The sequence below is a fragment of the Haliotis cracherodii genome, unplaced genomic scaffold (genome assembly GCF_022045235.1).
Source record: "Haliotis cracherodii isolate W230 unplaced genomic scaffold, xgHalCrac1.p SCAF_13, whole genome shotgun sequence".
Classification (NCBI taxonomy): Eukaryota; Metazoa; Mollusca; class Gastropoda; order Lepetellida; family Haliotidae; genus Haliotis; species Haliotis cracherodii.
In genome coordinates, this window is record NW_027266268.1 from 23,530,529 (window position 1) to 23,818,886 (window position 288,358).

At 42.0% G+C, this 288,358-nt stretch overlaps 8 protein-coding genes across 11 annotated transcripts; 5 read left to right on the forward strand and 3 right to left on the reverse strand.

Moving 5' to 3' along the window:
• Nucleotides 1-8,723: 8,723 nt before the first annotated feature.
• Nucleotides 8,724-37,829, reverse strand: LOC139459784 (gamma-aminobutyric acid type B receptor subunit 1-like). The gene is made up of 19 exons (XM_071241451.1): nucleotides 37,396-37,829; nucleotides 36,007-36,141; nucleotides 35,187-35,357; nucleotides 34,199-34,300; nucleotides 33,201-33,266; nucleotides 32,242-32,433; nucleotides 31,031-31,170; nucleotides 26,957-27,062; nucleotides 25,832-25,895; nucleotides 24,811-24,888; nucleotides 24,379-24,529; nucleotides 23,334-23,466; nucleotides 22,459-22,566; nucleotides 20,499-20,703; nucleotides 19,559-19,686; nucleotides 17,959-18,087; nucleotides 16,689-16,829; nucleotides 15,647-15,983; nucleotides 8,724-12,713 (listed from the first exon to the last, which is right to left on the reverse strand). Exons 1-18 carry the CDS (start codon nucleotides 37,618-37,620, stop codon nucleotides 15,681-15,683), a joined length of 2,577 nt encoding a protein of 858 aa, XP_071097552.1. The 5' UTR covers nucleotides 37,621-37,829; the 3' UTR covers nucleotides 8,724-12,713; nucleotides 15,647-15,680.
• Nucleotides 37,830-38,205: 376 nt separating this feature from the next.
• Nucleotides 38,206-47,425, forward strand: LOC139459090 (box C/D snoRNA protein 1-like). Its single transcript, XM_071240532.1, has 8 exons — nucleotides 38,206-38,442; nucleotides 39,965-40,143; nucleotides 40,514-40,599; nucleotides 43,057-43,160; nucleotides 44,004-44,072; nucleotides 45,209-45,370; nucleotides 46,170-46,294; nucleotides 46,682-47,425. The coding sequence occupies exons 1-8, from the start codon at nucleotides 38,249-38,251 to the stop codon at nucleotides 46,864-46,866; spliced, it is 1,104 nt and encodes a 367-aa protein (XP_071096633.1). The 5' UTR covers nucleotides 38,206-38,248; the 3' UTR covers nucleotides 46,867-47,425.
• Nucleotides 47,426-53,397: 5,972 nt separating this feature from the next.
• Nucleotides 53,398-180,624, reverse strand: LOC139459785 (centrosome-associated protein 350-like). Its single transcript, XM_071241452.1, has 40 exons — nucleotides 180,499-180,624; nucleotides 176,694-176,807; nucleotides 156,813-156,856; nucleotides 144,428-144,574; nucleotides 111,698-111,782; nucleotides 103,750-104,298; nucleotides 91,051-91,110; nucleotides 89,047-89,229; nucleotides 84,687-84,815; nucleotides 84,018-84,098; nucleotides 82,596-82,715; nucleotides 81,584-81,748; nucleotides 80,744-80,815; nucleotides 79,460-79,746; nucleotides 78,714-78,838; nucleotides 76,519-76,787; nucleotides 75,138-75,233; nucleotides 74,817-74,986; nucleotides 74,123-74,224; nucleotides 72,971-73,121; nucleotides 72,168-72,540; nucleotides 70,451-70,519; nucleotides 69,474-69,627; nucleotides 69,170-69,367; nucleotides 68,349-68,734; nucleotides 67,220-67,353; nucleotides 66,719-66,859; nucleotides 65,887-66,179; nucleotides 64,851-64,958; nucleotides 64,657-64,731; nucleotides 64,227-64,272; nucleotides 63,850-63,958; nucleotides 62,787-63,028; nucleotides 62,282-62,564; nucleotides 61,180-61,373; nucleotides 60,555-60,715; nucleotides 59,359-59,614; nucleotides 56,726-58,626; nucleotides 56,146-56,284; nucleotides 53,398-55,645 (listed from the first exon to the last, which is right to left on the reverse strand). Exons 2-40 carry the CDS (start codon nucleotides 176,764-176,766, stop codon nucleotides 54,990-54,992), a joined length of 8,826 nt encoding a protein of 2,941 aa, XP_071097553.1. The 5' UTR covers nucleotides 176,767-176,807; nucleotides 180,499-180,624; the 3' UTR covers nucleotides 53,398-54,989.
• Nucleotides 180,625-184,060: 3,436 nt separating this feature from the next.
• LOC139459091 (uncharacterized) lies at nucleotides 184,061-212,614 on the forward strand. 4 transcript variants are annotated; one of them, XM_071240533.1, is made up of 10 exons: nucleotides 184,061-184,229; nucleotides 191,408-191,584; nucleotides 192,631-193,710; nucleotides 195,233-195,380; nucleotides 197,614-197,761; nucleotides 204,341-204,450; nucleotides 204,950-205,069; nucleotides 205,274-205,411; nucleotides 209,436-209,547; nucleotides 210,990-212,614. In XM_071240533.1, exons 2-10 carry the CDS (start codon nucleotides 191,456-191,458, stop codon nucleotides 211,540-211,542), a joined length of 2,538 nt encoding a protein of 845 aa, XP_071096634.1. In that variant the 5' UTR covers nucleotides 184,061-184,229; nucleotides 191,408-191,455; the 3' UTR covers nucleotides 211,543-212,614. The 4 variants fall into 4 exon arrangements, with proteins under 4 accessions (XP_071096634.1, XP_071096637.1, XP_071096635.1 ...); XM_071240534.1 differs by lacking the exon at nucleotides 184,061-184,229 and adding an exon at nucleotides 184,730-184,767; XM_071240535.1 differs by lacking the exon at nucleotides 184,061-184,229 and adding an exon at nucleotides 184,864-184,948.
• A 7,589-nt stretch (nucleotides 212,615-220,203) lies between these two features.
• LOC139459092 (uncharacterized) lies at nucleotides 220,204-241,625 on the forward strand. Its single transcript, XM_071240537.1, has 10 exons — nucleotides 220,204-220,450; nucleotides 225,229-225,422; nucleotides 228,436-229,518; nucleotides 230,330-230,486; nucleotides 231,521-231,665; nucleotides 233,125-233,234; nucleotides 235,729-235,848; nucleotides 236,487-236,624; nucleotides 238,988-239,099; nucleotides 240,272-241,625. The coding sequence occupies exons 2-10, from the start codon at nucleotides 225,240-225,242 to the stop codon at nucleotides 240,786-240,788; spliced, it is 2,565 nt and encodes an 854-aa protein (XP_071096638.1). The 5' UTR covers nucleotides 220,204-220,450; nucleotides 225,229-225,239; the 3' UTR covers nucleotides 240,789-241,625.
• On the reverse strand, nucleotides 221,177-222,363 carry LOC139458538 (mucin-1-like). The gene is made up of 2 exons (XM_071239969.1): nucleotides 221,844-222,363; nucleotides 221,177-221,685 (listed from the first exon to the last, which is right to left on the reverse strand). Exons 1-2 carry the CDS (start codon nucleotides 222,361-222,363, stop codon nucleotides 221,177-221,179), a joined length of 1,029 nt encoding a protein of 342 aa, XP_071096070.1.
• A 2,634-nt stretch (nucleotides 241,626-244,259) lies between the features above and the next one.
• On the forward strand, nucleotides 244,260-253,809 carry LOC139459093 (ganglioside GM2 activator-like). Its single transcript, XM_071240538.1, has 5 exons — nucleotides 244,260-244,347; nucleotides 245,332-245,334; nucleotides 246,533-246,731; nucleotides 248,440-248,620; nucleotides 253,523-253,809. Exons 1-5 carry the CDS (start codon nucleotides 244,260-244,262, stop codon nucleotides 253,616-253,618), a joined length of 567 nt encoding a protein of 188 aa, XP_071096639.1. The 3' UTR covers nucleotides 253,619-253,809.
• A 16,138-nt stretch (nucleotides 253,810-269,947) lies between these two features.
• Nucleotides 269,948-285,819, forward strand: LOC139459095 (sodium- and chloride-dependent glycine transporter 2-like). Its single transcript, XM_071240539.1, has 15 exons — nucleotides 269,948-269,980; nucleotides 271,860-272,065; nucleotides 272,464-272,595; nucleotides 273,230-273,418; nucleotides 273,675-273,801; nucleotides 274,457-274,589; nucleotides 275,552-275,686; nucleotides 276,599-276,702; nucleotides 278,263-278,387; nucleotides 279,479-279,591; nucleotides 281,325-281,453; nucleotides 282,244-282,343; nucleotides 283,422-283,522; nucleotides 284,214-284,381; nucleotides 285,561-285,819. Exons 2-15 carry the CDS (start codon nucleotides 271,861-271,863, stop codon nucleotides 285,696-285,698), a joined length of 1,899 nt encoding a protein of 632 aa, XP_071096640.1. The 5' UTR covers nucleotides 269,948-269,980; nucleotide 271,860; the 3' UTR covers nucleotides 285,699-285,819.
• The last annotated feature ends 2,539 nt before the right edge of the window (nucleotides 285,820-288,358 follow it).

Consider the following 288,358-nt stretch of genomic DNA (forward strand, 5'->3'; position numbering starts at 1 on the left):
CGTTTAAATGATAACTAAAGTTTCCGTTCTATTTTTTCCCCAGTTATCCCCGATAAACCATGCGATAGAGGTCAATCATGCGCTTATAGTGTAAATATTTCAGACAACAGCATGTAGTAAGCTTCTTTCTTCGACTTTTACAAAAGTACTAGGAACTGTATTTAAAAAGCGGCATAGTTGGGCATTCGATAACTGCATATTCCACACTCTCACAAGCTTTCAAGACTTCAAAGGACCCGTACTATGACGGCGGTCTGTAAATAATCAAGTCTGGACCAGACAATTCAGTGATTGATATCATATGAGCATCGATGCACGCAACTGGGATACGATGACATGCATCAACAATGTCAGCAAACCTGACCACCCGATCCCGTTAGTCGCCTCTTACGACAAGCATAGGTACCTGAAGACCTATTCTAACCCGGGTCTTCGAGGGTGCTTCTCACATGTACCAGACCAGATTAAGCAACTAAATACTTTCTTTATCCCACTAATGATTTCACGACCTATAACATTCAGCCCACTCTGAATAGCCTCAGGTCGGATATTGGCTCTATATTTGAACATGTTTCGCCCAGGGATTGGTCATTTAATATTCTGGGGTAGCCAGCTGGTATTCGTTTAAAAACACAATCTTTCGGAAAATTACGAAAAGGAAGACTTTTGCCAGAGCATTTACGAAAAAGAATACTTGTTCTCTGGATGTCCCGGAATCATGACGATTCCTGTTGATAAGTCAAGAAATAATAAACACCATATTTTTTACAAAGATTTTATTTCAATGTTTAGAACATTACATCGCACAATACAGAGTACGGTAATGACATATAGCATCAGGCCTGTATGCAGAAATTTCCAGACCTTGACCTTCATTAAGACAACAATTATCAAGTCTCGAGATTGTACACAAGTAAACACACAACAAAAGAACTAGCAATACGTGATACAGCTATATTTCACATCAGAGATGACCTTGACCTTTGATTAACAACCAATACACATATGCGGTGGGATGTGCACAGCTGCACACAAATAGAAGTTTCATGTCTGTAGAACGCCGTGATATACCGTATTCGACGTAATAAGCGCCCCGCCCAAGGCGATATTTGCTAATATATTGGCTAGTGAACAATCCCTATTAGCACCCCTTCCGATTGATCAATGTACACAAGACTTATTTATTCGTGAATAATACGCACTCGTGTGTTATATGCACCCTCAATTATGGGCAATTAAATTCTGGAAAAATATATCTGTCTATAAACATTTCAGACTGTCAGCATAAACCACGAAATTTATCTTTTCACCAAAATAATATTCTAATAAGAGCCCCCTATTTCTAATTGTGAGAGCGCCCTGGGCGCTTATTACGTCGAATACGGTAACTGGAATAAAACAGTGCCCCATCCGTGAGAAGGTATATATATATACCAAGATAAATAATACATGCAATAGTTTTCAACGAAGTGTAACCACAAACTTTTGAGTCAGCTTTTCTATTTCTTGACTTTAGACCTTCTCACTGTATGTAAATCTTCCCGGTGCAAGGGCGTTAACTGACGTTATAAGTCCAGTTTCCACCCTTGCCGAATTAGGCTGGAATTGACAATGTAAATACATCAAATACATCAAATAATGTAAATATATCATATATACTACTTCATAAATTTTACTAATATAAAAATAGAGGTGCCGTTTTCGCCCGACACAAAGTAGCCGTTTTCGCCCGAGAAATCGGTGACGTTTTGCTGATGTGCCGTTTTATCCTGCAACATGGAATAAGGCCATTGTAGGATATCCTCTTATGTCAATATCCTTTGAGCCACTTTCACGGGAAAATGATACTACTGTTAAAGATTTCTGAAGAAACGTGTAAATATAAAGTTTAGTGTAGAAGTAACCCTGCCTCAGAAACCGACACTGGAAAAACTATACATGTACATGCTAAATGCTAACCTTGACCTTAGACTAATCTTGACTTCTTGAGCTCATGGACTCCACGACTATTGTAACCCTGTGATGCATTGAACTCTGGGCGTCGGCGCTGTAAACAAAGGCGTCAACCACTAGGCTACATCGCCATACCCTTATGTACTGTTTGTTTGTTTGCTTATTTGTTTGTTGTTTAACGCCGCACCCAGCAATATTCCCGCTATATGACGGCGGTCTGTAAATAATCAAGTCTGGACCAGACAATCCAGTGACTGACACCATGAGCATCCTGTTAGTCGCCTCTTACGACAAGTATAGTCGCATTTTACGGCAAGCATGGGTTGCTGAAAACCTTTTCTAACCCGAATCTTCACGGGTATGATTTATATATAGTACAAGCGAAAATCTATATGTACATACATAAAAATAGGCGTATTTCCGCTGCTGACGAATTTATAGGTGAACCATCTAACATACTGACCACTTAAGGTATATTGGCGAAAACGGACATATTCTATTTTAAAACAAAAGGATCATACACATCGTGATCACTGAATGCCTCACAGCAGAGAAGCTACTTCCGCCACTTGCTGCTGGCGGAGCAGTGCGCCCAGTACAACTGGAACATACACCTGTGGAGTTATCATGCCTCTTGGTCAGATCGGTGAATCGGGGTGTTTTACCTTCAGCACTCAGGGGGATGTTAGTGGTGTTGTGGCACCTTCCTTTAAACAACGTCTTCCCAGGTTCACAGCGAACAGCCCGGCATTTGTCATTGAATGGGTCAAACATCTCGAAAGGAAAACATGAACTATTATACGAAATCTGTGCATCGGTCACCTTCTTGCCATACAGAGTCATGTTGCCTTGTCTGGTGTAAAAGTCATAGGAAAATATTATAATGTTTGGAAAGTGTGGTTTACTTTTTGCGTTACATGGCGGTTTGCTTGGATTCCTACACACAATGCTTTCATTCCTATTACATGCTGCACAGTGGGGGTTCCTGAAAACTTTGCCATTCCTGTTGTAGACGAGTTGAAACCCAGTGGCGTTCACACATGCATCAGCATAGGGACTATCAGAGTCCGGGCAGGTGGTAATAAGGTTGGGTTGGCATGCTCGAAACCTGTCATTTCTTGACGGAAGAAAGTTCAAATACCGGTGGTTGATTGCAGCCAGATCGGACAGTTTGACTGAATCATTCACAGCAAAGTTGTTGTTAACTAAACAAACACCATGAACTTGCCAGATAATGGCGTCCTCATCATGGCACTGGGCACAGTAGATGTTCCGGTAGGTTAGACCCGTTTTCAACCCAGTCGCAGGAATTCCGTAGAACTGGTCCTGTGATGTGTCCATCTTGCATAACATTATTATGTCCAGCTTGAAATACTCGCGTGGACACTCTGTGACAGCATGAAAGTACATATCAGTAGATACGACACAGTCGTGGACGCAGCTGATGTAGTTGTGCATTGAAACATCCAGGTCTTTCTGCATCGTTAAATTGGCGTCGAGGCAGCAGTCTCCATAGAAGCCGCACAAATCATCACAAAAACATCCCATCCTGTAGAAATATTTGTTTCCTTTTAGCCTTTCTGCGTGATAATAACGGCATGACCACGAGGTGCAAGTAAAGGTGTCATACAGTGAGGATGTAGCATTCATGAGCCTGCTTTGTGCAGCTGTGGATATTACCAGACAGACCAGGCCAGCACCCAGCAAGACCCATCTGGGATACATGTTGGCAGGAGACTGAGGCGACTCAGGAACACGAACAGAGTCAGCAACTCAGGAACACGAACAGTGTCAGAAACTCAGGAACACCAACAGTGTCAGCAACTCAGGAACACGAACAGTGTCAGAAACTCAGGAACACCAACAGTGTCAGCAACTCAGGAACACCAACATGCAGTGTCAGCAACTCAGGAACACCAATATGCAGTGTCAGCCACTCAGGAACACCAACATGCAGTGTCAGCAACTCAGGAACACCAACATGCAGTGTCAGCTACTCAGGAACACCAACAGTGTCAGCAACTCAGGGACACCAACAGTGTCAGGAACACGAAGAGTGTCAGCAGATGTCCAATTCACAATGAAGAGTCCTGTGTCAACGGAGGAAATGTAAATCTTTCTATGATTAACTATAGAAAATCGTGCAGAAACAAATCTGTGAGCGGAATAATACACGAACAAACATCATATCGTCCACACCGTTATACATACACTGTATCAGCACACTAATTAACACCGGTGATTTGAGAGTATCAAAGCCCCGGGCAGGTGTAAACAAGTCCAAATATGACGTAATAAGGGGACTTTACTGTCTTGATTTGCTATTCATTAACGACAGAGCTGGATAATGAGGCTCTTACAGGTTGGCGGAGTAGCAAAGGAAATCCAGAGCTTGCCTATACCAGGAAGAATATTTTTTGCACTGCTTGTCGTTCAAGTTAAAGTACCGTTTGTGGTACTTCAGATGAAACGAGATCACTTTGGTGCAAAGTTATTGATTATTTTGTAAAAGTAGTTATTTGTTTGTTGTTTAATGCCGCACCCAACAATATTCCAGCTATATGATGGCGGTCTCTAAATAATCGAGTCTTGACCAGACAATCCAGTAATTGACATCATGAGCATCGATCCACGCAATTGGGATACTATGACATGCATCAACCAAGTCAGCTAGCCTGACCACCCGATCCCGTTAGTCGCCTCTTATGACCAGCAGGCGGAGGGGGTGAGGGCGGAAAGTCCGACATACGGACATTACTCTCGGAACGACAATAGGAAAAGCATTTTGTTCAAGAAATAACCGTTTCTCCCAACTGGCTTTATTGACATTCATGTGCCGACGTTACTGTGTGGTGATCGTGATTTGCAGAGAACTACTTACCTGTGATTCGCCCAGATTCCCATAATGATGTCATAAATTCTATTTCTCGCGATTAATGTATTCTGTGTCCAACGATTTATTAGAAAGTCAACAACATCGAGGCTATCACGTCAGTGACCTAATTTCTTTCCATACCTTTCAACAACACGTATCGGATATCAAAAGCATGAAGTCTCGGGCATTTATTTGTCGGTAATTATGCATTGGGCAACTTTTATGAATTTACTGGAAAATCGTTATTTTAAATTTCATATGTACTCTCCAAATAAAGTTGGGGAACATAAACTATAGATGTTTTTTTTATGATCGGTATTCAGAAGTAAGATCAGCTTTGAAAAATGACTGCCTGGAAAGGTTTCGGAACCAAACCTGCTGGGTTCGCTGTGTAGATGTTGACGCACAATATGTCGATCCTGTCGCGTCGTTGTTACCCACTGTGCGGGCGGTCATTGGTGCTGTTGGTGGCCTTGGTTAGCCTTAGCGCTACGACTGTCGTAAGTCTATGTTTAGGTATTGGAGTTTCGATCACCTCAGCGCTAAGATCGCTTTGTACAACGTCACCCTGGTATCGTTACCGTAACTAGTAGAAGGTTCTCACGTTGACATTAAAATCATTGGCGGCCAATCGTGCAGTCGGGCCAGCAGTCTTCCTCAAGCCTGGTTTCTCCGATTCTTCATAGGTCTTGGCGTGGCGCTGATATCAATACAAGAATGTTGGATCGTACTGGAGTTTCTTTCATCAAAAAAGGCTCAAGGAAACACACGTGCAATTCGATTTTCATGGAAAGTATGCAGGACTCTGTACTATGGTCGTTTGTTAAGCTGCGTTTTGGCGACCCATTTTATCCATATTAGTGTCGCTTTTTGCCCGTTAAGATTTGGATACAGACTTATGTCAAAAACGAGAAATAACACCCCCCAATCACCGCACAGTGATGTTTGTTTGGTGTTAAACGCTGCACTCAGCAATATTCCAGCTATGTGACGGCGGTCTGTTAATAATCGAATCTGGACCAGACAATCCAGTGATTGACATCATGAGCATCGATCCACGGAATCGGGATATGATGACATGCATCTACCAAGTCAGCGAGCGGACCACCCGATCCCGTTAGTCGCCTCTTACGACAAGCATAGTCGCCTTTCACAGCATGGGTTGCTGAAGACCTATTCTATCCTTGATCTTCATGGATCGCTCCAATTAAGTCGCTTCTTGCACGCCACTGTGATTGGGTCCTATTCAAACTCGGGGCTGGGATCAGATCATTATCACAGCTAGACACACAGAGTTTGGTTCTGTAATTTTTGTCTAAAGTACTTTTTATTGTTTTCGGATTTGTATCATTTTGTTGTATGGCTGCACTCCCGTCCTCTTGTCAATGCCCATTGTTATACATCCTTCAGGAGACAACTGCGATTGTCATAAGAGCTCTGTCATCATTGTATGTGGCTTAACTGCAGGTCTTTACCTTAATCCACCCCCATTGATCAGTGTAATGTTTTAGCCTGTGTGTGATTATTGTAAGTAGATAAACTGCGTGTAGCTTCATGTACAGCCGGTGGCTCGCAGTCCGGCTCATTGTGGGTTGTGGAGTCAAGAACATTATCAGACCTCGGCACCCTATACTTGTCGTGGGGGGCACGGGTGGCCCAGTCGTCTAAGGCGCCGCGATTCGCTGTGCAGAGTTGCGTCCCTTGGGCACGCCAGAAACCTATGATCGTGGGTTCGAATCCCAGTTCGCCCCGATTATGTTTCTAGGTTTGTCAGCACCATACCCGTGCTCGTGGGTTTCACCGAAGTGGTAAACGTCTTCGACCTGCATCACTTCGGGCTTTCCTCCCACATTAAGCTGACACGCCGCGATATAACTGGAATACTGTTAAAAGCGGCGGTAAACCCAACTCACTCACTCACTCACTATACTTGTCGTGCGTGCGTGCGACAAGAACACAACATAATCTTATAACACAAAGAGTACGTTCTTCCGCCAAAAGGGCATTGATCTTTGTGATGCGATACTTAATGAAATCAGTACTGAATAGTTCCAATTGGTTGGTTGGTTGGTTGTTTTACGCCGTACTCAGCAGTATTCCAGATGTATGAGGGCGGTCTGTAAATAATCGAGTCTGGACCAGACAATCCAGTGATTAATATCGCGGACCATCGATCCAAGCAATTGGGATCGATGACATGCATCAACCAAGTCAGCGAGGCTGACCGTCTGATCCCGTTAGTCACCTCTTACGCCAAGCATAGTCGCCTTTTACGGCAAGCATGGGTTGCTGACAACCTATTCTACACCGGAGCTTGTATAGTTCCAGGCAGCTTACAATCATCATCAGCGGGGTTTATTGCTCATGATTAATGTCAAATCTAACACAATCACCGCAGCATAATTTACGTTATTCTCTTTCTTTACCTGTGAAGGTCTTCAGCAACCCATGCTTGCCGTAAAAGACGTCTATGCTTGTCCTAAGAGGCGAATAACGGGACCGGGTGGTCAGGCTCGCTGACTTGGTTGATGCATGTCATCATATCCCAAATGCGTGGATAGATGCCCATGATGTCAATCACTGGATTGTCTGGTCCAGACTCGATTATTTACAGACCGCCGTCACATAGCTAGAATTTTGCTGAGTGAGGCGTTAAACAACAAACAAACAAAATCTGGTCATCAACAAGGGGGTTCTTTCAAGTGCACAGGGTGAATGTACTGTACACTTGGGTTTGATGTTCCATTGTAGGGCTGGGACAGGTAACTCGGTACTCGGGTCGGGTGGCGGGTACCCACATGACTACCCGAACCCGTGGTTAGTCACGTGACATACTGTAATGACATTAACAATAAAACTCAATGGTTACACTACAAGTATAGCTAACGTTCACATTTCTTTCTCACTGTGCAAGCATTCGTTCTGACTTTTATATATTCCAGTAAGGATAAAGCTCTATCAACTGCAGTGTATGCATGATCAGATCGTTTTATACATGTATCTAAACATTTTTTGCCAGGGCTGGTCCCAGCCCTATTCCATTGACAGCTCCCCTTTGGAGGTGCTGGATTAGAATTTGTCCCCAACAACCAATGACTGTGGAAGAAGGCAATGTCATGGATCAGTCAGGCTGGGTGACTTGGTTGCTCATGACATCAATAAATGATTTGTCTGGTGCAGACTCTGTTTAGACTGCGGTCATACAGCTGGTCATGCAGCTGGTCATGCAGCTGGAATATCGCTGAGTTAAACAAACAGAGAGTATGATGTGAGTGGGTGAGTGAGTGGGTTTATTGCTGCATTTAACATTATTCCAGTTATATTGCAGAGTGTCAACTTTAGGAAAGCCCGAAGTGATGCAGGCCTCAGACGTTTACCACTTCGGTGAAACCCACTGGAATAAACATAAAACAACAATAATAATAATAGGCTATTTATATTTCCACATCTCTCAGGGGCATGCTCAAAGCGCTATTATTACCCTGGTCACTGGATCAGTGTGCACCCAAGAATAATTCTCAGCTCCCTGGGGAGTATACAACCCAAGCTGCCTGTTAGTGTGAGGCGCTAGGTTAACAAAAACATTGCCATCTCACCCTACCGGGTACCCATTCACTGCTGGGTGAACAGAGGCACATTTTGAACAAAGTCACTTGCCCAAGGTGATACAAGTGTTACATGTGCTTCAGTGTGGGGCAGGACCAAAGCTCTAGAAGCTCTCAGGAGTCGAGCTGCCAAAACGCAACCGATGTTGCTTAACTTCACCTGATTTATGACCTGTGCACAGGACCACAAGCACCACTAACAACAGAAAGAAAGAGAATGCCTTAACCATTGACTAAAGCATCTTGTTCAGCATATTGCCCTTGAGGTCATCCAACACTAGACACAGGTAGAATCTTATATACTTTATTGACTAAATCAAGCAGCAATTCAACATCATAAATAAAACATCTTAGTGCCTGGTCAGGGGCCCGTTCCACAAAGCAATCTCAGCACTAAGGTCCAACACTTGAACATGGACAGTTGTAGCACTAAGGTGATCGTAACTCTCTTAATTTAACATAAACTTACGGCAGTTGTAGCACTAAGGTGATCGTAGATCACATACTTTCACATAGACTTACGACAGTCGTAGCACTGAGGTGATCGTAACTCTCGTACTTTTACATAGACTTATGACAGCAGGAGCAATAAGGTGATCGTAACTCTCCTACTTTAACAGAGACTTACGACAGTTGTAGCACTAAAGTGATCGTAACTCCCATACTTAAACATAGACTTATGATAGTTGTAGCATTAAGGTGATCGGAACTCCCCTACTTTAACATAGACTTACGACAGTTGTAGCTCTAAGATGATCATAACTCCCCTACTTTAACAAAGACTTAAAACAGTTGTAGCACTAAAGTGATCGTAACTCCCATACTTAAACATGGACTTACCAGTGGTAGCGATAACGTCGCTTTGTGGAACGAGCCTCAGTTCCATTTCCAACTAATAACTGAAATCTGGCAATCAAAAGGTTCATGTCCATGGCTAGAATCACTAATTTCTATACATCAGTGTCCCCACAGATCTTCATAGTGTATAACTGTACGTCACCTTTAGCAGTATTCCATCTAAAGCACGGCCGGGGACACCAGAAATGGGCTACACATTGCAATCGAACCCTGGTCTTCACCGTGACGAGCAAACTCTTTAACCACTAGGCTATCTCACCGACTCCATAAATGAAAATAAGAAGCAAGATTTGACATGGCACAAAATTAGTTGGATCAGTTTGTATATAACAAGGATAAATAACAATAAATTGTATTCAAAAATAATAAATGTAAATAGAACAATGAAACTACACACAAGTAGTTGGAGTCACTTGACTGTAAAATGGTAAACCAACAACAGTTGAGTTGTGAAAAAAACGAGTATTCTTAATATTGATTCCAATCTCATAAAAATCACATCTCAGTACCAAACTTAGAACTCGTGTAATGATTCCAAATTGTTATATATATTTCATTAAACTCACATCTTAGTGCTCGCTACCAAGCAAATCTTAGTGCAGCCATAGCAATCACTAAGATCTGACTTAATGAGTGAGTGAGTGAGTGAGTGAGTATGGTTTTATGCCACTTTTAGCAATATTCCAGCAATATCATGGCGGGGGACACCAGTAATGGGCTTCAGACATTGTACCCATGTCGGGAATCGAACCCGGGTCTTCGTCTGATTTAATGAGACTGTATTGATTCTACAGTGCAATGATACATCCACACTTTCATATTTCCAGACTTTAGTTATGAAACAGTTTTGAATTTATCTACCCCTTTTCTCTGTCCTTTTTTCAGTTATTACAAGGAAAAGATAATTTATGGATAAATACTTTTCTATTTACTGTAAAGGCGACGTTTCAGTATAGATCCTTTCTGTTGTTAAGCTTGACAACGGTATAAGAATCTATACCAAAACGTCGCCATTACGGTAATCAAAGAAGTTGTTATCCATAAATCATCCCCACTTTGTCATCCGTCAACTTCTAAGTAATGCAATCAAACAATTCAATTCCGTTATTGTTTTAATATGACAACTTGAAAATACCGATAATGATCTGTCGTACACTCACGGTGCCTGTGAACCAACTTCACCGACGAACATTGCATTCAGTCTAAAAATATACACATGTCTGTATGTGTTTGGAATTTGTGAAGGAAAAAGTAGTTCTACCTTGCCATATGAGTGAGTGAGTATTATTATATGACACCACAATCCAGCAATATCACAACAGGGGGTCACACATTGTACCCATGTCTGGAATCAAACTCAGGCTTAGCTAACGCTTTACCCACCAGTCTAAACCTTGGGCCCACAATGTAATGTAAGTAAGTAGAGATAACATACTCCAACATCTAATGCCTATCAAAGAAGTAATGTAACTAGCTAAATTTGGAAAGAGTAGTACAACTTCCATATCTAACAAATGTTATATTTGGGATAACACTTTCTAAGTAAAGAACAGATTCTGATACATAGTCTAGATCACATACTTTGTGTACTCTTCCGACAAGTGGCAATTGGCACGGCTCACATGGCCGAAAGCTATGAAAACACAATGCTATTTAGAAAGTGGTCAAATGTAACAAATGTTATATTTGGGAAAACACTTTCCCAGTAAAGTACAGATTTTCATACTTTTTTGGGTTGAGTCTCGTCCGGGATTTGAACCCATACTGACAGAGTGAGGCACCTAATCACCAGCACACAAAGTCAGCGATCTAACCCACTCAGCCACCGAGGCTTCCACAAAAATGAAAGTCAGAAAAACTGGTAATCTACCGGTAGATCAAATACTTCTGACAAGTGGAAATTGGCACGGCTCACATGGCCGAAAGCTATGAACACACAATGCCATTTAGAAAGTGGTCAAATGTAACAAATGTTATATTTGGGACAACACATTCTCAGTAAAGTACAGATTCAGGTGGGTGAGTGGGTTTGATCACTGACTTTGTGTGCTGGCGATTAGGTGTTGTTCAACTAATGGGAAGACCAGCTTGAAAATAGATAAAAACATTGATTTCAAAAAGAATCTCAAATTACAGATTTTACCACACAAATACAGTCAGTAACCAGTTATGATAAAAGTGGCTATATTTGGTCGGTATTTTTGTGGATTAATATCACCATCTTTAATGCTTGTAAAAAAAACCCAAACAAAATGAATCTATAGATTAAAATATAGAAGACAGAAAGTTACCAGAAGTGAATTCGTTGTGACTTCTCAATAACCATGAAAATGTCCCCAGAAATAGTTACACAAAGGCCATGTATAGTGGCCTTGACATTGACCATGGTGACTTTCGTCAGGTTACAAGACTTCCTCGTGCTTCCTATATCTACAGGGAATATCTACAGACATGTAAGACTTGGCAGAAAGTTGACTCCGAACACAGTGGAGCTGGGACGAGGTCAGCTCAAAAGATGACAAGATGACCTTGACCCAAGGGTAAAACTGTTGCTAACAACAGGTGTCCATCTTTTTCAACAGTTACTTCCATAAAAGGAACATTGTTTCTAAGGCTACTATGAAACACTGACCAAACCTGTCTCCAATACCAGAAAGGACCATTTGTTTTGACAAATTTGTCTTCCAGATTTCAGACAAATAAACTACCATCCTTGCTTACAAAATCAAGTTACCGTATTCGACGTAATAAGCGCCCACGGCGATATTTGCTGATATATTGGCTTGTGAACAATCCCAAATAGCACCCTTCCGATTGAACCATGTACACAAGACTTATTTATTCGTGTATAACACGCACTCGTGTGTTATATGCACCCTTAATTATGGGCAATTAAATTCTTGAAAAATATATCTGTTGTGTATAATACGCACAGACTTTTCTTTTGTGTCATTTCTGGCTGTCAGCATAAACCACGAAATTTACGATCTTTCAACCCTTTCACCAAATTATATTCTAATAAGAGCCCCCTATTTCTAATTTTGAAAGCGCCCTTGGCGCTTATTACGTCGAATACAGTAATCTGAATGTAAAACGTGAAGGGCTGGGTTGAGAAACTCTGACTATGGCAATATCAACTGTAGCACAAACACAACATGAATGGTTGCACTGACACAATAAGACGAATTCTCTCTAACACAAATAATATATATAAATGATCTGTAAATATGATCATAACATAACATCTTCATTATTTCCAACAGATTCAAAGAGGTAAAATGTCAAGCTCCCCACAGCGACAGCCCATTTGGGAAGCTCTCTATACTATCGCTGCCACCAGTCAAAACTCCCCACTTTGATATGTGGTCATGTAAGGAGGGATTTGAGTGATTTCCTCTGTTCGTCTGCAATCTCGAACCAATCTGATCAAACAGACAAAAATTCAAATTAATCTGGGAAATATGGTCAGTCGTAAACCTTTTAAAAAATAACTGTATTGGCATTCCCAAAGACATAAAAACTACATTTGGTGGCCAATTTTAAGATTCTTGTAATGGCCACGCCCACACTGGTGGCAGCGATGTTACCGAGAGTGTATCAAAGGTGTTACACGCTGGGAAGGAGGTTGGTCAAACGTACAATAAGTGACATTAAAAGTGTTCTCACATCACCTCCCTCAGATCTAACTTACTGGAATCCAATACCTGCTCACTCTAGCTTCCCACGTGGTTGCAACATCCATGGGATGCAGATCCCATTAATTAGAGTACCGTATTCGACGTAATAAGCGCCCAGGATGCTCTCAAAATTACAAAATAGGAGGCTCTTATTAGAAAATTATTTTGGTGGAAAAAAAAACAGAGTTGAAAGATAAATTTCATGGTTTATGGTGACAGCCTGAAATGTTTATGTACGACAGATATATTTTTCCATAATTTAATTGCCCATAATAAAGGGTGCATATAACTCACGAATGTGCATATACGCGAATAAATAAGTATTGTGTACATTGATCAATCGGAAGGGGTGCTGATTAGGATTGTTTACTAGCCAATATATCAGCAAATATCGCCGTTGGCTCTATTAGAGCGGGGCGCTTATTACGTCGAATACGGTATTTCCAATCCATGTGAGCAGAAACTACATGAGATGCCTCACTACTGGTATCCAGGATACCTTGAGGTAAATATCTTCATTTTATTATGAAATTATCATGGACCCATTCGCCAGCATGAGTTGTTTTGGAGGTGACATCCCCATCTCTTTTGTCACCATTTCTTTCTGACTATGCACCCATTCCTTCTGACTTTTATGTTAGAATAAAGATAAAACTTCAGTCAACTTCCGTGTATGCATTACCAGATCGTTTAATACATGTATCTAAATACATTCTGTCAAGGGCTACGGTCAAACTATTCCCAATCAGACACTATGTACCCAACTCTTGAGACCTACACTGCGTACCTGGGTAGGGTTGGATAATAGGGGGGGGCGGGTACCTGGGTAGTAAATTTGGACTCGTCCCAGCCTAAACTCTAGTGAAACCCATGGACATGGTTATAGTGCTGGCAAACTTAGAAACATAATCAGGGTGAATCTTAGATTCAAACCCATGAACTTTGGATCCTGCCATGCTAAAGGAAGGAAACTCTGCACAGCAAATTATAATGCCTCTGATGATATGGATACCAGTGTCACTTTCAATTTGTGCTGACAGGAATATTTCCAGCTCAAAATGATGCTGTGGTAGTGAATGTATCCAGGATATTTATCAATATAGAATAAAGATACAATACAGTAGGATGCAGTACTGTTTGAAGGGCACCGTTCCACAAAGCGATCTTAGCGCTACGACTATCGTAAGCCAGTGTAAAAGTATGGGAGTTACGATCACCTTAGCGACAAGATGGCTTTGTGGAACAGGCCCTGGACACTGTTCCACAAAGCGATCTTAGCGCTACGACTATCGTAAGCCAGTGTAAAAGTGTGGGAGTTACGATCACCTTAGCGCTAAGATGGCTTTGTGGAACAGGCCCTGGTTGAGTGTGGCAGATAAACAATTACTCCAGAATGGTGGGAAGGTGTATGGAGGACACATGGCGGAAGACGGAACAAAACATACTGAAGACAACAGTCTTCATAGCAGCATAGAATCAGACTCTGACGACTTAGCGTCACACCACTGCCAAAAGCTAATTAGTCTATCACGTGACCGGACTTTTCTCTTGTTTGTAAACAAACATACTCAGACTGAAATCAGAGTGGTCTATGCTAATGGAAGTCTGTATGATTTACAGATTATTTTGCAAAACCCAAAAAGATTCTTACAAATCGCGACCTCGAGAAATATCAAATATCTTTACACATCACAGTGACAGAATGTTCAGACATCCAAAGGGTCCAGTGTCTGAACATGGAACCGTACAACCATTGTAAACAAAGGATAAACATGCATATGGATATTGTGTTTCATGTTGATATCTTATCAATGAACATTTTGTGACACATGTTTATGAAATGTGTAGATTTGAAAAAAGTGAGTGAGTGAGTGAGTATGGTTTTACGCCGCTTTTAGCAATATTCCAGCAATATCACGGCGGGGGACATCAGAAATGGGCTTCACACATTGTACCCATGTCGGGAATCGAACCCAGGTCTTCTGCATCTTCTGGATGAGAACGTATGGAATTTGTTGAATGGACTGAGTAATCTGCTACGAATCGTCATGTCTGACTGGCCAGTGGCAGTGGTACCAAGGGGATCACAAGGAGACAGTATAGAAATACACCTGTCATTAAATATAAGTCATAAAATGAAGCTGTCATGACTTAAAGATGCCTGTAAGGCTTAAAACAGGCAATGATTCTGAAGATATCGTGAGGGCGGGCTGTGTGTTTTGTTTTTTTTGCTTGTTCAAACTAGTATGTAACCACATAAACAGTTGTGAACCATAAACATGGAAAAGGCCTCCCTACGTAACCAAGCATACAAACTCCTATTGTTGCCATGACCATGACAAGAGATGTACAGTAAAGCAGTGTGCATGTAAAGGGAAGTAATTGGGTGCTATTTTGGATCGCATTGTTTTTAAGTATTAGGATTTGAAAAATATATAATTAAATGAATTAAAATTGTAACGTGCAGCAGACTATATTATGATTCGGGGGATTCCTGAGAACCAAGACTATTATTTTTTTTCGCGAAAAACCAACAACAACAGGGGTCATGTCACATAGGGAATTCCACTTTGATGTGTTGAAGTCACGTGACACTACAGCTGATGACATCATAACAACCCCCGACTCATCTACTTACGTACCCTAAGGGATTCGAAAAAATTGAGAAAAACAAAGACCTCAGCTTTAGTTTGAAGTATCCTTGTCTCCCCTTCAACAAAATGGTTCTGAATCTGATGCCGATGTTTTTGAGCTTTTGGCAAATGAGCCGCTAGCAAGTCCTGAATCCGAGTTTGCATCTACGGTGATGATCCCATCCTCTGCAAACGCCTTCCCGAGTAGATGTGATGACTCGCCCACCTCACGATCTGCTCCAATCTCATTGGCTTCAACCTCAACCTCCCCCGTATCCACGGTGATACGACCAGTCACCTGACTTTGACCTTGTGTGAGCTGTGCTCGCTGTTGTGTTTTCTCCTGCAGCCTAATGTTCAGCTCACGGACTCGGTCCTCCATCTGTAAAAATCACATTGTGTGTCTCAGAGTTAACAAAACACTTAAATTATTTTATTAACTCACAAACTTAATAATCGTTACTTTTTTTAAATAACCAAATAATTCTAACATCTACAACAAATCAATTTGATTTACTTTCAATTCTTTCGGAATTCATATCCATGTGTACTTTGGACCAGTGAAGATCCAGGGTAGAATAGGTCTTTAGCAACACATGATTGCCATAAAAGGCAATTATGCTTGTCATAAGAGGCGACTAATGGGATCGGGTGGTCAGGTTTGCTGACTTGGTTGATGCATGTCATCGTATCCCAATTGAGTGGATCGATGCTCATGATGTCAATAACTTGATTGTTTGGTCCAGACTCAATTATTTACAGACCGCCGTCATATAGCTGGAATATTGCTAAGTGTGGCGTTAAACAACAAACAAACAAAACAAACAAACTTTGATGCGATTAATCAAGGTACTATTATGGAAATATTTTGTGGAATAGAGAGAATGGTGTTTAATCAATGTCATATCATCTGCATGAATGAAAGCGAAAGATTTTCTGCCTTTTTAGTAAGTTCGAGAAACAACATTGTTATGAACAACACAAATGACACTAAAAACTGGGAATCTCTGAGAAAGGAACTGAGGAATATGCTGGACTAGCAGACCTTGATGTCTTACATAGTTATAGTTTGTGATTTAAGGGTTACCTCTGCAATCTGTTTCTTGAGTTGTTCGTTCTCCACCAAGAGCCTCTGATGTCTCTCTTCCTCCTCGCGACTCACCAGTGAGTCAGTCAGTGATCTCACTTCCTGTCCGTTACGTTGTGGGTTGCGGACAATCTCAATCATCTGCAGTCATGTTACAGAATCAAACAAGATCTCAATAACACAAGCAATGGTATGACTATTTGCATCTTCCCAAGGCAAGAGAGTTAACTGTCTTTAAAAGTCCAGTTTCTACCTTTGCCGAACTAGGCTGGAATTTTGCTATTATGAGGGATGTCCGTTCTATTTCCTCCCTATTGACCAATCAGATTCCCTCTTCATGTCAATTGCATTTACTTCAAGCAATATGGCAGCGCCCCGTCAAGACGATCTGACCGATAATCAAGATCTACATTGTGAAAAAACGTGTCTTACCTCACAGAGTGCATCAAATCAAGTCAGAACCTTGATTAAAAACATGAAGAAGTTTGGAAAATATCCTCTGACACTGAATTGAGAGAACATATTTTTTGCAAATCCTGCAATTGACCGAAATCTGCACAGCAGTTTACGAACCAGATGTCACTTTCATTATGCAATTTTTGATTTGAATGTGCATAGACTCCTTAGTCCAGCCAAAACTCCATAATTCCAGCCTAGTATATAGTCAGTTAACTCTCTTGCCTCGCGAAGATGGACTATTTGGTGTGACAATGGTATGATATTTGGAAGCGTTAAAGCTCATGGATTTTCATAATCTGAAAAAATAAAAAACATTGATGTCTTTCAAAGACTATCCATGGATAGACCCCATTTGTCATACCCAACTAGTGATGATTTTGGACAAGTGTTTTTTGTACAGTAACTTGATTTTGGATGACAACAAGCAGTCCCTCTTCATTTTCACTAGTCACGGACTAACAGACAAGTGGCTGAGTCTATCCCTAATGTCCCAACTTAGACACAGAGTGGGCAAGTAGTATTCCAGTTATATCATGGTGTGTCAGGTTAATGTGGGAGGAAAGCCGTTATGCAGACATTGAGACATGGTTGCTGTTACTTCATTGATTTCTGGAATTCAGCACACATTGCCTCCCAAATTACTCATGTGAAAATTGTTTTTGTCTTATATTTATAGTAATAAGTTTGCTTTGGTGATACATGCATATCATCCCTTGGAAATATTGTCGAATGAGCCCTTTGTTTCCGAGTATGTTTTGTAGTGTTATGTCAATGGGAGTTTTGACTTGTCTGGAATGATATTACAGCTCACCTTGGGTGCAAAGATGAGGCCCATGGAGAGGAAGCTGCACAAGACGATGGCCAGCGCAACAAATGCAAATGTGGCATTTTCCTGGTTGCCAATGATGAGGCTGATTGGTGCCGTGATGACGCATAGAACCTGTCACACAAAGACATACATAGTGGGTGGGCAGCAGGATTAGGAATGATAAGGTGATGATTGTGTGTGTGCTATGTGTGTATAGGGGGTGGGTGGGCATAGAAGGATTAGGTAGTACTTTACAGTAGTCAGGGGTGTGAGGGTAACAACTGTGTGTGTGCTATTTGTGTATAGGGGGTGGGTGGGGGAGGAGAGAAGGATTAGGTACTGCTTTACACTAGTCAGGGGTGTAAGTATGACGATTGTGTGTGCTAAATGTGTGTGTACTGTGTGTGTGGGGGGGGGGGGGGATGAGGAGAGAAGGATTAGGTAGTCCTCTACACTAGTCAGGAGTGTGAGTGTGACGATGTGTGTGTACTTTGTGTGTGTGTGGGTGGGGGAGGAGAGAAGGATTAGGTAGTGCTCTACACTAGTCAGGGGTGTGAGGGTGACGATTGTGTGTGTACTGTGTGTGGGGTGGGGGGGGGGGGGGTGGGGGGGTGGGAGAAGGATTTGGTAGTGCTCTACACTAGTCAGGGGTGTGAGGGTGACGATTGTGTGTGTACTGTGTGTGTGTGTGGGGGGGTGGGGGAGGAGAGAAGTATTAGGTAGTGCTCTACACTAGTCAGGGGTGTGTGGGTGACGATTGTGTGTGTACTGTGTGTGGGGGGGTGGGGTGGGGGGTGGGAGAAGGATTAGGTAGTGATCTACATTTAGGGTGAGTTAGTGCGTTGGAGGGCAGTTGGTTTAGTGAAACTGTGAATGAGTGATAGGGCTGGGATGGGTAGCTTGGGTTGTGTGGCTACTAAGTAGGTCCTGGGTACCCACAGGACTACCTGGACCTGTGGTTACTTACATGATATATTGTCACTATTGTTCACATTTATTCATGACCATGAACGCATTCCTTCTGACTTATTTATGTTTGAATAAAGATAAAACTTCAGTCATCTTCGGTGTATATGCATAACCAGATGGTTGGAACGCGTATCTAAATACATTTTCCCAATCAGACATTTTGTACCTATCTCTTGAGACCTACAGCGGGAACCTTAGTAGGGTCAGGTAAAAGGGGTGTGGGTACCTGGGTAGGGTCAGGTAATAGGGGTGTGGGTACCTGGGTAGGGTCAGGTAATAGGGGTGTGGGTACCTGGGTAGGGTCAGGTAATAGGGGTGTGGGTACCTGGGTAGGGTCAGGTAATAGGGGTGTTGGTACCTGGGTAGGGTCAGGTGATAGGGGTGTGGGTACCTGGGTAGGGTCAGGTAATAGGGGTTTGGGTACCTGGGTAGGAAATTTTGACTCGTCCCAGCCCGGGTGAGTGAGTTGGTGTATTGGCAGGTGATGAGTGAGAAGGAATGAATTCTGATGCTACTAAAAAAATGGTTATGTACCATAATAGATGAATTTCGGAATTGTTTGAGCAATGAAACTCTTGAATTAAAATATCTGAGACAAACAGAAGTCCTCCAGTTATCCAGGTATCACACTTACAACAACATTATAGATTGCCATGCCGACAAAGCGGGAGTCGTTGACCTGCTTGAGTTTGACACTACGTGTCTCATACGCCAGAAAGATCCCAAATATGAGTAGGATCCCCTTGTAGCCGAACAGCACCCCTGGAACAGAGAGAGGGTACACTGGACAGCTGGACAATACTATTCTATTAGTTATGGTGTCTTTAGTTGCCGTTAACTGTGTCATATTAGGTTAGCCAAAATATACTGGGCGAGGCATCAGCCAAAACGACGTATTATACCATACACGGCAACTAAAGACACCATAATGAATTTCTGATGTTGAAAAGTTTACACTATCTGGTATCCATATCGCACATGTCATGACAAAATGTAAACATGACACAAACAACTGTCAAAGGGTCAAAGGGAGACTACTCTTTAAACCTTAGAGGCCAAACCTTGTTGATACTTTTAACTGTAATGTTTGTCAATAAAGTCACAAACTTTCTATAAAAAAATATTAATGTTCTTGCACATTAAAATTAATGATATTAAAACACAAAACAGTGTCGCATAACAAATTTCTGTTACAGAATTTTCATGTGAAATATGTGAGGTGTTGGAAAATCCAAAATGGCTGCTACTGACAGTGTATGGTCTCATATTAGGTCAGTAACAACCATCTTGGATTTTTACTGATGGTATACAGGCTCATGTGGGGTTAGTAGTTCTGCTCTCTGATTGGTCAATCTCACTTTGAGGCATAATATACACAGGTATTGTGCTATGGACACATGTCCTCAGATTTCCTTTCATAAGAAACTTTCCAAAACATACTTTTTAGGTAAATAATCTTTTAAAAGTATAAAATTTAAAGCATAAAACATAAACATGATGAAAGAATGAAATGCTGTAAAATCGTTGCTTCCATTCAAATTTCTTTCAACTTCACAGTTGCCATGGTAACATACCCAGCCACACAGTGAGGTTGTCGGAGTTGCAGTGCTCCAGCATTGGGCGGAGTTGGATGTCCTCTTCCGTGTCCGTCGGCGCCTCCAGACTGAATCGGTCCAGCTTCCTCTGCAGGGGGTCGAGGATCTGCCACGCCACCAATACACTGATGTCCAGCAGCAGCAGGATGGTCACCACGATGTACAGCTCCCAGCTCTTTACTGACTGTAATCAGATATACACGATATACAGCTCCCAGCTCTTTACTGACTGTAATCAGATATACACGATATACAGCTCCCAGCTCTTTACTGACTGTTTTCAGATATACACGATGTACAGCTCCACGCTCTTTACTGACTGTAAACAGATATACACGATGTACAGCTCCCAGCTCTTTACTGACTGTAATCAGATATACACAATGCACAGCTCCAGCTCTTTACTGACTGTAATCAGATATACACGATGTACAGCTCCCAGCTCTTTACTGACTGTTTTCAGATATACACGATGTACAGCTCCCAGCTCTTTACTGACTGTAATCAGATATACACCATGTACAGCTCCCAGCTCTTTACTGACTGTAATCAGATATACAAGATATACAGCTCCCAGCTCTTTACTGACTGTTATCAAATATACAAGATATACAGCTCACAGCTCTTTACTGACTGTAATCAGATATACAAGATATACAGCTCCACGCTCTTTACTGACTGTAAACAGATATACACAATGTACAGCTCCCAGCTCTTTACTGACTGTAAACAGATATACACGATGTACAGCTCCCAGCTCTTTACTGACTGTAATCAGATATACACGATGTACAGCTCCAAGCTCTTTACTGACTGTAATCAGATATACACGATATACAGCTCCCAGCTCTTTACTGACTGTAATCAGATATACACGAGGTACAGCTCCCAGCTCTTTACTGACTGTAATCAGATATACACGATATACAGCTCCCAGCTCTTTACTGACTGTAATCAGATATACACGATGTACAGCTCCCAGCTCTTTACTGACTGTAATAAGATATACACGATATACAGCTCCCAGCTCTTTACTGACTGTAATCAGATATACACGATGTACAGCTCCCAGCTCTTTACTGACTGTAAACAGATATACACGATGTACAGCTTCCAGCTCTTTTAGTTCACACTCTGTCAGGCATTACAGATGGTCCAGACGTCTTTGCTGTGTAGAGTTGCATCCCTTAGGCGTGCAAGAAACCTATCATTGCGGGTTCAAATCCCAGATCCGCCCTGATTATGTTTCTAGGTTTGTCAGCACCATACCTGTACTTGTGGGTTTCACCAAAGTTGTCAACGTCTAAAACCAGCATCACCTTGGGCTTTGAATTGAATGAAGTACTGTTCAAAGCATCGTCAAACCTATCATCTTTCCGAGGAAAGGTCGTTAACTGACTACAGTTCCTACTCTTGCTGAACTAGGCTGGAATTTCCAGGTTCGATCGTAGCGTCACTAGTGGCTATCACAAGTTATGTCCCTTCTTGTCCCTCCTATTGACCAATTAGATTCTCACATAACTTGCATTTGCTTCAAACAAAATGACAGCATCCAGTCAAAACAATCTGACCGATAATCATGATCTACTTTGTTATAAAACTGCAAATTGCATCAAATCATGTGAGCACCTAGATTAAAAAAACATGAAAAGATTTTCAAAATATCTGTCGACGCCAAACTGGCCGTACACACGCTTTGTAAATACTGCAGTCGACCAACATCTGCACATTGAAATCCATGTAGTGTGTTACGTGGTTTTGATTGGACTATGCATAGACTTGTTAGTCCAGCCAAAATGTAACTCCGAAATACCAGCCTAGTTTGACAAGGGTAGGAACTGGACTTTTATAGTCAGTTAACTCACTTGCCTCAGTAAGAAGTCAACCCCTTCACTCACTTATCAACTCCAAACACAAACGAGGGGTAGGAATGTCTCACTTTTCGATCCTTCTTGCGTGACGTTGTGAGCTGATGCACTGTCCAGATCTTTGAGAACATACTCCCGTATCCCAGCGTGAACCCCACCGACAGCAGCCATGCCTCCACCTGCACAACAACAACATCAACGTCACTCTACACTCTTACATATATTTCCTGATGGTAAGTGGCAAAATATCTATTCCTCAGAAACAAAGGACCATATTTCCTGTATAAGAAGCCCAGGAATCTATTAATTTCAAGCTGTTAGAGACATGGCTTCTATTCTGTTGAATGCTGGCACATTGGTAATTCACTAACTAACCAAATTCTACAGTCATGGAAAGGCTACATTTGCAGGTACACCATAAAGTGAAGGGAGTATTTATTGCATGCTGTAAGGTAATGTGATAGGGATCTTTAATTTAATAAAAATGATGGACCCGGGATCTAATTAAGGCATGGCTTTTATTTTTTTTGACAGAGCGTAGTACCCAGCATTACTTACAGGCTGATTTGTATTGGAGATCCAATGTCTAAGAGGAAATACAGTACTCAGCTTTTCTTAATTCTGTTTGTTAAATTCATACATAAATCAGACAAACTATTTTTGTCAAGACTAACTGACAAACACTAGGCCCTAGGAAGCCTAGATTAACCCACTGGCCTCCTTCCACAAAGAAGTCGTGAGCATTATGATGATTGTAAATATATGTTAAAGAATGGAGGGTACAATTGTCCCAGTTTTGCGACGATTGTAAATATATGTTAAAGAATGGGGGTTACGATTGTCGTAGCGCTATGACAATTGTGAATACATGTGAAAGAATGGGAGTTACGATTGTCGTGATGATCACTTTGTGCAATGGAACCCTGATCCAGTTACAGAATCTCACCTGGCAAATGACAGGATAGCTCTGTGCTGATACAAACTTCCCATCAAGTCCAAGGAGGAAGATACAGAAGAGACACAGCATGCAGCCAATCACGGTGAGACTGTTGATGCTGGGCTGGGACAATGCCACACACCTGTAATCCATATAACACTCTGTGTATAATGTTAACCTTTTTTTCTAGTGGTATGCACTCTGAATGACTACTGAGTTATCTCCCTTTCTTGAAGAAGATTCTGCAAGATATTTCTGCAGGTTTTCGTTTGCATCAAGGAAACATTCTGAGTGGACAGTTTCTTCATTAGCAATACTATTTATAGTCTCCACTCAGTAAATAGTGTATAATATTACAACAGGACAGCTTGTGTCAACATCAAAGTGAAATAAGAAATGCTTTTATTTTGTTATTATTACAAAGTGTTTGTGCTGTGACCATGTAATAAGATGGTACTTGTTGTTACCCTGCCTGGTATTTGGCGTTAAGGGGATAAAACAAGGTTGACTCAGAATCAGTATACTGTGTCTGGGTGGGTAAACAGAAGCATAGTGTCTCAGTGTGCTAAAATTTCAAATCGGGCATTTGTCCGGATTAGTAGAAGCAAACACACACAAGCACACGCATGTGCACGCACACGCACGGACAGGTGCAATAATCTTGAACAGGATGATGAAACCCATTCACCTCAGTCAGTAGCCTAATTAACTGATTGCTTTATCAAAAGTTCGGGCATGGGCTATTGTACACTGGTGACCTGATTTCTGTTGTGTAAAACTTGCGGATCAAAAGTAACCACTCCAACTCACTGATCATGTACCTCTTTTTTCTAAAATGGGGTGGGCTTTTGACCTGAGACAACTGTCTTTCCTCAAGCAGGAAAGACAGGTGGTGGGTGAGTGCTAGAAGATTGGCCTCTGCCCAAGTCAGTACTGGGATAGATAATAGTGACAGATAACAGGGCTGGAGCGAGTAGAGAGGACAAAGTATAGACGTAGTAAATGTTGGCGTAACTGTAGATTTTGAACTTAAAGGTTACAACCAGCCCCTCACCGTCTGTGCCTGTTGGTGTAGTTGAAGGCGAGACACACGCTCCCAACGATGATGCCAACAGCAGCAAGGGCGCACATCGCAAAGTATAACATCTTCGACACGACACGCAGATGGTCGATGACCTTTGTCCGGTCAGGTGGCGACTTTCCTCCTAAAATACCACACAGCACATGATATAGTGTAGTCAGTGCAGCATACGATATACCAGCAGTGTTGTCAGAGTGTTACAAACTGTTAGATGCATCAATATCTCAAGTAGCTTTGAACATCTTGTAGAGACAAATTAACAAACTTGAAAATCTTGATATGACTTTTCAGCTCTCTGGAAAAAGTGGAGAAGTTTACATGCAGGATTTAGAAATAATTTTACTGATGGTGCATGAGAACTTTATAATGAGAACAATTTCCTGACTGTCAGCCACCAGTCCGTACCTATCCATTTCTCCCTGTCGAACCACGTCAAATTGTCAGCCATAGAATCATAGTAGCCCAACTTGTAGTACGTCCCATCTGAAACATTTCACACTCATTTTAAGCATTTCATATCTCTAGGGCTGAAATATGCACATTTGAAAAAAATAAATTTGTCATTGAATGAAAACAATGTTTTTCTTTGTTTGTTTGTTGTTTAACGCCTCACTTGGCAATATTCCAACTATATGACAACGGTCTGTAAGTTTTGATTGTTTGTTTTATTGTTTAACACCGCACTTGGCAATATTCAAGCTATATGACAATGGTCTGTAAGTATTGTTTGTTTGTTTCTTGTTATACACCGCACTCAGCAATATTCCAGCTATATGACAGCGGTCTGAAAATAATCGAGTCTGGACCAGACAATCCATTGATTGACACCATAAGCATCGATCCACGCAATTGGGATATGATGACATGCATCAACCAAGTCAGAAAAGCCTGACCACCCAATTCTGTTAGTCGCCTCTTACGACAAGCATAGTCACTATTTATTGCAAGCATGGGTTGCTGGAGACCTATTCTACCCTGGATGTTCACGGAACAGAATGTACCGGTAATAATGTTCATCACCTATACAACAGTCATATGTTGTCATCGAGTAAGTGTTTGTTTGATTGTTGTTTAATGTTGCAATCAGCAATATTCCAGCTTTATGACGGCGGTTTGTAAATAATGAAGTCAGTGATTGACATCATGAGCATCGATCTACTCAATTGGAATACGATGACATGTATCAACAGCTATTTTTCAGGGCCTTATCATTTGCAGAAGCCCTCGGTCTTTTCAACTGGCCTCCTTCGCTGGGCAGTTAATGGATGACCTCGGGCTTCTGTAAATGATAATGCCCTGAAAAATAGCGTTACTGTTTTTATAGCTTAAATGGATAGAATTTGAATATCAAATAAAAATAAACAACAATATTGGTTACCCTTATAGAAATATAATCAAACTATACTTGTCGTGATGTGTCACTCACTGATCATCTGCTCTATCTGTGTCCAGGCTATTCTGTCACCTTGGGAAGAGAAGGCCACGTTTCCCTGAAACAGTACACACAAACAGCTGTGTGATAAGGGCGTAATGTGTGATGAGTCTGTGATATGTCTGTGATATAAGTGTCATGCGTGATTAGTGTGTAACATGTGATGCTTTTGAGATATGTGTCATGTGTGATTAGTGTGTAACATGTGATGCTTTTGAGATATGTGTCATGTGTGATTAGTGTGTAATATGTGATATGTTGGTGTAATGTGCGATGTGTGTCATGTGTGATTAGCGTGTAACGTGTGATATGTGTCATGTGTGACTTGTGTGTAACATATTATGTGTGTGTGTGTGATTTGTGTGTCATGTGTGACTTGTTTGTAACTGTGATATGTTTGTGATATGTGTGTTACATGTGTGATTTGCATGTTATGTGCGATATGTTTGTGATATGTGTGATATATATATGTCATGTGTGATTTGTGTGTAACGTGTGATTTACATGTAATATGTGTGATATGTTTGTGATATGTGTGATATATGTGTGCCATGTGTGATTTGTGTGTAACATATTATGTGTGTGTTTGTATGTGATATGTGTGTCATGTGTGATTTGTGTGTAACGTGTGATATGTTTGTGATATGTGTGATATATATATGTCATGTGTGATTTGTGTGTAACGTGTGATTTGTGTCATATGTGAGGTTGGTGATTTCTTAGGAGTGAGTGAGTTTGGATTAACGCCACTTTGAAAAGTATTCCAGTTATATCACGGCGCATCAGCTTAATGTGGGAGGAAAGCCTGAAGTGATGGCGGCCTCAGTCGTTAAACACTTTGGTGAAACCCTCAAGCACGGGTATGGTGCTGACAAACCTAGCAACATAATTGGGGCGAACTGGGATTCAACAGCACACAACAATATAGCTTCTAACTGCACATCGTACACTAGACAGCATTTATTCTCCAAAACTGTATCCAAGAATTAGTTGTGTGTATCATACACAGGCAAATATATTTAATTATTCATATTATTTTCAGATTCCGATCAAGTTAAATTTGGTGTTTTGTTGAGTGTTTTGACGAATGTAGCAGGGAGATACATGCTGCTTACTGACCGACACTCCCAGGAACTTGGTGGTGTTCATGGCGGAGTAGATCTCGTTGGTGATCTTCTTGTTGTAGTAGTCAAAGTCCTCCAGCTTCATGCCCTTCTCTGCCAACCTGGCAAATACAGCATGGGTGAAGTGAGTGAGTGAGTGAGTATGGTTTTACGCCACTTTTAGCAATATTCCAGCAATATCATGGCGGAGGACACCAGAAATGGGGGGAATACAGCAGGGTAAAGTAAACTGTTGGCAGTAAACATGGTGAAGTAAACAGCTGGCAGTGAACGAGGGTGAAGTAAACAGCTAGCAGTGAACATGGGTGAAGTAAACAGCTGGCAGTAAACATGGGTGAAGTAAACAGTTGGCAGTGAACATGGGTGAAGTAAAAAGCTGGCAGTAAACATGGGTGAAGTAAACAGTTGGCAATAAACAAGGGTGAAGTAAAAAGCTAGCAGTGAACATGGGTGAAGTAAACAGCTGGCAGTAAACAAGGGTGAAGTAAACAGCTGGCAGTATACATGGGTGAAGTAAACAGTTGGCAATAAACAAGGGTGAAGTAAACAGCTGGCAGTAAACAAGGGTGAAGTAAACAGCTGGCAGTATACATGGGTGAAGTAAACAGCTAGCAGTGAACATGGGTGAAGTAAACAGTTGGCAATAAACATGGGTGAAGTAAACAGCTGGCAGTATACATGGGTGAAGTAAACAGCTGACAGTGAACATGGGTGAAGTAAACAGTTGGCAATAAACAAGGGTGAAGTAAACAGCTGGCAGTAAACAAGGGTGAAGTAAACATCTGGCAGTGAACATGGGTGAAGTAAACAGTTGGCAATAAACAAGGGTGAAGTAAACAGCTGGCAGTATACATGGGTGAAGTAAACAGCTAGCAGTGAACATGGGTGAAGTAAACAGCTGGCAGTAAACATGGGTGAAGTAAACAGTTGGCAATAAACAAGGGTGAAGTAAACAGCTGGCAGTATACATGGGTGAAGTAAACAACTGGCAGTACACAAGGGTGAAGTAAACAGCTGGCAGTATACATGGGTGAAGTAAACAGCTGGCAGTACACAAGGGTGAAGTAAACAGCTGGCAGTAAACATGGGTGAAGTAAACAACTGGCAGTAAACATGGGTGAAGTAAACAGCTGGCAGTATACATGGGTGAAGTAAACAGCTGGCAGTAAACAAGGGTGAAGTAAACAGCTGGCAGTATACATGGGTGAAGTAAAAAGCTGGCAGTACACAAGGGTGAAGTAAACAGCTGGCAGTATACATGGGTGAAGTAAACAGCTGGCAGTAAACAAGGGTGAAGTAAACAGCTGGCAGTATACATGGGTGAAGTAAACAGCTGGCAGTAAACAAGGGTGAAGTAAACAGCTGGCAGTATACATGGGTGAAGTAAAAAGCTGGCAGTACACAAGGGTGAAGTAAACAGCTGGCAGTATACATGGGTGAAGTAAACAGCTGGCAGTAAACAAGGGTGAAGTAAACAGCTGGCAGTAAACAAGGGTGAAGTAAACAGCTGGCAGTAAACAAGGGTGAAGTAAAAAGCTGGCAGTAAACAAGGGTGAAGTAAAAAGCTGGCAGTAAACAAGGGTGAAGTAAAAAGCTGGCAGTACACAAGGGTGAAGTAAACAGCTGGCAGTATACATGGGTGAAGTAAACAGCTGGCAGTAAACAAGGGTGAAGTAAAAAGCTGGCAGTAAACAAGGGTGAAGTAAAAAGCTGGCAGTACACAAGGGTGAAGTAAACAGCTGGCAGTATACATGGGTGAAGTAAACAGCTGGCAGTAAACAAGGGTGAAGTAAACACCTGGCAGTATACATGGGTGAAGTAAACAGCTGGCAGTAAACAAGGGTGAAGTAAACAGCTGGCAGTATACATGGGTGAAGTAAAAAGCTGGCAGTACACAAGGGTGAAGTAAACAGCTGGCAGTATACATGGGTGAAGTAAACAGCTGGCAGTAAACAAGGGTGAAGTAAACAGCTGGCAGTATACATGGGTGAAGTAAACAAGTGGCAGTAAACAAGGGTGAAGTAAACAGCTGGCAGTAAACATGGGTGAAGTAAACACCTGGCAGTATACATGGGTGAAGTAACAGTTGGCAGTAAACAAGGGTGAAGTAAACAACTGGCAGTGAACATGGTTGAAGTAAACAGCTGGCAGTAAACATGGGTGAAGTAAACAGCTGGCAGTGAATGAGGGTGAAGTAAACAGTTGGCAGTAAACAAGAGTGAAGTAAACAGCTGGCAGTAAACAAGGGTGAAGTAAACAGTTGGCAGTAAACAAGGGTGAAGTAAACAACTGGCAGTATACATGGGTGAAGTAACAGTTGGCAGTAAACAAGGGTGAAGTAAACAACTGGCAGTAAACAAGGGTGAAGTAAACAGCTAGCAGCGAACATGGGTGAAGTAAACAGCTGGCAGTAAACAAGGGTGAAGTAAACAGCTGGCAGTGAACATGGGTGAAGTAAACAGCTGGCAGTGAACGAGGGTGAAGTAAACAGCTGGCAGTGAACGTGGATGAAGTAAACAGCTAGCAGTGAACATGGGTGAAGTAAACAGCTGGCAGTGAACATGGGTGAAGTAAACAGCTGGCAGTGAATGAGGGTGAAGTAAACAGCTGGCAGTGAATGAGGGTGAAGTAAACAGCTGGCAGTGAACGAGGTGAAGTAAACAGGTAGCCATGAACATGGGTGAAGTAAACAGCTGGCAGTGAACGAGGTGAAGTAAACAGCTAGCCGTGAACATGGGTGAAGTAAACAGCTGGCAGTGAACGAGGGTGAAATAAACAGCTGGCAGTGAACGAGGGTGAAGTAAACAGCTGGCAGTGAACGAGGGTGAAGTAAACAGCTGGCAGTGAACATGGGTGAAGTAAACAGCTGGCAGTGAACGAGGGTGAAATAAACAGCTGGCAGTGAACGAGGGTGAAGTAAACAGCTGGCGGTGAACAAGTGTGAAGTAAACAGCTGGCAGTAAACATGGGTGAAGTAAACAGCTGGCAGTAAACATGGGTGAAGTAAACAGCTGGCAGTGAACGAGGGTGAAGTAAACAGCTGGCAGTGAACATGGGTGAAGTAAACAGCTGGCAGTGAACGAGGGTGAAATAAACAGCTGGCAGTGAACGAGGGTGAAGTAAACAGCTGGCGGTGAACAAGTGTGAAGTAAACAGCTGGCAGTAAACATGGGTGAAGTAAACAACTGGCAGTAAACATGGGTGAAGTAAACAGCTGGGAGTAAACAAGTGTGAAGTAAACAGCTGACAGTGAACATGGGTGAAGTAAACAGCTGGCAGTATACATGGGTGAAGTAAACAACTGGCAGTAAACATGGGTGAAGTAAACAACTGGCAGTAAACATGGGTGAAGTAAACAGCTGGCAGTAAACATGGGTGAAGTAAACAGCTGGCAGTAAACATGGGTGAAGTAAACAACTGGCAGTAAACATGGGTGAAGTAAATAGCTTGCAGTAAACAAGGGTGAAGTAAACAGCTGGCAGTAAACATGGGTGAAGTAAACAGCTGGCAGTAAACATGGGTGAAGTAAACAACTGGCAGTAAACATGGGTGAAGTAAATAGCTGGCAGTAAACATGGGTGAAGTAAACAGCTGGCAGTAAACATGGGTGAAGTAAACAGCTGGCAGTATACATGGGTGAAGTAAACAGCTGGCAGTATACATGGGTGAAGTAAACAACTGGCAGTAAACAAGGGTGAATTTAATAGCTGGCAGTAAACAAGTGTGAAGTAAACAGCTGGCAGTAAACATGGGTGAAGTAAACAGCTAGCAGTAAACAAGTGTGATGTAAACTGTTTGCAGCAGGCTTGGGTGATTAAGCCAGAAATCGTCCATCCATAACATCAATCCATCCATCCTTCTAAATAAGTGGTTAATATTATGAGAGGCTTCCCTGGCTACAGGCTCAGGTCCCAATGACACAGTCAAACAAGTCTCTCATTCTGACCATCCAATCCATTAAATCCAACAAGGCTGTCTGACAAGAACTCATCCTGTATCCTGCCTTCCAGAAACACAGAACAGATGTTGGCAACGAAAGGAAACACGGACACTGTTTATCGCTACGTACCTCGATGCTGTTTTGTTCAGGGCAAAGGCCATGGCCCAGACAGCATCATACGCCAGAGGGGCTTCTGGGTAACCCGTGACCTGGCTTGTATCCGTTACATTCAGACGTTTATTTAGTCTCTCTGTGAAATTCTTCGCCGTCTGGAAAATATGCATGTGCACTGTTTTTCACTGGGCCAGACATACAGGGGAGAAAATCAGTTTGGATTCTACACAACTCCAGCAGTTGTTGATAGTATGGAAGTAAGGCCAATAATTTGGAATCAGTCTTACTGTCAGTGTTTGGAATAGTATGTCAAATCTAGCGCTTATTGAAGAACTGTCTTTCGCTTTTTGTGTGTTCGTTGGAGTATAAACCTTGATAGAGTGGGGTCCAGACTGTATGAATGTCGGAATTTGCGTGTAAATATCACATTCAAAACTAATACACAAACGGTATGAAACACTGCAAATTCGAGATGGGAGTAGGGGTTTCAATATATAACCATTTCCTGACAACAGTGATTGACATCAGGAGCACCAATCCACACAATTGGGATACAATTACATGAAATCCACCTTGTACACAAGTCTGACCATCCGATCCATTTACACAATTTAGTCACCTATTTCAACAAACATAGGTTGCAGGAGGCACATATTCTTACCAAGAATCCTGACAGTCTTCTAGTTGGTTCCCCTAAATGCCGCACTCAGCAATATTCCAGCTATATGATGACGGTCAGTAAATAATCAAGTCTGGACCAGACAATCCGGTGATTGACATCATGAGCATCGATCCACCCAATTGGGATACGCTGACATGCATCAGTCAGCGAGCCAGACCACCCTATCCCGTTAGTTGCCTCTTATAACAAGCATAGTCGCCTTTTACGGCAAGCAGCGATTGCTGAAGACCTATTCTACCCCGGATCTTCACGGGTCTTGTTAACAACTACAGTAAACTACGGTTATAACAAACTCAAAGGGATCACTAATTTTAGTATGTAATAACCCGTAGTTCTTTAAAAGTATATATACAGCATATATACAAAGGCCGGGGACAAAGAAATAAGTTTCTTATGTCGGTCAGTCCACACACACACACACACACGCACCACGCACGCACACAAAAACACATAAGCGTGTTTATTATAAACGTAGTTTACTGTAGTTACAGTTGTGAGAAAAAGGAAAATGTGAACTGAGAGGTGAGAGGTGTTCTGGCCTTACCAGTCCGACTTCAGTGATGGTGGGCTCCTGGTGGAGAATGACGGCCTCAGTTGTGAAATGTCCCTCCAGTGCCTCCTCCATCTGCTCGGCTGTACAGTTGATGCTGGGGTCCACCTGCTTGTACCAGTTGTCAGGGTACCAGCCGATGATGAACCACACATACTTCTTGCCGTACAGACCCTCCTTGTACACCTGGCGTAAAGAGAGATGGGGTGAGGAAGTCAGCTTTTACGACACTTTAAAAAGATTTCAGTTACCCTTAAGGGCAGTCGGGGACTCTAGTGGTTAAAGCCTTTACTCGTCATGCCGAAGACCTGGGTTCGATTCCCAAAATGGGTACAATATGTGAAGCCCATTTCTGGTGTCCCCTGCTGTGATATTGCTGGAATACTGATAAAAGCGGCGTAAAACCATACTCACTCACTCAGTTTCATCATTCACTGTTATAGGATGGGCAGAGTCAGAAAGTGAGTGAGATTAATGCAGCTATTAACAGTATTCCAGTCATGTCAATAGGTGTCCGCTTAATGTGGAAGGAAAGCCCAAGTGGTACAGGTCTCAGACGTTTACCACTTTGGTCAAACCTTTATTTTCTTATTTATTGTTTACTCCCTCACTCAGCAATATTCAAGCTATATGACGGTGATCTGTAAATAATCAATTCTGGACGAGACAATCCAGTGATTGACATCATGAGCATCGACCAAACCAATGAGCCTGACCACCTGAACCCGTTAGTAGCCTTGTGCGACAGAAAATGGGTTGCTGAAAAGCAATTCTAACCTGGATCTTCACGGGGGGAAGTGAAACCTTTAAGTTAGAAGAAGGATCATTATTTGGTATAACTGAGAGTGAGTGAGTATAGTTTTACACCTTTTTTAGCAATATTCCAGCAATATCACTGCGGGGAACACCACAAATGGGCTTCACACAAACACATCAAATAGTTTCCTCCTCACCTGACAAAACACCCTCCTGGCCATATCTTCATAAAAGACGCCAACGATGATCCGAGCATCTCCACGCTGGAAAACAGAGCAGGTGTTTCTCATAGCAAATGATGAAACTGGATGCATCACAGAATACCTGGCTGACCGCACAAACACATGTAACCATGGCAACAGGTAAACGTTTGTAAACCTCTAATATCACCTCTGACTCCAGATAATTGTTAACATAACAGGACTGATTCATGAACATACAGAAATCACAGATGGAGAGTGTGAGAATGTGAATAATTTACTTCTCGACTGAACAAGGATGTACAGATGGGGACTGTTAGAATGTAAAGAATTTACTTCTATATTGACAAAAGATTTACCATTACTCGCTAAACATGTTAACGAAACTAGTTATCTGATTAGCCAGTCACTGTCTTGTAAAAATCCATACAAGTTGGCCAGCCAGAACAAATATTTGACATAATGTCACTTGGTGCTTAAGTCTTAATTCTGTTTGTGCTTCGAGTTATGAAGGTCTGATGGCTATGTCAAGATTGATCTAATTGACAACCACAAATATGTCACCGAAAAAAGTATTTGTGACTTGTGACCTCATAATGCTACATATGGTCCATGTGTCACATGACACCCTCCTTCCATTGTGTCCTGTACAAGTCATTCCTGAGACACAACTTATGGCTAACAACTGCTTTATTTTCACTGCAATGGAGGCGTTTCTGTCTAGATCTGTCAAGCTTGACAACTGCATGAGGATCTATACTGAAACGTGGCCATTACAGTAAAAAATAAAAAGTGGTTATCCATTAATTGTGTCTACTTTGCCATCTGTCAACTTCTAAGAAACGCCTATCAAACAATTCAAGTCATCCCTTTGACACTAAAATACATCTGTATAACATCACATTGTGTGACTTCTTTCATGTGTAATCTCACAACCTGGCTACCATGGTGTGCATCGTTCATGGAAAGTAAGACTGTGACCCGTCTGTACCAACCTTCAGAGTCCTAACAGCGTTAGTAGGGTCTGTGAGGAAACTCTGTCGGACATCGATGCTGATGCCTGCAGCTTTCACTCTTGCCTCCAAATCTTTGACCGTCTGAAAGGAAAGGATGAATACAATACCTGTCACAGATATGCTTTGACATACGACCCCAGGAACCAAAGCTGGTCATATGAGATAAATGAATGGCTCCCATGGTCAGGTCTTATGACTTGGTTGACTGCATGTCCTCTTGTCTATGCATGTGACGTTTCCCATCATATCACCAACTGATTTTTCTGTTCCAGACTTATTTATAGGCTGCCTTGTTATAGCTGGAATTTAAATTAAACAGCAAACAAACAAACACAATGATAACAGAGATTGTAGTATTATCAGTCAGAGTGACCTAGTTCATCCAACTTTTCGAGGAATCAAAATCCATAACCAAGTGATGGAATCTAATTTCAGCATTTCATTTTCAGACTTGTTTTACATAATTTGACTCCATATCCGTTTTACAATGAAACTGCATCACAATGCTGCTTTGCAGACCATTGTGATGTCATTGGTTACCATGATGTCATAATCAAATGACATCACTAATTTCTCTGCCACTGAAGCTGTTGTTGTATGATTTACACTCAAGGCTCTGGTTGCTACTGTTTACTGCAAACCTCGGATATTTATAACTTTTATCAACTCATCTTGATATATTGGATCTTGGAAGATTCTCTTTTTTATCTTGAGTTGTTTCTGAACTGTGTCAACAAGACTTGACAGTACTGACACATTTATTTAAAAACAAAATATCAAAAACCTGACAACACTCATTCTACCACTGAGAAAAATATGAAAAAGGAAATACTGTATATCGCTGTGTATAAAGCGAGTTTTTCGTTTTTCAATGATACAATGATACATGGGGTATTCTTACAATTATATTTCCTATGCAAAATAATACATGAATCCCACAAAACAAACAAAGCAGAGATGAACCTACAGATGAGAAGACCTCTTCAGTTTGTTGAATTGTTGCTATGCGGGTCCAGCCAAACTTCTGAAATACTTTCACCCTCGTTGGGTTATGGAGAGTAGCTGATGGATGGGTGCGGAAGAAAGTCGGGAACCTCTCACGATTGGAAAGTGCTGGGGAACTGGAACCATAGCCAAGCTGAGGAAAAATCAAAACCAATTTTAGAAAGTTGTTTTGTATAAATATTTGACATCATATTTGAAAATAGGCAAGTCTTCGTTTGGCCCATCTTGATATCTTTAAGCATGTTAAGAGGTGTAGGTATAAATGTTATAGACTTGCTCAGAAATATATTTTCTCTTGACCCATGTTATCCATACTTCTGTTCCTTATTGTGTCTTAAGTCAAAAACCTGCAAGTGTCGGAAAGAAAATGGTCTATTCCTTGATATAAACATGTCCAATAACTTCCCTAGCAATATTAACAAGTTTTCGGTAACTTCTTTAAGTGGCATTTAGAAGTTGGTGTGATGAAGTTAGACAAGTTCTATGGATGAACAACTTCTTTATTACAATAGTGCTACGTTTCGGTGTAGATCCTAACACCTTTTAAGCAAGTGATGGATAGTGCTAAACAACATAGGAATATATACTTATTAACATCAATGTTTTTACAGTAAATTGATTGATGGACACAGAGAGCCGGTTAAGATATCCACTGGCTTCCAATTATCCAGTGGGCAAAATAAAATAAAAAAGGGCCCATATCATACCTTGCCCTTTCATTGACATGAGACGTTCTGTAACCAAATTATATTTAGGTATTAAAACATAGCTGTATATCTCACCACAACCAGGTTCCACATCTTTGCTGCCTGCGCCACGAAGGTGGAGACGATGCTGCAACCAGTGAGGACAAGGATCTTCGTCGGAGGCTCATACAGGAGCTGGTACAGGACCTTAGTGCCCAGGCCACCCATACACTGTAACCATGGCAACAGACATGCATAAACTCTTTAAACTAAAAACATAGTCTGATACAGAGTGAGTGAGTATGGTTTTACACCACTTTTAGCAATATTCCAACAATATCATAGGGAGGGACGTAAAAAATGGAATGCACACATTGTAACCTTATAGGAAATTGAACTGGACCTTCAGCATGAAAAGTACATGCTTAACCACCATAGGCTACCCTACAGCCCTCATACAGAGATAGTCACACCAAAATCATGATTAGGTAAAGTAAATAGGCTGAACCTCACTGTCAAGATTATTGCACTTATATAGTGAAGTGCATGTACATGTGTGGATTATGATATTAGTCCAGACTAACGCTAGTTTTAGAATGCTAGTCCACTGAGATGCCATGCTATGTTTAACATAGATACCCCACTCAGACACAGTATACATGGTATATGGACTCAGAGCCGACCAGACCTTGTTTCATCCCCTAAACGCAGAACGCAAGGCAGGGTTAACACAAGAGTCATCTTTTACATCTTTTGATATGACGCGGCCATGCAAAGATCAACCTTCTGCTCTCCCTGTAGACATTCTATCCACTAGACCACAGTGGATAGTCCCTAATCATTGAATGAGAGGATCAGTCAAGGCATTTAATAGGCACCCCAGAGTAGCACCAGGACCTGTGAACATCCGGGGTAGAATAGGTCTTCAGCAACCCATGCTTGCCGTAAAAGGTGACTATGCTTGTCATAAAAGGCGACTAACGGGATCGGTTGGTCAGGCCCGGTGACTTGGTTGATGCATGTCATCAATCCCTATCGCATGGATTGATGCTCATGATATTAATCTCTGGATTGTCTGGTCCAGACTTGATTATTTGCAGACCGCCGTCATATAGCTGGAATATTGCTGAGTGTGGCGTTAAACAACAAACCAACCAACCAGAGTAGCAACAGCACAGGAAAGTGTCTAATTTGGACATAACACTTAAAATCAGTATTGAGCATGTTGGGCTCAGTTTGCAGAAAAAGGAAATCACGAGGAATAAAACATGACTGACAGAATAGAGTTATCATCATAAACTAAGGTGTAATCAATGGTTTGATGTACTGCCACTGAAACATGGCATGTGAATATCAAAGAAACTCAGTTGTAATTTGTGAAGTTATCATCATAAACTGAGGTGTAATCAATAAATGTTTTGCTGTACTGTACTGCCACAGAAAGATGACATGTGAATATCAAAGATACTCAGTTGTAATGTTTACCTTGCTGTCATTATATTTCATGTCCAATTTGTATTCAGGTAGAATGTCCTGTCTTGCATTCACATCTTCCTGGGCCATCTCAACAGCTGGAAGACAAGCCTTTCCTCCGGCCCAGCTTCCGGACATCGGGAAAATGGCCCCAATGGTAAGAGTCTTATTTTTCATGCTCTCACATATTTGCAGAGATAGTAAAATAGCAACCACCAAAATACTTCTTAATTCCATTTTGCAGATAAATTACAGAATGTAAGAAGATATGCCTGGAACCTGACTATCAGAAGTACATAGCGACCGTCGCTCTTGCCGATTTCGACCGTGATTTACTCAGTCATTGATTAAATCCTTGTCTGGTTGGCAGGTGCCCATCGACTCGTCACCACTGCAATGTTTATTAAAAGTGTCCATGACCCATAATACCTTCCATTTCGATATACTCGCGGTATGGATCGATACGCACTGGTCTTTGGTGCCATTGGCTAGCTTTTCTGCATCCATTATGTTAAACTAGAGCTAAATATCGATTTTCGCTGAGAAATGTTTCTGTCAAATTCTGCAGCGCGTGTGATCTACGTCATTGATTTTGTGGTCTATGTTACAAAACTAAGAATGTGATCGATATAAATTTACAAAATGTAATAAATTATGCCAACTTTTCTCAAAGAAAAGTATGTTGTTTCGCAATTTAAGCTAAGTGATTGCTTAGTATGTTTTGAGATATAAACATTTTCTGTATTTCGAAAGATGGTAACTACATTTATGACTGTATTTCGTTTTAGGAATGTTTCTGACTTTTGTTATGGTACACACGTGCTTTTGAGAAAAACCAAAACAAACCAGAAGCAGACAATTAAGCATGGACCTCGACGCCCAAGACACTGATAAGACAACGTCTGTTGGCGTTAAGGATGTAAACATGGACCATGTCGACGAAATTGCAGATGAACCAGCAACTGTAGATGAAAACACGACTTTGAACCATGTAGACCAAGACACAAATAAGCCAACATCTGAAATTGTTGAGCCTCCACATTTGGAGATCAGATCAACGTAAGTTATAACTTATATATATACTCTGCTGAAATATTCAGATGCGTTAATTTCGGAAAGTAATTAAGATTCGGAGATCTTATTTCTGATTCGAACCACAATTTTACTATAGTTACCAATTATTAATGTACAACATATGTTTTGTTGATGTGGCTATTAACATGATTAAGCCATTGGAGTAAAATGTTAATATATTTTGGAGTTTGAAATAGATTCTCATTTTTGTCGTGCCCATTGACATGATGGATCTTAAACACTACCAATTCAAACCCCTTCACTTTCCTCATGTTCTATTATAGGCTTGGTATATCTCCTGGTTTAGGGGATATGGTCAATCTCATTGAAATCAGACCTCAGTTCTCGCTACCGCTAAACAAAGATCTGAGGACATCCCATTAGGGGTCACGTCAGAACGACCTTTCATCCGACCGATCAGAGCATCGCTTACCAGATTGTGAAAGTGACAGTGGGAATGTGATGTCTAATCATGCAACCTCGAATACTTTTACATGGGGTATTCCGAACGATAGTTACGGGTTTAATGACTGAATCCATACAATCTAGACCATCTATTAGCCATCACAGAATGTTCTTTTCTTCAGGTTTTAAATTTGTAATCGAGAATTTGTCAAAATATGTTTCGAAGCGTAATCGCCAATTTGAAATTAGTGCCGTAAAACACAAGAAAGCTGCCTTCTGATTGGTCATACCATTGGTCGGTCAAAGTTCGCACAAGGTTGGTCTGGCGTGACCCGTAATGGGATTTCCTCAGATCTTTGTTTAGCGGTAGCGAGAACTAAGATCTGATTTTAATGAGATTGGGGATATGGTAGGATGTTCAACACTTGCTTCATCAATATATAATATTCAACCTGCATTAATAAACAAACTATTGCTGCATATGTATTGACAGTGGATATTTTTAGATATTAACATGCTGGTGTGATGTCATGTGACATATTGTTTTTAATGTATTTTTCGTTCAAAACACTTCTTCTTCAGTTCCAAATCATAATCATATTAAACTCAATTATATACAGTTTAATACATATATCGTATTCGACGCAATAAGCGTCCACAGCAACATTTGCTAATATATTGGCTAGTGAACAATCCCAATAAGCACCCCTTCCAATTGATCAAAGTACAAAAGACTTATTTATTTGCGTGTAATATGCACTCGTGTGTTATGTGCACCCTTAATTATGGGAAATTAAATTCTGGAAAAATATATCTCTCGTATATAAACATTTCAGGCTGTCAGCATAAACTACGAAATTTATCTTTCAACTTTTCTTTTTTTTTCACCAAAATAATATGCTAATAAGAGCCCCCTATTTCTAATTTTGAGAGCACCCTGGGCGCTTATTACGTATTGTGCTTTCGGTTACCACCAATCATGGTTTTCTTTGAACCAATTTTGTGCTGTTTTGATGCATGCAGTATTGTTAAACATATTTAAGTTAAAAATCAATTTTCACATGAGTTAGGCAGTTATATTGTTTCACCACTGACTATACAGAGTCCAGTGTCAGGTGTGTGGAGATAACCCAGCCAAATACCGCTGTCCTGGATGTGATCAACGCACATGCTCGCTGCCATGTGTCAACAAACACAAGGTGGTCACAGGCTGTGATGGAAGACGTAACAAAACAGCCCACGTTGCAATGAAGGGATTCACAGACACTCATCTACTTAGCGGTAAGCTAGAAAGTAGAAGAAAATCACTTCATATTTATTTGTCATCTTGAATAATTTGTGAAAGGTCTTGTTATGTGAAAGGTCTTATTATGATGTGGCCGTTTGGTAGCCTAGTGGTTAAAGCGTTCGCTCGCCATGCCGAAGACCCGGGTTCGATTCCTGACATGGGTACAATGTGTGAAGCCCATTTCTGGTGTCCCCCGCCGTGATATTGCTGGAATATTGCTAAAAGTGGCGTAAAACCATACTCACTCACTCACTCTTATTATGATGGTGAATGTATAATCAGTGTCTTGATGACGTGAATGATGTTGTTTGTGCAACGATATCTGTAACACATATCCTCTGAACAATTATTTTTCAAATTCAGATTATCGCTTTCTGGAGGATGGCAGTCGAAGAAACCACAGTTGTCAGCGGGACTTCCTGAAGATCAAACATGACAAACCAAAAGCGGTAAATGCTTGTCTAAACTATGATTAGCTGGAAACAACATTATAATTTCATTAGCTCACCGGGTCCGAAGGCACCCTGGGCGAAGGACCAAGGTGAGCTTATGCCATACTGTGTCGTACATACGTCAAAAATCTTTTCAAACGACTTCTTCTTCTGAACCACACAATGGAAAAATTAAAAATTGTACAAATGGTAGTGCTGACCCCCCAGGGGACTGAGGGGTGGGGCAGGGCCAAATAGGGGTAATTTGGCGTTATTGCTTTAAACGACTTCTTCTCTGGAACTAAGAGATAGATATCAATCATATATGGGTGGAAGCATTCTCCGGGGATGAGAAGTCGAAATTGTACAAGTGAAAGGGCTGACCCCCCAGGGGCTAAGGGGCAGAGCCAAAAAGGTTATAACTTGGACACAGTTAAGATCCCCACCGTATAACCATATTTACAATTGCTGAGTATAATGAGAGGAATGCACATATACTACCAGGATGGTACCAGGATTGCCTGGGGGTCCTGCTCCATGCCTGGAGACTTAACTTTGAAACAGTTGAGATCCCCACCCCATAACCATATATACAATTGCCGGGCATAAAGAGACAGACACAATCATATATTAGAATTGAGCCTGGGGTCTTGCCACACCCTTAGTGATTAAGTTCTTGGGTGAAAACTTGGAAACAGTTGAGATCCCCACCCTATTACCATATACATGTATACATGTAATTGCTTAGTATAACAAGACAAATACATATATGCTACCAGGACTGGCCCTTCTGTTCATCTGTCTGGCACTCCCAAAGGAGTTAGAACCTTGACCATAACATGTAAACCTATATTATCCCAACCCTAAACAGATACATTGTATACATTTGTTTGTTATGAAGAGAATAATACATTTATGCCAATAGGATTCGTCCTAGGGTCCAGCCTTGCCTCAGGAAACTTAGATCCTGGATCATAACATGGAAACGGTTCAGATCTTTATTCTACATTTGTATCTTGACAAGTACACAGTCATGCTGTCAGATTTGCCATCAACCCCTTTTAAATTAAATCAAGAATCAAAATTACAATGATTACGAAATATTTGCAGTATTATATAATTGTACAAAGTAAATGTATATTTTGTCATGATTGCGTAAATATCCAGGTGAGCGATACAGGCCCTATCACTATCAGTGCCTATGGGCCCATTTTACATTTAAATGGACAATTCTAGTTTTTTGTATGGATACTGAAATATTTCTTGTTTAGGCATTTGTTTTATTTGCTTTTATATTTTCATGAGTAGAGGGCAGGGGTGAACCGGTCGTCTAAGACAAAGGAATTTGCTGTGCAGAGTTGTCTCCCTTATGCATTCCAGAATCTATATGGGTTTAAATCCCAGATGTGCCCTGATATTGATTGTTGATTTGTCAATGGTGGGTTTCACCAATGTGGTTAACGTGCAAAACCTTCATGCCTTTGGGATGTGCTCCCCATTCAACTATCATGCAGTGATGCAAAAATAGTGTTCAATGCAGTGTTTCACCCAATTAACTCACTCACTCACCATTATGGAGTAATACAAATCTAAAGAGGAATTGAAGACGGGACATCCTGCACGTCAGCTGAGAATGAGTGATGGGTGGCTTGGAAAGATAGCCGGGGCATTAGTCAATAATGTTTCATAAATTTCCATCTACCCCGCCATAGCGATGGTACACATGAAAAAATATGCCTTTTTCAAGCTCTGCACTTTGAAATGACAACATATAATGAATATTAACACTGACCTTAGATTTACGTGACGCACAGAGCCTAAACAATAATGAATTGTCATTTGGAACTCGCCTACAAATATGGCAACAAGCAAACACTTTGCAACAGTTTGTTTTGATGTACCCTCAAACACCTTGTCACCCAAGCTGATAGTCGTATCCTGTCAGTCAAGGGGTACACATCACCCAGAAGGTATTACCTGAGGAATTTATAAGCATACAACTTATCTTGGTATTGTAAACAGTGTCCTCCCCATTGGACTACTTCCCATTTGGCCTACGCTTTTAGGGGATTTAATTACGGTAAGTAATCGCTTGGTTGATCACTGACTAATTACCCGTCTCCCCCTGAGTGATGAAAATGAACCAGTCCAGCAACAGATAAATACAAGCTAACAGAATCTTTTTAATGTAATTTAATAAGGATTCCTACTGCATCTGCTGATGTTAAGGAAGATATTTCTCCTTGCTGGTGTCTGTCTCGGAGTCTGGGCAGCTGACCATCGAGGTACACATATTTATCTTCCGTGGTGGAGGCTTGGCACCATGGGCCAGCTGGACTAGATGTCTGGTGTGGCTAGTTTCAAGTGATTTCAAGACATCCAGTTCATCTTGGCATTCAAGTGGCTGTGCCAACCTTCCAGATGATTATTAGTTCTTGTAAACATTAACATGTCATTTTGACGTTGCAATTTCAGCTAATGAAATTAATCCGCCATGCTGAATCCCTGGGTATTGAACTGAGAACTATGCCATATCCGATGTCCAAACGCAAGAATAATCGCACAATCTTCCTCTACAGGTAAACTCTCAACATTTCCAGTCATTTGTTGTTGGGTAATATAGAAGAAAATACACATGATCGTCAACCTTTTTATCTACAATTTTCTAGATGATGAAAGAAATCATTATGAGAAAGATCAGTTACCTGAAACAACTATATTGTTTTCGATGTCAGTATGTGTTGTTTTGTTAATTTGTCGAATGAGATAAATGGTTTGGTTGTGTTTATTAGTTCTAGAATAAATGTAGAAAGTGTGATTCTGGTCCAGGGTTTTTCACACTTACTTGAATATTAACAGGCAGTATTGACATCTGTAATATTGCTGACACGACAATCCTTACATGAGCACTTTCTGCCATGACATTGTAGAATACCTGATTGGTTAATCAGAGCTTTCAAATCAGATCAACTAATTTCACTCTATCATGTCTATAGTGACCTAGCTGCCGATATAGTCAGTTTCAATTTTAAGTACTAGTGATATGAATGATAAATCTACAGTAGCATGGCTCTACATTGAAAACATTGAAACACAGTAGATTAGAGGTGCGAAGATTTGGGTAAAGAATAGGTCTTCAGCAACTTATGCCTGATGTAAGAGGTGACTATGTTTGTTGTAAGAGGCAAATTATGGGATTGGGCGTTCATGCTCACAGACTTGTTTGATGCATGTCATGATATCCCAGTTGCATAGATCAGTGCTCATGATGTTGATCACTGGATTTTCTGGTCCAGACTTTTTTATACACAGACCGTGGTCATACAGCTTGAATATTGCTGAGTGCGCCGTTAAACAAAAAACAAACAGCAGATTATCTTTTGTTCATTCACTCAATCGTTTCTTCCTCTTGCCTTCCCTAGAACAAAGGAGATTCTGTGGCAGATTGAATGGAAGTTCCCCCATGCTGATGCAAGCTTCATGGACAAGAAGTAGGTCGACTGGATATTATGACACTACCATATGTATTTATTTGTCTACTGGCGCAAAAGAAAGTTGCATTTGTTATTTAGAAATAGTGAAGTTTCCTGGCTTGATACCCCACATGGGTACAATGTGTGAAGCCCATTTCTTGTGTTGCCCACCATGATATTGCTGGAATATTGCTTAAACAACTCAATCATACACTGAAACATGTCTTATTTATTTGGTAATATTTATACTGTACAATGTCTGTATTTGAAAATATGTAAAACATATTTTTACAAAAACACACCAAAAAGTAGGGAAACAGATGCAACCATATTTTGCTTTCAAGAAGAGAATAGGTCACGGGAACTTCAGCTAGTCGTAGAACTTACCTGCTAGAATTGGCCTTCAGCATTCCTTGCTTGTTGCTGACAATGCTCATGATGTCAGTCACTGGATTGCTTGGTACAGAAAGGAATCCTTTGAGATTGAAAGAGGCGACTATGCTTGTCGTAAGTGGCGACTAACGGGATCAGCTGATCGCGTTGGTCGCCACTTACGATGCATGTCATATCCCAATTGTGCAGATTGATGTTCATGATGTCATTCACTGGATTGTCTGGTCCAGACTCAATTATTTAAAGACCGTTGTCATATTGCTGGAATATTGCCAAGTGCGGTGTATAACAAGAAACAAACAATCAAAATTTACATACTGCTGTCATATAGCTGGAATATTGCTGAGTGTCGCATTAAACACACACAAAATGACAACAAATACAGGATGGAGTAATTACAATTTGTGCTGTGGCTTCTTCCGGCTCACACTGCGCTGACAGATTCGACTATTGCTCAAGCACATGATGCCAACCACTGGTTTGCCTCGTCCTGACTTTGGATGCTGTGATGTAGCTGTAACCATGGCAACATATCAGACTGTGGCACTAAACCATATTTTCTTTATATTTTTGTCAGAGAAACCATCCTGAAAAGCTGTTTGTGTGAAAAAGTTGTACCTAACAGTATTTTAAGGTTGCACGAGTCTATCTGCATGTTTATTACAGATATCTATTTATCAATGATATTATACTTGTATTAAGATATCAAATGCGAACCGTTTTTGTTTGACATGTATTCTAAGAAGAGTATGGTTTTGCAGGCAGAATCAGAGCCTTACTCTGGAAACCCTCCTGAATAAATATCTCCACCAGAATGAGGCTGACCCTCTCGTACTGCATCAACTACGGCAGTACGTGGAGGTGGGCGTGGCTGGGTGTTGCCTGTTGATGAAGGCTGAAGGCAGACCGGCTAACGATGTCAGGTGTGTTGGTACATGATGTCTACATTAGAAAGTACTCCCTTTAATCCACTAGGGGCATGGGTGATTGGTCCAGTGATGCATGATATTAGAGATGGGGCACATAACACTGAGGTCAGTGGGGCCTGGGTACCCACATGACTACCCACACCTGTGGTCTGTCACATATTATATTGTGTAACAATAAATCTCCAGGGTAACACTATAAGTTGCTAATATTAATTTCTTTCTGTCTGTGCACATGAAGGGGCATTGGTGGCCCAGTCGTCGAAGGTGCCGCGATTCACTGTGCAGAGTTGTGTCTCTTGGGTGCGCCAGAAACCTAATCACATTCGAATCACGGTTCGCCCTGATTATGTTTCTGGGTTTGTCAGCACCATACCCGTGCTCGAGGGTTTCACTGAAGTGGTAAACATCTGAGACCTGCATCACTGGGCTTTCCTCCCAAATTAAGACGACACACCGTGATATAACTGGAATACTGTTAAAAGCGGCGTTAAACCCAACTCACTCATGTATGTATTCGTTCTGACTTTCCTATGTTTGAGTGGAGACATGTCAACTTCTGTATAAACATGACCAGATCTGTTCATTCATGTATCTGAATACTTTTCGCCAGAGCGTCTATAAAACAATTTCCAACTGGACAGTTGGTACCCAACTCTTGAGACCTGCAGCGTAGACCAGAGTAGGGTCAGGACTAGGTCGGGGACCTGGGTCGTAAATGTGAACAGATCCCAGCTCTGTATGATAGGAGATAACTGAAAGATTAATGTCCCTTACTCTGACTTCTCTTACGTAGGTATCATGAGCTGGACCTCAGCAAGTCTGTCTTGGAGAACCTCCGCGGGAAGTGTGTAGTGGAATACCCCACGATCAATGTCGTCCTACGTACTTGCAGCCAGAACTACAACCTCCTGTCTAAGGGTGAGTATAACGACTAGGGCTGGGTGTTGGAGGTGTATCGCAGAGGCTCACCGACAAACATGGCTGTTTCATGGGGAGTTTGAGGGTCATAAACATAAACATTAATTATAAACATATACATAAGCGAAAAATACTAATATTTGTCTAATTTTGATCTCACATGTCTAAACAAACTATTTTTGGGGAAAAGAGAAAGTTGTGAAAATGGAAAGGTTATATATTTGCATAAACCAATTTGAAAGAATTCTACATTCTGAACTTCAAAAGCGAAAAATAGCTTTTACTCCTACTATGTTATGACCATTATCTGTCTGTGTGTCTGACCTGTCTGTATCTAATATGTCTAACCTATCTGTGTGTCTGACCTGTCTGTCTCTGTGTCTACAGAGGAGGAAGACAAGCTGTGGCAAGACAGAAGACGAGGAAACTTCTCCAGACAAAGAGATTTTACACCACATCAGCAGAAGCCCCAACACAAGGGAGGCAACTCAACATTGGGGCAAAGAGATTTGAATGTCACCAATAATGTAGCCATGGTTTCAGATGAGGGTTCAAATGTAAATGCCTTGTAGGGCTAAGACTCATAATAACAATTAAGTACCTAACTGAAAGTCTGGTCCAGGCAGCCACCATATAGCTGGAATATTGCTTGGTGGGCGAGTAAGGCTCGGTCAGTCCGAGGTATCGGGGACAGCTTGGTAGTTACAAGTATACTCCTAGAAGATTGGAGTTGGAAGATTAATTGGTAAGTCATTCTTTGATTTATGGGGTGGTCAGGTAACCTAGTGGAAAAAGCGTTCACTAGTCACGCCAAAGACCCTGGTTCGATTCCCCACAAGGGTACGATAAGCGAAGCCCATTTCTGATGTCCCCTGTCGTGATATTGCTGGAAAAATTGCTAAAAGCATCATAAAACCACACTCACTCACCCTTTGATTTATATTGAAAAGATTGCTCCATATTTTATGAACACAAAGGACGAAATGAAAGATTGTTTGTTGAAACACATTATATTTCTGTGAAGTTTGAACCTGACTGCAGCATGGGTTGGTAATGGACTATCGAGAGATTCATGTTGACATCATTGTTGCATATGCTGAATGACTTGCTGTAGGTTTTTACAGTTGAATAAACATGAAGGATATGTAAAATATGTAGTTTGTGATTTGTGTCAAATTGCGCGATAAACAGCGGCAACTGGAAGTGATTGTCAACACCACTGGATTCAAGGTCAAAGAACCACCCAAAAGTGAAATCTCAAAAGAGTCAACCAAAAGTGGAAACGGATGGTCAGGCTCTTTGACTTGGCTGAGTGGTGTCATCGTATTCCAAATCCGTTTAACATTGGCTTGCCTGGCCCTGATTTGACTATTTTCAGGCCACCGTCATATGGCTTGAAAATTGCTGAGGATATAAAAGAACATGCTCAGTTGTGGCATCGTGTGATGTGAAGAGTGGAAGGTTTCTGGTACTTCAGTATGTTCCCAATTTCACCTAAATCACATCTGTTTGCTGTAAGTGAAGAGTTGTCATGTCAGAGTTTCTTGGAGGCAGCGAAAATAAGTAATAGATAGTTAACCAACAAACAAACAAACAACACCAGTGTGACTTGATTGTTTCGTACAAACCAGCCAGATCACTTCCACATCAGACCCGTGAAGGTCCGGGTAGAATAGGTCTTCAGCAAACCAAGCTTGCCGTAAAAGGTGACTATGCTTGTTGTGAGAGGCGATTAACGGGATTGGGTGGTCAGGCTCGCTTACTTGGTAGAAGCATGTCATCGATCCCAGTTGCATGGATCGATGCATATGATATTAATCATTGGATTGTCTGGTCCAGACACGATTATTTACAGACCGCTGTCATATAGCTGGAATATTGCTGAGTGCGGCGTTAAACAACAAACAAACCCAACCAACCAACTCCTACATCAGGAAAAGTATCTCCTGGCTGTCCTGGTTATCCCATCAACACACAATGGAGAAAAGTCCATCTCATTCGCAGCAGCAGTTTCATGGCCCCAGCTACCATTTGAACTTGATCCTGTCCTGTCAATTCTATGTCAAAGCACACTTCTCAAGACTCATATCTTCGGCCAAGTCCATCTCTTAGAAACTTTTCAGTGCGCGTGTCAAGCATGTCATAGTGCATGAGGAATAATTAGCCTGATAAATATAATTATTGTCATCATTACTAAACATCATTTATTTCTTCCCTAGGATTTGGTTTGGTTTGTTGTTTAAGGCCGCACTCAGCAATATTCCAGTTATGAACATCGATCCACGCAATTGGGATTGATGACATGCATCAATCAAGTCAGCAGGCCTGACCACCCGATCCCGTTAGTTGCCTTTTACGACAGGCATAGTCGCCTTTTATGGCAAGCATGGGTTGCTGAAGACCTATTCTTCAAGGGTCTCTTCCCTAGGAAGGTTTCATACTAGATAATACCTTCCGTCTTATGCCTTACGCGGTAACTATAAACATCCCTCCTCCCCCAGCCAACTATCCTGTTCGTAAGTGGTGACTTAATAGACCGGGTGGTCAGGCTCAGTGACTTGGTTGGTTGCGTGACACCGTAGGTCGAGGGAGTGGCTCGCGACTCATAGCAATCACTGGATTGTCTGGGCCGATTGTCGGGGCTCGATAATTTACAGGCCGCTGCTATACAGCTGGGTTTTTGCTTGGTGGGACGTTAAATATGTAAAAAGTGGGAGAACGCCCACTGTGAAGGTATAACTTCCGTTTTTCACCCTACACTGAACTTTCGAAGAGCTGGCTAACGCTGATGTTATAGTACACAAGCGATGCGTCATAGTTATGTTGTTTAACACCACACTCAGCAATATTCCAGCTATATGAGAGCAGTCTGTAAATAATCAAGCGTGGACCCAACAATCCAGTGGTTGACATCATGAGTATCGACCCACGCAATTGGGATCAACCAAGTCTGCGAGTTTGACCACCCGATCCCGCTATTCGCCTCTTCGGACAAGCATGGTTTGCTGAGGACCTATTCCAACCCGGATCTTCATGGGTCCCAAACAGTATGAAAGCTGTCAGATAGATACTGAACAAAGTCATCAATTGCTGTAGACTGCCACTGTCAGTCAGGGATTGAATGGATGGTTGAATGCTCATTTCTTTGTTGTGTCCACTGCAATGGGTCAATGGGTCGACTGTACCGAGGACATTTGTGAATGGGCTTGCAGTCAAACTCCCGGACATTTCCAAAAGTATGCTATAACCCTTCTGCATGTATTCATGATGGGGAATTCTCAGAGGTTTCCCCAGGAATGTGTAAGTAGTCTGACAGTGTTTACTTCATTCCAAGAATACAGTCTTGTGAAAAACTTAGGAATGTCAAAATAAGTCCTTCACACACTCTTACTTCCATGTGACGGGCCTCTTGTCCAACATAAAAGCTGTATAGGGTGTAAACTTCACATTTAATTATACACAAAACACCACAAAAATGATCAGATGGATGGATTTATTTAATGTACATGAAACATTATTTGCACATGAGCTAATTTCAATTTGTACATCAAAATATAAAAAATATACATACATTTGCTAATAATACTCATATATTTATATATATATTTATATATGTATGCAAATTTCAAGATCCAAAATTTTGGAAAGAAAAATACCCATAGTAATTTCAGTGTGTTGAAAGAAGTGAATTATCAATATCCATAGCACAGTCTCTCCCTCAGCACTGAAACAATCACAAATACTCCGGCAGCAAGCCCTGAGGTTATCTCCCCTTGTTCCTCAACAAAAGGCACTTTGGTACCTCAATATTGCCTGTCATGCAATTGTCTTCTTCAGATCTTCGACATTTAGCAATTCAAAACTCAAACATGCACTGAGTCCTGAGACCTATTAAATATGTCAAGTTATCCTTAGTTCAAGACATTGTCAATAATTTGCCATGGCGCTGATGCCATTACTGCCCGACAGTTACATCATCTTCTATGACATATCAAGACATTTGATATCAAAAGGCACAAGGACGAGATTCTATTCACCATCCCAAACTATTCTTCCCACTTTTTCAGTCTGCAAACAGTAATAAGCAGTGTCTGGTGTGTACAAAGTACAGGTACCAGCTTCAGTGGCAGAGATTAGTGATGTCATTCGATTGTGATGTCATGGTAACCAATGACATCACAATGGTCTGCAAAGCATTGTGCTGCAATTCCTGAGCAGATATCCCTTGATCTGCCCAAAGCAACATCTCCTGTGGAAGCCAGTTTGGGATGACGTAACAAGATAATGGAGCAAGCATGAATGAGGGTTCCCTGTATGTAATATGGACATCAGACCTGTGATTAGTTATAGAAGAATGTGCCCCAACTTTCTTGCAACATATGAACTACAAAACAAACCTAAATTAGAATTTTGACATCAGCCAAGTATAACGATGTACACTGTATATGTTTCTCTTGACACAATCCAAAGACCCATTCTGATTAAATTCTCAACATGTTTATACAATAATTTTCAGGATGGGAAAATATATTCAACCCTGGCCATCATGGCCACATCATGTCATTGCTACAAAGTTCATCTCCACACAAGAACCAGCTGTACATCAGCAACAAGGGGCCATGTACTTGTGTTTCCTTTATGGAGTGTGTCTAATGCGGGAAAAGAACCCTAGTCATATTCCGCTTTCTAATCCTTCTTTTATCATTAACCAGAAAATATCAAGACAATCCTACACAGCCCTGGTTTATACACATTGCATTGATCACAGCTTTGATTTACACCACTAGGAATATATATTATCAGTTTAGCAGTTTCCAAACATTGGAAATGAACAAGACTTGTACAGATGTGGAATCAGGGATTTGGAAAATGGGGGGATGCACACCTCCTCATGCCCTGCATCCTGCATCCTCTCCCCACTGAATGACTCATGGCTTTCTCAGATTGGTAGAGTCCATGAATTGAACAGGAGGTCAAGCATAATGGCATGATTTGCACATGCAGACACAATGAACTCCCCTCCTTAAAATGGACTGCTCTGCTTGTTCATTGAGGTCACGAGTTCGCTGCTGTTTGTCTACAGGTGCTCTACAGTTTTTCTACAAGTACTTGTGATGACACACGCTACTCAACAGTTGATAGGGATAATCCTGGTATTCCACTTGAGGAGTGAACGTGGCTGATCGGTTGGACATGTTGTTACACAAGTAGCACATTGCCATGGAAACGACACATTTGCAGCTTCTCTTTAGCGTAAAATATACACTCCTTATCTCTTTCTCAGTATCCCTATCAAGCACTGACTAGCATATGATTTAAGTTTGCCCACGAGGACATTATCCTTATTAGTCCAGAGAGGGAGTTCGGAATCAGTTCTCTGACGCCCTGAAATGGCTTCCTCAGGTCATTGCCCTGACAACAGTCTGAGGTCGGGGGTGTAATATCACTCAGGTCGAAACACGAGGGGTCACATGGCACCAACACAACAACTCAAAACAAAACAAAGAAACAAAGTAGCTTTCTACATGAGAGGACACGGATAGGTACGCTGACCATGTGAACAGGACCGCAATAAATAGCTGAAATAAATAACGACTGATGGCAATGATACAATGACTGAAGGCATACTTCTGTACAATGACGCTATACTTTGGCTCGTGGAGATATGTGTGCGTGAGTGAGCGGATATTGTTTTATGCTCCTTGTAGCAATATTCCAGCAATATCACAGGGGTATTTCGGCTGGAGGTGGCAACGCATTAACACTTGGCTACCCCGTGTGTGAACTGAATGTACTTCTACTATTACGGCTGCAACCATACACTCAGCCTGGATACAAAATGTATACAAACAGTGTGATACCATATATGAAACTCAAAACATTTGGGAGCCATGTTCTACCATCAGTGGGAATACTTGATGCCCTTCCAAGACATATTTAGCATACTTGACTCCGTTAAACTAACAAATACTGTCAGGAATTAATATAATTTTTGTCATACCATAAGCGGTAACATATCGCATACATACATGTATCATATTGTATCGACACAACCTGATGACAAGGTATTCATGGCAATGCATCTCTATTTACTAACACTTTGGTGAACTGTTACAGCCCTGTATAGCCGTGTTTCGTCTTTAACATTTGTTTAAAGCTTCATCTCTGGCACAATCACTCCTACAGGTACATTGTATCTACATTGTGTGTGGAGGTATAAGGCACAGTGTTCATGATGCTGGAATCAATGGATGTAGACAAGATGAGCAACACAGAGACAGAATAACCTGTCAAAACACAGGGTCAAGGTCGGGAAAGGTCGGTGACAATACCGAGATTTGCTCTATCATCTACTGCTACCCCAAACCTCTACTGGACTCTGACCACATCCCATTTACTTCGGCACTCCATTCATCACCCCTTTGTCCTACTCCCACTCTCCATCCACCATCCCATTACACCCCGACACACAAGGCTCATGCTGGTGAAAGAAGGAGAACAGTACTTACCCTTTGTCCACCCACACACCCCAGTACCACCATACCCTAGAGCCTACCATCCCCAACCCCCATCCCGCTTACCCTACACTAAACACTTCAGGGCTGACAATCCTGACCCTCCCTGCACCCTCACACCCCAGTGTCCCACTAACCTGTCCGTCCCTCTTCCCTCACACCCAAATACCCACCAGCCTAGCCCTCCCTCTAACACCAACCCCTAGTACCAACAACCAGTCCCTCCCTGCACCCTCACACCCCAGTACTCACTAACCTGTCCCTCCCTCCGCCCTCACACCCAAATACCCACCAGCCTAACCCTCCCTCTACCACCATCCCCTAGTACCAACAACCAGGCCATCCCTGCACCCTCACACTGCAGTACTCACTAACCAGTCCCTCCCTCCGCCCTCACACCCAAATACCCACCAGCCTAGCCCTCCCTCTACCACCATCCCCTAGTACCAACAACCAGGCCATCCCTGCACCCTCACACCCCAGTACTCACTAACCTGTCCCTCCCTCCGCCCTCACACCCAAATACCCACCAGCCTAGCCCTCCCTCTACCACCATCCCCTAGTACCAACAACCAGTCCCTCCCTGCACCATCACACCGCAGTACTCACTAACCTGTCCCTCCCTCCCCTCTCACACCCCAGTACTCACTAACCTGTCCCCCCCTTCGCTCTCACACCCAAATACCCACCAGCCTAGCCCTCCCTCGACCCTGTGTCCTGAGGACGGAATGTGATGTGAGACAGATCTACAACAGCAAGTCAGATTGAGCACTGCCATGTCCGCTAACTCAACTCCTCATGGAATGGTGCATGTCACAAATATACAGCTGCTTGAATAATCCATGACAACATGACAGACACTGCCTGATACATATTACTGCTACCTAGGAATACATGACATTCTACATCAGACTGGTGACACATGCCCTGTAGTAATTACAACATAATACAAAAACAATAATTTCGATGACTGTGAAGTCTATAGATGGACTTGCATGATGTAAACTGGCCGTTACACACATAGCTCAACAGCCATTGTGGAAGCTCCATGTTATCAACCCTACAGTCTGAAGCAGGACCAGAGCTTGACCCACACTACACGTCTCACACGAGTCTCGTAGATCCAGTGTCAGATCATCACCATTATAATTACATATAACGCCCAATATCCCTGTCAGTTTCTGGGACATTGTACACATGCTTTTTATCATATGAGTCCTGACCATATCCTGAGGTTTTTTAAACATCTTCGCTTCTGAAATTTATCCTACAACAGCTGGTGTTCATCAGCTGCAACTGGTGATGGAGGTAACTATTCATACCCATCCTTTGTCATCCTTCATCTTGTGCAGCCGAAGGGTACAGAGTCCCCACAGGATGCACACACAGACAGTCATCGGCTACTCGCCTTCATCACATTTACCTACACGAATACAAGCCGTATACCATGCAGATATATCATATATCGCACACTAGCCTCCTTCGTCTGTGAGTCTGGTAGACAATAAATACAAGCTATGTACAGGTAACCTACACAAGCAGCTAACCAGGGCTACACAAATGCATCACAGAGGAAGAGAATAAGGGCAGGAACAAACCCTTACTTGTCATACAGGTCCACATCCTGTTACATGTCCAGGGACTTTACTGTGTGCTGCGGGTTACCAGCCCAAACTCAGCATATCAAGTCACACATACTGTCACATATCCAATCAGGGAATACTAACTCCCAAAACACATCTGCCATGTTAAAAGTATCCTTCGGACAAGTAGAAATATGCATCTTTGTTTTGATAGTTTCCAACGTCACCACTATTCACGCGATTTGAGTCGTTTCCCTGGCAACACTGTCCTGATTCTGGGTTCATTAGTCGCAAAAGTCCAGAGACAACTCCAACCATTCCATTACAGACAAATCCGATATGATGGGATCAAACAGACCACTGCTCCAATTCCTTCTCATCTTGACCATCACTACATAATTATCACAGATTGAGGTTGTTTGAGGATCAAGATCTAGCAAGTGGATCCACATCACGTAGGGCCTGTCTCAGTTATACAGCTTTTGGATCCGTTGACAATGATATTCTAACTTTTACGCACCTGTCTAGCTCTGCTGTGACACTGTCCAACTCTCTGATATTTGACATTCTAACCTTAACCAACACTTGCACACATGTCTAGCTCTGCTGTGACCTGTAGTGTCGCTTCTGGAAGATCTTGTTCAGTGTGTGTACAGTGTCGGTCAGCAGAGCCTCCATGATGACATCCGTCAGATGATTCTTCACCGACATCTCGTCTGCGTCATAGTTCACCCAGTTGGGCTCCTCGGCTCGGAGCTCCTGCACGAGTACATTGTCCACATGGTCACGCTTTTTACGAATATTCCACTTATTAACTGCCCTATCTGAGTTCCGTGTCCCATTAATACCCATGATTTCACTAACTGCACTTTGAACGATCGGTCGCAGATGGTCAACCGTCGTGGGTGGTGACAACCCTTTGTAATATTTCGTTTGCTTCTTTCTCGGTTTCTGCCACGCAAGAGGGTCTGCTTCATGCTCATCTTTATATATCTCCCGGATTATCTCCCCTGTCAAGTCAAACAAAAGTTGCTTAAACACGCGTCTGCTATGACTGGCCATATCGCGTCCATTCTCGGCTGACTTGAAGTATTCTTCCGGAGGCTCCACATTATCCATGGGTTCACCACATCGGCGACAGTTCCAGTACACGTCGATGGCGCTGGCGACGATGGACTCCACTTCGTCCTGCTGGTGGGGGACAGCGAACACTACCTCCTCTGGCACAGGGGGAGCTGCAGCTGCCTCGCCTCCTACAACATACAAAAACCATTCAATACAGGAGTCAGTCAACAAAACTTGATGTCACAATCACGCATCGCTTCATCTGCATTGATGCAGCAGACACACCAGGTGCAGTAGCTGTAAATCTCATAAAACCATAAAAATAATCTTGGCTTTATCATGTCTGAAGTGGTGAGGACCAAACTTTTGATATTCTGTGAACTTCGGTGTTTTTGTGAAAAACATAAATTTTACCATAAGATTCTGGGAAAAAATAATTTGAGTTCATGAAATACAGACAAAAAAGAATTGTTAACCTGCAGTTCTGAACACAAATGTGTTCTGTGTCTCTGTGTCAAATGTTGTCTTTCAGAGACAAAATACATGTTCTGAAGCAGTGAATCCAGTCACTTACAGCCTACATTCTAGTGCATCTTAGAAAGTTGCCAGGATTAACAAATCCTTGGTACATGTCGCTTTGTCCCATCAGAAAGTGTTTTACTGTACATGTATTACAGTTTTGTCTTACCTCTGCCCTGATCTGGTCCGCCAGGATACGGAGGCGGAGGTTTGCCCATTTTGACGAGACCCATGTCGTCATCAAAGTATTCGTTTTCCTCCATTCCCAACAAGCCCGATATGTCCTGGTCCAGGTCCTCCAGGCCGTGCTGCAACACCGTTACACAATGTTACAGTCACACATTGCTACAGTCACACAATGTTACAGCCACATCACTACACAGTCACACAATGTTAGTCACACATTGCTACAGTCACACAATGTTACAGCCACATCGCTACACAGTCACACAATGTTGGTCACACATTGCTACAGTTACATAATGTTAGTCACACATTGCTACAGTCACACAATGTTACAGCCACATCGCTACACAGTCACACAATGTTGGTCACACATTGCTACACAGTCATACCATGTTACAGCCACATCGCTACAGTCACACAATGTTACACAGTCATACATTGATGCACATTGGTATGTGAATGTGATTAGCTAACTTTCAAAACATATGCCTGCAATTTTGTTGATATGTTTAAAGTAATACACTCAAAAAATCCACCTTTAATAAAAGCAAACAATATCTCACCTCTCCCGGCATTGGGGACTCAGGCCTCTGAATGAGATCAGCACCATCATCAAGCACCAGGATATCAGGCTTCTGTTCCCTTCCGCCGTTCAACAGCCCTCCAGCCGACAGGGAATCAAGTTCATCAGACGACAGATGACCATTGATCTGACCAGACGGAGCATCTTTACCCACGTCTGTCCGACTCCGCTGTTTGTTTCTGATAGACACCATCTGTGAGATAGCTTCATTCAGCATACTGTCCATGACACTGTTCGTTGCCTTGTCTGCACTGACGTTCTTTGGAGAAGAAGACTTTGTCGTCTCCGTGGTCTGATCAGGAACTTTCTCAATGACAGCCGTGACGGTCTGCTGCTGGAGTTTGGGTTTCGGCAGTGTGGCAGGAGGAACCTTCTTTCCTGGTGCAGCTTGCTTGGCAGCGATGTTCCCCATTGTTTCCATCGAATCCTTCACTATTGACATTGTAATATGGTCTGTGATGTCATCAGCCAGACTGTTGATGTCACATGACTTCTTGCTGCTCGGTGACTGTGGTGGAGTCGTCACAAAGGACTCAACATTCTCCGCAGCAGTAAGAATCTCCTTTTCAAGTTCTGTTTCCGTCGCAGCAGAAACATCTGTGACGGAGTCGTCTGGACTTTTAACATCATTCATCAAGTTTTCCTCCATCTCCATCTGGGGAGATATATCACTTCCATGAACCAGCACACCATACTGAGGACGACACGAGAAATATTCCCTACCCCCTGATGTGCCATCCATATCACCCTCGGGCTTGTCCAACTCCACCCCAGCCCATATCCCCGGGGCAAAGTCAACCTTGCCTTTATACAACAATGTCCCCTTCTTCCTGCCCCATACCAGGACCTTGTCTGCAAGGTTGAAGTCCGCTAACGGATCTGTCATCAGGAGAGCACTGTTTTCCTCCTGACCAATCGGAGGTGGTGATGCTTCCCGAGGAGTCTCAGTGGGTGTCTTATCTTCATCATCTTCCAAATCATCCAGTCCTCCAAGGACGTCAGCCAGCAGTGCGTTGTCCCACGTGTCCTGCCTGTTGTACGCCTTCTTCTCAGAGATGGACGGAAGACTGGCAGAGATGACCTCACTGACCTCCTCCTCAGTTCTGCCACCGCCAGATCGGATGCTGGGCAGAGCTGCAGCTGGAGCAGCAACAGGTGTCCTCTCGGACTCGGACAGATCTTCCTCTTCAAAGTCCTGACTGTAATTTGTACTGGCCACAGACTTCTCACTGGATGGGCGAGATGCAGTGCCCTCGGATTTTGTGGTGGAATAGGATAATGTGTGATGAGATTTTGTTTCATTCTCACTGTCAGATTCAGGTATTCCTGTTGTGTAGGATTTTTGACTGGCTTTGTTTCCTTCTTTAACACTCGAGTCTTTGTTCAGATCTATTCTTAAAGGCACTGATGTTGTCTGTTCAGATCGAAGAGACAGGGCTTCCTCTAACTGCTCAGACACAGACACCTCAGACCTGTCCCTTGTCACAACACTCTGGTCAGGCACATCCTGGCGACTGTGGACACTCAGAGGTAGTTTGGCATTGTCCTGACTCACTGACACAGCATCTGTGAAGGTCATACTGTAGGAGGGGTCATCGTCATGGAGACTCTGTTTGCTCTGCGAGTCAGCCAAAGCAGGCAGGTCAGTTTTGACCTTGAACATGCCAGACACGGTTCTCTCTGACACAACACTGTCCTCCACATTGGATAATTCCTCGATGACTTCTGATACACTAGACTCGGACTTGTCACGTCGACCTGGCTCTGCCTTCTTTCCTGATGCTCCAGACTTGTCGGATTCACTGCCCTCAGAGATGCGGTCGAGGAACGGTGATTTCTTCTTCCCTGATTTGTCCTCCTGAACTGGAGACAGCTTCAGATCTGGGGAGAGGTGGAAGACAATGATCAATCGAACCCTAGCATTTAACAGAAGGAAATCAACAGTGACCATCTTCCATTGAGTGAGTGAGTGAGTATGGTTTTATGCCGTTTTTAGCAATATTCCAGCAATATCACGGCGGGGGACACCAGAAATGGGCTTCACACATTGCACCCATGTCGGGAATCGAACCTGGGTCTTAGGCATGACGAGCGAACGCTTTAACCACTCGGTTACCAGACCGCCCCCCATCTTCCATTGAAATGCAGTAATGATTTGTTCTCAATCACCACCAACATCAAACAACACAAGCACCAGCATCAACATGAGTGTGTCAGAGTATAGAAAGCTGTTTGTAGTCTGCAGGAAAGCATGATAACTGATTAAGAGAAAGAAATCTAATTTCACTTGCGTGTTCACATTTTCTCAAGTGATACACAAACTTTCTGAAATAGGCTATGAACCAGGTTACACAATGTGACACTTGCATCAATGTTCAACAAAATACACAAATAAATTGACAATATTTCAACTTCACACAATAATAATTTTAATGTTTGCACATTGATTTTAAAGTGAAACTACAACATATATACATAACAATATTTCTGGAGGTGTCTAATCACAGTCCTACTCCAGGGTCATGTATGAGAAGTTAAACCTAAATGAATTTGTACTTTCTACAATTCTGACAGTATTTTTTAAAGTTTCCCAGATGGCTGAGATAAACCTACCCCTGCTGTCTGACAGTGATGGTGAGGTATGGCTTGACTCCGTCCCATCCCGAGTGTCCTCGAAGCTGGAGGAGTGATTATGTTCTGCATCCGGAGTCCTCTTGCTGGGGGACACATCCTGCTGTCTGCCCTTCCCAGGAGATTTCCCCGTCGTCACTTTGGGTTGCTTTATCTGTGGCTTGACTGTTGCCTTGACGGCATCATGCTCAAGGTCAATCTGATCGTGTCGCAGCTGGGTGATGTAGTTGTCGTATGCCTGTTAAAGTGTAGCACATCTATGTTAACGTCCACGTCCATTTGTACAGTGATAGTCTGACTAGACTATTACTATTAGATGCATGTCAAAGTTATGCAGGCCTTATATCTATTACATATTGGATATAGTCCTCACAGACAAAGCATCATAATCAATCGAACCTACAACCAGCAGATCCTGGCGTGGGTAAGGGAGGCAACCCAAGAGCACAGCAAGTTCAGCTTTTTACATTATGTGGAAAATGTATATCAAGATATGATATGAGTCAAAGTTGAAACACGACTGAAGTGCTTAAGTATTTTCCCATGGGATTGAAAGCGCACATGGCCAAACTGACAGTGTGAGTCCGCACCACACCCTGTGGGATGATCAGCCGGGGGACTTGTCTCATAAAGCTATCCTTATGCTCTGACTACTTTACTTCAACATACGACTGACGACAGTCAAAGTTTAGAGAATGCTCTGTGGAACAACACCTTGGTCACTGAAGCGCTATCTACTCTCAATAACCATTGTGAGCAATGTAAGCTTACTTTCAAACCAAAGATGAATTCAATTACATGCAAAGGGTTTACTTCAATCTGCTTCTTGATTTGATTTGGTTTGTTTGTTGTTTAATGGCGCACTCAGCAATATTCCAGCTATATGACGGCGGACTGTAAATAATCTAGTCTGGACCAGACAATCCAGTGACTGATATCATGAGCATCAATAAATGCAATTGGGATACGATGACATGCATCAACCAAGTCGGCATGCCTGACCACCCGATCCCGTTAGTCACCTCTTATGACAAGCACAATTGCCTGTTAAGGCAAACTTGTGTTGCTGAAGATCTGTTCTACCCCGGATCTTCATGGGTTTATGTTTCTTCAGCAAGTCCTAAAGACTATGTGATCAGTGATGAAAAGAGTGAAGACTTTACAAGTAAAGGGTTTACCTCAATCTGCTTCTTGAGCGAGTCCTCCTGAGCCCTCATCCGTTCCTTGGCCTTCTTCTTGCGGTCCTTCTTGAGAATTTCAACCTCCCTCCTTCGTCTCCGCAACTCATCACTCAGTTGCCGGATCCGAACTTCATAGTCGCTTGCATCAGACAGGGTCTCTGTGAGGATATGTGAATGAGAGAGCAGATCATAAATGTTCACCACGTGGTTGAAATCTGTGGGCAAGTTCCTGACAAACTGCTGATACGATTGGTTTTGGTTGGTTTGTTGTTTTACGCAGCACTCAGCAATATTCCAGCTATATAACAGCAGTCTGTAAATAATCGAGTCTGGACCAGACAATCCAGTGATTGATATCATGTGCATCGATCCACGCAATTGCGATCGATAACATGCATCAACCAAGTCAGCGAGCCTGACCACCCGATCCTGTTAGTCGCCTTTTCATCAAGCATATCCACCTTTTACGGCAAGCATGGGTTGCTGAAGACCTATTCTACCCCGAAATCTTCACGGGTCTGCTGATACGAAAATCACAATCAGCAAATTCTGGCATGGTTAGGGAGCACAACTTGCATTTCTACCATGATCATCTTGTTTACATCAGGAGTGATGTGTTTACCTGTGTGAGAGATGGAGTCCTCTGACTCGCTCTCCGACCCCCCCTTCCTGGACCAGGGTGAAGGGAGAGGGGAACTGCCCTGTGGGAGGAAGCGGCCCACGGGAGACTTCTTCCTACTGGTCACTGTGGTGTCCTGCTCAAACGTATCGTTGTTGTAGTCGTCAACTGCCGAGCTGTTCACTATCGTGTCATCACTGGGAAAATGATAAAGACATAGAACATTATCAGAGTGAGTGAGTAGTTTTGTTTTGTCTTGCATGTTGTTTATTGTTCAACTCTGCACTTAGCAATATTCCAGCAATATGATGGTGGCCTATAAATATTCAAGTCAGGACCAGACAATCCAGTGATTGACATCATTAGCATCAATCCACGTATATTGGGATATGATGACATGAAATCAACCTCAGGGTCAAGGTGGGAGGAAAGCTAAGGTGATTCTTGTGGTGAAAACCATGCCCACGGTTATGGTGCTGACAAACCAAGAGTCTGGTATTCAAACCCAGGAACAAAGGATTCTAGGGAAAGCAACTCTGCACAGTAATTAGCCTTGCACTAGACCACTGGGACACCCACGTCCTTCATATTGGAATAAATACTCCAACCAAACTCATGTATGAGCTACGCAGAATGCAAATAACATTGCACAATTAGATTCTATTCAGTGCTTGAGTTTTGTTTAACATTGCTTATTCGTTTCTTGTTTAATGCTGCACTCAGCAATATTCCAGCTATATGATGGTGGTCTTTAAATAATCGAGACCAGACAAACCAGTTATTCATATCATGAGCATCAATCTACACAACCGAGATACAATGACATGTATCAAGCAAGTCAGCGATCCCGTTAGTCGCCTCTTACGACAACACGGGTTGCTGAAGACAAATTCTAACCTGGATCTCCACGGGTAACATTGCTTTCATGTCACCAGTATAAGAGCATGGGCTTAACCCATTCTACCAATGGTGAATCAAACTTCGTAGAACTAAGTTTCAACCTGTAGGCCACCCTGCAGACACTATTCAGGACAAAGTCAATATGTATTGCAGAAGTAAAATAAAAATGTTGGTTCATAAATAAACTTTCTTCATTCTGACTTACTTCTTCTCCGGACTGGATGTGGATCCCTCGTCAGAGCGAGCTGGAATCTCTTCAGGTATCGACCCTTCGCTTCCACTGGCTGCTGGCGACCTTGACCTCTCACCCCGCGACCTCTTCTCTGATCTCTCAGTGCGTGTTGCACTAATCTGTGTGGAGATGGCATCAGATTTCTGGGTAAAAGAGGTGCCACGAGCCCTCGATCCAGACTCGTCTCTTGCAGTAGTCAACTGTTCTGAGATTGTTGTCTCATCTCGGTGAGCAGCACCAGCGTCTTTTGAGACTACTGCAACATAATGAACATGGTTTTGACATGTATGCTGACACCATTTTCTGTTTTCTAATGTTTTGGAATCAAACTTCCTTAAACTCTCTTCCCAAGGAAGACTTCTCACGTCACAAGTTTGTCTGCTCCAGGATGGATCACACAAGGCTGGCCGGTGCGACATTAAAGACTCGCTGACTTAACTAGAAACCTCCATCCAATCCACCACTTCTCTACACCCACCTTTCTTCAAGGTTGTGTCATCCTGCTGCGACGACCTCGGTCTGCCCCTCCTGGACGGGGGCCGGTCCTGTTTGCCAGCAGCGCCCCCTTGTGGTCCGCGTTCATCCCCCCACACTGACAGCGCCTGCTTCTCTAATGTAAACACCTCCTGTTCCTCCTCATCCAGCCGCTGTTTCCATGCCAACAACTCCTCCGCGTTCCGACGTCGATTGTGCAGCTTCTGCTCCCGAGATGTCAAGTACCTAAAAAGGCGCCACATTGATGAAAAGCTATCACTTGTTCCTACTGGCCTTTACATTGAACTAAAAGACTACTAAGATTGACCCAAATATCAAAGTGCAACACAAGGTATATCGCACTATTAGATCTTAATTTTATAAAAATAACAACATATCAGGTCACAAACAAGTGTTTGAATATCTCTGACTGATTACGAATGTGGTGAGGTGAGGTGAGGTGAGGTGAGGTGAGGTGAGGTGAGGTGAGGTGAGGTGAGGTGAAATGGGGTTTAACGTCGCGTCCAAGATTATTGCACTTATGGACCTTCCACTCTCCCACTAGACCACGGAGACGGAGTGTGGAGTATAGACACATAAACTAACTCTCAATGATTAATGAGGTGAGGTCAGGTGAAATGGGGTTTAACGTCGCGTCCAAGATTATTGCACTTATATAGCGATGTGCATGTACGTGTGTGTGTTTGTGTGGCTGCTTGTACTAGTCCTAGTCCGGACTGATGCCGATTTTTAGTGCTAGCCCATGAGATACCATGCCGCAGTTTAACATGAATACCCCACTCAGACACAGTATACTGACTCCGAGCCAACCAGTCCTTTTTTTAGCCCCTTAATGCCGAGTGCCAGACAGGGTAACAACAAGTACCATCTTTTAACGTCTTTTGGTATGATGCGTCCGGGGATCGAACCACTGACCTTCCGCTTTCCTGGCAGACGCTCTCCTACTAGACCACGGAGACAGTCCATTAATACTAATGTGAGTGTAGACACATAATATATCTGTCAATGATTAATGATGTGGCAAGTAGACATAACTAAGGACTTACTTCTGGTCCAGTCTGTTCTTCATCTGCTTGTCTATCTTCTGCTTATCTCCCTTTGCTCTGCGTCTAGTTTTCGTGTCCTTCCCATACACCTCCGAGTCCGACTTGTAGTCTGGAAAGACACAAAAAATAGGGTTACCCTTTAATATTTAATCAAAAGCAGAGACACACATTCTGTCTCTGTAACAAACTCCTGTAATTGCACACAGTCATAACATTCAAGCTATAAGACAATGACATCATTAACGTCAAAAAACTTAAGTGGATGCAAGCACCCTGCACACGACAGCAAAACACTCTTAACCCGAACTTTATTGCGGCGACAAGTCAATGATGTTACTATATTTCAACACTGTTGAGTACCAAGTTAGAAACCTCACCTTTTAGCTGTGACATATCTTCACTGACATCCGATACATCATCCAGCTGCAAACAGAGCAGAAAATGTATCTAAACTATCAATACACATAACAAACATGAGCCTAAAGCTTTCAAGGATCATTTAAAAGTTCTTCAACATACTCCTGTCTGACGCCACTGCTGAGTGAGTGAGTGAATTTGGTTTAAGTCACTTTGAACAGTATTTCAGCTTGTCATCTTGTAGTTCGAGGAAAGCTGTAAGCCGACAATTACCACTTTGGACGAAACATAATCGGAGCCAACTGGGTTTCAATTCGATCACAGGTTTCAGGCATGCATATGCCAAAGGAACGCAACTCTGCATGGTTAATTATGGCGTCTTAGTGGACTGAGGAAAAAAACATATCTCTATCCTACTACTGGGTTTAAGCTATTTCCCTAGAAACTTACCGCACTGACTTCGTCCTCCGTATGAACCTCCACTGGCCGATGGAGTCGACCTTTCGGCCTCAGATGCCCCAGTGTCTAGTGCAAAGTAAAACAAACATGAGACAACAAAGTGGACATTTTATTATTATTATTATTATTATTATTATTACCAGTAGAAGTAGTCATAATCAGTCAAGTCATCTAGCTGCCCTCACCTTTTTGGTTGACTGTCTCATTTTTGCAATCTCCTCATGCTGCTGGAGGAGACACTGTCGCTCCCGACTCGCCAACTTGTTGGCCTCCTGCAGGCGCCGAATCTCCTCCTTCATAACAAAACGTGAGTGAGTGAGTGAGTGAGTGAGTGAGTGAGTGAGTGAGTGAGTGAGTGAGTGAGTGAGGGTTGAAAGCCACAGCCATATCTCAGCCAACATAAATAATAACAGATGTGCAACGAGTGATTGATCAGCAATGTCTCCTACCAATCATGGATGATGACATGCAATAACTAAGTCTCCAAGCCTGGCCAAAAGCTCAAATTCAGTCGCCCTGGACAATAAGCAGCAGAATGCTGGGTGACCTGCTCCAACATGGTTCTCACAGGGTGCAGGCCACAGTAGCAGCTGGGAGTGTAACAATATATCCAACTATCGATGTATTGCCATTGGATGCCCAACAATTGTACCTTATTGATAGGAATTTAACAACGCCAATAGGATTGTAAATAGTATGCATGACAATCAATAGTTCAACAGTTCCTTTAGTTCTAAATAAAACAAATTATGTTTTAAATTTCAGTTTTAAAAGTTGTGCTGTATGTTGATTTGGAAGGATTACGACAACTTCATATTAAAGTGACTTCCCTTTGAATTAGTGAGTGAGTGAGTGAGTTTGGTTTTAGGCCGCTTTTAGCAATATTCCAGCAATATCACTTTGGGGGACACTAGAAATGGGCTTCACACATTGTACCCATGTCGGGATTCGAAACTGGGTCTTCGGCGTGACGAGCAAACACTTTAACAACTAGGCTACCCGACCGCCCCTTTGAATTAGTAGTGACATGCAGGTGAATTGTTAACTTTGACAGTGTCAGTAATACCTTATTCATTTGTATTACACTGATTAACTTAATTATCAAGCTGTAAAGTTAATACTACTACTGCAATAGTATGGGGTAAATCGTTCCAGTAGCCATGACTAGCAGCATCAGTGTAACTCTACACACAGGGACACTTCTGTACCCAGAACTCCCACCTGCTGTTCCTTCTGTCGCCGGAGAATGGACTGCTCCTGTTTGTGGATCTCGGGGTACTTGTCATCATGACCTCGATGCCGCAACTGTTTCTGCTGCTTGATCCACGCCAGCTCAGCCTTCGTCTTCTCCTTCAGGGCCTTCTCCCTCAGCCGCAGCAGCGCCGCCTGGTGCTGTGCACGCAGCTCTTCCTCACGCATGATCTGACGCACCATCTCCGCTGTGAACTTACTGAAGTTGTCCTCGCCCACAAACAACGATGTCAAGTCTCCAATGGCAAGTCGACTATTGGTACCTGTGAGCACAAGCAGCCATTAAGATGTGTACATCATCACCTCAAACACTCCAGTCCAGAGGTCTACAAATTTTCGTTTCAATTAGAATTAGTATTTCAATTTCAGAACTAACTTAAGTCTTGATGTTAGGATTATAACATCAGCATATTGAATTTCAATCTTAAGAATGATAACATGACATTTGTTTGTTGTTTAACGCTGCACTTAGCAATATGACAAGGGTCAGTAAATTATCAAGTCTGGACCAGACAATCCAGTGATTGACATCATGAGCATTGATCTACGCAATTGGGATACGATGATATGCATCAACCAAGTCAGCGAACTTGACATCCGATCCCGTAAGTCGCCTCTTACGACAAGCATAGTCGCCGTTTACAGCAAGTATGGGTTGCTGAAGACCTATTCTACCACGGATCTTCACGCTTCTTATGACACTTTTAGAGAGATTCCATTAATATTCCTGAAGGACTACCGTGACAACTTTTCTGTTTGTTCTGAAAATATTTATCAATGGTAACCTATAAAACTGTAGTACCTGTCTCATCAGCAGCAGCTAGAGCTGACGAGTCGCCATGACGACGCTTGACCTCTTTCCGGTGCGATTCTGAGGGCAGTACTTGTCTGAAGGACTCATCTTCCGTCATGGACTCATCAAAAGACATTGTGTAGTCCTCATCTGCAGAACAGATACATGGTAAAATCATCCATTATCAACTTGATTTCAATTTACTGGGGGCGGTCGGGTAGCCTATTGGTTAAAGCGTTTGCTCGTCAAGCTGAAGACCCGGGTTTGATTCCCGACATGGGTACAATGTGTGAAGCCCATTTCTGGTGTCCATCGCCGTGATATTGCTGGAATAGTGCTAAAAGCGGCGTAAAATCATACTCACTCACTCACTCAATTTACTGATTACTTGCAAGCATGGATTCAGCGATGGAAAGCAGTTCGCATATCGTGGATATAACACAAAAATATACAAGCAACCGAAAGCTCTCACAAATGTTTTGTATCTTCTAGCATGTGGTCTCATCTCACCTCTGATGTCCTCCTTGATACTCCTGGTCTTGGAAGTGTCCCTGCCCTCGGCGTCACTGGCGGTGCGGATGCTGTCACTGTCGGTGTCCTGCTGAGAGTCCTTGGCTGTTCTCACACTCTCCGACACGGCACTCCTGCAAGTTGACCTGACATTCAGACACTACTGCCATTTGTACACATCTACATACTTATATCTTGTACTATGAACACAGTGAAGTCTGTTAACACTGCAAGTGAACATTTGTTTTGTTTGTTGTTTAACCCTTCAATCAGAACTATTTCAGCTATGACAGTGGTCTGTAAATCATCAAGTCTTGACCAGACAATCATTGTTCTAAACAATTGGTATACAATGACATGCATCAACCAATTCAGTGATCCTGACCACCACCCGATCCCATCAATCGCCTCTTACGACAAGCATGGGTTGCTGAAGACCAATTCGAACTGACTTGCAAAAGTGTTAGTTAGGGAGTGTTAGGGAATGTTTTAAAAACTTGTGATAGCTTAACTGTACGATTGCCCTGTTGGCTAAAATTAATATAATCCAAAAAATTATGACACAGCCTCAATAATGCACCACAACATGCCAGTCAGTATTCTCCTTGCAAGATATTACCACATCCTTCTCTTGACCTTATTTTGCAACTATTGCTTTACCCAACAATATTTAAGAAGTACATAAAATACGTTATCACAAGTAAAGTCTACCGAGATTCTGCAAGGATCTATGAAGTTACAACTGATGTGGTGAATGGAGATCCAGTGAACAAGGTCTCACAACTCGTCTTTACCAAAACAGGCTCATTACTTAATTATCAACTATCATCCATAGATTTTAACAATGTCATATTTACTTCTGGTTAAGATTGAGGGAGTTTGAACATTATTCGAGTGTGCCAGCCTAATGTTGGTAAGGCCTGAACTGATCCTGGGTGTTGTTGTATAAATGGATCTTAGCGCTAAGGTGATCAGAACTCCAATAAGTGGACATATACTTTCAATCATTGAAACGCTAAGGTTGTTCTTTACAATTGAAACCCATGAGCATGGGTATGGCTCTATACAACTGGCTCGCCACACTGTCCCCGATATCAATACGAACAATAACCCAACAAGCTTCTCATACCTTGATGGTCTGACATATGACTTGCTGACACTGTAAGAAACTGACGTAGGTTTCCGTGGTTTCCTAGACAGGGAATCGGTCACATCAGTATCGGATCTCTGACTTTGACCCCTTGACCTTGACGCTGTGTCCCGAGAACTGGATTTGTCTTTCCGTCCTGGACGTCTGTTATTGTCGGAGGGTCCTAGGTTCCAGGCTTCTGCTGCAGCCCGGATGGCCTCCTTCTTCAGTGTCTGTATCTCCTCGCGACTCAGCCGGGGTGGCACCCCTCCACCTGTCGCCGACTGTCTCTGTGTCTCCTCAAGTTGCTGGTTGGCCTCAAAAGCCTCTTTCTGAGCCTGGAGTTTGAGCTGACGCATATCATGCTCATGGGTTTGTTGTCTGGCCTGGGAACAGGGAATAAGGGCAAACACTTACTCTCCGTGGACGTTTGAAAAATAAAGTGGAAATAAGAATTGATTGTGTTTCATTACACTAAATCTGTGTGCCAGGGAGAGCCTATTTCCAGCATACATCTGTCAACTCTACATCGGTCAACTCACCTTCAGGATCTGAGCCAGGGACACAGTTTCCTGCTGGGCCAGGGAGAGCCCATGTCCGACATACATCAGTCAACTCTACACCAGTCAACTCGACTTCAGGATCTGAGCCAGGGACACAGTTTCCTGCTGGGCCAGGGAGAGCCCATGTCCGACATACATCAGTCAACTCTACACCAGTCAACTCACCTTCAGGATCTGAGCCAGGGACACAGTTTCCTGCTGGGCCAGGGAGAGCCCATGTCCGACATACATCAGTCAACTCTACACCAGTCAACTCACCTTCAGGATCTGAGCCAGGGACACAGTTTCCTGCTGGGCCAGGGAGACAGCCCGTGTCCGGTCAACACTGGTCAACTGATGCAGTGTCACTTCCATACTCTCAAGACGATTCAGCTCTGCATACATCTTCTGCTCCAGGGTGTTCGGGGAGAAGCGTCCAGGCTCACGGCTCTCAGCTCCAGGGAGAGGTAACTCATGCTGAAATGAAACAGAAAGCGTATTTTATAACACTTCTTCTATATGATCACTGGCTCTGAGAGTCATTGTTAAATTAAAGTCAGAAATACTTGACGAATATACTGACCCTGGATAACCTTGATCTGAGCATTTCCTCATCACTGACCAAAGAAGCATCCGAATCTTGACCCGTGACCTCTGACACCTTGACACTGTTGTGTGAAAGTCCTGGCCTGGAGTTGGGTCTGGAGGCTGTTGGAGTCCGGTCTTCGTCCTCCTCACTGCAGACATACAGAGTGAGTGAGTCAGTTTTTGTTTGTTTGTTGTTGTTAATGGTAGACATAATGGTAAACATAAAAGGATCGAGTCACAGTTTTTTTGCTTGCTTGTTGTTTAATGCAACACTCAGCAATATTCCAGCTATATGATGGCCATCTGTAAATAATCAAATCTGGACCAGACAATCCAGTGATTGACATCATGAGCATCGATCTACACAATTGGGATACGATGATATGCATCAACCAAGTCAGAGATCCCATTAGTTGCCTCTTACGACAAGCATAATCACCTGTAAATAAGAACCAGTTTAACCAGTGATGGCACACAATAACCAACAGACCGAGTCTATACACTCACACATTTATGTCACCTAGTACGACAAGCATCATTGGTAGCCTATTCTAACCCAGCATCACCATGGGTGAGTGAGAGGTGAGGTGAGGTGAGGTGAAATTGGGTTTAATGTTGCGTCCAAGATTATTGCACTTATATAGCGACGTGCATGCACGTGTGTGTGTGTGGCTGCTTGTACTAGTCCGGACTGATGCCGATTTATAGTGTTAGCTCACTGAGATACCATGCCGCAGTTTAACATGAATACCCTACTCAGACACAGTATACTGACTCCGAGCCGACCAGTTCTTGTTTAAGCCCCTTAATGCCGAGCGCCAGACAGGGTAACAACAAGTACCATCTTTTAACGTCTTTTGGTATGATGCAGCCGGGGATCGAACCCCGGACCTTCACTTCACATTCCCTTCCTATTAACAGCGGGTGATTGGGAATTGTCTAACTGCTTGTTGCTGATGGTGAGTACTTTACCTGAAGGACTGAATGCAAGACTCATCAGTGATGCTTCCTCGAACAGGCCGAAAACTGGCTGGGTCCCGTCTGAAATACATCACACAAACTGTACTATGTCCTGTGTCATGAAACCTGTGCCATGAGCTGTATCACATGAAATCTGTGATTTTTTCTGTATCACATGAGAACTGAGATATATACTGTATCACATGAGAATTAAGTGAGATTTTGTCTGCATCATATGAGAACTGAAACAAATGCTGAATCACATGAGAACTGAGATATATGCTGTATCACATGAGAACTGAGATATATACTGTATCACATGAGAACTGAGATATATGCTGTATCACATGAGAACTGAGATATATACTGTATCACATGAGAACTGAGATATATGCTGTATCACATGAGAACTGAGATATATACTGTATCACATGAGAACTGAGATATGAGCTGTAACACATGAGAACTGAGATATGAGCTGTATCACATGAGAACTGAGATATGAGCTGTAACACATGAGAACTGAGATATGAGCTGTATCACATGAAATCTGAGATTTTTTCTGTATCACATGAGAACTGAGATATATACTGTATCACATGAGAATTAAGTGAGATTTTGTCTGCATCACATGAGAACTGAAACACATGCTGAATCACATGAGAACTGAGATATATGCTGTATCACATGAGAACTGAGATATATACTGTATCACATGAGAACTGAGATATATGCTGTATCACATGAGAACTGAGATATATACTGTATCACATGAGAACTAAGATATATGCTGTATCACATGAGAACTGAGATATATACTGTATCACATGAGAACTGAGATATGAGCTGTAACACATGAGAACTGAGATATGAGCTGTATCACATGAGAACTGAGATATGAGCTGTATCACATGAGAACTGAGATATATACTGTATCACATGAGAACTGAGATATATACTGTATCACATGAGAATTAAGTGAGATTTTGTCTGCATCACATGAGAACTGAAACACATGCTGAATCACATGAGAACTGAGATAAATGCTGTATCACATAAGAACTGAGATATATACTGTATCACATGAGAATTAAGTGAGATTTTGTCTGCATCACATGAGAACTGAAACACATGCTGAATCACATGAGAACTGAGATATATGCTGTATCACATGAGAACTGAGATATATACTGTATCACATGAGAACTGAGATATGAGCTGTAACACATGAGAACTGAGATATGAGCTGTATCACATGAGAACTGAGATATGAGCTGTATCACATGAGAACTGAGATATGAGCTGTATCACATGAGAACTGAGATATATACTGTATCACATGAGAACTGAGATATGAGCTGTTACACATGAGAACTGAGATATGAGCTGTATCACATGAGAACTGAGATATGAGCCGTATCACATGAGAACTGAGATATGAGCTGTTACACATGAGAACTGAGATATAAGCTGTATCACATGAGAACTGAGATATGAGCTGTTACACATGAGAACTGAGATATGAGCTGTTACACATGAGAACTGACATATATGCTGTATCACATGAGAACTGAAATACATGCTGTATCACATGAGAACTGAGATATAAGCTGTATCACATGAGAAGATGGATTTCACAGATTAGTTCTACACTACAGTAGCCACTACATTACATACGATAAGAGTTCCATGTGTGTGTTGTTAGAACATTGCAAACCATCCCAATTACCTGCTGCGTTGGTTGTCAGCTACGGATGTCTCCACTGGTTGAGACCTGCGACTCACATCATCACCTCGGGCGGAACTCTGTCTGTCTGGGACTCTAACCGGGTCCCGTGACTTAGGTTGTGTGTGCATCTCGCCCCTTGCTGATGTCAACCCCATTGGCTCACTGACCACAGAGGCAGACTCGGTCAGTCGGGATGCTGGTTGTTGACTGATGGAAGACCTTGATGCTGACTGCTGATTGGATATCCGTGATGCTGTTCCTTGATTGGACAATGTCTGTGGTATTGTTCCCTGATTGGCTAACTGCCTAGCCTCTTGTGAATTCATTGCACTATCCCTTGGAAGACTGGGTGCTGGAGCCAGTCGATCATTCTCTGTGGGAAGATGATGCTACATTACAAATAACATCAACTGGAAGATGCAGTACAAATAGTCTATGCCCAATATTCATAATCTTCAAGACAACTAGATGTGAAAAATGTAGTGAAAAACATCTTAAAACAATATTCTGAAATGTAAACAGAGCAAAGATCGAAATACGAACATTGCATGTCTCACTTGTTGAGAAGTGAAAATATTGTAGGATTTAATCTTGTAAATTGTCTATCAATATATAACAGAAAGGAGCACAGATAATGCCTTCATTTTCAAAGACAGGAAAAATCTAGACTTTCCAACTATTGTAGATTTCCTTGGGACTTTTTGGATATTTTGGTTTCAGGGTCTGTGTGAGAGACAACTCAACATGTAAAATCATCTGCATTCCAATCAAAGTATACCGAAACAAGTGTCAAAGGGACTGACCCCTGCCCATGCTCTTCATCTTGCGCTGGTAGACGTTGATGATTGACAGTGGGTCTCCTCGTGGCTCCTCCCACACGTACTTGCTGGTCGGCTTGAAGACGGTAGTTCGCAGGTGGTGGTCGCTGGCCCCGCCCCGCACATGCTTTAACATCTACACACAAGGACACAATCAATGCTGACTGCTCCAAAACATTAGAACATTCACATTCATAGTTTTAGGTTTGCTATGAGATAAGAAAAGACTACCAGTGGTGAGGTGAGGTGGTAACATCCAGCCAAGATTATTGCACTTATATAGCGACATACATTTTTAATAGTGCTAGCTCACAGAGATACCATGCCGCAGTTCAACATGAATACCCCACTCGGAAACAGTATACTGACTCCGAGCCGACCAGTTCTTGTTTTAGCCCTTTAATGCCGAGCGCCAGACAGGGTAACAACAAGAACCATCTTTTAACGTCTTTTACTATGACGCGGTCGGGGATCGAACCCCGGACCTTCCATTCCCCGGGCGGACGCTGTACCATTAGACCACGGAGGTGGTCTTTTCAGCTGAAGTGATTCAAGTTAGTGAGTGAGTATAGTTTTACTCCACCTTTTGCAATTAGGGGACACCAGGCTGTTGCAATTGGTTCAATCATTGTACCCATGTGGATCACACCCAGGCCTTCAGCATCATGTTTGTTTGTTGTTTAAAGGCTCAGTCAGACATATTCCAGCTACATGAATGACAGCTGTCTGTTTATAATCAAGTCCGACCAGACAATCCAGTGGTTGATATCATGAACATCAATCCCCTCAAATTGGATGACATGTATCAACCATGTCAGCAAGCCTGACCACCTGATCCCTTTAGTCGCCTCTTACGACAAGCATCGTCGCTGCAGAAGCATGGGTTGCAGAAGGCCTCTTAACAAATTCTAACCCTGATCTTTATGGGTCTTCAGTATAATAAGCCAACACTCAACCCCCTCCCCAAAATCAATTTTCTCTCTCGAATAGACAGGTCTACTGTGTTTTTCAGTCCCTTATAACTTATTTAATCTTGCATCTTTTCAGTCCCTAATAATTTATTGAATCTTGAGTCTGTCATGGTATTCACCAAACACTCTGCTTAAAGAATGACACTGCTTTTTTAGACCAGGTTACCTGTCCGGGGCGGGAGTTCATGGACTCGTTCTCGGAGTCTTCAGTAATGGTGATGTCGCTGAAGGTGGAGGTCTCGGTGATGGAAGACTCCTCCAGGGCATCCTAGAACAAACATAGCAAGGCCGTAGTTAACTTTTTTTGACAGGGGGGGCAAATAAGATTATACATTTCTTATTCAAGTTGACTTTCACAACGAAAAATGTTTTCTATAAAAAATCCAGGGGGAGCAACTGCCCTCCCTGTCCCACCGGCTGGCTACGGCACAGCATAGAGTCAGTGAGTTCAACTCTACCTTGAACAGTATCACCGTAATATCATGGTGTGTCAGCTTACAGGAGGAGAAAAGCCGGTATGTGACGGAGGTTGTAAATGTAAAAACCAACAAACACGGACACTGTGCTGAAAGATCAAGGATTCAGTCCTGGATCTGATCCTTTTCTTAACTATGGGCAAATAGACCACGGTATGGAAGAATTATCTCATACTTTGAAACAAATGATCAAACATTTGGTGCCCAGAAAACAAATATTTCTTGATGCACACATCACGTTTAATTCCAATGTGTGCTAGATCAAATAACTATGGTTACCAGAGACTCTGTCAATGGGCGCTTACACCAACTAACGATTCCACAACCTATCCCCATGTATTCTGTTACAAGTTTACTATCACTGATGTTCTTTGTGCTACTTACAATATCCCCAATCATTTCCCCCGTCCTGAATCGGGCACCGAGAGTTTGACCCGAGGGAAGTGGCCAGTTCATGCTCTGGCGTACCGTGTGACCTCGGTACGCTGCCTGGATCCGGGTCGCAGCCTCGTTCTCATCCCGCTCACCGAGCACAAGGCGTGAGTTTACAGATCCTTGCAAGGAAGAAGGGAAGGTTATTACAAGGCATGAAAACAAACTCAGAAACATCTTAAAAGATTTCTTAAAAATATTTCCAAACTTAAAAGATGCCCATAACTTGACAGGTTATCAAGAAGAATATTTTCAAAATGAAACTGAACTGACCAGGGAGATTTCTGTCAAACACTTGGTAGTCATCATGCGCGCCAATGATCCTGTCATATCGTGGCATGGCATTAACTTCAAGGCCTCGGTTTGCCGCTGAAGAAACAAGAAAATCAACACACTGAACAAGTGGTATTAGAATTGATATATTCTCTTCGCAACCTTTTTATTTCATATGCTTTAACATACAGAATGTGAGTGCCAAGTAAAGATATCCTAATCTGTTCCCTGTGTATAATCCTGTAATATAGAAAGGAACTTGGCATCTATGATCAGCTACTTTGTGAAGACAACTACCGTATTCGACGTAATAAGTGCCCAGGGCGCTCTCAAAATAAGAAATAGGGGGCTCTTATTAGAATATTATTTTGGTGAAAAAAACAACAGAGTTGAAAGATAAATTTCACGGTTTATGCTGACAGCCTGAAATGTTTATATACGACAGATATATTTTTCCAGAATTCAATTGCCCATAATTAAGGGTGCATATAACACACGAGTGCATATTCTACATAAATAAATAAGTCTTGTGTACATTGATCAATCGGAAGGTGTGCTAATTGGGATTGTTCACTAGCCAATATATTAACAAATATCGCCGTGGGTGCTTATTAGAGCAGGGCGCTTATTACGTCAAAAAGGTAAATCTTGAGAAACATTCAGAAATATTTAGAAATATTCAAGCAAACTGTAGGGGGACAAGACATGGGCTTCAGTCCATCAATGATGTGTTGTTCACTTCGTAGGTCCACCTCTGAACACATACTTGTGCCAATACTGGATTTTCTGCTCCATTGGGTGATCACATGACAACAAGGACAGGCTACAGGACATAATGGCTACTGTCAAACTCATCATCAAATATGCTATGATTACTTTTGTTTAACACAGCACTCAACAATATTCCAGCTTTATGACCCTGTCTGTAAATAATCAAGTCTGGACCAGACAATCCAGTGATTGACATCATGAGCATCGATCCATGAAATTGGAATACAATGACATGCATCATCCAAGTCAGCAAGTCTGACCACCCGATCCCGTTAGATCGCTCATGACAAACATAGCCGCCTTTTATGGCAAGAATGGGTTACTGAAAAGGGTTCCATCATCAAACATATCACTGTGACATCTCGCTAAGTATACAAATCTTCATTCGTCGATTACAGGCTGGTTACTGACAGAGAATGGAAGTCAAAACGTGTGTAGGGTTGTAATGTCTTCAGCCAGGTCATCCTGCGTCTGCTACAGAATGGAGGCCATTTTGTACGGATAGTGAGTCCTGTGTCACGTGATTTGCAACAGTTGTCATAGCAGGAGATCTCACGTACAGGAATATGTACCATTATCAGTAGATTGGAAAAGCTAGGCTGTTCCTCACCCTCCATGATGTTGCGAGACACGACCAGCTTGTTCTGTAACGTAGCTGAAGTCTCCTTCACTGCCCGGATGCGGTCAGCCTGGGTTCGATGTGAGTGCTCAAGGATCGGTTGCTGATAGGTGGCGCCACCTAGATCCTTCTTCCGATTGACGACCTCGGAGAACTTGGACAGGACGGCAGCTACATCGAGGTTGAGTTTCTGCCCTCCCACTGTGAGAGGGGCTGGGGGAGCAAGGTGGAGCTGGTGGGGGGCTGGGACATCTGGGTCTCTGATGAAACAAGTGAGGAAATCAGTTGATTGGTTGGTTGGTTGGTTGGTTTGTTGTTTTACGCCCCACTCAGCATTATTCCAGCTATATGACAGCGTTCTGTAAATAATCGAGTTTGGATCAGACAATCCAGTGATTGATATCATGAGCATCAATCCACACAATTGGGATAGATGACATGCATCAACCAAGTCAGCGAGTCTGACCACCCGATCCTGTTAGTCGCCTTTTACAACAAGCATAGTCACCTTTTACGGCAAGAGTGGGTTGCTGACGACCTATTCTACCTAGTTGCCTTTTTGAGTGAGTGAGTGAGTGAGTGAGTGAGTGAGTGAGTGAGTGAGTGAGTGAGTGAGTGAGGTTTTACGCCGCTTTTAGCAATATTCCAGCTATATCACGGCATTGGACTCCAGAAATGGGCTTCACACATGTTATGACACAAGTTGTGACATGTGGTATTAAATTAATAGTGTCAATTTTTTACATGTTTGAAGTATTATTCCGTTTGATCAATTGGATTATGCTGTGGATTGCATAGATGTCTGCCTATTCACACATGAAAGTGAAGTTTGGAAACAGTTAAAAATGGAACGTTTGATATACTTAACTCGCTCCCGTTTAATACCAGAACTACTCATGAGTGTCATAAAATTGGTATTACACGAGAGCTCGTTTAGTATTCTACATAGAATTGACTATTACCGTATTTTCTTGAGTATAGTGCGCACTTTTTTTCGGAAAAACACAGCTGTGTAGAAGGGGGTGCGCATTATACACGAATTATGAGTTTGGATGTTTTTTCCTCCCATGGAAAGACATTACGTACCGTGAGCACGAAACACCGGAAATACCATGTCAACAAATCCATACTGAAGTACGCAAAATAATTATGTAATTACACTGTCTGTCTATAAAAAGTGTTCTTTGTATTTCTGGACTTATGTTTGTAACTTACTTCATTAATTTTATTCAAAATTCCTTATAATATTGTTTTTATTAATTTCGGCGATCGGAAGATCGCACAACTCACCGTTATTAACAGCAACCACGGTCAGAATACCGCTATTGACGCCTTGAAACGAACTTTAGTTGACAGAGAATGGATACATATATCATAAATGACATACTTTGACTCGTTAAAAGTCATATTTGTTTTTGTTTGACGATTCTATGTCAACATGAAATTCTCGCGCTCACGTGCTCACGTGCGCGTGAGCCTTGACGGTGACTGGTCAGACATGTTCCATGTAAAAAATAATACCCGGGAATAGCGATCAGCTGCTTCGCTTAGGGTTATTATTATTTTAAATATGTTTAGTAAAGGCTGCATATAATTAAGAAAATAATGGAATATATTATTCCTGATAAATAAAATAGTTTCAGATACAATTGTTGCCGATCCTTGCATTAAAAATCCTATAAAGTTATATCACTGGGTGTGTCTTGACCGAATCACCGGTCGATTCCAAGAAAACGTGTGTACAGCTGATTGCTGTTTCCGGCTTAGTTTACGAGAAAATACACAAGGTAATCTTAATCCCTAGATATAAAACAATGCCTAGCAGAACAATAAATACTATTTAAACGGTAAATAAACATGTCTGGTGATTTTTAATCACAAATTTCGAATTTGTACTGACGAAGTTTCTCAGCACCCGTTCGTTTGCCGGACTTCGCTGAAAGGGTACGGTGTAATTTTTTTCTGCGCATAATATTCAAATTTCTTTTTTTCTAAAATATTGAACCCCTAGAGGGGGGTGCGCATTATACATGGGTGCGCACTATACTCAAGAAAATATGGTACGTGTTTCTGCGTTTATAGAGAAGTACATGGAGTCAAAATGGTTCACACAACAGTCAGAAATATTAGAACTACAGATTCTGGACATAAGTTTGATGGCAACTCTATGAACTCTAGGCTCCTACCTTCTGTCCCGAGGCGTGCCGGTCGGTGTAACGTCCTCTTCTGTCCCCTCCGTCAGGGTGGAGTCATCGTCGTCCACCTCCATGCCTGCTCCACTGCCAGCATTCTCCTTGTCCGAGTCCAGGCTCTGAGACACAAACTTCAAACATTATACCACAATGTCTCACATTGGGTTCAATTTATGGGACAATGACCATCCAAATTTGCTAAAATCATGAGAATGACCTTATGACATTTGTCCCAGCAAAATCACTGATACCAGAAGATTAAACTGTTGGCAGCTTGAAATGTTCATAAAAGATGTTTCACAGAAATACAAGGCCAACATAGGTAACATTACAAATATATGGCAGTCTGTGACTTTAGCCACTAGTCTGAACCCCAAGTTTAGAAAACATCTGTTCGGGACATTAATAATCCATATATTAACACTAAATTCAACTGAAAATTATGCTAAGAGCCATATTTATACTTGTAGTCTCAAAAGTTTTTGGCACAGACTGTATGGCCATAAAAGTGCCACCATTTGCAAGGGTGCAACACGCATGTGACAAAACAATAGCAATGAAAACAGACGACAACATAAACAATTCTTCACACAAAGGTCCTTTAAGAAACTCTTTATAGCTTAGAGTGAAAATGCATTGGTGTCTAAAGAGAATCGTCTTATGGTTTTGCAAGCTGGCAGTATCTTCAACAGTCCCATGTATAAAATGAGTATGCAAAATAAAAAAGCTCCAGCACTCACCAAGCCCAGAGCCCGATGATCCCGACGTTGTGGGTCTTCCTCTCCCCCAGACCTCCTCCCCCGTGTCTTCGCTCGTGGCTGTGGCTGCGGTGGCTGGTCCTTCGGCTTCTGTTTGTTGTACAGCTCCGCCAGGTGGCGCTGTCTCTTCTCCTGCTCCGCACGATGCGCTCGCTCCTCCTCCTTCTTCTGACGCACTCGCTCCGCCTTCTGCTTGGCGATGAACTTGCGCACCTTGCTCTGGTCGTAGTGGCGCTGTTTGGAGGCTGCAGGCTGCTGCTTGTCTGGCTCTGTGGAGGTCAAGTGAGTGAGTGAGAACTGAATGCCAGTGTGTAGACATAACGAATAATACATCCCACGTAAAGTTGATAAAAACAAGAGTCACCAAAAGATGACAAATCCCCCGGTTCAACAATAGGATTAGGCACCACTTCAGCTTCTGGTAAATCCATGTAGCAAATTTTGATGAAAACTCTTACATGATTTTCAAGTTATGCTTCAGAATCTATTACGGAAGTATGGATGGACAGACTGACGAGGTGATGACTATATATATATATCTCGCCCCCAATGCATTATATGCCAGGGGGATATCAAATGACTGATCAAATACAGTCTCATTAAGATCAGAACTTAGTGCTCGCTACCACTACACCAAAGATCTGAGGACATCCCATTACAGGTCTCGTCATAACGACCCTTTTGTGAACTTTCAGATGAAAGATCATTTTTACAAGACACGTAACAAGATGCCCAAAGCAAAAGTGAGTACAAAGATCTGCTTTTAATGAAATTGGTTCCAATAAGTTTGGCAGACAAATCATCTGTACAAGACTACAACAAAGCCTACGCAGCCTATGTTCTCAGAATACCTTCCAAACATTGCCATCACTCCAAACATATGGACATGGCTTTAACCACAAGGCTACCCTAGTATTTTGTGTGTGTTTTTGTTGTTGTTTAATGCCGCACTCAGCAATATTCCAGCTATATGGTCTGTAAATAATCAAGTCTGGACCAGACAATCCAGTGATTAATACCATGAGCATACATCGCCTTTGGGATCGATGACACACATCAACCAAGTCAGAGAGCCTGACCACCCGATCCAATTAGTTGCATCTTACGACAAGCATAGTCGCCTGTTACGGCAGGCATGGGTTGCCGAAGACCTATTCTAAGCCGGATCTTCACAGGCCTATTTTCCTAGTAGATTTGCAAGATGTGATCACACCCACAGGGGCAAGGACACACAAGTGGGAAAGCGGCATGTCTGTTACAACTCACCGGAATGTTTGAGGGCTTTCCTCTTGACAGCCAGCCTCCGCCGCCTAGTGTGTTCTCCCTCCCCATCATCATCTGCATAGAGGTCACAAGTCAACAAAGGTCAGAGGTCATGTCTTCTACAGTCAGCAATAGGACAGCTATATGAAAGTGGCGTGTGCATATTCTAATCAGGATCTGACAAACCAGCAGTTCTTCCATTAGAGGTGAGGTGAAATGGGGTTTAACGTCGCGTCCAAGATTATTGCACTTATATAGCGACGTGCATGTACGTGTGTGTGTGTTTGTGTGGCTGCTTGTACTACTCCTAGTCCGGACTGATGCCGATTTATAGTGCTAGCCCACTGAGATACCATGCCGCAGTTTAACATGAATACCCCACTCAGACACAGTATACTGACTCCGAGCCGACCAGTCCATGTTTTAGCCCCTTTATGCCGAGCGCCAGACAGGGTAACAACAAGTACCATCTTTTAACATATTTTGGTATGACGAGGCCGGGGATCGAACCCCGGACCTTCCGCTCTACCACTAGACCACAGAGGGGGTCTCTTCCATTAGAACTAATCCACTGTCGGGTCTCACACTGTAAGTGCACAATAATCACTGTAATCTCCTAGAACGGGCATTTGCTATTTAATCCACACCAGAATATTGAACTGTCATGGCTGCCCACGATACTGATCCATCAGATGAGATCAGAAGACATTCAATATGTTGCATTCTAATTATTAGTTTCAGGTTCATTGGAGCGAAAGAAAAGTTCAAAAGCTGCATGGGCCTTGTTTCTGATGAAATTTCCAGTGATGTTCAGTCTTTAGCATTTGTACTTCAAACACTGACCTTCTAGTTGAAGGTCATCAAGAATCCTCCTTGCATCATCGGGGAGCGACTTGGTTGTCCTGGAGATGGAGTTACCTCCCACTGCACCCTCTCTGTTGCCGGAGGAGAAAAGGTTGTGTGTCTCAGCACCGTCAGGGCGACGAACATCCTCGTTCTTATTTTCATCTGTTAAGCCCAAAATGCCCAAATGAATAAAGTGAATTGTACAAGAAGAACACATTTGATTTTTCAAGTTTAAACATTAACAAAGATCCCAGGTTATTGTCCAAGATATCTTGGACTAAGGACACATAATAATCAATTTGTTACATTAAGGTGGGGACTAGTTGAGTTTTTACCATCATTTTAAACACTCATTACTAGTAGTGGTATGACACACTGATGCATCGGTGGATCACGATGTTTTACTTCTCTATAAAAGTATCGATCACAATCTCACATTAAGCAAAAAGTATCGATTCTTACCTTCAATGTATTCTTTAACAAATGTTACATTAAACACTAAGTACGAATGAAATTGAGCAGTGAAAACGTAATTATTTTCATCCATTGAGCCATACTTGACACTACCAACTGTAAATCGTTCGTGTGTCACGTATTTGGTCATCCTATCTTTGAAAAAAGATGGCGATAGACCACAGATAAGAGCGCATGCAAGTATCGTGAAAGTATCGGATCGTGAGCAAGATAACGTGATACGTATCGGATCGCGCAGTTGGTGATTTGTCCCAGCTCTACTCATTTCACAAAAGCAGTATGACTAAATCTGAATCCCGATACTTTGAAAGCCAGTTCCAGATTAGCTTAGCCCCAGCGAGAGAAGTGACAATGCATCGTTCCCTGAAGACTGTGATCCTGCATGAAAGTCTAAGACTCCTTCTCACAACTCTCATGTTAAAGCGACAGATGGAGGTGCCCCTGGGTTATAATGCTATAGAAACCAACCACACGGACCCAGGACCTCCCTAGATTTCGAACTCTGGTTCAATGTCTATTCAAAATGGCTTCCTGCCTGTTAGGTTGAGATTATCCGACTTCTTGCCCTGGGAAGACTTCTTGCTTGTCTTGGCTGGTCCAAGTGTCTGGAGAATGAGCTGCTGCCCCACCCTCCACGACGATGTTGTGATGATACCTGGAAGGAGATCGTAATTTCAAACCAACACAGCCAAACTTGTGTCATTCAGTGTGCATTCAGGATTTCAGTCATAAGAATCACTGCTTCTGAGACTCCTTTCCCTAAATTCAAGGTCATTTTCTTACTTTTACTTGTCAATATCCAAGGTTCTTGTGATATCCTTTACACTAATCAAAAAGTGATATTCATTTTATTCCAGATACATTCAACTTGTTACTGTTCTGGACATATTTGACTCTAATTGTAACAAATGATCCAAGCTCCTCACACCGGAGCTCTCTATACTATCGCTGCCACCAGTCAAAACTCCCCACTGTGAATAGGTGGCCACAACCATGCTTGGAGTTGAACTTGCAACCAAATGACCGTTATGTTTACAAACAAGTGATGACTGTCGTGACGCCGAATACACTTATCGCTGCTAAATTACTTTCTTCGTTTGTCAATTTGAATGTCTGTTTCATTAAAACTATCGTGTTATTGATAAAGTAAGAATGTAAGGGAGAAGTTGGTTGATTTTCCGTTAGTCTGCAATCTCGAACCAATCTGATTATTAAAACAACAAAGTAAATTCATCTGGAAAACATGGTCAGTCGTAAACCTTTTCAAATTGAAATATGATGCCATTCCCAAAGACATAAACAAAAGTATAAACGTTACTACATATGGGGTTGGAGGGCAAATTTCAAGATTCTTGAAATGGCCGCGCGATGTTACCGAGAGTGTAACGAAGGTGTCACGCGCTGGGAAGGAGCTTGCAGATGATCACTGGCAGGGAGATAACTCTATGGTGTAAATATGAAAAGATATACAAATGTGGAGGTAAAATAAAGGAAACAAGGATTAGTTAAGAAATTTCAAGGCCTTTGCAAGGAATTTTGTATCCATCTTTAGGTTTTTCCGAGCCTGTGCAGACCATGTTGTATGTGCTGGAGATTACCATATGTACAGGGAATGTCCTCGGCAGTAATATCCTGGGTAGAGTGAGGGGGACATCAGGGAGATTTTATTTGAGAGTAAGACGGCCACAGTGAGTTGGCCATGTCACTATCTCAACACCCACTGTGTCCGTCTTACATCTTACGCCTCTTTGCACAATGTCTCAGTAATATAGTTTGTTGTTTAATGCTGCACTTAGCCATAAACCAAAGGACCACCCAATCCCGTTAGCTGCCTCTAATGACAAGCATGGGTTGCTGAAGACCAATTCTAACCTCGATCTTCATGGGAAGGTTAAATATAGTGTTTGAGGATGTTTCATCCCTGAGAAGACCTGTGCGTCTCTCCGCTCTAGCCTACCTTTTGCACCAGGCTGTGAAGTCTCCTTCTCCGGGGCCACAACTCTCAGTCTCTTTGGTTTCTCACTGGAGCTGCCGCCATCTGCAAGACAACACCTTCTTTGTTCAAAGCAGCATTCACAGAAACAATTGTAAAAGGCGTATTTTATTGTAGACTACTAATTTACGGATCTGCCAACCCAACATTTCACAAATGTGGAATATGAAGAAAATTGCAACAGTACGTATTTTCTCATGTACCAGTAAAAGAAAACTGCAAAAATGATTATTGGAAGGGAAGTGACTCTGCAGCATGTTTCAATTCTCATTTTCATTATCCATTCACTCTAAAATCACAACTTTACAGAGATACAGTCAAACACCATTGTGTCGAAGTTGAAAGGACCTACATAAATACTTAGAGTTATCAAGGTTCGACATAACCTTAAATGATAAATAAAGAAGGAATACGCAGGGACAATGATTTTACTTCGAGACAACCGTAAGTTTGATAACTTTGAGACAATGGTGTTTACTGTACCTTAAAAAAGTGTTGTTTTTTGCATTTTCAAATTAATTTTGATACAACAACAATACAGCTTTGAGAAATAGATCAGTCTACCAAATAAGAAGGGCAAAGCATGATGTTCAACTTTAGGATGAGTCGTCCCTCCTGATGACCTTCACCTACCGTTGTGTGGATCAGCAGACACTTTCCGCTGGAGCTTTCCGACAGTTGTTTTGGGCTTCTTCCGCGGGACAGGGGACTTGCTCCTCACCACCATCTGAAACCGGGGGTCGGTGTGAACCTCCGTGAAACCTGCCCAACACAACAACAACAGCATACATCACTTTCCATATCTTGCAGTGTTTTGTGCATCAATCAGTTGAAGAAATAAAAAAGGAGCCTATCGGTAAGTCTGTGTAGAATTCAGCTTCAGATATATGGACACAATTGCACAATTGAATCAAGACTCCTGCAAGACATTCATTACAAGGGACTGACCATTAGGACACAAGATCTAAGGGTAACTGACCAGTATCAAGGGGTGCCAGGAACCAGTTTTCCAATATTACCAATCAGCCAGTTCCTGGAAGCTTTGGGGTGTTTTTTCTCAACCAACATTTCTCCAGTTAATAGAGAAGGCACCCTGGTCCCAGATGTCTAAGAGGCAACAATTTGCTGTGCATCCCTAAGGAGTGCCAGAACCCTATGGTCGTGGGTTGAAATCTCCAAAATGCCCTGATAAGGTTTCGGCATCGTGAGCCTGAGATCATAGTTTTCAAACCTGTGAAGATCCGGGGTAGAATAGGTCTTCAGCAAGCCATGCTTGCCGTAAAAGGCAACTGTGCATGTTGTAAGAGGCGACTAACGGAATCAGGTAGACAGGCTCACTGACTTGGTTGATGCATGTCATTGTATCCCAATTGCATAGATTGATGCTTATGCTCCAGATTCGATTATTTAGCTGGGATATTGCTGAGTATGGAATTAAACAACAAACAAACAAAACATCATAGGTTTTAACGAAGTGGTAATTGTCTAAGACCCGCACATCAAGCTGACATGAGTGGTATAAGGGACACTATTGTTCAAAGAGGAATTAAACCAAAGATAGCATATCATAACATATTGACTCATACATGTCATATTATTAACCTGTAGCAAGAGTGTTCATTCCACCAATGTCTGCCCAAACTCAAACAGCTGCCAACTTTTCGACCATCCAGAATACCTTTTAACTTTACTATTGACAATGATTGACAGCAATTCCACAACATTGAAAAACAACAACTGCATAATATCTTCGCCTGGTTTATCAGCAGGACATACTGCCTCCTATCTCAAGGTGGAGAGGTGAAATGGGGTTTAACGTCGCGTCCAAGATTATTGCACTTATATGGCGACGTGCATGTATGTGTGTGTGTGTTTGTGTGGCTGCTTGTACTAGTCCGGACTGTTACCGATTTATAGTGCTAGCACACTGAGATACCATGCCGCAGTTTAACATGAATACCCCACTCAGACACAGTATACTGACTCCGAGCCGACCAGTCCTTGTTTTAGCCTCAAATGCAGAGCGCCAGACAGGGTAACAACAAGTACCATCTTTTGGTATGACGCGGCCGGGGATCGAACCCCGAACCTTCCGCTCTCCGGGCGGACGCTCTACCACTAGACCACGGAGGCGGTCCCTATCTCAAGGTCTCCCAAGAGGTTTTCATAATGTAATGACCACAAGGAATGTGGGACTATTTACAGCCACTCCACCGACAACGACCTCCACCTGTCAACATCGGGCAAGGAGGACGTGGCAATGATAGTGATCCTGACAGGCAGAGGCGAAGCTGTCCTCCTGTTGTGGATCATTATGTCTTGTTAACACACTCACACCTTGAGTTTACGAGCTCCGACAGGTTGCTTTGTGACAAGCCAACTACAAACAGATTTATGACAATTTCATATCTTCATACTTCAAACCTCGCCCCACTTCAAACTGTTCCTCTAAAGGGGAACTGTTTTATTACCACTATTGTCCATATTCTCACGACACAATGTACACATTATCTTTTTTTATTTGAAGATGTCATAAGTTGTCTGTTAAGGGGCCTTGATAATCAAAGGGAAGATAACTCCATAACAAAGACGAGGGATAAAATACGTTGTTCACGTGTCTGCTTACAATACAGTTTCACTTATACTTTAAAGTCGAGAACAGCCATGAAATTTACTTCACAATAAACATATGAAGCTATTCAACAGTGAGGTGAAGACGAAACTATATGAATTACACGTAGTTATATTTGTTGTTGTTCACTGAATCAGGGGCTATCAAGTCATCTATTGACAATGTACAATGGTTGCATGTCACTCAAGTCGCCACACAATACTCAACAGGGCTGTGATTGCCTGGACTTTTGTATTGCAATATACCAGTACTGCAATACCTTGGTCTGTACCATGATATGTATTGCGATATATTGCCATTATATGCAATACTATATTTTCTTCTCCTGTCCTTCATTTCATTGACCAAAATAGAGCCATATGTCGGCTTTTCCTCTTTTGTTTGGGCATTTTCGCAGTTAATAGGTTCAGAAGTCATCAGTAATGCATTATCAAGGGAGGTAACACAGTGACACACAGCAGTAGTGTACTAGAAATATTGTTTCAATTCATTTTAATTTATTTCATTATTCACATACCCAAGGAAATACACTTCCGTACGTAGTTTCTCATCAAACCGATCCATATAGTCTGTCAACAGTTTCTATCACGGTTTACCAATGTACTAAACACATAAAAGGGACAGTCAGATAGCCTAGTGGTAGAAGCGTTCACTCGTCACGTTCGATTCCCGACATGGGTACAATGTGAGAAGCCCATTTCTGGTGTCCATTGCCGTGATATTCCTGGAATATTGCTAAAAGCAGCGTAAAACCCATCTTCCCGAAGCAAGTGAGTTAACTGACTACATAAGTCCAGTTTCCACCCTTGCCGAACTAGGCTGGTATTATGGAGTCACATTTTGGCTGGACTAGCATAGTCCAATCAAAATCACATACCGAAATCGAAATCCGGTTCGTAAAGTGACATGCAGATTTCGGTCAACTGTAGGATTTGCAAAGCATGTGCACCGCTAAATCGTTGTCAACAGATATTTTCTAAATCTTTTCATGTTTTTAATCAAAGTGCTCACATAACTTGATGCACTTCGCGATGTAAGACTCATTTTATCACAAAAAAATCTTGATTATCGATCAGATCGTGTTGACTAGGCGCCGTTTTGTTTGAAGCAAATGCAAGTGATACGAGAGGTTGAATCTGATTGGTCATTAGGAGAGGCATAGAAAGGACATAACTCGTAATAGCCACTGGTGGGACTACGATCGAGCCCAGGAATTCCAGTCTATTTCGGCAAGGGTGGAAACTGGACTTTTAAAGCATGGGGTACTGAGACATGACAAGCATGGTGTACTGAGACATGACAAATAAGGAGGCACTGGGACATGACAAGCGTGGGGTACTGAGACATGACAAGCATGGGGTACTGTGACATGACAAGTAAGGGGGCACTGGGACATGACAAGCGTGCGGTACTGTGACATGACAAGCGTGGGGTACTGAGACATGACAAGCATGGGGTACTGAGACATGACAAGTAAGGGGGCACTGGGACATGACAAGTAAGGGGGTACTGAGACATGACAAGCATGGGGTACTGGGACGTGACAAGCATGGGGTACTGAGACATGACAAGCATGGGGTACTGAGACATGACAAGGAAGGGGTACTGGGACGTGACAAGCATGGGGTACTGAGACATGACAAGCGTGGGGTACTGAGACATGACAAGGAAGGGGTACTAAGACATGACAAGCATGGGGTACTGAGACATGACAAGTAAGGAGGCACTGAAATATTACAAGCATGGGGTACTGAGACATGACAAGCATGGGGTACTGAGACATGACAAGCATGGAGTACTGAGACATGACAAGCATGGGGTACTGGGACATTACAAGCATGGGGTACTGAGACATGACAAGCATGGGGTACTGAGACATGACAAGCATGGGGTACTGAGACATGACAAGCATGGAGTACTGAGACATGACAAGCATGGGGTACTGGGACATTACAAGCATGGGGTACTGAGACATGACAAGCATGGGGTACTGAGACATGACAAGCATGGAGTACTGAGACATGACAAGCATGGGGTACTGGGACATTACAAGCATGGGGGTACTGAGACGTGACAAGTAAGGAGGCACTGAAATATTACAAGCATGGGGTACTGAGACATGACAAGCATGGGGTACTGGGACATTACAAGCATGGGGTACTGGGACATGACAAGTAAGGAGGCACTGAAACATTACAAGCATGGGGGTACTGGGAACCTATTCAGACATGATATATCCACAAGATGACTGATTTTTAGCCAAGTTCAGACAGACAGATTACTGCATTTGCCGCTATGTTCGTGTTCTACACTCTAGCTTGAGGGAGGAAGACTTCACTCTCACTGGTATCACCAACTCACCTTTATAGACAGGAAGTGGTGGTCCGGCTGCCACCTTGCGTACTCTGGGCTGTCTGTTCCCCACACCGTCCTCTGCAGCCGTGGTCTGGACAGCATCGCTGATGCCATGGAGGACATGTAGAGGGTTGTCTGCTGTCTCGGTCAGTCCTCCCGGTGCTGCAACTATGCTGTCTTGACTTGTGTCTGCACAAACAAAACATTCTCACATCAAGCATCAAGCTTTACTAACTATCTATGAGTGAGTAGTCAAGTGAGTTTGGTCCAATGCCTCTTTGAACAATATTTCAGTTATAGATCATGGCTTGTCAGCTTGATATGGTAGGAATGCCCCAAGCGATACAGATCTTAGATGTTAACCACGTTGGTGAAACCTCAGTGAGCATGAGTAGGGAGCTGACCAACAGGATACATGATCAGGGAATATCTGATGTTTCATTTCTGGCATGCCAAAGGGACACAACTCTGCTGCACAGTGAACTTACGAGCCGTAGACGACTGGGCCACCTGCACCCCCAACATGAAGTCTGTCAAATAACATGTTTATCTTCATGTGAAACACCACAGTATGTAATATTCAAGTTATATCCTAATGGACTGTAAATAATTAAACCAGTGGCTGCAAGCATCCATAGCAACAATCCATGCAATCGAGGTACAATGATAATCACAGAGCCTGACTACAGTTTGTGCCAAAAATGTTTTAGCCCAAACTTGGCTTTGAGAAACATTTTAAGTTGATTCAATTGTTATAGACTCATTTATCTGAGCTTACTTGCCTGAACAGAATTTTACTTGATTCAGGCTTCGAAACAAGTAGCTAAAGTCACAGACTGTGACGACCCCATTCTCATCTGAGTCATCTGACAAGCATGAGGTACTGAGGACTTTCTCTGACACCGGATCACCAAGATGTGTTTTTATCAACCAACAAATGGGAAGGGTATCTATTTTCAAGAGAAATGTATCTAATATGTATTTGAAAATGAGGATTCAGGCATATGCCTTTAAACTTTAAACGTGATGTTCTACATCTTTAAACTCTCCTAACGTGATGTTCTACGTCTTTAAACTCTCCTAACTTGATGTTCTACTGACATGTGTACTCTCTGTATCAAACTAACACTCACTTTACAAGTGTCACAATCCCTGATCAACAGGTCTTCCTCTAAAGGGAAGGGAGACAACTGAACAAAATACAGTTATCTCACACTGAATGGGAAGCTCAATTTATGTGGAGCTCTTCAACCCTAAGTAGATAAAACCATCATCGATTCCTCAGACTGTGATCCTGCTTGTCAAGCCCACTCAAGTCCTGATAATACCAAACGCCTACCCTGGTACAGCGTGCCCCCCAGCATGGGTCCTGGGAGTTGATAACACAGGTGAGGTGAAATGTGGTTTAACGTCGCGTCCAAGATTATTGCACTTATATAGCGACATGCATGCACGTGTGTGTGTGGCTGCTTGTACTAGTCCCGACTGATGCCGATTTATAGTGCTAGCACACTGAGATACCATGCCGCAGTTTAAAATGAATACCCCACACAGACACAGTATACTGACTCCAAGCCGACCAGTCCTTGTTTTAGCCCCTTAATGCCGAGCGCCAGACAGGGTAACAAGTACCATCTTTTAACGTCTTTTGGTATGACGCGGCCGGGGATCGAACCCCCGGACCTTCAGCTCTCTTGGCGGACGCTCTACCACTAGACCACAGAGGCGGTCGGAGATAACACAGGGTAGGGGGCAGTCTGGAGACTTGTAACCTCAACACACAGCAGACACAATTTGAGAAATACCTTGCTTGACAACGGTGTAAGGATCTATACCGGAATGTCGGAAAGAAGTTGTTATCCATAAATTGTGTCTACTTTGTCATCTGCCAACTTCTAAGCAATGCTTATCAAACAGTTTAGACAGCACATGCTTTGACAGACAACTCTGCCAGGTTGTACGTCTTGTCTGACGACACCCCATTTTCACCCAAACAGTGCTGCCACATACCTGAAGATGAAGCTGTGAGGCGCTGTTGACGAATCTTCTCTCTTATTTTCTCAAACAGTTCTGAAATAAAGAGTGCAAATTTAGAACTGTGACAAATTTAGGCCTACATTACATAACACATTGGGAGTCTTCAGAATGGTGTTTGTTTTATTTGTTTGTTGTTTGCTGGACAACCCCATCAACTTCAGCACCTCGACCAACCAACATAGGTTGAATGGGACGTATTCTAAATCCCAAGCAGTGAAAATTAATTGACTCAAACAAAATAAACTCTATCAAAGTTGAATTGAAGTTGATTAGTAAGTTTGTCTTCAAGATTTAGTTGTCCATGCAAACTATCAAGGCTCCATATAGACGACAGACAGAATGTGACTTGTCGAAACAACAGACTGAAGAGCGTGTCCATGTAACAATGTGTGACTGCGTTACTCTCCTACCCAGAGTTCCCTGTGGTCAACCTAGTACCTCTGCCACTGGCCACGGTTCATCACATCTCACACAGTCCAATATTCAACAAAACATATTTGTTTTTCGTCCATTTAACTTGAAAATAACCTACACAGTTGGATAAACATCTGACATGAAATGATTAACTTTCATTGAGGAAATCATCACATGTGACAGGGGTAGAAACTAACATATTTAGTCCACTAGCCCTTATAATGATAACATATAGCAAAACCCGTAAAAATGGCAAATTTCTACTATTCCTAAGGATACCTTAACTATTGGCAAGTTTGGCAAGGACTACAGGACTAGTGCCAATTTCTAACGCTGTGTGAAAAACTCTTTGCCTTTGTGTATTCCTCCTTTGATAACAATGGTTGTACAGTTCCATGTGCTGGAGTACCCTGTTTTCATTTTGTGCGTTTGTTTATTATCAAAGTAAACGTCCAGTCAAATGAGCTTGTTGTACTTGTTTAATGCTAAGGGAACAACCATTTCAAACTCTAGGAAGGGGACTAATTCACAATTTGTGATGAATATGAACGGTTTAAGCTGTAGGAAAAATATAATAGTTGACCAAAATCAATTTAAAAAAACAAAACAATTGTCATTTGTCATTTTGTATGGTCAGCAAATATGTAAACCAATTTATTTTAATTATTACTTGTACCATACTTGTTTTTTTGGGTTTGTTCTTAAACGCCACACTCAGCAATATTCCAGCTATATGACGGCGGTCTGTAAATAATCGAGTCTGGACCAGACAATCCAGTGAATAATGTCATGAGCATCGATCCACGCAATTGGGATCGATGACATGCATCAACCAAGTCAGTGAGTCTGACCACGACAAGCCTTTTACGACAAGCATAGTAACCTTTTACGGCAAACATGGGTTGCTGAAGACCTATTCTACCCCGGAATCTTCACGGGTCAACATACTTGTTAAAACATGATCGGCCAGCTACAAGAATAAGAACCTGAGGCGAAGGGGAAGCACATTGCTCAGCAATGTGGGGGGGGGGGTATTTATTCCATTTATTTTCAGCAATCAATGACACTGCTTCTGGCAATCTGGTCCAGGACTGTAGGATACATCTTATAAGCTCAACAAATATGTCTTTAGTACCAAAAATCAATCAGTTCGAAAAGCATTCCTTTTGAATACTTAACCCTCAAATATATATCCAACAAAAGGTTCAATTGTTTCTTACAGCAACATTGTATGTTGTGCTGGAACCCTCAACATGAGCTTATTGATTACGATATAATCCATGAGCACTTCACCCAGACAAATAAGCCTTTATTTGATAGACAAGAGGACACAATCTATAACTGATTCTAATTTCCCTAACACAAACAGCCAGGTCTCCAACAAGCCATGTATATTCAGTCAAATCACACTTGAGGAATTTATATTAAGATTCCAGATTAAATGTGTGCTGGTTAGATAGCAATCTTCTCCACGTTGTAATATAGACCATAATGTAGTCAGCGACCGAGGTGAGTCAGGGCACGGCATACCTGTTATTATACCTCAACAGAAGTCTTCAGGAAAATCTTACATCTCTACACAGTCACAGGGAAATAGTATCATGAATAGCCGCCAACCTAATCTGCCACTATATTAAGCTAGGCACAACAGCTTCTTCCAACATGAAACAGTTTTGACATTATCAAGATTATTAACCCAAAAGACTGAAGGGACCCTGATATTTGACAGATATAACAAACTGTTAAATTTTATTGATCCGTTGGGCTCTGTGAATGCGTATAATACTTGTTTGTTGTTTATAGCTGCAGTCGGCAATATTCCAACTCTATCTCGGCCATCTGTAAATAATCCAGTGATGTATGCATGAGTTGTATTTTATGTCACTATAAGCCATCTTCCCGAGGCAAGGGAGTTAATTCACTATGAAACTCCAGTTTCAGGCCTTGCCGAATCAGGCTGGAATTTTGTGACTTGATGGTTGTGGCACCAGAGGCTATTATGAGTTATAGCCCTTTTATGGCCCTCCTCTTGACCAATCAAATTCCTCTTCTCATATCACTTGCATTTACTTCAAACAAAATGGCGGCACCTAGTCAAGAACATCTGATCGATAATCAAGATCTATATTGCCAAAAAACAAATGGTGATACTTCGCAAAATGTATGAGTGAGATCACTTGAGCACCTTGATAAAAAACATGAAAAGATTCGGAAAATATCTGTTGATGCCGAGTTGGAGGTACACATGATTTGCAAATCCTGCAATCAACCGAAATCTGCCTGGCAGTCACCGTGTTGTTCGCAAATGTGGTGTTGAGTTCATTTCGAAATTTTGATTAGACTATGCATAGACTCGTTAGTCCAGCCAAAAAATAACTCCAGCCTAATTTGGCAAGGGTAGAAACTGGACTTTTACAGTCAGGTAACTCCCTTTCCTAGAGAAGATGATTTTAGCAATATTCCAGCAATATCACGGTGAAGAATGCCAAATATTGGCCTACACACATTGTACCCATGTGCAGAATCAAACCCAGGTCTTCAGGGTGATGAGTGAATACTTTAAACACTAGGCTACTTTAATTTGGTCAAAGCATTTATTTGCCTGTCACTGATAGATCACCAAAAAAAACCCACAAGCATAAAAAGAAACAAATATATCCAATACAGCCCATGCAAGTGTATAACATTTAGCAAGTCTAGACTACTTCATCTGAAAAAGAAGAAAGCATCTCGGCTCCTTTTTATTATATATCATAACTATAATTTAACAACTGTTTTTATCCATAAAATATGTTCATTTCAGGGGTAGATGTTAGTCTACAAAAGTGGCAACAGTCCAGACAAGTACAATCAACCACATACATTCAAACACAACCAGTGCATGCAAGTGTATAACATTTAGCAAGTCTAGACTACTTCATCTGAAAAAGAAGAAAGCGTCTCAGCTCCGTTTTATTATATTTCATAACTATAATTTTAACTACTGTTTTATCCATAAAATATGTTCATTTCAGAGACTAAATGTTAGTCTACAAAACTGGCAACAGTCCAGACAAGTACAATTAACCACATACATTCAAACACACCCAATGCATGCAAATCACTCCAAAAGTGCAATAATCTTGAACATAACACTAAGCAAGCCAGTCACTCATATCTCCCATGACAGTGCAGTGTATGTGCACCTCATTCTGCATTGTTTGTTAAGACCACGAGTCAGCCACTCTATTTCCCATGACAGTGCTGTCTTTGTGCGCCTCAGCTCAACACAGCCACTTAGGACCAGCCAGAAATAGACACCCTTCATTAATGTAGTTGGATAAACACACTACAACTCTAAATAAAGGTTTACTTACTAAATATACACCACACACTTACAACATGGAGCCGCAGAAACACACAGGACTCAGTCTTCCTGACAGTTCGGGTTTCTGCATAATATGCATAATCGAATCTGGACCAAACAATCCAGTGATCAATAATGTGAGCAAAGACCCACAAGGACACCATCAACCACCGAATCGACAACCCAATCCATTAAGTCACCCCTTGCATGCACGTGTGTGTGTGGCTGCTTGTACTAGTCCGGACTGGTACCGATTTATAGTGCTAGCCCACTGAGATACCATGCCGCAGTTTAACAAGAATACCCCACTCAGACTCAGTATACTGACTGCGAGCCGACTAGTCCTTGTTTTAGCCCTTAAATGTCCAGCGCCAGACAGGGTAACAACAAGTAACATATTTTAACGTCTTTTGGTATGACGCGGCCGGGGATCAAACCCCGGACCTTCCGCTCTCCGGGCAGACACTCTACCACTAGACCACGGAGGCGGTCCTGTACGGAGTAAACAACTTAGTACTGCCACAAGTAGCACCACTAACATGATACAGTCAATCTGTATATAGATACAGACATAGGTATAGGTATACAGTGCAACATGTACTATATTTGGGGGTTGGGGTGGAGTGTTAGAATCACTTTTTAAACCACAAAGTCTAAATATTCAATCACCATGCCCTATGCTATCATCATGGACTGTTCTGGGTGAACAATACCTTCCAAATGGCGTGCTGGTTTTCTTGGGGAATTAGTCAGCAAAGAGCCGGAGTCACAGGAGACTAATCACAATTTTATTTACAAGAACAATTAACAATGAGCAAGTTACGATATCTTAGAAAAATAACTGAGGGTGCCACAGAGAGTCGGTACAACCCTCTGGGCTGTGGGAGAGAGATCTGCTTGGTAAGAGAGTCAAACCCCTTCTCTGCCCTATCATGTTGCTACAGTATGTATTTAGCAAAAATTTGAACAATAAAAAGGAATATGATTGGTTGATACACGATTGGTTGTGCCCTATGCTAAATGAATGGCTAGACAGAGGGGAATACTTAATCCTGTTAATCCTGTTGGACTGGCACTAATCTTGTTGACATATTTACTGGATGCTTTGAAAGAGATTATGGTGTCACTATAAACGAGCTTGGGTATAATATTACACCATGGTAACTCATAAAAGCACTTGATGTGGATCTAATTATTATAGGATAACTTAGTATAAATGTTAACCATGATACTATTCGCAGGTACAGTATAAACATAATTCATTAACAAGCAGAACTACTTACAATTAGTCAGCAATGCGAGTCAATTGGCAGAACCAATATTGACTTTATAAGCAAATCCATCAAGATGAGTAAAATAACCAAATCCCTCAACCCATTTTAATGATCATATTAATAAATAAATTAGTCATTAAAAGGGGTAGTGACTTCAATTCTTTCTGGTTATCATTTGCCATGTTATAGTTAAATACACATGATCAGCAGCCTCTACAAAATGCATAACAAAAACTGCTTCCCTAAGGGGAATGTCTGTAGTACAGCATCTTCCCAAGGCAAGAGAGTTAACTGACTATAAAAGTCCTGTTTCTACCCTTGACGAACTAAGCTGGTATGATGGACTTACATTTTGGCTTACGACTAACGAGTCTATGCATAGTCCAAAATCGTGCAACAAAATCGAAATCCGGTTAGTAAACTGTCGTTTAGATTTCGGTCGATTGCATGATTTGCAAAGCATGTGCACCTCCAACTCGCTGTCAACAGATATTTTCCAAGTCTATTCATGTTTTTGATCAAGGTGCTCACATGATTTGATGTGCTTCGCGATGTAACATCCCTTTTACCACAAAATAGCTCTTGATTATTGATCAGATCGTCTTGACTTGGCGCCGCCATTTTGTTTGAAACAAAGTCAAGTGATACAAGAGGTTAAATCTGATTGGTCCATAGCAGCTCGAGATGCTTCGAAGGGACATAACTCATAATAACCACTGGTGACGCTTCGACAGCCCAAGAATTCCAGCCTAGTTCGGCAAGGGTGGAAACTGGACTTTTAAATTCAGTTCACTCCCTAGCTTCGGGAAGATGGTGGTACAGAGGCTCGGGCTAATACACTTCAAGGGAGGCCAAATTCAAGGAAAAGATTATGCTTCTTTCATTAAAAATTTGTACTTGTCAAGGAAGCAACTTTATTTAAAAAAAATTTAATTATCATTCTCAGTGATATTTTTTTTATAATTGAGACAAAAGATTTTTAGTTTTCAAGTTTCCAAGTTAATATCCTTATTTTCAGGGAAGGTTTCTAATTTTCTAGAATTTCTACTTATTTCTCCTTGTTTTCTGATCATGAAATCTTATCGTCCTCTTATAATAGTTAGAACTAACTAATTTATTCTCCCATTAAAAGGGGGACAAGGCCCCTATCAGTCAAAGTATGATAGAAATTCAAGACTCCGAGGAAGTATCAAGTGCCTCGCCCACCAAAATAAATAAAATGGACTGTTATCACCCAGTCAAATGCCTTGTAAATTCATTAATATTTAAACTCTGAGGATTGAGATATTTTCTTGTTTTTAACCCTCAAAGACCAATTCTGGTACTGGTATATTTCAACATTATTGTAATCATTCAACATATTTCAACAGTTGAGAGGTCGATCGTGATATTTATCACCAATACCTAGATGGGTTTGATTCCCCACCAGGTATTTACACATTCCTGTAGACCTCATTATAAACATCGCCAAAAGCAGCTTACAAGTCATTGACTCCAGTTTAAATTCCTTTCATGCCTTCCGAATGAACAATGACGTTTCCAACACATCTATACTGAATACCCACAAGGCTGCAGGGGCAATACATTGGTTGGCAATCATCTCATTGTCATGCAAACTCTGGACTCATAACCGTAACGACAAAGCTCAAGTTGAAAGTAAATCTTGTCAGATGGGCACATTTAAGGTTAATTCCAGAGCACGTCATTGCGGCATTGTCACAGCTACTGCAATCAAGAAGCAAAATCATCTCCTACTTGTGGCAGTAGGGCAGTGTCATATATTAGTTTAATCCTGTGATAAAGAACCATGAAACACTCTTTGTAGATCCATAAAAAAGAACATTCGAGCCCCGAGCCTGCAGTTTGGAATGCCTTCTGACTTAAACTACGTTCAAGTGATGGCTTCTCTTAATACCCATAGCATATTTAATAAAAAATTTTTTTGAGAAAATGTTTGAAAAATAAACCAGAACTCTTTGTAGTCTGTATTTATACAGTGTGAGTTGCCCTTGCATGCCAGATGTGCATTGATAATCATGATGCATGTACACCAGGCTCCTTGACAAGATGGTCTTGACAATACATGGTACAAGGCTCCTTAACAATTCATGGGGTCCTAAACCAGTATTTAATTATCGCTTGTACATTTCTAGCACGTTTGTTGTTTAATGCTGTTCTCTGCAACATTCAAGCTATATCATGGCAGAATGTAAATAATCAGTTCTGGACCTGACAATCTTGTGACTGATATTGTGAGCAACGATCCACACCGTCAGGGTAAGTTGACAATGTGACAATCAAGCAAGTCACACAGTCTGGCAACCCGATCCATTTGATCACCTCTACAACCAGCACAGGTGGCTGTAGACCTACCCTATTCGCAAATTATATATGCGAATAAATAAATCTTGTGTACATTGATCAATCGGAAGGGGTGCTAATTGGGATCGTTCACTAGCCAATATCTTAACAAATGTCGCCGTGGGCGCTTATTACATCGAAAACGGTTTTTGAACCCGGACTCCCCACAGGTGTTATAGGAAATACAGACCCCTGAACAAGGACATAAAAACATGTTTCTCCTGTTTTTGTTTTCCAAAACAACCAAACACAGCAAGCTGCAGTGGATGACGTATACATGAACCGACATCATCTTGAACAGTCGATTGTTTCCCTCATTTCATTTTGAACCCCTCCTCCCTAAGTCTGAAAAAATGATCCCACAGAAAAGGAAGGATGTCATGAAACACCCTCTTTTGTTTTTCTGGTATTTAGAATGTGAACCATAGCATTACATATCTGAAATACGGAAACTATACACGACAGTGGTTGCAACCAAGATTATCTTGGTCCTGACTGTAAGGCATCGCCATTGCCACACTCAATTTGTATTTACCTACTCACAAACCATCCAGGTCACATATGCTGTATCCTTATTGTGACGTGATCTTATTAAAAGCATGGGATGAGGATCCATTCTAACCTGGGCCCCGCTTCACAAAGTGATCTTAATGATCATACTTTAGCATACTGCATAGGCTGCTAAGATTGCTTTGTGGAAACGAGGCCCTGAAGTGCCACAACGGTCCTCACACCCATATATTAACATAGGCTTAGAAGGGCTGAAAGAAAAATAACCAGACAGAGATCAATATTCATGATACTAAAAGCAATGCATCCCATTGTATGGGGTAGTTACTTGTCTGTGCAATGAGTAGCAATATGGCAATAAACCTCAACCCACTGCAAGTCTTATTGAACATGGACGTGTCGCAGGAATAGAGACCAGGGCCCCGTTCTACAAAGTGATCTTAGTACTACGTTGATCGTAAGCCTATGCTGAAGTATGGGAGTTACGACCAACTGAGCACTAAGATCGCTTCGTGGAACGTGCTGCCATTCACTCACAGCTAGTGGTACAAATTCGATCACCTCTATCACACGTTTAATTGTCAGCTACTTAGCTAAACAAATGTTAACCTGATTCCGCAAAGTGTGTATAATCTTGATGAACGTGATACAGAATCACATGACAGAAGTAATTCCAATGGCAATACCTGGCTCGCTTCCATGCCTCATACAAAGAACAGCCAGCCAAACAACAAGCTTTTAGTGCAAAATAAACAACATTAATCTTGAAATAAAAACATCTAGGTTAAATTTAACCCTAATGTGATTAGACAAACTGTAAAGGAGGCTATTCCACTTAAATTACTTAAATTGGAGACACCATGCTTGTTTACCGACAATGACAAGAGGACAGAGATAATTGAACACAGGTGAGATATATGACTGCCTAGGCTGAGTGATTTCATAAAGCAAAGGTTGTTTGTTCCCCTATTTGCCCCTGTAGGTGAACTAGGCAGGATTTTTCTATACCCTCCTGCATTCCGACACACTCGCAGGCACTGTTTATCCAACTCTTATGCTGTGCAGGGTTTTATCAAAGCAATTTCTCAAGTGTGATAAATATTGGCGTTGATCTTGCCTGGGGCTGACAATGTTAGGGCCGAGGTCTGTGACAGGCAGCTTGGCAGTGTGTGAGTAATGTTGCTCTGGATCGTCGCAGCGGCCACGGCGGCAAGGACATGGAACACTCTGCTACCACATGATTCCACGAACTCTCGTAGTTTGCCCTTCCAACTCTTCCAGGGTTGACACCACTGGTCATGACCAACTAGTCAACAGCTCATTTCAGACTAGTGATTTATGTGGTGTTTTACCGTGACTTACAAAAGAAGGGGTCCAGTGGACCCCACTAATTTTAAGGGTCCTTCATGCAATATGGGGATCCTGTGGAAACGGTGTGGTGTACTGTATGTTCTGATAATTACTTTAGAGCCTGGAATGAATCAGTGATCACGTGGACAGTGGCCATGATTGATGGATGAAATGACAGACACCCATCACTGCTCCTGATGTGCTGTAGGTTACACGAGTGAGTTGGGTTTAACGCCGCTTTTTATCAGTATTCCAGTTATATCACGGCCTGTCAGCTTAATGTGGGAGGAAAGCCTGAAGTGATGCAGGGCTCAGATGTTTACCACTTCGGTGAAACCCACGAACACGGGTATGGTGCGGACAAACCTAGAAACATAATCGGGGTGAACCGGGATTTGAACCCACAATCATAGGTTTCTGGTGTGCCCAAGGGAAGCAACTCTGCCAAGCGAATTGGGCCCCCCGTGCCCCCCATAGGTTACATGAACATTATTGTGTACAGTATTGTGTAACAGTATATCCTTTTAGTGTGACCAATCTAAACATTTGAGTGCACTGGGCACACATTTGTGAGACACGTAAAACCCTGTTGATGAAAAATTACTAGATTTTACTTTAACATAGACTAAAATAGTCTTAGAGCTAAGATTGCTTTGTGCAAGAAGATTGTCAATATTAAAATCAGAAAACTGCCTTAACCATCAGACATTGTATTGCTGAGTTTGTAAATATTCAATCACTCAAAATTCTAAAACTCCCAATTTTTACTGCAAATCAGTACATCAGTAAGTGAACTACACTGACTTTGGAGTGAGAAATGGCTCATTGTTAATGCAATGGAGGAGTCTGATCTAAACAAGGGCAAAAGTGAGCGTGGCTCACTAATACCCCCAACCCGCCTAGTGTGTCAGTAGTTTCAAATTAAATAATGGATAGGGTTAGGGTTTGAAAAATTCATAAAAAAATGGAAAATTCATAAAAACAATTTTTACTTTTGACTGCACCCCTCCATATGACATAGATTATATGTACTAAGTTTGCGATGAATCCACTGAATAGTTTAAGAGAAATCGCGACGTCAATGTTTTCAGGCAGACGAAAGGAACCTTGGTATAACAATATATCCCAGACCTTTTTGAGCATACCACACAGCACCTTTAGCAATTCAGCAGCAGTATAATGGAGAGCCATCCACCGAGGTGTTTGAGAGGCATATCTTAGAAGTTGATGCATAACAAAGCAGACTAAAAGTTTATGGCTAACAACTATAGCTGTATAATAAAGAAGTTGTTATCCATAAAGTTTTGTTCACTTTGTAATCCATTGAGATGTTATCAGGCAATAAAAACATGCATAGATTCAAAGTCCGAAAAACAGCACAAAGGCAGCACTTTCTTTATGACTTAAAGATTCAGTGCTAACCAATTGGCTTGGCAAGGTCGATAAAAGATATATATTATTCTGTGCACTTCAATATTTTTAATTTTATAGTCATAACAGTGTTTTACCTTGACTTACGAAAGTAGGGGTCCAGGGGTCCCCCAATAATTAATTTTAAGGGTCCTTGCTGCTGCTGCTGCTTGTACTCGTACGGACTGATGCTAGCTCACTGAGATACCATGCCGCAGTTTAACATGAATACCTCACCACTCTGACACAATGACTCCGAGCCGATCAGTCCTAGTTTTAGTCCCTTAATGCTGAGTGCCAGACAGGGTAACAACAAGTACCATCTTTTAACGTCTTTTGGTATGACGGGGCCGGGAATCAAACCCTTGACCTTCTACTCTCCAGGCGGATGCTCTACTACAAGACCATGGAGGCGGTTTACATTTTTTAGAGTAACATGTTTATGTATTTACTTCTGTCAATAAAGGTTTTATTATTATAGGGCCTTATAATTTGTTTTTCCATGGTTTACTGATCCGCCAACCTTAAGAATGAAAAGTTCCGATAGAAAGAAAAATCAGAAAGATCAAAAACAGGAACAAAAAATCTGGCCAAAGGTGATTATTGATAATCAATTATCATTAAATGAATTAACAGTTTTTGTTTGATTTTTGTATGTGCTCTTCAATCCATCAAAGAGAAAGCTGTGTGACCACAAACAAATGATTCAAACTAATCTCAGCATGCTTTCGGACTGAATAGTTATTGGCTCTGGTCATATCCGTAAACCCAAATATAAAAGAGTATGTCTCTTGCACAGCACAATCTCGATTCTCACTGAACAGAGAAGTCCGACATCACGCAGGGACTACCCTGCTGCAATGAGTTTAACCCCCAGGAAACTGTAGGTGAGATTACCTTTTATACCTTACTGTCCACCTGTGTTATAAATCCCCATAAATCCTCACTGGGAGATCACGTTTAATATATATCAGGTATACCATATAATACCGTATTGATCAAGCCTCTCACTATCTGCCATAGAGCCGTCTACATACACAGGTCACATTCTTCAAAGAAAGACTTAACATCAGGAATCTTGTGGATATAGCAATGGGGCATTTGAACAACTAAGTCAGATGTTTCCATCTTGCTCAAGTCATCTTGTTTGAGACATAATGGTAGACATAAAAGGATCAAGTCAGAGTTTGTTTGTTTGTTGTTTAACACACCACTCAACAATATTCCAGCTTAATGACAGCGGTCTATGAATAAAGTCTGGACCAGACATTATCCAGTGACTGACATAATGAGTATCGACCTACGCAGTTGGTGTATGATGACATGCATCAACCTAGTCAGTGGGCCTGACGACCCGATCCCATTAGTCGCCTCTTACGACAAGCGTAGTCGCCTCTTACGACAAGCGTAGTCACCTTTTACGGCAAGCTTACCAAGATCGTCAAGGGTTTGTCACAGTCAAAAATATTCCAGCCGTATCATTCCAGACTCTAAATATGCATGTCTAGGCCAGACAACCCAGTGATATTCCAGCTATATGAAGTAAACGATTCTGGACAGACAATCACGACAACATGAGCATCGATCTACGCAACTGGGATATGAAGACATGCATCAACCCAGTCACCGAGCCACACCACCCAATCCATCCAGTCGCCCCTAATAACATGAACGAATTGCTGAAGACCAATAACAATCTGGGTCTTCACAGGAAATGTTACAAGTAGCAGCTGTAATAGTGGTAAGGGTCAGAGTTCCATCTAGGCCATGACATTGCCCTACTGAAGAGGTGCCCACTGAAACTACCAATGAGCATGGACACACACCATCTGAAATGAACTCAACTCCATACGCTGCTTCCACGTCAGGAATTGTGCTCAGAGGTTCTTCGGGAAAGAACACTAGAATTCGATTAAAATTTGTTCTAATCTAATACAAAATTAAGCCTCACATACCTCCCTTTATTCTGAACACGGTTGTTTCTACAAAAAGAAAGAGTAAACTCACCATTATTGTCAGGTAAGTCCTTCAGTGATTTCTTCACACGTTTCTGCTTCCCATAGTCCTCTCTTCGCCTGTCTAAGCCACCTTCACTATGTTCGCTACCGAAATTATTTGGAAGATTTTCGGTTCTAGTCCTTCCATTTCTCATGGTACCCGTAGGAACTTGTACATTGACACGTGTCAAACGCGTCCCATCCCATCTCACATCCTGGTAATTCCGTGATGATGGAATGTGATCGTTCAGGAAGCGTAGCTCCGTCTCCCGGATGGCCCGACTGTCCGTCAGTGTAGACTGGACGTCGAGGGATTGAGTGGACGACGCCGTGGAAGACTCCTGGTGGGCAACACTATCCAGATATGTCCCGTCTGTGTTCACTTCACGAAGGTGAAGGTTATGCGAGAAGTCAACTCGCTTCGGGCTACCCATCCTTACATCACGGCTGCCATAGTAATCCTGTCGGTATCCATCCCGCGCTCGAGAACGGGACTCCCTGTCTGCTTTCCGTGATCCTACTCTGACTTGAAGGTCGCCTTCCTCATGATACTTCTCATCTGGAATTAACATGATTTAAAATAATGAAAAGTGAAAAACAAATATTCCAGCCATATGAAGTCTACTGGCGAGGTTTTATCAATACATTGAACAGATGACCTACAGAGCTACATGTAAAGGATGGTTGTTGGTTGCCACACTCGGCAATATTCTAGCTATCGGACAGCAGTCTGAAAATAATCAAGTCTGGACCAGATATTTCAGTGATTGACATGAGCATCGATCCACGCAATTGGGATACATTGACATGCATCAGCCAAGTCAGTGAGCTTGATCACCCGATCCCATTAGTCACCTCTTACAACAAGCATAGTTGCCTTTTACGGCAAGCATGGGTAGCTGAAGACCTATTCTACCCCAGGTCTTCACAGGTCGAAGGAAGTTTGTAAGTAATTAAAATAAAGCAGTAAGTGATATTATGAGGAACATCATATAAGTCTTTAGGGTTAGATGATGCACAGTCCATTGAGTCACCTCTTACAGCCATCATCTCCATCATCAATGAAGTAGAAGCTTTGGCGTGACGAGGCATTTTCCCACTGTGACTGATTTTATCACCACATAAATGCTGCCATTCTACCCAATACGTTTCTTGAAGCAACCACTTTCACCACTGAACCACATGGATGGTGTGAAAACACAATGACTCTTAGACAGTGGTCATATGTAACAAATGTTATATTTGGGGTGACACTTTTCACAAATTCTTGGAATGAGTCCCGTCCAGGATATGAACCAAGACTCTCAGAATAAGGCACATAATTGCCAGCACACAAAGTCAGCAAGCTAACCACTTAGCCACTGAGGCTTCCACAAAATGAGAGTCCGACAATGTTATTCTAGATCACATACTTTGTGTACCTCTCTGATAAGTGCAAACTAAGGCGCGCTCCCATGCCTGACACAATAAAGATGCAATATAACATTGGTTGCACACGGAAGGTGTCACAAGCTGTCACAGCAGAACAATATTATGACATCTCACAGCTGTGTTCATTGGATAAAATGTATGAGAAGGACCAATCAGTGACATTAAAACGAATCAGAGTTAATTCTAGACACAGGCCTAGTTGAGACTAGGGCACCACACTCATTTCGAGAAAAGACTTTTTTCTGTTCTTTTATTTTCTTCAACCCGTCGAGAGGCATTAATGATCCAGCCGTCTCAGGCTTCGAAATTCACTGTGCAGAGTTGCCTCCCTTTGGCACGCCAGAAACCTATGATTGTGGGTTTGAATCCCCGTTCGCCCTGATTATTTTTCTAAGTTGCCAAAACTCACACCAGGTGTTCGAAATTCACTGTGCAGAGTTGCCTCCCTTTGGCACGCCAGAAACCTATGATTGTGGGTTTGAATCCCCGTTCTCCCTGATTATTTTTCTAAGTTGCCAAAACTCAGACCGTGTACAACCGCCTATACTCAGGCCTCCTACACACACCAATACTCAGGGTCCTACACACACTAATACTCAGGCCTCTTTAAACACTAATACTCAGGCCTCCTACACACACTAATACTAATACACTAAACAATCAGTCACGATTATCTGTCGGAACAGATTCCATTGGGCCTAAAAAGAAAAACAGCGGTGACAAATATGGATCACTGTTTTGTTTTGTTCGTTTGCTTGTTGTTTAACACCGCACTCAACAATATTCCAGCTATATGACGGTGGTCTGTAAGTAATCAAGTCTGGACCAGACAATTCAGTGATTAACATCGTGAACATCAATCCATGCAATTAAGATTGATGACATGCATCAACAAAGGCAGCAAACCTGAACACCCGATCCTGTTAGTCACCTCTTACGACAAGCATAGTCGCAAGCATGGGTAGCTGTAGACCTATTCTACCCCAGATCTTCACGGGCCTGGATCACTGAAAATCATTGATGACACCAGGCTTCGAAATTCACTGTGCAGAGTTGCCTCCCTTTGGCACGCCAGAAACCTATGATTGTGGGTTTGAATCCCCGTTCGCCCTGATTATTTTTCTAAGTTGCCAAAACTCAGACCGTGTACAACCGCCTATACTCAGGCCTCCTACACACACCAATACTCAGGGTCCTACACACACTAATACTCAGGCCTCTTTAAACACTAATACTCAGGCCTCCTACACACACTAATACTCAGGGTCGTACACCCGCCAATACTCAGGCCTCTTTAAAAACTAATACTCAGGCCTCCTACACACACGAATACTCAGGGTCCTACACACACTAATACTCAGGCCTCTTTAAAAACTAATACTCAGGCCTCCTACACACACTAATACTCAGGGTCGTACACCCGCCAATACTCAGGCCTCTTTAAAAACTAATACTCAGGCCTCCTACACACACCAATACTCAGACCGCGTACACCCGCCAATACTCAGGCCTCCTACACCCGCCAATACTCAGGCCTCCTACACCCGCCAATACTCAGGCCTCCTACACCCGCCAATACTCAGGCCTCCTACACCCGCCAATACTCAGGCTGCGTACACACACCAATACTCAGGCCGCGTACACCCCCCAATACTCAGGCCTCCTACACACACCAATACTCAGACTGCGTACACCCGCCAATACTCAGGCCTCCTACACCCACCATTACTCAGGCCTCCTACACACACCAATACTCAGACCGCGTACACCCGCCAATACTCAGACCGCGTACACCCGCCAATACTCAGGCCTCATACACCCGCCAATACTCAGGCCTCGTACACCCGCCAATACTCAGGCCTCGTACATCCGCCAATACTCAGGCCTCCTACACCCGCCAATACTCTGGCCTCCTACACACACCAATACTCAGGCTTCCTACACCCGCCAATACTCAGGCCTCATACACCCCCCAATACTCAGGCCTCATACATCCGCCAATACTCAGGCCTCATACACCCGCCAATACTCAGGCCTCATACATCCGCCAATACTCAGGCCTCCTACACCTGCCAATACTCAGGCCTCCTACACCTGCCAATACTCAGGCCTCATACACACACCAATACTCAGGCCTCATACACTCGCGAATACTCAGGTCTCATACATCCGCCAATATCCAGGCCTCATACATCCAGCAATACTCAGGGTCGTACACCCGCCAATATTCAGGCCTTGTACACGAGCAAACACTCAGCTCTACATTAATTTCTATCAAACTGGTGACCTCAACAAATACTTTGCAAGAATTACCAGGACAGGTATATAATAAATCAGTCACGCACAATCAGCCATAATCCCTGTATATCGTGTTATTGGCTACAGCCTGCACTGATACTGTATCTAAAAGGGTTAACAGTCTCAAGCTAGCTTACAATACTCAGCAGTGGAATCCAAATCTTACCCAACGTGGTCTGACAGTAACACAAAACTAACCTAGTCCAGCCCACAGACATTCTCGTAATAACAACAAAAACGTGGGCAATCTGCGACTTAAGCAACTTACCCAAAGCCTTAGTCTGGTAAACTCAGGAATAATTGTTATACATAATGACACAAAAACTACTGACAATGATGCTAGAGCCAAGTTTGCACGAGTCCACTCAAAAATGTTTGGCACAGACTACAGAGATATAAAATATTTTCATATACCAGATAAACAAAAGTTCAGAGCCCTGTTCCACAGAATTATCTCAGCACTACAATTATCATAAATATAAAATAACGTCAACACCCGAGGACAATCAGTCACGGTTATCTGTCGGAACAGATTCCATTGGGCGTAAAAGGCAAAATAGAGGTGACAATTATGGATCATTGTTTTGTTTTGTTCGTTTGCTTGTTGTTTAACACCGCACTCAGCAATATTCCAGCTATATGACAGCGGTCTGTAAATAATCAAGTCTGGACCAGACAATTCTGTGCTTAACATCGTGAGCATCAATCCATGCAATTAAGATTGCTGACATGCATCAACCAAATCAGAAAACCTGACCACCCGATCCTGTTAGTCGCCTCTTACGATAAGCATAGTCGCCTTTTATGGCAAGCATGGGTAACTGAAGACCTATTCTACCTATTCTAGTCCAGGTCTTCACGGGTCTGGATCACTGAAAATCATTGATGACACCAGGTGTTCGTGAATAAGGTTAAGCATGTCTTGCCCCAACGTAGCACCTGTAACTCACATAATTTCTGGCCTGATGCCGCACATGGGGTTAGAAACTAACAGTTTTTGTCCACTAGTCCTTATAATGATAACATATAGCAAAACCCTTTAAATGGGCCAATTTCTACTAGTCCTTAGGATACCTTTACTATTGGGCAGTTCGGTAAGGACTACAGGACTAGTGCCAATTTCTAATGCTGCGCACAGTACTCCTGCCATACGACGGCAACCTGTACACAATGAAGTCTTTACCAGACAATCAAGTGATTGTTAAAATATTGAAGCAACTGCCAACTTAAAAAAATACACATCCTGGCACCAAAATCCGAATGTACAACACAAAGTCTTTGAATGATGAAGGTGCAATATTATACCAGTACTCATCAATTCTATAAATGAGCAGTACGGTACTTATTGGATTGAATAAAATATGTCTGGTACTCGTCAGTTCTTATAATGACCAGTACTACTGTACTCATACGACTGTAAAATTTTCAGGAGCACTGACATATCCTTTTTACCACGTCAGTATTTTATGCCTTATACTTTGAATGTGGTACAATCTCACCCTTTCGTCTATAAAACGGTACATGTATAACGAGCCTCAATCCCAGTGCTTTATTACCATCTCATTTGCTGATTCCAAACATGGAACCAGATCTGGATCATCGCTTCCAGTCATCATGGATAAAAGACGCAAGGTCTTTATTCATTGGGTATTATCTCCCAACAATGGACATTCCAGCTGGTGAGGTGTATGTGTGAATACCCTCTCTGTCACCACACACAATACGTGGGCAACACACATGGGGACCTCCACACCATCAACGGCATTCCACACCCTCAACAACACCCAGCGTCTACTGCCGTAATGCCAAGTCGGGGAAATATCATACTATATCCACTTAGGACAATTAACTTGACAAACTCCCCTTTTACAATCAACAAGCTGGCATGAGTCATTCAAGCCACAAATCAAAAGTCTGGAGTTTCAATGTCAACAACGAACATTTCATGAATGTGACTTGAGAATTCGGGTCAGCAGTATTAGGCAGTCTTCAAACGTGGAGTAATGACAAAGCATTCCACAGACAAAATTCCAAACCAGCAGGATGATATCACCCGTTTACCCCATATGATGATGTAAATGGTTTTTCATGCCATAATAGTCAGCAACAAACCCCAAACAATTGGCAGTGTATGACACATGCAAACCCATGCAGAGTTCCAAACTCCTTGCATTATCCTGCCAGTAGTTAAAAAATGTTCTCAGTGCCAGTAGTTAAACTTGTAATAACAGAGTTAAACAAGAGTCATCAGAAAGATGACATATCCCCCCAGCAGCTGTCTGCAAAGTAACCACAAGTAAATGTGCAATTCTGTATGTAATGAGTCAAGAGTTGAATATTCTTGAAGAAGAATACATTGTTTACCCACAAAAGATCCACCATGGTCGCATCCATATGAAATGGAAAGTAAAATATTTCTGTGTTTTTTTTTATGCAAACAAATGACAAATTACAAGAAACAATAACTAAACAAGTGTATAGTCAACGAAGTCATCTATATCCCCCGCCCATTTTAACACGTTATGGTCCTAAACCAGGTAACTGACTCAACATTTCTCTTAGCCCATGTCAAAATAGCTGCAATGGGAATTCTAAAATAAACATTTCTAAAACTCCTTAATATCAAATGGCACCAGTTCAGTATGTACTTTATATATGGACATGCAATGTTTGGCAAGGAAATATTGAACAGTTTATTTGTCATACTCCATAAGTGAACACACCCATATTAAAACTTAAATCAAACTTGTTGCCATGGAAACGTAAAAAAATAAAAATTTATACAATTCCTAAATAGCAAAAGGTACCAGTTCAGTATGTGCCTGGTAGACATGCAAAGTTTTGTTAGAAAGTTTTTAATGGGTTTTGAGTTATGCTCCGGAAACGAACACCACCCTTATAGAACCTAAGTCCAACTTGTTGCCATGTAAACGTAAAAAATATAAATTTATAAAATTCCTAAATAGCAAAATGCACAACTTCAGTATGTGACTGATAGATGTGCCAAGTTTCGATCAACTACACTGAATTGTTTTCAAGTTCTGCCCCGGAAAAGGAAATGATTACGGACAGTCGGGTAGACAGACTGGCTGATCGCTATATCCCCCGCATTATATGCCGAGGGATAACAAAAGTAATAAGATAACAAAAGGTGGAAACTCAACAAGGGAAGCCAACAGATGATTGGAGCTGATAGGCGATTTCTCTGTCTTATGTGTACCACTTCTAAATGCCTTTCAAAGATATGTAATTAGTTGTGCTTACTGGACCAAACAGAATTTTACTAGACTTTGGCTTCGGTTTGGTAGCTAACATTGCAGACCTCAGGTTTTCTGTTTTATTTATTGTTTTTTACGCGAAGGGTACTAAAGAAGAATTATCTAGATTTGTGATTTGTATTTGTATTTGTTTCTTTATAATCAATCATAACCAATCATCTGTAACATTTTAAAATCAATAACCACGACTATTGCCAAGTATCAATAGCCAACACCATTGTGGACCACAGTCTTCTATGCCTGACACAGATCGGACTCATGTGTGCCAGGAGATGTAAGTGAAGCCTGCAGAATGTCCTGAATGAGAGCTATTAAAAGTTCTATGTTCCTTCCCTATTCTGGTCTCGTCATTCCCCCCTCAATAATATCCGGTACAAAGGCTATGAATAAGCCTCAGTGCATTTAAATCACCCATACATCAACACATTCCAAGTTATGATATTTACAATGGGTCACTGTTGATTTTCAAGTCAATTTTTATTCAAATGTTCCAAATTCAAAGAAATCGGTGCATGAAAAAAGGGCAAGGTGTGACTGAATTGAACACATGGCTCTATGAATGAACTGAATGCTACGTGCAAGTGCTTCTTTCAGCCCTGTACGCCGACAACGTCTTATGTCAGCACCAGGGGTGGGGTATTATAGTCTGGTAGCTTCATGTGAGTGGGACTCATGTAGAACACGTTTACAGTTACATGGTAACCATTTAGTGAATCGAACTGGGCCCTTGCCACGATAACAGAATGCTGTTACCACTAGGCTACCCACTGCCTCCACCGCCTGCACTCTGTTCCACAAAGCCGTCTTAGTATTACAATGATGGTACGTCTGTATTAGAGTATCGAAGATGTTCTAAGAACGCTTTGTGGAACAGGGCTCCGCAGTGGAACCCCTTGAGGTAAATCTCCTCACTGCGCAGAAACTTGGAGATCTTACTGCTCTTGTACTCACCTATTCTGCTGACCTTGCGATGACCACCAGAGGGCGCTGTCTTACTTCGCTGATAGGCAGTGTAGTCATACCTATCACAGCTAGCCTGTAGGGAACAAAAAACACTTGGTCAGCCCAGCAAATAAATATTTCATTAATCTCATGACAAGAATACTTGTACACAGTCAAACCTTGTTAATCCAGACTACCATTCCCATGGAAATTGTTCAGATAACTTGAGAATGTCATCTGAGTGTCTTTTGATATCAAACATATATAACCAGCATCAGTAGCAGAAAGATTAATGATATCATTTGATTATGACATCATTGTAAACGATGATATCACAATGCCCTGCAAAGCATTGTGATGCAATTTCATTGCAGCAATATATCCTAGGAGAGATCGCTTGATCTCACCCAAGCGATATCTCCTGTGGAAGCCAATTTTGGAAGACAAACCAATTTTTTTATTAAAAAATCACTGGTACAAATAAATTTCCTTTTAATTATAGATAAAGGATTTGGAACGCTCTGTTAGCATATGGGCTGGTATAAGCTGATCTTACAACACAAAAAGAAATTTACAAGACTCAGGCTTTAGACTAGTGGCTAAAGTTGCAGAACACTCAATGCGCATGATCTTAAACTTTTAGCTTTTTCTTCCTCTTTCTTTTCATAGGATACATAAAACTCATATTTTTGCATTCTCTCTGTTAAGTGATGGACTTTGTCAACAATTGGTGGCAACAGTCTGGCACCATTGGTCCATTAGTAACTGTAATGTGTGCCATTTGAAACTTCAGAGTAACAATGGCTAATCTAGAACAAACTCTTGATATTTCAAAATCAAAATGGAAGATGCTCAAATAATGCTTGTTTTATGCACTCATGGGTTATCAAGTTCAAATTACAAGTCAGTTTTCAAACTATGGGTAATAATTAATCAACAATGGAGATAGTGCCTTGTCTATGCCCAACGCAACCTGATTCAGTTGGCTGCATTAAATATGGATTAAATGTTCCTTGGCATACAATGGTAATCGTACACACACCACTACCCATGCAACAAGCCATAACCTCTTTATCAGATGAAGATTCACTTAAATAATCATCACAGGCAAGGAACTTCTGTGAAATATACTAACAGAGACTTATGGTCAATTACAGTGAATGATCCTGCTCGCAACGACACTCTGTGTCAAACCAGTCAATCAATGGCCACATGACCACAGGTGGAGCATGACCATCAAGCTAATTACTCCTCCGTGCTTCGTTTGTCATCAACAGTCAGCTGGCGTGGGCTAGCATCCAGCAACTACCTGGTCATCTATAGACATCTGACATCTGGAAATAGCTCCATTATAAAGGACCATTGAATGTTAATCTGGATGGACCTGGTCAGAGGGACATCTATAGACATCTGGAAATAGCTCCTTTATAAAGGACCATTGAATGTTAATCTGGATGGACCTGGTCAGAGGGACATCTATAGACATCTGGAAATAGCTCCTTTATAAAGGACCATTGAATGTTAATCTGGATGGACCAAAGTACTGGTTCACATCATATGATTGTGAGAAGCAGAGGAAAGAATTGAAAGTGTTCTCAAATAACTATTGCCATGGAACAGTTACAAAACATCTCATTGGATATTCAATTTCAGCTTCCTTATTTCAAGAAGAGTATGTCACATTGTGAACAAGAACAGAAGTTGCTTCGTCACAAGATACAATTCTTGAAACGACAATTCACAATAGAAATATATAGTGAACGGTGCTTGACATTCTCCCAGATGTATATATAGGTCACCTTGGAGAGTCTACTGTAGGCCATGCCCATAGAGGATCTGGTGCTGGAATGAATGGGTAAACTGATGCCATAGCTGAGAGCTGCAACAGCCTACTGGCGATGTGGCATCAATACATTGAACAGATGTCCTACAGAGCTATATGTCAGTAGAAAGCTCAATAAAGAAAACATTAAAATATTTCATAATTGTAACAGAAGTATTGAATCATTCGCCAATGTGCTGACACTCAATCACGTTTCCTGTAATGTGATTCTATCACCTTAAGATCATTGCACATATATATAATAATATACATGCATGTGCACATGTATCTGCTTGTACTAGTTTGTACTGATGCTGGTTTTAAAGTGCTAGCCTGCTCAAATACCTACCACAGTTTAATATGGATACCCTACTCAGACACAGTATACTGACGAAGGGCCTACCAGTCCTTGTGCTACCACCTTAATGTTTAGTTCCAGACAGGGTAACAACAAGTACCATCTTTTAACATCTGTGTCTGGTGATCAAACCACCAACATTCCACTAATTCTATGGAGTTTGTTTGTTGTTTAATGCCGCACTGAGCAATATTCCAGCTATATGACGGCAGTCTGTAAATAATCGAGTCTGGACCAGACAATCCAGTGATTGACAACATGAGCATCGATCCACGCAATTGGGATCGATGACATGCATCAATCAAGTCAGCGAGCCTGACCACCCGATCCCGTTAGTCGACAAGCATAGTCACCTTTTGCGGCAAGCATGGGTTGCTGAAGAACTATTCTACTCCAGATCTTCATGGGCAATTCTATTGAGGACAAGAAGGTCCAAACATATACACCTCTACATAACAAACACCCTTGAAAACAGAACATACACAGGGACTGTGCTTAGACATATTGGCAGTCCCAACAAGTTGGATTCAAGCTGTTCAAAATTGACTTTATTTGTCTGCTAATACTTGTTGCCTTGGAAAAGAAGCTTCTTTGCTTATCCAGATTTGTTTCCAAAAGATTATTGACTTAATAATGCTGAACAGCCCTCTGGCCCAAAGAATGTTGAGTCTACAAGATCAGACTTGACTGTTGGCAGCATTCTTATTTGTTTTTAATGTTATTATATGGACTTATGAGCTGAGTGAGTGAGTGAGTGAGTGAGTGAGTGAGTTGGGTTTAACGCCGCTTTTAACAGTATTCCAGTCATACCACAGCGTGTCAGCTTAATGTGGGAGGAAAGCCCAAAGTGATGCAGGTCTCAGACGTTTACCACTTTGGTGAAACCCACGAGCACGGGTATGGTGCTGACAAACCTAGAAACATAATTGGGGTGAACCGGGATTCGAACCCACAATCATAGGTTTCTGGGGTGCCCAAGGGCCACAACTCTGCACAGCTAATCGCGGCGCCTTAGATGACTGGGCGACCCGAGCCCCCACTTATGAGCTGAGCTTACTAGACAAAATGAAATTGCCAGGATCAGGCATCAGACTAGTGTCTTTAAGTCGTAGACTGCAGTAGCTAATGACACACTGCCCCAATACTTGTGTGCCTGAAGCTGTTTGTGGTTTAGCGCCAAGTCAGCGATATTCCAGCTACAAGATAGCGATCTGTAAATAATCGTATCTGGTCCAAACAATTTATATTTGAGCAGTGTGTTATAAGGCTCAAGTAACTGACACAGTATCATGTCTTGTCATGGTAGAATGACATGCAATCAGACAAATCTCCCACCTAATCCATTTATTTGCCTCTTATGACCATCATAGGTTTAGGACAAAATTCTATCCCGGAATCCTCATAGTGCGTGAGTGAGTTGGGTTTAACTTGGGTTGCTTTGAACAGTATTCGAGTCATATCAGGAGGGTATGTCAGCCTAATGTGGTAGGAAAGCACAAAGTGATGCAGGTCTCAGATGTCACTTTGGAGAATCCCACGAACATGAGTAGGGTGCTGACAAACCTTTAAACATGCCCAAGAGACATAATTTCAGCACAGCTCCCCGTCTCGTGCCTGATGTTTCATTAAGATTTGGGGGTGGGGGTGGATGGGGGTGGGGGTGGGTGGCGGGAAGAGAGGAGGAGGAGGAGGTAAAGAACCTGGAGCCCAACATTACAGCAGAGGTAACTATGATCAATCTTAATGTTTGACTTTGTATTTGCAACTTGTATTTGTCATATTTATCATTTCAATGTATAAATGAAAGAAGGTCTGCCTATTATTCCCAATATTCCTGCTAGTATCAAATTCCACTATGCCAAGGGAAGACCAAAGAAGTAGCGCTATTGAATTTACAGTACGTATAGTTCAAATAAACTAACAAGCTTGACAATTGTTCAGTCAATAAAACGTCAGTAGCTGAGAGTGCCGCCATATATAGTTCAGATTTTCATCAAAGATTTAGAGTGGCATTTCTTTAGTGCAATTGATTTTAGCGCTGCCAATATGTGTGTAATTGGCATGTATTTGACACACATAGCTATGATACAGATTGCTTGATTGTGAAGAAAGGGTAGTAGTGTGAATAGCTGTATTGCAATGAATTGACGCTAGCCGCACACATATTGATCCTCAGTATCACTCACTCATCCGATGACGATAACATTGTCGTGTCATGATATTGCTATAGGTAAATAGGGACATTGTTGGTTTATTTATTGTTTAGCGCCGCACTCAGCAATATTCCAGCAATATGACAGCAGTCTGCGAATAATCACGTCGGGGCCAGACAATCCAGTGATTGATATCTTGAGCAACGATCCACGCAATTGGGATACAATGACATGCATCAACCAAGTCAGCGAGCCTGACCACCTGATACAAAATTAGTCACATATTATGACAAGCATGGCTTGATGAAGAACTATTCTAACCCAGATCTTCACGGGTGAGGGACACTGTAAACTCACCGCACTGTTTATTGAAATATATTTTATCAATTAAGAAACGTTTTGATATGAACATACAAACCAAGTTTGTTTTCTTTTCATCAAAAAAACCCTTTTCTCATCCACTTTCACTGATGCAATACAACCATCCTTCCTTTTTTTATCCACTTTCACTGAGGCAATACCACCACCCTTTCTTTTCATCCACTTTCACTGATGCAATACCACCACCCTTTCTTTCTCATTCACTTTCACTGATGCAATACCACCACCCTCCCTTTCTCATCCACTTTCACTGACGCAATACCACCATCCTTCCTTTCTCATCCACTTTCACTGACGCAATACCACCACCCTCCCTTTCTCATCCACTTTCATTGACGCAATACCACCACCCTCCCTTTCTCATCCACTTTCACTGATGCAATACCACCACCCTCCCTTTCTCTTCCACTTTCACTGATGCAATACCACCACCCTCCCTTTCTCTTCCACTTTCACTGATGCAATACCACCACCCTTCCTTTCTCTTCCACTTTCATTGACGCAATACCACCACCCTCCCTTTCTCATCCACTTTCACTGATGCAATACCACCACCCTCCCTTTCTCATCCACTTTCACTGATGCAATACCACCACCCTGCCTTTCTCATCCACTTTCACTGATGCAATACCACCACCCTACCTTTCTCTTCCACTTTCACTGATGCAATACCACCACCCTTCTTTTCTCATCCACTTTCACTGATGCAATACCACCACCCTTCCTTTCTCATCCACTTTCACTGATGCAATACCACCACCCTCCCTTTCTCATCCACTTTCACAGATGCAATACCACCACCCTCCCTTTCTCTTCCACTTTCACTGATGCAATACCACCACCCTTCCTTTCTCATCCACTTTCACTGACGCAATACCACCACCCTCCCTTTCTCATCCACTTTCACTGACGCAATACCACCACCCTCCCTTTCTCATCCACTTTCACAGATGCAATACCACCACCCTCCCTTTCTCTTCCACTTTCACTGATGCAATACCACCACCCTTCCTTTCTCATCCACTTTCACTGACGCAATACCACTACCCTCCCTTTCTCATCCACTTTCACTGATGCAATACCACCACCCTTCCTTTCTCATCCACTTTCACTGATGCAATACCACCACCCTCCCTTTCTCTTCCACTTTCACTGATGCAATACCACCACCCTCCCTTTCTCTTCCACTTTCACTGACGCAATACCACTACCCTCCCTTTCTCATCCACTTTCACTGATGCAATACCACCACCCTTCCTTTCTCATCCACTTTCACTGACGCAATACCACTACCCTCCCTTTCTCATCCACTTTCACTGACGCAATACCACCACCCTTCCTTTCTCATTCACACTCATCCATCCCCACACCTGCTTACTACAGCTGAGTATCAGATGGTATCTTACAATACAATACAATACATATCATGATACAGACTGACCTAACCACTGGTATCACAATACACCAAAAAAAGAGGAAAAAATATTGAAATAACTTAAACATAACTCCAAAACAATCTTGATTCATACATTAACTTATTATTATCTCAAAAACAAAAACTTGTTGACAAAAAACCCCAACAAGAACAAAACAGTTTTAAATGAAGGAATGGTTATTAAATGTAATAGTTTGATAGCAGGCACATCCTCTATCACCACGTCCTTGTGTTTCGCCATGCTTACAAGTTGTGCTATGCTACGTCTGCCATGACTGGCAGTAATTCTATCAGTTTCTGTCCTACATATAGCATATCATGATCTCATAAACTGATGATTCAAGTATAATCTGTACCTTAGTATCAATGATATCGTAGTATCGGTGAATCATTACTGCTGACCACAAGCTCAATGACCCATCCACAACAGGCCCGTTCCACAAGGCGATCTTAGGGCTATGGCTAAGCTCAAGTCAGGACCAGCTAAGCACTGAGATCACCCTGTGGAACTGGGCCTTGTCTCCACTAGATGCAGAGGGACATGTCATGCATCATGAACTACCTTCAACATATAAACACTTTTCTACATACAAAATTTAGACACACCCCAACGCACTTTTACCCATGGGATATTCGACTCTCTCTGTTTCAACCTAACAGTAAATTTACCTGCCAAAGAAATGGTGGATTATAGAAATACAAGTGAAATGGGGTGTACTTGAAATATGAAACATTCAGCGTAGGAGTAACATAAAAGTAAACACTTTTTTCTGACGAACTTGAGATGATAAACTAACCTACCTATTCAAATGTGAATGAAAGTAATCAATGTACTCAATGCTCCGGCGGCTTGGATACCATGCTCTGTTTGCATCCATAAACTTGTTCAATGTGCTCTTGCTGCAAGAGGATGATTTCCCTTGTTGTAGGACGAATAAGTTGGCCTTAAAGCCCCCTTTGAAGAGCTTTCAGTGATGTCCCTGAGTATCAGTTTCTTATCTATATAATGGTTGGTTGGTTTGTTATTTAACGCCGCACTCAGCAATATTCCAGCTATATGATGACCAGACAATCCTGTGATCAATAAATGAAGAAAACCCCACAGCAAGGAACTGACAATTTGATATTGAGTGGGGAAGAGAAACAGTGGCTGGGATTTAGTACAAAGACTGGAATGCCAAACCAGTTTCCTTTTTAGATTTAAACTATTGGGCAAAACATATCTTTTTAAAAACACCTTGCAACAATGTATTTTTGGTGGCAGGCATATTTATTTACTTGGTGTCTAAAAACATGTTTCACTCTTTCTGTGTGACTTTAATAAGTGCTCCTCTTTGTCAATTTACTTAGCACCATCAGGCAAGCCTACCTGTACATCCCTTCACTTGTGCTCCAACTACCTGTAACACACAGCTTCTCCCCTGTGACTGTCCATATATATATACACCAGGTATGTGTCTTGTAGACCATCAAACAAGCCTACCTGTACATCCCTTCACTTGTGCTCCAACTACCTGTAACACACAGCTACTCCCCTGTGACTGTCCATATATATACACCAGGTATCTGTCTTGTAGACCATCAAGCAAGCCTACCTGTACATCCCTTCACTTGTGCACCAACTACCTGTAACACACAGCTACTCCCCTGTGACTGTCCATATATATACACCAGGTATCTGTCTTGTAGACCATCAAGCAAGCCTACCTGTACATCCCTTCACTTGTGCTCCAACTACCTGTAACACACAGCTACTCCCCTGTGACTGTCCATATATATACACCAGGTATCAGTCCTGTACACCATCAAGCAAGCCTACCTGTACATCCCTTCACTTGTGCTCCAACTACCTGTAACACACAGCTACTCCCCTGTGACTGTCCATATATATATACACCAGGTATCTGTCTTGTAGACCATCAAGCAAGCCTACCTGTACATCCCTTCACTTGTGCTCCAACTACCTGTAACACACAGATACTCCCCTGTGACTGTCCATATATATACACCAGGTATCTGTCTTGTAGACCATCAAGCAAGCCTACCTGTACATCCCTTCACTTGTGCACCAACTACCTGTAACACACAGCAACTCCCCTGTGACTGTCCATATATATACACCAGGTATCTGTCTTGTAGACCATCAAGCAAGCCTACCTGTACATCCCTTCACTTGTGCTCCAACTACCTGTAACACACAGCTACTCCCCTGTGACTGTCCATATATATATACACCAGGTATCAGTCCTGTATTGCTAAAAATCAATACTCCAGCAAGCATCAACAGTTCCAATGTGAGGACATCTTCAGCTTTTTGCTTGTCACTAGAAATGTCATGGCACTGTCACCTGAATGACAGAACATGTTCTGCTACTTGAGCTGGTGGCATATCCAGATCAGCCACTTCCTGTGCCGGAAATTGCCCCCAACATCTATCCGACCACGGCTTTATCAGGAGTTACAATAGTCACAGTGGGCCAAAGTTCCTGTTGTCCATGGCTGTATCAAGTGTCTACAACACGCATTTTACAACAGTCGTAGAGCTCAATCATCCTTGTTGTGCTTATATGATACAGGAGTTTATAACACACGCTTACATCAGCTGCAGCAGTCTCCATCCCTGTTGTGTCCATCTACTGCTATATGATACAGGAGTTAACAACTCAGGCTTACATCATCTGTAACAGTCTCCATCCCTGTTGTGTCCGTCTACTGCCATATGATACAGGAGTTTATAACACAGGCTTACATCAGCTGCAGCAGTCTCCATCCCTGTTGAGTCTGTCTACTGCTATATGATACAGGAGTTAATAACACAGGCTTACATCAGCTGTAGCAGTCTCCATCCCTGTTGAGTCTGTCTATTCTGTATGATACAGGAGGTAACAACACAGGCTTAGATCAGCTGCAGCAGTCTCCATCCCTGTTGAGTCTGTCTACTGCTATATGATACAGGAGTTAATAACACAGGCTTACATCAGCTGTAGCAGTCTCCATCCCTGTTGAGTCTGTCTATTCTGTATGATACAGGAGGTAACAACACAGGCTTATATCAGCTGCAGCAGTCTCCATCCCTGTTGTATCCATCTAGTGCTATAAGATACAGGAGTTTATGATATAGGCTTACAATTGTCGTAGTTCTCTAACGTCCCTGTTATGTTCGTTCATGACTGCATCAGGCTTTCTGAGGTTCCAGGTGTGATTGGCCAATGCAGACAGGACTACTTTGTGAAATAGTCCCTTGGTACACTCTACAGGACTTCTCAACCATAAATAGTCGATAATACATCAATAATTCTGATAATATTCTTATTATACAAGAAGTATTCAACCATTTCAACTCATGACAGGTTCCCATTTGGTTTGATAGAATCAAGTGGTTCCTCCAGGAAAATGTTTGGGAGTCACGTGTGATGCTAAGCTGCTGCTAAAATGGGAAAACTCCTCAGTTGACGAAAACACTGACAGATTCTTTGAGTTGAATAAACAACTGATACAAGTTTTTTGAAGAAATATACAAGTCCTTACATTACATTAGTTTTGGCTTGTAGAATTGTGGCTTTGTAGGACCATTATAAATGAACCAAAACAAAACAAAAAAATATATCAGGGGACCTTGCACTAACCATTATGTTAATAGTTCAAAATTTACAGAGTCCCAAGATTCAAATATTATGGATAAAAAAAATCTGGCCCCATCACATGTTGCTTGCTTCCATGGATGTATGGATTGGTGACAACACTACAACGTAATTCATTAACAGCATGTGTTATACTTGTAATTCAAGAAAACCTAAGTGGCAACAAAGATGAATGGATAAGCAGTTTCTGTAGACTGATATTGTTTCAAATGAGTGAATGAGTGAATGAGTGAGTGAGTGAGTGAGTTGGGTTTAACACTGCTTTTAACAGTATCCAAGTTATATCACGGCGTGTCAGCTTAATGTGGGAGGAAAGCCCCAAGTGATGCAGGTCTCAGACGTTTACCACTTTGGTGAAACCCACGACCATGGGTATGGTGCTGACAAACCTAGAAACATAATTGGGGCAAACTGGGATTCTAACCCACAATCATAGGTTTCTGGCATGCGCATTAAATGACTGGGGCCACCCGTGCCCCCCTATTTTTTCAAGCACTTTAGACGTTTCTGAACAGGTCTTTGAAAAGGATTTAGAAGTGATACACAAAAGAAAGAGAATCTATGGATGTCAACTTCTTTAAATGTCCTAGGAACACAATGTTTCGGAGGATATGCTCATCAGGAATAAGCATATCCTCAGAAACGTCGGGAGTAAGCATATACTCCTAAACGTTGTTTTCCTCATAACAAAAAAGTTGACATCTATAAACTCTCTGAACAGGTTATCCTCCCACATTAAGCTGACACTGTGATATAACTGGAATGCTGTTTAAAACGGTGTTAAACCCAACTCACTCACTCATTCACTCTGAACAGGTTAGAATTTTATTAACTCTGCGTACATTGCAAGTTCACAATATCAACAACTGACACAGCCAAGGGTCAGAAAATGAGTATGGCATCATTCACGCGATATCACCAAGATGGACACCAAGGTGTGTCTTCACTTCACATCATGATCTTCAGTGTGCCGACTCCATGCATCTGATTAATCCTGTTAGGATTACATGTGTGGAACACGTCACAAGAGACAACTAAAGTGGATATGGTCGACTGACTGTGACATGGCTGATGGTGTGTCTTCATGTGGTGTGTCCATGTTTTCAGTCACTGGTTTGCCTGGTCCAGGCTTGATAGCTTACAGGACGTCGTGATACAGCTGGATTACTGCTGATAACAAACAACATTCACTCCTTTTGGCACTGAGCACTCCAGCGTTAGAAATTGACACTAGTCCTACAGCAGCGGTAGAAACTAACAGTTTTAGTCCACAAGTCCTTATAATGATAACATATAGCAAACCCCTTGAAAATGTCAAATTTCTACTATTCCTTATGATACCTTATTTATTGGGCAATTGGGCAAAGTTGGTTGGTTTGTTTGTTGTTTAATGCCGCACTCAGCAATATTCCAGCTATATGATGGCGGTCTGTAAATAATCGAGTCTGGACCAGACAATCCAGTGATTAATATCATGAGCATCGATCTACGCAATTGGGATCCTGAGCCTGACCACCCGATCCCGTAAGTCGCCTTTTACGACAAGCATAGTCACCTTTTACGGCAAGCATGGGTTGCTGAAGACCTATTCTACCCCGGAATCTTCACTGGTTAATTGGGCAAGGACTACAGGACTAGTGCCAATTTCTGATGCTGTATAGTCCTTATCAAATTGCCCAATAGTTAAGGCATCATAAGAACTGGAAGAAATTTGCCCTTTACAAGGGTTTCGCTATATGTTATCATCATAAGGACAAGTGGACAAAAGCTTTTAGTTTCTACTGCTGTACTCTCTGCTTAGATAGCTAAACAAAGTTCAAATATTGCTGATTACAAAACTAAAATTTCACCCAATAACTGAATCCAGATCCCAGTGTCAGTAATTACACAGTAAGGAAATCTGCATCTTCATGTCCACACAATAATGAATTTTAAATATCAACTCCCACACCCTTCAATTACTCTGGCATGCTACATGTAGTATTGTGTTGGTATTGACTGAATGAACTTACTGGTGGATATAGGATATATCACACACATAGCATATAATCTCAGTTTGGCCTAGGTGAACAATACCACCCCATGTCATTACTTTAGAGCCAATTTATCATGAGAAACTGATCAACATGTTTACCTTCCTATTGAATTCAGGGCTACAATATATACATGCTGTAAAACACTTCAATATGTATAGACACTATGTATACGAGCATATGTGTCATGCTGATCTTACAAAAGCGAGCGTCAGAATTTTTGTATTTCCAGAGCAAGAGCAAGGGTAATACATAAGCTCACATATATCTAACCCTATGGGTCTATTGTGCTACCTTGCACAACATTGTCAGGCTATTAGTGACAGACAATTCTATCAACAGCATCACACAGCTCAAAACTGTTGGGATGAACCTGAAATCTAAACATATGAAGATCCATACACATCAGTCTGTGAATTTAGCTACAAGTCCAAAGGTTGAGTCTAGTTCAATTTCAGTCAGTCTAGAAAGACAAGCTGATACAAGTCCATAGGATAAAGACAAACATCTGCAGAAAATAATGCAAACATACAAGTTCTGGCTGGTGGACTTAAAGGTGAGGTAAAATTGGGTTTTACGACGCGTCCAAGATTATTGCGCTTATATAGCAACGTACATGCGTGCGTGTCTGTCTGCTTGTACTAGTCTGGATTGTTGCCGATTTATAGTGCTAGCCCACTGAGATACCATGCCGCAGTTTAGTGAAGAGACCAATGCTGAGAGCTTTTCATGGTCTATTTGTGATATTTCAGTGAATTTATATTGTAAATAGATACTTATGAACAAATGAATTTCTGTACTTTCAAAGGAATCAAACATCAATTTGATTGAATTTCCTGCAACTGTACTAAAATCACTATGCCTTCACATTAAAGTCACACAGCAACAAAACTGTAAACATTTTGAAACCTTTCAGTGTTTGAAATTAAGTGATGTCATGGGGTCTTTGAGATTGGCTGAAATGGTATTCGAATCCAGGGACCTCCTAAATATTAACTTTTAACATTAGAGCTCTGACAACGATCCCTTCATGTTTATGCTTAATTTTGAACATTGGTCCTTGCCATTCAAATAGGCACAAATTAAAACAATAAGTGAACATGCTGAGTGTCCAGGGTAAGACACAGTGAGACTAGTGAAATTCCAGAGGGACTACCTCTTTGGTTTTCTACCAAAATCTAGCTATTTCACATAAACCACTAGTCCAAAATGAACTGTGGACAAGTTGGATATGACCAAAGGTGTCTACCTCTGACGACTACAAGTACAACATAGATACACTGAGAAACCAAAGTATTGTGTTTTTCAGAGTGTCAGTGTATTTTGCTCTGTACTGATCATGATACACCAAAGCTGAAAGACTGAACCTCCATCCTCTAGGCCGTCCTCACTAACAATTATTGGACAGATTTGATTCAGAATAGGATTACTTGACAGAAAAACATTTCAAAGATATACATTTCATTTTCAGTGTCAGTGTATTTTTCTCTGAAACAAAACACAGTCTGAAATAGACCACACTGCTGCCTGTCATCAGCTTCCAGGCAATCAACTGCTGCCCGTAGACAATAACCATGAAGCTAATAATCGTGGTGGATTCACCTCCATATAAAGCCTTCCGGCAGCCGCCAGTGAGAGGAGTGTGCACACACACAGTCTAGCTGATATGTCAACACACAGAGCGTAATTAGTCCATGAGGAGTCCTGCCACATGGTCTATGTAGCAGGGGGAGAATAAATAGCATACAAAATTCTAAAGGTTGACATGATATATGACAAGTCAATTTTCTAATATTTAAACTATTTGTCCTGCTGTCATTTAATTTCTTTTGCAAAGCAGGGAATATATAATGTAACATTTCATTGTTAGAACATTTAATATTTACTAAGAACCAGTGTTAGTATCTACTAATAGCATTAATTTACCATTATGAATAAAAGATTTTAGACTGTAATCTCTTGATAAGCAAGTGTTTTGGCCATTGTTTTGTCTCCTTGGCGTGCAGTGAACCAGTAATAGCTGAACAAGACAGCACATGTCACACAGCCGGCCTCCACACACATGGTACAGGCCAGCACATCATGTGGCAGTCTCACTCCTACAGGGATCACAACAGTCAATGCAGGACTTTGTTCTTGTTTCTCATAAAAACGTTCTTCACTGTTATTATACATCTTTCATGACTTACAGGGGCCCTAGGGGCCAGTATTGTTTGCTTGGTTTTTTTAACGCCACACTCAGCAATTTTCCAGCTACAGGAAGGTGGCCTGTAAATAATCAAGTCTGGATCAGACAATCCAGTGATTGATATCATGACAATCCACCCATCAGGGTACAATGACAAACATCATCAGTTACGAAACCTAACTACCCAATCCATTTGGTCGCCTATTATGACCAGTGTATGAAACTAGGGATCCCTAAATTTTGAACTATTTACATTAGGGTAATGAAAAGGACCAATTGACTAAATTTCAAACACTGATCATGACACGCCTAAGCTGAAAGAAATCTGAAACACTGATACCCCCATCCTCAAAACCGTCCTTACGAAAAATTACTATTACAACCTTTGATTAAGAATAGGATTATTTCACAGACATAATTTCAGTTATACATTTCAAGGTCATCTTAAAAAATCCTCAGGCAGAAATTCTGCAATACACGATTTTCCATGTCCAGTAAACAATACGTTGTTGAAACTTACTTGTGTAGTTTTATTTATCAAGCTGACCAGAAATGCTCCTGGTAATCAAAGACATCCCTACTATCTAACTTCCACCAACAGAACCGTCAGTTTGTATGAAGACATCCCAAAGACACTAACGTATCTGCAATCATTCAGATGTGGTGTGTACAGTTCAGCAAGATGGAGACATGAAGGAGCCTCTGGAAGGTCACACACCGATGCATCACACTAGCACCAGGAGCTGACTTGTCTCCTTGACGCTCTCCTCCAGCAGAAAGTAACTCTCGTCCACTTGTCTATAACTAGAACTTTCAAACTGCTAGTGGGTTGTAGGTGTTCAATTGCTTCAATCACATTGCACAATAAATATCATATCTAGGTCTGTGCTGATCCTCTTCAGATATTCCATGAAACTATTGGGGATTCATAAGACAGTATATTTAAAGAGTACCTTCAGGTTTCACGATAAGGAACGAAAAGAAGAGAGGCTAATTCATGTTCATCAGGGCTAGTAAACTGGTAACTAAGTAAGCTTTGTGGTAATTGAAATGCTGTCCATTAAAGATTCATCGTTCTCAAACATGTCCAGAGGCAGACAACCCTGAACGATCACACAAAGTGTTTCTTCACTGACACCAGCTTATCAGTAATCTCCAACACATGAACTGAAGCAACATCCTTTGTGTCTGTGTAACAAAGACCACTCTCCACAAAAGCTGACACACTGTCCGGGAAAGGTCCTCCAACGACAGCTAATGAACTAGGGACTGTTACCATCTACACTTCTCCATCACATACACGAAAGGAACAGCAGGATCATGGTGCATCATACACCACTGTCAAGTTGACACTGTTCAGCAAAGAAGATTCTTGAGGAACTCCAGCAAAGACAACTGTGAGCCTAGTTCACAATCGCTAACCAGACATCCCCATCACATTCATAAAATAAACTCTTCGTTAATTGCAGCACTGTACACTCAAGCCGACACTGTTCAGCAAAGTTGGAGAAGATTCCTGAGGAACACCAGCAAAGACAACTGTGAGCCTTGTCCTCGCTCCCCACCCATTCACTAAAGCAGCTCTATAGTTCGCAGCTCTGTCCTCTCAAGCCGACACAGTTCAGCAAAGAAGACACTTGAAGTGTGGAGCTCTTGGTCCCTGTTCCCAGCTCTGCGACTGCAGGATCTACATTGTGCACTTACCCATTGTGGCGAGACAAATTTATAACTGCTTATCATTGTGAAAGGCGTGACGTAGGTATATGGCATGGCTGCCCACATACATAGCAGATAACACTGAGGACATTAGGCCTTGAATACAGAGCTCTCCACCAGAAAGGCAGTCAGTCAGTATGGCAGCAAACATGCTTGTCAGCTTGTATGATAGGGGCCAAGATTGGGCCATGGAATAAGCTCGGAGAATGCTAGCCATGTTGGCTCAGATCCAACCAAGATCAATTCAAGAGGCAATCATACAAAGATAAAGGCCTCAATGTGATATTGTCCACACAACTCCTTACACGATGGACGGCTCGGTGAATGTCAGTGGACTGTGCAAATATAATATACTAACATACATCACGCAGAGTAATCAGGGAGACACAGGTCCACTGTTCTACCAATGGATGCAAGTGGAGGACATTCTGTCTTAGATCTCTGTCGTCATGAATCTTCCACAACTCTCAACAGAATCCAAAAGCTCCAGAACTATAGCACGAGGCCAATGAAAAACTAATTTCCTCTACTTAATCCCTTGTTCCTTGAGACAAGTTGAGTGTAATGCTTAATAACAGGTGGCAACAAGAAATAAGCGAAACACTCAGTGGTTACACAGACTTCAACCAACACTCTGCCCATACCTCTGTAATGTACTGGGCCCCGTTCGTAGCGCTAAGACGATCGTAGCTCTAATACTTTAACGTAGACTCACATCAGTTGTAGCGCTAACATGGCTTTGTGGAATGGGCTCCTGGTCACAATACTGCGGAAATATTTCTGACGTGACCTTAAATATTAATTCACTCACTCACTGCAATGTGTGAGTTTGTTTAGTGTTTAACTCAGCACTCAGGAATAGTCTAGCTATGACAGAGGTCTGTAAATAATCATGTCTGGACTAGACAATCCAGTGATTGACATCATTAGCTTCGATCTACACATTTGGGATACGATGAAATGCATCAACCAAGTCAGCGAGCCTGATAGACGGTGGTCGTGATCAGTGCATTTTTCAAACGGGGAGCTCAAAAGGATTAACAAATAATGGGTCATAGAAAATACACTCACATGTGTGTCATACTGATTCTACGAAACTAAAAAATGCTCTATTGTATAAAGTATACTAGCATATCGTAACTTGGTACTATTGCATAAAGCATACTGGTATATCATGTCCTGGTATAACTTCAAATACATATAGTCTGGCATAAGTGAATATAAAAGATAGCTATGTGACATAACGCACTGAAGAATGAAGCGTGGTCTATGTCACAAAAAAACATAGTAAGACCTGACGTCATTTCTTTTGATTCGAACATGCGCTCGCAACTTGATGATGTCATAAACAGGATGAGGTTGTTTTTTTCAGAGAGAAGTGTATAGTGAGTTGTTCCCCATTGATGTAGCTGGGCAACGTAGATAAATGCAATGGCCAAACGATCGATCGCACCCAAAAGTTGGAGAGACAATAGTTATTGGGAGGTAAGGTACAGATAATCAACATGAAAAATGTGAGAATATGACCAAAATACCAGACTTAACCTCTGTTCATAAAATGGACTTGTCCCACATTGCCAAGGTCGGATTGTAATCAGGGAGTCATCATTATTTAAATTCCAATAAATATGTTTAAAGATTGTCTCGTATCAGAAATAAATGAATCGTGGACATTGTTTACAAAAAAACCAACACTGTAGGGAGAATATACCACTTTGGCTGTGTCCCTCATGGTTTATTCACCCTGCAGTGTTATATTGTACAATAAACAACTCCCACTCGTGGTATGTGTCTTAAATATCAAATCACAGTTAGATAACAATACCCTGGTACTACTGTATAACGTACCCTGGTACAACATACCCTGGTACTATTTATAATACATATCATGCATAAGTATAAATCACATAAATCCTGGGACTATTTTAAACCTATTTGATACCTGGTACAAGTGAACAAATCATATATCATACTATGGTATTGTGTACTAATCACATACCGTATCCTTGGATTATTTTAATCCTAAGCTGGGATAATTCTAATGTGCTTTTAGCCCCTAAATTTGAAAAAAGGCCCACATTTTCAAATACAATGGGGCATTTTAACATTGCCATGTATGGGCAAATGTGGGTGTACCTCTTGAATATTTGAAATTTTCACATTGAGGGCCTATGTCAGAAAATTCCTAGAGTGAACCCTGTATAATATGATACCTGGTTCTATTGAATAAATCAAATATCATACTCTGGTAATTTGTATCATTCACATATCGCATCCTTGTACTTATATAAACGGCCCGTGAAGTTCCGGGGTAGAATAGATCTTCAACAACCCATGCTTGCCAGAAAAGGCGACTATGCTTGTCGTAAGAGGCGACTAACAAGATCGGTTGGTCAGACTGCCGTCACATAGCTGGAATATTGATTGCGGCATTAAACAACAAACAACAACAACTTGTTTAAACCTATATGATATCATACTCTGGTACTTCTTAAGTACAAGGCTGATCCTTTAAATGTTTAACATTGAATTTTCGGTCTTCTCTTTGTTCATTTCCACCATGGTAATCTAATAAATGGAAATGCTTCCGTGAGAACTAATTATTAATTTATCATGGAATATATTTGTATCAAGACAGTACTGACAAACAATTGACCAATACATCAATATCGAGACATACGATGACATCCCTACCGGTGTGTACATGCAAATGGTGGGGTACGTACCCTGACACATGGCAGCAATGACCTACCTCAACAATGAGTTCAACAAAACCACAACAAATGCAAACCACAAGTGATTATCCCAGCTAATTAGGTCCAGGTACTAAAGTCCAATGAAGCATAGAGTCAGACCTGGTTTGTTTCCTTGCTCCAGTGAACAAACTCTCACTGGCTGCACCAAACAGGACTGTTTGCTGCACACATGCAGTACTGCTGCACCCAACAGGAATGCTTGCTGCACATGCAGTACTCCAGCAAGTTAGCGTGCATACACTCGCAATGAAACACAAGACATCAATCAATTGTATATTGACCTTGCACCACAACGATGAGTAAGGAAAGCAAATTGCAGTCGATGTTCAGACAATATGTGCTTGGGTCACATCTATATGTTATATGGGAAATATAACACATAAGTGCCATGCGTTATCAAAGTTATATCCTGTACATAACAGAAAACACATAGATACATCCAGGAGCTGTCTCTATTGCTGGTCCTTTGGCCTGTAGCTAGTGGAAATAGCAAAGGGACTGCTTTTATGTCCTCATGGCCAAGTTTTGTTTTGTTTTGTTTCTTGTTTAACACCTCACTCAGCAATATTCCAGCTGTCTCACAGCAGTCTGTAAATAATCAAGTCTGGACCAGACAATCCAGTGATTGATATCATCTACATTGATCTACGCAATTGAGATATGATAACATGCATCAACCAAGTCAGCGTGACAACCCGATCTGTTAGTTGCCTCTTACGATAAGCATGGGTTGCTGAAGACCCATTCTAACCCTAAATCTTCTTTATTAAGTTTGCTGATAAGCTAATCAATATTCATACCTCACATTCAGCAGACAGATGAATGGCCAAATATGTGTACTTCATCTGTTTGTACGGCCATGGTGTTGTCAAAACTCCTCAAACCTAGTTTACCCTTCTAGCCAGCAGATAAGTCCATCTAAAATCTTTGTACACTTGCACAAGGCTGAAATTTCTTCACTGCAGTATTCAAAATTAAGGATGAATTTCAGTAGATTAGGCTGTTGTTTTCTAAAATCCTCTTGCCCTTGCTCAAGGATTGAATTTACACTGAGTTACCAGCAATCGGAAATAGACATGAAGCTCATACGGTCATTGTTAACCGTAATGTTACAAATTAAGATCTTAGCAGTCTGTGCTAAAACTGTTCTGTCTTTCAAAGGTATGTCAGATTATTTTTAGCTGAGTTTACCGTAATATGTTTTGCTAGACTTTGGCTTCGGACTAGTGGCTAAAGTTGCAGACTTACACAACGAAGGTACAACCCATGAAGATCCGGTTAAGAATAGGTCTTCAGCAACCCATGCTTGCTGTAAAAAGTGACTATGCTTGTCGTAAGAGGCGACTAACGGGATCGGGTGTTCAGACTCGCTGAATTGGTTATACATGTCATTGTATCCCAATTGTGTGGATCGATGCTCTCGACGTCAATCATTGGATTGTCAGGTCCAGACTTGATTATTTACAGACCGCCGTCATATAGCTGGAATATTGCTGAGTGCGATGTTTAACAATAAACGATCCAATGAACACACTGAAGGTGTGAGACATTAAACCTGCTGATTTGTCCTTACCCCCGAGGTGCCTTCAGTGCAGGGACTATGCAGGCTGAGCCGCACACTATCCTAGATCTCAGATTGCCCCCAATCCAGCTCAAGTGGGGGACAGTTTGGAATCCCTCTCCTTTGATTTCAATGTAAGTCAGTTCTGTCTATTGACATCCAAAATACACACAATAGATAAGAACAGAAGTTAAATCATGCACAATATACTTTCTGAACTGCAAACACCACCCTTTGCTGAGGGGATCCTGTTTGTTTGGATCACATTTCACTTTTAAATACGAAGAGTGCAATAACGCTCCACATTTGACACCCCAGAGCCCACAATTCAACAAAAGCTATTTACGAGTATAATGTGGACAATTCCTCTCATTGTTAACAGGGCTTTGTCAGATTTGCGTAAACAACCCATCACTGTCATCAAGGACAGTTATGGAAATCGCAGCATATCAATGATATCAATGGCATCAATGCAATAGTAAAGTCAGCCTTAGAAGATATTCGCCATAATGTTATCAGTTAAATACAAGTCACCTTGGACAAGCTATAACATTAGGAAAAACTGAATTTAGAAACATTTGGTAAAGACCATGGAGTAAAAATCGGCCTCTTTTTTTTGTTTGTTTGTTTGTTTGTTGTTTAATGCCACACTCCTAAATATTCCAGCAATATGATAGCGCTCTGTAAATAATTAAGTCTGGGCCAGACAATCCAGTCATTGACATCATGAGCATGGATCCACGCAATTGGGATATGATGACATGTATCAAACAAGTCAGTAAACCTGACCCTCCGATCCTGTTAGTCTCCTCTTACACCAAGCATAGTCGTCTAATCGGCCTCTAAGAACGTCTAGATAATTTCCTGACCTACATCACCTGTGAACAAAATCGCGACCCAAGGATCTTAATCAGGATATTATAACAGACTATATAAATTGCAAGTGAATCCATGGTATTTCATTGGCTAAGCAAGCGATTTATTTTGCGTTATGTTTCCATTAGAAAAAATAATATTATGCCTAATCAGGGCTCCAGATAAAGGCCCTTTCGGCATAGGTATGGGTGAAAATATGTACGATATGGTGGGGGATAATTTAGAAAACGTATGAGATATGCATCACAGCATACATGTACAGTCTAACATTTACTTAAAGACATATTTACTCAAACTATATTCTGATTTCAAGCAGGGTATTTTCTTGAGTATAGTGCACACTTTTTTTTTTCCAAAAAAAGCAAAAAAAAGCCACAGCTGTGTGGAAGGGGTGTGCATTTAACATGCCATAATGAGTTTTGATGGGTTTTTTCCCTTAAGAAAAGACATTACTGTGAGCACTTAACACCGGAAATACCATGTCAACAAGTCCGAAATGAAGTATTAATTTAATTCAAAATTTTATTCAATATTGTTCACATTGATTTCGGGAAAATCGCATGTGAAGGGATCGGTAGATCGCACAACTCACCATTATTTACAGCAAACACAGACAGATTACTATAATTGGCGCCGTGAAACGATATTTAGTTGACAGAGAATGAATATATATTTCATCTCATATATGCGTATTTAGTTTTTTCTATTAACTGACTACTGCTTCCTGATTGGCTGATCGTTGAATGGGAGGGGCTTGTGTTGCAATATTGCACTGAATGATGTCACAGTTTTTAGTGTGTTAATGATAAAATAAGTAATTATTATTGCACTTTTTATTGTAGACATATTTACATATAAAAATTGACATCATGTTTTTGCCTTCTTAAATAATCCCAAATGAGTGGTCAATCAAATCATAAGGTATGAATACATGACACTTTTTTATGGCTAGCAACTTCCTAAGGTAGTCCAATTCTGACTGACAAAATGACCGCTAATATGTTTTGTGTCCTTGCTGTCAAGGCATTGAACAAAGATCCTTTTCCATACAAATTCTTTATAAAAATAAACAACCTTTAGCAATAGTAATCAATCGCTGTTGAAGGTGTCTGGACAAAGATTAAATGGATTAGTGAGAACAGCACTTAAAAATAGCAATATAAATGTGAGTCATTACAGCCTGCACAAACAAACGGAATTCTGGCAAGTTGTTGAAACTGTATCGACAAATATCTATTCTCACATTTACATCAGATTTATATTTCATGGCATCATAATCAAACGCCATGGAACAATAGTCATCATTGATTTTCACTACATCACTGGGACTTCGAACTCGCCTTTCTAACAAGTTAATGACCTGAATGTCACAGGGATTTATCTAGGATTCCAGACTCACAGCCCTTGGCAGGTAAATTGGAAAAATATGTGATATTGTTCAAAATTGGACGTTTTTTTTTAATGTTTATACAAATTCTGTGAAAATGGGGAACTTCTTAATTCTAAATGAGAAGTTTTACTGATATTAACTGTAGCGCCTAATATATGCCTCTGAGCATGTCTAGTCAAATCCCTGTGCGAATCTTCATTAGCTAAATAATAAATATCATTGTGAATTATCCATGTCCTAACTAAAATGTTTCCCATTATGATACTCATTGAGTATTGATGAAAGGTGTCTGAAGCCCTCACTCACTCACTCACCATTCTTGTCATCCAAACCAGGGGCCATCAAACTTCAATCAACAACCTCCCAAACTTGACTTTCACACATCCAGACTTAACCCCACACATCTAGACTTAACCCTACCCCTCTCACCTTAACCTCCAACCCCACAGCACCCCTCCTGACTTCCACACATCCAGACTTAACCCCACACATCCAGATTTAACCCTACCCATCCCATCTTAACCTCCAACCCCACAGCACCCCTCGTGACTTCCACACATCCAGACTTAACCCCACACATCCAGATTTAACCCTACCCCTCTCACCTTAACCTCCAACCCCACACCACCCCTCCTGACTTTCACACATCCAGATTTAACCTTACCCCTCCCACCCCTCTTAACCTCCAACCTCACACCACCCCTCCTGACTTGCACTACCACACCTACCCTCCTAATTTAAAACTTGGGATACCTTTAACATTAGACAAACTGACTCAGGTTAACAAGCAGATAGTGTGAATTTCTATCCCTGCCTCCTCTTGCTCTGTCTACCCACAGCTAATATACTTGTCCTTCACAATCCCCACCACATACATAATGATATCTCCACACCAGCATACCTTCACATGTCGACAGTTTACTTAATGACTTCAATTATGGAAATTGATTCACCTGTCTCGTTCCAATGCTATCAAGCAAGTACACATGACAGAGGTAAAGCTATGCATGGTAAATATAATCAATATGAGATGAGCGTGTGTGTAGTCTCAGGAAAAGGCCAAGAAGCACAAACTTAGAGGAATGGTGTACACTGCATAGTGCAGAGAGTACAGGTGTTTGCTGTATTAACGGGACATGTCAACATCTATTTCATACAGTTGATATTGCAATACCTTCATACTGGAATACAGGACATTTTCACTGCATTGTGTTGAAACACAAACATCTATAACCGATAAGGCTTCCACATTAGTCTTGGAACCAAAAAAAACTTCCACATTAGTCTTGGAACCAAATTATACCTCCAAATTAGTCTTGTAACCAATAAAACCTCCAAATTAGTCTTGGAACCAATACAACCTCCAACTTTGTAGGCTTGGAACCAATAAAACCGCCAAATTAGTCTTGGAACCAATGTATACCTCCAAATTAGTCTTGTAACCAATACAACCTCAAAATTAGTCTTGGAACCTTAAAACCTCCAAATTTATAAAGGCTTGCAACCAATGAAAGCTCCAACTTTATAATAGGCTTGCAACCAATGAAAGATCCAACTTCATGATAGGCTTGCAACCAATGAAAGCTCCAACTTTATAATAGGCTTGCAACCAATGAAAGCTCCAACTTCATGATAGGCTTGCAACCAATGAAAGCTCCAACTTCATGATAGGCTTGCAACCAATGAAAGATCCAACTTCATGATAGGCTTGGAACCAATGAAAGCTCCAACTTTATGATAGGCTTGCAACCAATGAAAGCTCCAACTTTATCATAGGCTTGCAACCAATGAAAGATCCAACTTTATGATAGGCTTGGAATCAATGAAAGATCCAACTTTATGATAGGCTTGGAATCAATGAAAGATCCAACTTCATGATAGGCTTGGAATCAATGAAAGCTCCAACTTCATGATAGGCTTGCAACCAATGAAAGCTCCAACTTTATGATAGGCTTGCAACCAATGAAAGCTCCAACTTCATGATAGGCTTGGAATCAATGAAAGCTCCAACTTTATGATAGGCTTGCAACCAATGAAAGATCCAACTTTATGATAGGCTTGCAACCAATGAAAGCTCCAACTTTATCATAGGCTTGCAACCAATGAAAGCTCCAACTTTATGATAGGCTTGCAACCAATGAAAGATCCAACTTTATGATAGGCTTGGAATCAATGAAAGCTCCAACTTCATGATAGGCTTGCAACCAATGAAAGCTCCAACTTTATAATAGGCTTGGAATCAATGAAAGCTCCAACTTTATCATAGGCTTGCAACCAATGAAAGCTCCAACTTTATGATAGGCTTGGAATCAATGAAAGCTCCAACTTCATGATAGGCTTGGAATCAATGAAAGCTCCAACTTTATGATAGGCTTGCAACCAATGAAAGATCCAACTTCATGATAGGCTTGCAACCAATGAAAGCTCCAACTTTATAATAGGCTTGGAATCAATGAAAGCTCCAACTTTATCATAGGCTTGCAACCAATGAAAGCTCCAACTTTATGATAGGCTTGGAATCAATGAAAGCTCCAACTTTATCATAGGCTTGGAACCAATGAAAGCTCCAACCTTATGATAGGCTTGCAACCAATGAAAGCTCGAACTTCATGATAGGCTTGGAACCAATGAAGCCATGTAAGCTGGTGAGAGAGTGTGAGTTAGATGACTGTTTGTTTGTATAGGAGACAAACATACTGTAGATTTAACCGCCCTAAATTTAATTTTGGAACTGAAAGTGCAGCATGAGGTTTCAAATGTTTAATTTAGCGCAGATGAGTCTACAGGTTACCTAGCTCTACATTGAAAACACAGTATATTTATCTCCTGAACAAAAATAAAAACCATCTAACTCCCACACTCTTGGGAATAAGCTGGATATTGCATCAACCTCAACTTTGCATTTTGTAACCTATAATTGAAAATATAATTATCTAAATATGTCTACCGACAATGACTGAAAGAAGTACTATTCTATGAATATCAGCTTCCGCAGTGATGCGGGTGTCAAATCAGCTGTTTTTATCAGGGGGGTTTGTTGTGATTTGACAAACTCTGATTCACCAACAATAATCAAGTAATTTCCAAATTCACGGTAGAATTATTGTTTAACACTACATTCCACAAATCAATATTCCAGCTGCATGGCGGCCTGTAAACAATTGAGTCTGAACCAGACAATCTACTGATTACTATTAAGATGAGTGAGTGAGTGAGTTGGGTTTAACAGCGCTTTTAACAGTATTCCAGTTATATAGCGGCATGTCAGCTTAATGTGGGAGGAAAGCCCGAAGTGATGCAGGTCTCAGACGTTTACCACTTCGGTGAAACCAACGAGCACAGGTATGGTGCTGACAAACCTAAAAACATAATCGGGGCGAACCAGGATTCAAACTCACAATCATGGGTTTCTGGCGTGCCAAAGGGACGCAACTCTGCACTGCGAATTGTGGCGCCTTAGACGACTGGGCCACCTGTGCCCCCCGGCTATGAAGATGAATGATCCATGCCATTGGGCTACAAACACATCAACCAAATCACTGAGTCTAACCACTCAATCAAAAAATCAGCTTTCAGGACAAGGAAAAGTTGCTAGGGACCAATCCTACCCTGAGTCCCCCCAGGAGAGTTAGATGAGGTTAATGCCACTTTTAACAGTTTATCAGTTACATTACTGCACAGGCCAGTGATTTGTGAGTCCTTGCTAATCCTGGCTGAACATTTTGGACCTGTCACCTGGTCCCACAGACTTAAGTGAATCTAATCAATATAATTAGATGCTAGCACCTGCTGTTTCTCACATAGATTAAAAAATTACTTGCCAGGCTGAATCAGTCAATGTGACTTACACTATTTTGACCTTCTAAATGCCATGAGTATAAACCCGATTTTTCACACCTGCAGTTTTTGAAATTATGTTTGACAGTTAATGTTCAGCATATCTGGGCCAAACTGCATCCAGACACTGTACCATTTCTTTTCCATGTCTGCAACACATGTTAGAGAAGTGACAATATGAGTTATCTCCCCTGGTAAGGTATGCAAGTCCACCAAAACCAAACCCGAAGTCAAGCATCTGAGTACGCATCAGAGTCCCAGCATGCACAGGGCAGCAGCAGCAGCTCTGCCCAACCAGGAGACTTGCTGCCCAATAAACTCTCTATTGACAGTTTTGGTTTGGTTTGTTGTTTAACGCCGCACTCAGCAATATTCCAGCTATATGACGGCAGTCTGTAAATAATCAAACCGGACCAGACAATCCAGTGATTAATATCATGGGCATTAATCCACGAAATTGGGATCGATGACATGCATCAACCAAGTCAGCGAGTCTGACCACTCTCTATTGACAGTACTCGTCTCAACTGTGAGCATGCTTTGTCCGTACTGTCCCTTGGAGCTGAAAGGAATCATTCATACCAGTAAACCCACTACGTGTCATCATTTAGCATTGGCCCAAAATGTCAACATAAGTTTATTGCATGCATATGCAAAGAAGCTTGAAGCTCCTGGAAGCTTAAATCTCCTCATTAAGAGAGGTAGTTGTTGGGGAAATGTTCGCTTGTAACATATGATCTCTGAAAAGAGACGTAGTCTTTTAGGAACAGTAGTTGATAATGTGAAAAGGCTGCAGGTTAAATCCCTTCATTAAGAGAGGTAGTTGTGAGGGAAATTGTAGCTTGTAACATTTTTCTTCTTTAGAGATGTAGTCTTTAAGAAAGTGAAGTCGTGAGGGGAAAGGTAGATTTTATCTGTGTATGAGAGGTTGTCCTGAAAGAATGGTAGTAGGGAGGGAAATGGTACTGTCTGATCTCTTTAAGAGAGGTAGTCTTTAAGGAGTGGTAGTTGTGAGGGAAATGGTATTGTCTGATCTCTTTAAGAGAGGTAGTCTTTAAGGAATGGTAGTTGTGAGGGAAATGGTATTGTCTGATCTCTTTAAGAGAAGCAGTCTTTAAGGAATGGTAGTTGCGGGGGAAATCATATTGTCTGATCTCTTTAGAGAGGCAGTCTTTAAGGAAGGACAATTGTAAAGGGAATAGTATAGTCAGATCTCTTTAAGAGAGGCAGTCTTTAAAGGGTCATTGTGAGGGGAATAGTAGTGTCTGTACTTGGATCTTTTCTTCAGATGTAGGTACAAACTGAACATAAAGGAAACATGATATATACATGGACGTATACGTTAAGAGAATGAAGGAAATAAATAGCTTAAGGACACCTCAAACCAACACAGGTCTCATTTCTGTAGGGTATTGACAATGGACAAGGATTAATGGCTGACTCCTCATGTATTGATGTTTATGGTACCTCACAGGCTATATTTAACACACATTCCTTCCCTGACAATAACACAACAAACTACAACTATTTAAATGCACACATACAGCTCATGAATATTCAGGGTTTTACCTTGACCTACAACACTAGGGATCCATGGGACCCCCAAGATATAATTTCAAGGGCCTGTAAAGTAATGAAATGGTGTAGAATACTGTACTGTAATATTTGATCATTTCTTTAAATACAGGACTATATATATTTCTTATCAAGAGTTTGGTGCAATAAATATTATTGAGTACCTCAATGCAAAAAGTTTTTTTCTGTGTCCATTCTAAACATTTGTGCATGCTGGACGCACATTTCTGCGTTGTGTAAAACCCTGCCTAGTTACAACCTTGATCGCTCACCTGCTTACTAATTTAATTTTTTTCAGTTCATTTGAATTCACACTTACCAAATTCTGATGATACATTCAGGAGGAAAACACTTCACAAATAACCATGAGCTCACGTCACCTCCCTGATCATTGTATGAGGATTAACCAAGATATTCAACAACCATTCATACAGAACTTTCTTTCAATGACAAAGGTTCATTTTTAGAAAGTAAAAAAAAGAGAGTGTATTGTGATTGGTTGGTCCTAATATTTCGATTCAAAAACCACCATAACTGAGCCCCTACCCTACCCCACCCACATGGCAGCCATGCTCAATGGCCCATAACCATGCATGGCAATGTGCCAAACACTGATGCGATTCAATAAAGTTTCAGCATACCTATATGCTTATATTACACTGCAAAGCAAATCTATTATCATGTGTTTGAGACAAAACATGTCTGTCTGTCAATACCAGCCCCCAGTGATATTGCAAGAATATTGCTACAAGCAGTGTATAACTGTACCCACTTGCAAGCGTACTTATTCTGAGATATGTTTCAAAGGTTTAAGGAACTATTGTGTCAGATTCATATACGGGTTATCAAAGGTTGGTGACAAGGTGTCAGTGATGTGCCATGTGACAAGGGGTCAGACACACGGTATTTGTTACATGTCATCTGTCATATGGCATTTGTCACAGTCTTTCACAGGGGCCTTGACACATGTCATGTGGTTCTTGTCATTTGACATCTGATGTCTGTCACATGGCACCCGTCACCTGTTACCTGCGGCGTTAGAAATTGGCATTAGTCCTTTTGTCCTTGTCAAATTGCCTAACAGTATCATATTCATAAGGACTATTAGAAATTTGCCATTTTTATGGGTTTTGCTAAATGTTATCATCATAAGGACTAGTGGATAAAAACGCCCATTCAGCTGTATTCCAGCTATATGACATTGGCCTGTTCAAGTCTGGACCAAACATTATTCCTACCTTTTGTAAACATATCATCATATATTTCGACATTAACTCTATAGGCTTACTATGTATTCACCTGATGACGGGGCAAGAAGTAGCTCTCAAACGTCGTTACAAAGAATATAAGAAGTTGTTTTTCATAAAAAAGTGTCATGTAATCATGTTCTTCCAGCAACAACACAGCTGACAGAGGTCCTTGTGTGGGTTTATGTCTCCATGGGTGACCAGCAGTCCCGTGTGGGTTTACTTTGGGTGTACGTCCCAATGGGCTACCAGCGGTCCACCCGCTTGCCCTCATTGCACCAGGCTGACAGAGATCCCGTGTGGGTTTACTTTGGGTGTACGTCCCAATGGGTTACCAGTGGTTCACCCGCTTGCCCTCGCTGTACCAGGCTGACAGAGATCCCATGTGGTTTTACCTTGGGTGTACGTCCCCATGGGCTACCAGCAACCTGGCAGGACACATATACAAAGTTTCATATTTTTTTATATAGATCGCGATTTCCTGTGTAAAACATTCAAAATAACACGATTTAACAAAATCCTTTCGTCAAAATCTGAAATTCATCATACACGAGGACGGTACCATTGCTGTAATTTGATTGGCTGCTTTAGTTCAAATGCTCAAATTTGACCAATCAGGAATCTTGTAGCAGATTTTGGCAAGAGAGCGTCATTAGAAACCAATAAATGGCCTCGCTGCATAAGACTGACGGAGATTCCGTGTGGGTGTATGTCCCCATTGGCTACCAGCAGTCCACCCTCTTGCCCTAGTTGCACCAGACTGACTGAGATCCTGTCTGGGTTTAACCGGGTGTACGTCCCCATGGGCTACCAGCGGTTCGCCCACTTGCCCTCGTTGCACCAGGCTGACAGAGATCCTGTGTGGTTTTAACCGGGTGTATGTCCCCACTTGCCCTAGTTGCACCAGGCTGACAGAGATCCTGTGTGGGTTTAACCGGGTGTACGTCCCCATGGGCTACCAGCGGTTTGCCCACTTGCCCTAGTTGCACCAGACTGACAGAGATCCTGTGTGGGTGAACGTCCCCATGGGCTACCAGCGGTTCGCCCACTTGCCCTAGTTGCACCAGGCTGACGGAGATCCTGTGTGGGTGAACGTCCCCATGGGCTACCAGCGGTTCACCCACTTGCCCTAGTTGCACCAGGCTGACAGAGATCCTGTGTGGGTGTACGTCCCCATGGGCTACCAGCTGTTCGACCACTTGCCCTAGTTGCACCAGACTGACAGAGATCCTGTCTGGGTGTACGTCCCCATGGGCTACCAGCGGTTCACCCACTTGCCCTAGTTGCACCAGACTGACAGAGATCCTGTGTGGGTGTACGTCCCCATGGGCTACCAGCGGTTTGCCCACTTGCCCTAGTTGCACCAGACTGACAGAGATCCTGTCTGGGTGTACGTCCCCATGGGCTACCAGCGGTTCACCCACTTGCCCTAGTTGCACCAGACTGACAGAGATCCTGTGTGGGTTTAACCAGGTGTACGTCCCCATGGGCTACCAGCGGTTTGCCCACTTGCCCTAGTTGCACCAGGCTGACGGAGATCCTGTGTGGGTTTAACCAGGTGTACGTCCCCATGGGCTACCAGCGGTTTGCCCACTTGCCCTAGTTGCACCAGACTGACAGAGATCCTGTGTGGGTGAACGTCCCCATGGGCTACCAGGGGTTTGCCCACTTGCCCTAGTTGCACCAGGCTGACGGAGATCCTGTGTGGGTTTAACCAGGTGTACGTCCCCATGGGCTACCAGCGGTTTGCCCACTTGCCCTAGTTGCACCAGACTGACGGAGATCCTGTGTGGGTGAACGTCCCCATGGGCTACCAGCGGTTCACCCACTTGCCCTAGTTGCACCAGGCTGACAGAGATCCTGTGTGGGTGAACGTCCCCATGGGCTACCAGCGGTTTGCCCACTTGCCCTAGTTGCACCAGGCTGACAGAGATCCTGTGTGGGTGAACGTCCCCATGGGCTACCAGCGGTTTGCCCACTTGCCCTAGTTGCACCAGGCTGACGGAGATCCTGTGTGGGTTTAACCGGGTGTACGACCTCATTGGCTACCAGCGGTTCACCCACTTGCCCTAGTTGCACCAGGCTGACAGAGATCCTGTGTGGGTTTAACCAGGTGTACGTCCCTATGGGTTATTGGAGCTACTGGAGCAGATCCACAGAGTACAGTCAGGTACATGCCCTATACAGCACAGCAGGTAAATGCATAGTAATTAAAAATGTAGCTGCCTTGAGGGTATTGATGGCAATAAAGATGGCCGCAAGAAGCGTCCTACACCTATTTATGGTGAAATGGGTTTTCACCAAGGGTCCGGAAACCGTCATATGCGCCGGACATTTCCGACTGGGAATCTTAAATGTCTGGTATTGTCCGAACATTCTTAAATTTTGACCGGACATGATCAACAGTTAGGACTGAGCAGTTTCTGTCTGCAGTTGTAACACAATGAAGATTATCTACACTGACAAGCTTTGTTTGTTTTGATTGCTGTAAATACATCGTACCTACATGATCGGTCAATCACTGTAATAGGCAATAAACTGAGTTGACACTGATTAATCGAGGATTAATTACTGAGAACATCTTGTCACAGCCTAGCCACAGCTTACAGATAAGTCACATCTTAGTCACAGCTAAGTCACAGATAAGAGTTGGTCTTCCTTATGAACAGCCTCCCAAAACTATCCATCTAGTTTGATTGGACATAACTGGGTTGTACAAAATGCTAAGGTATTGGAGACGTATTCTGCCAAAAATCCAATGCCATGAATATTCTAAAAACTTGCTGATGTAGCATTAAAGCAATATTCCTTCACTCACAGGTAAAAGAGCCAGTATGACAGGTCAGATCAATTCCCATTAGGGAACTGGATAGCCCCGCCAAGTGTGTATTCTATAGCACTACAAAGACTGTCTTTGGTGCTAGAAGTAGCTCCATAATATGCCCTCAAATGTGAAGTTGACAAATGGACAATTTAGTGTTCCAATTCACATCCCCACCAAGGTGCTTCAGTCTGCTGTAGGTGGCCACAGTTTGTTAATGGGTTACATTGTGGCAGACTATTTAGCCCGGCTATAAGTCATGGAATAATGCCAGGCAGGGTCTCGGACACCGCAAAAGGTAAGGCCAAAGAGGGTAAGGCTTTATATCTGGGTGGGACAATATTGGCTCACCTACTACACTCATAATAGACCTGCCAACACTGTGTGCTGGCCGACTTGCTGTCAAACACAGTGTTCTTACAGTTGTGTAAACTGGCTTTAAATCAGCACTATATTACACTGATGTAAGACAGGAGCTGTTAGGGCACTCTGCTAATTACCCAAGGCAAAATGCTGTGCACACTATCATTAAATCGGTCAAATCACATCAATCTAAGATGAATCAGTGCATCATATCAAATGCAGTCCAATAGACAGCCTAATGAGAACAAATTGTTGCATATTGATGAAAATTGACTTCGTGTTTGTTTGTTTGTTTGGTGTTTAACACCACACATATTCCAGTCATATGACGGTACCACAGCCCCGTTTCACAAAGCAAGTCATTTTCAGAGTGAGTGAGTGAGTGAGTGAGTGAGGGAGTCACATTACCTGCCTAGCCTGTGAATGGAAGACGTTTGGGGAACAGTTTGTAAGCAAGTCACATGACCTGCCTTGCCTGTGAAAGGAAGACATTTTGGGGAACAGTTTGGAAGTAAGTCACATGACCTGCCTAGCCTGTGAATGGAAGACGTTTGGGAACAGCGTGTTAGCAAGTCACATGACCTACCTTGGCTGCTGCAGCTGCTGCTACTTGGTCCCGCACTGTGTATGTCTGGTCCAGCTCGCGTCCCAAGTCTACTACAGGTCGAAGGTCAGAGGTTGGTGGTGGGAGGTGACGGTCAGGGTCGTCCAGACGGTGCTCCATTCTGCGAATCTGAAAGAAGGAAAGAGTGAGAAAGTTGTCCCAGGATACTAGCACAGGCAAACCAATTCACTGTTTGCTGAACTCTGAAAATGATTAAATCAGACAAAGGTCCCAGGTAATTGTGAACATCGAACCTGCAAAATTTCAGCTTGAAAAGTTCTCTTCAAGTAATCACTGTAAAAGCCAACATGTAAGGACATGAATGAACACACACCAGACATATTTTGTAAATTTGGGTCAACAGTGGCTCTAGACTTCATATACATATCAGCAAATATGGTATTGTAAAATTAGTTTTCAGACCATTTAACATGTCATCTTTGAAAAGACTTATTTGTATCAAAATAAAACCTCAATAATATGCGCATTGCATTGTTTCACAGAGTATCGAAATGAATCAAAAGTTCATTGAATCGGTACCACTAGAAATGTAACAATATATCGAACTATCAATGATTCGATGTATTGCAATTGTTTCTCCTCTGATACCACTGTATCAATAGAAACATAAAAATGCCCATAACATTGTCGATAATACGCATAACAATCAATAGCTTCAATAATTGCAATTAGTCATAAATATATCACATAGATCAGGAAAATTCCAAATCCGCCTGTGCCAGTTAGCAAGACTTCTGAAACTTAAGATTAAAGTTAATTCCCTTTGGGTTGAATAGCGACAGGGAGGAAAATGGCTGACTTTGAGATTGTCAGCAACATTCATTTCTATTAAAGTGATTATTATATTTATCAAGCTGGTTTACTACTATTGCACTACTATTTTCCATGGCCCTTGACATCTGAGAGTATTCATGACTCGTTTTTATGTATAAAAATAAAAGTAATGAATTTATAAATTGAAAACTAGAAAAACTTCATTTCAGTTTTGTTTATTTCGGATTGACAAGGTTACATCAGTTTATACCTATCACCTATTCATCACAGTGAATTCAGAGCATCCTCAACACCCGATACTTTCAAAATGATATTAAATGAAATCATAATCATTTTCAGTAACTTTCAGTGTTATTTTAATTCTCTGTTGGCTTGAGCCTCCTCCACTGACAGACACACAGGACAGAGTGCCGAATCTTGTACCTCACAAAATTACAGGGCAAGAAAATAAACTTTGTAACTGAAATGCTTAATAAACAATTAAAAAGGAAAGAGTCATTGAGACTGTTATCTATCATACAAACTTCATGAATAATAAGCAGCCATTGTTTCAAATTTTGTGTCAGTAGTGGTGTGACAAGCAATATGTTTGAGGACCAGTTTCATTTTCCAGTGGACCGGATGAACAGCGATTCATTTAACCTGAATCTTCTTCTAGACATATGCAGTTTTAAACTATAAGAACTAACTTTATGACTTTTGGGACTAGTAAGCTCAGCTAATTATAGTCCATGTCAGTCTGGTCAAAAAATATTTGAGTATCATATCCTGTGGAGTTTATACCCCCATCACACCTAACTAGTTCTCAACACGTTCGTGAAAATGTTGTCGAACGGGCTCCAACTGTGTATGAACTTAGTGGACGTAGTAGCAACTATTGACAGTCTTTTTACAAACTTCATGGATGGGCTCGGACAGGGAGGGTGCTCCAGAACTTTGAGTCTGCTCAAAATTTTATCCCGTCCTGCAATTAGTCGGATTGACAACAATGAGAAAGACGTATTATGAACGGAATTGCCATACTTCGGACTGGCTAAGAACGAGATAAGAACGATATAAACGTTTTGAGGACTGCTTATGAACAAACTAGCATCGTATTTTACGCCAAACTACGAGTTCAACCATGATCATAGCCCGTTCTAGTATCTTGTTTAGAACGAGTAGAACGGGATAGAACTACTTTGGTGTGATGGTAGCATTAGTGTTATATTGTGGTCTAATTATAGCTGAGTTTACTAGACACGTGCTTCACTGACATGTTAGAACTAATATGTCCTAAAAATGATGCCAAGAGCCAAGTGTGGGCAAGTAGACTCCAAAGTTTGGGGCACAGACTGTATTCTGCATCTCATAACAAGACTGTTCTTGATGACACACGCTGCATGCAGTTTTCTTAAAACAAACATCAGATCATAGCAACTAAATGTTAAATGTCTTCTGCATTTGATTTTCAAAGAGCATACAATAAGTGTAGTCAATTGCCATTCCCTGCAGTTTCTCGATGGAGCAAACAGGGGTGGGGTGGGGAGTTGGTGGGGTGGGGAGTGAAGAGTGGAAGTGATCGGGGTACAGAAGGTCATCAGATGACAGACGTTTGACAAGGTGCTGAGTGCACTCCATTCCGGGACTTGTCAAATGCTCACCTGGAAAACACAGGGGTGTGACAATTGTTTACGAGAGCCCCGTTTTTTCAATCTGAATATTTTCTGTGCTAGACAACCTGTGCTAACATGGTTCGTTAAAATAGATATCCAACATGCTGACTAAGCACTATTAATCTGAGAGCTACTTCTAGAAATACCTCAGTGTCAGCAATCTGACAAACACTATTCATGTATTGAACATTAATTAGATAAGCAAAGGGCTTATGCATTGTTTCACTCTCGTGCAATATGTGAGGTGCTCACTGAAAGTAATCTGACCACTGTTACATATTTCCAGGGGCCATTGGAAAATGTAAGTCCTTCTAGATCTAGGGTTAGAAAATCTGCATATATTCAGTTCCTTGTAGATTCATGATTATTATTATTTCATATGTATGTATGTATGTATGTATGTATGTATGTATGTATGTATGTATGTATGTATGTATGTATGTATGTATGTATGTAGTTATAATGTATGTATGTAGTATGTATGTAGTAGTATGTATATGTATGTATTTTGTATGTATGTATTTTGTATGTGTGTGTGTGTGTGTGTGTGTGTGTGTGTGTGTGTGTGTGTGTGTGTGTGTGTGTGTGTGTGTGTGTGTGTGTGTGTGTGTGTGTGTGTGTGTGTGTGTGTGTGTGTGTGTGTGTGTGTGTGTGTACGAATGTATTGACCACCCAATCCAGTTAGTCGCTTCTTACAAGCATAGTCGCCTTTTACGGCAGGCATGTGTTGCTCAGGACCTATTCTACCCCGGATCTTCAAGGGCCCAAAATTAAGTAAAGGAACAATAAGGACAAGTAGAAATTTGCCATTTTTAAGGGTTTTGCTATATGTCATCATTCTCACTCTAACACTCTTTCCAGACATGTCACCAATCTAGCATCTTTGGGACCAACTTGCATGCCAGATTCGATTCAGACAGCAGACACCACACAACAGACAGCAACAGACACAAGCTCTGACAGGGGAATAGCAACACATCCCAAATGACATATTCAGAATACTCACTACATCGATGCGTAGGCATGTGTTAGCTTCTATTTATACTGAAGGTGGTCAGACATGATATTAGAGATAATTTTTCATGTTGTGAATTGACTTTGTATTGACTTCAGTGATGGGCCTTTTGTAACGCAAATTATATTTTGGACCCCACATGTGACTTAGCAGTCTTGACATATCAGTTACTTACAGTAGCCTGGTTGCTACTGTCGAATAACCTTTACTATTGATGTATTAAACAATTGCAAAGAGAACTTCCCTTACATTATATTTTGGTTTCAAACAACTAATATTTTCACAAATGTCAAGTTTCTTTTGGCCGTGAGGAAAGAATAAACTTGTACAATACTAGTTTCAATTACAATTTTTTCCAATCATTGTATTAATATTACTTTGGGTATTTTGAAACTGAATCGTCAGTAGATCGTGGGAGAAAATGTGTGCACAGCTGATTGCTATTTCATATTAATTGTTTGAGACAATTACCTCCAAAAACCCTATTCTCTGAAAAAAAAAACCCAGCGTGACAGGAAATACAATTGAAATTGTATATCATCATGTCTGGCAATGATTGATGGGAAATTTCCTATTTTTATTAACCAAGTGTGTTATCTTCTGTTTGTTCACATAAACAGGTGAAACTTAGCTCGGTCCCATTAGTCGCCTCTTACGACAAGCATATCTCCTTTTACGGGTTGGACCTATTCTACCCCGGATGTTCCTGGATTCCAACACTGATGTGGGAATGATGCATCATCGAGAACCCTGACTCTAAAACAGCCTTCTTCGTTATAGCTTGCACATATACGCAACCGCAAAAGAAACGCAAGTCAAGTTTTTTGTTTGTGAAAGCGCAATATAGTAATTTTTGAAAAGAAATGTATACACATGTAAAGAGACGCTTTGAAGAAAAACTGCTCACTAATTACATCATTCATTTTGTGCATGTCGCAGGAACTCAGTCATTCGTTTCGTTTGATATTTTTTGCACATGCAGCCCAAATCACATGAACTCCAGAGAGTCGTTGCCATTGAGATGCTACAGGCCAGATCAACATCTACTGCAGTGGAGAGGCAGTTTGGATGTCATGTGTCTGCCATGTCTACAGGCTGTCAACTGCAGTGGAGAGGCAGTTTGGATGTCATGTGTCTGCCATGTCTACAGGCCGTCAACTGCAGTGGGGAGGCAGTTTGGATGTCATGTGTCTGCCATGTCTACAGGCCGTCAACTGCAGTGGAGAGGCAGTTTGGATGTCATGTGTCTGCCATGTCTACAGGCCGTCAACTGCAGTGGAGAGGCAGTTTGGATGTCATGTGTCTGCCATGTCTACAGGCCGTCAACTGCAGTGGAGAGGCAGTTTGGATGTCATGTGTCTGCCATGTCTACAGGCCGTCAACTGCAGTGGAGAGGCAGTTTGGATGTCATGTGTCTGCCATGTCTACAGGCCGTCAACTGCAGTGGAGAGGCAGTTTGGATTTCATGTGTCTGCCATGTCTACAGGCCGTCAACTGCAGTGGAGAGGCAGTTTGGATGTCATGTGTCTGCCATGTCTACAGGCCGTCAACTGCAGTGGAGAGGCAGTTCATGTGTCTGCCATGTCTACAGGCCGTCAACTGCAGTGGAGAGGCAGTTTGGATGTCATGTGTCTGCCATGTCTACAGGCCGTCAACTGCAGTGGAGAGGCAGTTTAGATGTCATGTGTCTGCCATGTCTACAGGCCGTCAACTGCAGTGGAGAGGCAGTTTGGATTTCATGTGTCTGCCATGTCTATAGGCCGTCAACTGCAGTGGAGAGGCAGTTTGGATGTCATGTGTCTGCCATGTCTACAGGCCGTCAACTGCAGTGGAGAGGCAGTTCATGTGTCTGCCATGTCTACAGGCCGTCAACTGCAGTGGAGAGGCAGTTTGGATGTCATGTGTCTGCCATGTCTACAGGCTGTCAACTGCAGTGGAGAGGCAGTTTAGATGTCATGTGTCTGCCATGTCTACAGGCCGTCAACTGCAGTGGAGAGGCAGTTTGGATTTCATGTGTCTGCCATGTCTATAGGCCGTCAACTGCAGTGGAGAGGCAGTTTGGATGTCATGTGTCTGCCATGTCTACAGGCCGTCAACTGCAGTGGAGAGGCTGGTCCAAAATGAATTGTATACTTGCTCTTGGACATACATTTCATAACATAAATCAGCAAAGTGCGAGGTGCACTTGGAAAGGCTCGGGGGACAGATTTCATGACAGATTCATACAGTGTTCTCAAAGATGAGCATGGAGTTCCTTGGATATCTTTCAAAATACCTTTAACAAAACAATGTTTTCTTAAGCATTTTAGGTGCTATAAATGTTGGACATGGTTTGAGTATGTTAGACCACGAGGACCATATCAGCCCAACTCACCCACTCCTGTATCATGGAGAATATTAAGCACACTCCAAAAGCAATCTGCCTTCCATGCAAGTAGAAATATTTGATTCTTATACATGGTTCATACACTAATTTCCATGTCTTTTCCAGGGTATTTTAACAGTTTTCCATGACATATCAACAAAAATCCCAACAAAATAACAAACTTCAGGGGGAGTTAACTCAGATGAACATGGAAAATGGCTGACAGTTGAAAAACTACTGTTAAATATTATTTCTCCATGACTTCTCCTGGAGTCCATGACCCATACAAACCCTGAGAAAGGTTGCCTTTGTAAAGGATAAAACACACCTCCAGGGTTTTGGGTAAAAATGTAAAACCGCAAGTGAGGGAAACCTGTGCTCAAGGTTTTACATTTTCAACCAACTAACATATGAACTTTCTCAATTTAAGAAATACCAGACGAAGTGAGAAAACATTGACATACCTTATAGTGAAACAATATCAGGTTGTCGTGGTATAAAAGGAATTCGATCAAAGCATGCAAGAGAAAAAACATGTGCAGCATGGACCAGCTGGTGTCATGACATGTAAAATTGAACAGATTCTCATCACCTGCCCCAGTAGTAGTGGGTTACAAAACAATGTGATGTTGCAGGTTCACTTTCGTCATGGAATTTCCATCTTAAAAATTGCGACTTTTAACCAATCATCAAACACAATTGCGTTGATATCAAGAGGCAACTTAATAAAATATTCATTGTAAAACCTCAAACAAGGTTTAGAAGCGACCCATATCAGAACCAAGGTTTGGAAGAGAACTGCTTCAAAACCTAATGCAATATAGGGTAATACGGCGATAGGTATTACTAACCACTTTTCAGGCCAGTGCTGAAAAAAGTCATATCCGCTGTCACATTGATGTGAGTTGACACAATGTTGGTCAGCTTGTTTGTGACACAGTATACAACTACTGATCAGTGTCCCCACCCTGCACCGACTACAGAAGTAGCTGAGCAGGCCTGGTTTCTGGTAGGAACAATCTCAGAGCGATCTGTTCAGCTCCGTCTTATCATACTACAGCTTTAATCAGTGGCTCACACCAGGAATGTTATGGACATGATTAAAGTGATATTTAATACCCTATCTAGCCATTTTGGTTGGTGCTGTATGAGAACACTGATCTAGATTTGACATGTAATCCCCGTCAGTCGTGTCCCCTTGATGACCGGCCTCTCATGGACGGGAAACAACCCTTTGACAACCCTTTAACCCAAAGTTGCACTAGTGTTTGACACCAAGAAATATCACTTTTAGCCCAATGGGCTATCATATATTCTGGTCGCCCAGAAATTTGATATAGGGATAAGGGGCCAAGTGCAATCTTGAGCAATTTGGAGCTAGAATTAAAGACCTTTTTCAAAGATGTTTCTTGTATTTTAAGCTGGAAAAAGCAATACATGTTGTCAAATCGATAAGATGAACTAAGTCTGAACGATGTACAGTGATCCCTCGCTACAACGCGACCTTCGGGGTCCAGATAATTGATGACCGTTAAAGATGACCAGCGGTTTAACTGAGGTCGAGTCATATGTGGTAGATGACCAACAAAACAGTATACATGCTCTGCCCACCTAACGCTATCTAGGTTGCATGTTTTAGAGTTTAAAAAAAAAATAGAATAGAAGCTGTTTACGATTTATAGTGTATAAAAAGATTTAGGTATCGTGTATTAATATGCGCATTCAAAAAACCCTTCAGTATGAAATTTGATATAAAACATCAATAGACATGATGATTTACCATTTAAAATGTATTTCCTGCTCTCCAAGGCATTGTTTTATATGCAGAGATTACGATGTGTATTTTCTCGTAAACTAAGCCAGAAATAGCAATCAGCTGTGCACGTTTCCTCCCAATCTACTGGTGATTCAGTTAAGAAGTACTCAATGATACTTCAAAGATTTTTGATTCAATGGTTGGAAGAAATTGTATCTGAAATTATTTTATCGGGAATAATATATTCCAATATCGTGATATTTTAGCTGCAGCTTCTACTACATATACTTAAAATTATAAGAATCATCAGCAAAACACTTTGGTACAGGTGGTATGCAGGATATTTTTTACATATGGAACAATTTGACCAGTCACCGTAGAGACTTCCTGTGCTACATGTATTCGATTGCGAAAACATTATGTTGACATTTAATAGTCAAACTGCCTCAAATATGACTTTTAGTGAGTCATGGTACGGCACTTATGATATGTGCATCCATTATCTTGCAACTTAAGTTTGTTTCAAGGCATCAATAGCGGTTACCTGACCGTGGAAGCTGTAAATAATCACTTGGCAAATGATGTCGCCAAAAATTTTCTAAACATTATTATAAATATTGAATGAAATTTTGAATATAATTAATAAAATAAATTGCAAACATAAGTCCATGAATTTTTTTGATAACCAGATATAATAATAATAGGATTAAATTGCGTACTTCAGTTCAGATTTTTTTACTTGTATTTCCGGTATTACGTGATCGCAGTGATCAGCTGATAATGTTTTCTGAGATGGGTGAAAACATCGTGTCATTGGAAAAATTGAGTTTATTAAAAATGTTAGTAAATTTTGGGAGCCATGCTTTACCGCCCGCTATAACCCAGTTATCGTCAATTGAAGAGCGCAATAGCGAGGGAACACTGTTCTACCTGATCCCTAAGTTTCTAAGGCTGTACATGGACTCAGACACCAATGCACATGCACATGATACAACACACAACATGCACGCACCCCCAACCACTCAGTGATCATCACTGACCATCATGTTCAGCAGCAGCAGCAGCAGGCCGTAATCAAAGGGAGACAATCAGGTAAAGCTTGTCCTGTCCCTGGTGACAGAGACCTTCAACAGATGATGTTGTCACTGCTCTAGCCTTAGTCTCCAAGTATTGATAGGAAGCAGGGATATGTTCTATCATACTGCCTGTCTCCAAGTATTGATAGGAAGCAGGTATATGTTCTATCATACTGCCTGTCTCCAAGTATTGATAGGAAGCAGGGATATGTTCTATCATACTGCCTGTCTCCAAGTATTGATAGGAAGCAGGTATACGTTCTACCATACTGCCTGTCTCCAAGTATTTATAGGAAGCAGGTATATGTTCTGTCATACTGCCTGTCTCCAAGTATTGATAGGAAGCAGGTATATGTTCTATCATACTGCCTGTCTCCAAGTATTGATAGGAAGCAGGTATATGTTCTGTCATACTGCCTGTCTCCAAGTATTGATAGGAAGCAGGTATATGTTCTGTCATACTGCCTGTCTCCAAGTATTGATAGAAAGCAGGTATATGTTCTATCATACTGCCTGTCTCCAAGTATTGATAGGAAGCAGGTATATGTTCTATCATACTGCCTGTCTCCAAGTATTGATAGGAAGCAGGTATATGTTCTGTCATACTGCCTGTCTCCAAGTATTGATAGAAAGCAGGTATATGTTCTATCATACTGCCTGTCTCCAAGTATTCATAGGAAGCAGGTATATGTCCTATCATACTGCCTGTCTCCAAGTATTGATAGGAAGCAGGTATATGTTCTATCATACTGCCTGTCTCCAAGTATTGATAGGAAGCAGGTATATGTTCTATCATACTGCCTGTCTCCAAATATTGATAGGAAGCAGGTATATGTTCTGTCATACTGCCTGTCTCCAAGTATTGATAGGAAGCAGGTATATGTTCTATCATACTGCCTGTCTCCAAGTATTGATAGGAAGCAGGTATACGTTCTATCATACTGCCTGCCTCAAAGTATTGATAGAAAGCAGGTATATGTTCTATCATACTGCCTGTCTCCAAGTATTGATAGGAAGCAGGTATATGTTCTATCATACTGCCTGTCTCCAAATATTGATAGGAAGCAGGTATATGTTCTGTCATACTGCCTGTCTCCAAGTATTGATAGGAAGCAGGTATATGTTCTATCATACTGCCTGTCTCCAAGTATTGATAGGAAGCAGGTATACGTTCTATCATACTGCCTGCCTCAAAGTATTGATAGAAAGCAGGTATATGTTCTATCATACTGCCTGTCTCCAAGTATTGATAGGAAGCAGGTATATGTTCTATCATACTGCCTGTCTCCAAGTATTGATAGGAAGCAGGGATATGTTCTGTCATACTGCCTAACTCCAAGTATTGATAGGCAGTATGATAGAACATATACCTGCTTCCCATCTCCAAGTATTGATAGGAAGCAGGTATATGTTCCATCATTCCGCCTATCTCCAAGTATTGATAGGAAGGAGGTATATGTTCTGTCATACTGCCTGTCTCCAAGTATTGATAGGAAGCAGGGATATGTTCTATCATTCCGCCCTGTCTCCAAGTATTGATAGGAAGCAGGGATATGTTCTATCATTCCGCCCTGTCTCCAAGTATTGATAGGAAGCAGGGATATGTTCTATCATACTGCCTGTCTCCAAGTATTTATAGGAATCAGGCAGTGTTTGAAATAATTTAAACACCCAACAAGACAGTCGGGCAGGTGACCATAAGTGCTGCCTGCCTATCTTCATTCAAAGTTACCTGCACACATTCAAACATTACAAATATTGAAAACTCGCAACAGAAAATAAGAGACAAAACTCATCTTGATTCAGTTGAAATAATGCCAAACAATTACTTGAAAATCTACACAGAGCTATAATAAAACTGAATACGTAAGTAATCTAAAAATTATGTACCAGACAGTCGGGCAGGTGGAGGAAAATTGCATGCAGCCTGACAGAAAAGTTACTAGCCACGGGCAGGTGGACAGGCAGTTATTTCAGACACTGGAACCAGGAATATATTCTGTCATACTGTCCTGTCTCCCAAGTACTGATCATGCAGATAGGAACCTAGTCAATGTCCAAGGCCAGAAACTCAGGGGAAACTATGTATCTTGGGACTGTGACAAAGCAGAATGTTTTCCATGCTCTCAGTTTTCAGGGATGTAGTTTCTCTTTAATTATTGATGGTATTTCCTACTTGTCAGGTCACTATCATTCCCCAGGTTAACATAATAAAAGTATCAGTTCTTTTACCATTTTAAAATCTTATTGGTTCATTTTCCAATATGCAGTTTTTTTAGTCACTTGATCTGAGATAATGTATTCTCTTATTTGAAGACTGGCAATATCTCAGTGAGATCTTCTTACACTGGCTTAGTACTGCTACATACGTGTAGTCAATCAAGCAGAAACTGTTCACATCATCAAATAAAGCGTGAACTCCCCACAGCGTGAGGGATTGTCCTCAGCCATCAGCCAGCTGAATATTGCTGATTCGCATAAAAGCAACATCAATTCATTCAACACACAGCTGACCCGTGAAGATCCGGGGTAGAATAGGTCTTCAGCAACTCATTCTTGCCGTAAAAGGCGACTATAGTTGTCGTAAGAGGCGACTAACGAGATCGGATGGTCAGGCTCTCTGACTTGGTTGATGCATGTCATCGATCCTTATTGATCGATCATTGATGCTTATGATATCAATCACTGGACTGTCTGGCCCAGACCCAAGTATTTACAGACCGCCGTCATAAAGCTGGATTATTGCTGAGTGCGGCGTTAAACAACAAACCAACAACAACAATCAACACACAGCTTGATCTAAGTTCAGTCTTATCAGGGGAGATAATCACTGCAGATTAACAGTAGAGATATTAATTATAGAATTTTCCACAAATTGTATTTTTTATTACTGATGAAAAGGACAAATAAAGTAATGTAAAAGTGAGTGTGTAATTTTTTTTAATGTCCCAGGCAGCAATAATCAAGTTCTTTATGTCAATATTACTGTACATAATAACTAAGTAAGTGGGTGAGTTCTATTTTTTCCAAAAAAACCCCCAAGTTTATCAACTATTGGTTCATTTATTTGAAAGAAGTCATTTAGTTTAGGGGAATGTATGTCATGGAAATATGTTACAAGTATTTGGGGGCCCATGAAAAGAAGTTAAACAAAATTTGAGGGGGGCAGAAAAATATGATACAGTCCTAAGACCATGGTTCACAAAATAATTCATTGACAGACAAGTATGACATGCACATTAAGCACAAAAACTATTTTGACATCTATAAAAGTTGTAATGAATCAACAGCTTACAGAATGTTTAGATATTCCTTAACCCCTGATTTTCCCCATATAAATATTTCTGTATATATCTAAGTCAGCGTGCAGTATATTGTATATTGACCGCCAGCCCATGCACACACGTACTGTGAGTAGGTAAAATGGTATTTAGCCGAGAGCCCAATGTGGCAGGGCCATTGTTCCTGATTGTTTAACACATAATACCCAGAAACGTGAGAAGCCAAGTATTTCTAGGTCAAACTTATCAACAGTAAAATGTGTAAATACATACATTAAACTGTTAGTCAATCTTAAACACAAGCATCAGGCCATGCCGAGATCCTTGCATGCAGCTCAAGCAGAGACACGACAGGATCACATGTACACACACAGGATCAGTACTCTATACACACCACACACACTACTCTACACTATCTACTCACCTCCGAACGAACTTTCCCAATAGTATCCCATGCCCAGTTTAAATCTGTCGAAAAAGGAGAAAAAGCATGACATTAAGGTCAAGATTGTTGGGAAAGTCGTCGTTCCACAAGCCGCAGATGACAGCGGTTGGTTGACTCTGGACACAGACAGGTGACTGGTAGGTAAAGCTCTATAGATCCAGGGCTGGCTGTAAGCAAGGCTCGATACACGGGGCTAGTGCTGGTAGCCGGGTCCAGACATGCTCTCCTGGTGGCAGTAGGACAAAATACAGCACCACATTTAGCTGGCAATAACCCGGGTTGTGACTGATTATACTGCAGGGTGGGTTGAATACTGCAAGAACCTGGGTTGTGACTCTACTGTAGGGTCACCAGGGTTCAATACTGCAATAACCCAGGTTGTGACTGATTCTACTGCACGGTGGGTTGAATACTGCAAGAACCTGGGTTGTGACTCTACTGTAGGGTCACCAGGGTTCAATACTGCAATAACCCAGGTTGTGACTCTACTGTAGGGTCACCAGGGTTCAATACTGCAATAACCTGGGTTGTGACTCTACTGTAGGGTCACCAGGGTTCAATACTGCAAGAACCCAGGTTGTGACTGATTCTACTGCACGGTGGGTTGAATACTGCAAGAACCTGGGTTGTGACTCTACTGTAGGGTCACCAGGGTTCAATACTGCAATAACCCAGGTTGTGACTCTACTGTAGGGTCACCAGGGTTCAATACTGCAATAACCTGGGTTGTGACTCTACTGTAGGGTCACCAGGGTTCAATACTGCAAGAACCTGGGTTGTGACTGATTCTACTGCACGGTGGGTTGAATACTTCAAGAACCTGGGTTGTGACTCTACTGTAGGGTCACCAGGGTTCAATACTGCAATAACCTGGGTTGTGACTGATTCTACTGCAGGGTGGGTTGAATACTGCAAGAACCTGGGTTGTGACTCTACTGTAGGGTCACCAGGGTTCAATACTGCAATAACCCAGGTTGTGACTGATTCTACTGCAGGGTGGGTTGAATACTGCAAGAACCTGGGTTGTGACTCTACTGTAGGGTCACCAGGGTTGAATACTGCAATAACCTGGGTTGTGACTCTACTGTAGGGTCACCAGGGTTCAATACTGCAATAACCTGGGTTGTGACTCTACAGTAGGGTCACCAGGGTTCAATACTGCAAGAACCTGGGTTGTGACTCTACAGTAGGATTGGTTCAATACTGCAATAACCCGGGTTGTGACTCTACTCTAGGGTTGGTTCAATACTGCAATAACCCGGGGTGGGACTCAACTCTAGGGTGGGTTCAATACTGCAATAACCCAGGTTGTGACTCAACTCTAGGGAGGGTTCAATACTGCAATAACCCAGGTTGTGACTCAACTCTAGGGAGGGTTCAATACTGCAATAACCCAGGTTGTGACTCTACTGCAGGGTTGGTTCAATACTGCAATAACCTGGGTTGTGACTCTACTGTAGGATTGGTTCAATACTGCAATAACCCAGGTTGTGACTCTACTGTAGGATTGGTTCAATACTGCAATAACCCGGGTTGTGACTCTACTGCAGGGTTGGTTCAATACTGCAATAATCCGGGTTGTGACTGAACTCTAGGGTGGGTTCAATACTGCAATAACCCGGGTTGTGACTCAACTCTAGGGAGGGTTCAATACTGCAATAACCCAGGTTGTGACTCAACTCTAGGGAGGGTTCAATACTGCAATAACCCGTGTTGTGACTCTACTGCAGGGTTGGTTCAATACTGCAATAACCCGGGTTGTGACTCAACTCTAGGGTGGGTTCAATACTGCAATAACCCAGGTTGTGACTCAACTCTAGGGAGGGTTCAATACTGCAATAACCCGGGTTGTGACTCAACTCTAGGGTGGGTTCAACACTGCAATAACCCGGGTTGTGACTCTACTCTAGGGTGGGTTCAATACTGCAATAACCCAGGTTGTGACTCAACTCTAGGGTGGGTTCAATACTGCAATAACCCGGGTTGTGACTCTACTCTAGGGTGGGTTCAATACTGCAATAACCCAGGTTGTAACTCAACTCTAGGGTGGGTTCAATACTGCAATAACCCGGGTTGTGACTCTACTGCAGGGTTGGTTCAATACTGCAATAACCCGGGTTGTGACTCAACTCTAGGGTGGGTTCAATATTGCAAGATCCCAGGTTCAATACTGCAATAACCTGGGTTGTGACTGATTCTACTGCAGGGTGGGTTGAATACTGCAAGAACCTGGGTTGTGACTCTACTGTAGGGTCACCAGGGTTCAATACTGCAATAACCCAGGTTGTGACTGATTCTACTGCAGGGTGGGTTGAATATTGCAAGAACCTGGGTTGTGACTCTACTGTAGGGTCACCAGGGTTCAATACTGCAATAACCTGGGTTGTGACTCTACTGTAGGGTCACCAGGGTTCAATACTGCAATAACCTGGGTTGTGACTCTACTGTAGGGTCACCAGGGTGACTCAACTCTAGGGTGGGTTCAATACTGCAATAACCTGGGTTGTGACTCTACTGCAGGGTTGGTTCAATACTGCAATAACCTGGGTTGTGACTCAACTCTAGGGTGGGTTCAATACTGCAATAACCCAGGTTGTGACTCTACTGCAGGGTTGGTTCAATACTGCAATAACCTGGGTTGTGACTCTACTGTAGGATTGGTTCAATACTGCAATAACCCAGGTTGTGACTCTACTGTAGGATTGGTTCAATACTGCAATAACCCGGGTTGTGACTCTACTGCAGGGTTGGTTCAATACTGCAATAATCCGGGTTGTGACTGAACTCTAGGGTGGGTTCAATACTGCAATAACCCGGGTTGTGACTCAACTCTAGGGAGGGTTCAATACTGCAATAACCCAGGTTGTGACTCATCTCTAGGGAGGGTTCAATACTGCAATAACCCGTGTTGTGACTCTACTGCAGGGTTGGTTCAATACTGCAATAACCCGGGTTGTGACTCAACTCTAGGGTGGGTTCAATACTGCAATAACCCAGGTTGTGACTCAACTCTAGGGAGGGTTCAATACTGCAATAACCCGGGTTGTGACTCAACTCTAGGGTGGGTTCAACACTGCAATAACCCGGGTTGTGACTCTACTCTAGGGTGGGTTCAATACTGCAATAACCCAGGTTGTGACTCAACTCTAGGGTGGGTTCAATACTGCAATAACCCGGGTTGTGACTCTACTCTAGGGTGGGTTCAATACTGCAATAACCCAGGTTGTAACTCAACTCTAGGGTGGGTTCAATACTGCAATAACCCGGGTTGTGACTCTACTGCAGGGTTGGTTCAATACTGCAATAACCCGGGTTGTGACTCAACTCTAGGGTGGGTTCAATATTGCAAGATCCCAGGTTCAATACTGCAATAACCTGGGTTGTGACTGATTCTACTGCAGGGTGGGTTGAATACTGCAAGAACCTGGGTTGTGACTCTACTGTAGGGTCACCAGGGTTCAATACTGCAATAACCCAGGTTGTGACTGATTCTACTGCAGGGTGGGTTGAATATTGCAAGAACCTGGGTTGTGACTCTACTGTAGGGTCACCAGGGTTCAATACTGCAATAACCTGGGTTGTGACTCTACTGTAGGGTCACCAGGGTTCAATACTGCAATAACCTGGGTTGTGACTCTACTGTAGGGTCACCAGGGTGACTCAACTCTAGGGTGGGTTCAATACTGCAATAACCTGGGTTGTGACTCTACTGCAGGGTTGGTTCAATACTGCAATAACCCGGGTTGTGACTCAACTCTAGGGTGGGTTCAATATTGCAAGATCCCAGGTTGTGACTCTACTGATAACATCGTTTTTCCCAGTATTAAAGAAGTTGTTATCCATAAAACTTGTGTCTATCTTGTCATCCGTCAACTTCTAAGTAATGCCTATCAAACAATTTACTGTAAGGGTTTTTTCAATACTGCAAGAACCCGGGTTGTGATTCTACTGGAGGGAGGGTTGAATGCTGCAATAACCCAGGTTGTGACTCTACTGCAGGGTGGGTTCAATACTGCAAGAACCACGCAATTGGGATTGATGACATGAATCAACCAAGTCAGCAAGCCTGACCACCTGATCCCGTTAGTTGCCTCTCACGACAAACATAGTCGCCTCTCACGACAAGCATAGAGAATTTTAGAGGTATTGTGTATTACCAGTATCTACAGGATGCAGTTCTCTGATACATCAGTGAGTCATGGCACGGTGGTCAGGCTCACTGACCTGGTTGATGCATGTCATCGTATCCCAATTGCCTGGATCGATGTTCATGATATCAATCACTGGATTGTCTGGTCCTTTATTTACAGACCGCTGTCATAGAGCTGGAATATTGCTGAGTGATGCGTTAAACAAAAAAAACAAACATGGCACCCCTCATCATGTCCATCACGACTTGATAGCCCAGCATTATATAATCAGGCTTCTACGGAATGCCACACTTATGGAGATGTGTAGGTGTGTCCTACTTTGGGATCAATTTTATGAGGTAATTTTAGTTTTCACCATCTTAGGATTATTTATTCATTCATCAATCACACAAAAGCCAAGATCTGGATTCATTAATCTGAGAAACAGCCTGCTAGCCGGGAGCTAGTACAATTTCATGTGAGCTTGTACAAATTCCCTAATTGCCCCATTGTTTTAACATTACAAGGGCATTTTATCTTTACCCAGGCTAGTTAAACTTCTGGTTTAGTTCTAACCCTGATGACACTATGTTTGGAGTATGGTTTTATAAGTCTTAAAAAATATTCAGACAATATCCCAGCCGGGGATACCAGGAATCGGCTGTATACAGTGTACAGTGTGGGGAATCGGAACCTGGGTCTTCAGCATGACAGGCGAACGCTTAACCACTAGGCTATCCACCCTTCTCCCCATGTTTTGATCATTTTGAAATGGGGTCATCCTCTTATCCTGAATTTTTCAAATTACTTGTCTTACTTGGAACCCCATGGTCTCCTTTAGGTGGCCTGTCATTATTCACTCCATTATTCCAGCAATTTCACGGTGGGGAACACCAGAAATGGACTTCACACATTGTAAACCTAGGCTACCCGACCGTCCCTTCTATTCTAGAAGGCTAATAACTGATTGTGTGAGTCATGCGCAGTGGAAACTAAAAATGTTGAAGAAAAAGAAATATGCCAGCTTATGATATTTCTTTGATTTGCTGTCCTTTTTACGGCTTCATGTTAATCTTAATAAGCATTGCCACAGGTATATTATTCTTAAAACCTTTATTCACTAGAGTGACCTCAAGGCACTGGGAGCCTATTTCAATGGGAGCACAGTGGTCATAACCAATGACATTCAAATATATATATATGAAATTTCGAACCCCATTGAGTCTCTCTTCATCCATTGGGTGAAAAGAATAGTTACAGGCCTTGCTAGCATAATGAGATCATTAACTAATTATACACACTATGAATATAAATAGCATGTTTGTTGACAATATAAATATATCAGAGTATTCAGTAATACAATACACCCGACTAAGCCTGTCACTGACCCTCCGAGAATTGGCATTTGACCAATACATTTGACCATTGCCTCAAGACAGTGCCCCCTGGCAATCAGCCAAATAAATACAACCACAAACTACAATCATGTTTACCCATATATGCATTCTAACAGGTTTGGCACTGTGCCAAACTACCCCTGCAGCAAGAGCAGCTGAATAATAGAGAACCTATCACTGAGATCTATGCAGGGTAGATCTAAGATCAAACTACCATCTCCAGCTCATTACAGGGTAGATCTAAGATCAAACTACCATCTACAGCTCCTTACAGAGTAGATCTAAGATCAAACTACCATCTCCAGCTCCATGCAGGGTAGATCTAAGATCAAACTACCATCTCCAGCTCCTTACAGGGTAGATCTAAGATCAAACTACCATTTCCAGCTCCTTACAGGGTAGATCTAAGATCAAACTACCATCTACAGCTCCTTACAGGGTAGATCTAAGATCAAACTACCATCTTCAGCCCACCACAGGGTAGATCTAAGATCAAACTACCATCTCCAGCTCCTTACAGGGTAGATCTGAGATCAAACTACCATCTCCAGCTCCTTACAGGGTAGATCTAAGATCAAACTACCATCTCCAGCTCTTTACAGGGTAGATCTAAGATCAAACCACCATCTTCAGATTTTTACAAGGTAGGTCAAGCCAAAAAATTTCTTGAGCTACACACAGGGTAGATCTAGGATAAAACTACCATGAGCTTCACACAGGGTATCATGAGTTTCACACAGGATAGATCTAGGATAAAACTATCTTGAGCTTCACAAAGGGTAGATCTAGGATAAAACTATCTTGAGCTTCACACAGGGTAGATCTAAGATCAAACTATCTTGAGCTTCTCACAGGGTAGATCTAGGATAAAACTATCATGAGCTTCACACAGGGTAGATCTAGGATAAAACTATCATGAGCTTCACACAGGGTATCATGAGCTTCACACAGGGTAGATCTAGGATCAAACTATCTTGAGCTTCACACAGGGTAGATCTAGGATAAAACTATCATGAGCTTCACACAGGATAGATCTAGGATGAAACTATCACGAGCTTCACACAGGGTATCATGAGCTTCACACGGGGTAGATCTATGATAAATCTATCTTGAGCTTCACACAGGGTAGATCTAGAATAAAACTATCATGAGCTTCACACAGGGTACATCTAGGATCAAACTATCTTGAGCTCCAGACAAGGTAGATTTAGGATAAAACTATCATGAGCTTCACACAGGGTAGATCTAGGATCAAACTATCTCGAGATTCGCACAGGGAAGAACTAGGATCAAACTATCTTGAGCTCCAGACAAGGTAGATCTAGGATCAAACTATCATGAGCTCCACACAGGGTAGATCTAGGATCAAACTATCATGAGCTTCACAAAGGGCAGAACTAGGATCAAACTATCTTGAGCTCCACACAGGGTAGATCTAGGATATAACTGTCATGAGCTCTACACTGTCCACTCAACATAATGTTTCCTCATTTGAAATAGCAAAACCGTGGGAAGCCTCAATGGTAACTTGTCAAACTGTTCCGTGAATAAAATTTATCCGGCAACACACAAGTGCTATGCTTATGGTTATTAATATTATTATTTTAAATATATATCATAGTAAAAGCTTCAACTAAAATAACAAGATACTTGAATATATGATTCAAAAGCGTGTCAAACATGAAATAACAAACAGTGGATAGAGTTGGGTACAGGGTATTCATTGTCAGATTTGCAAATGTTTTTTGGCGGGACATGTTTCAGTACATCTTCAAATGCAAACAAACATAAATAAAATTTACATATGATATTACATAATAAATAAGATTACAACAAACAAAGAATTAAGCTGTTATATTTGAATTAGCATTGTCATATTCAATATTTGACATTCCTCTGGGATCACCATTTTTTATTCTTCGACCCTGGACCAAAAAATTGATAAGTCGGTAGATCCCTGATAGCATTGTCCGAAATAGCTGCCTGCCCACCTGCCCGTGGCTGGTAACTTTTCTATCGGGCTGCATGATATTTTCCTCCACCTGCCTGACTGCCTGGCAAACTACTTACATATTTAGTTTTATTATGTGTACTTATATATATAAGACTACTTACATATTTAGTTTTATTATGTGTAATAATATATATAAGACTACTTACATATTTAGTTTTATTATGTGTACTTATATATGTAACTCCTTGTATAGATTCTCAAGTGATTATTTGCATTATTTCAACTGAATAAAGATGCCATTTGTCTCTTATTGATTGCCATTTTTCAATATTTATGTCTGAATGCGGGAAGGTAACGTTGAAGATGGGCAGGCAACACTTTGGGTTCACCTGCCTAACTGTCTTGTTGGTTTCAAAACTATTTTAAACACTGCCTGAAAGAGTGATGACAATTTTCATATATGATTTTCTTCTTCAGCTGAAAACGCCTGCTAATACAGAGAGAAATAATTGATTGCTATAATCTGTTCTGATAAATCAAATATTACAACCGACAGAAAAGCAAGCACTAATCCCAACACCCACATAAACTGCTACTTATTTTTTATCCTGGATTAGCCATGTTTAAACAACAAAGCTAAATAAACTCTACTCTGACAATGTGAGTCAGCCCACCAACAGCATGTGCAATGTATGTGGTTCAGGTTACATATAAGCTGGTCAGAAGTAATTAATTCTGTTTTCACTGAATGTCTTTGCATATTGTTTGTAGTTCAGGACTCGTAAAATCCACTCATTCGCTCGTATTGACGAGTGACAACATGTGCATGATGTGCAGGGTGAGAAAGAAGTGAACAAAAGCTTGTCATACCAGGCGAGTACATACTTCAATCTTATCATTTCATCTTTGTATCTTTTTCAATAAAATACACCAAACAAATTTGAACCTAAAATATGTTTTCATCTCTTACACAGTCTTGGTCATAAATAACGAAATACAAGTCGCTCATATCATAAATAGACGACAACTGTCTGTCAAAAGAGTCTGTGAGTAAGTATGGTCTTTTAGCAATATTCCAGCACTATCTTGGCAAGGAGACCAGAAATGGGCTTCACACACTGTGCATATGGGGGGAATCAAACCCTGGTCTTCAGCGTGAAGAGCGAACGCTTTAACTGGTAGGCTACCCGACTGCCCTATCTGTTAAAGAAATAAACAGAAAATGCGTTGAAAGTGTAAACGTGTCAGCAACTCGTTACTGACGCTTTAATGTCAATGTGATTGGGTTAAAAAATAAGTTCCGAAAGGGAACATTCAAATTTCATTGGAAATGTTGGAAACATGTTCGCTGCTGTGATCAGTTACGAATAAACCACAGTCAGCACAATGTGCAAAATCAATGAATATATTTGTGATTTCTTTTTATTTCATAAAGTTTAATTACATAAAATTGGAAATAACAGAACTAATAAAACTTTAAAAGAGCAAGTGAAAATATATAGCAGGACAAGTACAAAATATCATCTACTTTTCCTGCAGGACAAGCTGGGCTTAAGCAATCTTTTGAGCCCTGGATTTCTATCTGTTTATTTTCTGATGGACCCGAAAATAGAAACAAAACATGTGAGTTAGTAAGTATGCTTTTTGCAATAATTAAGCAATATCAAGTCGGGGGACACCACAAATGGGCTTCACACATAGTACCCATGTGGGGAATCGAACCCGAGTTTTGGGCGTGACAAGCGAATACTTTAACCACAAGAGTACCCCAGAAAAATATTGCCAAACCAATGGTACCGAGAACAAATACATCTCTCTCTCACACACTCACACACACACACACACACACACACACACACACACACACACACACACACACACACACACACACACACAACTTAGCTCAAAGACTGTCAAAACCTTAATCCCCTTATACATGTTTGCCTAATACATGTTTTAAGAGATCTACAACTTTGTTACAAATTGCAAACCAAACTATTTACGACCAAGAATCAAAGATAAGATCTAAGTAGTGCTATATACTTTAACTTGATTTGCTTACACAGAACAAACAATAAGCAACTGCAATACTGAATCTCAGAGAGAGAGACGCTTGAAGTTGCATTCCAGCAATATCACCTTACCCAATAGTAATAATAACCTTACTGGGGGAAATGTCTGAATGCGGGAAAGTGGTGTTTCAATCAAACACCTCAACAATACCTCAACATCCGAGAGGCCCAAGAGATGCAGATCTGAGGCCCATGAATAAGTATAGTGTCAAGAAATCAAGAATCATACAAATCTGTGATGACCACATTACAACAGGATTCTGGCACTACTAAGGGACACAACTCTGCCTAAGGGACAAAACTCTGTTTGCATCAACCAGTGCCCCCCTAAAACCTTACAATAACTGTGTGTCAACTGATTGTCTCAGGCAAGGCCTCATTTTCATTTCTTGAGCTAGTTAATATAATATTATATTGCATCATTAGACTGTAGAAAACGTCAAAATAAAGATTTAACTGTCCTGTTTTGTTATTTAATCTTATTACATCTGCAAGGCTTATCCATGCTTGACAAGGGCATTTCATATCTATTACAATTATTTTTTTTATGAACTTTTAAATGCATTTGAAGAACAGGATTTTCATTTTCACTTTATTTAATTCTTCCAACACTTACTTCAAGTTCAGAACAAGAGTAATATTGAAATGAAGTAACAAAGTATGTTTGATACCTTGTTTTTCATGACCTCCAAAGAAAAACCTAAACCATGAATTAAAGCATTTATTCTAAAGACATTTTTGCCTGCTTTCTCTACCTATCTCTATTCATGTGTTTGACACTTATTATTTCACACTCTTCAATCACCAGCAATTTATGCAGTGTTTTTTCAGGTCAGGCGAACACACTCGGAGGTAAATCTGTTGTAGTCCAGCTACAGTGAAGAGGGAGTCTGGCATCACCAGGATCCTGGCATACCGGAGTCCCGGGTGGAGGACATCCCCCGGCAACACCTCCTGGTCCAGGTGATCGGGGGATTGACGGGGGTAAGCTACTCACTTCACACACCGAAGGTGGCTGACTCAACTCAACCAGGAGCTAGGGATCTGGGCTATGTAGCACTGTACACATAGCTGAGGATTGTAGCTAAGCCAGAGGAGGTGAGGGGGACAGGTGTTGGTGGACGTTAATGGAGGCGGCCTTACATAATGTGAATGTAGGGGGTGAATCAGGTTTAAGCCAAATCTAACTCCATTAGGTAGGGTTGGAAATGAATTATTGTCACTAGTCCACAAAAATGATATGCTACAGAGCCCACAAGGAAATGTCACTACTCTGACCTTATATTTTTGTCCAGGACAATCAGACTCTTGTTAACATCAAACCCTGATCAGATAGTGTCTGAAAATCTGAATGTGGTTCTGATTATGGGGATTTTCATGTTGAGATTGTCTGTAGGGTTACATCCTACCATTTGAGAATATTTTCTTAAAAGGTAGTGGACCCGTGAAGATCCGGATAGAATAGGCCTTCAGCAACCCATGATTGCCCTAAAAGACGACTATGCTTGTCGTAAGAGGCGATTAACAGGGTCGGGTGGTCAGACTCGCTGACTTGGTTGATGCATGTAATTGTATCCCAAATGCGTGGATCGATGCTCATGATGTCAATCACTGGATTGTCTTGTCCAGACTCGATTATTTACAGACCGCCGTCGTATACCAGGAATATTGCTGAGTGCGGCGTTAAACAACAAACAACAAACTTAAAGGGTATTAATTTTGTTTTCTCAATTACCAAGTTTGAATAAAATCTAAAGGACATTTTGGATGGCAATAACTAAAAGTCCTAGAAAATAAACTGATCTGAAACTCTGCAGGATGGACAAAAGTGTCATGAACCTGAGTGTGAAAGAGTTGCGAAATTGGAATCACAACATTTGTTAATATTAGCATGAGTAGTCTTGCTTGACAAAGGCATCAGGATCTATACTGAAACGCCGCTATAATAGTATACAAGACACGCAAAATAGAATTGTTATCCATAAATTGTCTACTTTGTCATCCGTCATCTTCCAACAAATGCCTTTCCAACAATTCAGGCTTGATAACTGTTTGGCATAAACATAAAAAGTCATAAATTGACAAAAACTTCTTTTCCACCACTATGGCTATGTCCTTACCATGTATTTCAGCACTGGACATGCTTTGGATGTTTTTTCAATTTACACAAGGCAACCAGTTATTAATACCGAAGAATACAATCAAAATCTAGAATGAATGGTATGGGGGCTCTTAATGCATCATATGGAGCAAATAAACTTAAGTCTTTTCCCTTCACTGCCCATCAACATGAGTAAGGGTGCCACCAACAGGGTGCCCACCCTAATAAAATAAAATACATAAAATTGTCACTGTATATCTGGGATAGCCACCACATAATTCAACTAGTCCACAGCTCATTTCAGAAAAGTGGTTTATGCAACATGACCAAAATGGAAAAGAAATGTTAAAAAAAGGTCTTCCCAGATTTTAACTAGAGGCCATGACCATGTGACAAAACACTTGTACTATAAAGGTAACTTTAAAAAAATACCTTTTCCATAGCTTCCACAGAGGATTGAAATTAACGAAGAACGTCTATGAGTGATAACAAAGCAATACCCCCAAAATCTTCAAAATTCTACTAGCTCTTAGGATACATTTAACATCAACAAAACTTGCAGGGTTAGAACTACACTGAAATACTATACTTTGTAGCCCGGGTAAAGTTAAAATGCCCATGTAATGTTAAAACAATGGGGAAATTGGACAATTTGTACCAGGCCACAGGAATTTGTACTAGCCCCGGGCTAGCATGCTAGTGTTAATTTCTAACCCTGACTTGTCCGGGCTACAACATGGGCCAGTGGGCTAGAGCAAATTTCAATCCCTGTAGAATCCATATTTGTCTCTATTGCATATTTGAAATGAACAAGTCAGCATGCATTTATTCCCCCCCACCCCGACGTCCCTGTGGCATGGGAGTGTCCCACCCCATCACATGCCCCTTGTAACTCACACTGCCGGTGATCTATTGACAGCAATAATAACATGTTGAGACATCGACAAGTCAAAATACTTGTCATCTAACCATAAAACCCATAGTCATAAAATTATGGAATGCTATAAGTGTTTGGTTCGTTGGTGATTGCCCACACCCATTTAGTGACGTGAATACCGCCCTCCTTGCGGGGCTCACTACACCCATACAAACATAGCTGAATGTCCACTTGAGATGTTAGAGGCTACACACATAGCAGAGTACAACTGTAGTGGGACTGGGAGGTACATTCGGAGCTTGTTGCATTGACTAAATTGAGTATTGGGTGTAACAATACTTAGTTGTTGAAATCAAACTTGGTCTACATTAGGTGTCTGATAAATCATAACCTTACTTTCAGGTAACCTTGCTGTGAATAGGGTTGTCATGATTCTGCCATTGACAACCATTGTCCGATCTAACATTTTATTCTGAAGGCCAAACTACCCTTCAGTCAGACATGTATACATCCAGAATCACTCAAATCCCATTAATGACATGATGCATTGAAAATCCAATTATTTCATTCATCCCAATCTATATTTCATCAAAATTAGTGTCTGCCATCCTCAATGAGCTGTGCAACTATGTCATTCATTATTTCTAGTGTACATACTGACTGAAGACTAAATCCCTGCCGTGTGGAGGATTGCAGTGCAAAATCAGCTCCACTGGAAGCACCCATAAAATCTCCATTAAATTCATCAAATATAATGCGAGAAAGGGGTTTTACCATAAGCTTAGGCCAGATTCTCCAAGTCACCAGAACCACTTCCACTACGTGCTAGGGCTTGCTAATGATACAGATCAGAGATCTATAAACGCTAACTAAATATCGATTCAATTATCGATAAATATCAGAGAAGTATCTTTGAGTAAATACGCAAACAAAATGTGTAAACATATTTCACTCCACTTTTTGCAGGGATTACAGTTAATCAGTAACAGTTACTTTCCATCTTCCGCAATGAACACTTTTGAATGAACACAATAGTTTATCTTAGGTATTATCTGTGACACCAGGATTAGAAACTAACAGTTTTTGTCCACTAGTCCTCATGGTCCTTATAATGATAACATAGAGCAAAACCCCTAAAATGGGCCTATTTCTACTAGTTCTTACGATACCTTTACTATTGGGCAGTTTGGTAAGGACCTCAGGACTAATGCCAATTTCCTACCCTGGGGTCACACAATTTTCATTTCAACAATCGTGAATATTTCTTCCTATCAATGATAATTCCGATTATCAATCTTTTCTGCCAGCCCTACAATGTGCTGACTTAATGTTAACTAAATGCTGGTACAGTCAAGTCCATTATTCCGTCACAGTGTTCTGCCAGGGCAAGGAATACTTAGACTGCATGGCCATACTACCCTTCCACATTAGGCAACTTCATGAAATTCGGGGCACCTTCTATAAATGGTCAATAGATATTAGGACTGGCTAAATAAATTGATAATCAGAATTAATCGACGGGAAGAAATATTAACAATCATTTATATACAAACTGTGTCGTCGATAATATCTTACATGAACACTTTTGATGTAATAAAGTTTAAGTTTACCGAACAGACTTGTTATTATCAATCATGTCAATTGCCAGACACAAAACAACTGTTTTCGTCATAAGTTCAATGTCCACAGAGTAATCCATACATAAATGTGTCACCACTCACCAGCGGCATGAAGTGTGTTCATTTCTTTCTGACCTTTTTTTTGCATATTTGCTCAAAGTTACTTTTCTGATATTTATTGATAATTGATCGATATTTAGGTAACGATTATCGATCTCAATAATCTGTACTGAAAGCACTATCAGGAAATGTGACAATTCTGGCTAAAATATGCTTGATTGTGGGTTTGAATTCCATTTGCTGTTGTTTCACTTGAATGACATGGCCAACATTTGGACTAAGTGTTGATGAATGCTTTGATGTACCCCAGAAACAACTTGAATGATAAAGACAGTGCCTTGTTGTGACCCCCACCCTGAAATGGAATCACATGCAACGTGATCGTCTATCACTTCCCAAAGCTTAAACATACATCTCATAAATTATGACTGGTTGAATGAGAAATATTCAGCCCAAGCATTACATTGTACTGTAACCAGCATTAGAAATTGGCACTTGTCCTATAGTCCTTGCTAAACTTGCCAATAGTTAAGGTATCATAAGGACTAGTAGAAATTTGCCCTTTTTAAGGGTTTTGCTATGTTATCGTCATAAGGATTAGCATGAATAGTGGATGAAAGCTGTTAGTTTCTACCGCTGGTAACCTTGTGTCTGATTGCTTTAGATTGACATGGTAAAGAGAACCATATTATAAGTTTATACTTGCATCATACTACCATACAACACTTGCAATTATTCAAATTGACATTAACATGCTGAAAAACAATGAAGTGCAACATGTTTCAGAGAAAGGTATTGACACAGTATCACATAAACCAGAATGAGTCAGCACCCTGGGTGGGATTCAGCCTTCTGTCTATTTGTTTGTTTGTTTGTTGTTTAACGCCGCACTCTGCAATATTCCAGCTACATGACGGCGGTCTGTAAAATAATCAAGTCTGGGACAGACAATCCAGTGATTGACATCATGAGCATCCATCCACGCAATTGGGATCAATAACATGTATCAACCAAGTCAGCGAGTCTGACCACCCGATCCCGTTAGTCGCCTTTTACGACAAGCATAGTCACCTTTTACGGCAAGCATGGGTTGCTGAAGACCTATTCTACCCCGTTATCTTCACGGGTCTTCAGCATACTGATTCTAGGGAGTCCTTGGTGAAGTAATTGCAGAATATCAATGATCTGAAGTATTGGTATGTCCTTGAACAAGGTACAAGTAAGATGAACAGATAACCATGATGACTACGGCTGGGACAATACATCAACTGGGCAATCCGTCTATTTAGAATTTTATGGTGTTGTCAGCAGCATTAAACAATACCTCAAAACTCTAACTTTAGTTCATGTTCCAACAGATTGTCGCTGTGTGGTAAAAACTATTTGTAGTTCCAAGTCCGGTTCAAAGCATATTAATTTTTCATTGGTTTCTACAGAAGTAAAAACTAGAGGGCAGGAAAATTGGGAATTACAATTTGAAAATTTAAATTAGAACAATATTTGTTACAAAATATTCAGTACAACTCAGGATGTCAAACTGTGATGGTTTCAATACAAAATTACCCACAGAATTCTCACCACTAATACTTTTCTGTATTTACTCAATTATGCTCAGAATGATTTGTGCTCCTTCTGTCACAATGAAAAGGAAACAATTACTCACTTGTGCTGGGAATGTGGTGTAATAAAACGATATTGGGATGAAGTGTCGGTGTGAGTGAGTGAGTGAGTGAGTATGGTTTTACGCCGCTTTTAGCAATATTCCAGCAATATCACGGCGGGGACACCAGAAATGGAAGTGTCGGTGTGGATAGACCAGTGCTTTCATGGTTATTATATGACATTTTGTGCAGAATTGATACTTTTTGGAGTTAAAGAGAACATAAAAACAGATAAAGTGTTCGATTTACTTTTACTAATTGCAAAATTCTATATTTATAGATGCAAATTCCAAAATACAAAACCTTATATTCATGTTTATAAAAAGGAAGCTTTTTCATGATACAACATTGAAAAAGATATTGCTTTCAAGACGGGTAATCAATAGAAATTCTTTGGTGCTTGGATCCTGTATCAACTTTTCGAAAAATGAAGAGCAGCTTTCATTTTAATTTTAGTTTTGTACTTAAGACTTTCATGTTTGAGCCCATGTACTTTCATATACTGCAATTAGTAAAATAAACTTTAATAGTTTATGCATACGAGATATATGCAGTATGTTTGTATTACTAGAGTGAATGTGTGAGTGAGAAGTATGTTATTTTCTGTAAGAAAACTAAGATGTACTGATAAGTTGTGTTATATGTCATGGGCTTTCTTCTAATCTGGGCGGAAGCACATTTTATGTAACAGGTACTTCTTTTAAATACAATAAAAGAATAAAAACCACAAAAAATCCAGGGCAAACCGATACATATCATGATACCTTTCTCACGACCTGATACATATCACGGTACTTGCATGTGCTCTTATCTGTGGTGGGTAAGCCATCTTTGTCATAGACAGGATGGCCAAATACCTGACACACTAACGATTGGCCACCTTTACAGTTGGCAGTGTCAAGTAGGGATGAAAATATTTACGTTTTCACTGCTAATTTTCACAAGTAAATAGTGTTTGGTGTAACATATATTAAAGAATACATTTATGGTAAGAATCGATAATTTCTGCACCAAGAAGTATAAAATCGCGATGCATAAGTGTATCGTACCACTACTAATTATGATAATGTTAAGCGATTTAGGAAAAATTTAAAACAGCTAGATTACATTCATGCAGTTTTGACATCACATGATAATCAAGAGCCAAATATGTTGATACACATTGTATCCAGTGTGTCTTACAACCAGTCCTGAAGCCATTCCACTGACATTTCATTAGAGTTATCCCCCTTTAGAACACCGAAAAAGTTAGCCGTCACTTAGAATCCATTTGATTCATGTCACTTGTTGAATATGGGATAAGTATGCACAAAAAAACCCGCACTTATATCACTACTTATATTCACAAACTTCAAGAAACACAAACACCATTGTAATAAAGTGAGCTATTAATCACAAGTGAGATGTCAAATATAATCTAGGTAAACAATCTGGAAATAAACATTGCCATTGACACTGCCAGCCACAGTAAGTCATCATATATTATCACATATCCTTATCAATCTCTCTTTCTGTTTCAACTGTCATACGCACTGACGATCTGTCGCATCGACAGTTTCTGTCATCCCGATGTACATAAATCATTACATGCATCTGGTGGGCAAATAAGCACAACAGTGGTCATACAGGGAGTGATTTGGTTTCGAAAAGCCTTGACCTTGTCAAGCACTATATGAAAGTATGGTGGCCACGGACAATGCTGCATAGATACCCTGTTCCACACACTTCATGTTCGAAGTGATCTCTGATATTCTATCCTATAATTATTGTCGCCTCGGTTGTCCCGATCACAGAAGAAAGGGAGATACAAGGGTACAAGAAGATAACACTGCTATAATACCCCAGTGAATGTGGTCAGTGGGGGTGGCCATATTGGGGACATCTCAAAACACAGAAATCATTCCTCAATCATGTGAAAATGGCATTAATATCTTTCTCAAACATACTCTGAGGTGCACTGTTCTTGAATATATTATTTATTAAAATTACTTAAGAGATATGTTCAATGACAGTATTGAACTTGACTTGTCAATGAATTATTACACTTATGAACCATTTTATCAATATCTGTTCCCATCAACATGATCAACCACATACTGTAGCCTTGGAACTCATGACACACACCCTCAAGAATTTTTCTATTGAAGACACTGCACAGAATGGGATCAAGCTCAATGTACACATCAAAGGGCTCTGTCAGACTGACTACACAAAGAGAAGAATATATTTAGGAGACTCAATGGTTCACAATGGGTAGAGTCCGTCGTCTGTGTGAGTTTATCTATGAGGTTATCATCTTCAAGGAAAACCATGAAGAAGGAGTCGCCATTACCATGATGACATTAGGAAGCATGGTGACAGTGTGGGAACTGTATTGGGAACTTTGTCAGTGGCCATTACTGGTGGCAGCATGGCGACCATGTCAGGGCAATAATGGTGGCAACATGGTGACCATGTCAGCGGCCATTACTGGAGGCAGCATGGTGACCATGTCAGCGGCCATTACTGGTGGCAGAATGGTGACCATGTCAGCGGCCATTACTGGTGGCAGCATGGTGACCATGTCAGCAGCCATTACTAGTGGCAGCATGCCTACAATGTCAGGGCAATAATGGTGGTAACATGGGGACCATGTCAGCGGCCATTACTGGTGGCAGCATGGTGACCATGTCAGCGGCCATTACTGGTGGCAGCATGGTGACCATGTCAGCGGCCATTACGGGTGGCAGCATGGTGACCATGTCAGCAGCCATTACGGGTGGCAGCATGGCGACCATGTCAGCAGCCATTACTGGTGGCAGCATGGTGACCATGTCAGCAGCCATTACTGGTGGCAGCATGGTGACTGTGTCAGCGGCCATTACTGGTGGCAGCATGGTGACCATGTCAGCCGCCATTACGGGTGGCAGCATGGCGACCATGTCAGCAGCCATTACTGGTGGCAGCATGGTGACTGTGTCAGCGGCCATTACTGGTGGCAGCATGGCGACCATGTCAGGGACAATACTGATGGCAGCATGGTGATTGTGTCAGGGGACATAACTGGTGGCAGCATGGTGATTGTGTCAGGGGACATAACTGAGGGCAGCATGGTGATTGTGTCAGGGTACATAACTGAGGGCAGCATGGTGATTCAAGCTCCTCACAGCGATAGTACGTTCCCGGAGCTCTCTATACTATCGCTGCCACCAGTCAAACCTCCCCACTGTGAATAGGTGGCCACAACCATGCTTGGAGTTGAACTCGCAACCGAATGACCGTTATGTTTACAAACAAGTGACGACTGTCGTGACGCCGAATACACTTATCGCTGCTAATTTACTTTCTTCGTTTGTCAATTTGAATTTCTGTTTCATTAAAACTATCGTGTTATTGATATAGTAAGAATGTAAGGGAGAAGTTGGTTGATTTTCCGTTAGTCTGCAATCTCGAACCAATCTGATTATCAAAACAACAAAGTGAATTCATCTGGAAAACATGGTCAGTCGTAAACCTTTTCAAATTGAAATATGATGGCATTCCCAGAGACATAAAAAAAGTATAAACGTTACTACATATGGGGTTGGAGGGCAAATTTCAAGATTCTTGAAATGGCCGCGCCCACACTGGTGGCAGCGATGTTACCGAGAGTGTAACGAAGGTGTCACGCGCTGGAAGGAGCTTGCATGGTGATTGTGTCAGGGGACATAACTGAGGGCAGCATGGTGATTGTGTCAGGGGACATAACTGGTGGCAGCATGGTGATTGTGTCAGGGGACATAACTGAGGGCAGCATGGTGATTGTGTCAGGGGACATAACTGAGGGCAGCATGGTGATTGTGTTAGGGGACATAACTGAGGGCAGCATGGTGATTGTGTCAGGGGACATAACTGAGGGCAGCATGGTGATTGTGTCAGGGGACATAACTGACAAAAAAACTGGCAGGAAAACGTTTACCATTAAATGTAACAAACAAATCATTCTTCGTCATCAAATCAATGTTACTCACCTTTCGGCTGAGCCCCGCCATGCTGTCTGGTTACTATGGGAACTGGATCTGTCACTCTCTTCCCCGGCAACATCTCAGTGACTCCCTCACTCACACTCTGAACCCCATCATTGTCTAGAGTAGAGAAGGAAAGGGATGTTAAACTTAGAGTCACCACATACCTCTTAGCAGGGATAAGGCCTTGTGCTTTTAGCCCCTAAATCTGAAAAAAGGACCACATTTTCAAATACATTGCACTGTATGACATACCTCTGGAATATTGGAATTTTCAAATAAAGGGCCCATGTCAGAAAATTCTTGGAGTGAACCCTCTATTAGGATATGTATAGAATTAGATTCAAATCCTAAGCTAGGCATGCTTGAAGGAGACGTGTAAAGGAATTTTTGTTACAAAAGGAATATCTTATCGGTTACATACAATCTTTTTCTCCAAAAAGATGAGCTGGAAAAATTATCAAAAACGTGTTTGTAGGATATCCAGCATGTCCAGGTACGTTTATTTTGCATGTCTAAACCGGAGGCTAAATCATTTTTTTCATTAATGTCTAAAACAAACGCCTTCTGGTTAAATCCTAGGCATGATCAGTCTCATGTTTGGTCCAACATGTCAAAGTGAGTAACTTTGGGATTTCTGTTATTATATAAATTAGGTATTTATATTGCATGTACCACTGCCATTAACTGAACTAGTATTATTAAGGAAAAGTGTTTGTTCTACCCCCATGTGTCGTGTAATAAAGTATAGTTTTGAACTATTTGAACTATATGCAAAAAGTAATCTTCATCTCAGGATAAATTCCTGTCATGCCTTTGATCTTTTAGAAAGCATCTTAGAGTGTGTGAGTATGGTTTTACGCCGCTTTTAGCAATATTCCAGCAATATCACAGCGGGGGACACCAGAAATGGGCTTCATACATTGTACCCATGTCGGTAAACGAACCCAGATCTTCGGCGTGACGAGCAAACGCTTTAACCACCTGGCTATCCGACCGTCCGAGAGAGCATCTTAGAACAAAACCCTTCTATGAATGCTACTCACTACTTATCTGAATTACATTTCATATACATAAAGTGATTGAGGCAATTAGGAATTGTGGTAATTGATAATTAGCATTTTCACGAGAATATTAGTCATTACCAGTCGCATGACTGATTGTAAATGCTGTATGGTTTGATAAAAATACATCATCTTTGCCAAGTGTCTAGCCTGCATTTTATCACCAAAAATCTGTAAACCTTCCCAACAAGCAAACACAAACAATAATTGATTTATCATAATTGGTTGGATATGTGACACTGCCTTAATATAATGGCGACATTTTCTAACAAATTTCATAACATGTCTCATTGAATTGGGGGAATTTGGTTCAAAATGTTATGATTGAACCGAAATTGTCATGGTTTAAATTTCTGTACCCCATTAACTTACAGTCCTTTACGAGTGAGGGGGTAGAGGATCCATGTTACCTGAAGACTGCCAGGTGAGCCAGTCGACGAAGCCTAAGAAATAATGTTTGCTCAAACCCCATGTATAGTGTAATATAAGACAGCTACACGATAAATCGCAAAGAACAATGAAGCATGGTTTATTTCACAATAACTAACTGTTCTATCATGACATCATTTTTTGAGATTCTAATATGCACTTGCAACTTCATGACGTTGTAAAAGGGCGACATTTTGAGAGGGAAGTGTCTATTAACAGTGATTAAGCATGTTAAGTTGTTCCCCATAGATGTAGCTGGACAAAGCAGATGAACGCAATGGCCCGAACAATCGCCCCCAAAAGTGAGGAGAGATATGACAATGGGTACTGGGAGAAAAGGTGCAGAAAATCAAAATGAAAATTGTGAGAATACCAAACTCAACCCCTTGTATGTAAAATGGATCTGTCCGACATTGCCGAGGTTGGAGTGAATTCAGGGGGTCATCATTATTTAAATATGGGTAAATGTTTTAATAGCTTGTACAATTTATTGACATCCTTAAAAAGGCTGTACAAAATACTGATATATGCACCTCTCATGGTTTATTCTCCCTGCAGTGTTTTATTGTACAATCAACAACTCCCACTAGTCATTAATTTCTTAAATAAAGTATAGTTTTGTCCTGAACTGTCATAGTTCAAGCATGTAAATAATGAGGACTAGACATTATGAACATCAATCCACGCAAATGGAAATAGGATGCAATCAATCAAGTCACTGAGTCTGACCAACCGATCCACCTCACACAACAAGCATAGGTTGCGACGGACCCATATTCTTACCCGGAATCCCCACAGGGAGACAAGCATCGGCTCCTGGGAACCTCTACTCTTATCCAAAACCTTCACAGGGAGACAAGCATAGAGTATTGGGGACCTATATCCTTACCCGGAATCCCCACAGGGAGACAAGCATCGGCTACTGGGAACCTCTATTCTTATTCAAAATCCTCACAGGGTTGGTTGGTTTGTTGTTTAACGTCCTCAGCAATATTCCAGCTATATGAAGACGGTCTGTAAATAATCGAGTCTGGACCAGACAATCCAGTGATTAATATCATGAACATCGGTGATATGCATCAACCAAGTCCACACGATCCCTTTAGTCGCCTCTTACGACAAGCATAGTCGCCTCTTACGGCAAGCATCCTCACAGTGGAGGCAAACATTGAGTATTGGGGACCTATATTCTCACCCGGAATCCCCAGAGGGAGACAAGCACCTGCTGTTGAGGACCTATATTCTTACATGGAATCCCCATTGGGAAACAAGCATAGGTTGCTGGGGACCTAAATTCTTACCCGGAATCCCCATTGGGAGACAAGCATAGGTTGCTGGGGACCCATATTCTTATCCGGAATCCCTATGGGTCCTTCTACTGCATGCAGTTGTAGTGAAACACAAAATTCCCTCAACAGTTTTGTGAGTAATATTGATGATGAACAAATGATTTGATTATTTGATATCAAACAGCAATTTCAGAGATGCACATAGGTACGAGCACCAAGTCAGTAGTATCCCAAGTTAGTTTTGTCTTATGATAAAGGTACACCGATGGCTAGTGAAAGGTTCGCATGTTTAAGGGGTGTTCTTATACATTTTCACTATTTGTGCAAGTAAATATTTTAGGGCACCCCTTACATTCCTAATTTATCACTGCATAGGTAAAAGCATGGTAGGTAAACGAACTATCTCAGACATGTTAGATGATAATCGATCACTGGAACATTATTAACAATAATAACTTGTAAACATGTTTACAATGTATTCACAGAAGTTTGTTACTGTGAGAACATGGTACCACAAATACAACAAAAAACATGGGCTGGGGGACAGCTATAAGTGAACAAATGTAATGTGTAAATTTTCATCAGAACCTCATCTAATAAACTGGTATATATACAGCAACCATACTTGTTTTACATTTACAAATGGTCGTCTTATGTAACAATAATCACAAAATAGTAATAAACGTTGACTTTTTGCAAAAAGCACGCAATTTCCTAATGTTTGACGCAATATCTGGGCACTTATAAACCGCTTCTTCTAAACAGGGCACCTGCTGGTTGCTAACGCAAACAATCTTCGAATGTGTGCGTTTACATATACGTCTTTGCTGTTTCATCATATTTATCAACACAGACCATACCACAATGTATAAATAGCGTCTCAGAGCTACTATTGGAAGCGATCCAAGTCAGCCGACAAGAGTGTAACAGGTCTAAGCAGTTGTCATGTCACAGTGCACTTGTCAATGTCACTTTGTTTTGTTTCGATTGAACCGGTCTATGTTCAGATTTGAAGAAAGGGAAACTTACCCACGGATTTCAATGATGTCAGTTATTTCGGTGTAGTTTTTGCATGTAGTCTTTTAATTGTAACGTGTGAATTTTTGCAAAACTTTATCTTCACTTCCTAACGCGTCAACTCCAAACATGCCTCAACGGCTTCCACCAAATCCGCCGCCATGGAATGCACTTCCGGTAAATTGTTGTCTGGGAGGAGGAAGGGAGATAATCCATTTATTTCACAGTTCTTACTTTATTCAAAGCGGAGAAGGATCACTGCTGTTCGAATCCAGTATATACCCACCATGCTTTCATTACCCAGTATAACGATTTTGGTTTAGCCACCAAAATCCAAACTATTCCTTATGATAAGGATGTAAATGAACGTCAGCTTACAAACTTTCACGTGTTCGATTTTGTTATTTCCTGAAAGGTCATTTATGAAATTCATTGTGATTACGGGTAAGAATAATGTTTTCATTTTTCGTTGTTCGTTGTAAATAATCGAGCCTGGACCAGACAATCCAGTGATTGACAACATGTGCATCGATCCAGGCAAATGGGATACTCAGACATGCATCAACCAAGTCAGCGAGCCTGACCACTCGATCCCGTTAGCCGCCGCTTACGACAAGCATAGTCGCCTCTTACGGCAAAAGAATAATGTAGGTCCCCAGAGGCGACTAAATGGATCTGGTGTTCAGACTCTGAGATTTGGTTCATTGTTCATCATGCGTGGACCGTTGCTCGTGATGTCGATCACTGGATCGTCTTGCCAAGACTCGATTATTTACAAACCACACGTCGCAATGCACACTTCATACAGATGGAATGCCACGTTCAACAAATAAAAATATACCCGTAACGTCATGTACGTTCCAATGCAGACAAAAATCAGTTGGTACCATTTTAATTGGACAGGTTGATACAGACCGACATGTTATGCAGTAGTAGAGACGAATGGCTCACAGTACAATTGGAATGGCAGAATAATTTGTCACGTGAAAATGGTCTTGAAGAAATAAGTAAACTACTGAGGTTTTGCCATACAAGGAACATGTTTTAGATAAGGATAGAGAGTGGATATAGTGAACATTCTTCCAATTTAATACATTGGTCATTGTCTGTTGACGTTCCCACATCAGAACAAGATGGGGGAAATATTTTAATCGTAAATGTGAAAACCTATAGTGCAACTAAACAATACATAAAATTCATCTTCAATAGCACCCGAATAACAACTCATAGATACAAAAACTAACTGTCAAGAATTTTATTAAGCATTTAATTTACGAATATTTAATCACATTAAAGATATGAAAAGAAGTCAAAATTTGCCAAATTTCCTTATAAATTTACGCTTTATATTTATCGTATATCTTTGTGATGAACAAGTGTTTTACAACACTTGTAACTTGTAAGGTGTTTTGTTAAGCCAGTTTGATGCCATTTTGACGTTGTGGTTGTTTCAGCTATAATTTTGATTGACATGTTGACTGTAGATGCTATACACGCTGAAACCCCATGAATGCGGCCACCACCCTTTTCAGGACGGCCTTGTTGAAGTGGGTATATGTTAATAACAGCCATGATGAGTTTGTCCGGAAACTCACTGTATATGGCCACTTGATTTGAAATGGGCTTTCCATAAGAGACACGCAGGCACGTTGATGTGGTTCGTTGATTCAGTACGTTATAGAGAATGTGCGATTTGCTAGCTTTCACTTCTTGTTTCCACGTGAAGGTAATTTTCCTTTTCTATACTTTGGACGTCGTGATATTCATCAGTCAGTAAATCCCCCCCCCCCCCCCCCCCCCCCCAACACACACACACACACTCTCTCTCTCTCTCTCTCTCTCTCTCTTCTCTCTCTCTCTCTCTCTCTCTCTCTCTCTCTCTCTCTCTCTCTCTCTCTCTCTCTCTCTCTCCGTTGAACTATTCTATATACCTTCTATTGTGGAGGTATATTTGGGGCGCTTCAGTCAATCGTCCGCTGCACGTGGTATTATTTAAAACAACGTATACCGACATCAACCATCAACATCATTAACCTTGCATAACAAGCCGCCCCAAAAAGTAATAATAACCTCATCTAATGTAAACCATTTCAGCAACATGTTACAGCATGGTTACACATAGATGTTGACAAATAAGATAAATAAGATGAATAAGACAAGTTTGGAAGCCACCACAAAAGAACCGCCGCCTTCGTGGTGGAGTGGAAAGAGACTCTGCCTTGAGAACGGAAGGTCTGTTGGTTGGTTTAACGCCGCACTCACCAATATTCCAGCTATATGACGGCGGTCTGTAAATAATCGAGTCTGGACCAGACAATCCAGTGATTAATATCACGAGCATCGATCCACGCAATTGGGATCGATGACATGCATCAACCAAGTCAGCGAGCCTGACCACCCGATCCCGTTAGTCGCCTTTTACGGCAAGTGTGGGTTGCTGAAAACCTATTCTACCCCGGAATCTTCACGGGTCGCCTTGAGAACGGAAGGTGGGTGGTTGGATCTCCTGGCCGCGTCATACCCACAACCTTTGTTATTTAGAGTATGACATATAAGCCCATATATCCTTATTGTACCACATTACGGGTAATCCTGAATAAAGCTATTATTATAACTATTTTCCGATTAAATGGTATGTTCCCAAAACTGAACAAATCTAATCCTGTGGCGTAATCGCTCAAGCCTTTGCACTAATGTGACGCCTTTTAATCAGACACGGAATAAAAATGGCACAGTTATCGAACACGCCACATGAAAGAGGAGTTATTTCGTTTGTTACTTTCCCACATGAAATTGCACGAAAAAAGGCGAACTTGTAATTTATTTTCTATGTTTATAGTTACCGTTTCCCTAGTTACCATATGAATAAATTTTACACGGAGAACAGAGAATTTGCTCCTAAACTTAATTTAGTGAGTGAGTGTTATGGTTTTATGCCGCTTTAAGCAATATTCCAGCAATATCACGGCGGGGGACACCAGAAATGGGCATCACACATTGTACCCTTGTCGGGAATCGAACCTGGGTCTTCGGCGTGACGAGCGAACGCTTTAACCACTAGGCTACCCTACCGCCCCGAAACTTAATTTAGAATCATATGGGTTTTATATACATATGTTTAGATAACATGCTTAAAAGTTGTGTCTTGTGTCTCTTGGCACGGTGGAAGATGGTAAGTACTGTTAACCACGTGTGTGTGATGTCATCTGCGTTGTGACCTCTGTCAATGTGTATGTTTTTGTTCAAAAGTCGGGACCTCGAAAATGCGGGGTCGCGACTGCGAAAACGCGAGATGTATTCTGGTACTATTAGAAATAGTACGCATTCACACAAAAATAAGACCATTAAATTGGTATATCAATAGATTTAACTCACTTGAGCTATGAGTCAGGTGATAAAGTGTTTAAAATAGGGTGTGGATGTTGTAACTCGAGACTTCCGCAAAAAGATCTTCATTATATCCCCCGAGCAGAGCTGTTGGATCTATTTATAGGTAAGCACGAGACTCATCACGTGAGGTGCATCCATTACATATTACGAGAAAAGGGGTATTCCCCTTCTTGGTCTCCAACAAACCCGGCTTATCTCGCGAGCAACAGAGACGACGTTGTCGTTGATTAATTGGACAACCTGATCTCTCGTTCATGATAAATCATTACCAGCATCGGGGGGTCACCGTCCTGCGCCGAGATTGACCTAATTATTTCTTGCTGTTGACAGCCGCTCTGTTAGGCAAGCCGACAGTGAGTATGTGCACGCTTATGTAACGATTGCGTAACTCCATCCTGTAACTGTGTATATTTAGGTCTTAACGCCGAGAGGACCTTTTGTGGGTCTTAAGAAATATCTGATGTAAACTTAAGAAAAGTAAACGATGATAATTCGGTCGAATTATTTGATAATGTTTTGATGAATAAATTATGTGAATTGATTGAATATTGATTTTTAGCACATGACGAATGGATCACGACAATATATCGCAGTCATTGTTTTTTGCTTGTTGGTTTTTGTGGTACATTGTCTGTAGAAAAACAAACAAACAAACAAACAAACAAACAAACAACAACAACAGCACCAACAACCAGGAATACTCAGACGAACTTTATGGGTTAATTCCAGAATGAAACGCTCGGTGACTCATCGTTTTAAACTGCTACTTGGGCAACTCCCTCAGCCCATTGACTTTGGTCGCTCGGCAAGAAGTCGTTGATGGTGATAGGGGAAATAGAAAACCTGGTGGACGAAACAGAATACCCGGGAAGTAGGAAAAAGTTTGAAAAAGTAATAGATAGCGGAATTGTTTTTTGGAGGAAAAAGGAAGATAAACATCCTACGTTCGCGGTTTGTTTTACATGCCGGGCTTTAGAAAGAATAGACTTGAAATTTGGATTCATATGATATGACCCAGTTCCAACGTCCATGTGAAGAAACATGCAGCATGCTTTTCCCAACTTTTCATCAGGTATCGGTGCTGTCTTTGACATGTTGAATGAAAATATGTGTTTATCTTTTCCTTTCAGAAACTAGTTTTGTATTTCTTGTAGCAGTGACAGAAAGCCTATACTTGATCTTCCTTGTCTAAAATATTAACGTCACTTATCTCCCTGTTTAAAGAGCTACTTCAACGTAGGATAGCGAAAATATTTATTTCTGGCAATTGTGACCCAGAAGGTTACGTTTCAACAAAAACAATTGAACTGCATGTACTGTCCCTTCAAAGCTCGTTCTACAACCATCTGCGATGAAAAGAAATCTATTCAGATTGTCAGTCCTTTCAGTTGTAGTGAGTGAGTTGTGTTTTACGCTTCTTTGAACAGTATTTCAGTATATCACGCCCAGTCGTCTGAGGCGCCGCGATTCGCTGTGCAGAGTTGCGTCCCTTGGGCACGCCAGAAACCTCTGATTGTGGGTTCGAATCCCGGTTGGCCCCAAATATGTTTCTAGGTTTGTCAGCACCATACCCGTGCTCGTGGGTTTCACCGAAGTGGTAAACATCTGAGACCTGCATCACTTCGGTCTTTCCTTCCACATTAAGCTGACACGCCGCGATATAACTGGAATACTGTTAAAAGCGGCGTTAAACCCAACTCACTCACTCACTCACTCAGTATATCACGGCGTTTCAGCTTGCTGTCGGTGGAAAGCCTGAAGTGATGTGAAACTCTTATCATAGACCTAGGGTCTCCGCATCCACACTCCTTTTGAAACCAAATGTAGTATGTTGAATTCATGAAAATTGACTGAAAGAAGATTTTGATATTTAAGACCCCTCCCTTTAAAAAGTGCAGGATCCGCCCTTTGTGATGCAACTGTTCAAAGCGGGGTTCACCCAAACTGACTCACGCAGTATGCAGTGTGCCGCGTCGAGTGAATGAGTGAGTGAGTATGGTTTTATGCCGCTTTTAGCAATATTCCAGCAATATCACGGCGGGGGACACCAGAAATGGGCTTCACACATTGTAACCATGTCGGACGAGCGAACGCTTTAGCCACTAGGCTACCCGACCGCCCCTTGAGTGAATGAATGTTTACAAATCGTGGCGGTATTACGCACAACTGATCTTTTCTTCACATATATGAAGTCTAACCTTCCTCCTTTACAGATATCAATCAATAAATCAATCTTTATTTCAGAAATACTGAAAGGCCATAGGCCTATAGTACATATCTTTGTGGATAGTGGTGGACATATTGATTTCTACTTATTTAAGTCATTATCATTTCTAAAATTCATTGCATGGAATATATACGCAGTCAAAGGCTTCAGTACATTGATATTTGTAGAAGACATTAATTCATTAAACTTATATATATTTGGAAATTGGTACATTGATGGGTGTAGGTATATAACTCGTAAATTCTGGTAAAATGGACAAATGAGAACAAAATTGGACTCATCCTCTATTAGCTGTAGATTACACATTTTACATAATCTAATTTCCTTTGGAATTTTGAAATATCTTCCCGTTTCAATATTTAATTCATGGGATGAACGTCTGAATCTAGAAAATGCAATTCTATATTTGTACAAGAGCGGTTTCAAAAGATATTCTGCAGTTATAAAATGTGTTTTAAACAAGTACTGACATTTTGACGATAAAGCTAACAAACATACCCCTGTTGTAAGTACGTATCTCACAATTTCACAAAATGTTCAGGACAATCTACATTTTGACTTTGCCAAGCATAACCAAAGCCTAAATCATTAATGATCTTGTTAACTGAAGAAACCCAGTTTTGCTTTCCATTTTTGTCATACAATACCATCATTTCATAACACTTTCTTGGGTTCCTATCATTTGGCATCCGTTATAGCCTTAACCAGTATTTTATGACTTTAATTTGTGCATTTATTTATAATGGAAACCTACCACATTCATCATATACAATTACATTGGGGGTGTTTATCTTTACTCCTTTTGCATGCATATATACTATTCCCAAAAAGAAACGCATAGGTGCTTCTGAATTTAAAATTCCTCTGATCAAAGAATATGTCAACTGAATCGATAAAATATGTTATAAATCTGTTTATAGGAGACTTCTGTGCAAATCTGTATTTAAAAAAACCACCAAATCGCAAAACGTTGTGTTTGATAAGACGTTTTACAAATGTCTGAAAACACATCACCAAAACGAAACCAAACTCATTTTGCAAGTGCAAATTGGGCCATGAGTTGCATGCTGTATCTGTCTATAAAATGCCATGTCGCATTCGAATTGTGAAATCAGTTTTGAAGAGTTTCACGACGGAATCATTATGCCACGTCTAGACGCTGCGACTCGCAATATCGCCTTTGGAAGACTAGGGGCTGGTGAGTCGCAATCTTCAGTTGCAAGACGTCTAAATGTAAGCCAGAGTACGATTTCTCGACTCGCAACACGCTACAACCTTACGGGTACCACAAACGACCGTCCACGCACCGGAAGACCTCGAGTCACCACAGCAGCTCAGGATCGCTACATCCGGGTCCTCCATTTACGTGATCGTACTGTTACAGCTGAGAGCACAGCGGCCAGGGTGCCTGGACTTCAAGGATATCGGGGCAAACAGTACGGAACAGACTGAGAGAAATTGGACTGAGAGCCCGGAGACCCTACTTCGGGAACGAGTTACGACGTCGGCATTGCGTCCAACGTCTCCGCTGGTGCAATAACATGTCGGCCTGGAACTTACGAAACTGGAGGCGCATATGGTTCAGCGATGAATCTAGGTTTCTTCTTCAGAGACGGGATGGACGAAACAGAGTTTACATACGGGTCCATGAACGTTATGCGCCTAACTGTGTACGTCAAGTGGACAGATTCGGTGGAGGAAGTGTCATGATGTGGGCGGCGATATCCTACACCAACCGTACTATTCTTATCCATGTCCAAGGAAACCTGACGGCTGTGCGCTATAGGGACAATTTTCTTCAGCAACACCTTCTCCCAGTCATTGACGTCCGACGGGAGTTGTACCAGCAAGACAACGCCAGGCCACATACAGCACGTGTCACCATGAAGTAGCTGGCAAATAACAGAATTCCTGTGCTCCCCTGGCCATCTCGTTCCCCGGATCTCAACCCCATCTCTTTGAGATGAACTTGATCGGCGTCTAGGTCAGCGTGTACGTCAACCTCAAACTCTCCAGGAGTTAGCTACATTTCTTCAGCAGGAGCGGAGGAGAATTCCTCAACCAGTTATACAGCGTCTGATCCAGTCCATAACGAGGCGGGACCGAACTGTTATTCGTGGTTCTGCCATGTGCACGTCAAATTTCAGCCTCCTGAGTATGTTTGTTGAATAGTTATACACGTTTGAATTAGACCTTTGTCTCTTCAGATTTCTGCCTTATGCGTTTCTTTTTTGGAATAGTATACATGCACCCTTTCAATCAATTCTAGCTGATGTACTCCCCAAACCTCAGCCCCATATAGTAGAATTGGCTGTATTTTTGTGTCCCATAGAGAATATTCTTGCTTGTGTCACAGCCTGTATTGAATGGAAATTCCAGGATAATTTCATAGAAAAATGTACTTCCAAATATGTATAGCTTTTAAGTACGTCCAGATAACTGTCTTTGTTCAACCATTTCTCTCTTTTTGATAACACACCGCCGTTTTTAAATACCATAACTTTGGTCTTTTTTGTGTTAACACTTAACCCAAATAGTTCACAAAATTGCTCCAGCGCATTTATTTGACCTTGGAGTACGGCTACAGTACTCGAAATCATTACATCATCGACAAACAGAAGCAAAAATATTTTAACAATATCTGGATGTAGCTGTATACCACCATTACCATTGCTTTGTATTTCTTCTGCCCGCTCGTTAATAAGTAAAGAGAAAAGGACTTAATACACATCCTTGTCGAACGCCTACATTGCCTTCAAAATCTCCTGAGTACTTACCATTGCTTCTTACACAAGCCGTTACTTGTTCACAGATACTTGATAATAGTTTCAACATCTTGCTGCCTACTCTCCGTAATTTAAGCAAGGCCCAAAGTTTATCACGGTTAACTGAGTCAAATGCTTTAGATAAATCTACATAAAGCGCATAAAGTTTCCGTCCTTTACTTGATAAATAGACCCGTGAAGATTCGGGGTAGAATAGTTCTTCAGCAGCCCATGCTTGCCGTAAAAGGTGACTATGTGACATGCATTGGTTGATGCATGTCATCGATCCCAATTGCATGGATCGATGCTCATGATATTAATCACTGGATTGTCTGGTCCAGACTCGATTATTTACAGACTGCCGTCATATAGCTGGAATATTGATGAGTGTGGCGTTAAACAACATACCAACCAACCAACCAACTTGATAAATGACGTTGAATTAAGGAATGTAACACAAAAATACTAATCTTCTATTAATGACAATCATCTAAGAATATTTTACTCAGTATGCTTAATAATGTGATGCCTATGTAGTTATTGGTATCATTTACATTAACTTGTTTGTGAAGAGGAATGATAATGCCCACTGACCAATCTTTGGGAAAATTGGAGTTTTCAAAAATAACATTAAACAAGACTTCTAAATATGGGATAATTATATCTGATGAATTCTTAAGAAACTCGGGTATTATGTTGTCAATACCAGGAGACTTTTAATTTTTCAATATTTGTATACTTGAAGTGATTTCTTCTCTTGAAATAGGGAAATCTAATATATCAGCTACTTAACTAGTCTTCTCACTGTCTATTTCGATGTCTTCCTGCAAGCCTTTGAGCCTTTGATTTATGCTACTTTCTAGTTTTTCTCGCTGTCTCGCCTTGTATTCCCTTTTTTTACCTCTTCATGTACTATAATACTTATTTCTAGCTTAGTTGTAAATTGATAAGGATACTTCATCTTTAGTTTTCCTAAATATTTTTAAGCACCTACATCTTTCCTTTTTGAGGAATTCACATCTGTAATACTTCGACCAACTTTCCTTCTCATACACATACCAGACTTACACAAAGCTTCAACCAAACATTGCACACTTTCATTAATGTCAGTTAATGTCCCTTCCATTGATCTGTGAAGTAATTCTTGTACAGTATCAGAGTAAAAAACATCATGAAATTGCTCGTTCTTATCATTGTCCCACACAAACTTGAAACAATCACCTGTGATATAAGGTGTGTTACCTAAATGTCTAGGAAATGTGACATCTGCTGATTGTAGACTGACAGTGACAGGTAGATGTGATGATTCAGCTCTTGATGTGATAGTAAAGTCAGTACAGCAATGAAAAGGTTGTGATGAAATGTAACATATTCAATGACTCTAGTCCCATTATGACCTACGTACGTAAAATCACCAACATCCGAGTCAGAGCCACATCTCCCATTCATTATGTGAATGTTAAGTACTGAGCACAAATACAGCAAACATTTGCCGAACTTATTAACAGGAGTGTCACGTGAATATCGCCTGATACGAACATGATCAAGCAAATAGTTCATAAGGTTGTGTTCGTAGCACTGGATGTGTTCAATAATGTCATCTTCAACATAGTCCTTTACAGTTATGTATTTCAACCCGTCTTTACAGATATGTAGTTCAACTCTGTCTTTACAGTTATGTAGTTCAACTCCGTCTTTACAGTTATGTAGTTCAACTCCGTCTTTACAGTTATGTAGTTCAACTCTGTCTTTACAGATATGTAGTTCAACTCTGTCTTTACATACATGTTGTTCAACTCCGCCTTTACAGATATGTAGTTCAACTCCGTCTTTACATATATGTAGTTCAACTCCGTCTTTACAGATATGTAGTTCAACTCCGTCTTTACAGTTATGTAGTTCAACTCTGTCTTTACAGATATGTAGTTCAACCCCGTCTTTACAGTTATGGAGTTTAACCCCGTCTTTACAGTTATGGAGTTCAACTCCGTCTTTACAGTTATGTAGTTCAACTCCGTCTTTACAGATATGTAGTTCAACCCCGTCTTTACAGATATGTAGTTCAACTCTGTCTTTACAGATATGTAGTTCAACTCCGTCTTTACAGATATGTAGTTCAACTCCGTCTTTACAGATATGTAGTTCAACCCCGTCTTTACAGTTATGGAGTTTAACCCCGTCTTTACAGTTATGGAGTTCAACTCCGTCTTTACAGTTATGTAGTTCAACTCCGTCTTTACAGATATGTAGTTCAACCCCGTCTTTACAGATATGTAGTTCAACTCTGTCTTTACAGATATGTAGTTCAACTCCGTCTTTACAGATATGTAGTTCAACTCCGTCTTTACAGATATGTAGTTCAACCCCGTCTTTACAGTTATGGAGTTTAACCCCGTCTTTACAGTTATGGAGTTCAACTCCGTCTTTACAGTTATGTAGTTCAACTCCGTCTTTACAGATATGTAGTTCAACCCCGTCTTTACAGATATGTAGTTCAACTCCGTCTTTACAGATATGTAGTTCAACTCCGTCTTTACAGATATGTAGTGTGGCGGGGTAAACTCCTGGCCATCTTGGCCAGGGAAGGATGCAGAAATCTAACGTGTCACGTGATGAGCAAAGAGACGCAATCCACGATGATCTGTATCTACGCCGACGCCGCCTGGTCGTCATCTACGGTGAAATCTCCTCAGGGAAGACATATTTCGCAAAAGAGGTAACAAATACTGTGCCCAAAGGTAAAGTATTGCACCGTAGCCTTTGTTATCCTCGCTAATCTAGTTTATTGTATGTCCATTCTGTTATTATAAATGTCCACGACCCCAATTAGCTTCCTTTTGGAAGTGACGTCACCACCACTGTCACCATTTCTCGTAAGTGCACATTGTTTCTTTTGCTGATGAGCGTGATCTGATTGGATGGCTATTTTAAGCGCCGCTTATGCGACGAATGAGTTCATGGTATTTTATGTTGACAGAATGAGACACAGTGTGTAATTTAAGGCAGGTGATGCCTAGGTCGGGGGTCTCGGGGCTGCGATCGCTGTGCGGAGAGGCACCCCATTGTTTAACTTTATACCAAGTACAAAATTGGGCCGGGGTGATGTTAGCTCAGCTCCCTCAAAAAGAAGACCAATCGACTATATGTTATAGGGTTTAACGTCGCGTTCAAGATTACTGCACTTATTAAAGCGACGTGCATGCACATGCGTGTGTTTGTGTTTGTGCGTGTGTGCCTGATTGTACTTGTCCAGACTAAAGCCGCAGTTCAAAATGGAGACCCCACCACCCCAACATGGACACAGTATAGACTAGTCCTTGTTTTACCCAATTCGTGCAATGCAACAGGCAAGGCAACAACAAGTACCATCTTTTAACATCATTTGGTACGACGAGGCCGGGGATTGAACCATCCACCTTCAGCTCTCTGGGTAGACGCTTTACCCACAAAGCCACGGCCAACTGCCGAGAAAGAAGTTATAGATTGTACTGAACGCATGTTCGCCAATGCTTCGAACCTCCTTTGAATTCAAGGACATATATTTTATTTCACTGTGACATTTGAATTTATGATTTTTCTTCGAGTAGAACAAAACAATGATTAAAAAAAAATATAACCTTCAGCATTGAGTATAAAATCGAATCATAAACTGAGAATAATGTTCATGTTAAACGTCGTCTATTTATTAGTTCATTTGTATAAAAAGGATTATTTGTTTCAGTGATAGTTGAACACAGTGACATGGATGTCCTCTCATTTCAGGTAATCCGGGTCCTGAGGAGCACCTGTCATGGCCGTGGGAACGAGGCTCTCCGTTACGTCACTATCCATTGTTCTGGAATTACATCATGGAGGCAGCTGTTGATTTCATTGGCTACTGCCTTGGGTTACGAGGCAGGTGACGACCTTTCAGAGAGTGACGTATTGGCAGCAGTTGAAACTCTTTCCAAAGTGACGCCAAGTCTCCGAGTAGTTTTTCTCTTGACGAAGTTCGAAGCGATTGTAGACCGGAAGAACTTGTATCAGAAGACTGTTTCGTTTCTGCAACAAATGATAGAAGACACCGTGGTCGCCAGTGTCATCATGACGTCACGTGTGTGCGTGCGCATGTCACCCATGCTCCGACCGCTAGTCTGTAAACTGTCTCCTCTGAGCGAGTCGAGATGTTGTCAACTTTTGTCACCTGTGTTTCATCGAGATCTCACACGACAGACGGTAGTCGACATTGTCCGGGCATGTGACCACAGACCTGGTTTAATCCTACAGATCTGTTCTGTTGTACAAGCTCATGGGGACCTTCTGAGCCTTGAAGAACTTACTGAACGTTTAAGATGTCCGGAGGATGCTTTGGCGCTTTTCTCCCAGTATCCCGATCCAGTTGACAACCTGGAACATGCCGTCGGTCTCCAGCTCGCTCGACTTCCTCCTCGTCTTAAATCTGACGCTGTGTCCCTGTGTCGACTTGAGGGGTATTTCGGCGCGGCGGAAGCAACGTCGCTGTTGGGCAAATCCAGTGTTAGTGAATATAAGCTCCGTACTGCTGTACCACTGCGGGAAAATGTCATACTTGACTTTAATGTTAGTCTGAATCAGATGAAGGTCGACAGTTTCATTCGTGCATTTGTCAACAAAGATATTCCCCATGTGAATCACCACGACCCACAACGTAAGCCAATAGTTGACTTTCTCGGTGCAATGCTACTGCTCATGCGCCAAGAAGGCTCTGTCAGAACTAATGGTAGAGTGCTAGGTTTTCCTCATGACAACTTCCGGTCACTGGAGACGACCTTGACCCAGGCTGTGAACACCTCTGGAGAGAATACCTACCGCGTGTACCTACAGGTAAGTTTGTTTGTTTGTTGTTTAACGCCGCAAAATTCCAACTTTATGATGACAGCCTGTAAATAATCGACTCTGTCCCGGATTATCCAGTGATTGACATCATGAGAATCAATCAACGCAATTCGGATGCGATGACATGTATCCTAAACCTGACAACCCGATCCGCCCGATACTTGCCTCTTATGAGAGAGTGAGTGAGTGAGTGAGTTGGGTTTAACGCCGCTTTTAACAGTATTCCAGTTATATCGCGGCGTGTCAGCTTAATGTGGGAGGAAAGCCCGAAGCGATGCAGGTCTCAGACGTTTACCACTTCGGTGAACCCCACGAGCACGGGTGTGGTGCTGACAAACCTAGAAACATAATCGGGGCTTCGAACCCACAATCATAGGTTTCTGGCATGCCCAAGGGACGCAACTCTGCACAGCGAATCGCGGCGCCTCAGACGACTGGGCCACCCATGCCCCCTGCCCCTTATGACAAGTATGGGTTTCTGAAGACCGGTTCCCACCCGGTTGATATGAGCTACGTCTGGAGTTATATATTCAGAAAGGGAACTCGAATCAAGATAACGTCGATCTACATCAGGTAGAACATCTAACAAATACTCTGGATATGTTAATTCTGTGTGTGGTCAGACATCGTTTTTAAGATCAATACACTTTACTCGTATGGTTGACAGTCATTGAATGTGTTTGGCATAGCAAACGTGTTAAGCCAACTCGAGCCAATGTGTTGTTATGTACCGCGAGTTGCTATTGTAACGCAACACCCCTCACTAATATTTTCGTCACAGTCGGATCTGGACAAGTGCCAAATGTCTCGCTTTCAGTAGTCACCTAAACTTGAAATACACTCTCATTCGATTTCTTCGTGTTTTCTACCCAAAATTCGTTACGACACATACTCTGTGACATGTAACTGTTTCAAAATGCCTCTCGACAATGATGAGGAAAGTACTTTTCTATACATATTATCTACCACGGTGATGCGGACCGCCTCCGTGGTCTAGTGGTAGAGCGTACGCCTGGAGAGCGGAAGGTCCGGCGTTCGTTCCCCGGCCGCGTCATACCAAAAGAAGTTAAAAGATGGTATTTGTTGTTACCCTGTCTGGCGCTCGGCATCAAGGGGCTAAAACAAGGATTGGTCGGATCAGAGTCAGTATACTGTGTCTGAGTATTCATGTTAAACTGCGGCATGGTATCTCAGTGTGCTAGCACTATAAATCGGCATCAGTCCGGACTAGTACAAGCAGCCACACACACACACACACACACACACACACACACCATGCACGTCGCAAATATAAGTGCAATAATCTTGGACGCAACGTTAAACCCCATTTCACCTCACCTACCACGATGAAGCGCCCGTTAAATCAGCTGTTCCAATCAGAGGTGTGATTTGGAATCAGGATCCAGTATTTTCGAAATTCGTATTAATTTTACATTTGCTTTGTCTGGTTTTGTATTCATAAAAACCGCCTTGCTATGCTTGTATGTGTGGTACTTCCGTGTTGCCCCAGGTTGTGCTGCACGAGGAGGGGACACTCTCAGCGCTTGGCCCAGGTCGGGCCCAGCTCTTCTACTCGGGGATGGCAGAGGCGTCTGGTAGAGTGGGCACCGCCAGGGAGCAGTTACTGCTACGGGGATTTTGGGCCGTTTCACTGAAAGGTTAGCAGGGATATTTTACTACGGAAGACTATGAAAGTAGCTATATGTAATCTGCATATCTTGCGACCGAATTTCGGCCTTGTCTGAGTGACACTATTACAAGGCTGGTGAAGAAATATGGCCATACTGATTTGTACTAAGCGCCTCCAAATAGTTTGAAGAAGCGAATCAGTGAGTTAAGTTTTACGCAGCTTTAAACAGTCTTTCAGTTATATCACCGGTGTCAGCTTGATGTGGGAGGAAAGCCAGTGTGTCTGATTGGTGGGGTGAGGGGGGGGGGGGGGGCGGAAGTTGTTTTCTCAGCAAACTATTTTTTTCTGAAGCCATTTCTAACAAACTATTTTTTTGTAACATACAGCTGAACAAACTATTCATTTCAGATGGTAATTTTGCAATTTCATTATAGAGTAAAATATGCAATCATATTTCAGCAAATGCAGCCTGTGGTGTATTATAACATGAACAGCTATAGAACACCCGTTATAATAGTCTTTTTCATTCCCTGACATAAATACAGTAGTCCTGTTTGTAGCCTGGTGGAGGACGCGGTAATAGCTGTTTCTTTAGTCCCGGCCCGTATCGGTGGTATACTTCCAAGCCATCGTAACTGTACCAACCTTTGCCTGGCACACACACACATCCCACGAAATGACCCCCATTGCCATACACTAAAGCAAATAGTGTATATACTCGTTCATTCATCTGAATAACATTGGGGTATCTGGTGAGAGGACAATTGTCTATCTCTATGTACACTACTGGTGGGGAATCAATGGTGAACAGTCTTGAAGAGAATGTTCGGACAGGCTTTGTCACTAGACACAAATGTCGGAACAGTAGAACTGAAACATACGAGCACTGTAATCAGACAATGTATACAGCAAAAACAGAGCAAGACGTGTCTCTCCAGCAAAGGATGATGGTGTGCATTGACGTGTTCAAATAGATGTTTCATCACAACAGAAACACTTATGACCAGGTCATATCCAAAGATCATATAATATAGTTTTATTTGAAGGATTTTGGTGAAAATTGTTCATACCGATACCTTTTCATTTAATACATATGGTTTATTTGTATTTCAAACCATTCCTCAAACAAACCACAATATAAATATGTTCAACATTTATCAGTGAATAAATGTGTTCATTTACAACATTGTAGCTTGGTTATTTCTTTTTGGAAATTGTTAAATTGGACGCCTGAATATTTGTACATGCATTTAAATAGCAAAATGTGCTGAACTGAAGCCATTAACTTCATATACAGAAATAGCAACAAATAAGATTAAAGTAATAGTGATTTTGCGCCGAAGGCGGCGGAAATTTTTTACGTTTATAATGCTGGAATAATTCTTTAATTTAATAGATAAATGTTGCAATGACATGCAAAATTATATCTGGAAACAAACTATTCATTTTTCTCACAGTAGTAAACATTCTATTTATTTTACTGATTATCTCCAACAAACTATTCATTTGTAAATACTTCCGGTCCCCACCATAGAAATCAAATGGTCGCTCCCTTATATCGCGGAGTGTCAGCTAAATGTGGGAGAAAAGCCCGAAGTGATGCAGGTCTCAGACGTTTACCACTTCGGTGAAACCCACGAGCACGGGTATGGTGCTGACAAACATAATCGGGGCGAACCGGGATTCAAACCCACAATCAGAGGTTTCTGGCGTGTCCAAGGGACGCAACTCTCCTCAGCGAATCGCGGCGCCTTAGACGACTGGGCCACATGTGCCCCCCAGTGTGTCTGAGGTCGTTGACGTTTACTAAACTGCCGGCAGAAAGAAATGGTTATTCGATGGTGATGTATTTGATACGGGTATCATAGCTTTGTCTTAGACCTTACGTTTGCAGTCATCGGCGACTCTTTTCAGCCTAATAGTATTTTGATAACGTTTGTATTTTTTTGGTCAAGTCCAATTTTCAAGTTTATACTTTCTTTTGCCCAGTAGTGTACTTGAAACTGAGGGTCGTAATCAGGGCTAATCTGAGATCGGAACAGCGGATCCCGGTAAAACAAGAAGCGCAACTCTTCGTGTACAGCACGGTGCCTAAAACCAACCCGTGTCATATATGATATTTCTTATCTTATGTTTAGCTAGTTGGTATCGATAACCGTTGATGTTGGCGCACCGATCATCTTCGTCATAGATCAGGACAGGGTTAAGTTTCTTACGCCATTTTCAAGATGAAGCGTGCAAATTACAATTATTTTCCCTAGATGACGAGACACTTTCAGAAGCGATCACCACTCTGAAGACAGTCGTGTCAAAATTGAACACACCGGAAGACAGCTACTACCGTGTGATGTTTCTGCGCAGACTCGGCTGGTTCCATGTCCGGGTTGGGGACAGCATCCGGGCCGAGAGGTAATCGCATCTTGATCCTCATCAATACTTCCGGGTTTGTATACACCACTTTCCCCATCACCCGTGAATACATTAGGCCGATATGTGCGGTGAAGTGGTAAAGCGTGTCCATCAGATTCAGCTTGTGATATATAGCGAAGAATACCAGACCCAAGAGAAAAGAAATGGATAAGCCTAACTCAAGTCTAGAATGATTTGGCAAGTCTAGATTGCCTCAGCTCTAAATGATTGTTCTGGGCTCCATTTGGATTTTATATTTTTATTTTGTGGATATATATTTCTGGGACTAAATGTCAGTCTACTAAGAACACCTGTATATGTGTGTATGGCTGTTTCTCCTAGTCAGGATTAATAGTGCTAGCCAACGAGATACCATGTCACAGCACAGCATACAGATTCCAACCCGACCAGTCCTTGTTTTATCCACTTTGGGTAACGACAAGTACCATCTTTTAACGTATTTTGGTATGACGCGGCAATGGAATCAAACCAACGACCTTCAGCTCTCCGGTCAGACGCTCTATCTACTAGACCACGGTGGAGGTTGTGTTGCACACGATGTCCACGGAGAGACATTGCCGTTTGTGCGACTGTACGCTTAGATTGTACCTCCAAGGTTTCTCTCTCGCTGGAACCAGTTCGTGTCTTGGTTAGTTGGTATAAACAGCGACTACACCACGTGGCGACTACACCAAACAACGACTACACCACACAGCGACTACACCACACAACGACTACACCACACAACGACTACACCACACAGCGACTACTCTACACAGCGACTACACCACACAACGACTACACCACACAGCGACTACACCACACAACGACTACACCACACAACGACTACACCACACAGCGACTACTCTACACAGCGACTACACCACACAACGACTACACCACACAGCGACTACACCACACAACGACTACACCACACAACGACTACACCACACAGCGACTACTCCACGTGGCAATTACACCACACAGCGACTACACCACACAACGACTACACCACACAGCGACTACACCACACAACGACTACACCACACAACGACTACACCACACAGCGACTACTCCACGTGGCGATTACACCACACAGCGACTACACCACACAACGACTACACCACACAGCGACTACTCTACACAGCGACTACACCACACAACGACTACACCACACAGCGACTACACCACACAACGACTACACCACACAACGACTACACCACACAGCGACTACTCCACGTGGCGATTACACCACACAGCGACTACACCACACAACGACTACACCACACAGCGTCTACTCCACGTGTCGACTACACCACACAGCGACTACACCACGTGGCGATTACACCACACAGCGACTACACCACACAGCGACTACACCACACAACGACTACACCACACAACGACTACACCACACAGCGACTACACCACACAACGACTACACCACACAACGACTACACCACACAGCGACTACTCTACACAGCGACTACACCACACAACGACTACACCACACAGCGACTACACCACACAACGACTACACCACACAACGACTACACCACACAGCGACTACTCCACGTGGGGATTACACCACACAGCGACTACACCACACAACGACTACACCACACAGCGACTACACCACACAACGACTACACCACACAACGACTACACCACACAGCGACTACTCCACGTGGCGATTACACCACACAGCGACTACACCACACAACGACTACACCACACAACGACTACACCACACAGCGACTACTCTACACAGCGACTACACCACACAACGACTACACCACACAGCGACTACACCACACAACGACTACACCACACAACGACTACACCACACAGCAACTACTCCACGTGGTGATTACACCACACAGCGACTACACCACACAACGACTACACCACACAGCGACTACTCCACGTGTCGACTACACCACACAGCGACTACACCACATGGCGATTACACCACACAGCGACTACACCACACAGCGACTACACCACACAACGACTACACCACACAACGACTACACCACACAGCGACTACACCACACAACGACTACACCACACAGCGACTACACCACACAACGACTACACCACACAACGACTACACCACACAGCGACTACTCCACGTGGCGATTACACCACACAGCGACTACACCACACAACGACTACACCACACAGCGACTACACCACACAACGACTACACCACACAACGACTACACCACACAGCGACTACTCCACGTGGCGATTACACCACACAGCGACTACACCACACAACGACTACACCACACAGCGACTACACCACACAACGACTACACCAAACAACGACTACATCAAACAGCGACTACACCACACAGCGACTACGCCACGTGGTGATTACACCACACAACGACTACACCACACAGCGACTACTCCAAGTGGCGATTACACCACACAGCGACTACACCACACAGCGACTACACCACACAGCGACTACTCCACGTGGCAATTACACCACACAACGACTACACCACCGTCGACTACTCCACGTGGCGATTACACCACACAGCTACTACACCATACAGCGACTACACAACACAGCGACTTCACCACACAGCGACTACACCAAACAGTGACTACACCACACAGCGACTACACCACACAGCATCTACACCACACAGCGACTACACCGCACAGCGACTACACCACACAGCGACTACACCAAACAGCGACTACACCACACAGCGACTTCACCTAGCGGTGACTACACCACTCAGCGACTACACCACACAGCGACTACACCACACAGAGTCTACACCACACAGCGACTACACCACACAGCGACTTCACCTAACGGTGACTACACCACACAGCGACTACACCAAACAGCGACTACACCACACAGCGACTTCACCTAACGGTGACTACACCACTCAGCGACTACACCACACAGCGACTACACCGCACAGCGACTACACCACACGGCGACTACGCCACACAGCGACTACACCAAACAGCGACTACACCACACAGCGACTACACCACACAGCGTCTGCACCACTCAGCGACTACACCACTCAGCGACTACACCACTCAGCGACTACACCACACAGCGACTACACCACACAGCGACTACACCGACTACACCACACGGCGACTACGCCACACAGTGACTTCACCATACAGTGACTACACCACACAGCGTCTACACCACACAGCGACTACACCACACAGCGACTACACCACACAGCGACTACACCATACAGTGACTACACCACACAGCGTCTACACCGCACAGCGACTACACCACACAGCGACTACACCACACAGCGACTACACCAAACAGCGACTACACCACACAGCGACTTCACCTAGCGGTGACTACACCACTCAGCGACTACACCACACAGCGACTACACCACACAGAGTCTACACCACACAGCGACTACACCACACAGCGACTTCACCTAACGGTGACTACACCACTCAGCGACTACACCAAACAGCGACTACACCACACAGCGACTTCACCTAACGGTGACTACACCACTCAGCGACTACACCACACAGCGACTACACCGCACAGCGACTACACCACACGGCGACTACGCCACACAGCGACTACACCACACAGCGACTACACCACACAGCGACTACACCACACAGCGTCTGCACCACTCAGCGACTACACCACTCAGCGACTACACCACTCAGCGACTACACCACACAGCGACTACACCACACAGCGACTACACCGCACACCGACTACACCACACGGCGACTACGCCACACAGTGACTTCACCATACAGTGACTACACCACACAGCGTCTACACCACACAGCGACTACACCACACAGCGACTACACCACACAGCTACTACACAATACAGCGACTACACCACACAGCGTCTACACCGCACAGCGACTACACCACACAGTGACTACACCACACAGCGACTACACCACACAGCGACTACACCGCACAGCGACTACACCACACGGCGACTACGCCACACAGTGACTACACCATACAGTGACTACACCACACAGCGTCTACACCACACAGCGACTACACCACACAGCGACTACACCACACAGCGACTACACCATACAGTGACTACACCACACAGCGTCTACACCACACAGCGACTACACCACACAGCGACTACACCACACAGCGTCTACACCACACAGCGACTACACCACACAGCGTCTACACCACACAGCGACTACACCACACAGCGACTTCACCTAACGGTGACTACACCACTCAGCGTCTACACCACACAGCGACTACACCACACAGCGTCTACACCAAACAGCGACTACACCACACCGTGACTACACCGCACAGCGACTACACCACACCGTGACTACACCACACAGCGACTACACCACACCGTGACTACACCACACAGTGACTACACCGCACAGCGACTACACCGCACAGCGACTACACCACACGGCGACTACGCCACACAGCGACTACACCGCACAGCGACTACACCGCTCAGCGACTACACCACACAGCGACTACACCACACAGCGACTACACCACTCAGCGACTACACCACACCGTGACTACACCACACCGTGACTACACCGCACAGCGACTACACCACTCAGCGACAGCGACTACACCACACCGTGACTACACCACACAGCGACTACACCGCACAGCGACTACACCGCACAGCGACTACACCACACGGCGACTACGCCACACAGCGACTACACCGCACAGCGACTACACCACTCAGCGACTACACCACACAGCGACTACACCACACAGCGACTACACCACTCAGCGACTACACCACACCGTGACTACACCACACCGTGACTACACCGCACAGCGACTACACCACACAGCGACTTCACCTAACGGTGACTACACCACTCAGCGTCTACACCACACAGCGACTACACCACACAGCGTCTACACCAAACAGCGACTACACCACACAGCGACTACACCACACAGCGACTACACCGCACAGCGACTACACCACACCGTGACTACACCACACCGTGACTACACCGCACAGCGACTACACCACACCGTGACTACACCACACAGCGACTACACCACACCGTGACTACACCACACAGCGACTACACCACACCGTGACTACACCACACAGCGACTACACCACACCGTGACTACACCGCACAGCGACTACACCACACCGTGACTACACCACACAGCGACTACACCACATCGTGACTACACCAAACAGAGACTACGCCACACAGCGACTACACCAAACAGAGACTACACCACACAGTGACTACACCACACCGTGACTACACCAAACAGAGACTACGCCACACAGCAACTGCACCAAACAGAGACTACACCACACAGCGACTACACCAAACAGAGACTACGCCACACAGCGACTACACCACACAGCGACTACACCGCACCGTGACTACACCACACAGCGACTACACGACATCGTGACTACACCAAACACCGACTACACCACACAGCGTCTACACCACACAGTGACTACACCAAACAGCGACTACACCACACAGCGACTACACCAAACAGAGACTACGCCACACAGCGACTACACCAAACAGAGACTACACCACACAGCGACTACACCACACAGCGACTACACCACACAGCGACTACACCACACAGTGACTACAGCACACAGCGACTACACCACACAGCGACTACACCACACAGCGGCTACACCACACAGTGACTACACCACACAGCGACTACACCACACAGCGACTACACCACACAGCGACTACACCACACAGTGACTACACCACACGGCGACTACACCTAACAGCGACTACACCTAACAGCATCTACGCCAAACAGCAACTACACCACACAGCGACTACACCACACAGCGACTACACCACACGGCGACTACACCTAACAGCGACTACACCTAACAGCATCTACGCCAAACAGCGACTACACCACACAGCGACTACACCACACGGCGACTACACCACACAGCGACTACCCGTAACAGCGTCTACGCCAAACAGCGACTACACCACATAGCAACTACACCACACAGCGACTACGCCAAACAGCGACTACGCGAAACAGCGACTACACCACATGGGGACTGAATCCTTTAGGAGGTGTTTTGAATATTTGAGTTGGATGAGTGAGTTGGATTATTTCGGTGATATGGCTGTGGGTCAGTTTAGTGTTGGAAACGACGGAAAGACAGAATGGCACCCCTTTGTCTTTTGGCGGCAAATACATGAACACAAGTCGATAACATTAGCTATCAAAACATACGAGAGTGAGCTTCTAATTATCTTCCAAAGTCATTGGGGGCACAGGGGGCCATTCGTCTTAGGCGCTTCGATTCGCTGTGCAGAGTTGCATCCCTTGGGCACGCCAGAAACCTGCGATTGTGGGTTCGAATCTCAGTTCACATCGATTATGTTTCTAGGTTTGTCAGCACCATACCAGTGCTCGTGGGGTTCACCGAAGTAGTAAACGTCTGAGCCCTGCATCACTTTGGGCTTTCCTCCCACATTAAGCTGATATAACTGGAATACTGTTAAAAGCGGCGTTAAACCCAACTCACTCACTCTTTTCAGGTATCTCGACGCATCTCTCAAAACAAGCGTTACTTCAAACTACAAGACCATGGTTGTGCCTCACAGAATTCAAGCAAGGTCACATCTAGCCATAGTCCAGGGGTACCTCGGTGAGTTATTTCAAGTTATTGTCCAGTGCTATCTTGGTGAGTCAGATCTAGCCATGGTCCAGGGCTGTCTTGGTGAGTCACATTTAGACATAGTCCAGGGCTACCTTGGTGAGTCACATCTAGCCATAGTCCAGGGCTACCTTGGTGAGTCATATCTTTACATAGTCCAGGGCTACCTTGGTGAGTCATATCTTTACATAGTCCAGGGCTACCTTGGTGAGTCATATCTATACATAGTCCAGGGCTACCTTAGTGAGTCATATCTAGACATAAGGCAGAATAATCCAGGGCTACCTTACTGAGTCACATCTATAAATAGTACAGGGCTATCTTGGTGAGTGCCATTTAGCTATTGTCCAGAGCTATTTTGGTGAGTTACATCTAGCCATTGTCCAAGGCCACCACGTGGGTCACATCTAGCTATTGTCCAGGGCTACCTTTATCTCTTAATTTAGAGCGATCGCCTGAGGGTGTCAGTAATATTTCACCATCCCTACAGGGAACTACCCTGAGGCTGAGAGGATACTCCGGCGCACTATCCCCCGGGCTCACCAGGTCATGCCGGGACACCCGGTGCTTGCAGTCATGATACAGACCATGGGCCTTACCTTGGAGAAGCGTGAGATATCTTTCAGTTTCTAGATTGTAAGGGTTTGCATGTATAGGTTGAAGTATTAATAGAATATGTTATCATTGTAATGTTGTTCGTCTGTGGACTGTTGGTCCAAACGTTCACTAGACGCCACGAAGCGTGTGCTGACAAGTTGATATGTTAACGCTTCAGGAATTCATGTATTCTATCAGCTCTTACTTCTGTCTTCAGAGAGGATGTTCGACGAAGCATTAACCTTCTTCCTTCTGTCTTGTCATGAGAGACGGAAGCTGGTGAATTACCTCCCCTTGTATCTCGTCAACAACCTCAACAACCTGGGATCTCGGTACCTGTGGAGAGGGGAATACGGTCTGTTCACGTCCATGTTATCTCTTTACTGAGTCTAGTGCTTCGCCAGCCCCCCATTGAAAACCAAATGTAGTATGTTGCAGGCAGTAAAATTATCTGAGAGGATTTGTGATATTTTGGACCCCTCACTTCTTGGGTTTAACGCTGTTTTAAATACTATTTCAGTTACACCAATGGTGCCAGCTTAGTGTTACAAAAGTGGGGTGTTCGTGCAGACAGGCCAGTGTCCATAATCGGTACACCTTTTGGATTCGAACCCATGACCAGGGCTTCTGGCACGGTTAACGAATAACTCTGCAAGAGTGGGGGAAGGCTCCCTATGTGTGGGAGGAGGAAGGTTATCTCATGGAGACTGACCCCGATCTGCACCTCGAGCACGCCAGGAATGGAGGTGAAAAAGAGTTCACGTGTGGATAAGGTAAACATCGGTATAGCGTGGATGGCTACGATCCAGCGACAGGCACCATCTACGAATTCCTGGCGTGTTTCTGGCATGGATGTCAGAAATGTCACAAGACCGAACGTTGAGAACCTCATCCCGTCCTGGGCACGTCGATGGGAGCACGTTATACCGTGGCTCGCTACTGCCTGAGTCACTTGAACCAACACCCTGAGGTGAAACGGGTCGTCACCCTGTGGGAATGCGAGTTTAAAAAAATGCAACAGGAGGACTCCGCTTTGCGTGCTTTCTTGCAGGGACCCCACTGTATCCACGTCCCTGGGCCGCCCAACCTTCCCGACGCCTTCTATGGAGGACGCACCAATGCCACTCGATTATGCTACGAAGCCCAAGAAGGTGAAACCATCAAGTATATCAATATCTGTTCACTTTATCCTTACATTTGTAAGACCGTAGCATTTCCCACGGGACACTCTTCTCCATCAACCACCTGTGGACACGTTGTTTGAGCTGAAAGGACTTATCCAATGTCGTGTCCGACCCCCGAAATGACTCTACCATCCGCTACTACCCTACAGATCAGGTGGTAAACTGCTCTGTCCTTTGTGCCGCACGTGTGTCGATACCCGGTCAGACTCACCCTGCAAGCACACGGACGAAGAGAGGTCTTGGGTGGGCACGTACGCCACCGTAGAACTCCATGAAGCTGTGAAGAAGTATGGTTACAAGGTGCTTCAGATCTTCGACATTTGGCATTTCGACACCTTTGCACAGCATGACCCCGACACCCAGCAAGAAGGACTCTTTGACACCTATATCGACCGTCATTTCAAGAAAAAGCTCGAAGCCAGCGGATACCCCAATGGATGTTCCAATCAGGACGCTTACATCCAGGAGATCTATGACAAAGAAGGCATTCGGTTGGACAAGGACCGCATCGAGAAGAACGCAGGACTTAGAACTATTGCCAAGCTCTTTCTTAATTCGCTCTGGGGCAAGTTCGGACAACGGTTAGACTATAGTCAGAACGTCTATATGAACGATCCTGTGCAGTACTTTGCCTTGTGGAGAGATGAACGAAATACCATCGAGGATGTTACCGTCGTCAACGAACACATGGTGGAAGTGACCTATGCCCACAAGGAAGAATTCGAAACCCCTCATTCTCATTTCAATGTCGCCATCGCTGCTTGGGTCACCGCCCAAGCACGTCTCAAGCTGTACGAGACGCTTGCCCTCGTGGGTCGCAGGGTCTTGTACTTTGACACGGACAGCGTCATTTACATTCATCGACCCGACGCGAAGCCAGAGCTGGGCCATTCGTTGGGTGAGTTTGTAGACGAACTGGACGGAAACACCATCAAGACGTTTGTGTGAGAAGGCCACAAAAACTATGGCTATGAGTTAATGAACCCTAGACACGATGGAACACGTACGACCTTCAAAGTTCGAGGGTTCACCTTGAAATACAGAAACCAACAACACCTCAACTTTGACACCATGAAAGGACTGACACTGGGACAATGGCCTGGGAAGGAGGGGGGCAAAATCAGCTTGGCTTACCCTCATCAGATCATTCGTATAGGACCTCGACACGGGAACGCTCTTGTGAGCCGACCCACCTGAAAAGACTACCGCACCGTTTACGACAAGCGACGCATCGTCTACGACGAAACCACAGGGCTGCCTGTAGACATGCTGCCCTTTGGGTACAGAGACGACTAGATCATTTTTATTTCATACCATTGGGGTGTCACAACGGATCGAAAGTGAATCAACATGGACACCTACAGATAAAACTGATCGAAATCTGACCAATCAGAAGTCTGGGTTTTGGACCAATCAGAGGCCGCGCTCCGACCATGCTGGGCTCTGATTGGTCGAACCGAGGTTGTGCTCTCGCTCCCATGGTAAAATCCATTTCCTATGGAAAAGAAACACAAGGGTGGGTCCAGTTTGGAAAACTGATACTTAGACCAGGCACCGAACGAACCAATTGGTGCGCTGCGTGGCGAACCGATCAGGAAGCAGGGTGTCAGTCCCTTTCCTATAAAACAAGAGCGAAGCCACTCACACTGCATTCCATGAGATCATCATCATCATGCAAACTAATGAAGAAAATTGGGATTTGGAGCTGGTTTCAGTTGCGCACCCTTTGCCACTGTGCAAAGGGTGTCGCTGGGACTTGGAACACATTCCTCCATGGCAATGCAACAAGTGCAAAGGGTGCCTGCCAGTCTATGCGCATGGCACAAGGGCACGTGATGGCACATTTCAGTGCATCTTCTGTAACACTGTCCTGAAGGACACCTACGTGCGGCGACTATGCCACACCAGTAAGTGTCCTGTCAGAAGACAGGTATCAGGCAATCCGTGCCTTTGTAGCACAGCCCCTTTGGGGGAGAAGAAGTAATGAACCCACCTCCCCCTTCCTCCTCCCTCCCCCCCCCCCCCTCCCCACACACACACAAATGAACATTTTTACGTGCGCTTCTTTTAATTTTGATACTTTAAAATTTTACGAGCGCTTCTTATGACCGTCCTCCCCGGCACCGGAAGTGACGTCATCTTGGATGCGCACGCCACCGGAACCGAAAGTGACGTCATCGCGCAACTACTCACAATACATTACTAAAAATACAACATCTGGTCGATGCTAATTGTAACAACCTGTAAATACCTCCCATGGTCGTTGAGACGCCGTTTATGCATTTCAGATCGAAGTGGAAGTAGAACTTGACATTAGATTAATGTTCAAGCGTTTCGACTACTGCGTATATTAAATAAGATCTAGGGAAGCTACATCTTTCCCAAAATCTAAGATCAGAGTAAGATTGAAAATGAACTTCATCTTCAACACTATCACAATTACATAATTTACAAAATCGTTCTTTAAGTGGAAATTTTAATGCCATTTTTGTTTAAGTATTTTAACAATCTATGTGTACAAAGCTTTGAAATTCCTTTTGCCTCCAACATTTGAGAGAATTACCCTATCGCATTGCGCATTCATGCAAGGGGCTTTTGACGTTCACTGCGTATTGTGTAGTGCAGTGGAATATCTGCTTTGGACTTGATCAGTGCGTCATTGTTTTGACAACATGATAACACATGTTAATAGAAACAAAGTTCAAAGTTCAAAGAAGTATTATTATGAATCATAGTACATTCGGCACAATTTGATATCGCCTTGTATTACAAATGCTGTTAAAGTCCTCTCGACAGATTCCAGTGTGCGCGGTAATATTTGTAAATGTAATATGTGTGTAGAAAATATGTCCATATTAGCGATAAGGTAGCTCAGTGTCTCAATCAAGTTTTGGCACGTCACGCCGAAACTGCCGAGTTCGATTCCTTACAACGGGGTAATGTTTCGTATGAAGCCCATTCCTGCAGCCACCCGACGCCTTGATATAGTCGTTGAAGCGTATAACACCATACACCTGCATTAAGTGCACTAATAAACTGATCTGAAAAACTATTTTCACCTTCCTTACCTAGTTAGGCATAAAATCCCAGATGTCTAGAGACATAAATATACACCAATGTAAAATGAATATCCTGCTAGCGTGTTTCTTGTTCTAAAATTGGAGAATAAATTGACATAAGTATGTCTTCATTCAGACCGGGCGTTGCGGTACTTGTCGGAGGCGCTAAATCTCAGGCGGAAGTTGGGCTGGTGGGACTACAACACCGGCATCTCTCTTTGGAGCAGGGCCAACGCTTATCTGTTCAAGTGAGTAGTGCTAACCCATATTAGAAACATGGGCTTGGGCGACACATTTCAGGACAGTTTTGCTGGGGGTGGGGGGTGACGTGGTGCACGTGGAGTGCACGTGGAGTTCACGTGTAAGCGTCAATGCGCCACCATCGACTCGACACCTGCGCTGTGACTCACCTTCCATCGTTGTCTATGTTATCCACAGCACGGGTTCAACTTTCAGGTCGTGAGCATCCCAGCTGCATTCCGTTGGCCTGTAAATAATGCTGAGCCAGACAATGCAGTGCTGAATAGAATGAGCTGTTCGCACCGTCGAGTTACGATCATTACACCATTACTCTAGTCTCAGCACACACTTTTTGACTAAAGTACTCATGGAAATGAAAAAAAAAATGTTTTTCTGGATTTAATAATCGACACAAAGCATTACGTAGATGTATATACGAAATAACAAAACAACTGGAAAAGTATTAGTCTGGATTTGCTAGTTTTATCTGTGCTCAATACAAAATGTACTTTACAGGAGGTAATTTGTAGGCACTTTCAACATTCAAAAATAAAACTAAGTCCAAATTGACATGGCAGAAACAGGCTATAGGCATATGCAAATTAGCCTGGAAAAAAGCGATCAAAACAACACTAAAAATAACAGCTATGTTTATGTACATAATGATAATGACATGTAAGTTGTTTGAGAAGGGAATATGTTACTTTTGATATTTTGACGATGATTCACTATCCCACAATGCCACTCACAAATCACTAACCACTGACAAATCACATGCACGTGGGTTTCAAGCACCTGTTTTCACCTGTTGTCAAGGTATCACTAACACCTGGTTATGCTCAGTTTCACAACAGTCTGTTTTGTTCATATTTTTACACACTTTTACGTGTAAAAAGACATAAAAACCCTTGATACGCTGTATTTGTGCCAAGGCCCAATAAGTACTAATTCAGTTGTTTGAATATTTATATAGTTTGTATATTAACTGCATTTATTTAAAATATGAGATCGAAAAAACAGGGTTTTTTTCATTTCCGTGAGTACTTTAACATATACCATTTCAGTCGGCTATTCCAATAAACAACAACAATAGTAATAATAATGATAATAAGGATACTTGCAAAGACTATCCCTTACAAATTGAGCTAGAACTTGGGCTTGTGGCGCTTATTGGAGAAGGGTGCTTAATACGCCGGATACGGTAGCTATTCCATTACTGACTGCAGGCCGACATGACATTGCAAAGATATTTGCTGACTATGGTCTAGCATGATATATCTGTAACATGTGTGCCTGCAGCTAAAGACATTCGCCAACTTACTCCAGAGTCAATTCCAGAACCACGCGCCGTGTCGAACGCAGACATTGTTTCAAAGAATAAAACGTAGATTCTGTGGCGCAAGAGAATCACTGATGTTTCACTGATTATCTGTCTTGTCTTTGTTACCAGAGGCCTGTACGAGGAAGCAGTCAGGTCCTGCCATCAAGCTATTGAGATCTTCATCAGATGCATGCCGACCCATCCCACCAACGTCGACATCCGCTTGTCACTTGCGCATGCGTACATGGCACAGGGGAGACAACAGGAAGCGGAAGCGACGTTGTCAGAGATTCAGGATTATGAGATAGTATTCAAGACCAACATGGCAGATTGTGGATTCCTAAGCGCTCTTGAACACCAGCTGTTAATGACTTCAGATCGTGTTCGTGTAGAGCAAGTACATCAGCTGCTGGTACAGGAGATTGCTCGACTCTGTGGTGTCCTAAGAGACTCCGATTTCCAGATGTACTTGACGCTGCAGAGTAAGATGGCGTCATGGCGGAGATATCTGGTTCAGTTTCTGTGTGGGTCGAGGGGTTTTATCGGTTACATTCACTTCGACTGCCGCTGCTGCAGACACCTGTCGTACACGTTGTACCGGTGGTGCACATGGAGAGACGCCCCGCAGGAGGATACGGGGGAGGCTGAGATAAGTGCGTACTTTAACAGCTTTGAAATCTAACAAACTGTTTGTTGGTTGGTTGGTTTGTTGTTTTACGCCGCACTCAGCAATATTCCAGCTATATGACGGCGGTCTGTAAAATAATCGAGTCTGGACCAGACAATTCAGTGATGAGCATCGATCCACGCAATTGAGATCGATGACCTGCATCAACCAAGTCAGTGAGCCTGACTACCCGATCCCGTTAGTCGCCTTTTACGACAAGCATAGTCTCCTTTTATAGAAAGCATGGGTTGCTGAAGACCTATTCTACCCCGGAATCTTCACGGGTCACAAACGGTTTGTGATTCAGAGAGAGAATGGGGTCGACCGCGTGAGGGCATGACCATGACTTTGGAATGATTAGATACCATAAATCTTTGTTTAAGGACTGGATGTGGGAGCTAATCTCTAGTGTGTCCAAAGGACGCCAACTCTCAAATGAGGCTGAATCTAAAGCTACTGAGACAAGGTATTAATACAAGCTATTCACAAATGGAACACAATGACAAGGCTTCAGATAACATTTGTCAGTAGAATTATGGGCCCAGTCACCGCCTTTTGTGAAAAAAAACTCCGTAAAGAGACCTGGAACGAATAACCTACACCTTGTGGTGGCTGACCTAAACCTGGAAGGAATAACATACACCTTGTGGTGGCTGACCTAAACCTGGAACGAATAACCTACACCTTGTGGTGGCTGACCTAAACCTGGAACGAATAACCTACACCTTGTGGTGGCTGACCTAAACCTGGAACGAATAACATACACCTTGTGGTGGCTGACCTAAACCTGGAACGAATAACATACACCTTGTGGTGGCTGACCTAAACCTGGAACGAATAACCTACACCTTGTGGTGGCTGTCCTAAACCTGGAAGGAATAACCCTCAGACTATGGTGGCTGATAAAGGAGAACCTCATGCACTTCTTTCTTCGCTCTGAAACTACCGTTGTCCCTTTCTCGATTACTATAGAAGTCATTACCTAATTTAAATAACAGATCGGGAACCTGTGCAATATGCGGCATTCAGGCCGAAAGAACAGTGGGAAAGGTTTTTGAAGTCTTGTTTTAGAAGATTCACCAATGATTGATGACAGTGTGCAATAAAACATGTGTTTTGTATGTCTTTTTTTTTTTTAATATGTCATAAATTGATGTGTGCAATAGAATGATTCAAACGCATACATAATCTGTAACTGCAGATCGTCTCCGTGGTCTAGTGGATTGAGCCTCTGCCCGGACAGCGCATGGTCGCTGTTTCGATGCGTGACCGCGTCAAATTAAAGAAGTTAAAGATGGTACTTTGGTGTGTGGCTGCTTGTACGCGTCCAGACCTGTGTCGTTATTATCGTGCTAAGTTCACTGATATACCATGCCGCAATTAACACCCCCACTCAGACACAGTATATACTGACTTCGACCCGACAAGTCCTTGTTGTGTCCTCTTAATATCAAACGCCAGGGCGGGTAACAAGTACCTTCTCTAACGTCTTTTGGTAAGACGCGACCAGGGAATCGAACCACAGACCTTCCGCTCGCAAGGCAGATGCTCCACGTGATTAAAAACGCCTTGACCCTGATCTACAAATGTTAGACAATATCTCCTGCACGTGCAGTTCCTAGAATACTTGTAGTATGTAGGATGGTTGTTGTGTGGAATATCCGGCCATACGTATTTCATAGAAGCGAGGATATTGATTTTATCCGGTCCGCCATCAACATGTTCCGCTCCAGACACAACACATCATGTCACTGTATCCTGATTACATCTCTCTATAATATAAGGGTAACGCTATTTTTCAGGGCATTATCATTTGCAGAAGCCCAAAGTTTTCTATTAACTGCCCGACGAAGGAGGGCAGTTGAAAAGACCGAGGGCTTCTGCAAATGATAATGCCCTGAAAAATAGCGTTACCGTTATTGTAGCTAAAATGGTTGGAATTTGTCAGGTCGGTACGTGTATAAGCTATTAATATATCATGTAATAATTGGAAATTTGAGAGTTCTTCTGACGTGGCCTCCTGTGCATGAACGGTCCCACAAGAATTGAGTGGGAGTATAATGGAATTTTGGATGGAGAAATTACTACAGCGCGTGAGCTTTCCGTCAGCTGTGTGGAGCTTGGGGGAAAAAAACGATTCTTTCTCCCATTCTAAGTCAGAAAAAAATTCTTTTTGTGGTTTCGGCCATTGCGTTCATCTACATCTACGGGGTACAGCTCACTAGCCAGCGAGCGGGTGTTCGAATCTCCAGGATTGACGTCATTATAGAACCATGCTTTGTCGTGAAATAAACTCACGCTTCGTTCTTCTTTGTTCTATGTGATTTAGCGCGTAGCTATCATTCATATATATATATAATCTTAGCGCTAAAGTGATCCTAAGTCCCATACTTTAACATAGCCTTACGATCATTGTAGCGCTAAGATCGATTTGGGGAACGAGGCCCTGTTATCTAACGAGCGAAAGCGAGTTTATTTTTTTATTTACTACCTTTTTATTTCTTACCGTTTAATGGTCTTTTGCTGAAGACCTATTCTGTACCCGGAACATCACGGGTCCGTCTCGTGGTTAACACATATCAGACAGCAATTCAGTGAGCTGGATTCTGTGGCGGGTAGCTAGGCCTAATCCAATGGCCAGGTTCATTATGTAGATTGTTGATTAAATGGTGTGATATTTACAAGTGAAGAGTAATTCGATCTCTTTGGTTAAAACCAAGTTTTCATCCCGGCCTGTCTTAAAAATACTTACTTTTGTTTGTTTATCGTGTGTGTAGGACAGGGTACACCTACCCTTTTCGCAAACACCTTGTGTCATCACTGATTTTCAGTGGTCTATCCATATTGTTTTCACAGATATGCCCTTTATGCCAAATGGAATCTAAAATGTAGAATGGTTATTCTCTTGCATTGACATTTTTTATTAAACACCGACTTGGAACTTGCTTCAACCAGTAACACGTGATTTTATATTACACTACAGTTTTCGTCAATTGTGTTAAATAATTCTTTTTACATTTGGCATGATGCACAAAGTGGAAATATTATCAGGAGAATAGAAACATTTCCAGACACCTGTTGATTCCATCGTTGTATTTATTGTATTTATTTGATCGTGGGAACAATACAACTGATACAATGACCGACATCAATCTGATCATTATTTTTCGAGCATTTTTTATACAAATGTGCGAGTTCTACCGCCAGCGAAAACGGAACATCCTTTATTTCTTCTGTTACCATGGTAACATTGCGTTTCATAGCAAGAACAAATGTTTTGTCACGATATCTGTTATATGAACACAGCCACCCACCTCACGGAGCCAGTAACAAAACAGGACATAATCAAATAGCGACAAACATTGGACAAACATTAAGCATTCACAGAATTGGTTGTGTTTCGTTATGTGTTTTGTTGTATTCGAGATGATGCCTAACTTAAGGATCACAGGAGGCGTCTGCTTGCTCCGAAAGTCAGTACATGAAGTGACGTGATGTCCCATTGACATATTTGGGGACGTGATGCACAAGATGAATATTACATATCGTAACAGGTTGCACGGCGTGCGGAAAGGGCGATGCTTGATCCTGGTCGAACTTCGCCGACTAGGATCCTTCACAAATTAATGAAATGACTAAAATTTAATGCTTCCCTGTTTGGAATTGGGACTGACTTTAAGTTGAGCTGACATATACATTTGACAAACCGGTAACAGAAGCAACAACAGCTTCCCTGTCACAAGACTGTATGTTGCTCAACATCAGTCGGCGCTCACACGATAACTTCCGGCTGCATCACGCGCATACTCATGCGACATCACGGTTGACATTCTACATCCTGCTACACGTATCATATTTTCAACGAAACCTCAAAGGTGAGGTTTCCTGGCAGTCTGTATCTAATTAGAATGAGGAAAGGAAGGTTAACGCTGCATCACTTGTGAAACTCTATCACGACACGCTGTAAACAGTCGAGAAGTGTCATCACTCATATAGTTCAACGTTTTCACTGGTCTCCGAGTACAAGTCGTGAAGTACCTTCACTTAGGTAGTGGAATGTTTTCACTGCTCCCCGAGTACAAGTCGTGTAGTACCTTGACTTAGGTAGTGGAATGTTTTCACTGGTCCCCGAGCACAAGTCGTGTTGTACCTTGACTTAGGTAGTGGAATGTTTTCACTGGTCCCCGAGTACAAGTCGTGTAGTACCTTGACTTAGGTAGTGGAATGTTTTCACTGCTCCCCGTGTTCAAGTCGTGTAGTACCTTGACTTAGGTAGTGGAATGTTTTCACTGGTCCCCGAGTACCAGTCGTGTAGTACCTTGACTTAGGTAGTGGAATGTTTTCACTGCTCCCCGTGTTCAAGTCGTGTAGTACCTTGACTTAGGTAGTGGACTGTTTTCACTGGTCCCCGAGTACAAGTCGTGTAGTACCTTGACTTAGGTAGTGGAATGTTTTCACTGGTCCCCGAGTACCAGTCGTTTAGTACCTTGCCTTAGGTAGTGGAATGTTTTCACTGGTCCCCGAGTACCAGTCGTGTAGTACCTTCACTTAGGTAGTGGAATGTTTTCACTGCTCCCCGTGTTCAAGTCGTGTAGTACCTTGACTTAGGTAGTGGACTGTTTTCACTGGTCCCCGAGTACCAGTCGTGTAGTACCTTCACTTAGGTAGTGGACTGTTTTCACTGGTCCCCGAGTACCAGTCGTGTAGTACCTTGACTTAGGTAGTGGAATGTTTTCACTGGTCCCCGAGTACAAGTCGTGTAGTACCTTGACTTAGGTAGTGGAATGTTTTCACTGGTCCCCGAGTGCAAGTCGTGTAGTACCTTGACTTAGGTAGTGGAATGATTCACTTGTCCCGGAGTACAAGTCGTGTAGTACCTTGACTTAGGTAGTGGACTGTTTTCACTGGTCCCCGAGTACAAGTCGTGTAGTACCTTAACTTAGGTAGTGGAATGTTTTCACTGGTCCCCGAGTACAAGTCGTGTAGTACCTTCACTTAGGTAGTGGAATGTTTTCACTGCTCCCCGTGTTCAAGTCGTGTAGTACCTTGACTTAGGTAGTGGACTGTTTTCACTGGTCCCCGAGTACCAGTCGTGTAGTACCTTCACTTAGGTAGTGGACTGTTTTCACTGGTCCCCGAGTACCAGTCGTGTAGTACCTTGACTTAGGTAGTGGAATGTTTTCACTGGTCCCTGAGTACAAGTCGTGTAGTACCTTGACTTAGGTAGTGGAATGTTTTCACTGGTCCCCGTGTACAAGTCGTGTAGTACCTTGACTTAGGTAGTGGAATGTTTTCACTGGTCCCCGAGTACAAGTCGTGTAGTACCTTCACTTAGGTAGTGGAATGTTTTCACTGGTCCCCGAGTGCAAGTCGTGTAGTACCTTGACTTAGGTAGTGGAATGATTCACTTGTCCCGGAGTACAAGTCGTGTAGTACCTTGACTTAGGTAGTGGACTGTTTTCACTGGTCCCCGAGTACAAGTCGTGTAGTACCTTAACTTAGGTAGGGGAATGTTTTCATTGGTCCCCGAGTACAAGTCGTGAAGTTTCTTGACTTAGGTAGTGGACTGTTTCACTTGTCTGGAGTACAAGTCGTGTAGTACCTTGATTTAGGTAGTGGAATGTTTTCACTGGTCCCCGAGTACAAGTCGTGTAGTACCTTGACTTAGGTAGTGGAATTTTTTCACTGGTCCCCGAGGACAAGTCGTGTAGTACCTTGACTTAGGTAGTGGAATGTTTTCACTGCTCCCCGAGTACAAGTCGTGTAGTACCTTGACTTAGGTAGTGGAATGTTTTCACTGGTCCCTGAGTACAAGTCGGATAGGCAGTTGCATGTAATCACTGCTACTCTCTCTCCTACCCCCACCCCCCATCTCTCACTCTGCGTATACTTAATATGTGACTTAATGAAGCAAGGGATGACGTCATATGATTCCATGTCATCCGGAAGCTAACCGGAAGCTAACCAAAAAAGGAAATATTTTTCTATCAAATATTAATATACATATATGCCCCAATGTCCAATACCACTTTTGTTTCAAATGTGAGAATGAGAACTTATTGAGATTTATAAAGAAAAGTATTCATACGAAGTGAAGTTGCAGAAACTATTCAATGCCTCGAACGTCACGTACAAAGTAGCTCAACCACTAAAATTAGGATTGATGTCAATTGACCAACGGCTGGAACAGGCTCTAAGAAACCTACATTTTACAGTCGGATGTTTCCGCATTTCACAGTTGCCAAGAACCATTACAATCGATATCTGTTACTGAAAACGATTTAAAATGTATTAAATAAACCACACTACCAACGGACCCGTATTGGTTGCGTCCATGGTACTTGAAACACATGTATTTCCTGTTATTTTTAAAGAAATAAAGAATTTTTTTAAGCGTGGAAATGATAAAGCTGAGACTTAAGTGGGCTCAGCTTGTAGTGCTTTAGTTAGATTTGCCTGTCTAGTTAGAGGAACTAGGAAGTGTGAGGACAGCGACAATGACCTGCAATAACCAAGTGCGTTGGAGAATTATCTTTTCCTTACGTTTTCAGTGATTTATTCCATAGATAAGGTGAATTTGAAACGTCCTTCTGCATTTATTGGGGAAGACTGTTAGTTAAAACATTCGCTCGTCACGTCGACAGTATGTGAATCCCGTCATGGTGTTCCCCGCCGTGATATCGGTGGGAAATTGCTAGAAACGGCGTAAACCGATACTCTGTCTGCATTTATGCCTTCAAGCATACAGCTTGCGAACCTACAAGACTTGAGCAGAATGAATTATGTTTTTTTGTTTATTTTTAACAGCGAACTCAGATATATTCTGGAAACATGACGACTGTCTGTAAATATTCGAGTCTGAACCAGGCAATCCAGTGATTGACATCATGAGCATCGATTACGCACTTGGGATACGATGATATGCATCAATCAAGTCAGCAAGTGTGACCACACGATCCCCTCTTGGCAAGGGCGTAAGCTGACTATAAAAGTCCACTTTAGGGTCAGTTTACGCCCTTGCCTCGGAAAGATGACCCTATCCCATTGGCTCCTATTATGACAAGCATATGGGCTGATGAAGACTAATTCTAACCTGGATTTTCACAGGTCGAATGGATTATGTATTCCCGAGGCATAAAACGCTGAAAGTGCATCTTATAACAAGCGTGCCTCAAACAGCCACATGCATGTGTGGCATGTGCCCAGCTCTTTCAAGCCGTTGTTCACCATTATTGTGTCCCACCATACTTAATACAGAATGTTGTCCAAATCATTACACTGAAACAATGCGAATGTAGAGACATTTTTTATGTTCAGCATGAATAACGCGAAACGTCTTATACGCCGACTTGGAACTTGGTGTTACCAACTTGATACAGGTCACAAATATCTGCGACTTTGGGTGAGCTTGTTTTAACGCGGCTTTCAGCAACATCACAACAATATCACCGGGCAGAAACTTCACACATAGTACCCATGTATGTAAACGAACCCGGGCTTTCTGCACAACCAAACGCTTTTATCACTATGCCACCCCGCCGTTCCTCTGTTACGATTTGTTTGTTTGTTGTTTAACGCCGCACTCGTTCAACCCCGGATGTCCACGGGTGTGCAATTATGACTTCAGTCATAAACCTTTCAGAATGAATAATGTTTGTTTGTTTATTGCTTAAGCAATATTCTAGCCATATAACGGCGGTTGTACGCAACAACTTAGCGCTACGACTGTCGTAATTCTATTTTAAGGTATGGGAGTTACGATCACATTAACACTAAAATCGCTTCGTTGGTTGGTTGGTTGGTTGTTTAACGCCGCACTCAGCAATATTTCAGCTGTATGACGGCGGCCTGTAAATAATCGAGTCTGGACCAGACAATCCATTGATTGACATCATGAGCATCGATCAACGCAATTGGGATACGATGACATGCATCAACCAAGTCAGCGAGCCTGACCACCCGATCCCGTTAGTCGCCTCTTGCGACAAGCATATAGTCGCGATTATGCTTGTCGTAAGAGGCGACTAACGGGATCGGGTGGTCAGGCTCGCTGGCCTGTTTGATGGATGTCACCGTATCCCAATTGCGTTGATCGAAGCTCATGATATCATCCACTGGATTTGAATCGATTATTTACAGACCGCCGTCATATAGCTGCAATATTGCTAAGTGCGGCGTTAAACAACAAACAAACAAACAAACGGAAGTGAAGCCACCTTGTAAATTTTTCGCATCACAAGCAAAACACAAACTTCTCTCTCTGACGGGTGTTATTTAGTGGACAGCTATTTCGAGTGTCGTTCGAATCCGGTTCAAACCTAAACTGTGAGAGCGAATGTGTCCTGAGCATTTATCATCGTAGAATTGAGATATATTACACTGGATAACCGAGGATGGTACTCAGCAGCACTGGTGTCGTCAGCTCCATATAGGCCTGTATGCGTTTAAAATTCAGTACAATATCCAACACCACCAGATCGTGAGTCAGCGGCTACCTGCCTCCGTTCGCACTTATGTCCTGGTCGTATTTCAGTATTCTGGTTTCCCCTGTGAATCACCCCTAAATCGATAATAGGCTTTCCCGCTCATGTCATGTGATGCATACCAATACATCGACACACGAATTCCTTTGCTGTCCATGGATAAAGACTGTAGCACCCCACGTGGTGACCAAAGCGGAACACAACATACGACACTTGAAACCGAGTGGTACAATCAGTGTAAGAAGCTGTTACCTCGCCCTGCTTGTGGAAGAGTGAGTAACGCTATTCCCTGCACCTCCCTGCATTACTGGAGGAGAGAGGACGCTGGTCGCTGCACCTCCCTGCATTACTGGATGAGAGAAGACGCTGTTCCCTGCACCTCCCTGCATTAGTGGAGAGAGGACGCTGGTCGCTGCACCTCCCTGCATTACTGGAGGAAGGTAGTACCATTCTTTTTCTGTGTATGACATCTTCACTGTACCCAGAGACCATATACCGATATATCGGTATTTGCTCTCTGCTGTACCTTAACCGGCCCTCGTTCTTTGTTCAGTTGCCCATAACCCGATCACTCACTGTACATAAGTCGCAGTTAATTCGAGTGCTACTGTTAAGTGTTGGGACAGAAACAATATACCTTCAATGGAACGATACTCCACATAATATCCTATCACTGCTGCTGCTGCTGCTACTACTACTACTACTACTACTACTACTCCAACCTCCCTACTCCCTCACTACAAAAGAAAACATTTGTCTTCGACTTATATGTTTGATTATGTCTGTGACAAACCACATGTATTAAGAAGGTGATGTTTATAGAATATATAACAACTTTTCCCAAATGTAATGGTAGCTATTGGAGCCCTTTTTTTTATTTTAAATCAAATAATTTGAATCCTTCCACTGCGTATGATTTCTGTTCTGTTCTGTTACTTTCAAGACCAAGTTTGAGAAAACTGTTTGTTTCGGGGAAATACATACGATATTCATTTTATATACTGATCCACTTTTGAGAGTGATATTCTCTCCAATACACAAAACTGAATCGTAAAATATGTGTATAATTGAATAGAATGGCATTGACTTGTCTTCGCATCCTGCCTACCAGACGGGGGCAAATGGCATTTGAGTGACGTCATTTCTGAGAAATCACGTTGAAGGTGCTACAACCTGTGCATGTTAGGTTGTGGTCTGGTGATGTGACAAGTGTTGTGGTCTGGTGATGTGACAGGGGTGTGGTCTGGTGATGTGACAGAGTTGTGGTGTGGTGATGTGACAGGGGTGTGGTCTGGTGATGTGACAGAGTTGTGGTGTGGTGATGTGACAGGGGTGTGGTCTGGTGATGTGACAGAGTTGTGGTGTGGTGATGTGACAGGGGTGTGGTCTGGTGATGTGACAGAGTTGTGGTGTGGTGATGTGACAGGGGTGTGGTCTGGTGATGTGACAGGGTTGTCATCTGGTGATGTGACAGGGCTGTGGTGTGGTGATGTGACAGGGCTGTGGTCTGGTGATGTGACAGGGTTGTGGTGTGGTGATGTGACAGGGGTGTGGTCTGGTGATGTGACAGGGGTGTGGTCTGGTGATGTGACAGGGTTGTGGTGTGGTGATGTGACAGGGCTGTGGTCTGGTGATGTGACAGGGTTGTGGTGTGGTGATGTGACTGGGTTGTGGTCTGGTGATGTGACAGGGTTGTGGTGTGGTGATGTGACAAGTGTTGTGGTCTGGTGATATGACAGGGTTGTGGTCTGGTGATGTGACAGGGTTGTCGTCTGGTGATGTGACAGGGGTGTGGTCTGGTGATGTGACAGGGGTGTGGTCTGGTGATGTGACCGGGTTGTGGTGTGGTGATGTGACTGGGTTGTGGTCTGGTGATGTGACAGGGTTGTGGTGTGGTGATGTGACAAGTGTTGTGGTCTGGTGATGTGACAGGGTTGTGGTCTGGTGATGTGACAGGGGTGTGGTCTGGTGATGTGACAGGGTTGTAGTGTGGTGATGTGACAGGGTTGTCGTCTGGTGATGTGACAGAGTTGTGGTGTGGTGATGTGACAGGGTTGTCGTCTGGTGATGTGACAGGGTTGTAGTGTGGTGATGTGACCGGGTTGTAGTCTGGTGATGTGACAGGGTTGTGGTCTGGTGATGTGACAGGCCTTTGGTCTGGTGATGTGACAGGGCTGTGGTGTGGTGATGTGACAGGGCTGTAGTCTGGTGATGTGACAGGGTTGTGGTCTGGTGGTATGACAAGTGTCGTGGTGTGGTGAGGTGTGGTAGTTTGTCGGCAGAGCGGGAGGACGTCGGGGACGCCGGGAACGCCGGGGTCACAGGTGCCGTTATATGAGTCTGAGTATCTCATGTGACCACATTGTCCTCAGCTAAAATATGCCGGCTTCGTGGAGGTTATGTCAACGTTAGATTTACAGCCCATTGTTGATCGAGACTTACATGCTCGTAATTGCCGTCTATACATTCCCCTTTGCGAAAACAGGATGACAGCTTTCACGAACGAAATGCAAAAAAAATTCAATCACTCACGTGACAAGTGTTCTAATAGTGTTGACTGAGGAAGCTACATATTTGCAAGGGATGTGCAATAATTCGAGTAAATGAAAGACAGTCACTCAACACATAGACATTGATCCCATCGTAATCACCAACTGTTCATTGCATTCGTGTACAGCGGCACCTTCCTATGTCGCCTTGACAACCAAAGTCACGTGTCACACAATCATCAACGACAGAAATCAGTGCATTATACACAAACCCCTCTGAAATTGTGAATTGTTGCTCAAAATTCAGGCAGACGTCATACAGATCCATTGTCGCGAGTCCCGTTAAACAACAAACAAGCAAAAACAAATACAGTGACCAAGGGAACATGACGAGTTTAACAAAACTAAACAATGCTTGTCCACGTGGTCTAAATCTAAATGTTTCCCTTTATGACATGATGCTATATACTTGAAACCTCCCTCTGTCAAGGGGCGGTAGGGTAGCCTAGTGGTTAAAGCGTTCGTTCGTTCACCGAAGACACGGGTTCGATTCCCGACATGGGTATAATGTGTGAAGCCCATTTCTGGTGTCCCCCGTCGTGATATTGCTGGAATATTGCTAAAAGCAGCGTAAAGCCATACTCACTCACTCACTCCCCCTGTCAAATCCACCACTCCGTTTGACTAAAACACCAAATGCATAGTTTCTTTATTGGTTGAATGTAAAGAGTAAACATCGTATTTTGTGTTGACTTTATCATACGAAAGAATGCGTGTCTATAGTGAATGTTCAAGTTTTGATTGACATCAAGATTCTGGAAAGGAAAGACCGATATTTAAAAACGTCAGTTTCGGTATTCGTTTCCATGTTCTAGAACACTTGAGGATATCCCTGATAACACATTATATTTCGTCTGATCTGCGTTAGAAGGATATCACGGTTGTAGAGGTCAGGTGTTCAGGAAGCCAACTATTCACGAGTCAAGCAGATCGCCATATGCTATAAACTTTTGTAACATGTTTGAAAATTTACGGTATTGCATTACGTGTGAGTGAGTATGGTTTTACGCCGCTTTAGCAATATTCCAGCAATATCACGCCGGAGGACACCAGAAATGCATTACGTGTGATATGTAGAAATGCTTTAGAGAAATATCAAAAGTATTCATGCTAGAGAGCTTCGTGTACAATCAATAATTTGTCTTTCACATAAACAACGCATCGGACACACACATTTATGCACACGTGCAGCAGATGGTTGCAAATAGATCAATTATATTCGGAAACATTTCCTTGGAATAAGAAAAATGAGCCCAATTTCCCCGATGACTGAGTACTGTTTTCTAAATGCACGTCGCTGTTCCATGCTGCACCGTCGGCGCCGAGATGGTGCATACAGTGTGTGACATAGGTCATAGAATTGCTGTTAAACAATGTGTGGGTCATAGAGCAGGATGTCGAGATCAGCAGTCATGGTTACTTGTTGACGTCATGGCTGCGGCTGCTGCAGGCTGTAGAAGAGGCGAGGTTTGATGTAACTTTCTGTTTAATGCTGTGCAGCCACATATGGTTATTTCCTAACATAGGCGGCCCCCCGGGAAGATCCGGGTTAGAATAGGTCTTGGATGATTCGACTAATGGGATCGAATGGTAAGGCTCGCTTACTTGGTTGATGCACGTCATCATATCCCAATTGCGTAGATGCTCATGATATCAATCATTGGATTGTCAGACTATTTGCTGACTGCCTTGATTTATTGCTGAGTTCGGGGTTGAACAAGACATATTTTTTATTGTGAAGTTTACACAATATACGGCATTGCCGTGGGACCAGGGGTCGGTCACATGACCGGTCACATGACGTTCATAAAGTGTATGAAGAACACAATTTGACGTCATACGTGTTTTTACGAGACCGTGTTCGAGAAATGACGTTAACACTGACGGACAACTCCATATTCATGGGGGATCCCCTGGGAATTCCCCAGCACGAATACATACAGAAGCGTTCTGCCTGATCATTTAAACCCTTTAATCTTGAACTTAGCGTTTTAGCATACATTGATTATCAGAGACTGCATGATCGTTCAGGAATATCCTCGCTACGACCAACATGTGGCCAGTTATTTTCAGTCACTGCAGAGAATGGACATCTGGAGGCGACCGAGCTGAAGACCGCAAAGTCCACTACTCGTTTAACAACTATCTTTTTAAGGTGTTCGAGCCTGTCTCTGTTGCTGACATACCGTTTTGGTTTGTTAAGAAAATATAATTCCACGTTGTTTTCGTCCTGATCGGCTGATCCATTACCGCTCAGTGACTGGTGTCATCGTTGATCTATTCCCTAACCTCATCCCTTAATTTCGCGAAGCTATCGACAAGGTATTCGCCATTTTGGACTGCCATTTTGAACTGCCATTTTGAACTGCCATTTTGTATGAAATGTAGTTTTTTAAATTTTTCTTATTGCACTTTTACCTTATAACAATACCCATTTCTCGCCGTGATATTGCTATGATTGCTAAACTGCATACATAAGATCACCTTCAGGGTGCGGTTGTACGCAAAAACTTAGCTCTACGACTGTCGTAATTCTATGTTAAGGTATGGGAGTTACGATCACATTAGCACTAAGATCGCTTTGTAAAACGGCACCCAGTACAATACATAAAGCGTGAGTCTCAAGTACATTGTTTCTGATGACAGGTATATTGTGTTATGTGTTTCAGTGTTGGACGAGATGGCAGTAGCTTATCAGCAGCTACACGACATGTCACAGACTCACGTTTGTAGCTTCCGACCACCTGGCGGTGAGAGAGGACGACAGGGGGAGACAATTCTGAACGATCTATACCACCGCAGACATCGTCTTGTGGTTTTGTATGGGGAAATATTTGCTGGTAAAACCCATTTTGCCAAACAGGTGAGACAACTGGCCCTTTTGAGGTTATGGAGCAGTACTTTCTGCAAACCGTAAGGTGATAGGCAGATTTGCGTCCCTTAGTCGGATCAGGATCCGATTATCACGGGTTCCATTCCATGATTTGCCACGATTATGATTATTGGTCTGTCATCAACATGGTCTCATGGATGTTGTCAGTGGTAAACGCCCATGGCCTGTGCCACGCTTGGCTTATTTCTCCACCATTAAACTGAAACACTGTCATATAACTGATATATAGCTCCGCAGTTCTGACCGATATAACGGAAATATAGCTTCAAAGTTCTGACCGATATAATTTATATATAGCTCCGCAGTTCTGACCGATATAACTGACATATAGCTACAGTTCTGACCGATATAACGGAACTATAGCTCCGCTTTTCTGACCGATATAACGGAACTATAGCTCCGCAGTTCTGACCGATATAACGGAACTATAGCTCCGCAGTTCTGACCGATATAACGGAACTATAGCTCCACAGTTCTGACCGATATAACGGAACTATGGCTCCGCAGTTCTGACCGATATAACGGAACTATAGCTCCGCAGTTCTGACCGATATAACGGAACTATGGCTCCGCAGTTCTGACCGATATAACGGAACTATAGCTCCGCAGTTCTGACCGATATAACGGAACTATGGCTCCACAGTTCTGACCGATATAACGGAACTATAGCTCCGCAGTTCTGACCGATATAACGGAACTAAAGCTCCACAGTTCTGACCGATATAATGGAACTATGGCTCCGCAGTTCTGACCGATATAAAGGAACTACAGCTCCACAGTTCTGAACGATATAACGGAACTATAGCTCCACAGTTCTGAACGATATAACGGAACTATAGCTCCACAGCTCTGACGGATATATCAAACTCCCGACATGATATAGACTGCACTAACCAATCAGAAGATCTTGTTTTGAACAGCGTGTATTTGTCAGTCATTTTGGAGCCATGTTCTGCTTTCGTGTATTGCATATATATTGTAATACTTCCACACTAAGTCAATGCTAGAAATAGAAGAACATGTTTTTCGGCAAATATTTTTTACAGGTGAATATTTTATGTTCACAATACACATACATCAAATCACTGTATTTATTGAGGATGTAAGTCAAATACGTTGGATACGTTGAGTATTCTTTAAATCGTGTAAAAAAACTCAGAAATATTCATAATATCGATCAAATGATCATAGTCTGGCGAGGACAGGGGGCGTCTGATAATGTCAAGCCTCACCATCACCACTAGTGTCCATGGATGATTACTGATGCAACCTCAGGGCCCTGTTTCACAAAGCGACCATAGACTTACGACAGTCGTAGCGAACGACCGCTTTGTGGAACGGGCCCAGGGTGCCGTTGTACAAAACAACCTCAGCGCTACGACTGTCGTAAGTCTATGTTAAGGTATGGGGGTTACAATCACCTTAGCGCTAAGTTCGCTCTGTATAACCGCACCCAGGAACGTATGGTGTGATGAGTGATTCTAATTCACCCAGGTGTCATAACGGTACAGGGGCGGTGGGGTAGCCTAGTGGTTAAAGCGTTCGCTCGTCACGTCGAAGACCCGAGTTCGATTCCCCATATAGGTACAATGCAAGCAGCCCATTGCTGGTGTCTCCCGCCGTGACATTGCAGGAATATTACTAAAAGTGGCTTAAACCATACTCACTCACTCACTCGGTACACACCTCAATAGACAATAGTTACGACAACCTTATAGAGACAGCCGAGTACTTTCTCCTGGACACACCCATGCTCGTGGGTTTCCCCAAAGTGGTAAACGCCTACGCCCTGCATCACTTCGGGCTTTCCTCCCACATCCAAGTGACGCGCCGTGGTGTGATTAACTGAAACACTGCTAAAAGCGGAGGGGCGCACGGTCGGCCCAGTCGCCTAGATTCGATGTGTAGAGTTGCGTCCCTTGGGCACGCCAGAAATCTTTGACTGTGAGTTCGAATCCCAGTTTGCCCCGATTATGTTTCTAGGTTTGTCAGCACCATACCCGTGCTCGTGGGTTTCACCGAAGTGGTAAACGTCTGAGACCTGCATCATTTCGGGCTTTCCGCTCACATTTAAGCTGACACGCCGTGATATAAATAGAATACTGTTAAAAGCGGCATTAAACCCAACTCACTCACTCACTCAATAAAAGCGGAGTTAGACCAAATTCACTCACCCACTTTCTCCATGATCACGTGACCGGATGTCCATGTCAGATGATGAAGTGTTATACGAGACATTCATTGTTCTTAATCTCTTCCTTAATTGTTGCACATTCAAGTGGCATCTTCCGCTCATTGTTATAACCTGCTCAACACTATTGTCAAAAATATACCCAGCTTCTGCCTGGTTCTGCAGTTGTGTTATAACTGTTTACCACATTGTAAACTTGACTCAAAATTAATAATTGTTTTCCCTCTACTCCTTATCAAAATGTCTATAACACCAATGTTTAATTGAACAAGTTATATAGGGAGATCCAGATCAAACGCGGTTCCCTTTGGACAAGGAGAGAGGACTTTTGGATAATTTTGTCTCAAGTTTACATTTAGCTTACCAGGTCATCTATAAAACCTACAAATGTATATCGAATTATTAGCCAATTTTAAAACCGGCGTTTATAAGAGAAAAAAAATTATCCTTCTTTAATATTACTTCAGTGACAGAGACCAGCGCCACTATGGAACCCATTTATAATAGGTGCCTAGCACATGAGATCCTCTATTGGTCTAAGCGGAACGTGTGTCCTTATTCTGCGAGGGCGTTCATTCTGTCAGCCACGTTTTGTGTGGTTTGATTCGATTCTTCAAAGACGTCGTTATATAGCTAGAATATTGCTGACTATGGGCTTAAAAACAAAGAAGTATATGGACAAGCCTTAGATGTGGTTTAATATGTGTACATGGTTCAGTTAGATGTATCTGGTACATGGATGGCCCACAAAGTATTTATATATTCTTAACGTATTTGATTTCGTCTGTAAAGGTCATCGAATGCTTAAAAGGGACTCAACTCAACACGTGTGGCGATGCTCTGAATCACGTGACAGTCCGATGTCTTGGAGTGACCACGTGGTCAGATTTTCTCAAGCGATTGGCTGATGTTCTTGAACTGAACACCACACTTCTGGGTCCATCCGAGTTCAAGGTTAAATTAAAAATTGGTGACCTAATCAGAAATTTTGCCGGCGTAGGTCTCATTCTTCTGTTCACGAACTTCGAAGATGTGTACGCCAACGAAGCTATCATTCGGATGTTCAGTCTCTTTGTAAATGACGTTCTGGATGCGCACGCAGGTGTAAGCGTGATTGTGACGTCACGGGTCAGCGTCAGCCTTTCCAACCGCCATGAAGCAATCTCACACAAACTATTGCCAATGAGTGAGCGAGAATGTGTGGCCTTGTTAGACCCAGTGCGCTCTCGATGTAGGACTCTTGCCCCACTGTACAATATCGTCAGACGGTGCTGCCATCGCCCAGGACTAATCCTCAGAATTTGCACCATTTTACAACTCTACCCCTCAGTCCTTACACCAGACGATGTTGCTAGAGCTCTTGAAGACCCCAGGAAGGCTCTGGATGTGTTCAGCAAGTACCCCACCCCTGGTGGGTGCATTGTTAATGCTCTTGAAGAACAGTTTGGTCGTCTGGCTCCAGAGCTTAAAGCTGACACAATCACTCTTTGTGGTCTTCAAGGACATTTTGGCGTCAAAAAAGCCACCAGACGTCTTGGAAAGGGCGACGTCACTAACTTCAAACTACAGACAGCTTTACCCTTGCGGGAACACACCATACTTGACTTTGATCCAAACCTGCGGCAAATGAGGATCGATCCTTTCATCCGGGCCTTTGTATCAACTAAAACTGCAGATGTGCCTCATCACGATTCACACCGGAAGTTGATAGTGGATTTCCTTGGGCAGATGTTGTTGCTCATGCGTTGTGATGCTTCTGTGAAAACAAAGGGGAGAGCACTCGGGTTTGCTCATGACAACTTCCGGTCTTTTGAAATGACTCTGACTCAGGCTGTGAATACCCATGGGGAGGACACGTTCAAAGTTTATTTGAAGGTTGGTGTCTTTATTAACAGTCTTATTTCATAATAGGGGAGATTTTGATGGAATCCGGTTCAGAATATAGGTGCTTTATTAGCATATGTTTGTTATAAGAGCCGGCTGATGGGGGGAGGATGTCACGGTGTGTGACCTGGCTTATTGTGTTTCATCGTACCCCACCATTTATTGTCTGGCACAGATCACCGTTACATACATGTAGATGGAATATTGCTGACAGTGGTGTAAAACAACATGCTTTTTCTGTTTTGTTTGTTGTTTAACGCCGCACTCAGCAAATATTCCAGCTATGTAACGGCGGTCTGTAAAATAATCGAGTCTGGACCAGACAATCCAGTGATTGATATCATGAGCATCGATCCACGCAATTGGGATCGATGACATGTATCAACCAAGTCAGCGAGCCTGACCACCCGATCCCGTTAGTCGCCTTTTACGACAAGCATGATCGCCTTTTACGGCAAGTATGGGTTGCTGAAGACCTATTCTACCTCGGATCTTCACGGGTCCTAAAAACAACATGCACTTACTATGGTGATCAGATGGGTATCCATGAAAGGGTGTATGTCAGAAATATATACATTCTCTTGGGCTTCACTGATATGGCAGTGGTGTAGCCGATAGTCCGGGTTCGATTCCTTCTGTAGGTACAATATGTAACGCCCATATGTGGTGCCCCGCACCGTGCATAATGAAAATTATAAAAGCGGTGTTAAAATAAGCTCATCAAGCCAAAGGTCTAAAGTATATTATTCTTTTCACATTACACTGACTAGCCCACTTACATGACCTTGACCTTTTCCTACAGGTCATTGACCTTGAGGAGTGTACGATGTCCGCAGTGTGTCCTGAGAAGGCTGTCAACTTCTATAGTCAGATGGCCGAGGCAGCCTATAAATTCGGCACTCCGAGAGAGCAAGCTGTTTTACAGGGCTTCACGGCCGTGTCACTCATCGAACAAAGAGGTGAGCCGTTAAACCGCAGAGTGACAGGGTTATGGGGAAGATAAGGCCTTCACTAGTTACGCTAAAGGTACGGGTTCGATTCCCAACATGGGTTCGATGTGGCGCCCATTTCCGGTATCCCCTATGGCTGAAATATTTAATGTTGCATAAATCCAGACTCACCCACCCTTGGATCTGTTTCGAAAACGTTGTTTCAGAAATAATGGAAATTTTACATGTTGTCCCATGTGTGTTCAAAACAAACAGAATAATTGTTCGCTGGACCTGACAAGCTGAGTGTCCAGACAAAAGATGTGTTCTGAGGAGAATTGGAATTCCCTGACCGCCTCCGTGGTCTAGTGGAAAGGGCGTCTGCCTGGAGAGTGGAAGGTCCGTGGTTTGATCCCTGGCAGCGTCATACCAAAATATGCTGCTCGTTGTAACCCTGCCTAACATTAAGCACTGAGGGGGTGAAACAAGCACTTGTCAGCCCAGTACAAGCAGTCACACTCACGTGTAATAATGTTGCTATCTAAGTGCCATAATAGTTTGTTGGTCGCAAGAACCTATTCATCCTTAATTTAGATTAAGAGTTTGTTTATTCCTCAGGTCGTATTTGTTTGTTTGTTCTTTAACGCCACACTCTGCAATATTCCAGCTGATTAACGTCTGTAAATAATCGATAAATACAGTGATTGAGCACCAATATACGCAAATGGTTACGATGACATACATCAACCAAGTCAGGGAGGCTGACCATCCGATCCCTTAAATCGCCTCTTGCGACACTGATGCGTTGCTATAGACCAATTCAAAGCCGGTTCTGCACGGGGTCCTCAATCTGAAACCACAGAGGTTTTGTATCGGAGTGAACCATCTGATTTTAATCAGATTGTTTTCGCATAAGTGTCTCTCCGATCCTGTGTTCCGAAAATCGTTGGTATGAGTTTGCCTTGGATTCCGTAATGAAGAGTGTATCGCATTTTCTGACTGAAGTTCATTGCTCATGAAATTATGCTGGCATTTAATGTCATACATTTGTTTCTCCGCGACAGGTGACCAACTTCCTTCTGCAGTTTCTTTGGTGACGAATGCATTACAGAAATTGACCGTGGGAGAGGACGATTATCATCGCGTTGTGCTCATGCGCAGACTTGGATGGATGCACGTGCGGCTGGGGAATAATAAAGTAGCCAAAAGGTAAGTTCTGCAGCTTCCACAGATACCATTCTTACCATACTCAAACCTGACCATACTCAAACCTGATCATACTCAAACCTGACCATACTCAAACCTGACCATACTCAAAGCTGACCATACTCAAACCTGACATACTCAAACCTGACTATACTCAAACCTGACCATACTCAAACCTGACCATACTCAAACCTGACCATACTCAAAGCTGACCATACTCAAACCTGACATACTCAAACCTGACCATACTCAAACCTGACCATACTCAAACCTGATCTTACTCAAACCTGACCATACTCAAACCTGACCATACTCAAACCTGACCATACTCAAACCGATCCAATTAGTCGCTGCTTACGACAAGCATAGTCACCTTTTTCGGATAGCATGCGTTGCTGAAGCCCTATTCTTATCCGGACTTAAACGGGGGTTTAACACGAAACGTGTTTAGGATTGTGATTAGTGTCTAAACAAATCAGTTACTGCGTACGTCAAAGGACGTCGTGTAACACAAAGGTAAACATGTTGTGGCATATGGTTGCCTTGAAAAGCTGTCGGCGGGCTGGTACTGGCACAGTTTCACCATCCTACGCCTTGTGATGTCGGTGAAAATAGTGACGTAGGTTAGAACAGAACAACTACGTGAACGGACTGTGGGCCGCCCTTTTAACCCATTTCTCAATGACCCCTTGTTCGGTCAAAGCCAAAACACCCATCGCTTCGGCCATGAGGCAAGGTAAAGGATCTGATAACGCTTGACTGATGAAACGGATGTTGGCATGCAGGTGCCTTATGGATGAGTGAGTGAGTGAGTTGGGTTTAACCCGTTTTTAACAGTATTCCAGTTATATCACGGCGTGTCAGCTGTGGGAGGAAAGCCCGAAGTGATGCAGGTCTCAGACGTTTACCGCTTTGGTGAAACGCACGAGCACGGGTATGGTGCTGACAAATCTAGAAACATAATCGGGGCGAACAGGGATTCAGACCCACAATCATAAGTTTCTGGCATGCCCAAAGGACGCAACTCTACACAGAGAATCGCGGCGCCTTAGACGACTGGGCCACCCGTGCTCCCAGGTGCCTTATGCCTTGTTAAAATTGTGATTTCTTATTGGTTCGTTTGTTAAGAAATATAAATTTATGTTTTTCTAAAGAACTATAAGCCACAGAAAGCTGAAACTTTGTAATACTGGTAATGACTATTTGTGAATATAAACTTGTTCATGGGATCATCATTTGCAGTAAACATAGTTGTCGGTAACGGTGTTACAAAAGTAATGTATTTCTTCTTTTTCCTAGAATTCATTGCACCAATTTGTCTTGAACTATTGAAGTGTCATGAACCTATTTCTTCATCAATCATGTGAGCTACAGAGCCGTGTTGCTCTATTTGCACAACTTAAATGAGAAGTGTAAGAGTTTTCGTATCATCATGTATATATGAGATTATTGTTACCATTAGGCATCTGACCGAGGCACTGGAGACGCCTGTCCCCGCTGAACTTAATGAGAGGGTCGAACCTCATCGGATTCAGATTCAGTCTCATCTTGCAATCGTCAACAGCTACTTAGGTACGTCATACAACAACATCACGACGTCACCAACGGCTCAACAACTGAACACCCACACCAAAATATCTTAACTTCAACACTACAATATCTCAACATCAACACCAAAATATCTCCCAATACCAATAGGGCAACATATTAGCGTCATTGTCACACCTCCATGTCAAAATGATGAGATCTGATTGGTCCATGTGATCTCGATAAATACTACATGATATTTCCGCATAAACAGCACACAATCTTACCATTAACACCATGTCTACATCGCAACTTCTACATCTCCCATCTCAACTCCTGAATATTTAAACAACCACCTATATCTGAACACATCAACATCAACACAAGGACATCTTAAATTGATGCTACAACAAATCATATGCGAACATCAATATAACAACATCAATATCAACGCAACACCACCTGGACAACCATACCGGACAGCTTGACCTTAACACCACTCTTTCAATCTCAACACCATACTCTCGCAACATCAACACCATACTAGAAACATCAACACTTACACCCTCTCAACATTAAAACCACGCTCTCTCAACATCAACACCACGTTCTTTCAACATCAACACCACGCTCTTTCAACATCAACACCATGCTCTCTCAACATCAACACCACGCTCTCTCAACATCAACACCACGCTCTCTCAACATCAACACCATGCTCTTTCAACATCAACACCACGCTCTCTCAACATCAACACCACGCTCTCTCAACATCAAAGCCATGCTCGCATAACATCAAAACCATACTCTCTCAACATCAAAACCACTTCCTCTCAATATCAATGCCACAGCCTCTCAGGGTCGGTCGGGTAGCCTAGTGGTTAAAGCGTTCGCTCGTCACGCCGAAGACCCGGGTTTGATTCAAGACATTGGTACAATGTGTGGAGCCCATTTCTGTTGTCCCTAGAATATTGCTAAAAGCGGCGTAACACCATACTCACTCACTCACACAACCTCTCAACATCAAAACCCCTTTCTCTCAACATAAACACCTCACTCTCTCAACATCAAAACCACGGAGCCCATTTCTGTTGTCCCTAGAATATTGCTAAAAGCGGCGTAACACCATACTCACTCACTCACACAGCCTCTCAACATCAAAACCCCTTTCTCTCAACATAAACACCTCACTCTCTCAACATCAATGTCACACTCTCTCAACATCAAAACCACGATCTCTTAACATGAAAATCACGCTCTCTCAACATCAATGCCACACACTTTCAACATCAACACCTAGCCCTCTCAACATCAATATCAACACCACACTCTCTCAACATCAAAACCACTTTCTCTCAACATCAATGTCACACTATCTCAACATCAATACAACAACATCCTGACATCACCATGGTAACAATTGTGGAAAAAAACCCGCCAAAGTGAATCGGGTGGTCAGCTATGTCACCGTGTCCCTACTGTGTGGATCATTACTCGTTATTGCACACGACTTTGTCCACAGGCCGCCGAGATGTAACTAAATATTGTTGACTGCGTTTGGATCAACAATCACTCATTCCTCATTATCCATCGCTGTGAATAGCTGGAAAATTGCTGATGCGGCGTAAAACAATTTTCATTCATTCATTCCTCATTATCCGATAAATATGCAAATGAGATCACCTAGCAGGAACTACTTTCAAGCTCCATACCTAGATGCAGTGACTTCTTTCTCCAGACGCCAATGACTTACGATCCCCATATGCTTGGGTAGGGGTTTCCCAATATGTCACCATGCCTCTGTGGACACACTGCCTGCGCGTTCATTGGCACTATGTGAGAAACGGGGCAGATCACTCACACATTGTATTCATACACGGAATCTAAAGCCTCTTCTTTGAGTGAAATAGTCTGAAACACACGAATAGCAGGGTATGATGAAGAGATTATAATTTCCGTATGGTAAATATCTTGTTAGAAATAATAAAAATATGCATGTCACATAACACATTATTCGTAATATATGATATTTACGACACGGTGAGGTGAGGTGAGGTGAAATGAGGCTTAACGTCGTTCAAGTTTGTTGCACTTTTATAGCGACGTGCATTCACGTGTGTGTGTGTGTGTGTGCGCGCTTGTACTCGTCGGGCGATTTTATAGTGCCGCCCCACTGAGAAACCATGCCGCAGTTTAACATGAATACCCCACACAGTATACAGACTTCGAACCAATCACTCCTTGTTTTAGCCTCTAAATGCCGAGCGCCAGAAAGGGTAACAACAAGTACCATCTTTTAACGTCTTTTGGTATGACGCGGCCGGGGATCGAACCCCCTACCTTCCTCTCTCCGGGCGGACGCTGTACCCCCAAGACCACGGAGGCGGTCAATTAACTACAAGGAAACACACGGGCTAATAATCTCTACTTCTACAACTATTGTTAGAAACATGAGCATTATAACATCAACATTGCCATTACTGGCACATGCACCTGTGGTCCGGTCATACTTTACTGAGGTGCCCGTCCTATAACACAGGCAACTTCCCTGAGACTGAGAGGATACTCCGGCGCACTATCCCCCGGGCTCACCAGATCATGCCGGGACACCCGGTGCTTGCAGTCATGATACAGACCATGGGCATCAACTTCGACAGGCGTATGTATATACAGACAGGAGCAAGCCTATATTCCTAAAACGAATCAATGTCACAGAAAGTTCTGGATTTCCTTGCTCTTGAGAATGAGTGAGTTGGGTTTAACGCCGCTTTTAACAGTATTCCAGTTATATCGCGGCGTGCCAGCTTAATGTGGGAGGAAAGCCCGAAGTGATGCAGGTCTCAGACGTTTACCACTTCGGTGAAACCCACGAGCACGGGTATGGTGGTGACAAACCTAGAAACATAATCAGGGCGAACCGGGATTCGAACCCACAATCATAGATTTCTGGCGTGCCCAAGGGACGCAACTCTACACAGCGAATCGCGGCGCCTTAGACGACTAGGCCACCCGTTCCCCCTGTTCTTGAGAAAAGATGTAATTGAACTATACTCACGGGCTACATCAAAGCATCATTAGCCCACACAACCAGGTGGTACTTAGGTTTTTATAAGTATGTCATACTCGCTTTACGTTAAGCGGCATACACGTTTTAATTAATATTGACCGAACGTTAACGATAAAACGTTTAAGCTAATTTCGATCAACTCGCCATAACATGGATGTAATGTAACTCTATTTTAATTGCTCCGGATATAGCCTGGAGTTAAGAGGAGCCACGTGTGTTTATGTCGACAGAGTGTCAGCTGGACAAGGCGCTGGTGTACTACAAATTGTCCTGCCATGAGCGGAGGAAGCTGGCCTCTACTCTGCCGACCTATCTCGTCACCAACCTCAACAACCTCGCCGCCAACTACACGTGGCGGGGGGAGTGTGGTGAGTAGGGGAGGGGAGGGGAGGGGAGCAGGACAAGCCTCCTTCCAGGGGGATTCGAATCATGCGTGAGCAACGTATCAGCTGAATCACAACATCGTGCACCTGGAACAGACATAATGTAGATCCATTGTATGTCATTGTTGACTAAAATCGTGACTTGTTGGCGTATTCTGTGAGTACATGTGTGACATGTGTGTGGGTTTTCTGTGAGTAGATGTGTGACATGTGTTGGCGTATTCTGTGAGTACATGTGTTGGCGTATTCTGTGAGGAGATGTGTGACATGTTGGCGTATTCTGTGAGTACATGTGTTGGCGTATTCTGTGAGTAGATATGTGACATGTGTTGGCGTATTCTGTGAGTAGATATGTGACATGTGTTGGCGTATTCTGTGAGTAGATGTGTGACATGTGTTGGCGTATTCTGTGAGTAGATATGTGACATGTGTTGGCGTATTCTGTGAGTAGATATGTGACATGTGTTGGCGTATTCTGTGAGTAGAAGTGTGACATCTGTTGGCGTATTCTGTGAGTAGATATGTGACATGTGTTGGCGTATTCTGTGAGTACATGTGTTGGCGTATTCTGTGAGTAGATGTGTGACATGTGTTGGCGTATTCTGTGAGTGGATGTGTGACATGTGTTGGCGTAATCTGTGAGTAGATATGTGACATGTGTTGGTGTATTCTGTGAGTAGATATGTGACATGTGTTTGCACATTCTGTGAGTAGATGTGTGACATGTGTTGGCGTATTCTGTGAGTACATGTGTGACTTGTGTTGGCGAATTCTGTGAGTAGATGTGTGACATGTGTTGGCGTATTCTGTGAGTAGATGTGTGACATGTGTTTGCGTATTCTGTGAGTAGATGTGTGACTTGTGTTGGCGTACTCTGTGAGTAGATGTGTGACATGTGTTGGCGTATTCTGTGAGTAGATGTGTGACATGTGTTTGCGTATTCTGTGAGTACATGTGTGACATGTGTTGGCGTATTCTGTGAGTAGATGTGTGACATGTGTTGGTGTATACTGTGAGTAGATGTGTGACATGTGTTGGTGTATTCTGTGAGTAGATATGTGACATGTGTTGGCGTATTCTGTGAGTAGATGTGTGACATGTGTTGGCGTATTCTGTGAGTAGATATGTGACATGTGTTGGCGTATTCTGTGAGTAGATATGTGACATGTGTTGGCGTATTCTGTGCGTAGATATGTGACATGTGTTGGCGTATTCTGTGAGTAGATATGTGACATGTGTTGGCGTATTCTGTGAGTAGATATGTGACATGTGTTGGCGTATTCTGTGAGTAGATGTGTGACTTGTGTTGGCGTATTCTGTGAGTAGATGTGTGACATGTGTTGGCGTATTCTGTGAGTAGATATGTGACATGTGTTGGCGTATTCTGTGAGTAGATGTGTGACATGTTTGGGCGTATTCTGTGAGTAGATGTGTGACATGCGTTGGCGTATTCTGTGAGTAGATGTGTGACATGTTTTGTGTATTCTGTGAGTAGATGTGTGACATATGTTGGCGTATTCTGTGAGTACATGTGTTGGCGTATTCTGTGAGTAGATGTGTGACATGTGTTGGCGTATTCTGTGAGTATATGTGTGACATGTTTTGGCGTACTCTGTGAGTAGATGTGTGACATGTGTTGGCGTATTCTGTGAGTAGATGTGTGACATGTGTTGGCGTATTCTGTGAGTATATGTGTTGGCGTATTCTGTGAGTAGATGTGTGACATGTGTTGGCGTATTCTGTGAGTAGATGTGCGACATGTGTTGGCGTACTTTGTGAGTAGATGTGTGACATGTGTTGGCGTATTCTGTGAGTAGATGTGTGACATGTGTTGGCGTATTCTGTGAGTAGATGTGTGACTTGTGTTGGCGTAATCTGTGAGTAGATGTGTGACTTGTGTTGGCGTAATCTGTGAGTAGATGTGTGACATGTGTTGGCGTACTCTGTGAGTAGATGTGTGACATGTGTTGGCGTATTCTGTGAGTATATGTGTTGGCGTAATCTGTGAGTAGATGTGTGACATGTGTTGGCGTATTCTGTGAGTACATGTGTTGGCGTATTCTGTGAGTAGAAGATATCTGTAATATTTCTTTACGTAATGTGTGAGAATTGTGACAATTATTGACATATTCTATGAGCTGAAGTGTGACATGTGTCGACATATTCTGTGAGACGTATTGCTGGCGTATTTTGTAAGCAGTGTGACATACGTTGATGTATTAGGTGAATAGAAGTGTGACATCTGTTGCCGTTTTCTGTGTTTAGAAATATGTCATTGCTTTACTATTCTTTGTGCGGTATGTCGACGTATTCAGTGGGTGGATGTGTGACACATGTTGATATTTCAGACAAGGCTCTCCGGCTGCTGACGGAAGCTCTCAACCTGAGGCGGAAGTTGGGTTGGTATGACTTCAACACGGCTCTCACACTGTGGTACAGGGGCACCGCGTACTGTCTCAAGTAAGATACTCAAGTAATTGCGCATTGGATTTACATGTGTCTAATTACGCTGTTGAAGTGCTGAAATAGAATTATTGGTGAATATAAATTATTAAGGATGTCCGCCGGTCTATATTAATAGTATTTCACTTTTTCTAAGATAGGTATTTTTTTAAATCTGACCAAATACGAAATGGTTTAGTGTGCTGCTACGTGGCATGAGCCTTTTCCATATGTCTACTCTAGATTTTCAATTTCGGATAAAATTCAATATTCAAATTCAATACTTCAAATATTTCAACTACATATGGATAAAACGTTTATCTATAAACAATATATTTTGTAAATGTGCTATTTTCTTTCACAAAAACTTTACATATTTCCCCAATTTCAAACGTGAAGTGACATTCCATTGATGATGTCATAAATAAGTGAGTGATTGAGTATGGTTTTACGCCGCTTTTAGCAATATTCAAGCAATATCACGGCGGGGGACACCAGAAATGGGCTTCACACATTGTACCCATGTCGGGAATCGAACCCGGGTCTTCGTCGTGACGCTTTAACCACTAGGCTACCCGACCGCCCCTCATAAATAAGTATGACGTTTCAATGCAGTGATGGTTTACAGGACGTTGATGTACTATCCCTATTCCCCCGGCCGAAATCAATTATCGACGAGCCGCAAATAGGAACTAATTCCGTTTTTGTTTGATATATGACGTCGTATCTTGGACTGTAAGTCTATGATTCCCGTCTTTATGGCTATATATAGGGTAAAGACTGATTCACATTATGTCGTTAGAAGACTCCAATGCACGACATCCTCAAGACAATATTGTGATAGGTGTCTATTGGAAAATCCAGGTGAAGTTAGTGGGGTTTAACTTGGTGTTCAAGAATAGTTCACTTATATGGCTACATGCATACACGTCTGAATGTAGCTGCTTGTACCAGTGCCGGATTTATTGTGCTGGCCCACTTAAATTAGATATCACTCCTCAGTTAGCGTGGATATCCCACTCAGACACAGCATACCGTCTCCGAGCCGACCAGTCCTTGTTTTATCCCGAGCGCCAGGCAGGGTAATAACAAATAATATCCTTTGACGTCTTTTGGTATGACCCGGGATCTCTCCAATCTAGAATATATCCATGTTACTGTCATCTGAAGTGTAGTCATACGTGTTACAGGGGCCTTGTGGATGACGCTGTCAGGTCGTGTCACCAAGCCCTCGAAGTCATCATCCGATGCACGCCACGTCACCCCTCCAACGTTGACGTTAGAATCTCACTTGCGCATGCGTACATGGCCAAGGGTGACCGGAAGAAGGCGGAAGCGACTCTCGTGGAGACTTTGGATTATGTCAGTCTCTTCCAGTCAAACGTGAACGAAATCAGTCTTCTGTCGGCGCTGGAACATCTGGTCCTGATGCGGGAGGGTGAGAAGGATTTCGGGACAATCCACAAGCTGCTTACTGAGGAAGCACAGCGTTTGATCAACGTGTTCGGAGATACGGACTCCAAAAAGAATTATTCGATTCACCGGAAGTTGTCCTTGTGGCGTGTATATTGTGGCGAGGTGTTGTGTAGACGGGAGGACAGGAAGAACCCATCTAGTCACATTGACTGGAAGAACCTCTTCACGTGTCGACACTGCAGCCTGCTGGGATACAATCATGAACACTGGAAGTCTGGCCGTGCTTTGTAGCGGAATGTGTTGTTTTCAAAACTGACGGTTGCCACATCTAAGGGACAGATCATATATCATGCAAATAGTTACTCTTGACGGACAGAACCCCTCACGGGTCGGTCCTCGGGTCCTTGTTTTTTCGCTTATTGACCTCGTCAAGAGTGACCATTCGTTTTGTTATGCCAAAATACACTTTAATGTGTATGAACTCTGTATGTGTGTATGTGTATGTGTGTGCGTGTGTGCGTGCGTGCGTGCGTGCGTGTGTGTGTGTGTTAGAGTGTTCAGCTCCAGCGTGCTTCAAAGTCAGTTATGATTAAACGATAATTTGGTCAGGGTGGCATTTCATAAAGCTCCCAAGGAAGTCACATTCAGCATTCTAGTTAAGGTTAGAAATAGAAACCTAGTGCAGTTTCTAACAACATTTAAATGTAAATGTCACCCATGATTTTAAAGCCAATGATTTACAGTGTTTCTTGGAAACTGATTTCATACCAATCTCTATTAATCGGACGTCTGAGACATGCATCACATCGGGCTCTCCTCCCACATTAAGCAGACACGCCGTGATTTTGCCGGAATAATGTTCAAAGCGGCGTAAAAACAAGATCGAGAAATAATACGAGTGAAGAGGGTGCTGATCAGTGCCTTAGATTCAACAAACATGAGACATGACTTACAGCTGCCTGGCCATTTCATTCCACTGAATAGTCTGTATGTATCGCCCTGATTTACCGTAACGATGATGTTATCATATTAGGGTCAGATACTTCTTCAATATTATCTTTTTTGTAATTTATGAAAGCAAACAGTATAATGGTTTCATTTGTTGCTGATATCGACTAAAATAGCATAATAAACCAGAAAAAAGTGAATGTTAGCGTACTTGTTTTTAGGAGGAGAAAGCGGGTGATATTTCACATGGTCACTATATTTGCAGGAATCTGACGCCGACAATTTCCTAAGGGAAAGTTTTGTTAGCCAAGCAATATGACTTCCCACTCAGCCTGGTTTCCTGGGTATGCTGCGCTGGCGCTACACTGCTACACTGTAGCGCCATCGCAGCATACCCAGGGGACCAGGCAGCTTCCCACTAGGTGGAAAGTACTACGTTGCTAACCGGTGTAAGCGTCTTCGATTAAAGCCAAGCTTCAAACTACTCCTCTCCTCGATGTCACAGAGCATCCCCTAACTGAGTCTGTGATGTTGTCTTAGATAGAAATGGTCCAGCTACATGGCGGATGCGTGTGGATGATACCAGGCAAACCAGTGTCTGAAAGTATAGGCAACATGGCACATCACGCCGTCGGAGCACAATAACACACAATCAGCCACCTCCATTGTAACCACTCGATCGTCATGTTGACATCCATAAGAAAAGCATGAGGTCCTTGTGACCTTTGCCGTGTTCTCCCAAAAGGGCAAATAAATATTATGTACTTTGTCCGTTTGAATTACAACATACAGAGTTACACAGGGGCTACTACATTCAGACTCACTGATGTCGATATTCACGATAATTCCAACCACACTGATATAAAAACAAATAAGACTTGAAGTTTAAAGGCCACAGAAATACAAACTACGTACAAATAGATAAATAGACCGAAATTACTTGATGCGGACGTAAAAGACCAGATGATTGGGAATATTATCCATATGTCTTCACACTTCATTTATATACTTCATCGCACGGTATGTTCACCTTGAACCGAATTTTACAGATATGTATGTCTGTTGTTGCAATAACACTACATATATACAGAAGGATTGGGGTCAGTATTCATATTGGAACAACTTTCGATTCGCACCTTAGTGAAGAACAATCAGTTGTCATCTTGCCAACAGTTACATGTACCTATAGATATCAACATCGGAATTCCCACTTTATTCAAAGGCTGTTTGCCATAACTAATTATAGCCTATTTTGTCATTGGATTCGCAAATGCCTTTTGAAAGGAAATAAAAAAAACAAACATCGAGTCTGGACCACAGAATCCGGTACTAGTTCACTGATATCTGATTGAGTGAGTGATTTTAGCAATATTCCTGCAATATCACTGTCGGAGACACAAGAAATGGACTTCACGCATTGTACCCATGTCGGGAATCGAACAGGGTCTTCGGCGTGACGAGCGAACGCTTAGACCACTGGGCAACCCCACCCACTGATATCTGAAGTTTTATCTAGTGATGATTTTTAAAGATACACATTCTTTATCATTGGAAAAGGAGCTCTCCCCTAAACATAAGCCTGGCTGATGAGCAGCGGTTCGACCACGGCTTAAATATTTTCACGTACACATGTGTTTAATCCAAGGGTACAATTAGCAACTAAAAGAACTAAAAAATCATGTTCATTACAAATCTGTGCTAAAAGCAGAGTCGATTGTACAATTCCTACAGTGTCATGAGCATGTGTTTATGAATCACAATCAAATAGTGATGATACCAGGTGTTCGCGAAAAGGTGAGCGCACCCTGCCCCACCAGTGACACCCGTCACAAACACATGCAAGTCAACTGTTCACTTGGAAAAACACTGGAATATATGGGACAATTCAAATTAGGAATTGCGTTATCACCACAGTACTTGCGCATGCATGTGTCCATGTCTGTTCCTTTGACGACGGGCGGCGGGGGAGCTTCGTGGTTAAAGCGTTCACTCGAAATAATGGGAAAGCTGGCTATTGGAAAGTTGAAGTCATTCCGCTTGTCATACAGTCTCGTGGATAGTATTTTGTTTCTCTGAAATTTATGCGTATATTAAATAATGAAACAGTTGAGGTGGTTCCACTGGTCTGTTTTAATTACTAGTTCAGATGGGCAAAGGGGCGGTCGGGAAGCCTAGTGGTTAAAGCGTTCACGCTGAAGATCCGGGTTCGATTCCCGACATGGGTGCTCTGTGTGAAGCTCATTTCTGGTGTCTCCCGCCGTGATATTGCTGGAATATTGCTAAAGCGGCGTACATCCAATCCATACTCACTCACTCAGGTGGATTTGTTAAGGTGTCAATTATTGAACAATATCAGATCATATCAATGTCAGATTTGAAAATTCTAGCATGAGCAGAAATTCCGATTCACATACATAAAGAAACCGATCACGAAAGAGGGGAGCACAACTGGTATCCATAGGGATGCCTCCTTCATGCTTAAATGTCCCATCTTCAAATTTCACATGAATGTCATATCATTAAAAAATTGCTATGTACGTGCTAAACAACAGACAAATCACAAACATCTTTTCAAGGCTCTCAGCATTTGCTGGGAGCGGCGTTTCACTTGGTTGTTAACCTGGAAACCAAATAACATGACGCATCATTAAATTGTTCAAGGTCCAGATCATCAGCAGCTCATACTGATAATACATAAGCAGGGCAGATGTTTTCTGTACATTTAAAGAACTTAGTCGTGATTACAAATATCAGTGCTTATCTATGTAACATGCCATCTGTTGTTCACAGTAGTGTGATGTTGTATACGTAACCATGTTGTGGTTGCTTCTTGTCTTCAATGTTCCTGCCCTGGGGGTCCGTCCAGGATTCCACTCCACTGGCAACCTAGAGTGGCGGGACTGTGTTATGCACACAACCTAGAGTGGCGGGACTGTGGTAAGTACACAACCTAGAGTGGCGGGACTGTGTTATGCACACAACCTAGAGTGGCGGGACTGTGGTAAGTACACAGCATAAAGTGGCGGGACTGTGTTATACACACAACCTATAGCGGCGGGACTGTGGTAAGTACACAACCTAGAGCGACGGGACTGTGTTATGCACACAACCTAGAGCGACGGGACTGTGTTATGCACACAACCTAGAGAGGCGGGACTGTGTTATACACACAACCTAGAGTGGCGGGACTGTGTTATACACACAACCTAGAGTGGCGGGACTGTGGTAAGTACAGAACCTAGAGTGGCGGGACTGTGGTAAGTACACAGCATAAAGTGGCGGGACTGTGGTATTCACACAACCTATAGCGGCGGGACTGTGGTAAGTACACAACCTAGAGCGACGGGACTGTGTTATGCACACAACCTAGAGAGGCGGGACTGTGGTATGCAGACAACCTACAGTGGCGGGACTGTGGTAAGTACACAACATAAAGTGGCGGGGCTGTGGTAAGTACACAACCTAGAGCAGCGGGACTGTGGTAAGTACACAACCTAGAGTGGCGGGACTGTGGTAAGTACAGAACCTAGAGTGGCGGGACTGTGGTACGTACACAACATAAAGTGCCGGGACTGTGGTAAGTACACAACCTAGAGCAGCGGGACTGTGGTAAGTACAGAACCTAGAGTGGCGGGACTGTGGTAAGTACACAACATAAAGTGCCGGGACTGTGGTAAGTACAGAACCTAGAGCAGTGGGACTGTGGTAAGTACAGAACCTAGAGTGGCGGGGCTGTGGTAAGTACACAACCTAGAGTGGCGGTACTGTGGTAAGTACAGAACCTAGAGTGGCGGGACTGTGGTAAGTACTCAACCTAGAGTGGCGGGGCTGTGGTAAGTACACTACCTAGAGCAGCGGGACTGTGGTAAGTACAGAACCTAGAGAGGCGGTACTGTGGTAAGTACAGAACCTAGAGCGGCGGGACTGTGGTAAGTACACAACCTAGAGTGGAGGGACTGTGGTATGGACACAACCTAGAGCGGCGGGACTGTGGTATGCACACAACCTAGAGCGGTGGGACTGTGTTATACACACAACCTAGAGTGGCGGGACTGTGTTATACACACAACCTAGAGCGGCGGGACTGTGTTATACACACAACCTAGAGCGGCGTGATTGTGGTATGCACACAACCTAGAGCGGCGTGACTGTGGTATGCACACAACCTAGAGTGGCGTGACTGTGTTATGCACACAACCTAGAGCGGCGTGACTGTGGTATGTACACACCCCAGAGCGGAGGGACAGTGGTATGGACACAAAATAGAGTGGAGGGACTGTGGTATGCACACAACCTAGAGAGGCGGTACTGTGTTATACACACAACCTAGAGAGGCGGTACTGTGTTATACACACAACCTAGAGAGGCGGTACTGTGGTATGCACACAACCTAGAGTGGCGGGACTGTGTTATACACACAACCTAGAGAGGCGGTACTGTGGTATGCACACAACCTAGAGTGGCGGTACTGTGTTATACACACAACCTAGAGAGGCGGTACTGTGGTAAGTACACAACCTAGAGTGGAGGGACTGTGGTATGCACACAACCTAGAGTGGCGGGACTGTGGTTAGTACACAACCTAGAGTGGCGGAACTGTGGTATGTACACACCCCAGAGAGGAGGGACAGTGGTATGCACACAACCGAATGCAGAGGGGCTATGGTAAAAAGCCAAAGGTGGAAGGCTGATTGTATCTATAAAACCTGGAGTGGACGGCCTGTAGACTGTTTACAACCTTGAGTTGGGGGGATAATTGTATGCACAAAACCTGATATTGTCGGGATATGGAATGAACACAACATGGAGACGAGGCCCTGTGGCATGTACACAATCTAGATTGGCGGGACAATGGTGTACAAAATAGAGTGGGATTTACTCAAGCTAAAGGGGCGAGACTGTGGTAGTACATGTATGTGCATTCAGGAAGGAGCGTGTGTGGAAGCTGTTGTATTTACACATCCTTGACGTTAGAGGATGTGGTATGTACAGTAGAGAGTGTCTTTGCTTCTTTACATGTGACAAACACGACCCTTTCAGCATTCACGTTAGAATAGTGTACGCAAATATTCGTGAAACGGTTTCAGGTGTGGGTGACTCGTGGGTGTCAGTGAAACAGTTTGATGTCAGCCCGAGCCCAGTTACACTTCCTGGGGAATTCACAGTATCCTTCGTTGGAACCATCACTCACAGCATCCGTGATGACGTCACAATGGATGTCCTCATGGAGAAGGAGCTGCTGGGCAGTTTCGTCAAAGAGTACTGCATCCAGGATTTTGGTACATGGTAAGTGTTATGGAAGGTGCTCTGGAAGCGTGATGTCAGTACATATGTTAAGCAATGCGCCCTGCAGGTGGGAGTTTGGTACAGGTAAAACGCAGATCAATCAATGTTCCCTTGAAGTGGGGTGTACAGGTAAGTGTTAATCAAGGTACGGTGCAGATATGCGTTAATGTCTCGCACACATAATATACATCAGTTACGTCAGTGGCATCTTCCCGAGGCAAGAGTGTTAACTGACTATAAAAGTCTAGTTTCCACCCTTGCCGAACTAGGCTGGAATTACAGGGCTCGATCGTAGCGCCACCAGTGGCTATTACCAGTTATCTCTCTTCTAAGCCTCTCCTATGGACCAATCAGATTACACCTCTCTTATCACTTGCGTTTGCTTCCCACAAAATGGTGGCGCCCGGTCAAGACGATCTGATCGATAATCAAGATCTATATTGTGATAAAACGGGTTTTACATCGCGAAATGCATCAAATCACGCGAGTACCTTGATTAAAAACATGAACAGATTTGGAAAATATCTGCTGATAACGAGTTGGCGGTGCACATGCATTGCAAATCCTGCAATCGACCGAAATCTGCACGAACCGGATTTCGATTCCGGTGTGCGATTTTGATTGGACTATGCATAGACTCGTTAGTCCAGCCAAAATGTAACTCCATAATACCAGCTTAGTTCGGCAAGGGTGGAAACTGGACTTTTATAGTCAGTTAACTCCCTTGACTCGGGAAGATGCGTTAGTGGACACAAAACAAACCATCAGTTTTCGTTTCTGAATGGTTCATTTTCATTGGACATGACAATTAAGTTAATAAAGATCAAGCTCAGGGTTTAACACAAAGAATCTAAAGAGGTTACATGCTGGATGATTAATTCAGGGGATAAAGCTACTGTATTTTAAAATGTAGTCTAACTGTAGATTAGGTACCTTTCACTGTTATCTAAACTCAATATATATTTCATTTGAAATAACAGTACTGCCCCTAGACAAATCAATATATGTTCTGAATGACTACCTCCCTACCCCAACCTGCGGAGCTTGACCTATTCCATAGCTTTTAGCTGCTAAAAAAGTTGTTCACCCTGAAGTATTGTATTGACAATAAATGAAGAGGACAACCCTGAAGTAATGTTATGTTCAACATTAATCTGATGATTTACTGTTGGAAATGAGACTGCTAGCACAACATTGCATACGGAACAACCATGGAGTATGACTGGAAACTAGCGTTTTTCAGTTGAATACGAGTCTGAGATAGAGGTGTTTTACTTGATTTTGCGTGCGTCTTCTGAAATAGATTTCATCATGTTTCATGAGCAGTTGTTATATGGCTGTTTTCTTGGGCAAGGTTTGTAGTTAGCAAGTGTAATTAAATATGTGTCTTTAATCTTTCTGGAGACAGATGAAGGTCAAAGATCAGAGAAGGGCAAACATTAGAATTCTCAGAAAAAATAGACATACGTACATGTAAAATATGTCACTTTTCAGACAACATTCATGTGACCTTATTTTACAAAGAGGAAATAACGAGGAAAATATATTTTGGTATAAATTGAATACACTTTGAAATGCAAAACTACACACTCGAGGAACTGCTCCCATTTCAGCTTGAAAAACCTGCACACAATAAACCAAACGTGATCCTTTGTGAAGCCAATTCAATATTTTCAGTAACATTAATCCCCCTGTATCCTTTCTGCAGTCACTACACTGACCCCTGCCACTTCTTCAACATCTACAGACAGCAGGGAATATGCCCCCCACAGCTAACGGCCAACGGTATTCCCTGTACCTGTCCCTTCAACCCAGACCAACTCCACATGCCACCGACAAAGTTCTCCATATTCAACATAAGCGCCATATGGAAATACCTTTTGTCCTACGTACGTAATTGTTAAACGTATTTAACAAGGAAGCCTCACGTGCTCTTATCTACGTTCATTGCCTGTAATATATATGGTTGGTTGGTTGGTTTGTTGTTTAATGCCGCATTTAGAAATATTCCAGCTATATGACGGCAGTCTGTAAATAATCGAGTCGGGACCAGACAATCCAGTGATTAACATCATGAGCATCAATCCACGCAAATGAGATCGATGACATGCATCAACCAAGTTAACCTGATCCCGTTAGTCGCCTTTTTCGACAAGCACAGTCACCTTTTACGGCAAGCATGTGTTGCTGAAGACCTATTCTACCCCGGATTCTTTAAGGGTCTGTAGTATATACGGATAAGTGCAGCTTATTCCTGATCGTATGTAAAAGTTAACAAAAGTTAATACACATATCAAATGACAGGACAATTTCAAAAACAATTAATAAAAGTCTTGAAGCATCTTAGCCATGAATCGATATAATCAGATGTGGTATGAACGAATACTAACGAGTCCGTAGAATCTTGAACACAACGTTTTACATTTTTAGTCAAAATCCTATCATTCGTAAATGGGCACAACTATTTCTATTGTTAGACATTAAAAATATTAGTTTTAAAATTCCAGCTGTTTCACAATGCTGAGCTGCTTAACATATTGTTTGACGAACGTTTGATTTCCCGAGGACTCACTCACTCTAATCTCTCTATGAGCGAATGTATACAACTATTGTCGGCAAATACTTGAAATTAGCATGACGAAAATACACAGGTTGAATAGAGTACACTCAAAAAAAATAAAAAAATGTCTGACATGTTCTGTTGATGACAATGAACATCATGTTGTGCTTTATTCTTGATAGGACCTTGGGTGGGTTGGACTGGGCGAGTTAGATGGTACTTACGCCTCTTTTAGCAATAGTTCAACAATATTGTCAACGTGCATGTTGACGGTATGAATTAGCTCTTGGGGGAATAAAGGACAAAATCGACATCACTGTCCCGGAACGCTTTATGCACAACATGTAAACAATAAACAGCAATTGCATAATGAGCGGAATACCTGCTCTGACAACACAAACACAGCAACGAGCAGACTTTCCAGCTCAGGCGTACAAGAGGTGAGCGGAGCTCCAGCTCACCTCAGGGCGATTCCTACGAGCGGCATATCCTGCTCGAGGTCGTCCCTATGCCAGCACTCGGAATACCAAGCCTGACTAACACCCTAGTAACTGTGTAATGGTAGCACATATATAGTAATGAACAACAATGGACAGACAAAGAGACAACGAAGTTGCTTTGGACATATGGGCGTGATTAACAAACACAGTTCATGGGATGATCAATTAGGGCAATAAATGCCATACTATAAAAGCAGTAGTTAAAGGGAAGTGATATGGTAGTCCAGGCTGACTGACAGTCAATATACAATGGAATGTTGGTGAGGATTAACAACGGGGATTAGCGCCTAAAACGTAATGACAATTAAGTTATGGAGACATGGCTACAGGGTAAATTGCCCTTGAAGTCAAATGTACTGCAGACAATGGTAGTCATAAATCAGTCGCTATGACAATATCATCACCAAGAGTGGACTCAAACACATTGCATCTGTCATAGCGACTGATTTAAATTGCCCTTGAAGTCAAATGTACTGCAGACAATGGTAGTCATAAATCAGTCGCTATGACAATATCATCACCAAGAGTGGACTCAAACACATTGCATCTGTCATAGCGACTGATTTATGACTACCATTGTCTGCAGTACATTGACTGCATTTATTGCCCTAATTGATCATCCCATGAACTGTGTTTGTTAATCACGCCCATATGTCCAAAGCAACGTCGTTGTCTCTTTGTCTGTCCATTGTTGTTCATTACTATATATGTGCTACCATTACACAGTTACTAGGGTGTTAGTCAGGCTTGGTATTCCGAGTGCTGGCATAGGGACGACCTCGAGCAGGATCTGCCGCTCGTAGGAAACGCCCTGAGGTGAGCTGGAGCTCCGCTCACCTCTTGTACGCCTGAGCTGGAAAGTCTGCTCATTGCTGTGTTTGTGTTGTCAGAGCAGGTATTCCGCTCATTATGCAATTGTTGTTTATTGTTTACATGTTGTGCATAAAGCGTTCCGGGACAGTGATGTCGATTTTGTCCTTTATTCCCCCAAGAGCTAATTCCCCGTCAACATGCACGTTGACAACTGGTGTTAGAATCCGGCTGGAGTAACTTTTGAGCTTACTCCCGATCCCGTAACCTCTCCACTTGCCTACCATCTACATACGTGTATATATCGAGGATGAATCCCCAAGTCCTGTGTCTACCCCATGAAATCGCTAGCGTCCTGATCAACATGGATCTCCAGCACCTTCATCTTGAATGGACCATCCAAGAAAGTATGGACAACCTTCAAGTGAACCTAAAATGGAGAAAACAGCCAGCAGCCACAGTGAGTAATGTCATAATAAAGTCGTCAACCATGAAGTCGCGGGCCAAAATGGAGCGAGATAGGAAACGCCATAATAGTTATATGAAGAGAAAGTGTGCCCAACTCCATGCTGATGAATGTCCCTCGCTGAGCACCCCAAACGTAAATAGTGTCAGTACAGTTGCCAAGTGTATCAACAAGAAGGCAACAGCTACGTACAGTGATGCGTCATGTCAATCTGAGAAGTCCCCATCAGTTAACGCTGGGACCATGACGAACCCGGTCTCGTTTGCCAGTGTTGATTCTCAGACCTCAACTAAAATAGAAACTGTAACGTCAGTGCTGAAAACTAAAACAACTACACAGTCGCCACCTAACCAACCCAGATCTACCCGAATTACAGAAAGAGTTCTTAAGCGGCGAGTCAAAAACAACAAACCCGAATTTCTCATCAAATGGCAGAATCTACCCAACAACAAAAACACCTGGATCCCTGAGGCTAAGCTTGACAGTGTCTCCGTAGCATACCTGGACACTAATGAAAAATGTGTACCTGGGCCTAAACCATATGAAGAATCCCCATATGATGCCCACGTGGCCTACATGCAGGAACACCGGGCCAGAGTGCAACAGATCGTTCGCATTCGGGATAATTATTTTTAATATTATGATAACTGACAATTTCACGTTTATATTTGAACATTTGAATAGCTACTTATCTCGACATGAGGACATGTCTTTCTCGAAAGGGCGGCAATTGTCACAGAGTGACTTAACTGCACTCTGGACAACGCCATGTTAAAGAATTGTAGCTTCTGAACAACAACCCTTTTTGTACAGTATCGTTTAGGAAATCTGAACTATTTTAACATGATGCGTAACGGCGGTCAGTTGAACCATTGTCTAACACAGCATTTCACATTATGACATTTATAGCCTTAATCCATTTTCCCCGGGCCGTGTCCATAAGACCCATGTCAAGGGCAACGCCATTGTTTCATTGTCTGTCTATTGTTGTCCTATAGTGTATATATATGTTTTCATCTTTACTGTTAGGCAGTCTGGTATTCCGACAGCACCTGTATGTACAGCCGCGAGTAGGATACGCCTGCTTGCTGGACTTCACTTGTACTTGTTGAGTTGGAATCTCCGCTCGACATATTTCTAATTGTATTTTGTTTTATTGCCGACTAAAAAAAGTTTGGACTCAACGTATTCTTCGTCTTCAATCTGAGCTAATTTCCCCGTCAACACATGCGCGTTGACACATCCATAAAAAGCCAAGGTCCTTAGCCAAACGGGCGCCACTTTAACCATAAGGCTACCCAATTGCACCATGGCAGTTTTCTGCAAAGGTATATTAATGGATAGAAAACAGTGTATACAACAACTGATTACAAATAATCTACACCATAAAATAATCTACACCATAAAGCGCTGACTAGCTTTTACTTCCCGCCTGAGGAAAACGAACAGTAGAATAGAATTAGTCTGTACCTATGACAGTAACAGACAATACTACAACCTAAAATACTTGGCTGGACACGAATTGGTTGTCGAGAGTACAAAAAACACCCTCCTGGTGAAAAGAATGTTGAGTGAGATAAGTCGAAACTTACGAAAGGGCGATTGGTGGGTTAACATTCAATAATAAAAAAATATTAATATCTAATCAAGTGTCTTTAATCCGACACTCGGCTTTATCCGACACAAATGATGGGAACCGATTGATTCAGTGCTATTTAGTCCCGTTAATCCGACATTCTCGCACTCCGACTCCGACACACCTAATTTGCAATGAATTACCGAAATCACTCATTAATCAGTCTCGTTAATCCGACACAGTGGTCAGCGTACTCCGTGGTCATCTGCCCGCGAGTACACAACCCCGTGATTTGACACGCACTGGCTGCAGAGATTAACTTAACAATTAACAGGAAAAGCTATTCAAACCTGTATGTACAAAGCTATATAAATGTAGTTTACAAACTGAAGCCAGATAAATGTGCATGAACCATGACTCACCATGGTCGACTGGTATGTAAACAAGAAAGCATGGATGACTTCATTAATATTCAAAGCCTGGCTACTGATCTTGCGATTGGAGCGACGCCACGTGGTATTGCTGTTGGACAACGCCCCATCCCATGCTACTGTCGACACAACTAATGTGAAATGTCACTTTTTGCCACCAAACACCACATCGCACATTCAGCCACTAGATGCCGGGATCATAAAGAATTTCAAGCTTTATTATAAGAAACAGCAAATGAAATTACACCTCGACAATGTTGATGCTGAAGAACCACAAGCCCTAGACGTCAAGCAAGCAGGGGACTTTGAGAATTAATGTGCCTTCAAAAAATGTGAGAAACAGAAAACACTGACAGACTATTTTAAGTAGATCTTGCATTTAACGCGAGGAAACGTGTGTCGTTGATGTGATGAATTCAGTGAGTAATGTATTTTGCTTCTTTTTCAGGGTAACTACTACCTGAAAATCACCCTCAACGAAAAACGCACTCATCAACTTCGAGGGTGTTTTGAAACCTACTTGGTCCTTGACTCAAGTGCGTAATAAATAATGCATTTACACTTGTGTAATGTAGATAAATATTGATCGTCTTGTTATAGGTTTGTATTGTTAGATGGATATTCACACGATTTGGCTGATTGCGTGAGTATGTCTGGCTGTATTTTATAGTTTCCAAGGACAAGAAGAAATTAGTTCATTATGAATAAAATAGGAGTTTAAATATTGATGTTTGAGAAACTGTATGTTGTCATGTGTATCAGCATATGGTTGGTGACATGAAGGTCAATGTCAATGTTATTGTAGTATTGTTTAATCAGGTAATGCTTACGGAACGTTTACACTATTTACCACCCGATCCACAACTGTTTTGACGAAAGGCAAAGGGCACTGATTTTGCTTTTTCTAAAGGATAGCAGGATAAGACAAACCTTATTCACCTTTTGGCGATTTTGTGAATGTTTATATCGTTTACATAGGAACAAAAGGACAAGAAGTAATATAACTTTACACAAGTCAGTCTGTGTAACTAATATATTCCCATACCATTTGAGACAACTTTTGAGGTGCAGTCGACCATTCTACTTTCTAAGTCATTCTGTGGAACTAATATATTCTCATACCATATGAGACAACTTTTAGAATACAGACGAGCATGCTCTTTCTTAGAAGACAGAGTTGCACCATTCAATGCCTTAGCGAAGCTTCCAAAACGTTTTATGGCAGACACGTGGAGGAAATTACTAAATTTGATGCATCAATGACCAAGACGATACTATTCGGTGTCTAGCCGGGAGCGCCACATTTCAGAAATGGCTATTGCCGGTAGAGCCACATTTTCAGCTGAGTGCATTTCACCTATTCTAGCGGGTAATTAATTAATCCGATTACCGATACCTTTAAATGAATGTCCCACATTTAAATTACAAACCACCCTCAATCTAAACAAGGCTCTCACTCTAGAAGCAATACTTAATTGCTTGACACAAAATAAACTAGAAAAATTCAAGGCCTTAGGCGTATTCTTAATCAAAACGGAACTAATAAAACGCATCTAAAACCATAATAACCTACCAAATCAAAATCACATAAACAAACAATCATCCACCAAACCCAGCTCCCTTAGTTCTCCTCCCCAACCCCATCGGCATCTATTCCAAATCTCATAATTCCCAAATTCTATATATGCAACCCCTAAAGCCCCCTCTTGGGTTGCACAGACCACCCTCGCCCCTTTCGGAAACACATTAAATGGCCTGGCCGGGCCCGTGTGCGAAATACGCATCAGTCGGAAAGCGCACGTTAAATCTCCAAAGTAAGTAAGTAAGTAAGTAACTCCATATCATAACCATGGCAAACGCACAAGTTCAAATAAAGTTCATTGAAAGTGTCAGAGGAGTAAGAGCAGTCGTGGTGAAAGAAGATACTGGTCCTGTATTGTCAAGGAGTGCACTGCAAGGATCACAACTCTGGGTGAGTTGCTCCACGCCATTGAGATCATGGGTCACTCCCACGACCCACAACCATTCGAGTTTGAGGTTGATGCCTTTAAGGCTAGACTGATGGAGAGAGCGAGGACAGAAACGACCTCTAGTACTTCGTGACAAGGTGGATGATGTGTGGCTTGGTGGCACAACAAGATAAAGAAACTTGCCAAGAAGTGCCACCCGAACATCTACGAGGTAGTGAAGCTATTTCAGCGAGAGCAGTCACTCAAAGAGGTTGCAGTCCTGAGACTCTCTCACCAGTGGTCAGAACCTTCACGAAGAAAGAAGTACAAGGCAATCGATGCACGTATTGCGTCCCTCAAGATCCAGCTCCTGAACCAACACCTGAGTGAGATGGAATATGCTGACCACGTGGGCGACCTCCTTCATCTGCAGTTATGATCCATTATGATATTCATATGCTATTCATATTCATCAATGTAAAGTTTTGATGAATATGTTATCCTTGTTGAATAAGAAATGAGAAAACAAGACTTGTTTCGTTATATACGGTAACCTGTTAGAATCACAAAGCATGTTTTGACAGCATAGCCGTGAGAGCCACATTATACAATCACGCAACCATAACCATTGCCGGGAGCGCCACATCAATTTGGGCTATGTATTTTCGAAATGTGGCTTTGCCGGCCTGTAACCTACTATTCCTTATTTTGACTTGTTTCATGTGTTCCCGTGTTTGTTTAGGAGAACGCTTGACTTTCCTTTGCATGTGTTTGTGACGGGTGCTACGGTATGGTATGGTAGAAAAAATAGTTCTATCATAAACGAAAACATCGCAGTGTAGCTTGGGAACTTTTTAGCCGTGTCTTGAATCCCTGTATGGAAATCATGTGGCTTTTACATGTAAGTGTGCATGTATGTGAGTCAGAAGTAAGCTGCTTGTCTGACATGAGTGTTTGTAAAGGCGGAAACTCCGACTGTACGCCTACCACCAATGCATAGATCTACTGTCTGAAGACGATTCTGTTCCCGATACCGGGGCCTTGTTCGTTCAAAGACCGCCTCTGTGGTCTAGTGGTAGAGCGTCCGCCCGGAGAGCGGAAGGTCCGGGGTTCGATCCCCGGCCGCGTCATACCAAAAGACGTAAAAAAGATGGTACTTGTTGTTACCCTGTCTTGCGCTCGGCATTTAGGGGCTAAAACAAGGACTGGTCGGCTCGGAGTCAGTATACTGTGTCTGAGTGGGGTATTCATGTTAAACTGCGGCATGGTATCTCAGTGAGCTAGCACCATAAATCGGCATCAGTCCGGACTAGTACAAGCAGCCACACAAACACACACACGTACATGCACGTCGCTGTATAAGTGCAATAATCTTGGACGCGACGTTAAACACCATTTCACCTCACCTTGTACGTTCAAATCTGCTAATCTCAAATTACAATTGTTGACACTTTCATCACTGAAATTAACGTTTCTCAGATATTTAGAACACTAGAATAACTGCCCATATTTAGCTTAACTATGTTCATTTCTTAGCACTGCACGTTATCTATCGCACAAATGCACAATTGTGTGACTGAAATGTCTAATGGACAAATATTCCGTCCATGCACTTTATCATCATCCCGGAGCAAGCATGTCCGCTAGCCTCTGTTTCCACCCTTGCTATTTCAAGCCTGCTCTTCTGTGCTAAAATATGAGTGGAGTATCTCACATATCGATAGTCCAATCAGAGAACCTTTTACAAAAATAACGTTCGTGTTCCGAAAATGTGACCGAGGTTGTCGAACCTGCATTGAAATTATTCCCAAAATTAAACTAAGACAAGTATTTTCTGAGTGGTTCGAAGCTTTCAACTAACTCGCTCAAGTACATCTATATCTTTCAGTTAATATATTCATAGAAAGGGTATAACAGCTTTTCATTAAAGTAAAATATATTTAATTGCATTATTATTTAATTTGTTATATCTAAATATTTGCCCGCTCACACATTTTGTGTTACATTAATTGAGCACATGGTCTTCAACCATGTGCTACCCAATGTATCCTTATGAATTAATCTGTTTCCTTTTTGGTTTAAATTAAACTCTTTATGGAGGGAGGACTCTTCTTTACAGCTTCCCCCCCCCCCCCCCCCCCACCACCACCATTTGCTACAAAGGAATAAATATCATCATCATCCAAGAACTGCCTCATGTTTTGACTAGCAGCCCCGTGGCTGGACACATCACACCACGCCCGGCTACACGTGGATCAATTCTCATGATATTAATCACTGGATTGTCTGGTCCAGACTCGATTATTTACAGACCGCCGTCATATAGCTGGAATGTTGCTGAGTGCGGCGTTAAACAACACACCAACCAACCAATGTTTTTTTAAGGTACCCGACTGCAACAATGGAACTGATATTACCAGAATTCCAACACTGTTACATATTCCAAAATATGATACATCTTTTCAGCCCTGGAATTTCTTTAATTCGTTAACAAAGCACATGGTGGCAGCTCATAAGTCTTTCGGTTTTCCTTCAACATGCATTAAAGATTCCGTTTCACTGTATAAAATTAAGGAATGGTATATATAAAAATTTCATTCTGATAGCGGAGGTGATGGCATATGAGAGTATCTGATTTTACACGATTGTGATTGATTTTGGGACATTTGAAAGAATCGGAGAATTATTTCAATCCTTCAATAAAAAAAACTATAGCTACTAAATCATTTTACAAAAGTTTCATTGCATTCACACACTTTTGCAACATCTCTCGAAATATTATCCTTATTAATATAGAACATCAATAAAACAGAATTCATTGAATATTAATTTGCTTATGGATAGGTAAAGGAAATCAATGGCCATTATGTGTATGTTTAACAGATATGTTACATTAAGTATGTGACATGTAACATACTAAGTATTCAATTAGCATTTGGACAGTAAGATTCGCGGTATACGTGTTTGATTAATTCTTAATTAATTTTTATATTATGTCTGTGTCTAATCGTTTTAATATTCTCAAACTAGTTTTAGATAAGTATGTGATATGTTGCTAGTTCTTATGCTGTCCTCTGACGACAGATTTGTATGCAATATGAACGCATATATATTTCATGTCCCAACATGAAGGAGATATTGCCGACGAGACCGTGAACTCACATCCTCACTAATGCTTTTAGTATGTTGAACGATTGAATTCAGGGATCAGTGGAGATCGGTTTTAGTCTGCATATATGTTTGCTGTATTGTACCTGAAACAGTGCTTCCAAATACATATTTTGTTTCGTGGCACTGTGGTCATCAACACATTCATGGTCCAACGTTGATTCGATACCTATAGCGGACCAATCAGAATGCAGGATTCTTTAATGTCGTGGTAGAATTGTGATCAACGTGTTAAAATATTATTAATCAGTTGTAGGGTAGTGTTTTCAGTATTGTGTTGTATTTTTCTAATTATCTTTTTTTCTTGATATTTGACAGAGACTGAAGACCATGAGACCTGATAGTTCTTGGGGTCCGTCAAAATCGTCCTATCGGGAACTTTATTGTCATACACACACAACAAACTCTTAGAGAAAACAATGTGTAAACATACATACATACGTACATACATACATAACATACATACATACATACATACATACATACATACATACATACATACATACATACATACATACATACATACATACATACATACATACATACATACTCACATATTGTTCACATATTGTTCACATATTGTTTAACATATTGTTAAATTTGGAATGGTACATTTGGGAATGAAGTAAGCAGCCCTATGGGCAAAAGTTGTGCTCCCCTCTTTGCTGATCACCTTTTCGCGAACGCCTGGTATCATCACTGTTTGTTGGTGATTCAAAAACGAATGTTATGACATAGTGGGAATCACACAATGGACTATTCTTGTCATCATGGCAAGGGTTTTGACGCTTTTATTCATATTTATGTTTGGATTTGCAAAATAAAACCCCGTAATTTGGCTTAGACGTTAACTTAAGCTTCAGGTATATCGGTGATCTGTAATCATTCAATAATGGTCAAACTGCCAATTACCTTCCACTGATTTACCCACCTGAACTAGAAATAATAGAGACCAGTAAGACCGCCACATATATGTCATACCAAGATCTATGCTTAACGATTCAGAATGACAAAAAGGCCTTCCAGTCGTCAACTTTCCCTTCATGTCGAGCAATATTCCAGCAGCTCCAGCCTTTGGTGTCTACATTTTACAATTTATGAGGCACAATCGAAATTTCTACGAAGATTTCAAAGAGCGTTTAACTCTTGCTCAAAAGTTTTTTGATCGGAGTTACTCCATTCATGACTTTCAAAATAGTCTATGCTGGTCGTGTGGAAGCATCAGTCACAACAATGAAGTCTGGAGCAGTTTCCTATCTTCACTTGTACCATATGTCTAGTGGTGATTTTTTCCGGTGCACATTTTACTTGCCTTTGCATGCGTTTCTGAGGGATGTAACGGGTGGATCACTATATGAAAGTGTTTCATAAACACACAAGCTCATGATATAGTCGGAATAATAGACTGAGCTCTGCTTTTAGCTTTCCAATTGCGTGGATCGATGTTCATTATGTCAATCACTGGATTGTCTGGTGCCGACTCTATTATTTACAGACCGCCGTCATATAGCTGGAACATTGCTGGGTGAGGCGTTAAACAACAAACAAACAACACCTGAGCGAACTCTTTGAAAGTTGTTCTTCAACTTGGTGGAAGACATACAGGTATTGAGAACAGTGTAGTTAGGTGAAAGTACTTTTGTCATTTTTTCCAAATTTGATTTGGTAACTCAGTATCACATGTATAAGGATCTATATAATCACACACTCGCACACACTGACGTCATTATGAGGTGACAATCAAACGACGTAATAATTTGCGAAAAGAAATGAATCCATGATTTCACTATTATCTATTTAGTATTTCTCACACTTGGAGAATACACATTTATACCTTTATCGTTATATACACATTTTAGACGGGTTTATAATGTTTATAGTGTTTTATTAATTCTTAAATTTTATTATCAGATGAATGTACTCAATTATTTATTTGTTAAGGAACACTAACAATGTTTCAGGTGATTTGGAGGCACTTAAAAAGAAAACATACAAAACTGCTGAAAAGTAATATATATATATATATATATATATATATATATATATATATATATATATATATATATATATATATATATATATATATATATATATATATATATACATACGGACGTTAGACCTATGAGTCAATGACATGTTTCATCAACATCATACTTGAGCTATTGTATTTCATTAAACCAGTTTTCAATTGTAAGACGTGTTGTTTTATAAGTACAAAGAAAGTAGTGCGAGGATATGTAGTGAATCAACGGCTATACAGAACGGCAGTACCCTTAGCATTTTGCAAAAAAACAACGTTGATGCAGTATCTCCTACTACAAAACTGACAAGCTGGAAAACACTATAGACAGTCGGAGTGAACAACTATTGCACGTTTGTGCCATATTTGCGGTTACAGTATTACTTTCATTGCTCGTTGAGTTACGGTTATTGAGTTACCATGATATTTTCTATGATATGTTAATTTGCATTGTTAGAGGGGATATTTTATTTAATAGGTAAAGTGATCATTAGGTCGAAGTGTTAAACTACAGCCTCTATCATAGATACTAATACATACATTAGCTGAGGCAATTTACATGGTACCACTTGGGTAGAACGGAATCACAATCTTATATAGGCCAATATGACCTTTCAGAAAGCGCATAGCTAACTAATGTTAACGCGAAAGAGTCTTGACAAAATCGTTTTGTTTTGAATGCGTTCCTGTGATATCACTAACATTACGTCGTTCAGTATTTGAATGACATGGTGTCTTTTTTGGGTGTGTAAACTGTCATTAAGAAAAAATTGTCATTGTGAAAAAATATACTTTTGAATTTAAAAGTAATTTCACATCTCCATGAATGGTTAAGACTATTCTCCTGGACATGTATAGAATATATCAGATCACATCATTTGGCATTCATGCGACAGTAATACTGCTACATTTGTCGTAGCATGTAACATATGTATACACCAGCTTGTCCAGTAAATCAGTAAAAAAACCACACAAGATGAGTGAGCAATAAACAAATTTTATGGAAATACACAGGATAAGGTTTACATTATTGAAAGGCAATACTTATGTGTCAAAATATGTGGCAGCAGTAATATCCAATTTTATTTCGTTTTAATAAATAAATTTCATTTATAGCTTTCGATCTACTGTGCAGTGCCAGCAGTGGTCTAGGGGAGATAACTCCATCTCCAACTCATATCACAGTTTAAGGTAAGGGACCTAACTCGAAACCCTTCAAAGTTAAGCACTGACAAGAAATCTTCCTTTTTCCATGTACAAGCCGAGCTTGATCACACGGCTATTACTAAGAATTATTGTTTGTTTTCATTTCTAAGGAGCATGGTATAGATTTTAATATCAAGAACATGTAAAATTACGTATCCCAGTGTGGTGTAATTTTTCAATTAAAGTTTTTCATTTATTGATGTCATGGACAATGTAACATACATTATGGTCCTATACATCCTAAGTTTCAGATCGTTAAGGTTGTCGAATTGAATTGTTTCTATTTAGTTACTTTAACTAATCCCATTGTCTTGCTACACATTAGTCAACTGTATGCGCAAACAGGTTTTGTATTTTCAGAAAAGACGATTCTCAACAATTTGCAACAATTGAAAAAAACCCACACAGAAAGATTGATCTTTAATTTGAGAGTTCTATCATATTGCAACACATTTTCTTCAACACAACTCTGGGTGAGGCATAATGTCAGTCAACAGCACTACGTCTGATATTTTCTCAATCAGAACACCTTTCTTGTTTGACAAGTTTCAGGTGTGCAAGTTTGATGAGTGTCTGTGAATTCAGACAATGCACCTGTATCAATCATCACTGATCCCTTCAGTTTCATATGAAACGCGTGCTTGTCACCTGACTGATCTTCTCTCAGAATCTACAGTGTCAGGGATGCAGACTAGGCCATATTTTGTTGTCTTGTGAGGACATTTTTCCTGTGTTCCATTCCCCTTCCCCATATCCCCCATTAAGTCTCGTCTATATTCAGCATCAGTGACATGAAGGAAAGATGTCACAAAAGAGGGATATGAATCGAACACTACTGTACTGTGCTGACTTCGCTTGAATTAATATTATAACATACAATTGATGAAGTTACATTTGAAAAAAAGGCCTACCCATGTCAGTGTCATTCATAATTGTTTCAAGGACATATTTACTCCATATTTCTGCAGATTGTCTTAGCTGTACAGCGGTAGTCTTTTGCTTTCAAGTTCAAGGAAAAACTTGATTGTTGTGTCTGAAATGTTAGTCAATCCACGAGACAAGTTCTGTTTTTTTTATATTTATGGACATAAAAATGTCCCTTAATCATGTTGCTATTTAATCTACTTAGTCAACATATACATAATAAACTTAGGTAGTCTATCTTAAAAGTAATATGTAACATGGACAACAATTAAACTTTAGTGTGAGCACGGACCTATATATACAATATATACAAGTCCGTGGTATGAGCATACTCATATTTCCTTGGTATGATTTAAAAATGAATTAAGTCTGTAGATTGATAATTACATCTAGATCTCAATATGTGTGAAGGTTACTTAATCAGCTGTTAATTAACCATTTATAGATATCTACCTAGCAGAATCAAATATTAAAACTTACCTGTTCAAACGTGTTTCTGCTGAGTCATGCTTATTTCATCGACAATAAGTACATCACATTTCCTTATTACTTCATAGCTGTGCTTATGTTCGACACTTTTTAATCTTCTCAAAAGCTCGACACAAGGTTCGATCTTGTTTGTTTGTCAAGAAAACAATTCCTCTGGCAAACTTTCTGTGTCTTTGTACCTGTATGCTGGCTCATCACATGGGAAAGATGCTGAAGAGTTTGTAATACATTGTGAGAAAGCAGTTGTATGCGTACCAGAGAGAAAGCATCGTGATTTCAATTCAAGAGTAGAAAATATGGCAGATTATACGGAAAGAGTTGATGCTATAACAGTTAGAAATGTCCTGGACTTCACGGAAAGTTTTCATGATCTAGTCTAGTGGTAGAGCGTCCGCCCGGAGAGCGGAAGGTCCGGGGTTCGATCCGCGTCATACCCAAAGACGTTAAAAGATGGTACTTGTTGTTACCCTGTCTGGCGCTCGGCATTAAGGGGCTAAATCAAGTACTGGTCGGCTCGGAGTCAATATACTGTGTCCGAGTGGGGTATTCATGTTAAACTGCGGCATGGTATCTACATAAGCTAGCACTATCAATCGGCATTAGTCCGGAGTAGTACAAGCAGCCACATACAAACACACAAGTACATGCACGACGCTATATAAGTGCAATAATCTTGGATGCAACGTTAAACCCAATTTCACCTGATTTCAACATGTATCTGAATAATGGTAGGCAAGGATAAAATGTTACACCTCAACGTTGATCTGTGATCGACTAAATACTAGTGCCCCAGGAACAATTACCTATGTTGAAATATGTCATCGTTCAACCAAAGTCAGAAATTACCAACAAATTTATTTATCAACGTTCCTGTATCAATCCCTTGACATTCTGTGCCATCAAAAAGGCTCGCTATCAGGATAAGTGAATACAGAAACGGAGACACCACCAATAACTTATCTACAACCATTTTTGTAAGCAAGTCTTCTCAGCAACTAAAGACAGTGAAGCGGAAGTAAAATCTACACTTGAGAATACAATCTAAAATACAAGTACAACTTGGATGTAGTGTTTGTTTGTTGCACGACCCCGTACACAGCAATATTCAAACTACATGACGGCGGCCTGTAAATAATCGAGTCTAGTCCAGACAATCCAGTGATTTATATCATGAGCAACGATCCACGCAAAAGTGATATGATGACTTGCTTCACCCAAATCAGCGATCCTGACCACATGATCCAGTCAGACGCCTCTAACAACAAGGATAATCGCCTCTTACGGCAAGCATGGGTTGCTGAAGACCCATTCTAACCCGTATCTTCACGGGTTGACTTCGTAATAACAGAAACAAATTCAACTGGGCGGAAAAGGCAAAATGGCGGTGATAAGGACATGAATGGATTAGTGAAAATCGTTGATGACACCAGGTGTTTGCGAAAAGTGTAAAGGGTACTGCCCAACCTATAGCACCCACCCCACGTAAATACGTAAATAGTCTAAGTGTTTTTGCCTGACGTCGCCCATCAGTACTCCTGTAAAGATCTAAAGCATTAAAAAAACACAACTTTAGCTTAAGAAAGGCTTATATGAGGCTTTACGATAAAAAAAGGCACAGGCACATGCTGATATTTAAAGAACTCATTCAAATAAATCCACTCACTTGAATAAACAAATACTGAACAAGGTGATGTCTGCCCGTCCCTTATGACTGCAAAGTTCCAAGTCGTTTGATTCCATGGACTGCCCACAATGACCGAAACAAAGTCGCGCAAGTCTTACTCCGTTCCTGTTCTATTAGCTCTCCGTGTTTCCAGTAAGGCTAACCTGTTGGGCACATCCGTTCATGTTAAGTATTGGATTGTATGCACCTTCTTCGCTAAGCTTTTGCCACGTGGATCTCAGATGCAAATAACCTGTTGAGAACATACTTGTTTTTAGTATGTTCTGAGTGGCGTCTCTTGCTCGCACCGGAGTCAGATGATCGTGGGTTCGAACCCAAGTTTCGTCCTGATTATGATTCATGTTGTGTCAAAACCATACTCGTGCTCGGGACAACACCATCTGCCATCCTTTCAGACACTGTGTTGGGGGCACGGGTGGCCCAGTCGTCTAGAGCGCCGCGATTCGCTGTCCAGAGTTGCGTCCCTTGGGCACGCCAGAAACCTATGATTGTGGCTTCGAATCCCGGTTCGCCCCGATTATGTTTCTAGGTTTGTCAGCACCATACCCGTGCTCGTGGGATTCACCAAATTGGTAAAAGTCTGAGACCTGCATCACTTCGGGCTTTCCTCCCACATTAAGCTGACACGCCGTGATAAAACTGGAATACTGTACAATGCAGCGTTAAACCCAACTCACTCACTCACTCATATCCGTGCTAATGGGTTTGGCCGAAGTGATAAACATCTGGACGCTCCATCACTTTGGGCTTTCCTCCCACACAAAGATGAAATATTGTTGAACTCAGTCACTTGAAAATAAAGCGACAGTTGTTAATCGTCATCAAACCGAAGATATACTTCTGCATGTTTTATACTGTTTTGGTTCTCCGCATTGACTGATAAGAGCTTTGAACATTGAAACTGTTTCTGAGTATTGTCACTGAAAATATCATCAAGAAATCGAACAAAGCAATTAAAAACTGACCAGTCATGCATGGTGCCTGTTAATGCGAATGGACTCATTGTATTGTATTCCCGTACAACATGTTACATATATGTAAAACAACATATTTCCAGGCAATACATTCATATTATATTTCCCTCCACTTAGCAAATTTGTTGTATTGCAATACATTATCATAATTAATGTACCGGGCTACAAATTGTTATCAAAAGTAACAGAAGAATTGTGTTGGGCGGCAGCATAATACAGTGCATAATTATAAGCATTCCAATTGTGAAAGCACTGTGTGACCTTTTAACGTGTTTTTACGGTGTTAGTTGGACTGAGTGAGTGAGTTAATTCATTTTAATAACGGCGTGTCGTCTTGATCTGGGAGGAGAATCGAAAGTGATGCAGGCCTTAGACGTTGCACTTTGGCGAAACAGATCAGGACGGGTATGGTGTTTTCCAAGAGCACATTTGTTCTCGGTTGGTAGGTCAGTCGTCTACTAGGGCTGGAACGATATACCAACTGTGCAAGCCAGTACGTATCACGATACCTTACTCGCGATCCTGTATGTATCACGATACTTGCATGTGCTCTTATCTGTGGTGCGTAAGCCATCTTTTTTCATAGACAGGATGGCCAAATGCCTGGCACACTGATGATTTCCAATTGGCAGTGTCAAGTATGGCACAACAAATGAAAATATTTATGTTTTCACTATTATCTTGCACTACTGATTTGTGTTTAGTGGAACAGTTATTAAAACACACATTTAAGGTCAGAATCGATATTTTTACTAAGTGTGAGACTGTGATCGATATTTGCATTGAGAAGTTAAAAATCGCGACCCACCGATGCATCGTCCCACCAGACAGTCGACCGATGGAAGACAAATTTCAGGGGTGAAGACGACAACAGCCAGGTTTATTGTGGATGGGTGAAAGACGGTCGAAAAGGTGCAGTTTGACGATCACCTGACAGAACGCACCCCGGGGCCTCGTGGCCAATGTTTCCGGTGAGGGACCCGCACTGTCACGTATAGACATACAGGAAGTCGGAGAGCGATGTTTTATCGTCGACGTACATGTAGTCGTTGGTGATGTGGCGGCCGCAGATGTAGCCACGACTAGCCGTGCAACCCGTCCACCCCTGTCGACGTCAGGTTCTGATTTGTTTTTTGTTTAACGCCGCATTCAGCAATATTCCAGCTATATATATACTGAAACAAATTAAAAATTTCACAATCCTAAAATTTTAACCTTTTGACCAGTTATCATTGTGGGCCCTTGTGTATTTGAACAGTAATTGGCACGTTTTGTCTTCAGATAACACCCGTTTGTGTGCAGGTGAATCGAGCAAAATCATGTGCACAGCACTATATAGTGGCAAAAGTGGTTTTTCACGTGCAACTGGTCACGTGGCCATAATACCGCACGTGTTTTCAGTCATACTTGTTAGCAGTCATTAAGAAAAACACAAGAAAACAAAAGTTTTTAGGGCCATTTGTCATGTCACGCCTTTTTAAATGTGCAACGTGAACGTGCCATCGACATGTTGCCGACGGGAACGTCCGTAGCTGAAGTCGCAAGGACGATGGGTTGTAGTCGACGGACTGATTTACAGACGCGTCTACAGCAAACGGGTACCACCGCTGATCGCCCTCGGACAGGTCGACCACGTGTGGCGTCACATGCCACAGACGTCAACGTCAATTGTGGGCACAGCGACACTTACGATGGACTCAGAGGAATTGGAATCAAGTTTGTCTTCAGTGATGAATCCCAATTTAATCTCCGATTTGCTGATGGTAGGGCGAGGGTGTGGTGGCGCCGCCATGAACGTTACGCCCAGTGTTGCGTACAGGAAGTTGACAGATTTCGAGGCGGAAGTGTCATGGTGTGGGGTGCTTTCTGTGGCAATGCACGTTCCAGGCTTCTTGTCATCCGTGGCAACCTCAACGCTGCTGCTTACCACGACCAGGTACTGGCAACTTCTGCTTTTTATGGCAGCACATAGACCCGGTTTGATCTTCCAACACGACAATGCCAGATCCCACACAGCAATTTTGACAAAGAATTTCCTTCAGAATGTGGGAGTCAACGTCATGGACTGGCCGTCAAGGTCTCCCGACCTCAATCACATCGAACACGTCTGGGATGCTCTTGGCAGAAGTCTGCGCCCTCTCTAGAACCAACCACAGAATTTGCAAGATCTTGGCACCATTTTGCAGCAACAATGACGTCGTCTTCCCAATCATGTGTTCACAAGCATCACAAGGTTCATGCGGAGGCGTTGTGTGACAGTTGTCAACGCACATGGTGGCCATACACGCTACTGAACTTGTGTGCCATCAGATTCTCGTGCTTGGGACTTATGATATAAACTGTTGATGTTATTACCGAATACCGTAGGTGCTTGGAACAAATTATGGTTACCGCCGTTAATTCAAATCCTTCTCTGATACATGTGTCCGTTGTATATCATATATAGGATTACTTTTAAAAATGTGAAGTTTTTAATTTGACTCAGTATATGACGACGGTATGTATATAATCGAGTCTGGAATAGACAATCCAGTGGTTGACATCATGAGCATCGACCCACGCAATTGGGATACGATGACATCCATCAACTTAGTTAGCAAGCCTGACCATCCGATCCCCTTAGTCGCCTCTTTCGACACCATAGTCACCTTTTACGGCACGCATGGATTGCTGAAGACTTATGGAGAAAAGTATGTTTTAGTCAACTGAAGAGAGGTAATACTGGGAAAAAAGTAATACCAAGCATCACGATATGAAAATACCACGTCTTTGGTGTAACCTGCTTATAAAGAAAATTATTTAATTAAGAAAAGACCCTTGCATAATAGAAGAGCTGTTATTTGACACTTACAGACAACGATAGGGGGAATAAGGGTCCTGTCCGGAGATGGCTTATTGGTGGATGCGCCAAATGTTTAATGAATATATCAAACAGACAAAGATTTAAGTGCTCTTTGGAAACATATTGAAACAATTAGGAATTCTTATATAATGAAGTTTTAAAGGAATCTATTGAAGTGGTGTTCACTATTGTTATAAGGTTAAAATGCGCCTCAAAAACATTAGAAAATGGTAACAAATAAAAACCGTTTAGAGCTGCAATGAGGAGTTGCATTAGATATAGTTTGTGACAGAACTTTTATTTCGAAAGGAATTGATAGATAAAAGACATTTCACATTTATCACAAACTTATTCGTGACATTTCATATTTATCATTGGATTGGTTCCGGGTTATCGTCCATAGTTAATGAAACAAACAGAGAAACAAGATATATTTTATTTGGAGCATCCGGAGCGAGTCACAAAATCAATAGAGAGATGAGCAATCTGGCACGTAGGCTTCTGTATTTTTCCGATTACGACACGCATGAGTTCATGGTCAGATCTAACTTTTAATGAATCAAAATGAGGTATGTTGACATGTGACAAAGACAGGCCAGGCCCTAACACTTTAAAATGATACTTTAACATTAGGACAGGAGAGCGCGGTTTGCAATCGATCGAGTCGAATCCCGATCGTTATAAGTTTTGCCCAGTTAGTGACGAGTCTGGCCGGTCTGATCCTGTCCTTTATTGATAGATGGGCTGAGAGTAAGTAAAACTATGTGCGTATAATGTAATAACATACTGTCCAATTATCGGCATATAACTCCCGAAATATCAAATGAACATTGATATGATAAATGGGGCGGTCGGGTAGCCTAGTGGTTAAAGCGTTCGTTCGTCACGCCGAAGACCCGGGTTCCATTCCCGACATGGGTACAATGTGTGAAGCCCATTTCTGGTGTCCCCCGCCGTGATATTGCTAGAATATTGTTAAAAGCGGCGTAAAACCATACTCAGTCAGTCAGTGATATGTTAATATATATAGCAATGTGCTAATTAGAGATCGTTATCATAATTTCTGCTGCTTGAGACAGTAGCCATAACAGTATGGAAACTCTATTTCAAGTATGAACAAAGAGTGTCCTTATTTGAATTAAAATATATATTGGCCAATTATGTTCTGACAGTTAAACGCGGAAATCTGCTAATTGGAAAAGCATACGGTTATCTTCATTTTAGCATGACAAAACAAAACGTGGAAAGTTTCTTCATAGCAGAAATGATGTCTAATATGGCATAGCAATGGATTAAACGGGCGAATTCAGGGATCCGTGAAGATCTGTTTCAATGTTGGTTTTCGTAAAACCAGATAATAACTGTTACCATGTTAGTTAAACCACCTCAATACGAGAAATCAATAACTAATTAGATACCCTATGGGCAACGTTATGGTCCGCAGACACAGTACTGTAAAAACGTCAAGCTGTGTTTTTGTTGCAAAATGTGAACAGCTGGCCAATCAGAATGCAGGGTTCTAATGCCACGTTTCTCTCGGTTAAAATAATCTGAAAACGATCGATTTTGAATCAGGATATAATATGCGCAAACCTTGAGAATATTTGGGGCACACACCTTGGCTGTCAGGCAGTTGAGGGCAGTTATCAGGTAGGTCATGATACTGTTTCTTATCTTAAAATTATTCCTGCTGACGCCTATAATAGAAATAACGCATTTATAAGAAGGCACTGCTTAAATTTCAAAGTGGGTATAATGCATTATGCATTCAGAAACCTAGGAAGTGTTTATGCACTGTACACGATAAGGATATTCTTTGTATTAAATGCTGTGTATTTTAGAAGATGAGTGAGTGAGTATAGTTTTACGCCGCTTTTAGCTATATCACAGCGGGGGACGCAAGAAATAGACTTCACACATTGTACCCATGTCGAGACTCGAACCCGGGTCTTCAGCGTAGCACTAGTTTGGCAGATAGGTTTCGTTAAGACAAGTTATTTTGTTGTCCCTTGGCTACGCCCGACTTTCTTAATCACAAGTCAAAGGGCTTGAGTCCCACTGACTTCTAAATGGCCCATTGGGTTTAAAATTGTTAGCAATTGTAGACCCTCTTTCTCTTTAGTTACTTGGGCTCATTCTCCGTCTTTAATTAGTAGTCTTAACGAAACCTATCTGCCAAACTAGTGCTAGTTCGTTGATAGGCCTAACAACTGCATTATTCCAACAGAGATTAGGAAGTCAGCAGCTCTGATAATCGCAGCGTGTGTTCGATGAAGGAAATACAGCACTGAATAAACACATAATTGGAAGGGGCGGTCGGGTAGCCTTCGCTCATCACGCCGAAGACCCGGGTTCAATTCCCGACATGGGTACAATGAGTGAAGCCCATTTCTGGTGTCCCCCGCCGTGATATTGCTGGAATATTGTTAAAAGCGGCGTAAAACCATACTCACTCACTCACCTATTTTGAGATAAATCCCTTGTACGATTCACTATATCATATAAACATGTTTTAAATACTATCAAATAATGGAGACACCAGGTGGTCGAAATTCGGGGGTATGACCTTATCTGCAACATAATTATACTATTTTGATGGATGGATGAACTGAAAATATAGTGGGAAATATATTCAGAACGAATATAGACTTACTACGCTTGATTGATTGATTGATTGAATTGAATTAAATTGTGACAACAATCGATCATGTCAAATAAGTTTATTAATCTTTGATTCATATATAACGCAGATACAGGCGTGTAAACATCTGTTTTACATATCATTCTTTTAAATTCGAAAATACTCATATGATTAATCTTGTAGAAAAGACAGAATGCTTATACATGGGTACTATCGTGCATAAATTCGCGGAACAGAAATGACTGCGTTAAGTGAGCACTGGTACCCAGCACCATATATCTTGATATTCTTATCAAGACCAACCAAGACCCAAATGGTTTCATTTCCGAACATTTGAGGACTCATTTTCGTGACATGGCATTTATTTATATATGCTCAGTATATAATATTAACCAAGCGTATAACATTAGGATTTAGAAATTAGGATAGGCATTCTTATCAATTCAGTCAACACCTTCAATCAACATCATCATTTGTAGAATTGACCCCTATATAATTGTTTCTCTCAAATCAATTGACATTTGATACTCATTCAAGGAACACATCAGATAAGACGTGTATATAACAAACTGATTTCTCCCGTCGCTTGTTCGTTATAACCACATTCTTTTTGGGACACAGGTGTCCAATTCGTCGAAGGCGCAGGAATTTGTTGTGCAGAGTTGCGTCCCTTGGGCACGCCAGAAACCTACGATCGTGGTTCGAATCCCGGTTCGCCCCGATTATGTTTCTAGGTTTGTCAGCACCATACCCGTGCTCGTGGGTTTCACCAAAGTGGTAAACGCCTAGGACCTGCATCACTATGCACCGTGATATAACTCACATAATGTTCACAGGGGCGTTAAACCCATTCACTCACACACTCATTACTGTATATGTCCTCTTCAGAATGCATTCCAACTTGACGTATGACGTGAAAGTTGCTGCGGTAGAGTCGAAGGACTCCGAGGACTCCGATCATGACGAAATAGAGAGGAGAGAGGCGAGGGACAAATGGGCTTCCCAGATAGAATACCTGCTGTCTATGATTGGCTTCTGTGTAGCACTTGGCAACGTGTGGCGATTTCCGTACATCTGTCAGAGAAACGGAGGAGGTTATCATATATTAGCATTTTTCAAGACGAATTATCAAAAGGTTTTACTTCAATCTTCATAGGTCGTTCAAATTTGCTTACGCTGTGTCATAAGATCACTGGATCACTGGATTATTTACTGACTGTAGTCATATATATGCAGCTGGAAATCTGAAGAGTGCGGCGTTTTAAACAAACAAACAAACATTCGACTCACGAGGATGTATTACAGATTAATACCGCTGTCATTTTAGGTGTTTATGTTTTTGAGGCATTTATTTATATATTTTTAACGATTGAAATATATGATTTATGTAACACGTAGGTTACTGTCTAAAGGGTTCTTCCATGACCAATCGTCCATGCACATGTACTGTGGGCATTATCAGAAACAATAAAATGTTGTCTGTTTGTTTAAGGGGCGTTCTTGATTCCTTTCATCGTGTGCCTTGTGCTGTGTGGCCTTCCGCTTGTCTTTCTCGAAGTGGCACTGGGACAGTTTTCAGGGATGGGTCCTTCACACGTCTGGAGCCTTTGTCCACTGATGAAGGGTAAGTGACTACTTTGTTGTAAGAGCAACTTTTTTCTGGTCAGCTGAAACATGTTTTTCTTGTTCAAGGATATAAAAGGGACATAAGAGTCATATGATCACGAACCCCTTTCCCTTCGTTGAGAATGAGTGAGCGAGTGAGCGAGTGAGCGAGTGAGTGAGTGAGTGAGTGAGTGAGTGAGCTTTTCGTCGCTTTGAGAAATATCCTAGTAAATCATCACATGGTACACAAAACGGGCTCCACAAATTGTACCCTTGTGGTAAATCGACCGTGGCCCTTTGGTACGTAAACGCTTTAACAACTAGGCTACCCTGTAGCCTCCCAGCGTTGAAATGGTTTCCTTACAAAATTGCGTCAGAAATTTAAATTAAAAAACCCCTATAGAAACAATGATATTGTAAGTGGGTAACATTCCCTTATATTCTGGCTATAAAACATTTCAAATGTAATACGAGACACAATAGTATTAAAATGTTTAAACTTTTCATACCAATAAAATTATAATTATACTGAATGACAAAGTTGATACAGTCTGTGTACTTTTTTGAGGTAACTCGACGGATAACCGCAAGCTGTTTTTCAACCAGTTATCGCCTATATGATATGAAATATCACGTCATTGTCTTTCTTGCAGGTATTGGCATTGGTATGCTGATCATATGCGTTGGGTCTGCCGTCTATCTCAACGTTATCTGTGGCTGGGCGATGTACTATGCCATCGCCTCTTTCAACTCCGTCCTACCTTGGACAGACTGTAACAACACATGGAACACGGACACTTGTGTTACTGACGTCGAGGCATTACATCATAGATTATCTGGAGGTATCACTGTAAAAGTGCAATTACATGCAATCTGAACAGATGACAAGTGGGACAGTTAAAAAATGTAAAGACAACGTTTAAAACTGTATTTGGGGCGCTCGGGTAGCTGTATGATACAAATGGCTATGTTTAACAAGGTGTTTCTGTATAATAGTTCCTGAATATGCAGACTATGGCATCATCAACGTTAGCTAATAACCTACATGTCGTTCAACAAACAATGCATCGAAAGAAATATTGAACTTATATTCTGCAGGGTTTAATGTCACGAGTGACCAGTTCAACAAGACCTACAGCATCAATGCACCTTACAGCAATATCACAACATACAGTGTCGAGGACTCAAACATTGAATATCGTACAGCTGCAGAAGAATTTTGGCAGTACGTTGAGGTTTACCGTTTGCTATTATGATATTAATTTGCAGTCAATGATTTCTCTTTGATATAATGATTTAAATTATTTTGTGAATAAAACAGCAAATATCTTTTTAGTTATGATATTGTCTAATCTGGCTACCAAAAGTTAAAACCCGTGAAGATCCGGGTTAGAACATTATATTCACATAGTATAAAGCGTTTATCTGGTGAGCGATAGGTCGATTGTTCGATCTATTATCACATGATACCAAAAGACGTTAAAAGATGGAACTTGATGTAATACTGCCTAGTGTTGGACATTTAGTGGATGAAACAGGAGTGGCTGGCTCGGAGTCAGTATACTGTGATGAGTGGGGTATCTATGTTAAACTGCGGCATGGTATCTCTGAGGGCTATAGAACCTGCAGTTCGGACTACTACACATGTGTATGAGGGGCGGTCGGATAGCCTAGTGGTTAAAGGGTTCGCTCGTCACGGAGACCCGGGTTCAATTCCCGACATGGGTACAATGTGTGAAGCCCATTTCTGGTGTCCCCCGCTGTGATATTGCTGGAATATTGCTAAAAGCGGCGTAAAACTACACTCACTCACTTACATGTGTATGGATGTCGCAATTGAAGAGCAATGATCTTTAACGTCTCGTTAAACGTATATTCAGATACAAGGCGCTTGGTATATCGAAAGGCATCGACGACACTGGATCAATCAAGTGGGAGATGGCGTTGTGTCTTCTTGCATCCTGGTTTCTCATTTTCATATGCGTGGTGAAAGGCGTGCGATCTGTTGGAAAGGTATAGATACAGTGAAGTCTCATTAATCCGACAATCGGATTTATCCGACACTTATTATGGGAACCGATTAAATCAGTGCTATTTAGACCCGTTAATCCGACATTCTCAAAATCCGACTCCGACACACCTAATTTGCAACAACCCATTACAGGTCACGTCAGAACAACCTTTCGCGAACTAGGACCGACCAATGAAATGACTAACTGGAAGTCAACGCTAACCACTTAGAAAGCAGCTTTCTTAAGCTTTGCGGTACCAGTTTCAAACTTGCGACTTCCACTCCAGACTATGCTTTTTATGTTTTTTGAATAAGTCATACAGCCCGTAACAATTGTTTTGTGTTAAGCTTTTGAGGTTGCATGATTAGAAAACATATTCCCCTGGCAATGTAACATAACAATATGACTATTTCATTTTTATTTTTTTATTACGTGCTTGTATCGTTAGCTATCGTGCAGTTTCTAATTGTCGATCACGAACGTTGATACAACCTAATTTCGTTTATCAGACACACTCGTTAATCCGACATAACCATATGCAACCAACCATGTCGGATTAACGGGACTTGACTGTATAGTGTCAGTCTTACAGAAATATGTGTTAGTTAAAGCAGGACCATGAGCAAGACAGTTTTGATGAGATTGAGGTACTGAGAGAAAAGAAATATTTTAGATGTATTTTACTTGTATGGTAAAAGGGTAGCGTTTTTCCTGAAAGGTATTACCTGTCGTTGGAATTTTACCTGGATGTATTTATTTCGCTTTGATAACATGAACAGATATAGACGGAATATGAAGTAAAAAGATACTGGTTTTGGTGTCCAGAAAGTATAAAGTATGATAATAAGATTGATATAAGATACTGACAGTACAGAGAAGGTAATTTATATGTGGATTAAAGTATAACAATACCATACATTGCCAGCACAATGAATAAAAGGACTATATCTTGATATATTTCAGGCTGTCTATGTAACAGCAACCTTACCCTATGTGATCCTGATTGTACTGCTTATTCGTGGCCTGACTCTACCTGGCGGAACCGATGGAGCTCTATTCTATATCACCCCAAACTTCAGTAAACTTCTGGAAATACAGGTACTGTATCACAAAACAAACACAATTATAATTCGGGCCATGTAATATCGTGAACTAATAAGATTACCTCACCCGTAAAGATGCGGGTTAGAACAGGTCTTTAGCAACCCATGCTTGCCGTAAAGGCGACTATGCTTGTCGTAAGAGGCGACTAACGGGACCGGGTGTTCAGGGTCGCTGACTTGGTTGATGCATGTCATTCCTATTACCTGGATCGTTGCTCAATCACTGAATTCTCTGGTCCAAACTCGATTATTTACTATCCGCCGTCAAATGGCTACAATATTGCTGACTGCGGCGTTAAACAATAAACCAACCAACAACAACATAAGATTACCTGATAACTAAAAAACTGTATATTTGATAAGGTGCTAAAGACATACTTTTCATCATTACCTAACCTTAATTGTAAGACACATGCATACAGTGATAAAAGATTTCATTACCGTGTTCGGATGGCTGATGACTCTATAGGTGTAGCTTAGGTGTGTTCAAAGCAGAATTTATATGGCTACCTTCTATTGAGAATGTTAACGAAACCTAAATTTGGATTTCACTGGTGTTCTAAGTTGAAGACTACAACATTGGCCAGTAATGCTGCAATACCTCCCAGTATAATGCTGAGAAAATGAAAACGGCTTCTCTGAACTGAAGAGTCAAGACTTCGAGACTCCAGGGCCCACTTGCAGAAAACGATCTTAGCGCTAAGACTATTGTGAGCCATGCTAAAGTATGGGAGTTACGATGATCTTAGCGCTAAGATTGTAAGTGGGCCCAGATATACTTGAATTTAGCAACCAACAAAAATATTAAATGTAACGTTGTTTCAATCATTTTACTTTATGACATGGTGTTCCACCATAATCCATTTTGCTTTGGAAAATAATCATGAAGTCTTGACTTTTTCATCAGGTGTGGTTGGAGGCGTGTCTCCAGGTGTTCTACTCTCTGGGTCCAGCCTGGGGCTGTATCATTACCATGTCCAGCTACACCAAGTTCCACACTAACTGTCTCAGGTAATCTTACCACGTGTCATTGTCATTTAGAAGGGGAACTTTCTGGAAATTTCAAAGCAATAAAAGCAAGTAAAGTACAGAGGCAACGGTTTCGGATTACAAGATAAAAACATGGCGGTGTATTAGTACGTCAAACAAAAGAACAAAGTATTATCACAATTTGATAGTGATTCATAAAAAAACTGTTCATGATATAGTCGGAATCGTACATTCGACTCTGCTTTTGGACGAAACGAAATTCCCGAAATGAAATGAAGCGACCCTTTCAGTATTTTTCTTCTAAATTGCATTTCACGCAAAGGACGTCATTGTGTTCATCATTCCGGTCTTAATAAATCTGACCAGTATTTGTAACGGCCTGTTGACAGTAGATGAGGTGGCTGGTATCATGAGCATCGATCTACGCAATTGTAATCGATGGCATGCATCAACGGAATCAGCGAGCATAGTAACTTTTTACGGCAAGCATGGGTTCCTGAAGTCATTATTGAATGTTGGTATTAGATGTGCTATTTTACGTGATTGGCTGACAATCACTTATGCTTTAATGTAATATTTGTTGAACTGTAGTGCATGGCCCGCCTCATGGTACGTGCTTGAAGCAGTCTTCTATCAAACTGTTTATGGATCGAAATTATGATCAGTTGGTTTTTGTTTAGCTGTTGTATGACGCTGCCGTCAGCAATATTTCAACTATATGACGGCGAACTGTAATTAATCGAGCCCTGATTAGACATTCTAGTGATTTACATCGATCTACGCAATATGATTCGGATTCGACAATATAATCCCGTTAGTCGCCTCTTACGACAAGCATGGGTTGCATAAGACCAATTCTAACCAGGATCTTCTACGGGGCTTCCAATTAACTTTAATTATTAGAAATGTAGAGACAAATGCACCAAATATATCAATGAAATTTGCAATAACGTTTCTTAATTCTGATACAAGTCATCTTCCCGAGGCAAGAGAGTTAACTGACTTTAAAAGTCCAGTTTCCACCCTTGCCGAAATAGGCTGGAATTACCGGGCTCGATCGTAGCGCCACCAGTGGCTATTACCAGTCATGTCCCTTCTAAGCCTCTCCTATGGACCAATCAGAGTCCACCTCTCGTATCACTTGCGTTTTCTTCACACAAAATGATGGCGCCCGGTCAGTTAGATCTGATCGACAATCAAGATCTATATTCTGATCAAACGGGTCTTACATCGCGAAATCCATCAAATCGCGTGAGCACCTTGATTAAAAACATGAAAACATTTGGAAAATATCTGCTGACAACGAGTTGGCGGTGAACATGCTTTGCAAATCCTGCAATCGGCCGAAATCTGTACGACAGTGTACGAACCGGATTTCGATTTCGGTGCGCGATTTTGATTGGACTATGCATAGACTCGTTAGTCCAGCCAAAATGTAACTCCATAATACTAGCCTAGTTCGGCAAGGGTGGAAACTGGACTTTTATAGTTAGTTAACTCTCTTGCCTCGGGAAGATGGATACAAGTTGGTTCCTGGTTGTTTTGATTTAATGAACACGGTTTCTGTTTTAATTGATTCAGGAATGCGATTCTAAGCACATTTGTGTGCGAAGGAACAAGCATGTTTGCAGGTCTTGTTGTCTTTACGATCCTTGGATATATGTCTCACGAAGCGAACGTACCCATAACGGAAGTTGTTTCATCAGGTAACTAAATATAGTGTCGCTGACATGTCATTAATGATAAAGAAAATATTACCACACTTATTGGCATTTCAGCCTGCGCGCGTATGTGTATGTGTGTGTGAGTGTGAGGGTGTGTGAGAGTGTGTATGTGTGTCCTTCCAAGATATATTCTCTGGCTTTGACGTTTTATAAACACATGGGCATAAGAAAGAATTCATTTTCAAATCTAAATTTTTTCCCCAAAACTATCAAAGTGAGCAAAATGGTATAAAGCTTGAAACAGTTGCCCAAGAACTGTTAAATCAATCTCCAAAACGCAACGCGTTGTCCGTAAAGATGCATGTGCAGTGGCCAAAGACACGCCACAGCTTTTCCAGGTATTCGTAAAATTGCACATGCTGAATGTGTGTTTTGTGCCAGGCTGTATTAAAAAAGTTCATCCCTGTGGTGGAGGTGGTGAATGGTTTAAGGTGTAATTTGGGGCATCATCCAAAATCAAATTAAAAGGGTATACTTTCTTTTGCCAGTGTGTTTATAAAACGTCAAAGCCAGATAATAACCAGTCTCCATTATCTTACGAAACAGTTTCCATTGCAAAAACAAAAATGCAAAACAGCGGTGAAAATTATATGAATGGATCAATGAAAATCGGTGATTACACAAGGTGTTCGCGACAAGAGCATGCCCGATACGCCCTGCACTACCGGTAGCATTCAACATCCACATTGGATAGTTTGAATAATTGATTTGCCTTTGCATGTACTTGTGACGGGTGCCACAGGGTATATTATATCTTTTCGCGAACACCTAGTACATTATATGACAGTGATTCATATACAATTGCTATATTGTCGAAATCGTACAATCCCTTTTCTATGATTATTAAATGAATTTTGTTTCGCACTGAAATTGTGCAATGACTATCGCCTGTGACCCTATTAAAGAATACACCATCATTTTTTTTACCATCAAACAGTGGTGCATACTTTCTTTTGCCCTCTAGTTTATTTACGGTTGTAGTGAGGGTTTCAGTACTAATCCCTAAGAGTACACATGTGATGCATATTTTCCAGGACTGATGAATGTGTTACTCAACATTTGTTTATTTGCAGGACCTGGATTGGGCTTTGTTATTTATCCAGAAGCCCTGGCTCATCTTCCGCTTCCTCAGCTGTGGAGTGTTATCTTCTTTGTCATGATCATCCTCCTCGCAATGGATTCTCTGGTTAGATAATAATATATACTTAAGCTGATATTGGCTTCATGCCCTCTGGAAAATATGTCAAACTTAGTATTCATAAATATGATTTTACACATTCAACTAATTACACCCAATGATTGAGTGAGTTGGTTTAAACACCTCTTTGAGTAGCATGTCAGTATTATGGCTTCTCATCCTGTAGAAGAAACTGCAAAAACTGAATTTGTGATACAGATTGTTATACCATGTGGTTATTCTGGGGCAGGATATCTCTCCATGACAAGTACGCAGCAAGTGCAGGTTTTAACAATGTGGTTTGCAGACTTGATAACTTAAGGGGTATAGTGATATAGTTAGTGAGTGAGTTTGGTTAAACGCCGCTTTTAACAGTATTCCAGTTATATCGCGGCGTGTCAGCTTTATGTGTGAGGAAAGCCCGAAGTGATGCAGGTCTCAGAGACGTTTACCACTTCGGTGTAACCCACGAGTACGGGTGTGGTGCTGACAACCTAAAATCATAGGTTTCTGGCATGCCCAAGGGACGCAACGCTGAACAGCGAATCGCGGCGCCTTTGACGACTGGGCCACCCGTGCCCCAAGTGTTATAGATGGAAGGCTGCTTACTGTTGCCTTAACTAGCAATCAAGTGATGTGTGCACGAGGAATTTACCATTCAACACTGAATATTAGTGCCACATTCTAAAAAGAAATATTAACTGTGTCGATGATACTTTTAACTACGTTGATGATGCTCGCAGATGATATTTTCATCTACAATATTTACAATATGCTATTATATCTACGAAGAAAAAACTATCTGCAATAGAACAGTATGACTGAGTCACGACACTGACGATTATATAGAGAATCTCACCGAGTGTCTTTTGATATGAAATATATCAACACGAGTTGATAAAAGTGGAACAATTCCGAGGCTTGCCGAGGATATTTGCCACTTTTATCAACGAGTGTTGATATATTTGATATCAAAATACACGAGCGTGAGATTATATTTATCATTCAACATCATTCTTCCAACTTTTTCAATTTGTAAACAGTAAGTAGCAGTGTCTTCAATGTAAAAAGTACTGCTAACAGCTTCATTAGCAGAGCCATTAGTGATGTCATTTGATTGTGACGTCATGGTAACCAGTGATGTCACAATCGTCTGCAAAGCATTGTGATGTAATTTCATTGCAGCGATATCTACAGTGTAGATATCGCTTGATCTCATCAAAGCGATATCTCTTGTGGGAGCCAGTTTTGGATGATAAAATGTCATAATATCATTTATATAGATTAAAATACGTACATGTGAGGAATATCATCTACGTAGATATAAGTATGGTCTACATAGATTTGAGTATCATCTACGTCAGTGGTATTTGTCTCTAGAATATGGCATACGCTTCCTTCAGCACAATATGACATGACAGATATTTAATCAGCATCTGCGGTAAGTTGTTCAGTACCTGACACAAATTGGAAACCTCAACTCAAAGGTTCCTGTTGAACAATTTCAGAAAATATATCTTTTTGCATGTCTAAAGACAGCTATATATCGTTTTCTTTAGAAAGTGAGTGAGGGAGAAAGTTAACATCGCATCGGCAAAATGGCAGACATATCGTATCGTGATGCCTTGGGGAAATCCATATGACAAAGACACGTCTATCAAGACTATAATTGTAGTTCATGCCAATGGTGTATTGCGTAAATTGTTTATTCAGATATTCACACCTGTTACTTTTTTTTTAAGTTCTCGCAAGTTGAAACCTTCATGACGGCCATCTTAGATGAATACCCCAAGCTAACGAAATGGAGAATTCCAATCAATGCGGTCTACTGCCTGGTGTCATTTCTCGTTGGGCTTGTGATGACCACTGAGGTTTGTGGGGCCATATGGTTATCATTATGCCAACAGAAACGTGAACTAAACCGTTCCAGAATCCCAATGTATAGGGACTTCTATCGAAAAAACACATGCCTGGTCCTATATTCCGAAATGAGTGAGTGAGTGAGTTTGGTTTAACGCCGCTTTTAACAGTATTCCAGTTATATCGCGGCGTGTCAGCTTAATGTGGAAGGAAAGCCCGAAGTGATGCAGGTCTCAGACGTTTACCACTTCGGTGAAACCCACGAGCACGGGTATGGTGCTGACAAAACTAGAAACATAATCGGGGCGAACTGGGATTCGAACACACAATCATAGGTTTCTGACGTGCCCAAGGGACGTAACTCTGCACAACGAATCGCGGCGCCTTAGACGACTGGGCCACCCGTGCCCATTATTCCGTAATGAAGTCGGATCGTATACACACATTCATTTTAATGATTTGTCAATTCTTCCCTTTCCATTTTCATGATAATATTTTATTTAAAAAATGATAAGATTGACATGTCCTCTGTCGGCTATTTCTAAACATTTCAAATTGTGTGGCTTTCACTACGACATCCTGTTATACATCACATGTATACAAACAAACAGATTATGAGAGCTAATGTTCATACATCTTGACTTAGACATTGCAAAGAGGTTTTAATTTAAGCTTAAGTCGTGGTTTTCTGGTTACAATTGCAATTTGGACTAATGTGATTTGAAAGAAAGAGAAACACAATGTAATTTCTGCAACCTGAGTTCTTCCTTGTCTTTATTTGGATACGAATTTTAATTTCAGAGTGGAGTATACGTGTTCCAGTTACTAGACTGGTACATAGTAGCCATTTTCATCACTTTCGCGGCTTTGCTGGAGTGTATCATGGTATCATGGCTGTATGGTAAGGAATGGGAGATTAGGCGGGCGTCGCTAGCACGATTCCTTTGGTCTTAAAAACTAACTGAGTCAAATATTAATTGAACATATATTGTGTTACGTGTCGACTTCAAAATTTATACAATACTTTAACCCAGAAATTTATACGTAAAATAATTGTATCATTAAATGAACTAGGTTTACACGTCAATGCTAATTACTGCATAACAATTACAATGGCGGTTCAAAATAGAACGGCAGTACAAAATTCAATGACAATACAATTACCATGGTAGTATGAAATTTAATGGCAGAGGTAATAATATTCACCTAGCAGAAACACTGGTCAAGCTTCCAAAATAGGCCCAGTCTGAACATCCAGGGTCAGAACAATGATCTTGACACATCCGCTGGTCTTGATGTAATGTGAGATGAGAGAGACATGCTCTTGTCCCACTTTTATAGTCTAAATACCTCCTAGTAGGTTCTATCCCATGCTGAATTAGTATAGCTATTCTCGAACATTCCAGATTACATTTGACTCCAAAAGTATCTAAATTATATAATAACTTGAACGCCACTGCTTCTATTAGATAGTACTACATGCATGACAACTAATTATCATAACATAGCCTCCGTGGTCTAGCGGTACAGCGTCCGCTGAATTTCAACAGAAACAATGTAACATAATTGCAACATTGTTCAACAAGAAATCACACTGTCATATTACACTCGTAAATAATCCATGTACATACAAGAATCCTGCATTGTTCCAGAACAGCACTTTGAAAGCTGTTAATCTTAAAACTTATATATATCTAAAACCCAATATATATTTTACACAATAAAAGTATTGGCAAAAACAGAAGGAGTCTTCGCTGCCTTTTACTTACAATCCCCCAAATCATGGTTCAACAACGCTATGAAAAAATGTTTCACTACCCAACAACCCAGAAGACAGTGAATACGAAATCTGATGTTCTCTTAAAAACGAAAAACAGTCACAAAGATGTGCTGCAATGTAATCATATTCATTGTCTATTACTGCCAAATACCATTGTCCAACACTCATACTTATAATATATCTTGTTTCGTTTTTCTAGGAATTGACCGTTTCAGTGACGACATTGAACTGATGATTGGCCGACCAGCACCCCTGTTCTTTAAGATCACGTGGTGTTACATTACACCAGCAATGCTCCTGGTATGCATCACCGTTTTAACTGGTTTGGTTGGTTGGTTGGTTTGTTGTTTAACGCCTCACTCAGCAATGTTCCAGCTATATGACGGCGGTCTGTAAATAATCGAGTCTGGACCAGACAATCCAGTGATTAATATCTTGAGCATCGATCCACGCAATTGGGATCGATAACATGCATCAACCAAGTCAGCGAGCCTGACCTGCCGATCCCGTTAGTCGCCTTTTACGACAAGCATAGTCGCCTTTTACGGCAAGCATATCCGCCTTTTACGGCAAGCATGGGTTGCTGAAGACCTATTCTACCCCGGATCTTTATTTTTACGGAATGGCTTCCCTTTGCCCTCAAGATATAAATGCAAGCGACGAAACCATTTCCATAATCACAAAAAACTCTGCTAAAACAGAGTTCATTGTGCAATTCCGACTGTCATCAGCATGTGTTTATGAATCACTGTCAAATAGTGATGATACTTAAAGTTCGCGAAAAGATGAGCGTATCCTGCCCCGGCCGGTGACACTTTCACAAATACATGCAAAGGCAAATCAATTGTTCACCTTAAAAAATCACATGTCTAACATATGAAACATTTTGAAACCTTTACTAATGCCTGAACAAAAGTATGTTTATACCGTAGAAATAAAGTAAAAGAGCCCAATGTATACATATATATGAAAAATATATTTTATTTTTCAGACAACGCTCGTTTTCACGTTCCTTCAATATGAACCCCCAACATATGGGCAATATGTGTATCCATATTACACGACTGTAATAGGGTGGATAATCGCTTCCATTCCAATGGTGCCAGTCGTAATGATGATGGTTGTTGCTGTTTATCGTGGGAAAGGAGGCCTGTTCCAGGTAATTCAGTGAAAAGCTTTCAACACTGTCAATGAGAACGTTGCTTCATAGACAACATAACACATACGTGATATGGACAGTGCGTGAATTAATCTATGACTGGTATTGTTTTGGTTTTATCTTAATTAGACTTTTGTAATTTTGCAAGAGATCGTACAATATATATTTCGCTCAATAAAGACCGCCTGCATTGTCTCGTGGAGAGAACGTCTACCGGCGATCGGAAGGTCGGTGGTTCGATCCCCGACTGCGTGATACTAAATACGTTTAAAGATGGTATGCGTTGTTTCCCTGCCTGGCCTGGCACCCGACATTAAGGAAATAAAACAGGAATAAAACAGGGAATGGTCGGATCGGAGTACGTATAATGTGTCTGAGTGGGGTATCGATGTATTCATCTGCGGCGTGGTATCTAAGTTAGCTTGCACTATAAAACTGGCATTATTCCGGGCTAGTTCCAGAAGCCGCACACACACGTGCATGCACGTCGCGATATAAGTGCACTAATCTCGAACGCGACATGAAACCTAATTTTTCACCTAACGTTTTTTTTAAAAATCTGCATTGTTGAGATCTTCAGCTGACATTTTAATAATGACACATAATTCGGTTCTAAGTGATTTAATGAAAAGTCCCCACAATGAGAAATCCTGTAATGGTTTGTGTTTAATGGGATTGAAGACGTAAACTTGCATACATATGCATTTTGTATCTTGGTGAAATAGCGCATTAACAAAGGGTATTATTGTATCTCGCAATATTCTTCGCATGAGTGGGTATCTAGTAACGGGTTAATGATTATCTGCTTACCGCAGATATGCCAGTATATGACGGCGCATTCAGTGTGTATGCAACACTGTAAAAATGTTCGTATGCAGCTGTAAGATAAATTGTACCAGTGTCACAGATTTCCATGAAATGTGTGTTACGTTTTTTTGTCTTATGTTCTAAATGAAAGGGTTTTAGGCTAACCTTTCTGTGCACAGTGTCAGGCAACACACACTTACATCTTTATGCAAAGTGTGTGAGTGGCGAGTGATACCTGTAGGGCAGGACATGCTTACCTTTTTCACGAACACCTTTTCGCTCCCATCCCGGGGACCTGTTTCGGTAGATGACGTAGGCTGGTTATAATCTGCCGTTAACGTTTTATATGGAGCGGTATTGGATATATTTCAGAGGGCCAAGATGTCTCTGAAGCCGGATGTCTCCTGGGGTCCATCTGAACCATCTTACCGTGCAGAGTACATCAAGAAACACAGGAAACCTTCGACTCTCAGGAATGCCTTCAAATCATCGCTATCGTACAGGGCGTAGTCAACCTCAGTTGGTGTTTAGTACACTATTAAAATTACTAAAAATCTTCAAGATTTACATATCTGTCGTTTTTCATATATATTTGTAAAATTATATTTTTCCGTTTGACCAATAAAGTGAGTGAGTGAGTTTGGTTTTACGCCGCTTTTAGCAATATTCCAGCAATATCACGGCGGGGGACACCAGAAATGGGCTTCACACATTGTACCCATGTCGGGAATCGAACCCGGGTCTTCGGCGTGACGAGCGAACGCTTTAACCACTAGGCTACCCGACCGCCCCTTGACCAATAAAGAGTATTGCATTTTCATTCATGATGGTGTAGTGAAGAAAGGTCTTTTCATAGCGCACGAGGGGGAGGGACAGGTGGTTAGCTACTAAATCGTACGAAACACGAGTGTCTTATAAAGTTTATGTTGTACAAGGTTGATGTTGTTTCATTCGTTGTCATTCATTTGTTTAACCGGGACCTCACTGAAGGCCACACACGATTTATTCTTTATTTAACCAAACAAGGACGTCACACACTTCACTTCCGCAATACAAGACCCGTGAAGATTCCGGGGTAGAATAGGTCTTCAGCAACCCATTCTTGCCGTAAAAGGTGACTATGCTTGTCGTAAAAGACGACTAACGGGATCGGGTGGTCAGGCTCGCTGACTCGGTTGATGCATGTCATCGACCCCAAGTTCGTGGATCGAAGCTCATGATGTCGATCACTGGATTGTCTGGTCCAGACTCGATTATTTACAGACCGCCGTCATATAGCTCGAATATTGCTGAGTGCGGCGTTAAGCAACAAACCAACCAACCAACCGCAATACAAGCTGTATTAGCTATATCTTAACATCGATGACATACATCAATCAAATCAGCGAGCCTGACCACCCGATCCCGTTAGTCGCCTCTTACGATAAGCATAGGCGCCTTTTACGGCAAGCATGGGTTGCTGAAGACCTACTCTACCCCGGATCTTCACGGGTCCATTTAACATTGATATTGATAGTGATGAATCATCAATGCACCCACATAAACTCTGCAGTTCTCGTCGGTCATGTCTACACCGGATTCGTAATAATGTGAAGAAAAGGCGTTACACATTCTCCTGTGGGTCAAATAGCCAACCTACTGAATTCTTTGCCTAATTCTGGTACATGCAATATATGTTTTGCATCTTTTTCTGCTGCTGAAGTTGGAAAAGCTGACACTGACAAAATCTTGCAGCTCTTTCAGTCGCTTACTTGATGCAAGTAAAGACAGTAACTCGGCACCGGTACAGTCAGTTGAGAGCTTCATGCCTGGCAAATGGTCAACCTCATTAGGTAATGAGGTGTTGATATCCAAACTATGTCACAAAAGTCCCACAACAACAATTGATGGTGAAGAAAATGTAGACTACTTTGAAAAGCTGAAAACTGTTCACTACAGTGAACTGTATCGACAGTTGGCATTTGTAATTGACAACATCTCAGAACAACTTTTCTTTGATGACAGGACAGGTATATATGCAGATGAAATTGAGTATTGAAACTTCAGGAAGAAAATGAAAACTTCAAACAGTGCCCACAGTGCAAGTTCTTGCTGGAGAAAAACAAAAGAAAATGTGGCAATTGTCATATTACATCGTCTGTGTACAAGCAAACCATGGAAAGAAATGGAACTGATGAACCAACAAATGTACAAACAAACCAGGCGAAGATGCATGAACACAAAGGAGATGAGACCAAAACTAAGACAGTGAAACAGTCAGCTAAATCATCATATCGGTATGACCATATGAAACCAGTCATAGCCCAGATCCAGTTGACGTTATTTTCCTTGATCCTGTTTTTGTTAACCCCAATTCAGTACAGAACATTAATCTTGTATTACGACATATCGGACATTAGGCTGGAATTATCAGATACAATGCAGATGGCATAAGGTTTTGGGCAGCTTATGCTGTGATGGACTCCACATGGAGTTGTCAAAAGGGTGATGGAAGAGTACCTGAGATGCTCCATTTGTGGCGAAGTGTTTATGGGTGTCCAGGAATCTCAGAGACAAGGACTAAAGTCCCATGCTAATGAAGATGCTAATTTTTATCATGACGTTGACTGGGTACTGTTACTCACGGGAAAGGGTCATTATGAAATGAATTTAATGACACGTTTCATTAGGAGATAAACATACTGTGTTTTCAATGTAGCGCTAGGTAACCTGTAGATTTAACAGCACTAAATTTAACATTTGAAAACTCACGCTGCGCGTTCGGTTTCAAATTCAATTTAGCGGGGTTAAATCTGCAAATAACCTAGCCCTACAGCATGTTTATCCCCATTCTACCATCACTCAATAAAACGTGAACTCTTTGGTGTTAGCAAATATACTAAGTCCAGGGTTTTTGAATGGGTTATCGATCTGAATTACGGAATCACCGAACAAAATATGACGCTGTATAGACTCAAGCAGTTTGTTTACACGGTAATACTTCACTCGAACACATGACAGGCATTGAAAGCATACAAGCACGGCAACTTGGCAAGCTGACATGAGGTGGGCATCCCTAAAGAAAACATATAGAATAGCGCCAACATTCCAAGCTCTCTGTTGTCTCCAAAACGTAAATCCATTCCTTTCTTGATTTCTATCGTGTTTTATGCACGAAATGTATTGCCACA

What these genes read in the sequence shown, in the direction of transcription:
- LOC139459784 (XM_071241451.1), bottom strand. Translation starts at nt 37,620, where the DNA reads ATGGAATTAAGAAGTATTTTGGTGGTTGCTATTTTACTATCTCTGCAA. An exon ending in ACGCTGTTAGGACTCTGAAG is followed by an intron (nt 33,267 to 34,198) that starts GTTGGTACAGAC and finishes TCTGTTTTCCAG; the next exon opens with CGTGGAGATGCTCGGATCAT. An exon ending in CCAGGAGGGTGTTTTGTCAG is followed by an intron (nt 32,434 to 33,200) that starts GTGAGGAGGAAA and finishes TCTTTACGCCAG; the next exon opens with GTGTACAAGGAGGGTCTGTA.
- LOC139459090 (XM_071240532.1), top strand. Translation starts at nt 38,249, where the DNA reads ATGGACCTCGACGCCCAAGACACTGATAAGACAACGTCTGTTGGCGTT. An exon ending in CGCACAATCTTCCTCTACAG is followed by an intron (nt 43,161 to 44,003) that starts GTAAACTCTCAA and finishes TGCCTTCCCTAG; the next exon opens with AACAAAGGAGATTCTGTGGC. An exon ending in AGACCGGCTAACGATGTCAG is followed by an intron (nt 45,371 to 46,169) that starts GTGTGTTGGTAC and finishes TCTCTTACGTAG; the next exon opens with GTATCATGAGCTGGACCTCA.
- LOC139459785 (XM_071241452.1), bottom strand. Translation starts at nt 176,766, where the DNA reads ATGTTGCCGGGGAAGAGAGTGACAGATCCAGTTCCCATAGTAACCAGA. An exon ending in TTGGGAAAGTTCGTTCGGAG is followed by an intron (nt 144,575 to 156,812) that starts GTGAGTAGATAG and finishes TCCTTCTTTCAG; the next exon opens with ATTCGCAGAATGGAGCACCG. An exon ending in ATCATCGGGCTCTGGGCTTG is followed by an intron (nt 78,839 to 79,459) that starts GTGAGTGCTGGA and finishes TTTGTGTCTCAG; the next exon opens with AGCCTGGACTCGGACAAGGA.
- LOC139459091 (XM_071240533.1), top strand. Translation starts at nt 191,456, where the DNA reads ATGCAGAAATCTAACGTGTCACGTGATGAGCAAAGAGACGCAATCCAC. An exon ending in GACAGCATCCGGGCCGAGAG is followed by an intron (nt 197,762 to 204,340) that starts GTAATCGCATCT and finishes CACTCTTTTCAG; the next exon opens with GTATCTCGACGCATCTCTCA. An exon ending in CATAGTCCAGGGGTACCTCG is followed by an intron (nt 204,451 to 204,949) that starts GTGAGTTATTTC and finishes CCATCCCTACAG; the next exon opens with GGAACTACCCTGAGGCTGAG.
- LOC139458538 (XM_071239969.1), bottom strand. Translation starts at nt 222,363, where the DNA reads ATGAGATACTCAGACTCATATAACGGCACCTGTGACCCCGGCGTTCCC. An exon ending in CATCACCACACCACAACCCG is followed by an intron (nt 221,686 to 221,843) that starts GTCACATCACCA and finishes TCACATCACCAG; the next exon opens with ACCACAACCCAGTCACATCA.
- LOC139459092 (XM_071240537.1), top strand. Translation starts at nt 225,240, where the DNA reads ATGGCAGTAGCTTATCAGCAGCTACACGACATGTCACAGACTCACGTT. An exon ending in GTCACTCATCGAACAAAGAG is followed by an intron (nt 230,487 to 231,520) that starts GTGAGCCGTTAA and finishes TCTCCGCGACAG; the next exon opens with GTGACCAACTTCCTTCTGCA. An exon ending in AATCGTCAACAGCTACTTAG is followed by an intron (nt 233,235 to 235,728) that starts GTACGTCATACA and finishes CCTATAACACAG; the next exon opens with GCAACTTCCCTGAGACTGAG.
- LOC139459093 (XM_071240538.1), top strand. Translation starts at nt 244,260, where the DNA reads ATGTTGTGGTTGCTTCTTGTCTTCAATGTTCCTGCCCTGGGGGTCCGT. An exon ending in ATCCAGGATTTTGGTACATG is followed by an intron (nt 246,732 to 248,439) that starts GTAAGTGTTATG and finishes TCCTTTCTGCAG; the next exon opens with TCACTACACTGACCCCTGCC. An exon ending in GGAAATACCTTTTGTCCTAC is followed by an intron (nt 248,621 to 253,522) that starts GTACGTAATTGT and finishes CTTCTTTTTCAG; the next exon opens with GGTAACTACTACCTGAAAAT.
- LOC139459095 (XM_071240539.1), top strand. Translation starts at nt 271,861, where the DNA reads ATGCATTCCAACTTGACGTATGACGTGAAAGTTGCTGCGGTAGAGTCG. An exon ending in CCTTTGTCCACTGATGAAGG is followed by an intron (nt 272,596 to 273,229) that starts GTAAGTGACTAC and finishes TCTTTCTTGCAG; the next exon opens with GTATTGGCATTGGTATGCTG. An exon ending in GGAAAGGAGGCCTGTTCCAG is followed by an intron (nt 284,382 to 285,560) that starts GTAATTCAGTGA and finishes GATATATTTCAG; the next exon opens with AGGGCCAAGATGTCTCTGAA.